Below are 263486 nucleotides of genomic sequence, written 5' to 3'. Positions count from 1 at the left end.
GAGGCCCGACCGTCGCGCGACTCACCCTCGCGCTGCGTGTTGCCTACCCGCTGGATGGCAGGCGGCGTGAGGTGGCCCCGGGAGTGCAGTTGCTCTCTCGCACTTCCACCGCGCCCCGTGAGTGCGACAGAGACGCAGCCGAGAGACGACTCTCGGCTGGGGGAGCCCGGCCAGTGCCTCGCTGTCGCGACGCGAAAAAAAAAACGTCAGCCAATAACGTGCGCGCGCGGGTCGGAAAGAAAAACTATGGCGAAACACGATAAAAACATTAGCCGTTCCGTTTTTCCTTTTTGGAGCGAAGCGTCAAGTCGCTGGCTGGGCCGCTGCGGCGCTGCGGCCGTCCCAGCTGGCCGGCTGGCCGCCTGGCCGGCCGGTCGCTGGTTCGGCCGTTTATTTGCCGGCCCCATCTGTTGGCCGAACTGCAGCATCTTGCCGCCGCGCCCGCCCCGCCCCGCCCCGCTGCATCTGCACCCGGGGAAAGCTAAGTGGCGGCGCCGACAGGCCTGCCAATATCAAACGCTATCCGTTTCTTATTATTCTATCACTTTTTTCGTCGTTTGTTTGGCTTTGTTTGTTTTTCTTTTTTTCATTTTTTTCGCGGGCTCGTTATTATTGGCGCTGCTGGATGATGCGGCAGAGCGCGGCAGGGCGTGGCAGGGCGTGGCGTTGTGCCATCGTGCGCGCATGGGGGGGTACTGCACCATCATCGCGTTGTCGAGGGGCATCTTGACCTAGGTGTCGGAGTTCGCTCAGCAATGGAGCGCTAATTTGCACGAGAGAGAGAGAGAGAGAGAGGGGGGGAAAAACAAAAGAAGGGAGAGAAAAGAGAGAGAGAGAGAGAGAGAGAGAGAGAGAGAGATTGTGATATGCTCCCTACGGTGATATTGGGCCGCATCTCTACTCCGTTTGGTACGGAACAAGTACATACCCCCCCCCCCTCCCACTTCCCCTCCTCTTGGTCCATTACCCCCTCCCCCACCGCGGCGCGTTTCCGCTTCCTTAAGGCCCCGGCTAGCTCCGCTCGCTAGCTCCCTCTCTCTCTCTCTCTCGCTCCCTCCGCGCGAGTCTGCAGGCATGGCGCAGGGCTGCTGGGATTCGCAGCGCTGGCTACTGTAGTGCTGTCGGCTTTATTGTGCGTGTGGCCGAGCTTGAGCTTCCTGCGGGAAAAAGGAAAATACTTCGCCCCGGAGAAATCTCAAAATATCTACCTTTTTGAGGAAAAAAGACCAATAGTCGTAAAATGATATTTCATGTTGCCACAGTTTATTATTATTTAGAGAATGTATGTTTATTTATGCACGCCGGTCCCGGCGGCCATCCCTCTCCCCCTTTTCCCCATATTTCCCCAGTCCTGGCAACTTTCCCATGAAATTATCTGCTAGCAACCCTTGGCCTACTTTCCCACACTCATTCTCGGCTCTTCCTTCTTCATCCTTGCAATTCCTATCTGGCCCCGAGCAGTGCCGAGCCGTGCCGAGTCGGGCGGGCCGGCCCCGGGAACTGGAGCACGCATGGCGTCAAAATCACACTTGTTTCTTTCTGCTCTCTCCCTCGCTTTGTCTCTTCCTCTCTCTCCCTCCTTGTCGGGACGCCTCGCGGTCGCGGCATAATTCCTCCAGGCGGCAGCTTTTCTTTTCGGAATCGGGCGGACGCGACGGACGAACTGACACACTGGCAGGCCGACAGTCGGGCAGTTGGCAACACGTTGCCGCCTCGGCGGCCTCGGCATTTTCACAGCCAGCCCGGCGGCCCCGAGTGCCCCGAGTGCGACGAGGACAGTGAAGAGAAACGCGCCACCACATCTTGGCATATCTCGCGGCCGCACAAGCGTGCCAACCGAGGCAACAAAAACAAAAACAGCGGGCAGGGTGGCCAACCTCGCATGCAGCAGTGCAAGAAATGGAAATGGCTGGCGTTGTTGTTGCTGGCTCCGCCGCCGGGCTCTGCCGGGCTCCGCCGCCTTACGGGATTCCCTCTGTACCAACAAGATGTCAGAAAGGCAGTGGTGCCAACCGAGGCGAGGGCACGCGCCGCGCGCAGCCATTAACATTCATTAGCATGCGTGTGAAGTTGGTCCGCCTGGCAGCGCCAGCTTGCCGTCAGCCCAGCCAGCGCGAGCTTCGTTTGAATTTTCGCGCGCAAACGCCGAATCGCGACGCGCCGACTTGGCAACGCTGTTAATTTGGGGAGGCAGTTTATCTTTTAAATCAGCCCCGCTCCGCTGCTCGATGGTGGCTGCAGTGGCCGCGCCAGGCCGGGCCAGAGTGGCGGATCGCTCCGATTCGCAAAGCAGCCAGGCAGGGCAGCCAGGCAGAGGGGCGGGCGTCTCCTGTGGTTCCTGATAGCGGCAAAAGTTACTGCGGAGATGATAAACCGGGGGAGGGGCAGAGAGACGGAGCGGCACGGGGCGGCGGAACAAGAACAAGCCCCCGGGATCATACCTTTGAGAAAAATCCAGATCCGAGATGAGAGCGACGTTGTCGTGAGGGGCTCGGCTCGGCTCGGCGGAGGCGGGGCTTGCTTGGCGAGGCCCGCTGACATATCGATTGTCTCGAAGCGTGCTGCCGCACGGTTCGAGAATCAGACACGACCTGATGGTTCGAGTTCCATTTTTGAGCGACCGCGACCAGCAGGTTGATTCCGAATGGTGCTTTCGTCGCTCAGTCTCTCTCTCACTCGCACTCATGGTGCGTCCCGCGGGGGTGCGAGAGAGAAGCCTGATTCGCGCTTGGCGCGCTGAGCGGGTAACTTGATATGCACGGCGGCATGAAGGCGGCACTCCGCGGCCTTCGCAGAACGGCGGCAACGGCGTGCAGCAGACTGATTCCGAGAGTCGTTTTCGTCGCTCCGTCTCTCTCGCACCGTACGGGACCTCATGAGTGCGAGAGAGACCATAGTGACGAAAACGACTCTCGGAATCAGTCTGCAGGCAGCGCTGTGGCCGCGGGGCGTCGCTCTGTCTCTCTCGCGCCCCTGAGTGCGACAGAGAAGCGACGCTCTTCGGCACCAAGCGCCTGGCGGGTAGGCAGTCCCGTCGGACCGCGCCGTGCCGCGGCACGGTTTTCCTCTGCTTGGCAGGCGCTCTCGTTTACACCGGGGACCGCCCCGCCCCGCTCCGCGCTGCGCTCCGCCGTCTCCGCCCGATCCTTGAGAGCGGTTTGGCCTCGCTTCGCCCTGGCGGCCCTGGCGGCCCTGGCGGCCCTGACGGCTCCGGCCCAGGGTCGGTTCGAACGTCTCGGGGTTGGCTCTAACGTGCTCCGTGCTTCCCTCTGGCCCGCAGGGACACGCCCCAGACACGCAGCAGCTCTCCGCGGCGGCCCCGCGGGCGGCGGGCGGCTCGCTGGCGGGCCCCGGCGCCGGCGGCGGCTTCTCGTCGCTGCCCGAGCTGCTGGCCAGGAAGGCCGTGGCCGCCAAGCTGGCCCGCTACGACCTCGTCATCGGCGTGGTCCGGGCCGAGGCCTTCCTGTCCTTCTCCTCGGCGGACGAGCAGTTCGGGCTGGAGTCGGACCGCCGCGCCAAGATCCTCAAGAACTTCGTGAGGAACACGCTCAGCTTTCACCGCTCAGAAATCCTCGCCACGGTACGTGTCTCAAAACGATGTGTTTTGTTTTTCGTTTGTGTTGTTTACGTTTTGTTGAGGAAAGATTCCGACGCCTCTGCTGCAGGTGCTGAACGAGTACACGGACTGGGAGCGGCCCGTGCAGCACCCCGTCAACCTCCGCGACGAGACCCTGGAGGCGCTGTCCGACGCGCGGGTCGTGGCCCCCGCCGTGCTCACCGCCGACCTGCACGCCGCCGTCACGCCCAACCGCACCTACATCTACGTCTTCGACTACCAGACCAAGTTCGGCGACTACCAGCAGGTGCGCGGGCCAAAGAAAAACGACTGAAATGCGGAACTGGCGTGGTTTCCTTTCACCTCCGATTAATTCCTTTCTTTTTTCCGCTGTTCAGCGGCAGGGCTGCATCCATGGCGAGGAGCTGCCCTACGTCCTGGGCGCGCCCCTGGCTGGCACCGAGGGGTTGTCCTTCTTCACCAACAACTACACCAAGCAGGAGGGCCTGCTCTCAGAGGCAGTCATGACCTACTGGACCAACTTTGCGCGTACCGGGTAAGGAAGGGGATGGGGTGGCCGGGCCGGGCCGGCGGGGCCGGCGGGGCCGGCAGGGCTGCAAAAACGGGTCGACAGCAGTGGCTCGCTAAAGTGCACCTCATCGGGGGCCCCGCCTCCACCCGCCTCTCCATGTAGTCCCTGTTCGCGCCCCAGCGGCCCAGCTCCTTCAACCCCTTGACGATCTTAGACAGCAGCGCCGGCAGCGCCCCTGGCGGGGCCCGGCGGCCCTAGGCGGGGCAAGGCGGGCGGGCAGGCAGGGCTGGCAGGCAGGGCTGGGGCGCGGAATGCTTCCTAAAGAGCCAGCAGCCCAGCGGCCCCGAGTGACTCGCCTCGCCCCCGCCCTGTCTTTTAGGGCCCTTTGCTGGCCGGTTTGCCCGGCTCTGCCTCCCTTCCTGTTTCCCTATAATCTTTCTTCCACTTCCGCTTCCCGCCACTGCGAATGTATATCAAGTGGCTGCCACTGCCACCTTGCGCCGCCACTGCGGCCACTGCAGCGCTGGCAGAGTCGAGCGGATCGCCGAGGATTCCAGAAGCATTTCGCCGGACAAAGGACCGCTTGTGCATCTTTTCTCGTGTTTTTGTTGTCGTTTTTGCTGTCGTTTTGTCTCTTGGCGCGGCGCGGCCTGGCGGCGTGGACGCGAGTAGTCACCCCCCATTGTTTTGCATGTCAACAGTTGGCACTAGTGGTTGTCTTTGGCTCGGTGCAGTGAGGCGCCGCGAGGAACGAGACTCTCTTTGCTTTCGCCATACAGTGTGAAAGATACAAAACGCCAACAAAAAAAAAACACAAAAGAGAAAAAAAACTGTTGGAGAGAAAAATAAAAACAGAGTAGAATAGAAGCTCCGGCGAAGCGAGAAAAATGGGACAAGTACACGCATTGAAGCGTGTGACGTTGTCACGACGGCCTTGTGTGATTCTTCATTAGGGTGCGAATCTGGGTCGGGAGTCGAGAGGGCCGGAGAGGGCCACACAGGCCCACCAGGCGGAATGAACGACTCGCTTCCTTTCCTTTTTTTGTAGTGTCCTTTTCATTCTAACGGCCGCCCTTCCGACTGTCTGCAGGACGCCCAGCGACCCAGTGGAGGAGAGCGGCCGCGGCCGCGCCGAGCGGAGCCGGTACCGGAACCTGGAATGGCCCGCCTACGAGCCCGTGCACAAGAAGTACCTCCATTTGGGTAAGTTAGCTTTTTTTTTCGAGCCAGAAAACAGTAAAGTAAAGCGCGCCGGTCTTCCTCGGCGGTCTTGGATAGCTCAGCTCGGCCGACTGGGGCGGCGAGGAGGAGGGGGAGGAGCCACGGTGCTGCAGGAGACACTGATGCTCCCTGGAACGGCCAAGTAATTTACCTGCAGCTGATCCTAGCCAAATTTCCATTCCACTTCTCATTGCCAGGTGGAGGGGTCGGCCAACGACTACCTCTCCTTGCCGAGGCCCCAGGCAGCCTGAGGCCACGAACAGAGGGTGCGGGGGAAGGGGGGGCACTTCCGTCCCTGATTGGACGGGCCTGCCAGCCAAAATACGTAGTTTGCCTAAAGAAAACGCCGGCGTTCGTCGGCGGGGCGGGGCGGGGCGGGGTGGGTCGGAGCAGACGGCCAATCAGACAGCCTTTCTTCGAGGGGCAGGCTATTTGCGAGTACCCCGCCTGGGTGGCCGGGCCAGGCGGGGCGTTGCGTCCTTGTCGAACAAAGAGACGAGGCTGTATTACCTTCTTAACGACGAGCAGCCGGGTGGCTGGCGCTGGCTGGCCTAGGCCCTGTCTCCGGCCGTGCTGCGCGGTGCTGCGCGTGGCTTTGGCAGGTCGGTAGATTGGATAAGGCGATTCGGACGGCCCGGCTGCCGGCTGGCCCGGTGCGGCGCGGGGCTGCTCACCTCTCTCCCTCTCCTTCCCCTCCTCTCACCCTCTCTCTCCGCCCAAAGCGAGGATAATGTATGTGAGCTCCACGTGCCTTGTTCTCTTTCTCTCTCCCCGGGGGAATCTTCCTTCTCTCTTTTCCCCGCCGCAGCCCCGTCCACCCCGTCCTTCGCCGATACCCCACTAAACAGCCGTCGGCCTCAAAGGACCTGTGGCCGGCCACCCCGGGCTACCCTGCCAGACGTCGCCCCGTCTCTCTCGCACTCGGGGGGAGTCCCTTGGAGGTGCGAGCGAGACAGGGCGCGGCCTGCAGCACGCGGCGTCGTGCACGTCGCCAATGATTCGATTAGAAGCCGAGCGGGCTTACCCCGCACGCCTTCTCGGCCGCCGGGCCGCCGTCTGTCGCCGCGCTGCTCCCCGCCGCCAACCAGGCCGTGGAGGCCGTGGAGGCCGTGGAGGCCGTGGAGGCATTGACCAGAACAAACGCGTCCCTCTCCCCTCGGCGAAGACTGGCGAAGACCCGCAAGGCAGTGATTGAAAACATTTTTCCCTCTCCAATACGCCGGCCGGCCTCCTGATTTCACTCTCGGCACAAAATCTTTTCTCTCCCTTAAAAATGGGGAGGAACAAAAAAAATGGCAAATAAACGATTGGAAGGCCTCGGCGGGCGGGCGGGCTGGCTCTGGCCGCCCTGAGGGCCTTGGGTAGCCTTGGGTGGCTGGCAGCTTGACTGCTCCTCGCCATGGTGCCGCGCCGCGCCGCCGGTCCGCCAGCCGGCCAAAGTTTCCCGCGTGATTTTCCGCTAGTTTATTAAAGCCCCAATCGGCTAAAGAGGGCTCGTCCTTTACGCCGCGCGGCGCCGCAGTGGCCGGGCGGGTCTAGACGGCAGCGCGGCAAGCGCCAGAGAGCAGACGATCGGGTTTTAATCCATAATAGCGCGCCGTCCCGCGCAGCCCCGCGCGGCCCGCCTCTGGGGACCGGAATGCAAAAGCCTCCTCCAGGCTCCAGGCTCTCCAGCGCCGCCGCCCCACTCCCCGGCAGTTTGAGACGTCAGTCGAGAAGGATTAAACATGGTAGGGGCACTGACAGTCCCCCCCGGACTGGACCGGGACCGGCCCGGCGCCGCAAAGGAGTGGCGTTACGTAACGCTGGGCGTGGCTGGCGGTTGGCGCGCCGACGCGTTGGCGGGGTGCTTGGCTTTGGCGGGGCCTGGGGCGTGCATGACGTGGCCTGCGTGCGACGTGCGTACCACAGGTGCTGGGGGCCGCCAGGGCAGCCAGGGCGGCCGCACCGACGCCGTGGCGGCGCTTTGACGCGGTGCGCTGCCTGCCGCGCCATTCGCTCTGTCTCTCTCGCTCTCCTACGGCACGCCACGCGAGTGCGACAGAGACAGAGCGACGACAGCCTGCTGCTCTCATGCCGACGCCAAGTCGAACAGAAGGAGGCGGCCGTCCATGTAACTCCGACACGGCCTTTTGTGCGTGCAGCGGGATGAAGGTGCCGCCCCCGGCCGCGGCCTACCCCCGGTGCCGCCCCCGGTGCCGCCCCTGGACGTGTCCATTGTCAACCCCACTGGGCTTACCATCGGCCTTCTCTTTTTATTTCCCTCTTCTTTCGGTTTCGCTGCAGTTCTTATTCGTGTTTCCCCTTTTTCTCCAGCTTGAGGGGAAGGGTTGGCTAGAGGCTCGCGCCTTTGCGGGTTGACGCTTTTGCAGAATCAAGTTTGTTGTTTCTTTTTCCTCCCTCGAGCAGCGGCCGTTTAGAAGGACGGGAGAATAAAACAGGAAATTATTATTCTTATTCTTGGTTCATGGTAACGCCAGCTCGCCTCGCCGGCAATCGGCTTTCTTTCTTCTTCTCCTTCTTTTCCTATTCGCTTTTTTTTTGTTTCTGTTTTTTTTTTCTAGCGAAAGCAGTCGTGCGCTATATTTTTGATTTACTTTTCTAGCGCAGTGTACGGTACGGGTTGGCCCACTTCGAAAGCAGTGCGAAGCTGTGTGAAGCTGTGCGAGCTGTGCGAACCTGGTCCGCTGTCCGGCGGGGCTGGCGGAGGGGGGGGAGGGGGAGGGGGGGGGCTGGCGGGGGGCTAGCGGGGCCGAGGCCGAGAGAGGGCGGGTTTGGGCGGGTTGCACGCGGTGCCGCGCTGGCGCGGGTGCTGGGCCGTGTCCGAGATGGCGCCCATCAAGGCGCCGAGACACGCCGAGGACTCGGCGACGACACGCCACCGAAACAAGGCCAAACTCGCAGGGCAGGCTGCAGGGCTGGCGAGGGTGGCCAACGCGACGTCCAGGACGTCCAGGCAGGCGGGGGGAGGGGGAGCGTCTCAAGTTGGCCGGAAAATTCAAGTTCTGGAAGAAGCGGCCTCGCTCCAGCGCCGTGCCCGGCCGTGCCCGGCCGTGCCCGGCCGTGCCTGGAGGTGGTGCAAATACCCCAGCCCGGTCCTCGCCGGGCTTGAGTCCCAGTCCCCGGGGTCCCTGGGGACATCCCGCCCGCCCCGCCCCGCCCCGTCACGGCCTCTCAGCCACGTGTCCAGATTAGCTGGGGCCCTAAAGTCCTAAAGAAGTGCACTGCCAGAAACGGGGGCGTGCTTACACTGGTTACGGCTTGGTTGCCAAGGCAACTGCCTTCCGGGTGGACCAAGACGGAGCACCTCGCTGCCCGACCGAAATTTCGTCTGCTCGAAACTGTGGCGGCAAGGAGGTTCTCCAGCGAGTTGACTCGGCGAAATAGGGTCAAAATTGCTGGTTTCCTTCTTTCGTTTGAGACAGCGCGTCGCCGGGGTTGCCGGAAACACGGAATCAGCCCGCGGAGGGTGGAGGGCGCGGAGCGGAGGGCACGCGGGCACGCGGCGGCTGAGGAAGGCCGGTTAAATGCGGAAGGAAGCGGGGTGCGCACATGCAGCGGACTCATTCCGAGAGTCGTTTTCGTCGCTCTGTCCCTCCCGCACTCGTGCGGCGTCCCCTGTAGGTGCGAGAGAGACAGAGCGACGAAACGGACTCTCGGATTCGGTCTGCGGGGCGGCCGGGGCGGCCGGGGCGGCCGGGGCGGCGCAGCGAGAGGCGCGGCAAGAGAGTGGGACGGAGGATGGAGGAATGAATAAGTGAGAGGAGGAGGAGAGACACTCAGTGTTCCTGTCCCCGGTGCGGTAATGCGCTCTCACTCCCGCGCTCCTCGCGCCTCGGCGTCGTAAACCGAGTGGCTGTGCCCCCTCCGCCCCCCTCCGGCCCCCTCCCCTCCGCTCCCCCTGCACTTAGCCACACGCACCGACCGAGCGGACTTGTGTAAAGTAGGGTGGTGACACGATTCGCGGGCTGCGACAGCGACAGCACCTCACCCTGGCTGTGCTTGGCTGTGCTTGGCCACGCCACGCTTGTGAATGGCGCCTCCCCCCTCCCCCCCTCCCTTTCCTCCCCTAGCGGTTGCCGCCCGGAGCGCCCGGAGCACAGCAGAGTAATGAGGACATCGTCCTTTTGTTGTTGTTTTTTTTTTCAAACCTTTTAATCCAAATTGTTGTCACTTCGTCGGGCGTCAGCACGAGCTGAATTGCTAAACCACCGTTTTTGTTGTTTGCTGCAGACTTGAAGCCGCGCGTCAAGACGCACTACCGGGCGCACCGCCTGTCGTTCTGGCTGCACCTGGTGCCCGAGCTGCACCGGCCCGGCGGCGAGGGCGTGCCCGCGCAGCACCACCAGCTGGCCGACGAGGACGCCGACCGGCACGTCGCCGCCAACGCCACCAGGACGTCCACCACCAACGCCAGGTAGGCGCCGACACGTGCACTGTGTGTGAGTAGAGGCCCATTTCTCTGAGGGCTGCTTACACTCAGGTCCCACAGGAAAGGGCATGACCGGCGTGGCGACCCCTCTGGGTACGCGCCTGCACGCCGACACGCGTTTTAGTTGTTTTTATTGTTAGTGTTGGGAGTGGCGGGCCTTGGGCGGGCCGCGCCGCGCGACGCCGGGAAAGAAACGGTTGCGGATAATTGGGGCCTGTGAGATGCAAATGCAGCCAGCAGCCGGACGAGTTAACAACACCGCACCGCGCGGCACCGCGCGGCCGACACTTAGCACAACAGTGCCTCGCCAGCACGGACTCGTTATACTCCCATGGCCAAAGCCCAAAGCGTGCTGATGAATGGGAGTACTCTCTTTGAACTAGGGACTAGGGCGCGGGGTGCAAGACGGCCGGGAGGGGGGGGGGACACGACGACGACCATGTCGCGATGCCCCTTGTCCCCCCTTTGGCACTGCTGGCACACAAGACTTGCGCTGCTTCCTTGTACCCCCCCCCCCCGCCCCTTTCCCCGCCACTGCTCCGAACAAAAACCTCCGACATTGTGTCTCGGAGCTGCTGGAGGAATCCTCTCTCCTTGCCTGCAGCATTGCAGCGAGGCTCAAGCCCCGGCTCCCTGGCGTGGCTGCGCGCTGCGCGTCGCTGGGGCCCATAATGAATTGAACTAACAAGGCCGGAAGCCGTTGTTGTTTAGTTTCTGCAAACGGCTCCGAATTGGAATTATTTCGCTGCGGGCACCGTTTCGTCATTTCGGCCAGCGACCGCGCGGTTCGCGCCCAGCCCAGTGCGTTGTCCGTCCACGTCTTTTCTTCTTCTTCCTCCTCCTTCGCCTCGGTGGGGAGTTCCGTGGACACTGTACCTACACTGACGGTCTGCTCGTGCCCAGGACGCCGTCGGCCAACCCCAGCAGCGGCGCCACGTCCGTCACCTCCGCCCCCGCCGTGACGGTGCACCCGGGGGCGGGCGGCGCGGCGACGCACGGTGCGACCGCGAGCGACCACGGCACCGTCGCGGCCGGGGCGCCGGGCCTCGCGGGCGCCGCGGGGGCGGACGGACTGCCCCCGGAGCCCGACGGCTTCGCGGCCTACTCCACGGCGCTGTCCGCCACCGTGGCCATCGGCTGCACCCTGCTGCTGCTCAACATGCTCGTCTTCGCCTGCGTCTTCCGGCAGCGCGACAAGGTAAGGGGCGTCGCCGTCGAGGCGACAACCAGGTGACGTCAGCGCGCTGAGTGCCCATTGGTCGGTTCAGCCCAGCGAGCGCTCCGATTGGTCGGTTCAACCAAAGCGTCCCGAGTTGTCGCCTCTGTGAGGCACCGCGGTCCTCACGCCTCACGGACGGGGTGCTTGTCCTGTTGCAGCACCGGGACCGGGGAGACCGCGGCTCCAGCAGCGACGCTGGGAGCTCCGGCACGCTCAAGAAGCGGGCGGAGAACGGGCAGATCCACGCCAGCGTCTGCGGCTCCGAGCACCTGCAGGTGAGTCCCATCCTGTCTTCTAGAACGAGCTCGGCCCGTACTGCATTGTTCCGCACTACATCACCACCACCCTGGCGACAGATCATCCCCGGCGGGCTGCAGACGGTGACGAGCGTGGCGCACCACAACCCCTACCACCACCACAACCACACGCTGCAGCTCGGCGCGCACCTGCCGCCGCCCGACGTCGCCGACCTGCCCAGGGCGTACGCCACGCTGCCGCACCCCGCGCCGCACTCACAGCAGCAGCAGCAGCAGCAACAGGGCCAGCAGGGCCAGCAGCAGCAAGGCCAGCAGCAGGGCCAGCAGCAGCACCAACAGCAGCAGCAACACGTGCAGGTGAGTGGAGGAATTCCCTGTGGCAATGCGCGTGCTGCCGCGCTGCCGCGTTGCGTGGCTGACTTGAACTCGTTCCTGTTGTGCTCGCAGCACGCCGAGGCGGCGGTGGCGGGCGTGGTGTCGGCGGGGGCGACCCTGCCGCGGTCCCAGAATGCCCCCAAAGCGCCCAAGGTGCCCGTCAAGTCGTCCACGCTGTCCGCCGAGTCGGAACGCTACCAGCAGCAGCAGCAACAGCAGCAGCATCACCACCACCTGCACCACCTGCAAACGCTGGACAGTGCTGGCCTCGGCCAGACCATGGGGCAGTCCATGGGCATGGGCACCATGGGCATGGGCACGCTCAAGAAGCGGAACCCCGAGTCCTCACACGCGTCGTCCTTGGCCAGGATGGACGAGTTCCGGGTCTGACGATCGGCGTCCTCGGCGGACTACGACCAGGGCGGCGCCGGGCACGGGCCATCGCCGGCGTCCTCGTCCGCCGGGTACCAGGACCACAGCCAGAACACGCACTTCTAGGACACGCGTGCCACGGCCGGCACGGCGCAAGAGCTTGACCAAACCCGGGTTCGAATCCCAGTGAGGGTTGGTCTCTCGAAACGCGAGATACATTGGGTATACCTGCCTGGTCACGGGGTCACCAAAAAACCTTTGTGCTCTACAATGACCAAAAAGTCTGTTAAAAAAGAAAACTATTAGGAGAAACAACAGTGGTGTGAATTCCGAAGCAATCAAGAGGCGGGGCCTCAGAAACTATGGAAGTAAGAAGACGCACTACGTCGGTGCCTCCTTGTTCAGCCACTTCTGTCTGTGATATTACTCTGCTTCTTATTAGGATGCAGAGAAAGAGACAATTCTAAGATAATTTATTGGTACACAAAATTAAGGTGCAATACTAACTAGGAACTCTTCTCTCGTTGGTGTGATAAACTTGAAAAGTCGTACATTTTACCTTAGTCAATTTTTATTTGGTTCCAGTTGGTGAGACTTATCCATTGTTTCTTCCAACCTCTACATTTCCTTTTCTTTTTGAAATGATGTGGTCCTTCTGGCAAACCATCAGAATACATAACTGTACGTGATTTTTGTACTGCCAAATATTTTGTAAAACCAAATAATCCCAATATCATTTACGGTTTTATGAGAGTTATTGTGCATGAACACCCTGAATTTCTGTTTCCTCAAGCTGCCAAGCAGTCATCAACAGACTTTTTTTCGTTTTTGTTTAATGTGTTACTCAACTACATTCAACTAAATGTTTCTCATCCAAGTTGTTTTATAATGAAATAAAAATTGTTTTTGGTGTATCAAATAGGGTGCGAGACGAAAAGTATGAACTGTATTTTTCTTTTGAACTGAAAATGTGAATATATGTGACAAAATTTTAATGACTTGCTGACAAGCCCTGGCTGCATCACTGTGTCCACCATCCACCTAGGCTTGAACACCTCATAAAAAAGTAATAGCTTTATCTCACAACATAAGTTTTGATGGAAATGTTTTTATTTTCATGTTGTGTGGTAGATAAATTTACATAGCCACGTGGTATCACTTACAGTACAATTAATTATGTCCAATCATGAGATTATTACTATACAGAATGACCAAGCAACATACTTTCTATTGAAATATACATACTGTAACAAAGAGAATTCACATTTTAAAGAAGTAAAAGTTTAAAATACTGGCAGCCCTAGTTGAAAAGAAATATTTGGTAAAACAGTGATATCACACAGGAAGTTCATTCTCCACTTCTGTCCTGCAAAAGTGCAGATAACAACACAAGTATGTGATCCATCAAAACCTGAATCATTCATAGCAACAAAGTCTTTTATTTTTTAATTACAGTACTAACTTAGTTGAGCTCATGAAACTCAGAGTGACATGAGTACGTTTATTTTTTTAAAGCATACAATGTCGAATACCATCATATACAAAAGCAAATTCGTGCTGTTTGGTTAAGAAATTGTTCTACTGTAAGAAAGGAAAGAAGCCACATGACATCTTCAGGCAGTGGGTATCCAAATCAAAAAGAGGAACAGAAAAAAATTTAAAAAATTCTAGAGTTGGATTTCCACTGAGGGAAGTAGGACTGTGTCACACAATTCTCCATTCTTTACATTTTCAAATAAAAACTGAGGTTTTTATGAACACGATAATAAATTACAGACCCGCAACTATGATACGTGGATCTTCTACAGCTGCCTTGATCTTGCGCAAGAAGAGAACAGCTTCACGACCATCAATCAGTCTGTGATCGTAGGTAAGAGCAATGTACATCATGGGGCGGATGACAACCTGTAATACCAATCATTGTAAACAGTTGCACCCAAACTCTAAAGAGATTGAAGGAATCAGAAACTTTGCATGACTATAGAATCTATGCTCACCTGGCCCTTGATTGCCACAGGTCGCTCGAATGTACCATGCATGCCAAGAATGGCTGACTGAGGAGGATTTATGATGGGAGTACCCATAAGGGAACCGAACACACCACCGTTGCTAATAGTGAAAGTACCACCATCCATGTCTTCAACAGCCAAAGCGCCCTTGCGTGCCTTTTCTGCTACTGCAGCCATAGCCAGCTCAATTTCAGCGTAATTCATGCTTTCAACATTACGAAGAACTGGGACCACCAAACCCTAAAAAGCAGACACCAAATTATTTTTTTCACATGAGCAGGAATCATTTACAATGAAGAAAGTTAAGTTTAACATGTAATCTCACATTACCTTAGGGGTGGCAACAGCCACAGAAATATCAACATAATCACGGTAGATAATTTCATTGCCATCAATCACAGCATTGATCACAGGCTGATCTTGAAGTGCATAGGCAGCAGCCTTCACAAAAGCTGACATGAAACCTAATTTAATGCCATGCTTCTTTTGGAAAGCTTCTTGGTTTTGTTTTCTAAATTCCATAATGCCACTGAAACAATTCAAATAAATAAAATTTAAATAACAAAACTTAGAGACAAAGTTTATGAATACAAGAAAACATGATGGAATCCCCAAAATAGTTGGCTCAAAGTACCTCATGTCAAGTTCATTGAAAGTTGTAAGCATGGCATTGACATTCTGGGCTTCCTTGAGTCGTTGAGCAATGCGCAGCCTCATTCGGTTCATCTTAACTCGTTGCTCAGTGCGAGTGCCGCTGATTTCTTTGGTGGGATCTGCAGGGGGAACCTTCACCGTAGCAGCCTCAATAGACTGACAAAAAGAAAAATTACAACAATCAGATATTAGAAATGGAAAAAAAATATTGAGAGAAGTTTAGTAATATAGTTAAAGGCAGCTCATCCGCAAACCTGAGCGTGTCGGATAGCAGCGACAGGGATGGAGCTCATTGGCGCCTGTGGAGGGGGAGGAACTGGTGGAGGGGCAGCAGCAGCAGGTGGTGGTGGTGGAGGAGGGGCAGCTGCAGCTGCGGCTGGCTGAGGTGGAGGAGGTGGCGGGGGAGCCGCAGCAGCTGGTGAAGGTGCGGCAGCGGCAGGCGCTGCAGCTTTCTTGACTCCTCCAGCTAAACGAAAAAGTAATACAGAGGGTAAGGAAATTGTGCAAACCCTGAAGGTGAAGGATGTTGTCACAGCTCATCACCTTACAGAATGAACACTTACCCACAAGCTTAAGCTTGAAAAGCTTGACACCTGCTTTGACAGTTGTGCCATCTTCAACAAAAAGCTCCTCAATAATGCCGGAAGCTGGTGAGGGCACAGGAACTGAAGTCTACAACAAGTATTTATAAAAATTTTAGTATGAGAGACTGTTTCAAGGTAAGTTGAAGGGGTAAAAATGAAAATAAAATGTCAGGTACCTTGTCAGTTTCAATTTCACAGACTATTTCATCCTCAGATACTTGGTCTCCAACAGCTAAAAAAAAACATTTAAAAAATTTAATTACAAGTTTAGAGTAAGTTACACAGATAGAGAGCAAATTTAAGATACTCAAATGTTTAACACTAACCCTTTTCCCACCTAATATCTCCTTCAGATACAGATTCGGGGAAGGCGGGACAGTTAACTATTTGTGATTCTTGATCTGAATGGAAAAACAATTACAAGATAACAAACATGCACATAAGTAAAAAGATACCAATATAATCACATTACTTTTTACAACTCTATGAAATTACACAATATACTTACAAAAGACACGAGATGTTTGGAAGGAACGAGATTGTGGTGCCCATTGAATCTTCTGACAGCGAATATGGCATGTTGAGAGACTGAGAAAGCAAAACCGATCAGAAACATTCAAACATGGGGTCTAAAATTATTTTAGTTAGACAAGTTTAGATAAGTTAAAATACCATTTCGAAGATGATAGAAGACATAATCGGCTACGGGCATCAGAATGAGTATTTCGACCTACAAAAAAAATCACAATATTATTCCATTGTAACCAATATAGACACAACGACCGGCTGCATGACTACCAAACACGACAAGACACTTACCTTGCCTTAAAAATTTCTGTGCAACCTGTAAAAGATAATGTGAGTAAATAAAACTGTACCATTCTGGGCAGATCACAGGTTTGAAGCAAGTTTGGAGAAGTCATGTGATGGAGCATATGTTTTCCAACCACAAACATAAACATGCAAGCGAATCTAGGAATTTTATAAGGACATTATAAATAAATATGAGAGCAATGACACAGTGATGAGTACTGTAATTAAAACATGACAATCTATTGCTGCATTTGGTGTTTTGACTTAACCTAGCATGAAGTTGATTTGACGTGCCAGGAACCAAAGCAACGTGTAAATAAGTAACACTATAAAATACATGGCAAAATAGAACAGGTGGAAGTTAAAGGGACACGTTTGAATGGAAAATAATCGTTGTTCCTTAAATAGATGGACCGGGTCCTTCTGTTGGTAAGGACACAGGTTACTGACTAAAAAACACATTGCATTGATATTCTTACTTTCGAATTGTTGCCATTAACTATTTTGGATGTGATCCCGCATATACTCCGATGGACGTTTCTTGAAACGGACAACATCGTAGCCGATTCTCTTCCAAATTGTGGAACTCGCTGAAAAAACTGGCCAGACCTTCAGCACGGCCACATGGAGTCCGAGGACGGAGGGGACAGAACACGTTCACTGCACGGTAGATTCTTCACCCTACCAGCAGACGATTCTTGAGAGGAACTATGAAAAATTGTAAGTCTTAATCAGTCACAACAGCGCCTTGTCGTTGAATGTCCGGCAAGAAACCAACAAAAAACCAGAAATAAAAAGCGAGGAAAATGCCCAAAGAGGTATCTGCTGGTATTCATATCTGATTTTAAATGGCGCTGGTTAAAGTGATTAAAATAATATGTAGGTCACGTAAGTGTGCCAGTGTAGCAAGTGCTTTCCGCCCGTGAGATTTGTCATAGTGATCTAGATTTCTGCCACCTTGCCAACTCGACCTTGCGGTGTTGCCGGATCTGCAGCAGTTGACAACATCTTGTTGGCATAAACAATGGTAAGCAAATCTGCCATTTAGTTCAAATTTTAAGTGTGCAGGAGTTTACTACTTTTCTTAGCGAAAATCTAGAAAAAAATTTGGTTCATATCAGTGCCTTAGCTTTGTAGTACAACTTACTTTGTTCACATTTAAAGTATTTTGTGCCCCTGTACAGCTGGCCAGCAGACGAGCTGCCGGCTACACATCTTATAATATTTGAATGCTCAAACGTCTCATTCTTTAAATTTATGTTGTATTCAAAATGTGAAAGACTTTCGCATGCATCTTCATTCTCACTGAAGTTAATTAGATATACTCTTAGAAATGCGTTAGCGATCATTCCAAATGAGGTTAAGGTACTCAACATCTAATGCCTTTCTCGAGACATTTATATTCTCGTCGCACTGAGCACTAAGTTACCCCCTTGATAAGTATTTCTAAAACATGTTATTCACTATAAATGAAATTCTCCGTTTCTGCTGTCGAGCTGTGGCGTGTGGGTGGCACGTTGGGTTGCTAATGCACTTGTCTCTTTCCTTTTCTTAGAATAAATTGATGAGATAAAGGGTGCCAATCACCCACCGTCGGCCAAATCATGATTCCTTTATCACACAACAAAGATGTATACCGCCCCCTTGGCTCTCGTCTCAAGGAGAAGGTGGCAGGCTGGATTCGCATCATCTTTGCTGACCGGAATTCAAGAAATCTTCTACTTTTCCTTATCCTCAACCTCTCTTTTGCCTTCGTTGAATTGTTTTATGGCATCTGGACGAACAGGTAAGCTTAAAAGCAAGCATTTTAAATCCACTTACCATTTGCCTAATATCCCACTCATTGGTATAATTTTATTTTTTAGCTTGGGTCTCATATCAGATTCATTCCACATGTTCTTTGACTGCACTGGCCTGCTGGCGGGCCTTGCAGCATCTGTCGTCACCAAGTGGAAAGCAAATGACAAATACTCATATGGTTATGTCCGTGCTGAGGTTTTAGCTGGCTTTGTAAATGGATTGTTCCTCCTCTTCATAGCATTTTTCATTATGTCTGAGGCGGTAAGTTTACCTAAAAATCATGACAATTGACAAATTTCTGTCTGATTTTTTAACAGAGATGTATGGAAGATTCTGGATGATATTGTGATATTGTTTTACAGGTGGAACGTGCTATCGAACCACCAGAGGTGAAGCATGAACGCTTATTTGTTGTATCTATCCTTGGGTTTTTGGTAAATCTGGTTGGTATTTATGCATTCCAACATGGACATGGTCACTCACATGGTGGTGGGGGCCATGGCCACTCACATGGTGGAGGTGGCCATGGTCACTCCCATGGTGGTCATGGACACTCTCATGGTGATGATCACAATCACTCACATGGAAGTGAAATAAACCTATCTAGTGGAAATTCTCAAATAATGCAGGTAAGACTTACTTTCTGTGAGTGAAACTGTTCAACTCCATCTTCTTCACTTACTTACATTTTGCTTCCATTTTCACAGGGAGTCTTCCTTCACATTTTAGCAGACACTTTAGGCAGTGTTGGTGTTATAGTTTCTGCAATTCTCATGCAGATGTTTGGATGGATGAGAGCGGACCCCATCTGCTCAATGTTTATTGCCATTCTTATTGCTTTAAGTGTGCTTGCTCTTATCAAAGATTCGGTCTTGATTCTCATGCAGCGGCAACCAACTGCTCTAGACCATGTCTTACCGCAATGTTATCAGAAGGTACACAATATGTATACTTAGCTCACTAATCTATCTTTAGATCAATTTTTAAACATTTTAAACAAAAATTTTCTTAATGTTCTGAACTGATATTTTTTTCTATTTATTTCTAGGTTTCTCAACTTGCTGGTGTGTACAGCATACAAGAGCCTCACTTTTGGACTCTTTGTAGTGATGTGTATGTTGGTGCTCTTAAACTTGAAGTTGCTAAAAGTGCTGACCCTAAGTATATTGTCAGCCACACCCATCTCATATTTGCTGGGGTAGGAGTGCGACAACTGTATGTGCAACTAGACTATGCCCACATGTGATAAGTTACGTTGTGAAATTAACTTTTCAAAAGAATTATGCCCACTGCAGCTTCAGGAAGAGAAGAATATTGCCTAATTGCTTGGCAATGAAGTGTTCTCAGCCTTTATTAACTTGGCTTTCAAGGCAGAGGAATGGGGTAGCCCTTTTGTTGAGTGCCTCTTCAAGAAACACCGAGTATTATATTTCTGGTTATTGTTTACCGAGGCTTTTAAAACATGTATACTTTGCTAAGGTAGTTGTTAATGTTTGTTCATAATTTGTTGAGTTTTTTACCTTTATTTTCATACATACAGAAAAAAGGGGGTGGGGTTCACTTATCATTTATTGGAAAATTTTCTATTGGTCATAAATCCTTGTTTGTTGGTATGCCTGATAAAATCAAAAAGTTGATAAAGTGCATGGAATGTGTAATATTAGTCTTTGTGTACTTATTGTTCATGACCACCTTCACAATAAAAAAAATAGTTGACTTTTTAATTTGCATGTAAGCATTGTGTTCATGTTAAAGAATTGCATTTCATTAATTGCTAGGAGGGCAGCTTCTGATGCAGCTATCTAGTATATTCATACTGTCAGTTCAATAATAGTGTTGATGATGACAGCACCGTATTACCTGTCACTTGTAATTTTGCTGTTATGTTGAAAATTTTCAGTGATCGCAACTTAAGTTATTCTCCACTTATAACATTCCATTCATTCCTAGCAGCATCCATACTTGATGACAACAGTACAAGGGGATACGCTTCTGGACTTGCTCTTTTGCTTTGTTTGTCATGAATGGGGTACCTGAGAATGTCTTCTCAAATCTTTTTCTCTAGATACATTGGTCATATTTGTATATTTTATCTAAGTTATAAGTTGTAATTGCCACTTAGGGCACTCTCTGGCAGTAGCTGAGGATATTAGTAATTATTTGTTTTTGTAGCCATTGTACTACTCAACTGTGATGAATTAACTGAATTTCATGATTTTATTGATGGGCTTCAAAGGCAAGTTATCTTTTGAAGAGTATTTTGTAACACATCGTAAGCCTGAATAAAGTAGGAGGCATTATGACTTATAAAGATCACTATTGTTTTTATTTGAGGTTTACTGAAGTATTTGAAACTCTCTACCATCTATTCTTTCGCAGTGCATAATTTTAAATAGATTTTAACAATGTCTTCCTCTCTTCTCAGTGCACATTTGGTGTGTTAGGTGACAATTCAGTTCTTCATCAGTATCTAACCTGTTAATGACAATATTTGCCAAAAAGTTTTTGATGTTTTGCTTTTTATATTGTTTATTGAGTTTTTTGGTCTATTGTAGCGCTTGTTGGTTTCTGGAAGGGACCTCATGGCTGTATAACTCTTTGTAACTATTTTAAGTTTCTGCTTTCAATGCCTGGAAGTACTTTCTTTAGACTTTAGAGTGACTGCCCTGCTATTTCGGGTTCAGTGGAGTATCATGTCCATTTCTTTCTTTTGTCCCTAGATAGGAGTGGAGGGGGTCTCTGACCTTTCTTGTTCTTGAGACTTATCCACCTCTTTCTTATGCATTTTTTGTCATTTCTCATTGTGATTTGTTTGAATTTACTCTAATGGTAATTGCACTGCTTGTTTCCATGGGCTTCTGGTACACAAGTTTCTTTTCCTTTACATGGCTCCATTTTGTTAGTAGATACTTGCATGTGTCGTTTTTTACTGTTTTGATGACAATTCATTAAGGTAATTTCATACAATAAAAATCAAATGTGTCCAAATGCGTTTCAAATGGTTGAAAAGCAAAAAAGGGTCTGTAACGGTTTGTGTTTGTAATAGGGAAGGGAAGAATAAGAACTAATTAAGGGTAAACCATATTCATTACCACAAAGAGATACAATAAAAAAATTGACAATGTACCAATATTGCACCATTACCAAACATGAGCTTAATGATAATCTAATTCATATTGTATAAAATTAAAGAGGAATCTAAACAGGAACGGAATCATATCAGTACAGGCATTACAGGTGATAAGTACAGCACAGTAATTATGCACACAAGTCTATCACTGCTTATCAGTATCAAAAAGGGGGTTTCTGGACATTTTTCACAAATACTTAGACTTCTAAAATCACAATTTATGACATGAAAATTTGAAAATCAAATGTATTTAAACTAGACTAAAAGTGCAATACCTTATAAGGTGAAGAGAAATGATTTGTTTTCGTTTTTTTTCTTTCAATGGTTCAATTCATTGGATGTCTTGATACCAAAGACAACTAGATGCAAAATGCATGAAAAAAATAATAATGAAGCGGCCACATTCATACATGTATTATTTGGCCCAGCCAATTCTACACTCTGGCAACCAAAAACTTGCCACTATACATTGAATAAAAATGGATTTGTTCTTGATGAAAGCTGTACGCCAAAGCAAGAGTACAATTGGCAGCTCTCATTGTTCATAGTTCATATGACGGTCCAGCTGGTTGTGCTTGGTAACAATTGAGCATAGTTAAGGTGGACTACTATCCACAAGTACATGAAAATGATAACTAAATATTGCAACCGGCTGAGAATAGAACAACCTTAAAGGGTTGCAACAAGCAGTGTAATTTAAAAACCTTTCAGTTGTATGATAAATTCATTAACAAAAATAATCTTGATCACTCAGACAAGTTTCTATCCTGCCATCCATCATTGTACTTGGAGCTGAATAAAAGATTCAAATAAGAAATAAAGTAGATATCAGCAAATCACTTAAAAACAGAAGACTAAGAGGAAAACGCTTACAATGCAAGATAAAATTGAAGCAGCTCGTAAAATGCACAAAATAAAGAGTTGTGAGAACTTGGCACAAGAGATTTCGAGGAACTTCATTCCTTGTAACTCTCAAAATAAACTAACTTTTCACCGGTGCTGCATCATTTTGACTAGTATTCACCAAATACAGGTCGTGCAGAAGAAAGCTGCTGGGCATTTTATCCTGCACCATAATAACATTTAGTAGTTGATTCATAATAATTTCTCATAAACAATAATGTCACAAAGCATAACAATGAAAAGCTTGCATGGAAATAATAATGAGCCAGCAAGGCTCAAATGTAAAACAAACATGACAAGCAATTCAAAACAAACTAATATAATATTCTTGTTGACACTGCTATAACAGCAACTATGTTTTATTGCTTCCAACATATTCACATCCCAACCAACACACATGAGCATTCACACAAATTCATACACACAGGTGCTACATCTAAGAGATACTATGCACTCACCTAAAGCAATGCATTAATAAAATGCACAAGACAATACCTCAAAATATTTCAAGCATCATTTAAATGAGCTCAATGGTTACTTCCCATTTCTGCATAGGTACATTATACTAAAAGGTGGTGGGCCACAAATAGATAAAGTCTTGAACGTAAATAACAGGAGATAAGTGGCAATTTCATACAAGTTCTAAATTTTTTGAAAAACCTATGAGAATCCGTTGTACAAGCATTTTCACCTCTTTGATTGACTATAAACATAGAAGCCTCAAACTCTATTAGGTAGATAGACAAGCCAATTGGATTCCTTCCACTTCATATTGAAAAGTCAAGGCAAATAAAATAGTCTGGCCAATAAGTGACTTTGAAAATAAAACATGAACAAGTTAAACACAGGAGTCAGGAGATGCTTCAAACTCGAAGTATGTCCATAAACTTGGCAAATGATTCCCCTTTCACCGGCCACAACTAAAACACTCGCCTTCTGCTACTGTATGAGGAAACCATATTTTAACACAAGAGGTAAGATGAACTGCATGATTTCCTTGAAGATAACAAAAAATGAATGTGTTTGTTACATTACTCTTTAGGTGATACAAAATTATAATAAAAAGAAAGATCAAGAACACAGTCACAGATATTCATATCTCAGTCATTGAGCTTTATAGCATCAGTTGAAGTATTGGTCTTGTATTCCATAATAACAAAGAGGCTTATGCTAAATATTTAAGTGTCAACCAAGTGACATGTCTTTGATATAAGTCAATACTAATCATAAGCTTATAAAGTTCTGGCAATTCATGGAATAAAAATGCATACGTAGATATATCTTTCTATAACAATCAAGATGAAGATGATAACAACAATGATGATGATGATAATTGGAGCAAATTTCAGGACCTCATGAGGATTCCAGTCTCTCATTGGCCAAAAAATCGTCTTCCCTCGCTGATAAATTCGGTGACTTGGAGCCTACGACTTTCTTTTTGAGCCAACCTGTGGATGAAAATGGTAGAATTATAGGCAAGGTAACCAGTTTCCCCCTGAAAGGCGTAACCAATGTGCAGTTGTAAGAAAAAGAAAGAGAAAAAATTCCACCTAATCCACTGCTTTTTCAGAAAGTGAGCACCATTACATATTTCATTTAGAAAAAAACATGCTAGAATAGAGTGGGACAACTGATAAGAAGAAAACAACAGAATACCCAACCCAGGTGACAATACTGTGGAAATGCCAAGTATTTCATTTTACATGCGTAACACTTCAGGTCATGTAATGTAGGATAGACATGGTTTGAGTTAACTGAGTGCACTCTTCTTTCATGAATACAGAGGTACAAAAGGACAAGAGCTCAGATACACTCATCCTCACCAGTAAATTTGATTTAGGCTCTAATATGGCTTTCAAGTTAAGAACGCAACTGGGTGTGAAAAGATGAAATAAATATCACTACAAGAGCAGATGATTTGGACTGATGAAACCAGAAAAATTGCCTTCAGGTACGCTAACCTTGAGATACTGTGCGACCTGGTAAAATAAAAATTATTACCTATTATAGGATTTAACAAAGAATGTAATTCTTGCTAGGAACATAAGCATGAGGAGGCTACAGGTGGGCACATGCCAAAAGCACATCAGCTTGATTTTAAAGTGCAACTAATTTCTGAGTTCACCTAGTCCAACAACTGCAGCATTTGTTTGATTATGTTAGGCCACACAAAAGCTGTTATTTTGGCATCTAAAAATGTTTACCTGATAATTTCTTCTTAGAAGAAACTGCTTTCTGTTAGGAACAAAACACACGGTTATTGAAAATGTGTTTCAATTTTACTTCCCATTTTGCAGGAAGGGAGTTTCAGATTTCATTAGAGATCAAGCTACATGGGTCAACATCCTTGTCTCTGTTAGACTGACTCCAGTCTCAGCTTACTTTAAAATTAAGCAGTAATGTAGGAACACAAAAACGTACTCTGATTAAGGGCTGTACAATTAGTCACAAAGTTATTAATGTGACATACTAGGGTGTGTGTGTTGATAAAATGCACTAAGTGAAGGGTTATTCAGCATACACACATAAAATTATTGGAAAACACAGAAGACAGGGATGTAATCAAGTTAAGTAAGTAGGAACACATTACAGATTTTCTACATTTAGATCTATGAAACTGAAACTTCAAGAGATTCCCAATGCTAACTACACATTCAATGACAAACTACAACTACTTCATAGCACTACTGAAAGCTTGGGTTTGCAGCACCAATCTAAATGGAAAGTACATTTACAAATGGAAAAATTGTTTGAGACATAAATGCAAGACAAAATGTTAAAGATAACTACATTCTGTGAGCGAAAAGATTATAGTGCAGTTTAAAAAGTGGCAATGAGATATTCAAGTGCAAAAGGATAAAACAAATTTAAAGTGCTGTGCTGCACCACTCGAACTTTGAAAATCTTAAGTCCAACCCCAAGAATAAACTCTTGATGCAACTACAATACCAGGGAATTGCATTGTTTGTGCAATATTACAATTATTAAATACAAGCAGAGAGTTGTAAATACAACGCATGAACAAAAATTTGAACTTTTCATTTAGGTAACTAAGAAAACTTATTCAAAATTTTTGCCAAATGGAAACTATACTTCAAAGCAGCAACACATCAATCGCGATTGAACTTTATAGAAACTGTTATGGGTTAATGTTACAAGACCTTAAGTGGGCGATGGACTTACCTCAACCGGCTCTGCTGAACTAGAGGGACCGTTCGTTGCTCCATTGTGGTTTTGAACAGGGCTTGGAGGAGCATTACAATAGGTCTCCTAAGAAAAGTAAATTCAAAACATTATATAACAAGTACATAGGAGCAAAATCACAAACCATAACTTCTGGAATTATCAATTGTGCAAATATAGCAAAAGCAGAACTTCACCTTAATTTTCTCGATTTCTTCTCTTAGCTGTTGTGAGCTTGCTTTCTCCTTGAGCACAGCACTCTCACTTTCTTCCAAAAGAGACTTCAATTTTGTTAGCTGGTTGGCTTGATCTAATGCTTTGGCTTGCTCAGAAGCCAAGTTAGATGAAAGACGGCTTTGCTCCTACAACCAATCAGAACCCAATTCAATTAAGTTAGGTATTGAGCTCTGAACTATGCACCAACATATCCAAGACCCCTTAATAAAACAAATTTTGCTAGCTGTGTGGTCCGCTGTTGTATACAAAGTTGCTTCCTAGTTAAAAACAAGAGCAAAACAACTCACTTCTTTCAGTTGATCAATTGTAGCAAGGGCATCTTTACTGGACGAAAGCTGAACTTTGAGATTGTTTTTCTCAGCCTCGACAGCCTGTAATTTATTCTGCAGTTCTCCTAACTGTTGCTGCATCTGTTGAGTAAGAGACAAATCAATCAGAATTAGACATAAGGCAAACACACATCATTTCACACATCCCACAAGCCCAAAACTGACTGTTTTCAAAATGAAAACAAGGACTGACACCTAAAGTATGACGTTTTCACAGAAGCAAATGCAGGTAATTTTGCAGAAATAAATGTGAATGGCAGGGGCATTAAGAATAGCACAGAACACACATAAAATTCAGTAAACTAATTTAAGTCAGTGGAATGCCACAGTTGTTTGTTTTGACACAAGTTTTAACATCACTTCCCAACGGATTTATACATCACAGTTAAATACAAGGTGTGTATACTGTCATGCAAATAACACTTCTCACAATACTTGTTAAAACAACAACTTCTGCAAGTACAACAGTGCAATCCCCTAGTCTTCAAGACGATAAAAAACAGCTCAAGCAATCCTGTTTAAGGAGGACATTTGACAAGCTCAAAGAAAGCCCCCAAGTATAACATAAAAAACCGTAATTGGAACTATATTGGCATAAACAAAACATCACACGGATCGGGTATGGTAAGTGACTTCATACCTCCCGCACAATTGTGGGTAGAGACTTTTCAATACAACTATATGCAAAGTGAATCCCAGAAATATCGGTACCAGCGAAGGCCTGCAAGACAGAATGCTAACAATATGCCATGCGCGTTTGGTTAAGTTTACGTTCACACTAATAAGGATAAGATGGGAAATAAAAGAGGAACAGATGTGACAGTGTTTATATGAAAAACTAAGACATTCCCATTGAATGAAGCAGTTAACAGGCATTATCCGTGGATTTTATCTGTAGATCAGAGTACCTGAGAGACACTGACTTCTCAAAGAGTACATTTACAATATTAATAAGAATAGTCTTACCACACTACTTTGGTCTCCAGAAGAACCATTTCTGAGTTCATCCCTTTCCCGAACCACCGAAGACAGTTCAGCTTCTTTGTCAGCTAGTTGTTGCTGCCACTTAGTTTCCTCAGCTTCTACATGTTGTTGGAGCTTGTTTAGCATTCCTTCCTGTTAACATTATGAAAAATGCCCTATTAGACAGGGATAGTTCCTATCAATAAATGAACATGCAAGACAAGCACAGTGCTTACAGTATCCTCAATAATTCTCTTGTAATTGGTGACCATTCCAGATAGCTGAGAGTTACGTTTTTCTAATTCAGCAATCATCACTGATTGGTCTTCCTCAGGTAACTGCTTAGTTGGTTGTTTATTTGCTAACTCTGATACGTGTTTGCTTACAGCAGAACTGAATTTTTTCACCCACTGCTCGTGCACCTAGGAGTCAAAGATAAACAACATGGGTTGAGAGAATTCTCCAGAAGTTGATGGTTGGATTTGAAAAACAGATTGAGGGAGGGGAAGCACATACTTTCTCCTCGACAGATATTGAAGGGAACAGACGCTGCAGTGCTTCTTGCATCTTTCTTTCCTCTTCAACCCGGGCAGATTTTTCAGCATCCTTATAAGAAACAAAACAGTGACATTAATATGACAGGCAAAGAAGGGGAAGTAAGAAGCTCTAGTTAATTCTTTATCTGAAAACAAGTTACAAAATGAAAGTTAAATTGCTACAGCTGGAACAAAAGTCTTTCATTCCCCAATCTGAACGAGCTAAGATACCAGTATCCAAATGGGAGGTAAGGGAAAACAGAAAATTAAGAAAACCACATGCAATCTCAAGTGATGGAAGCAAACTAACTAGAAATAAGGCTGCACTGCACTTACATGAACAAGTTTTTCTGTTTCTTGTACTTTAGATTGGAACATCTTTTCAAATGCAGCAAGAGCATCCATGGCCTTGTAGTTTTTATTTCTTAATTCCTAAATCAAACCACACACACATACACACACATTAAAACACCACTTTTTTAAAAAGCCAAGGGAGGGAAAATGGTGCAAAACTGGCTGATAATTTATGATTCAGAAAAATGGAGTTAACGTTTTGATTCAATTGAATAAACTAAGCAACTTTTAACATAAGATTTGATACTATTCAGTTGTGTGTAGTCTAGCAAGTCTCATTATAATGTGGGATGTGACAAGAAAAAACCAAGTCCACCTGCATGCATCTATACTTTAGAAGCCCATTCTCATCATATTCACCTCTTCTTGCCCTAACAGTCACATTACTCAGAACAATATGACAAAGTTAATCATGCAGAAAAGCAAGAGGTAAACCCATAAATTTAAAGGAAATATTCATTGCAGGCATGAGATTTCAGTAAAAATTGGAATGGATAGTTCATGTAGATTTAGCAAATAATATGAACTTACATCATTTTTCTTTCTTTGTTGGTCCAGCTCTGACTTCAGATGAGCAACCTCATTTTTGTGGGCATTAATTTCAGACTTCAAAGAGTCAATTGTAGAAGTGGCTGACTTTTCTGCCTGCTTCACTTGTTCAAGCAGTTCTTCAACCTGCAGGTCTCTTTCACGGAGGCTAGAAGAGAGAAAAATTGACTGTAATGAGCGAAACAGAGCTGATTGGCTCAGAAAGATATTGTTCACTGGTTCTGGAAATTACTCATTGATAAGCTGAGCAGAGGCAAGTTTGCCATCAGCATGTTTTTCTTCTCCAACATCACCATTTTCTCGACCTTCTGCAGCAGGACGTTCAGTGACAGCAGTAACCTGGGCAGCAAGAGATTCATTCTCCTCCCTCAGTTGGCGGGTTTCAAGTTGCAGTTTACCAACAAGAGAAACCTTGGACAGAATATGAATTCCATTAGTGAAAAATGTTCCTCAGCAATACTATAAACACATTTTTTTGTTGCTTGTAAGCCAACCTGTGAAGTAAGAACTTCATTTTCTTCTTGAAGCTTTGAAATTTCCAAAGTCAATTTTTCCATTTCAGACTGCTTTTGACCAACAACATCCTTCAACTTGGCGAGTTCCGAGTTCAATTGTCCTTCACGTTGACGAGTAACAGACAGTTGGCGCTCAATGTCTTCCTTGGCAACTTTCATATCCTAGAATTGAAGTTCAACTAATGAACAAAAGAGAAGCCAAGTATTTTAAGTGGAAATAGCGACAGTAGAGAGAACACTTACATTGAGCTGCTTTTGCTTGGAGTGAACTTCTCCTTGGTTTGAATTTTGGGCATTCTTTAACTGTTCCTGGAGCTGAGCCACCTGGGCAGAGAGCAATTCACACTGGTGCACTGCAGCCTGGTTCTCTCCAACCTGCTGTTGCAGGAGTGCCATCTGTTGATCTTGTCCCTGAAGCTGAACGGTCAAATTGGCAACGTGGTGTTCCAGCGTCTGCTGAGTCTGAATTGCATTCTGGGCCTGGCCAAGCTCCTCCTGGAATTTCCTAATCACTTGGTGCTCCTGCTCCAATTGATGTTTCAGCTGAAAACAAAAACAAATCATGTTACTCGAAAAAATAAAATAGATGGCCTTTGCAACAGAGGGGAGCAATTTCTGCCAATGTCATACCTGTTGAAGTTGAGTGGTAAGGGTCTGCTTCTCGTGATGGAACTTGGCCGTGGCAGCAGCAATCTCATTGGTGCGACTCAGGAGCTTCTCCTCAGTTTGCTTGTTGGAAGCAACCAGGCGAGAGCGTTCAGCATTGGCCTCAGCACGGACTTCCCTCAACTTATTCTGAAGTGCCTGAATTTATAAAAACCAGACAGGAGCATAGGAAGTGAGAAAGGATGATAGTGAGCAGATTTTGTGGTGCACAAAAACTACTTCACATACATACCACAGACGCTTCCTGTTCAATTTGCAGAGCCTTTTCTTTCTCAGCAAAAGCCTTCTTCAGCTTCATCATTGGGTCCTGCCTTCCCTGTGAAGCAAACATTTTGCATTAACAACAAGAATTCACCACAGTTCAAGAACGTCATTGACGAGCAGCTCTTGCAGTTCTCACCTCATTCCACTCAGCAACCACAGCAGCTGACCCTTGCTGCTTATTCAGCAAGAGATCAATCAAATTCTGGATTTCGGAGCGCGAGAGCTCGGCCTTGTGAATCAGGGGTTCCAGGACGTTGGCATTAATTCCATCAGTGCCAGTGGCTGAAAAATAAAGGAATGTTAAAATGCGACAGTGAAAACAGGAAGGCCCTTAACGAGCCAAGGCCAAGGCCCTCCAAGGGCGGCTTCGGGCCTTTCGGGCATCGTGGGACAAAAATGGGCAAACGTTTCGCGCGCCGCCACTTTGTTTGCTCGTGTGCGATAGGCAGGACAGTTGGGGCGCATGGCCCGCCATGGCCTCGCCCAGCCTCGCCTCGGGAGGCGGTGACTCAACGCGACCATCGGTTCCCATAACGTGTCTAGGGAGACACAAACAAACGATTCGAGCAAACAGAGCCACCAATAGGGCCCGCTCCCCTCTCGAGCTCTCGGGGTCTCGAGCAGCAACGCGCGACGCCTAAGGAATGTGCACGGTGACTCCAGTGCCCTCCCTTCTCCGTTTCTCCGGAAAGACATGACACGGGGGCGCCGCGTGGAATGCGGTGGCAGAACAATCAGGCGCCCCCGCACTCGCGTGTCTCGTCGCTCTGTCTCTCTCTCTCTCGCCCCTCACAGGTGCGAGGGAGACAGAGCGACGAAAACGACTCTCCGAATCAGTCAAAGGCGATACGGCGCCCCGATAAAATTCCGAGAGTCCTTCCTCCTCCCGACGCAGACGGCCTTCCCTGTCGGCCCGCACCTTGCCTAGGCCTTGCCCAGGCCTTGCCGCAGCGCACCACAAGGAAAAGGGGCGCGCTGCTTGGCCTATCACGGACGGGCCGTGGCTAGCCGGCCGCGAGTGCAACGAAACGTGACCCACATATCACGGCACATCATGCCCCCCCCCCCTTTCTTCCAATAATCCCGCGGCTCTCGCATTGTGCCGTTCCGGCGATCGGGCCGCGTCACTGTGCGTTGCGCGTCATGCGGCTTCAGCTATGAGAGGGGATTTGGACGGATAAGATAATATATCTGTCCGACTAATCAGGCGCGTTTGTAGCAATCAGTGGGGCACCAGCACGCGCCGGATTTGCTGCTTCAGATTGTCCGAAATGAAAAGTCACTGTTTTCATCCGGCGAGGGGCCAGATGGCGGTGCCGTACAGTAGTTCAGAGACTTGGCCTAGTCGAGCAAAGCACGTCAGAGCGCGAGCGCGCCTCACGCTGGTGGGGGGAAGTACCTGGGAGTACCGAGCGGTCAACTCTGAATAGTGGCAGACAAGGAGAGAGCGAGAGGGAAGGGGAAAGGATCGTCTCACGGCGTTTAGACGGTCCCGGGGGTCCGTCTGGAGCAGGGTCTGGAGCTGCAGCAGCTGGGAAGGGAACCGTTAGCGACGTTACCGCCCCCCCGGCTGCACTGGCTCGCCCGGCTGCCCCCTCCACGACAACCACAGCCACACCCACGCGCCACAGCCCTACACTGGAATCCGAGCGCTGGAGTCCAGCGGCAATTGGGGCAAGGCAAAAGCTTTCACTGTTAGTGCTGCCTCCGCTCCCCAGGGCAGGGACGCCCAAAGGGTTTTCGGGAGCAGAGCACGCAAGGTGCCAAATGGCGAGGGTTGCGGCGGGGTTGGCGCCCCCAATTATCTCGGGCTGCCAAGGCACCAGACGGCAAACTTTAAAGCGTTTGGGGGAAATTTGAAGTGGCCGGGGACGGGGGGCGCGGAGCGCTTGGTGCCCCAGGCCCCGGGGGACCGAGGCCGGCCCTGGCATCAAACTGCAAGGCAGTGTAGCAGCGGCTGACGCTCGCGCGGCCCCGCGGGGGAAAAAGCGGGCGGGACGCCCGGGGCGCGGAGAGCGAGCGACCCCGACCCCTGGCCCCGAAATCCGGGCCGCTGTGGCTCGGCCCCGGCTTCGGCGCCCGCATGGACCCGCGACCCCCCAAAGGGGCCCGACGCCGCAGACCATTCCCCAAGCCCTTTCAATGCCCCGGGGGAAGTGCCGGGGCAGCGGGCGGCGCGGCAGGGCGTCTTCGAGTGCCCCGTAGGCCGCGGGCTACCGCAGGCCAGGCCTCTACTGCACATCAAGCGATGCAGACGGCAGGCAGACAGACGGGCGCCAAACGCTGCGCGCGGCGCGTAGCGCCGCGGGGGCAAAAACCGCGATCGGCAAGCAGCGCTCCGAGCGCGGAGCGCGTCGACCGCGACCCCGTGGCACACGACATGCCGCCGCTGTGGCCGCGCCGCCGCGCCGCCGCGCCTCCATGCCGCGACCCGCAGCCTGTCGCTGCAGACTCATTCCCAGAGTCCGTCTCTCCTGCTCTCGTGGGGCGTCCCGCATGTGTGCGCGAGAGACAGAGCGACGAAAACGACTCTCGGAATCAGTCTTCTGTCACTGGTCGCGTCTCAGCGACGGCCAATGCCTTCATGCCTCTGTGGCGGCGGCACGGCACGGCACGGCCGCGAGCAGCCGCGAGACGGGGGGACGTCCCATCTTCCTCATCAACAGCAGCGCCTGCGCCCCGGCCAGACGCCGGTCTGAAAACGAACCGCCGGCCGAGCGATTCAAAAGAGCGGTTTGTCGCTCTGGCTCTCTCGCACCCTTGTGGACAGGTCCACGAGTGCGACGCAGACAGAGCGACGAAACGACCGACATCGGCCTCGTTACGCAACGCCAAAATTTCCTCATTCATTCTTCATTCCTCCGCTCGCTCGGCTGACACTCTCGGTTTCTGTTTCCTTTTCCTCTTTTTCTCGGGTGGCCGCGTCGCCGCGCCTCCGCGCCGCGGGGAGAGGCGGGCGGCATCAGCCCACCGCGACGGACCGCGACGACCCGCCACGTCAGCCGGCCGCCAAGGTCACGAGACCGCGCGACAGAAAGAGAAAGCAGCAGGGAGATGAGAAGGGAGCGAATAGGGGCGGGAATTACAGCTCACGCCCCCGTCCCTGGACTTCTCTAAGGGGACTGAGCACCGGCACCCTGGAGACTGATTGCGAGAATCCTCTTCGCCGCTGCCTCTACCGCGCGCCTTCGGGGGATGCCTCAGGAGTGCGAGGGATGCTGAGTGACGAGTCTGCTGGTCGGGGCGCGCCTCGGCCTCGGCACACTGTGCCAACAGAAAGACGAAAGGCATTCACTCACTCATTTGCTCCAGCGGGTCCGCCTTCCTCGCCGTCTTCTTCTTCTTGGCGGGGGCGGACGGGGCGGACGCGGCGACGGGCGCGTGGGCGGTCACTGCCACCACCACTTCCTGCACGGCGACCTTCTCCTCCACTGGAGCGGCCTTCTCCAACTTGTCCGCGGTCTCCTTGGCTGGGGGCTTGTTCTCCTTTTCCACCTTGGCAGCCTTTCCAGACACTTGCTTCTCCACCTTGGCCGGCTGGGTCTTCTCCGTTTTGGGCGCATCCTTCTTGGGTGCCTTGGATGCCTTTTCGGCCTCAATCAACTTCTGAGCTGCCTTTTTAGCAGATTGGTCCGAGGATTCATCTTTCTGTGGGGAAGCAATCAAGAAATGGCATGAGAGGAATGCTCCAGCAAGATGAGATGCTACATTGCCACAGCACAATGAGCAAATGCATTCTTTGGATTTAAATGACAAGACCAATGATGTGAAAATTACAGACATGCACTAAAATTATTTTACACCCACCCACCCTCCCTCCATTTACTATTTAGTTACAGAAGATGAAGCATGGACACTAGATATGGAATATGTTAGTTACTTCAAGAGAAAACAAATGGCAATCAAACATGCTAAAATGAATAAAATTACAGAACTCTAATACTCCAGGCAATCATATGCAGCATTAGTACATAATTCAAACAGCGGGAGATTACTTGTTATAAAAGGCCTGCACAGCAAGAAAAAAACTTGTGAAGGTGAAGATTAGGAAAAAATTCTAAAGGGACTAAAATAACAGTCTACAGGCTACATTGCATGGGGAAAACAATTAAACAAAAGTGTATGTACACTCTGCAGTGAATGAAACTACTCTACTCAAACACCAATGGTTATGGGGAACTTACGCTCTGGCGACGCATTTCCAAATCATCTTTGGGATGGATTGTCTCAAAATGATTGGCATCAACTGACGGGCTAACTTCCGAAACTAATTGAGCATCATCTTTGTTCAAAAGTATAGGCTTAGCTTTAGCTACCTTTTTCTTCTTTTTGTCCTGAAAAAAAATCTTTCCTTCATAATCTAACTGAAGCACAAGGAATCAAAATACACCCTTGCAAAAATATAGTTATTAATTATTTTTGTTAGGAGCCGGTGTTAAATAGTCTAGAATGAATGGGATGAGATAACAAAAGATAACTTGAGAGAGAAATATGGAATATGTTAGTGAAAATCATGAATCAAACAACCTGCACCAGCCAACCAAATTAAAATGAATCAAAAACCCCAGTCCCAGGCACCTCAAAGACAAATAAGTCTGTCAAAGTTACCCACTAAAATCTTTACAATTGTGGGTGTTAGTTTCTTTGATATTTTAAGAACTTTTTGAAAACTTAACTTAGTATCCGATACAAAAATGAATTCTACTGGATTGGCTTTTGATGTTGCTCACCTGATTTGTGTTTGGAGCAGGCTCATCAATGATTGCAGCCTCAGCAACGAAGGCAACATGCTGGTTTTTGTGGTGAGAGTGGGAAATCAGTTCAGCTTCATCACTAGCACTGTCAGAAGTTTCCTTCATTGCAGCTGTCTTTTCCTTTACTTTCTTTGCCTTCTCAGCCTTCTTGAGTTTCTTCTCCTTCTGCTTGTCTTTGGCAGATTTTCCAAGGAGCAAGGCATGTGCTTCTGATTGCTGACGTTGTTCGAGAATAGCTTCCTCATATGTTTTCTCTTTAGTACCCAGAGTCATAATGAAGTACACGGCAGTTCCAATGAACACAGTCACCAGACTGGCAACGCCAAACAGAAGAAGGAACTCCATTTTCCTCTGCAACAAATTAAAAGTAAAGGCAATCAAGATACAATTCAGTCTGAACTCTAATTTTCAGAGCACTGACCCTATTGTCAAGGAGCATCAATACAACAATGGTATAAACGTAATTGAGGCAGGGCGGATAACAAAAAGTACAGAAGTCACTGCATAAGCTACATGGTAGAATCCATGATAACATTTTAAGGGCATTGAGAAATTATTCCAACTGAGGATGAAACTGAATAATGAATGTTTCTGCCTGTAACACAAACATCAAAATAATCCAGTGCCCAATTCAGAGCAAGCAATAACTTCAGTGGCCCTCCGATGATCGAAAGGGATACACCGTCAGAGAAGAGGCGGAAACGAAAATTTACGTGGTTCGTGTTTATCAATGAAAAGGGCGTAATTTCATAGAATGAGACAGAAAAATGGGCGACAGATACGCTACAGACGTGGAGAACAGACAGCAAACGCACAAGATTGACTGGAAGAAAGCGAACGGTACGCGTGCTTCCAGAGACCTAGATCCAATTTTTGACACTTGAGCACAATGCCCGGCCGCTAAGAGCCCTGCGGTTATTTATAATACTCTTAGGCTTACGGTTTCCCAGGTGAGACACTGCCTATACGCGTAGGCTTAAGTTAGGTTAATTGCAGATGCCGAAATACGGCCACGAGAGAGAAGCTCTTTTCCCACAGGGCTTGACTCGTGCGTAACGAGTTCGGCACAAACCATCCGTACTAACCCAGAAATATTTTGCAGATGGGGAGGAAAACGGCTGGTTGCGACCTCGTCTGCTACAGATTTCGAAGTACACGAACCGTCAGCACAGCAGTAAACCTCAAAGGCCGCACAGGGCCTACTCGGTGAGAGAGGCGAACGCTGATTGGGCAGTTTCATGCCACGTCTGGAGTCGGGCTCGGCGAATGGCCAGCACACACACAAAAGGGCTCACACACACTCCTGCACACAGTCACACGGACTACTACCACCTCCACCGACCGCCACTGCGCCGCTTTTTCAATTAAAATTGCGACTTCCGTTCAGAATAACTGCAGGTTCGACGAAAACCTAAGTAGAACAGCAAGCTGTAGCGAACGGCGCTCAGCTCATCTAGCGGCGATTTATAGATCCCGCCCTCTTCACCTTTAAATGCGACCGTACGAACACGAAGTTGCCCGAAGCTCTGCCCCCTAGCCGACACCACCCGAAGCAGCCCGAAGCCGGCTCGGAAAAAGCCGAAGACAACCGAAGAGAAAAGGGGGAAATCGGTCGGTAAAGCGGGCAGCCTCCATTTTCTTCGCGCCTTTATTGTTGTGCTCCGGAAAATTCATTCTTTTTGGACTCCTCTCTTTGACAATTTCACTTGAGAAGATTGGAGAGATTGCATTTGTAGGCAAGTGACTCTTGCTGCCTGTCCAGGCTCTTGCGGTTCTTCGTTCGTTACCTCTTTCACCGTTAATGATTTTACCTGCGTTGAAGGCTTCCTTTTTAACCTCTTTACACAGAATTATTGACACTTCCTGCTCTGATAGTGGCCTTTTGTGAATGAAATTGATGAAAGAATTTAAATTTCCTGTTGATTATCGGAATTTTATTCCCTACCTTTGCGTTTTGTGTATACTTCCCCAACCATGCGCTATTACCGATATGGACATTGATGTTTGTTTGTAAACAGTACAGTTGTGTCTTATTTCCGTTCTATCACTTTAGGCCTCTTTAATTTGCGTTACATCCTTTGAAATATGTAATTTTTTTCTCGTTTTCTGTTGTTGCAGGCAGAAGAAGACCATGGCATAACTTTTCGTTCATCTGTTAGTCAACTGATCACCTGTCAAAATGATGCATCGAAGAGGAGGGAAGCGTATCCGGATGGATGACCCTCCACCAGAGTATGAAAATCCAATGACCCCTATGACACCGTACTCTCCCTACACACCTTATCACAACTCTGCAGCAGCTACTCCACTTCACCCTGGGTATTTATTTGGTGTCCTTACTTAACCTTTCTCTGTTGTCACTGTCTCGCTTTATCATATTATTCATCTTTCAGGGCGGATTTGTATGCTGATAACTATGGTGGACATGCTCATCAAGAGGAAGAATATGGTCACCACCATCAACAACCACAGCAGCAGATTCAACACCAGCAAATTTACCACACTCCAGAGCAGCAACAAGCGGAGTATCAGGCTGAACTTGAGCGGCAGCGATTACAACAGCAGCAGTTAGAGCAGCAACAACTAGAGCAGCAGCAGCTGGAGCAACAACGGCAACTCCAGCAGCAACAGCAGCTTCAACAGCAGCAGTTACAAGAGCAGATGCAACAGCAGCAGCATCAAGAGCAGCTGCAACAGCAACACCAAGAGCAGCTGCAGCAACAGCAACTCCAACTTCAACAACAGCTGCACCAGGATCCGGAGGAGCAACACTTGCACCAGCAGCCGACCTCTGAACTGGACCATCATCCTGAGGACAGTGAACCTGTTCGAGGACGTGTGACGAGAGCTCGACTTCGTGGAGCAATGAATGCCCCACCACCGCCGAGTGCAGTCCCCGCCCCTACCGCGGCTCAAATACGCAGAGCGTTAGCTGACGATACAAATAAACAACCTAAGAAGAGAGCTGTTGGGGGTCGCAAAAGTAACACTGAAATTCTGTCTGAAGATGAAGCATCATTGTACTTTATTCTTAAAAATGGTAGAGCATCAATTCAGGTATGATTCTCTTTCCTCTTGCAGGGTGCATTAATTTGTTCCCTTATATTCCAAGTATATTAATTATTTAATTTTCATTTCTTAGACAACTGTTGATGATTGGATTGAAACATACAAGTCATCCAAAGATGGAGCCCTGCTGTCTCTGATGCAGTTCTTTATCAACGCTTCAGGCTGCAAAGGAAAAATTACTCCAGCTATGCAGGGTAACATGGAGCATGCTGGAATAATCAGGAAAATGACTGAAGAATTCGATGAAGAAAGTGGTGAATATCCTCTCATTATGACTGGACAGCAATGGAAGAAGTTCAAGAACAATTTTTGTGACTTTGTGCAAACGTTAGTGAGGCAGTGTCAGTACTCCATCATCTATGATCAATATTTGATGGACAATGTCATCTCACTTCTCACTGGACTGTCTGATTCTCAAGTTAGAGCATTCAGACATACTGCTACCTTAGCTGGTATGTACCCTGGCTATCGAATGGTGCTTTTTGATTTAGTTTTTCACTTCATGTTACTAATTGTACTCTTATTTATTAAATTTAAGCTATGAAACTTATGACAGCCCTTGTTGATGTGGCACTGACTGTTTCCGTCACCTTGGCTAACACTCAACGTCAATATGAAGCTGAGCGTCAGAAAACAAGAGACAAGCGAGCTGCTGATCGTCTTGAATCTTTAATGGCGAAACGTCAGGAACTGGAAGAAAACATGGATGAAATAAAGAACATGCTTACATACATGTTTAAATCTGTGTTTGTCCACAGATACAGGTCAATACTTGTCATTTGTTCTATTTTTCTTTTGAAAACCTTGATGTTTAAATCAACATTTCATTTGTTGTGTGTTGTGTTTTTGCAGGGATACACTTCCAGATATTCGAGCAATCTGTATGGCAGAAATTGGAGTCTGGATGAAAAAGTTCCACTCCAACTTTCTTGACGATTCTTACCTCAAATATATTGGATGGACATTGCATGACAAAGTGGGAGAAGTCCGTCTTAAGTGTTTGCAGGTAAACAACTTGATCTCACTTTGTTACGGAAAGAGATTGCCTGCAATACTTTCACATTAAAAATATAAATGATCAACTTTTTCTCTTAGGCTCTTCAACCCTTATATGCTTCAGAAGAATTGAAGGGAAAACTTGAATTGTTCACCAGCAAGTTCAAAGACCGTATTGTAGCCATGACTTTGGACAAAGAATATGATGTGGCTGTGCAAGCTGTGCGACTTGTTATCAGCATTTTAAAGTAAGACTTAAGTGAATTAGCTTATACTTTTGTTGTCTGCTAAAATTTATAATTAATTTTCTTTGATTTTCTTTTTATAATGTTTTAACCTTGTTTTCCTATCTTCCTCCTTTTTTTGCGGTGCGTTTGTAGACATCATAGAGATATTTTGACAGATAAGGATTGTGAACATGTCTATGAATTGGTTTATTCCTCCCATCGTCAAGTAGCCCAAGCTGCCGGAGAATTCCTTAATGAGCGTTTGTTCGTTCTTGATGAGAATGCTGTTAATGGTATAAAGACCCGCAGAGGTAAAAAGCGCCTGCCTAATACTCCCTTGATTCGGGACTTAGTTCAATTTTTCATCGAATCTGAGGTGTGTGATAGTTACTAATGAATTGGTTAAATGGTCTTCATAGTGTTTGAATACTTGGAATCTAATTAGGGTTCAATTGTTGCCAGCTTCATGAGCATGGTGCCTATCTTGTTGACTCTTTAATTGAGTCTAATGACATGATGAAAGATTGGGAATGCATGACAGACTTACTCATAGAAGAACATGGCCCTCATGAAGAACCCTTGGATGATCGTCAAGAGACTTCTCTAATAGAAATCATGGTCTGTTGTATCAGACAATCTGCCACTGGAGAGCCACCGGTTGGAAGAGGTCCCACCAGGAAGGTATGATGTGAATCCTCTGATCAGTGTGATAAATTAAACATCCTTCTTACAATATTAAATTAAACCTTTTTAAACCTTTCAGCAAGTTCCTTCAGTAAAGGAGGTCAAACAGGTGAAAGAGGACAAAGAGCGTCTTACAGACCACTTCATGCAGGCTCTTCCGCCACTTTTAGAGAAGTATGGTGTAGACAGTGACAAACTTACCAACCTGCTTTGCATTCCACAATACTTTGACCTGGAAAGGTATACCAGTTCAAGACAAGAAGGGGTATGTATTTTCAATTTAACAGTAAGCCATTCTTTTAAGATTTTCATCTTAAAACTACTGTTGTTGATTTTTTTTTTCTTTTCAGAATCTTGACAAGCTCTTGAAAAAAATTCAGAATATTGTGGACCGTTCTACTGACAACGATGTCCTGGACGCTTGTGCAAAAACGTTGGAGTTTCTTTGCACTGAAGGCACTGCCATTTACACTCGTTGTGATGTAGCTCGTTCAACTCTTATAGATACCCTAGTTAACAAATATAAGGAGGCAATGGATGATTGGCGTTCACTCATTGAGGGGGTAATTATACTCTAATACACAAATAGTGAGGCAGTTGTACCAGAAATAATTTGGTTTTCTGCATCAACAACAGGAAGAAGAACCTAACGAAGAAGAAACGTATCAAGTCATCACAAGTCTGAAGAAGGTCTCAATTTTTTCAGCGTGCCACAATTTAGGCCACTGGAACATTTGGGATTCCATTTTCCAAGATATCCATGATGCAAAAGAAAAAGTTCGCAAAACATTACCTGAAGAGGTGATTAAAATTACTTTTTTCCGATTCATTTGCCACCTTGTTTGGACAGCCTGAATTATCTGGCTATGTTTTATAATTGCAGGCCATTAAATATTGTATTGGTGCTTGCTATTATGGCATTTTGTGGGATCTGAAGACCATAGAAGAACGGTTAGAAGCTGGAAGCCCAGTTGAGACCGAGCTTCCTAATCTGAAGAACAAGCTTCGTATGTTCATGGACCTCATGAAGCAACTATTACCACATGCAGACGTACAAATGTATCGAGATGAGGTGAGTGTGTCTGACTTCTCACTTGCTCTGCTCCTGGACATGCCTTTTAGAAGATAGGTCCTCTCATAATCATGTTCCATGTTTCAGGCCTACATCACTTTGTGTGATCTTCTTGTGCTGTTCAGTAATCAACTTGGTCAGGGAACTCACAATGCTTTAGAACAGTTGGTTTATGAAGCAGATAGAGAGCTTCAGCAAATGCTGAATGGTTTTATTCAAACTTATGTGTTCATTGATGAAGATGAGGGTAAACTTTTTTCCTTTTGCTGTTTTGGATGTGTTAAAAACTTACCTTAAAGGATTTTTTTTTTTTAACTAACTTTATTTTGCATTTTAGAGGAACTTGATGAGCACTCAAAAATTGAGGAGCTTCATAAAAGGAGGAACTTTTTAGCTTCTTTCTGCAAACTAATTGTTTACAATATGATGCCTGTCCAAGTTGCTGGTGATGTCTTCAAACATTATGTTAAGGTAACAGATTATAGTACAGTATTTATGGTAGTGGAGGGAGTAGGGGGTATAGCACCTGTTCCATAATTTAAAAAAAAAAAAAACTAAGTAGTTTTTATTACATGGTCATGTACGCTCTGATTTAAACAATGTAGGACAAAAGTATCTCAAAATTGTATTACATATCTGCAGATCAACTACCATTGTTTCATTGTTACAGTACTACAATGATTACGGTGATATAATCAAAGCAACATTAGGAAAGGCAAGAGAAATAAACAAGATCAAATGTGCTCGCACTATGGTTTCCAGCCTCATTTTCATTTTCCAAGAATTGCAGACTGATGGTCAGAAAGTCAATCGTAGTGCTGAAGAGTTCACCAGTGTTAAGGTAATTCATTATCTGATCAAATAATGTTCAACTTGGACAAACTTCATTTAAGATATTTTTTCTTTGTTCCAGGAACTTGCCAAGAGGTTTGCTCTGTCATTTGGGTTAGATGCAGTGAAAAACAGAGAGGCAATAACTATCTTACATCGAGAGGGAATCTTATTTGCTGTGCAACAAAATGGAGATGTCCCTGAAGATCCATCAAGTCCCCCACCAAATTTACCTTTCCTTGAAATTCTCAGTGAATTTACCAACAAGCTTTTGAAGCAAGACAAGCGACTTGTGTGAGTACATCTTATTCTGACCCTAGTCTGCTATATGCTTCTGTACCATAATTTTTGTTTTGATTGTGTTTACAAATGATTCTTAAATATGGCCTTTTTTTGTTTTCCAACTGTCTAGATTGGGTTTTTTGAATCGAAGAATTTCTGCTGGTATGCCATCCAGCCGTGGAGAAGACTGGCAACCTCTTTTACAATACCGTAACAGTTTAGTTCATGGGGAGTCAGATCAGCCAATAGTCACCTCCAAGAGGGCTTACGGCCGTAAAAAGAAGGATGCAGGTATGTTTTCTCTCTACATTAATAATAATAAATTTTGGCTCAATGCTTCTGTATATCTGATTGTGCTTGTTCAATGTATCTCAGCTGATGATGGTGATGATGGAGGTGATGACAATGCCAACTCTGAGGATGAGTATAATGCTGGGTGAGTACCTATTACTTATAGGAAGATGGTTTAAGTTTGTGACGCAGCATGTTGCAGCATGGTTTGCTGTGATGGGAAGGGTGTTAGTTCTTGCCCAAGAGTTCCCTATGCGAGATAATATGCAAGCAATCATAGTGTGGACTGCTTTTGTTTGTTTTACTGTGATAATTGTCTTCTGAGCAATGTCTTGGGTTAAGGTGGTGTATCGTTTTGCTTTACATAAAAATGATAAATCCAGTTTTGCGATTGATTGCGTTTTTGTGGAATTAAACAAAGTAAAGATCTACTCAGATCTGCCCATCACTCAGTTGAAAGAAAATGCGTAGTCTCTTGTTCCATAGATTCCATAGAACTTTTATCTGCTGTAAATTTACTCGCTGTTGTCTCCTGGGAACCAATATATAAAAAATTGGGAAATGTTCAGGATTTGACTACAACAGGGTCACGTTCATGCAGTCCCTTTCAGACACTTACCACACACGTTATAAGTAGCTGTTCACAGATTATATCAAGTGGGAGGTTTTTGTGCGGTAGTTCTGGTTTGTAGACAGAGCATTATTTAATCTTCCCTTCTCCGCTCCACTTATGTCAAATTTTTTAAGGATTCATGCTGCTCTCAGTACCCCACAGTTCTGCTTTTGTTTTATCTTGCTTCTGCCATGAAAAAAAAATATTTGCCTCAAGCATTTGGGCATTACACACCTTTTGATGCTTGTCTTACGGCGAAGGACCGTTACTGCTGTCCTTTGATGGTGAATCTCCTACATTCGCCAGGTACCGGTGTTTTGCCGTAACACTTTGTTTGTCAAGTTAGTCCACAGATTCATCACTTGTGGGGTAAATATTTTTCTAAAGGACTTGGTATTTGCTCTTATACATTGTATGCGGCGGATGGTTTAAAAAGTGTTGCACCTGTTTGTGATTGTGGGTTGAAGTGCTTTATCACAATGCCTGACACTTCTCATTACAAACTCACCCCTGTGTGGTCTTTTTTTTTTTTGTGCCTGCCTGAGGTCTGACTGAGGCATGGTAAGTGGGAACCACCATAAGCTAACTTTCTTACTCAATTATTGTCTAGTTGTATTTAAGTACAGTCTTTACATGACCAGTACTTCAGTGCGAATGCTTAGACAACTCTTACATCCCAATCCCTTTTCTTTTATAACTAAAATCTCATTCATAGTCTGCTTGTAGCTTATGCTATTCTCTCTCACATGTAATTTTTTCTTGTCTAATTCTTAAATTTCCAGGAATGGAAAAGTGTCTCATATCACTCCAGTTATTTAGCCTAGTCTTTCTTTTCACTCTGTGTCTTGTTCATATAATATTTGTAAATTATTGTAACTCCTTGAATAAGATAATGCTGCCTCCTCACTTTACTAAATTTTGGTATGTGGATATGATCTGGTTTTTGCGTTTTTACACTTGTTCCCCACTGTTCAAATCATACTCTATGGTGAGCGTGGTGTGAGAAAATATTAAATCAAATTGCATGACTTATGCTATGCTTTACATGGAAGTGAGAACTGCTTTGCAAGATAAAGTAACCTCAGCTTTTATTATCACATCCACGCAATTGGTAAGTATGTTATTTCACATATTTTTACAAACCTACTACATTTACTTTGTATTTTGTCATTCTTGGTTGAAAATAAATTTTAAAATTTCCCCTTTATATGCATGGTCTGTAGACTCGTCTGCCCACTGTCAAAGCATGTCTCAAAACATTTCACCTTCTACACATTGTTAATGGATCTTTTCCTTTTCACCATTTTAATCAAATTCCGTCAGGATGGAGCATATTTCATACAATATTCCAACCCATGTTTCTGTTCTGTGCAAGTCATCTCATAAAATGCAGCATTATGCTGTTAACAGAATTAATAATACCTCTGTAGAACTCGAGCTGAGAGCCTACAAAGATAGTCTTATGCATTTCATGTTGCTTAAAGTATGGCCCATCTGGTGTATGTCCTTTACCTATTTGTTTTACCTTCTTGCTTTTTAGATTGAACTTTTCCTTATCCGGTCACTGTCCAGCTGTATGTTAAAAAGAATTCAGACTTCAACTAACAACCTGTTTTCTCTTTACATTTTCAGATACTGACGTAGTTAGTTCAACAAAAGTACTCCAACGTAATATGTTTGACATCATCTTTATCTCACCATCGGACACACTTCACTTCTGCTCGTCATCTTCTGATCACCAAGTGTATAGTTTTGTTGAAAAATGTGTACTTGAATTTTTGAAGGGTCTTTAAACATCTATTAACCTCAATTGATTGTTTTTTAAGTTATGACATGAAATTCTAATTTGTATATATAGAAGTAAGTTTATATTGTTATTGTCCTTTGACAAAACAGACCTATATGAAATGTGTGCAGTAGTATTTAATTTAAATTAAGTCAAGATGTAACCTAGCAGAATGCACTTTTCGTGACAATCAAGCCATTCTCAATATATCTCTTCAGTGCTGGTTATCAGCACTTAAATCAATTCTTATGTTTGTTTTTTTGGTTTTATTTTGTAACTTTTAAAAATGTATATCAACTAGGCTGAGATCTCTTAAAGTCGACCAACTAGTATCAAAGAACAGTAGCAAGTCATCAGTTTGCAGGGTTTTGAACTTGAAGGTTGAATTCTAATGAAATTTTAACCTTAATGTAGTTGACTGATTCTAATGATCCAAAGAAACCTTGCCCATTTTTAAAATTCTTGTTAAAATTTTAATGTGTTGTGGTATATATAGTGATAAGTTATTGTGTAGTGTGCAAAATGAATTGCCTTTTTGTAAAATTGTGCATTACTTGTTGATTGTACCTATTTTATTTGTGTGCTTGTACCCCTGTCCTTATCAATCTATGAGGAAATTCTGAGCAATAACAGTTGGTGGCATTGATAAAGCTCACAGAGGAGTAGTACTCCTCACGGCCGTTTTAACTAAATTTCTTTGAATTACAATTGAGCTGTAATGTCTCTTAAAGAGCTTCAGCAGTGAAATAAAAGTTCTTTTACCCTGCCTCCAGAATTATTTACATTTACTGACATCTACCAAAATTTATCTTTAATCAAAATAAACAATCAGTAGCAAATAGATGTGCACAAGACTGCAGCATAGTATGTATTGAATTCAATCAAATAAGCCAATGTTTTAATGATCAATATCAAACGGTTTGTTGGGACCACTTTAGATCTATGGTTTTCACATTAGTCAGATTGGTGTGTGGGGAGAGGGTGTGTTATGAAGTCATTCCTTCTTACACAAGGTTGTAATATTGTCATGCTGCACTGAATGTGTAAACTGACTATTTGTATGTGATTTTCGGTCAGCAGTTGCCATCTAGGCTTCTGTGTTCTTTTCTATTCTGTTGGTACATTTGAGTTCTTATTTTGCAGGGTGCATGCAGCCAAAGTCACTAGGAAGAGAGCACAAACTACTGTGAAACCAAAGTATGACAAATTTGCACTTTTTTTTTTTTTTTAATCAGTGGTATTACCAGCTTGGTAACCAAAGAACATAACTTTTGAGAAATATTATTACTTGTTTGTGTTTTTATAGGCTTGATATTCGGATTGCCCCAGTGAAAAAGAGAGCTGTTGAACTCTTTTCATCATCATCCCCTTCAGCATCAGGTTCCAACACACCTCCCACTGCAAGCCATAATGGTCCTGAGAAAAGTAGGATGAAGCCAGCTTCTCGAACTCGCTCCTCATTCCATGAGCACTTAGGCGCAGGCGGAAGTCCCGAACCATTTTCTGGACGTCTGAGAAAGAGGTCATCAGCTGTTCACAGCTATGAAGAACTGAGTGACATTGATTCTGATGATGACAAAGGGTCTTCCAGGCGTCGTAAGGTAAGTTGTGTTGGCTAAAAAGGGACTTCCACATTTTTGTAGCCAAATTTTTTACCACCATTCCTGAGTTCTTTTGTTTATTTTTGTCTATTTTTTTTGTACTTTTAGGGAAGACTAAGGCTAAGTCGCAAAGATGGTGAAGTGAACAACAACTCTGATGCAGTCAATAGTGGAGATGAAGGGACCTCGACTTCGTTGCAGATCTCTTCAGATGAGAGGGGGGTTGAAGTTGCAGCCAGTGCATCTCTCTCAAAATCATCTGCATCTGATTTACAAGTTTCATCTGGACTCGATTATGAAGGAAATAATGAAGAAGAAAATAGTCATCATCTCCTTGGTGAAGGTGATGGCAGTGATGAGGATAGTGAATGACAGTAGTTCTTTAATATTTAACTCTGCATGTGATTTTATCAAAAACAAAAAGGGAAAAAAAATTGATATGTTTTGTTCAAATTATGTGCATTTGTTAATGGATTATCTGTTAAGTTTTACTTTTGTTTATGGTTTTGTTTTTCTCAATTTGATTAATAGCCATGTTTTTTTACAAAATTTTGATTTCTGTAAATAGACAGCTTTTTGCAAACTTTTTATTTTTCTGTTTAATAGTATTGTATAATGTATTACAATATTGCATATTTCATGACAACTAGTGTGGTGATTTTATGTGCCATTGAGCCAGAATCTTTTTTCATGTTTTGATATTTAGACTTTGAGTCAAATACAAGATTCACTGATGTGAGGTAACAGTTCATCTTTTTTTATCTATGATTGTAATTGGTTTAATAAAATGGTTGATACCATGGACAATGTACGGTTTGTTGAACGTGCCATTGATTCTCATAGTTTGACATGCTGAGGTCATAATCTCTTTATTAATAGACAAGATTTTATCACAATAATACACAAAGAACAGCTACAAAGCTAGGTGAAACTTGCCTGATTTAAATATGGGCAGCAATCATAGTAGTAGCAGCTAGCCTATCAAGTTGCGTTTTTAATTCTTTCTAGTTAACTATTGCCTCACCCTAAGGCAACAAAGAGTAAAAGCATCTAGAAGCAACCTTCTTAAATAATAACACTTAAGTTGCGCCTTTTTTAAACAATATTGGAAACATTACCATGAAATGAACTATGAAATTTGTTCCATTTCATCTTTAGGTCACTCACCATGGTAAAATGGCACTGACTTCTCTTACTGCCTAAAATAAAAAATTTAATAATAATCACAGAACCTTACACACAATCCTGCCATCGTTAAAAGCTGTATAACTCTGCATCACAAAGAACTTCAAGGTGCTGGGGCATGCATGGCATTGACAGCAAAGCAAGTTGTTTAATTGAACAACATCCAGTAAAATCCGTGTAAGTTAGTATAATTTACCGGGTAACAATGAAAGAATGACAATGTTATATTGAGAGTCAGTTCTTATGAAGTATCAACCATGCATCAATACTAGGATAACATTTACAAAAGGCTCAATAATGTGTCCGAGTCTTGAAATGAAACAATGAGCACAGTGGTTATCACAAAACCTGGTAAAACAGACAAAATTGTGAAACCAAATGGCCGACGATTAACTATAAGATCACTAATTGGTCAGAAAGTCACTTGTTTCTTAAGCACTGCCAGAAAATTTAGAAAACAAGACTTTGGGGGAGGGGGGGGGGAATGACATAAAAGCGCATAAAAGCACTATACATGAACACAGGTAGGAGAAAGTTACTTCTCTTGTGCCATGTTAATCCTGTAGAAAAGAGTTTACTCTCATATCTATGTAAAGAAGATAAAAACCTCTTGTCACCACAAAATTTACACAGTGAAATTATGATTCTGACTAAAGGCCTTAGCTCTCAATAGGACAACCATTCTAAATAATTAGTCAGTTTTAATACAAAGATGTTAATACACATGAAATTTGTAGCAAAAAGGGAAAATTACTAGGTGGTCTTTAAATTTCATCAGACAGAAACAATATAGTTACGAAAGGAAAAAAAGAGGAAAATATCATAATACAAAAATATCATTTAGCAGTAACAGCTCCTTAACTTAATATGTACAGTTGTTTTATTAGAATGAAAGGCACTCACAGATCAAAAAGGACTGGGAGCTTTTCAAGCAACTATGGTAGTTCACAGCACACACCACTCGCAGGTTAGTTGGAAGAATCCCTAGCATCTTATGCAGCTTCAGCCTAGCGAAGTGAAGTTTTTGTCTTTCTTTTGTGTGAGCCCAAATCATTCTAAAGTGACTGCATTAGATACATTTTAACAAACAACACACAAGAGGTACGGTATCAATTAACAAGTATTATCTGATTAATATTAACTGAAAAATGATAAAAATAAGAGACTTATATAAACATATCGATAACAGCACATTAAGTTTATCAAACATAACCAGTTAAAATCAACATTATTATACTCAGACAGCCCCATTTCAAAATTGAGATTATTTTACAAGAGGGACACCAGAGCGAAGGTGCCAGTATGATAGATAATGAGTTTTGAGTTAAAGTGAAATGATAAAACAGTGCTTTACTTTGCTAATTTTCCAAACAAAATTTCTTATAAACTGTCCAAGTTTTTGCCGAAGTTCATTTTTAGTAGTAATTATAAAAAGCACCAAAGCAGCTAGTCCAACAGGAACCTCTCATTATGTTTCCTTAAAGTAAAGCTACACTTCTTGTAGCTGGGAGAAAATAAAAGCTTTGGAATGCCTTCAGAGCGATAAGAAGGCAAGACTGAAAACTCCTACCATCCACCTTGTCAAAACAAAACATCAACGCCATACTTGACCTTGCTAAAACCTAAACAACATATCACAATTACAGGTGAAGGAAGATTCATACCCACCACAACAAATTCAAACATTATGAGAAGCTGATTCATTTACCACAAACAGTAAAATACTTTGTCTTAATGGGAGAAGACTGAAGTTAACCCTTTCTCATAGATTTTGTACCATTGAAATAATTGAAATTTAACTCATAAGATGTTTGTTAAGCTGTGTCTGGTACTAGTCATTCCTCCACATCACAAGAAACAGAGGATATCATGTCTGTTAATGCAGTATAGTATGACTGATCTGTGTCAATGGACGGATGGTGGGTTAGAACAAAAAGCCATTTCTTTGGAGGTCACCTGATAGTTCAGTTCACAGTTACAATATCACCTCCACAGAGCAACTCATCCTTTGGAACAGATCATTAATTAACTGAAGGCTTCAAGGGTGGAATTTCTACAAAAACACCTCCATATAGCTTTACACATGCACACTAATTTGAATGAACTAACAAAGGAATGAGCGACTGATTACATTATAGATTCAGAAAAGAAGATGCATTGAATAAAATTCCTTGAATAAAATTACAATTGTTGATCAATAACACATGCGACTAGAAAACTTACCTAAAATAAATATATCTGATCGAATATATAATCTGAAAAGGTATTGAAAAAACCTGGGAGTACACAGTGATAAGACTCCCACACTTCATACAATACAGTAATAATTGAACCATACTGAAAATATCTCATGCAATTTAATGAAAATTCGTGGGCAAGATATTAGGTTTTCAGAAGCAAACAAGCCATAATTGATAACTTATTTTTACTCTTTTGGTCCTTAGTTTGAAGTAATAATAGAAGCTCGTTACCAATCATACAACTGCAGGTTTGCGCTCACTGGAGTTTGACCTCTGAGAACTTGATGAAGACCTTACAGACACTGTTGGAAGACCTGCAGCAGACCAAGAGCCAGGAACTTCTTCTGCTTCTTCAGCACCCTCACACGTTTCATCTAAAACACACCCTTCTGCTTCACTTCTACTACCCAGCAAAGCCACACGGGAGCCCCACTGGCTTGGAAGCCCTCCACGCTCAAAATGATCATCTGAAAAGTCCAAATCGGTGGGTTGACTGTTGATAGAATGCTCTCCTGAAGACATGTTGTAGCATGTCACTGTTTCTTGACTGTCTCCTGCAAAAGTAGAACGTAGAGAATATACAACCTTTACGTTCAAACTCCAATACTGTATAGAGGTAACTTTAATTTATGGAAAATTCATAGGAAATAGGCCAAAATACCTTCTTGTCTTCCTGCTGAGCTTGAAGAAACATCTTCTTCGGTGGGTGCAACAGTAGAGGTGTCATGCTGACGTCTTTGTGATTGAGCATTAAGTCTGCGATGATTAACAATTCTCTCTATCCAATTGAGGTGCTGACTGGTGCCACCTGGTACAGTTTCATTTCCAGTCGACGAAGTGGCTGCACCTTCTTCAGCTTGAGGCCTGCCACTCCTTGATGACGTTGAAGAAGATGCGATAGAAGAGTATGAGCTCCCAAATAAACTGGGAGACGCAGTTGAACTCAAAATAGCATTTCCCTGAGCACAAACAAAATACAGTTGCCTGGATAGCTCAAAACAACACAGCATATTTGTCAGTAAACGAAATATCGGACAAATCTTACCGTAGGTCTATCAAATGTTCCTCCTTGAGTGCCTTGAGGCCCACCACGAACCAGAGGAGTGGTATCATCAGCATCAGTATCAGAGTCTGAATCAGACATTCTTTCATCCTGAGCGAACACCTTGCGTTTACATACTGGACACACACGTCTATTTCGCGTCAACCAGGGATCAATACATTTGCTATGGTAAGCTGAAAATTTAACAACTTATAAGTTTCTGAATACTACTATTAAAAAAATCCATTGGTCTTTTTGAAATGAGCATAATTTGCATACCATGAGAACAAGGAAGTATGCGCAATTTCTCTCCTTCCTGGTAATCATCTAAACAAATAGCGCATGTTTCATACGGATCTCCCTTCTGGAACTTTGATGTAGGTATTTGACGCAAAGATGCAGCAGGAAGTCTGTGTCTTCTTTGACGGCGTCTATCTTGTAAACATTTCAGAACCTGAAGGAGTCATCAATGAGAGCATGGAATAATAAAACCTTTGTAACCCGCAAACAATTATTCTATTTTATGAACTTACCATGAATGTAAGCATTATAAGGCAACATATACCAACAACAGTGGCGAATGGAAGTAGAAGATGAGTGTTGATATTAAATGGCATTTCATCATTTATCAAAACATAATGACGACATGGAAATCTACAACACAAAGGATCGTTTTTGTTTCTTTCAGCATGTGTTCCAGTGAAATAAGTTAAAACCAGTGTGGGAAACTTACGTTTCATTATACAGGTATTTAGCTTTCAAGAAAGCCCCAGTGTGTTCACCAACAAAAACGGAGGGAATGTTGATTCCAGAGCTATTTACAGCAGACATTGGTTCTGTTGAGCAAAGAGCACATCAACAATTCAAATAAATGGAGAAACATCAAGTCCACATTTTACTTTATGTGAAGAGAGTGTCACCCACCAAGGTCGCTGGAGTTGACATTGTGAACTATGACAGCTTTGTAATGACTTGATTGTGCATTTCTGACTTTGGTCTCATAAGTACATTCACCCCTCATGATGAGTAATATCCAGTTTTCTGTAGTTATGTTGTCTACTTTCGGTGGTGGTTTTACTGGACCACATGCTAAGGCTGGCTCTGCATACACCAGATAGCCCTGCCAGCAAGTAAAGTCGCCAATAAGTAACCGATTGTGGGGTTCAGTAACAGTTCACAGAGTGTATGAAATGACTGAAATTACCTCAAGACCTTGAAGTGGAAGAGAATCACCAAAGCGAGCTTGCAAGTCTCGAAACTCAACTTCAACTTGTTGGAATGGATCCTCACAGTAAACAAGTATGTCAGCCCCAACAATAGTGATGCTTTGACTGAATAACGCTATGCTGCTTAAAACAGCAACCATGTAAAGTGCTGTTATGTGACGTGGAAGGGGGCATGATGGATTCATCCTTAAATCTGTAAAAAATGTACATTTTTGAAAAGCTGCATGGAATTAGTTTTAAACCATTTATCAGAAATAAATTCTTCGAAGATATCTTACATAGAGGCATTTGCCTTACTCTGTGATGATGTTTTACACGTTTGGGTGGGGGGGCTTTAGTCAAATTTAAGGAACAGTATCATCACAAGCCACCACGAATTGGTGGTCTGACAGGAAGAAACTGCACAGCATGACCCTCCACCCCCTCACACTGCATTTAGAATCACTGCAAGAACAGAAAAAGAAAAACATAAATGTTACAATGCAAAATCAAACAGATTGTGGCAAGAGTTTTAAAAAAATTACAATTATTATAATTATTATTTTATCTTGCATGTTGATGTAATTGGCAATGAAGAACAACATTTGGAAGAAGGTTTACAAAAGGCTGTGACAAAGACGACATGAATAAGTCTTGAGGGCCATGCCAATAATCTTGAACGGTACAAAACAAAACTAAAAAGTAAAGGAGCATCATCACATTGATCCAGGTCAAGAGCGGTCAACACTAGGTCAAGTGATAAGATAGAGCTCTCAACCAATACGGATGAAACTTGTGTTATTACCAGCTTCCAGAGTTACTTTGTTATTAATGTTGCATGATAATTAACTAATTGCTGACTGGCAGCAAAAGCTGTCTAGTCTTTTCATAATTTTAACTTAAAGAAATGGAGCTTCAGTGTTTTTGCATTCGATTCAAAGTGGACATTTATGCTTTTTTTTTTACCGATGAAGGCAATCAGAGAACACATTTGAAACTATTGTTGAAGATAGATGTCAAGTAGGCCAAGATGATATTTGCTGAAGATTCTGATTGAACAGAAGTTCAAGTTCATTAATGGCCTTGTGGTTCATGTACCAATGACTCAATCGCACATGCCAACTCTGACGTTTCCGCTGGAATGATTGTTAGGTAATAACACAAATCTTTCAAGTAAACAGAATTTAAGGAATACTTTCTTACAATGTTTAGTAAGTCCTGATAGGTGTGGCAATGATTACAGGGAACATTACTTACTGATGCTCCGCTACACACATTTTACGACTTAACAAGCTAAACTTAACTTACAGAGGTAAATAAAACAGCAAAATAATGTTTAAGACGAAATAGGAATTGTTGCGATACATGGAATAGGATACTGTTGCACGCATTCAATTAATAATTACAAGGACAAAAACACAAAATAACCACTAAGGGCCTGAACTAGTTGCTTTGGGTAGAGGGAAAAAGCGACGTGAGTTAACGTTCGTTAGATTCAAGAAGATAACGCCACACGGGCACGAGCGAGGACAGACGAGTGGATAACACTAATTACACAAAACACGAGAAAACAAAACGAAAATGTGACAGCGGAGCTCTGGCAATAATATTAACGCCTGCGTAGAGAGAGACAGGCCTGGGCACGCAAACAAAAGACTTTAAGACAGCACTGGTAGCAGATGACATGAGAAGGGAGAGTAGACGGGCAGAATAAATAAAACTCACCAGTATTAGAGCAAATGCGGATAAAATAACAATTGCCAATTACACCACACTAAACAAAATCATGCACATACACACAACACACACAAGGAGGCGATGCAGAATGGGGTATGTTCCCAACGCAGAATGCGTACTGCGTCGGTGTCGTACTTGGTCAGTACTTGGTCAAAGCTGCTCTGACAGACCAGACGACATGTGTTTTGTTTGTGCTGTGCTGTTGCTCTCAGTTAGTAGGCGGGTTAGGTGGACTTGAGTGAAATTTCACCTGAGATCAGCCTGTAATGCGTGTTTGATTGCTTGTTGACAGTGTATGGCATGAACGCACAAGCTTTTGGGTACAAGTGCAACTCCAGACCTGGCCGAGAGATGCTGAACCTTCTTTGCTGATGCTAGTTTGCTTCGGAGGAATCATCAATATCAACCTGAGGTGCCCCGTCTGAAGATAATCTGAAGATAAAAATGCCTGAGATCAAAATAATTCCCTTGGGTGCCGGTCAAGACGTCGGCAGGAGTTGCATCCTTCTCAACATTGGAGGCAAGAAGATCATGCTGGACTGCGGCATGCACATGGGCTACCAGGATGAACGGAGGTTCCCTGACTTCTCATACATCACACCTGAAGGCCCTGTCACTGGTTACATTGATGCCATAATTATATCTCATTTCCACTTGGACCACTGTGGAGCTCTGCCATATCTGACTGAAATGGTAGGGTACAATGGGCCCATCTATATGACACATCCAACGAAAGCCATCGCTCCAATTCTCCTGGAAGACATGCGCAAGGTTTCTGTTGAGCGGAAGGGGGAAAGTAATTTTTTCACATCACAAATGATTAAGGACTGCATGAAGAAAGTGATTGCTGTGACTTTGCATCAATCTGTCATGGTTGATAACGAACTAGAGATCAAAGCTTATTATGCTGGCCATGTACTTGGTGCTGCTATGTTCTGGATAAGAGTCGGCAATCAATCTGTTGTATACACAGGAGATTACAACATGACCCCAGATCGCCACCTGGGAGCTGCTTGGATTGACAAGTGTCGTCCTGATGTATTGATAACAGAATCTACCTATGCAACTACTATAAGAGATTCCAAACGTTGCAGGGAAAGAGACTTTTTGAAAAAAGTTCACGAATGTGTTGAAAGAGGAGGCAAAGTATTGATACCTGTTTTTGCATTGGGTCGAGCTCAAGAATTGTGTATTTTGCTAGAGACATACTGGGAACGTATGAATCTAAAAGTCCCCATATACTTTGCTGTTGGTCTCACTGAAAAGGCAAACAACTACTACAAGATGTTTATCACATGGACAAATCAGAAGATTCGCAAGACATTTGTGCAACGCAATATGTTTGACTTCAAACACATCAAACCATTTGACAAAGGATACATAGACAACCCTGGTGCTATGGTAGTGTTTGCTACACCTGGCATGCTGCACGCTGGACTTTCTCTCCAGATATTTAAAAAATGGGCCCCAAATGAAAACAATATGGTGATAATGCCAGGCTTCTGTGTTCAAGGAACTGTTGGTCATAAAATATTAAATGGTTCAAAGAAAGTGGAAATGGAAAATCGTCAATTTGTTGAAGTCAAAATGTCTGTCCAATACATGTCCTTCTCAGCACATGCTGATGCCAAGGGCATAATGCAGCTGATCCAATACTGTGAGCCTCGCAATGTTTTACTTGTTCATGGTGAAGCAGCCAAAATGGAATTTTTGAAGGAAAAAATTAAACAAGAGTTTAAAATTGATTGCTTTATGCCAGCCAATGGAGAAACTTGTGTAATTCAAACACCCCATAAAATTCCTATTGATGTCTCTCTTCCTCTTCTGAAGGCAGAGTCTGTCAAGTACAATGCTCAGCCTCCAGACCCTAAACGACCAAGAATAATCCATGGTGTTCTTGTGATGAAGGACAAGTCCACATGTTTGATGGATGTGGATGAGGCATGTAAAGAAGCAGATATCAGCAGACACATGGTGCGATTTACATCAACAGTAAGGTTGGAAGATTTTGGACCAGCTGCTAGAACCACCGATAAGCTTCTCTTACTTGTCCAGGAAAAGCTCAAAGGCTGGAATGTCCTTTATCAGGAGGGAAATATATCCATCGAGTCTGTTCTAGTTAAAGTGGAGGGCGCAGATGATGAAACCAAAACTGTATATATTTCTTGGACAAATCAGGATGAAGAATTAGGAAGTTTCATACTTGAACTCATTCAAACAATGGGACACTGACAGTGAACCTTAGTGCTAGAGACTTGGAGTCTGTCTCTTTACTGAAGTATTTTTGTCAAGACTGTTATTGCAGAGTGCTTTATGAAGGTGTTTGGAATTGTTACAGTAATAATAATTTTTGTTGATGGCTCAAACCCTATGTCCAGTGAATTTTGAGATATTTCTTACTGTATAGAGATGATTTAGAGGTCCATTTTTCTGTATTTGTGCCAGTTTAGTACGTAATTTTCATGTAAATGTACATTTTTCTAGAAAATTAAATGAATATTAAAAACTAATTTTCATCTGTAAATACATTCAGTGTTGTTTTATTGAATATTCTACATTTACAATTCTGAAGTGAGGGTAGTTAAATAGCATAGAAACAAGATTAAAATCAACAAATGTTATGAAAGTAGAGAATCTACTTCAAGTGCTTGAGGTGCTCCTCATGATCTTTGTGAATCTTGCGTTCAAACTCCTTTCGCTTCTCTTGATTGCCAGGGCTGTTCACTGGAACAAAATACAAGATGCATTAAGGCAGATTCCGACATGTTACAGGATTGGTACATAATTGATTCGACTGAATAGAAATACTTACAGGCATTGTTAAGGAAGATGAAGAATGGAATGGAAAGGCCATAACCAATGACTGACCACTTGTACCGCCAGTTGGCATGGTTGAAATACATCTTGTAGGGGAAATGGGTGAACTTGGCAGCCATGGTGTATGGGTACTCCATGGGCCTTGCTGGGATTTTGTTGGCCGACATCTTGCCTAAAACAAATATATCATAAAAATAAGATCAATAGAGCAAGAACTTTAAGAGAAACGTAAGAATAGTGGGCAATTTTTAACATACGCAAAATTTAAGACTCAGAAACCTTACAGAAAACTAAAGATTGAGACGCAAAAGAAGAGATGACTCGAAGGTATCGAACAAACAAGTAGAGAAAATATCAAAGATATCAAAGGAATTAGGGCTGCAACCAAGGGATAGGCGGCTAGAGAGGTTAGGAACGAACGAATGACACTTGCACGTCTCTTCAGTCATTCATGAGAGATGAGACAGCGGTCGACAAAACTCAGCAGAATGTAAAGCAGTCCAGTACCTGACAAAGGATGCGACAATCGCCAATATTCAAGCTCAAAAGCGTACGTTCAAGTCGATACCAAAAGGAGGGTAATTCGTAACAGAGACGGCAGATACCTGGGTTCAGTTCTTAACGCACATTCAGCCCCACTTAAAAGAAACCCAGCAACTGTGAAATAGAGATCACCCTGACAGCAGATACCCATAAATAACAAGAAAAGTCACCTGAAATTGAATCGGTCGATTGGAGAGACCTTCACGAATGAACCTCAAGCACGAGCAGACAGCTGAGTTCTCCTCACAGCCGAGTGGAGCCAGAGGTCGAAACTTTTCAATTTTGAAGCAAGGCGCTGACATGATGAATTTCTCTTAGAGCAAAGATCAACTTCTCATACATTGTGTACGTCGTACGAAGTTTTTCTGTGGGAATTTTTCGACGCCGAAGTTTTGAACTGTTGATCATGGGTTGTAGCGTTCTGTGTTTATTTTTATAGCTGTGCCTTCTGTGTCAAGTGACAGTGCTGAAATACTTTTGGCCTCCAAATTAAACTAAAGGCTAAACTTCAATAAAATCTTTTGTTATTGGTTGGTTTGCTGGTAGAAGTTCCCACTTTTTAGTCTCTGGCTGCGCGCCAGACTAAGTTTTAATTTACTTTATTCCTTTTTCAGAGGGAGAAACAATGGCTTGGAGTGGCAGCATTAACTGGGATTCCGAGCATGAAAGCACATTTCGGAGCACTCAAGGAAACTTGGAGAGGGCATCGCAGAGTATTGCTAGATCTACTCAAATAGCTGTTGAGACGGAACAAATTGGGTCATTATTTTGTGAAGAATGTGTGGCTTTGGTGTCTACTTCGGTATGGATCTTCACGTAGCTCTCTTTTCTTTACAGAACTGAAGTTGTCAGTGAATTGGGACAGCAGCGTGAAACACTTCTACGAGCTCGTCAGCGAGTTGCAGATACTGATGAAGAACTTAACCGAGCAGATGCAATACTGCGGAAAATGAAATGTGGGGTGTTATCCAATAAGTTGACTTTACTTTTGATAATTTTAATGGAAGGTGGAATTCTTGCCTGTCTTGTGTACCTCAAATTTTTCAAGAAAAGTTAATATCTATTCTTAGTTGGCAAATATTATAAAAAAAATTTATCTAAGTCACTTGTACTTGCTTATTTTCCATCATAGACTATATTTCTATTATTATTTTTATTTATTGCCCATGTTTGCAATTGAACAATCAGTGTTAGAACATGTTCTATGTGCCTCATTTAAATTCATTCAAATTTATAGGATGGCACAATCCTTCCAAGACATTAAAGAGAGTTTTGTACTACTTCTGAAAAGAAATATTAGAAAGCCATTCCAGTTGTTGCTTCATTTGTCAAACAGTTCTGGCAACAGATTTCATTTCTTTGGGGCCCAAACTATTTAATTGTGATATTATCTTGTGATAAGTAGGGAAAGTCCCTCATAAACTGTAAATATATAAAATATAAAAACTTTTTATTCCAGCATGGCGTTTACTTCAAGTAGCATTTGATCTAGAGGTAATTTTTTTCTGAACTTTTTATCTCCTTATTTACAAGTCAACATTTATAGTTTTTTCAGAATCCTTGTAAATCATTCTATCTGAAAATTTGAGCTCTGAAGATGGCTTGAAATGCTCAAAAACACAGATCTGAAAAAAATAGAGAAGAAACACAGTCAAAAAGGTTCTAAAATAGTTTGCAATAATTAGTGATCAAAGTTTCATACCTCATTTGTGCCGCTTTGGAACAGAGGAGCAGGGGCAAACAAGGTTCGAAGTGGTCCAATAGTGGAGTAGCGGCCTATATTAAAGCCATTTACGAAGACAACTCCTTTCCCCCATCCTTGCATATCAAGGAATGTGTCAGTAGGTTGTTCCACATTCAACTTAAACTTCAACATTACTGGCCCATTCCCTGCTACTTGGTTTTGAGTCCAATTCTTCAGTCTGCACAAAAGGAGGAAAATGAATCATATTTATGAAACCATTAAATAGAAGTAACTGATAAAACTTGTAAGCTGTATGTGTATTATAAACTGTCTGCGTTGAGCCTTACCTTCGCACCCATTTTCCTTTGAACTGCAATGCATAAATTGTAAAATCTTGAACTTGGTTGCCATCTACATAGACCTGATTAGATGTAAGCCCTCTGACTTGGTTGAAATCAGTTGATAGCTTCCCATAGTTATTGCGACTCCAATTTTCTATTATAATATCTAGAACTGCAGTAGTGGCTGAACTTAATTTCAAGTCAAGGGTGTTTTTGTCTGAACTGCAACAGTCAACATGATATTCAATATATAAGTACTTTTATCACTTCAAAATAAAAACAAATGGCTTGAGCAAACACCGCTATTCTTACTCTGAGCACCAATATCCAAAACCTTTCAAATCATCAACAGTTTGAAGAGGCGGTGACTTCAGTTCATTGTTCACCATGACCATTGCAGCTCCATTTATCTTTCCATCAATTTTCAGCGTTGAAGTGGGTGTTAGACTTTGATCTTTCTTTCGGTAAACAATGTAACCAAAGTTCTGTCCACTCCCTCCATTAGCTTGATGATATTCCATGTAAATAGGTTGAGGTGAATCTTGTTTGTCTTCAGCATCCTACAATGAGCCGCACGATTATTTTGTTGTTTCATCTTTTTCTCAGAAGTTTGAGAGGGCTGAATAATTATTAACTTACAACTTGATCCAATAAGCTGTTCCAATTCAAGAAATCTGGTGAACTTAAGGGTGTATAAACTTTCTTCGGGGTTTCTACAGGCCGCTCAGGTTTCCTGAAAGTCACCTTTTGGTATTTGGCCAAGAGGGAGACTGTGGCTTCATATTTTTCAGTGTAATCACCAGCCTCTGATAATGGTGCATCATAGTCTACACAAAAAAAGAAAAATAATTAACCTCTTGCCTCGTCAAAACAAAATATATACGCTTCAGAATTTCAGATTCATGTTACCGTAAGAGGAAATATCAGGTAGGTAGAATGGGAACTCCTTATATACATTGCCCCCATTTAGAAATCCAAAGGATGTTCCACCATGGAACATATAGAAATTTACTCCAGATGGGTATTTAAGGATATCTTCAAGAACTTTCTTGAAATCTGCAACATGATGTACATTGCTTTTAATTCTGCCTCAACAATAAAAAATTACAAGTATGGCTGAACATGCACTTACTGTCTAGGGTCATTCCATGATGAGCTTCTCCCCAATGGTCAAACCAACCAGTCCAAAACTCCATCACCATTGCAGCTTTGTTTGGTTGCAATTCCTTCAGGAGGTTCAGTTCGCCAGTTGGATTCTCGTTAAAATTGGCAACTTCAAGCACTGCAAAAATAAAAATTGTAGTTATGCATTATGACTGCAAAAGAGATTTAAGAAAAAATAATGTAGAGAGTAATACCTCCTTCAATTGCACCATACTCTCTCCCTTTGGATGGAGTGTCAGAAGTGAAGAACAATTCCGCAAGTCCTGCTTTTTCAAACATTGCTTTAATATCTCGTAAGTGCTGTTTGTCAGTATCCTTGTTTGGTTCTTTAGTGTTTCCATATTCATTTTCTACCTGGAAAAAGAAAACATATTTTTAAATGCCAATGTTTCATCAACTTATTCTACAAAAAAAGAATACCAACCTGGAAGGCAATAATAGGTCCTTGTCCAGTAGAAAATTGCAAATTTTTAAGAATTGGAAGAAGCACATCAAAGAACCTCTGCACTCTCTCTGTATATTTTGGGTCGCTGGTTCTCACTTTAATTGATGGGATTTTCTGAAGCCAGCTGGATGAAACACAAACAGGTGAGCACCAGCCATAGACGAATTCTTGCCGACTAAAATATTCAATCAAATATGTCTTTCTTACCTCGGCAATCCCCCAAACTCCCATTCAGCACAAATGTAAGGTCCAGGACGCAAAATTGCGAGAAGATCTTCTTCTTGAGCAATCTTCAAGAACGTTCTGATGTCTAAGAAAGGAGACATGTCTTCACCGCCGTTTCCAAAATCAAAGACCCCATCATAAGGCTCATGAAGATTCCATGGCACATATCTGCATGCAATTAGAACGATGTATCAATGAATGCATCCAGTGTATTCTAAAAGGCATTTTTTGAAAGTGCAGTGGTGCTTCCCCCGCACCCACCCTTAGCTTACGTCTCGACTGCGACGAATCCCGCGGCCCTCAGCTTGCGGAGGCGGTCCCTCCAGTACTGGGGGTGGACTCGGAAGTAATGAATGGACCCGCTGTGGAGTGAGATGACCTTCTTGTTGAGAGTGAAGTCCACCGTGCCGGCCTTCAGTCCCTCCGTGATACCCCCGGCAGTGTAGTACTCGTACACACTGGGATCTGTGACAAACAGAAAAGAGCATTTGAGTTCGAGTAGCGGCAACCATTTTCCAGACGAACCAGATAATTCAAAATGCACAAAAGTAAACAACACAAAGCCCGATTGGTCCATTTATTGGAATGTCGTTAATACCCAGAGTGCCGGATGACATCGTGACCAGTGACTTGACTGACAGCTGCGAAGTAACTATGATTGCTGACTGACTCGGATGATGGCTCCCGAGTTCCGAGCTCACCGCCCGGTACTTTTTTCAGGTGTTGTTCTGTACTAGTTGCTGTGGCGCGTGACTTGATGGCGATCTCGTCTAACCTAACCTGTGCCGGCCCGAATGCCCGAATGGAAAGGAAGTTCGGGTAGGTTCGGGCCTTTCGTCCCGAACCCGAACGAAGTCATCATGGCGCACGATTCACCCGGCGCTACGCCCTGCACGAGAGACTCTCGCCGCAGGGGCGAGGTAGGCCACCATTCTCGCAACGCTGTGTAACGGGGCGGGTTGGCAGGCGCTAAGCGCGTAGAGCGATTGCGATTAACGGCTGGACCACAAGTGATCGTCTTCCTTTCGGGCCCGCCCCGCCATGTCGGTGATTCACCAGCACATGACGGGTCGTCCCTACCGAGAGTAGTGGTTTTCTCGGTAGACCTGGTTCATACGCCCACAGAATCTCCTACATCCCAAACGGGTAATGTAGGGCTCTATAAGTGCGAAGTCACCGCTTCCACGTCACAGCCGCTAATTTACGACGATCTAGGCTGGCCTCAAGGGAAAGTTTGTTAACCCACGGAGTACTGAGCTAATTTCTACGAACGGCATCGCTTATAGGATGTGGCGTGGTGACATGCGGGATATAACCATATGAGACTCACATCACAACGTGATCGAAGCAGTTTGCTTTATTGTTTTCGGCAGTGAATTACATTTTAGCGTACTGCTAGTTACCTTGGGTATGAGGTTTGTCTTTTATGACGAGAGGTCCGAGGACATAGCCCCCCACGACGAACGCGACCACAATGAGTCCGAACGCAGCAATGCAGAAGGCCCATCGGATCAAGCTGGAAAGAAAAAGAATATCATTGCAGGTGCCTTCCGCCACAGTGCCTTGTCTCTGAGCTGCGAATCGAAATAGAAAGATCACAGGGAGACCCATCCTTGCCCTCAGGCAACCGCACTATACTCCGCCATAAAGCTCTAAGGGCTGATTTGGAAACCCAAAAGAAGGAAATATAGGCTTCGCCGCTTACCTCTGCCTTTCCTGGGGCATCGTGCATGGACACGAACTAACTGAAGGCCAGCGCGAGGGTTCCCTCCCGTTCCCTCACGCCTCCTCGTTGGCGATTCTCTCCCCCAAACATGTCCACCACCACATTCCCACAACGGAAAACAAAGCTCTTTGGCAGGGGTCAAAGGCCGACACTCATAAAACGATAAACTTTTCGAGGGGACGCAAGCACATGTGCTGTCTCACACACACAAACCCTCTCTTTTCCCTAACGTGGGCTGCGTAGGTCACGTTTGGTCCGAGGCAATTTTCACTGTGGCACTTCCACCTCCACTGAACTCAATCCTTCCTGACTTTTGGGGGGAGAGGGTGTCTGTTGACGTGATAACCGTACCTGCAGGCGCAGCTGCAAAGGCTGCACATGTTGACTCAGTCTTGGAACAACTCCACTGTTGACGGACGCACTTCCGAGCTCCGCTCTGTGCTGGAATGCTGGGACGTGCTGGCTGCGCAGCACCAACTTGTTCTCGCCGAACCTCCGGACTTGGACGCGGCCCGGGTACTCTCTGGGCACTCGCTGCTCGGTCGAAAGCTCGCTCCTTATCTGGCTCAAGTCCAAAACAGCGTTATTCGAAAAGGATCATCCCTGCCATAAGTTAGGGAGCGACAAAGCGTGCGCACTCACCCGTTATCACGCTTTAATCGCCCGCAATCGAACAGAACTGCCTAGCTTCGCGGTTCGCGTGGAGGCGGGGCCAGGCAAAACAGGATGCGATAGGCGCACCTGAGATTAGATGAGGTGCAGGTTTTGGTGTTGCCTAGGACGCGCGTGCGAGAGCGCGGCGCGGATTCGAACCTCGCAACTCTCATGCCGAAGCCGCCGGGGGCCGCGTCGAGCGACGCAACGAGTCAGCGGCATGCTTGACGTGGACTGAGTTTGTCTGCCCGTGATGGGTTTCCAGAGATGCCGCTCACTGCGGCCGTCGGTCTCTCTCGCTCTCGCACTGTACGGGAAGTCCCATGGGCGCGCGAGGGAGTACCAGCACTCGGGGAAGGTGCCACCGACACCGAGGTGTCACGGTGTCACTGGCGACGGTTGAGGTGCCAAGGCCGGAATGGCCGGATAGGTCGGATGCCCGACGGCTTGCCCGACGGCGTGGGCTGAAAGTGGAGCAAGGGCAAGGCAGTCGTTATCAACAGGCGGGTACGAGGTATCCCGCAGGTTGCCTACCTGCAGGAAAAATTATGGAGCGAGCAAGGACGAGCATCGGATTACTTACCGGAGTCTTCGTGTCGGAACACATGGTAGGCGAGCGGTCCGACGATTCCGGCAACTGAGGGGCGTACTCAAGCGCCCCCGGTTGACATGGTTGAGAGAGCACGCCATCGACATCATGGACGATCACTAGGGCAGGTGCGACAGGTTTCCAGGGTTCGACTAGCGGGGCGGGGGCGATTTGCGCGGGAGGAACACACAGAAATTCAGGTGCTGGCAACAATTTGTACCCGCCCAAGGTGGTGGGCATGGGTCTGAGCACTCTAACTGCGGGGCCAGGGCCTGGATGTTCTTGAGGGGGTCTCACGTTGGGCTGGACTTGTGGGGCGGGGGCGATTCGCACGGGACGAGCGTGGAGAAACTCCGGTGCAGGCATCAATTTGTACTTGGGGGTGGGCGGGGGTCTGGGCACACTAGCAGGGTTTGGTTGTGATTCAGGGTGTCTTGCATAAGGATGGTCGATCAAGATGTCCCTCAACTTAGGTCGCTTCGCAGCAGGTACAAAGTCTTGAAACTTCTTCGATGGGTTGAAAATGGATGGTACGGCATCTTTTTGAAGGCCATAACCACGAAAATCAGATTTCTTAAAGTGCGCCTGCCAAATGCACCATATATCAGTCAAATGCAACACACAACTGGCATACGTCATTGACTTGGTCATCATATTCACCTCACAAATCCGATAATTTTCCGGAGCCCCTTTGGGTCCAAGGCCCCATTCTTGGCCTCGGCCCCTTAATTCCCTACTTTGGGGCCATAGCGCTGCGGCAGGGACATTCGACTACTGTTGGGGGAAATTTTGAACTTGGAACTTTCAAACAGGTTTGGGAATGATTTGATCGTGTGACCAAAATTTCGAAATGTTTCCCATTTTAATTTTGGGCCTAAATTGACCCACACATGATTCACGGGTTTTCCCAAGCCGGGTTTGGGGGTGGCCCGCAAAGTTTTCTCGACGACCTTTTTTCTTGATTATTATTGCGTTTTTGTGTCACGATCATGTAACCAAAGGCTTAGAATTTCAATGTTACTTCTTCTAAAAGGTAAAACTTTTTTTGCGCCCCTTTTCACTTTTGTACGCAAGAAGTAAAAATTAATGCCCCCTTTTGAAAAATTTAATTAATTTAAAAAACCCGTCTTCACTTTCCCCCTTACAGTTCATAAAAAATGACCTCGCAAATCTTTTTAAACTGTGATAAAAAGGGCATGCGGAACGATTTGTTAGATTAAAGAAAAAAATTTTTTAAACTTTTTTTTTCACTTTTTTGCTAAAAAAACAAAAAAAAGGAGCTAAAAAAATTTTTTCACTAATTGTTAAAGAAGAAGTACAAAGTTCTAATAAAACATTAGGAAAATGTCGGAAAAAAACACGTCAATCAAAAATTTCAAAAAACGTTTGATGTCAAAAGCTTTAGTTGGACCACCCCCCCCCTTTTGGGCAAAAAGTAGTAAACATGTCCTGTCAATTTTGGGCCCCAATTTTTAAACAGGGAAGCATCTCTTTGAAATTTGGGCAACGGATAAAAATTCACTTCCCAAATTGGATATTTTCCAAAGTTAAAAATTGCCATATCAGAGTTCGCAAGTGATCCCATCGCCGTTTTCCAGGGAATGAATAGCCTGTTTCCCAAAGGTCCAGCATTTTTGCTTTTTTCGGAAACCTGAAGGCCCTATAACCTCGATTATATGAGTTTCGGCAGTTGGAGACGGCGCAAATCGTCATTCTGAAAGGAACAAACTTGAAAACGTAAAGCTGCCCATTTCGAAAACGTAAGGGTTAGAAATACTGTCCAAAACTTACCTGCTAAATACTGAAACTAACGCGTAACAAATAAGAAATTATCACAAACTGCACCGAACTGCAGAAACCACTACTGCACGACCACAACCCCGGGCCCAGGCCAATGGTAAGCTGAGATTGGTCCACGTGATGTGATGCACCCCACGAGCCAATGAGAGGGGGAGAGGAAGAGGGAGTTGTAGTTGTTGTGCGGCGAAGCGACTCTTGCCTCATGAGTTAAGGTTAAGTCTCAGTACTCAATATTTTGATTTGCAGGAAATTTGACTTGTTCGTGGAGACACTGTCCAAAAATGACACGAACTGATCTCTAACTTTTCCTTTATGGAACTAGCCAATTTTTAAGATTCTTCAATCCTTCTCTCGAGTGAACGCAACCATGGCAAAAAGACGAAATCTGAAAAAGTCAGGCATAAAAGTGAGTCCAACTCTTTTTCCTTTTACACTGAAGGGAATGCAATGATGCTTGAAACCCTATGTCCCATTGTAAATTTATGTCGTCAAAATAGTCATCCCAGAAGTTATTGATTTTAACTTCACTTAATATCTTTTTAAGTGCTGTATTATTTTTCTTCTTTTGTGTATGAAATTCCCCACAAAAATCACCAGTTTATGTTTTTTTTCTGAACGTTTCTTTTCTTGCTTCCTTTCTACCTTTAATTCATGTTTTAATTAAGTCATGTTCATTTATTTAGTGTATGCCAGGATCCTGTTTTCCATTCTAACATTTTTCTTCGCTCTTAATTCCTTGCATAGATTGATGAATCATTGGCTAATCCTGATTGCCGCTGTTTCATTTGTGACAAACATGTCGACAACAACGGAATCCAAATAATTTTAGGACGAACACCCTACTCAAATGTTAGTCTCCCAGCTAAAATTGGCCAGCTTATTGGAGACAGTTTAATGGTCGTTGTTGGGGTATCAGACACTATGTGCGCCAGTTGTGCTTCCCTGATTAGTCACCTGGACAAGCTTGAAACAGATGCCCGTTCGGTGAAAAAGACACTAATGGGTTACATCGCAGCAAAATATCAACTTAACCATCAAGGTATTTAATATTTGTTGTACCTCAATCCTGAGTAAGTGATTCTTTCATATCTTTTATGTATGTTTTCAGAAATATGTGATCGAATAGATATTACTGAAGCAGATCCTGTAGCTCACAAGGTGATGTTTGTTTTATTTTTTAGTGGTAGTGCTTTTGCTCAATGCATCTCCTTTGTTCCTCTCAATAAGTTTTCTGCACTTTCCAGGAAGCCTCAAATCTCAAATCTGCAAGTAGTCAATCTACTGGGCAAATGCAGAGAGAAGGTAGTAGAAAGAAATCTCGCCAAGTCAGCTTACTTGTCTCAAATAGCAAGAACCGCAAAGTGACCTCACTTCACTGTCTCAACTGTAACTTCACAACAACGGACAAAGATGCATTTCAGATTCATTCTGCTTTATGTGTGAAACAAGTAAATCAATGTTTACATTGTGGCCATTCGTGCAGTCCTTGTGACCAGGTTTATTCCTTCACTGGAACTTGCAAAGTTTGTTCCCTAATTTATGGTTCAGAGGATGAATACTCTAATCATATGTCTATACATATTATCAGTGATGATAGATGTGCTGCATGTGGTGTCACCTGTTCAGATAAAAATAACTTGGTTAGTCACATTCTGAATCATGGTGAACAGTCATTTATGTGCTCTGCGTGTCCTACTACATTCAACCTTAAAAGCAATTTGAATGATCACATGGAAAGTCATATGATGCCCGATAAGTGCCTTAAATGCTCAATTGACTTTGTCTCTCAAGCCAAGCAGTTCACAGCGAGTGAATTTACCTTAGCCTGCCCGGATGAAGCTCATCAATCAGTTCAAGATAAGAGAAAGAATGTTAATGAGTACATGGAATCACTAATGAGGGTTGATAATTTTGATTCGGACAGTGGCATAGAGTTTCATTCTTGTCCAAGTTGTGGATTGACATTCCTCAACAAAATGTTGTTTTCTGAGCACATGAAAATGCACAATGAAAGTCAAGACCAGGTTATCATCAGCGAGGCACATGAAGAAGCCCTTCAAAGTGCAACTGTATCGGTGGCTGGGGATTGTTCTATTGATGATGAATTGGAGGACTTATTTGAAAAGCTACATGCAGAAACAACAAAGTCCTCCGTTGATAATAGTTGTAGCTTAAGTGATCAATTGATGAATGCACAGCATCATACAGAATTATCTATGCCTTTGAAAGAAGAGATGATGACACTGTGCCCAACAGTGGCTGCTGTTGAAGTTTCCCAGCCTCCCTGCAAATTAGTTCTCAAAAATCAGAATGTTGATAGCACTGACCACATTGAGACAGACAAAAATAAGCTTGAGCCTTCCTTTGATATGTCTCTCCTGGAGAAAGAAAACTCGAGCAACAGTGTTTTGCCTGAAGCAATGTTTGATGCGACTCAACACCAAACCTTTATTTATATTAGCAGCAACGAGGATGGTCTTACAGATTGTGATTCGCTGGTAATTTTTGATATTTTTTTAAAATTTTAATTTAAGTTTTAATCTTAAAAAAAGATAGTTGTAAGTAGTTATAGCCATCTCAGTACTGTAAATACTTGTTTCTCTGTTTCTAGGGAAACCTGGTGCTGCACAAAGCCACAATTGATCCAGAGAGTGGGAATATTCATCTGTTGCCGTTTATTGCCAGTGATGAAGATTCTGCATCCCAGCTAATCTCTCCTCTTTTGTCCAACCCTGAAACATTTCGAAGTTTAATTCAAGATCCCTGTGAAGGAGAACTAGCTCAGGTTAAGGACAAACAGAATTTAAACAGTTCTAAAAGCAATGATGAATTCTCATGCAACCATTGTAGTTTCCAAACTTCAATTGAACTTGTATTGAAGCGACATCTCAAAATACATCAAAGTAATTTGGTGCAAAAGTGTTCTATTTGCAATAGGGCGTTTTCATCCACTCAAAGGCTTCTCAGTCATTTAGACTTGCGTCATAAAAGTAGTGGTCCCATCACTTGTCCCTTCTGCCTGGAAGAATTCTCCAGCTCTGCTTTTCTAAGAAATCATATGAATGATAAGCATCCGGTTGGGAAGCAGAACTTTTCATGTCGATTCTGCTCTAAGAAACTTCCAACCAGGAAGGAATGCACCATCCATGAAGAAAGTCACTCTGAAATTTTTAAATACCAATGTAAAACTTGTGCAAAAAAATTTACAACTCAAGATGATCTTGATGACCATGTAAAATGGGATCATGAAAAAGTGGGCCAGTGTAGATATTGTGGCAAACAAATTGATAAACCTAAGGCTCTGAAAAATCATGAGCTTCGTCACATGCAAGAATCTAACCATCACGAATGTGTTGAATGTAAGAGAGTTTTCAAAACCAAAACTGGATTAAGACACCATGCTGCATCACATACTGGACAATTTAAATATTGCTGTGATTTTTGTGGAAGAGGGTAAGTTACCATATACTATTACACTGAAATATTTAAATTGTATTTAATTTAAATATTTGATTTATCTTAATTAATCCAGATTTATGTCTCGAATGATGTTGGAGGAGCACCGTAGTTGTCACACGAAAGAAGAAAGATATATTTGCGATGTTTGTGGCCAAAAGTTTACTTTCCAGAGCACATATTGGATTCACAGGAAGTGGCATGAAAATCCGTATCCTTATAAGTGTAACTATTGTGGCCGTTTCTTCAAGTGAGATATATTTTGCACCTATGATAACAATGATTAGTTTTACAATATTATCCTCATCTTAATTATATGTTGGTTTTAGGCATTCATCTTTACTTGCTGTTCACAAGCGGAAGCATACTGGTGAGCGGCCTTACAAATGTCCACATTGCCCATTAACTTTCCCTGTTAGTGGAACTCTGAAGAGACATATTATCTTACACACTGGTGTCTACCCTTTTAATTGTGATGTTTGTAAACGAGGGTTTACTGCTAGGCATAAGTACTCTTCTCATTTAGAAAAGGTAGGTCAATGTCTTTTGCAGGAACAAGCGTAATTCTTTCAATAGATATGTTCAGTGCTTATTATTCTGAATGCAGGTTCATGGCATTGAAGACCTTGTCAATGAGAAACTCTCTCCAAATATGTCTAAAGTAGAAGCTTTGGATGTTACTGAAGATGGTAGCATCCCTGAAAGTATTAAAGACTGGAACCTTGGTGGTATTGTATCATCTGAAGAAAGCAATGTTCCAGCTGTGACTGAATCATCAGTGGTCGACAGCAGAGGTCCCTTAATAAATGATGAAAGTCTACCCTCAAGAGTTGTCGAGATTGTACTCAATGATTCTCATCAAGCTGTGGCAACAGTCACGCTTGGTGGAACTGAATCGGTCTTACCTGAAAATTGGTACGAGTGAAAATTGTCAGTATTGGTAACCAATATTATAGTGTAATCTGTCTCCTCTCCCCCAAGTAGTGCACATCAATGCTTTAGTGGTATTTTTTGTTGGGTGCTAAGAAACCAAGATGTTTGAATTCCTAGTCAATTGTGATCTGTTAGTCTGATGAAACATAATCTGAAACACGAGTAGTTTGCATGAGTTAAAATTGTGAGAGATGCTCGATTGTCAATGCTAGTCAAAACTCAGTTTTGCATATTGAATTGCAAAGTTTATGTCCTTACATCATATCATTAGGAATTGTAGAACACACTTAAAATAAAAATGTATTTGGACTGTTTATTTCTATTTCTTTTTCTTTTGCCTTTGGTTTCTAGAGCTCAAATTCAAATTAATGTATAAGAAACAAACACAGTATGTAAGTAACTACAGTACCTTCTGCCAAGGTAAGACAAAGTTAAAATCTACATATTACACTTTTTAAAAAGATAACAGACTGATATCATTTCCAGTTATTACACAAACAAATATCCTGTACCCTACAATCACAGCATTTAGTACAAAAACTGACAAATCAATAAACAACTCACATATTAAAATTTGCAGCAAATCCAAAAGTAGGACACAATAGAATGGTTCTTCAAATGCCCTACTTTTGGTTTTGCTTAAAAATCACCCTTAATAAAATAAAAAAGGTACTATAAAAATTTCCAAATTATAATTAATCTAACATTTTACTGTTATTGTGTTGGCAAAGGGAGCTCATCAGTGGTATCTAAGATAGAGGAGCCAGGTTTTGATCTACAAAAAGGACAATGGCCATTCTGGAGCATTTGCAGCTCAAAGTCATCCACATGAAACATCTAAAACAAAAAAGAACATGTAAAAAATTTTGCTTCAGGAAGAAACAAACAGTGGTGAATTTTGCTTGCCCATAACTTTATTCATATTTACCTTAAAGCAAGAAGGACACTGGGATATTTGTAATTCTGGCAACAGATTCCTATAAAATTTGTAGCGCAATGGAGGTGGCCAACAAGCAATTATCACAGTGCTCGAGTCCATAGCTTCTAACGTTGATTTATTAACAACAACTGGGCTGACATCATCACTGCCACTCTGCAAAGGAAGATAATCAATGAAATGCACTTCATATGACATTCTGAGAATAGAAAAAGCAAAATTACCTCAAAATTAACTAGCCTTGCAGTGAAAGGATCAGGCTTTAACTCATCATGCTGTATTTGCAATGTCTGGTATCCATTGTTGGAACTACTTGTCCACTGCTTTTCTCCTGATTCGACTGGAGCTTCAATTAATCTTACAGCTTCATCATCAGATATTCCTTGTTCCAATTCAAACTCTACCAAAGGCAAAACCTCAAAGGACACAAACGAATGAACGAAAGGTTGTCCACAGTTAGAGCAACGGTTGCCACTGCGACCAACTAGGAGTGGGTTGTAAGAAGAGCAACGGTAGCACATGGGCTGCAATTCCTCTGCATCGTGGAAAGGCTTTGAACGGACCATTAGAGCAGATACATTCACATATTCCTGAAATCTCGGAGGAATGCGCAAAGACTGCATTTTATCTAGAACTTGTCTTGCCAACTTGTAAGCACCAAGAGCCCGTGCTTGCTTGGATAGTGTGTACAGCACAGCAAATTGGGAGACACCCTTTGGTTGTACTTGTTTCATTTCTAACATTAAGAATAGAGCAATGTTAAACAGAGCTTCAGGCATGTATGAAGTAAATGGTTCATCCAAATAGCGCTGTATGGTATGGTATGCATAGTACACGGAGGCATAACTGCTATGTTCTTGGAATTTTTTTAACATTTCTTCACGAATATCTTCCCTTTGCCTCGCAATATCGAGACATTGTCTGGACAGAACCCAATAATAGAATCCTGCATCTTGAAATCGTGATTCATTAACAGCGTTTTCGGTGAGCTGGTGTAGGACTTTGAATGCTTCTTCTGGACGGCCTGCTTTGTGAAAGGCTTTTTGAGCATCAGCAAATCTATCATTTTCAGCAAGCCATTGAGCGTATGGCACAAACACCAGGTGTCTGAATTCTGGGTGTCTCTCTGCTAGCAAGAATGCTTCTTTCCAATTATTTGCTTCAACATGTAGCTGGACTATTGCACGTTCTTCACCTAACTTGCGGAACATGTCAGTAGCATGAGAGAGGTGTCCAAGTCGCCTGAGCTGCTCAGCAACTAATGCCAAACCAGTGCGGTCAGCCTTGTCCAAACGCCGGCCCACATCTACCAGCCTGTAAAACAAAGTTAAAATAACTTTTGATAATAAAACTAAAACATATAGGAGAAAATAATTTTGCTAATAATTTAAGGACGCCAAGCCCTGAAGAAAAATAATTTTACTAACATATCAACCCATCCATTGTCACCGATGATTTCAATGGCTTTATGTGTATCACCAGCAGAAAGGTACATTTCAGCAGCAGCTCTTGGCTCATTGATATTTCGAGCCCAATCAGCCTTCTTCCTTATCAAAGCTTTCCTATCAATACTGTCCCCAGAACCCAGGAACTCCTATAAATCAAGAAAAAATAAGATGAAACAGAAGGATAGAAATGAATTCAAGCCCAAACTGCAAGAAGCACATTGCTCACCTGAGCCAGATCAAACATTCTTAAATCAGTGTACATGTTCAGAGCCCGGTGCTCTTGTCCCCCTCTTTGATACAATCTTGCAGCCTCTTTAAATCTGCCTCGATACGCCAGTATATCAGCTACAAGTAGATCTCTATCCTTTTCTCCTTTCCGTTGTCTATCCAAAAACTCATTTATCAGTTGAAGATATTTTAAGTCTTTAATTCGGATGAATGCTTGTCTAGCAACTTCAAAGTCCAGTGCCTCAAGAGCTGAATGAGCTAATGCTCGCCAATCTCCATCAGTGACACCCAAACAAGCCACATGATAGGCATCACTGAACATCTTATTTTCCAAGTATTGATACATGGGTGCAGACAAAGGCACCTCAATTGTCGACATTGTGGACACATTGAGACAAAATATTTTTGATCCACACAGTCCAACAACAAAGCCCTGAAAAAACAGCAAGCATTAATAATAGCAGTAAATTACAAGCACAAAACCATCATTTTATTTTTACCATAAGTTTTTGCTGGTGTACAGGAAAATTGCTAGCTTTGATACTCAGCATGTTATTTCCAGAAAAACAGAGCATGTCCTCACAGTGTGAGTTCCATGCCACACTGCTAGCATTTGGTTCCTGATACAGCAACTGATTAGCCTTCAGGTCATACACTGAACAAGCCCCATTCTCATCAACGACAGCCAACTTTCCGCGAGAAGCACTGAGGTCTAGGCACCTCACTCCCGCAGTTACTTTTAAAACACTAACAGGAAAAGCATTATCCAAATAAATTTTCCAAATCTGCAAGAAAAACCAGAAAAAAAATTTAACAGTCGCAGAAAATTATTTTTAAATCAACTCTAATAAGGAAAATGACAGCCAAGTACTTGCCTGGCCACTTTTTAAACCCAATAGCAGTCCTTCTCTACCAGCAGGACCTCCTACAAGCTTAATGTAGCGAATGGGTGAATCCATTAACCATTCTCTCTCTTTCTGGCCAGCAAATGTGAGACTCTGCAACTTCTTCTCCTGCAAACAAAAAAGGAAAGTAACTCTTGTCTTATGTTGGGGTGTTATCAAAGTTAGAAACAGAATTGAAATACATTCACCTGACACAAAACAAGGTGATTTGTGCACACAACGAGAAGGTTACAGTCAAGCTTGCTGTTTATTTTATCTTTTACTCTGTAGTGCATGCTAGTAGCATCTCCAGAATAGAGCTCATAAATCACAACCCGCTCAGGAAGTTGAACCTAAAGGAGAAATTTTACAGTAGTTTGCCTACAGGTAGCAAAAAAATATCTAGTTTACAAAATGTATCAATTACCGCAAGTCTATGTTTGTAGATAGCTATCTTCTTTATTAGGTCTCTGCATTTTATGCGTACTTTTTGCTCAGTTAATAGGTGCTGTATTATCACATCAGTCATGTTCTCCCTAATTTAATTTTTTTCAAATTAAAACAAAAATTATGGCATTACTAAAATGGTTGAGTCTGCAGCAACAAATAAAGTGGAGGCTAAAATCAAACTTGCATACCTGTAGGCATATCTTTCCTTGTACAAACTGTGCACTGTGCTGAAGACAAGTTGCAAACATGCTATAGTTCCATCCTGACAACCCATAGCCTGTGAAAAAGTAAGGACATATTTTGTAAAAGGGGAGAAAAGAGGTTTGATTATAAATGAAATCAAATGAACCACTCACAACGTAGGAAAAATCTGGTCGTGCAGCACAGCACCAAACCCATGATTGTTGTTGGTCACCCACAGTCCCGAGACGTATTCCTTCACGAGTAAGGAGGACACAGCTCTTGTTTGAGCCAGACACAAGAATATACTCTCCTTTACTCATATAACTTACACAAAGTGGATCAAAACCCAAATTGCGCTCTTTATACACCTGTAAGAAATTGCCAGGTAAAAATTTTCAAGGGGAAAATAAATGCATAGCAGATTAAATTATTACTTACTGGTTTTCCCCCTAAAGTGTAGAATGAAAGTGTCTGAGACCAATCAGCCACACAAAGAATGTCAAAATTTTCATCCCTAGAAACAAAACACCAATGACCATAATTTGTAATAAATTAAGAACACAAGACACAGTGAACATTAAAAATACCTTGATGGACTCCAAGCTAGAGCCCACACAGGAGATGTTGATCCACCAGGTCTCTCAATGCGAACTTTCTCTTCACCCAACTAAAGAAACAAAAAACAAATTGCTTAATTACTGCTATAGGAAGAGAGGTGTAAATCAAAATGCACTGCCACACAAGATTACCTTGTTGCGAATGGAGACACAGCCATTGGCAAGACCAAGTGCAAGGTACTGCCCATCATTAGTCCAACCACAACAGTTAATACGAGCTCCAGGTTTATATTTTTGACAAGCTTTTTGATCCTCAATTAAAAATCCAAAGTCAGTAATAGCACAGCTAGCCAGATGATTGGTTAAAGGATTGAAAGCCAGGCATTGGATTGCATCCCCATGACTAAACAAAAGTTTTATAAAAATATTAATTCCAATTTTTGCAAAGGAGCAAGAGTGAACATCATAGTTACCAAATGATGAGAACTTACGTATATTTTAAAACACCTTCTAACTTATTGTTCCAAATTATTACAGTCTTATCCGATCCACCAGAAGCAAAACGCTTTCCATCACGGGCGTAACACACACAATAAACTGTGTCCTTGTGACCTGCAAAGATACCAAGACTCCTGTAGCACACATTTCACACTCAAGACACAAAACCAGTAGGTAAGGACCAACTAATTGTTGAAATATACCTTTTAGAGGCTGAATTAATGAACCATCTGTTGTGTCATACACTAGTACTCGCTGTCCAGCAGCAACTACAAGCTGTGAACCATCAGGATTGAAGCAAAGGTCATAGATGCTGCAAAAAGAAAACAGAAAGAGAGGAGTGACGACGTTTAAAATATAACTATTAGTTACATTGATCGCAATTTCAGAAAAACTCCTGACTTTCTCGCTGTACTTTGATGAAAATTTCAACAAATATTTCAGCTCAAGAAAAAATTCTGTACGGAGGTGAGAACTAGTGATTTTATTTCAAATACATAGACCACAGATACTTTCTTAGCTAAACTTCAGATTAAACAGCACTACGCCGGCGCTATGACAGGTGCAAGACAGGTGCAATGGTGGGAAAAGGTAACCCAACTAATCATCCGCAGAAGTACCGACGTCTTTTCTCACCATTGTTCGACTTTGTCCCTGTCATGTACTTTATCAACCCAGGCGGGTATCGTCCGCATCTCGAAGCGGGTCCAGGCCTGCAGATAAACAACGCAATGATGTGTTTTGGAATGCTGGTTTGTTGTTGTCGACTGTTGTCAGGGAAACCGTTTGGCGGAAGCGGCGCGTCGGAGGCGTCTGCGCAATGGAGCCACGTGACACCTCCTGGGCGCCAGTTTCAAACGCGCCGCGCTCCGTGCACACTCCGTCGTGTCGAGCATTCTCAATCTGCAACAGGATTATGCCGCAACTCCAGTGGCCTCGTCTACCTTTCGTTAGGCCGAGCACACATTGTTTCGATTGGTAGCCATCGGCTGTGGAGACACCGAGAGCATGTCGTCTACGCCCACCACACCCCACCCTGCGTTGGGGTCTCTGCCACGCACCCCAGGAGCGAACTCTTTTCCCCCGTGTAGCCATCATCGCGGACGTGCTAATGCTATTCCTTCCACGTGCTGGAGGCCGCGCGTGTCCTTCACGGCGGTCGGCGCGGCGTGGCGCGGCGTGGCACCATATTGCAGGATGTTGGCAGGGCGCGGAGCACGGCCTGGGCCCCACCGGGCCGGGAGGCCGGGCTAGCAGGCGGGCCAGGATAATTACCCCGCGCCTCTCATTCCGAACAGCGCTTTCGTCCCTCTGTCTCTCTCGCACTCGTGGGGGCGCCCCAACAGGATCCGAGAGAGACAGAGAGAGACATGCACTGTTCGGAGTGAGCCCGCTGTCGGAGCGCCGCACCGCGTCGTTGGCACCGCGTCGTCAGCGGCCCCGCCAATGTTCGCCGCGGGGGTCCGCGGGTCAGCTCGTCAGTTCGCAACATGAGGCCGGCGACGACGACGCTCCTGCTGGCCTGCGGCCTGGCCGGCGCGGTGCTCCTCGGGGGCCTGGGGCCGGCGGCGGAGGCCCGCTCCATGACTTCGGACGCCATGGCCTCGGACACCGTGGTCGGCCTGCACGAGGACTTCAAGGGCCAGGCGCTGGCCGCGGCACCCCCTCCCGCCGCGGCGGCCGCGGTGGCGGCCGAGGTGGAAGCCTCAGGTCAGTGGGGGGGGGGGTTTACTTTTGAATTTTATTTAAGAGGTTTGTGGTGCGGAGGTCCGCGGTCGGTTCCAATTCGGCGGTGAAAAGAGCAGGTCGCAGGCAGTCGCAGGTGTTCCATCGTTTCGTCGCTCTCTCTGTCGAACTCATACCGTTAGGGCGCGAGAGGGACAGAGCGATGAATCGATCCTGCGGCATCATTCGGCCAGGCATTTGCTGTGCGGTCCCACAATTTCGGGTTCTCCCGCTGCGGCCGCGGCCCCTTGCTGCCTCTTCCAAGCGTCGGCGCCTGCGAAGCCCTGCCAGGCAACAAGTCCGCGTCGGTGCACAGCGGGCTGCCGGCCGGCGCCTGACAACCCCGCGCGTGCCTTTCGCCCGCCACAACTTTTCGTGTTATCTGCGAGCCACCATAACTCCAAAGAACTTTGCCGTTGCGGTCACGACGCTGCTGACCTAACGGAGTTTGCGGTTCGCAGGAAAACTGTTCCGTCATGTAGGGACGCACGAATTTTATCGCGTCCACGGTCACGCTTCCACGCCTCACGACACCCTGTCGAATGGAGTCATATAGTTATATAGTTCCCCAGTGCGATAAACAGACGTCATCCACATTTTTTTCAGAACACCCGTTTAAGGCAGTCACGAGTTGACGCTGGGAATACAGAAATGTGACGTCACGTTCGTTTGGACATCATGTCCCTTACGCCTGAACGTGAATACAAACGCTGGTGACGTCACGTTGCTAGACGTCCAGTGAAGAGTGGTTCCCTGGCCACAACAACAACATCAATAACAACAACAACGGCCTGCTCGGATCGGCCACGTCCAGCGTTCTTTGTCCTGCAGTAATGCGCTTGTAATGACTAACGACTGCAGGGACATGCAAAGTCCTGGCTCTGGCTCGGTCCGGGTGGACTGGACGGCCACACGACGCTCGCCCTTGAAGCCCCGTGTGACGCGAGGCTGTGACAGGACAACGCAGGACGCAGGACACAGCCAGGGCAACCTATTGCACAAAACACGGCTCGGACTCCCGAGCCGCAAACGCGGGCAAGATGCCCAGTGGGTTACACTGCCCACCCATCAGGCGCCCCAGGGCAGGGCAGGGCCCCTTGCCGTCGGGTGGGTCATCGCTCTGTCTCTCTCGAACTCATGGGGCGTCCCGCACCGGGTGCGAGAGAGACAGATCCAGTGGTGCCACGCGGTGCCGGCCGCCGCGACGCTGCGCACCACACGGTCCGTCAAATTTGGTGCAAACGGAAGTAGTGAGGACGCAGACAATCAAGGTGTCAAGCTGGCGTGAGAACGCGGCGCGCGGTGCGCGGCGCGTCACGGGAACTGTACGGCGCGGTGCGACGCGGCACGCGACACGCCGCACTGTACGCGCGGGCTTGGCCTCCTCCATGTCTCCGACGCGCCGCGCCCCGCCGTGCCACGATGGGCCACTGGGCGGGCGGCCATGGCACACGACAATGTAGAATAGCGTGTCGAGTCCCGTCAACGACCTCACACCGATGGACCATCGCGGCGAAACCGCGCTTTGACGGACCCAAACGCCCCGGGACGTGCGATCCTGTTTCCAGGATCAGCCGGCAGTTCGGACGGCCGGCACGCAATGGCGTTCTTGTGTGGCCGGGGCCGCGGCATGTGGGAAAAATGCAAAAATGCGATATGTCCACCTGCCTCCTTTACGCGCCTGGCGCTGGCCAACTTACTTGTTTTTGACGGTCTTGGTACGTCTTGGCCTGCTCGGCCTGCTCGCAGTGTGCCCGTCGGAGCCCTTCCGTCCGCACGTGCACTTCACCCCGCGCGCGCTGTGGATGAACGACCCCAACGGGCTGGTGTACGCGGCGGGCGAGTGGCACCTCTTCTACCAGTTCAACCCCGTGTCCGACGTGCCCGGCAACATCTCCTGGGGCCACGCCGTCAGCCCCGACCTGGTGCGCTGGACCGAGCTGACGGGGGAGGGCAACCCCGCCATCCCCTACGACGGCGACACCGAGCTCATCTTCTCGGGCAGCGCCGTCGTGGACCAGGACAACACCTCCGGGTTGGGCACGCCGGAGAACCCGCCCATGGTGGCCATCTACACGAGCGCCAACGCCACCAAGCAGGTAAGCCCAAAGTCAACGGGTGGCTGTCTCTCTCGCACACCTGAGCAAAAGGCCACGAGTGCGAGAGAGACAGCGAAAGGGCCCTGCTCGATTGACGCGGGTGTGTTCCAGGCGCAGTCGCTGGCGTTCAGCCTCGACAACGGGCGCTCCTGGACCAAGTACGAGGGCAACCCCGTGCTGGACGAGGAGCAGAAGGAGTTCCGTGACCCCAAGGTGCAGTGGCACACCCCCACCCGGCGCTGGCTCATGGCCGTGGCCCTCGCCGACGACCGCAAGGTCCGCTTCTACTCGTCGCCGGACCTCAAGGTACGCCTCGCATGCCTCTCGAACAGAGCTTTCGTCACTCTGTCTCTTTCGCACGGGGTGCGAGAGAGACTGAGTGACGTGGCACTGTTCGGAACTAACCCACAGTTTCGACGTTGAAACTCTTTGTCATCACGGCTTGCTTTGCCCGCTAGGAGTGGACGCAACTCAGCGAGTTCGGGCCGATGGGCGCGGTCGAGGGGCAGTACGAGTGCCCGGACCTGTTCCCGCTGCCCGTCGACGGCGACCTGGAGCGGCTCAAGTGGGTGCTCGTGGTGAACGTGAACCCCGGCGGGCTGCAGGGCGGCTCCTCGGCGCAGTACTTCGTCGGCGACTTCGACGGCGAGCGCTTCGTCGCGGACGACCAGGACCCCAAGGCGGTGCGCTGGCTGGACTACGGCAAGGACTACTACGCCGCCGTGTCGTGGGTCGGCGCGCCCGACGGCAAGCGGTACATGATCGGCTGGATGAGCAACTGGCAGTACGCCGCCAAGTGAGTCGACGCAGAGCCGAATCTTTAAGTTTGGTCTCCCGGCAGCTTGAACGTCTGTGTCTCTGGTGTCTGCAGGACGCCGACGTCGCCGTGGCGCAACGCCATGAGCGTGCCGCGCGTCATGTCGCTGCGAAGCCGCCCCGACGGCGGAGTGGACCTGCTGCAGGAGCCCGTGCCCGCGCTCGCGTCCACGCTGCACCGCACCGCCGAGCCCATCATGACGGCGGCCACGCTCAACGTGTCGGCCGGCGGCGCGGCCGTGGTCGCCAACGGCTGCGACGGCGCCTTCCTGCTCGAGGTGACCGTGTCCCTGGTGGACGGCGCCACGGGCGCCACCGTGCTGGTCCGCGCCGCGGAGGACGGCTCCAGCGGCACCGGCATCGTCTGGGACTCGGAGAAGGGTGAGCTGGCGGTGGACCGCCGGAAGTCGGGGCTCGTCGACTTCAGCGCGGACTTCCCCGGCGTGCACGGCGCGCCCTTGCCGTACGCCTCGCTGGCCGACGGCAAGCTCCGCCTCACGGTGCTCGTGGACGAGGGCTCCGTCGAGGTGTTCGCGGACGGCGGCCGCGTCGCCATCACGGACATCGTGTTCCCCGACAAGGAGCGCAAGGCCGTGGTGCTGAGGGCCGGGGGCGCCGGGGGCGCCGAGGGCGAGCGCGGCAGCGTGGTGTTCGCCGACGTCCGCGTCGTGCCGCTGCGACAGTACCGCGAGGGCTGCGCGCCGCGCGAGAAGACCTGCCGACTGGCCTTATGAGCAGGGCCCACGCTGTTAGCAAATTTTTAATCGATCGAAAATGGCCCAGCCGCTGATACGGTATCAACGTGCAACGAGCGACAGTTATTGTATTAAATGTTTTGAACGCCACACGAGCTTGGGGACTTCCCCCAATTTTCATTTTAAAAACAAAATTGGAGTCCTTATGTTGACCCCTAAAATGAAATCAACCTGGCCACATCGAAGCTGCACTTGAAGTTACGCCTTGGAGTTTGAAGAAAACTTGAAAGCCCCTCGTGATTTGTGTATGTGACTTTATCGGATTTTATGAATAAAAATGAATTTAATGAGGAATGTTGAATTTTTCATGCTACCGTCCCCTCAACAAATGCTCCTGTTTACATCGAATGATACGGCATTCTGGGGTGATCAAACAACAAAAATGATGACGGTGTGTTTTTGTTGTTGCAGTACGACATCGCCGAGAAGGCCGTCGCCGCAGTCAAGGCCGTCGCTGGCAAGGACTTCGATTTCGGAAATATCGCAGAAGCCATTTGTAAGTGGATGCGCAGGACGCAGGACTTTACAAAAAGTAGAATTGTAGTTAAAATTGTTTTAATTCTTTTCTTAGACATTGCCTCGGGCAGCACCATCGACTACGTGTACAGCAAGTGCGTGCCGTTCCCCTTCGTGTTCGAGCTGCGCGACAACGGCATCTACGGCTTCCTGCTGCCCGAGGACCAGATCGTGGACGGCGCCAGGGAGGCCTGGGCCGGCGTCAGGGTCATCGCGGAGGAGGCTTTCAAGGACGGCGTGCCCGCCAGCAACCCCGCCACCTGCCCGTCGCTCTGAGTCCGCGACATCGGAACGGATTTTTGGGAACTGGGGGAGCATGTGCATCGAATCGTCTGAAATATAAAGTTCTGTCTGGATCCTACCGTGTCTTTTTTCCTCGCAAATTTACCAGAGGGGAAAGACCACCCGGGAGGCCGTCGACCCCGCCGGCCGAGGTTTGTTGACAGTCGATAGCAGATCGGGGCGCACCGGTACCGCCGTCTCTTTCTCTCTTCCGGGTGCCGAGCATTTCACGCAGCGTTCCCACTCACTCCTCTCTTCTTGCCGCCGCGGCCGCTCCCCCGGGGTCGCGTCGTTTCCGGGACCGTCGGGACCGTCCTGCCGATAACGGCGCGCGCTGCCCGCCATAAAGGAGACCGGCCTGCCGAGGGGAGGACACTCGCCATTTCGGACTCGCGCCCCACCGCGCCGCCTCCCGCAGACTCACGTCGCCGTCCAGGTCACCGTCGCCGTCCTCGCCCGTCGCCAAGTGGCGCCGCCGGTCGCCGTCGCCGATAAGGGAGTTTGATTGAGCGTGCGCGCCATGGCCGCCGTGCACCGGGGCTGGGGCGGCCGGGTGCCGCTGCTCCTGGTCGTGGCGGTGGTGGCCGTGCGGCAGGCCGGCACCGCGCCGCTCTCTACGGCGCACCCGCACCCCGCCGCCAACGCCACGGGGCTCGGCAGGCAGGCCGCGGTGGTGGCCTTCAAGGACCACAAGGTGCTGCGCATCGTCCCCGCCACGGACAAGCAGCTGCAGAGCCTCCGGCAGTACCTCGGCGCCAACCCCACGGTGAGGCAGCCTCAGTGTGAGCAGAAGTGAGTTTGGGTGGGTCCTTTTCGAGTCCGGTGACGAAATGAAACTGTGGGCAGCTGGACGTGTGGCTGGACCCCACCGTCCCGGGCTCGCCCGTCGACGTGCACGTGTCGCCCGCCGACGCCGTGGCCTTCAGGGAGTACCTCGGCCGCCAGGAGCTCACGCACAAGGACATGATCCCCGACCTCGGCAGGCAAGTGTCAAACGGAAAGGGCCCGTCGACGGTTTGCCTTCAAAATACAACGAAACGTGAACGTGGCGTGTTTATCCCGTTCTCTAGAGTCGTCGACGAGGAACAGCGGCAGATGCTGGACGCCAAACGGTCCAACCCGGAGTTCGGCTGGGACAACTACCACACCCTGGAGGAGGTAACTGCACGCCGGAGTCGGAAAACGGGTAGTTCTGGGAACGACGAAGGGATGGACCTAACGCGACCTCCGTTTGGTGGCAGATCTACAAGTGGATGCAGAGCCTGGTGCGCAAGTACCCCGACGAGGTGACGCTGGTCGACGGAGGCCGCAGCTACGAGGGCAGGACGATCCTCGGCGTCAAGATCAAAGCCGTGGAGGAGGACGCCCCCGTCGCCTTCATCGAAGCGGGTTCGTCCTCCAGAGCCCAATAATTTTTGCACCGTCTTTGGCTTCTAATGCCGTTTTTGTGTCCAGGTATCCACGCGCGTGAGTGGATCACCCCCGCCACGGCCACCTTCATGATCAACGAGATCCTGACGCGGAGCGACGAGGAGTTCAGGTCGGCCGTGCGCGCCTACGAGTGGCACATCTTCCCGTCCACCAACCCCGACGGCTACTACTACACCCACAACGGGGTAAGGGAGCGGCCCCACACTTGGAACTTTAACATTAGGCCGCTAGCGCCCCCCGCAAGGCTCCGGTGTAAGGCGGAGCATACCTCGCCCCTGCAGCAGAGCGCCATATTCCTCGTTCTCTCTTTGTTCTACAGAACAGATTATGGAGGAAGTCGAGGAGCAAGTTCAACTACATCTGCTACGGCGCTGACCTGAACAGGAACTGGCCGTTCCACTGGGGAGGTGAGGGCTACTCCTTGCGCGACTGTGCAAAGCGCGAAGGCGCACACGTTCATGTTGACGCGCCTGTTACAGAGACCGGCTCCAGCTCGTCGCCGTGCTCGGATGTCTACGCCGGGGTGCGCGCCGGGTCCGAGGCCGAGACCAAGGCCCTGCGGCACTATGTGGATGCCCTCATGGAGAAGCCGAACCCGGTGGGCTTCAGCTACCCCCCCCCCCCCCCGCAATGAATTGCCTACCCCCTATAAACATGGCAGCCTTCCTCCCGGTCTCCTCTCCTAATCTCTCTCCATCCCTAAAGTTCTGATTTTCCACGTGACAGCTTCGAGTGTACATCAGCCTGCACTCGTACAGCCAGCTGCTCATGTTCCCCTGGGGGTACACTCTGAACCTGGCCGCGGACCACGCCGACCTCGACGCCGTCGCCCAGGCCGCCGCGCAGGCCGCCAGCAAGCGCTACGGCACCAAGTTCAGGCACGGCCCCATCGCCAGGACCATTTGTAAGTATGGGTACCTCGGACTCGGACTCACATGTCCTTTCAATGTCCTCTAGTGAGTTTATTATATTTCATCGCTGATGTTCCACTGATCTCACAGACGCGGCCTCGGGGAGCACGATCGACTACACCTACGAGAAGGGCGTCAAATTCCCATTCGTGTATGAACTGCGGGACACGGGGGAGCACGGTTTCTTGCTGCCGAAGGACCAAATCAGACCGGCTGCTGAAGAGGCTGTGGATTCCATGGCCGTCATCGCTGCCGAAGTCTTGAAAAGGAAGTGAACGTGACTGGTTCAACTATGGGTGACAGAGGCCACTTTTGACAGCGCGATCTATTACACTATAATGACCAATTTGAATAAATTATTTTTCTCTTTTATTGGGCCATGTACTCTGGCTGTGACATCCCCGACGAGTTCAATTTTTTGATGGGTGGAAAGTAGAGTAGATGGAAACAGAAATGAAGAAAGTGGCAACTTGGTTTCATAGTTCAAGAAAGAGAGTTGAAACAAATTCAGCATTGATTAATTTATTGCGAGAGCAACTGTATAATTCACTTCAGAATTAAGTACTAGTTCAGAGATGACAGTATCATTTAGAGGGAAGACAAATACAAGAGAAGTAACTGCAATTAATAAACATTTTTTTCAAATCCTATTAAGATTAGCACTTGAAGATAGAAACATTACATATTCAGCATTATTTAATACATACCTATAATTTTAAATGAAAGAGACAAGAAGCTTTTACAGAGATTATTTGCCAATCTGATTAACAGTTTTTTACAGATAAAATTCTAGGAACAATTTTTTTTTTTCTGAAACAGAAATGCTTAAAACGTACAGGTAAGGTAGTACAAATAAAAGGTATTAATTGATGTTATAAACTTTAAAAACTATACCATGATACCTATTGCATGATTTTTATTCATCAGTGTGTGTTCGTGAATGCACTTTCAAATCACTTAGGGTACTACACTGTTTGCTGCAGACAGTGCACTGGTAAGGTTGCTCACCAGAATGCCTCCGCATATGAACTTTCAAATCGCTTGCAGTCAAGCAGCCCTTTCCACACACAAGGCATTTGTACGGTCTCTCTCCTGTATGTGTCCTTGTATGAACTTTCAGATCAGAGCTGGTGGTAAATGACTTCACACAAAAATTGCATTTGTATGGTTTCTCGCCTGTATGGGTGCGAAAGTGCACTTTCAAATCACTTGAAGTCATGCATTGCTTACCACAAACCGTACACTTGTATGGTTTCTCGCCAGTATGCGTCCTAATGTGAACCTTCAAGTCGCCGCTGGTGTTACAAGCTTTGCCACAATGAGAACATATGTGAATTTTTTCCCCAGTGTGTATTCTATAATGGACTCGAAGATCAGAACTAGTATTACACAGTTTGCCACATTCCACACACTGAAAAGGGCGCTCCCCTGTGTGTGTGCGCACATGGACTTTAAGATCAGAGCTTGTTAAACACATTTTGCCACATTCAGTGCATTTATAAGGCCTCTCACCCGTGTGAGTTCTCATATGGACTTTGAGATCATATGAAGTGATACATTTTTTTCCACATTCAGAACAGACAATTTTCCCCCCTTCAGCAGCATGAATAGCAATATGTTCCTTAAGTTCTACATTTGTAGTAAACATTTTGCCACAATCTACACAAGCAAAAGGTTTCTCAGCAGCATGGGTGCGATTATGCCTTGCTAGGGCACTACTTGATGTAAACTGCTCTGAGCACTCAGTGCACTGGAAAGGTTTCTCCCCAGTATGAATTCTGCAATGTGTTACATAATTTCCCTTCCTCGTATAACATTGCCCGCAGTCATCACATTGGTAAACCTTATCAGATGTGGCAATGGGTTTCAGGGTAGTTTTGAATGTCGGTGTGTGTACAGTGGTTGGGGAAGAGGATGTTGTTTCGGTGGAAGTTGATGAAGAACTCGGATTGGACTGCTGTGAAACCACAGAGGTGACATTTGCAGGTGGAGTAGAAGAATCTGATGGTACGTTGGAGTACTCAACAGAGCGGGCCTGTTCATCCTTATTTAACTGCTGTTGTTGCTGCAAATGTTGCTGAGATATAGAAGATGGAACGCTTATAGGAGGTGTCGGTGGAACAGTGGGATATTCAACATTGAGCGTCCGTGGTTCATTCTTGTTCATCTGCTGCTGTTGTTGCATAAGTTGCTGGGAATTCACTGAAAGTGGCTGTTGATCATCCTTGTTCATTTGCTGCTGTTGCATGTGTTGTTGTGCGAGAGTAGACGATACACTTACAGACGCTGTTGGTGGGACGGATGGTACAGTAGAATAATCCACATTGAGTGCCCGCGGGTCGTTCTTGGTCATCTGTTGCTGCATGAGTTGTTGCGGGCTCATAAACATTTGGTGCTGGCTTGATGCTGCGGCTGCTGCTGTTTGGTGATGCTCAGGCAAACAGGGCAGGCTGCCTGAGGGGTGCAGGCCAGAGCCAGAGTGCTTCAAGGATCTCATGTTGTTGGTTCCCATGAGATTCAGATTCATGGAGGGGTCACACCATCCCACTAAAACAGAACAAAGACGGCATCACTGAAACGACCCTACAGAAGCCTCAACCATACGCAGAAATATCAGAAAGTATTTCTGCAGACCAGGTTGTATCCCCCCCCCCATTTATTGTTTGATCACTATAATCATAGGTGCAGAAGGTAGTAACATTATAAAAGGACTTTACCTGCAGTCTCATTCTTCTCACTTTCATCATCGCTAGTTCGCTCCTCTTTTATATCTGAGTCAGGATTAGGTGCTCTCAGGGTATTGCCATCAATAGTGGACCTGATAATTACAGTAAACAAATCGTTAAAATTGGTAGCAAGACTAAAGTAGAACCAGAAATTCGAAACCGAGACAAAAGTTAAAAGCTTACCAGTTAAAATTAGCAAAAGCGGGGTGGAACAACGACGAAAAGTTCATTAGGAAAGATGGAAGTTAAGAAAGCCACAGTAACTGTAAACAAAAATAAAAGTGCCTATGAATCCCCACACAAATTCTTACCACATACGAAATTTGACTTCAATGAAGCTCACCAAACTTTATAGAAGGGGAACAATGCCTGTGGCTCTGTGCCACTTTACGGGGCAGTTGTTTTCTGTGATGATATTTTTGCAAAATAAAGGTGCATTGTACGGATCAGCCGGGGAAGGGGTTATGAGAGTGCTCAGTATAATGTAGCTCTTTAATTTTCCTCCGTCTAAGATCGATAAAAACCTCAAATTATTTTGAAAAGCGCAGGCAAGGAAGTCAAGACTAACAAAGAGACCCACAGGCAGTTTTACAACACCTCGTGGAGCACTAACACTTTTCAGCTTGACAGAAGTTTCTGCAAGATGCAAATTAGGCAGCTGCAGAAGACAACAAAACCAAAACAAAACGCACCGCCTTGCACAGTTTTTCTTCTGCTCTGCACAGCAGCGCCGAGAACGACATCCTTACATCCGGTGTCGGCGCGGGAACCTGCCGCTCGTTTGAAACCGGAGCTTTTCCGTGTCGGAAGGGATGCCTACGCCTCAGGCGTTCGTCGCGCGGGGCACTCGCAGGGGAGGCAGGCAACCCATTCTACATCCTGCAGTTGGGGTCGCAGGAAGTAAGGGAGGCATCGCACAGAGACGCGGCAAATTCAACGGACTTTACCTCAAATTTGAGAGTTTCAAATGAAATTTCTTGTTTTTAGGGAGTAAAGGTGGATCCAGACACGCGCAACGCGGGGTAAAAGGCTTGGGGCGGATGGCTCGAGGCTGGCACATGACTGCACGCGACACCGAAAATGATTAAAACCTGGCTCACACCTGCCCCTGCCCGTGTCTGAGGCACCTGTGAGCAGATTGCCGCATGCTACGGCACGGCTCTCATTCTGCACGTCGACAGTTTGAGTCTCTCTCGCTCTCGTGAGGCGTCCCTTTTCGGAGCGAGAGAGGCACAGCGACGGAAAGACTCTCCGGAATCGTCCTGCAGGTGCAAGGGCTGCAAGGGCAAGGGTGGCGCACGGCACTGCCAGGCACTGCATTCGGCCATCGCGTCTCCCTTCTTCCGGCCAGCGAGCTTCTCGGTTCTCCGGAACCCAAATTAGCCGGGTTGTCGTTTGGTTGACGATCTGGCCACGCCAGAACACAGCGAACAGCGAATGACTCAAGGTACGATGGGATGGGGTCGCGGCTCTATACGGTGAACCGAATAAAGGACGAGGCGTGGAATGGGTTCTTCAAAGGCTGACTGGCTGACCTATACTATACAAGATACAAGTGGCGGTGTTCGGTATCCCGGCTGTGATGAATACGATTTTAGTTCACCTTTCCGAGGGGCCTGCTCTAGTCCTGACGGGACGGGTCGGGTCGGCGACTCCGCGGTCCGAGTGGTCCGAGGGCGGAGATACGAGCTCGCCTCGCATCGGCCGGCTTGGCTGGGCTTGGCCGAGAAGGCTTTTCGTGAAAGGTCACGCGGTAATCACGGACTACTTCCTAAGAGGAAAAAGAAGGCTGGCGTTTAAACTTGAGTTACTGCCGCCAAAGCCGTGAGAAGCTCGGTCAAGTCCGCGCAGAGCGCAGCTACGTGATCGTAGCGCCTACGCCCCAACGGAAAAAGTCTGCGGAGCGCTAAAACTGCGCGGGAAAAGGAAACGGATTTTCGGATAGCACGTTCTGTAACAGTGTACGCGCGGCACGGCGGAGCCTGGCCAGGGGCCGGGCAGCCGGGCAAGGGACAGGTAGAGGGGAAATAATAATAAAGAAAACATTTCGTGACTCGCCTCGCCGGCCCCGTGGTGCCCCACCGCACAAAATCCTTGTCGAAATAGAAATAAAATTGCCCTTTATGGCAGGGACGGTGACCGCCTCGCCTCCTCCCGTCCCGGTGGAGTGCGGCTCGAGTGTTGTCATGTTGGCACCACGAGGTTCACGAGGTGAGGCAGGTGTCGTTTGGCGGGAAGGACGAGGCGGCCGGCGTGGCAACCCTGGGCAGTGTGACACCCTGGCAGCCCTGGCAGCCTGGCTGGACGCAGCTGAATTATGACGATCATTTTCGCAAAAGCTAGGCTTTACGGACTGCTTTGCCGCCACCAATCTCGATTCCCGCGCGAGAGACGCCTACAAAACGCGACTCTCAGAAAGTACCGGGTTACAGAAAGTACTCCCAGAAAACGACGTTTTTCATAGGCACGTATTCTACACCCCTCTAAAAATAAAATGGGATCCAAAATTCGTCTCCTCCGTCGTCTCTCCACGGAGACGCGGCCGGAATTTCTGAGATAAAAGTGACCCGGAAGGCCGATCTGATCCTTCGCTCCCCTCGTTGCGGGTTGGTGCCAGCCATGCTGCCAGTTGCGGCTGGAAGCCTCAAACAAAACCTGTTGGCGAGCGCGATGGTGCGATGGCGTACAGTGTGCCGTACACGTTTCGGGCGGTATGGGTTTCGGTAACGAGCTGCCCCGGGGAAGGGAAGGGGAGGGGAGGGGGAGGGTAGGAACGCCCGAAGAAAAGAAGGAAGGTGAGGTGAATATTTAAACTACTTTGTATGGCAGGGTGCCTCGGTGCACCCAGGCCGTGCTTGTCGGATGCTCTGGTCCAGTACGGGTACAGGAGAAGGGGGAGTCCTCGGCTCGGCAGAGTCTGAGGTGAGGAAGGTGAGGTCCCCGGTCTTCCACCTTCTCTACCTGGCAACCTGCGCGACGTGGCGGGGCGCGGTGGGGCGCGGCGGGGCGCGGCGAGGGGGGGGGGCACAGCGGGCACAGCCGTGGCACAGCACCGCCCGGCCGTGGCGTGGCCCGGCGTGGCCTTGGAGAGGCGCGGGTTGTCTGACCGATCGTCCGTCCGTCTACCTGCCCGCCCTCATAGCGAGACCACGGGCGCAGGCTCAAATGAGACATGAAATGGAAACTTGAAAATTTGTTGGTTTTCGACTGGAACCCCGGACTTTCATTTCGCGAACAAAAGGACAGGCTGACGCGCGGGCTGCCTACCTCCCAGGCGGCCTCCGCGCTCCGCCCGCCTGCCGCGCCGCCTTCACCGCGGTCGCCCGTTCGCCGAGCGATGCGCCGTTGAAAAATGGCGGCCGAATTTTGGCAACGCCGTGGGAGGGTTAGAGAGAGAGGGGCCGGCCGAGCGGGCCGCGCCGCCGGAGCAGAGCAGCGGGGCCAGGCTGTGCCAGGCGGCCAGGCAGAGTGGCCTGTGGAACAGAGGAACCGGCGGCAAAATAAAAGGTTTGGCAATAAGAAATACCCGGCTCTGGCCCCGGACGCGCCGGACGCTCTGTACGGGGGTACGGCGTGGCTGGCGGTGGCTGGCCGGGGCCCAGGGGATCGTGCATAAATGGTGTGGACAGGGAACTCCTCCCGTCGTCCAGGTACGCCTTCTCGAAACGCTCCAGTACTTATTGTCTGGAGTGTACCCTGTACCGACCCATTGGTTATTCCATTGCTCGCGCTCGGATTATTCGCACGTGAAATAAACAAGGCCAGGCCCGCCTCCCCTGCGGGCTGATTCCGAACAGATCTGTCGTCGCTCTGCCTCGGCTCTGCCTCTCTCTCGCACTCGTAGAAAGGCCCGTACAGGGGTGCGAGAGAGGCAGAGCACCGTTCGGAACGGCTCCGAGGGGTGGCTCGCCGAAGGGGTTGGTCTCTACTTTTTCACCGCGTCTTCGTTTTCCGCACCTTTGTCGAGCTGCTCGTTCGTTTGGTAGTCGCGAGGCCGCCGACGGCTGGGGGCTGGCCTACATCCTGCCGGCCTGCCGGGAGAGCGGGCGACGGGCCAGTCCCGGTGACACCACCGCCGCCGTGCGTGCGTGCGTGCGTCGCTCCAGACGACGTCGTAAGCACACACGTGTCCTGGCTGACAAAAGAACGCGGTGGCCGTGTTTTTAATTTTATTTTCATTTCCCCGCGCCGCCGATTCGGCCGGGGATGACACGATGTCCTGCATGGTCCCGTGGGGCGGTGGCGCTCCCCGCTGCTCTCTTATGGTCGAGATTGTAGGTGAATAGTCGTTTTATTTTCGGGGGGGGGGGCACAGAGAGAGAGCGTTGCGGGATTTCCAGGAAGGACGCCATGAGTGGAGTCGGCGTGGAGAATCGGGCCTCGCCGTAATAGGAAAGGGATCAATAAATAATGATTTTGCAGACATTTCAGACGCCTGCCAACAATTTCATCCAACCGCTGCGGGACCTGTGCAAGGGCGTGCGGTAAACTTGTCTTTTCGGGTCTGTCGGCGAATACTTCAAGTGGCACCCTCTCTCGGACGCGCCCTCTACGGCCAAACCAAGATTGATGGAGTTCGGAGCGCGCACTGCCAGGCAACCGCCAGCAAGCTGATTCCGCACTACGTTCCTCGGTCTCTGTCTCTCTCGCACCCACGCGGGACTACGCGGGACTACGCGGGACGCCCCAGGAGTGCGAGAGAGACAGAGCGTCCACGATACGCCAGTTCGTGACTCCCTCTATTCGGCCGGCGCGGGCTGTGGCGAGGCCTGGCGAGGCCTGGCGAGGCGGTGGCTGGGACGCCGGCACGGCACGAGGTTCGTTCACCCGGCGCCTCGGTACTATGGACTCCGCGTCTCACCTCGCGACCTCTCCGCCTCTCGGGCCCGAAATACACAGAATACACTATACAGCGCGTGATGAGCCTTCCCCCTTGAAAGGCTTACGCCTCAGCTTACGCCTCAGCTTACGCCTCAGCTTACGCCTCAGCTTACGCCTCAGCTTACGCCTCAGCTTACGCCTCAGCTTACGCCTCAGCTTACGCCTCAGCTTACGCCTCAGCTTACGCCTCAGCTTACGCCTCGGCTTACGCCTCAGCTTACGCCTCAGCTTACGCCTCAGCTTACGCCTCAGCTTACGCCTCAGCTTACGCCTCAGCTTACGCCTCAGCTTACGCCTCAGCTTACGCCTCAGCTTACGCCTCAGCTTACGCCTCAGCTTACGCCTCGGCTTACGCGGCCGCGAAAAAGCGCCGCCAACTCGCCGCAAGATAACACTCGAATTTCCTTTCATCTCTAGAGAAGATTGGTACCTTGGCCCGCGGGCCGCGGCGCACAATGCCTAGAAGAATGCTCGGCGTTGAATGTACACTCTAGGGCCAGATTGAAAGAGAGCAACGAGGTGGGTACCCAGGGAGAACAAAAAAGTCCAAAGTATGTCAATATGACCTCTAAATGAGCCATCTTTGGTCAAAATTTGGTCCATTTTGATGTCCAAATGTCATCATTTGATGTCAGTTTGATTTGATTTTGACTACCTGTTCTCCTTGGGTAGGGGATTGGCCTCAAGACATCCTCCTGAAGGTTGTATTTCTACGGAGTGCGTTTTCCCGCCTAATTTTGGGAGCAGTTTTGCCGCAAAAGTTGGACAAAACGGCGACAACTGTGTCTGTGTGGACGCGGTGGTTTCAACCTTGACGGCCTGCGCGGCTTGTCCGCGAGATTCAGGAGAGCTGCAAGGGGTTGATCCAGCGCACTGTGCATTCCGCGCTCCGAGCCGAGCCGAGCCGGACGGCGGCGCCGTGCCCGCCGTGCCGCTCCGTGTCGTGCCGAGGAGGCACGGCCGTGCTTCGCTCTTTTGTAGCTTTTGCAGATCAGGCGTGCACCGCCACGACACGAGGTGCACGAGGCGAGGGTACACGGGTACACTGTACCGCGCCGAGGAGGTCATCCGGAGCGTCGACCCGAGCGTTGCCCCCCTGAGGTTGCCCCCTCCCCTCTCTGGAGCGCCTCGCGGGCCTCGCGGGCCCCTCGTGGGCCCCTTGTGCTGCTTCTCCATTCTCCAGGGGGAAGGCCCGCGTGGAAAAAAGCGGCCGGCCACCAGGACGTGTATAGTTGGAGAGCAGTTAGATCGAGATTCTCGTGGCTGATGTTGGTTTCGTTGTTGTTGTTGTTGCCGTTGTTGTGGCGGCACTGCGGTGGCGGCGGTCGGGGCGCCATGACCCTCTCCTCAAATGCGCGCGCTTTACAATTTCCCGGTTTGCTCCGCGCGGGAATTTGTTTGTTGTCCGTGCGTTGTGTTGTTTGGTGCGGCTATTCGTCCAACTCCTGCCGCTTGCTGCTCTGCGACGTTGGAAGGCCGGAAGTCAGCCGCTAGTGGGGAATACCTGTCGACTTGCACCCGCACCGAGCCCTGGGAACCTCTCCTTCACGGGCCGCCGCGCCACGCCAAGCCCCGCCACACCCCCGCCCCCTCCAAGGACCCCCCGAGGGATAGGAAAGGGGAACGGGAGACGCTTTTACGTAGAAGGTCCGTCACGGAATAGGCGAAATTACGAAGCCGAGGTAAATGCATTTAATTGCGTGCTTCAGGGAGTGTGTTCACTTTGGGATGCCGTGGTGGCGGCGTGGTGGGGTTCCGCTGGGACGCGGCAGGCGCTGCTCTAGCCAGCGTTAGTGTTCAATAATTGTTGAAGGGGGAGGGGCGTAGCGCCTTGTACAAAATACTTTGCTGGAACGGGCACGCATGACACGCAGAGGGCCGGACAAACGATAACGAGTCACTATTGTAGTATTCTGTCGATAGCTGATCACTACGCGTGCGTGCGCACACACTTACATCCCCCCCCCCACACACACACACCACGTGTCCTGCGTCGGTGCGACGACGGGACGCGGACTGCCCTCGCCCTGCGGCTGTGCGTTTAGGTCTCCGTGCCGTGCAGTGGCGTGCAGGCTTGCCAGGCTCGCCAGTCTGCCACCGTGGCGTCGTTACGATTTCCCTGGCTCGAGGGTGAAGGGTGGCCGTGGTGCCATCGCTCGTAAACCGCGATAATTGCAGCATGCCTGTGCGCCTGTGCACAGGCCAGCAAAAACCAGAAATCGAAAATACTCTTCGTATGTGCTCGGACTCGTAAAAGTGCGCAGCACGTTTCTTCGAGACCCCCTTCCTCCGCGTGCCCTACGCCCTGCGGCCCTGGGTCCCGGGTCCCGGGTCCTGGGTCTGGGAGGCTTTGGCCGATCTGGATCCCAAACTGGGTGGACTGGTTTGGGTACGTCCGGATCGGATCGGAAAACGCGTGCCCGCTTCGTTGCTGCACCGTCCACAGAATGTAGGGCACACAGTCTATTTCACGAAGAGCAGCTGCCCGTCGTGGTTTTTCGCACTGTCGTGGGGCTTCGATTCTAGTGTACCGGGTGGCTGGGCGGCTGGGCGGGCCGCGGGTACCGGCCGGCGGACGCGGACGCCCAGCCCGACAGTGCCGGGGACGGGTTGGGCATGGTTAGGCTCGGGCGGGTCGTCTCGTCCAAGCGCGCCGGATGTACCACGGGCTTTTATGGATCCAGAATGACCAACCACACCGCTCTTGCTGCTCTTGCTGCTCTTGCCCTTCCAGTCATTACAGCCGCGGCCTGCCAAGGCACCAAGGCCCTGCCGCTCTGCCAGGCAGGGGCTGCGCCCTGGCGGCGCTGCCGGGCGCTGCCCATCGAAGGGGGCACCACCAAAAGGGGCAGCAGAGGGGGGAGGCGGCTGCACGAAAATGAGGGGAAATAATTTGAATCGCGCGGTAAGGCACCGCGGTGAGCGCGGCGACCACGCCCAGCCCGAGAAAATAATTAAATATGCGGAGAGGAAAATCAGCCCCGCCCAATAGCCAAGGCAGGCCGCGGACAAGCCACGGCGGCGAGGGCCCGTCGCGGAGCGGCGGCGTGGCGGGAGAAGAAAAATCCGATGGCCGACCTGTAATTATTACAACGATGATGACTGCCCCTTTTAGGGACGCCCCCTCCCCCCGCCTTGCCCCGCCTTGCCCCCGCGGACCGCGAGGGAGTCCTCCGCGGCGCTGCCGTGGCGCTGCCAGAGGCCCGGCGCTCATCAAAGATGGCGGTCATCATTTGTCACTCCACATTCTCTCACCGTAATTCCCCCGGCCGGCACAGCCTGTGGCGCAGCCCGGCAGTCCCGGGCGTCTTTTCCAGAAGGCGTATTCTCTACCCGGTAAAAACTTCGGTCGCGGTTCGAACCAACGTTCCGGTTCGGACGTAAAGGGCCGGCGCGTCGGTGAAACAGTCCTTCGCGGTTTGGCCAATTGGTGGTGCGGAGTGCTCAAGTGTTTTCCTGGGTACCCTTCACCCGTTCATTCCTTGACGCCGTCCCCCTGGCTGTCCCTGGGCCCAGCGCTGGTCCCCGCAGGACCACGCCACTGTCGGGGTACCACGCCACAACAAACAAACTCATTAGTCGGCAAGATAGTTGCGCGTTCAATCTCGCGGCCACACTGTCAGAGAAGACAAGCAACGGGACTCGGGATGGTTTATTTCACCAGCGTAGGCTCTTGTGGTTCACCCGGTGGCCGCCTTTGTTTTACAGTGCCGTTGGTGTCGGTCCGCCTAGGTCGGCTAGGTCGGCCCAGTGGCCGGGGACCGTCGCACGGCCAAGGAGACCACTGCCTGGAGCGTGGAGCACACAAGACTCCGGCGGACGTCGTTGAGGTACGCCCCCTCTGACGGTGCTGGCGGCCTCCTCTGGAGCCTGGGTGCTCGGCTCGACCAGGCTTGGCCGGTTATTGGGGGTTGCTTCGCATTTACACATTCCTCGAAAACAACAGAGTTGCCGTATTGTTTTTCGCGAGAGAACAGGGCGTGGCCGGGCGTGGCGGGGCGTGGCGGGGAAGGCGACAGGGTGCCTCGCACAGGGTGCCTCACGGCGAGCACGGCGAGCACGGCGAGCACGGCGACGAGGAGTCGCCCTGTTCGTGCACCGCGCCGCTCCGGCGGATTATAAGACCGCCTCGCACCCCGGGAGAAGAACAAGGAGTAGCTCGGCCAGGAGGAGGAGAACACCAAGCTCGGCGGGGACGACGACGACGGCTCGCGGAAACGGGGAAAAACAACGCGGAGGGGAATTTTCAGCGAAACGCGGCCAGGTTACCTGGATAAAGTGCCGAGGTGGCCGTCCTGGCTGCCCTGGCCGTCACAGTGGGCCAGAAGACCGGTGGAGGCGGCCAAAACTCTAGACGTGTTTTGAGCTCCAGAGTCGCTAGATGGAACACGAACCGAGCGTGTGACCCTACCAATGGATTGCTCTCCGAAAGAGGAATCCATTGGTGGGGTCACACGTTCGGTTCGAGTCCCGTTTAGCGACTCTGGAGCTCAAAATGCGTCTGGAGTTTTGGCCGCCTCCACCGGTCTTCTGGCCCACTGTGCGCGGGGCGCGGAGTGGCCGTGTAGCATGGGACGCCGGCTCTGCCGCTCTCCTTTTCTCAGAAGCCGACGACGGCCCGGTGTACGTCAGAGGGGGCGGCGGTAAGCGGCCAGCGCGGCCAGCGATCGAGTAAAATTTACGTCCAGTACTCGGAGTGTGCGCCCAGAGTGTAAGACAGTTGGTCGAGAGAGAAGTGTGCGATGCTCTAGGAACGAGAGTGATTAGCTGTCCTAATGAAGTCTCGGAGCACAGGCAAGTGCCCTCCAGGGAGTCTTAGCCGCCCCCGCGCACAGAGGATCCCTAATGAAGGACTGCGCACTGCCAAAGAGGCATCACCGTCGACACGCCTCCAAAGCACGCGCACACTGTACGCACACCGTTACTTGGACACAAGCACCTGGGTCGCGTCCGCGGGGCGCACGGCGGGGCTGCGCTGCTCGTCGGGCCCCTTTGTCGGAGCCCCACGCCGCGGCGCGCCGCGGTAACGCTTTGACGGGCTCTGCCGCGGTGCGTGGACCCTGCTGCGATCACTATGTACTGTAAGTACGTACACTTGAAAGAAAGGGGGTGGGGGCAGGCGGAAACGCTCTGGGGCACCACTCTATACTCCGCGCCACTAGAGACGCTAGAGACTTTTGAATGCTAAACACACGGCCCGTCCGTCCGTCCAGCGCGCGGGGTAGCGACGCGTAGCCGCGTAGCGTCCGCCCATTCTTCGGCTGCTTCTGCCCCGCCGCGCCGGCCACGCCACTGTGTGTAGATTTTTACCTGTGTCAGCGCGGCGGCGCCGCGTTGAGTTGCCCGGCGACTGCAAACCAGTCTATTCCTATTCGGTCTTGGTTCCCTGAAAGGGGTGCCGCGAAGAAAGGAGGACGCGGGAAGCGAGAGGGAGAGAGGGACTCCTTTGACGGGCCGGTTACCGTCGGTCACCCGCGGCTGACTCGCGTCGGAGCGTGGCGGAGCGTGGCGAGTCAGACTACTGATTCCGAAAAAGGCTTTCGTCGACCCTCCCCCCTTTCCTCTCTCTCTCTCTCTCTCGCACTCATGGCCCGTTCCGAGGGCGCGAGAGAGGCAGAGCGATGGAGCGCGCTGTTCGGAATCAGTGTGATGAGCGCGGCAGGAGACACGGCGCTAAAGGGAGACAGTCGACTTGATGTGCGATTAGCCTCGTCTCTCTCGCACCCTCTCATTCAATGGCTTGATGGAGTGATTCCGCACCCCGTGCACCCCGTCCGGCAGGGCAGGCACGGCGATCGTGTTCCGAAAGCCGAAACCAATCTGCGGGCGGCGCAACTAGGGCGCAACGCGCGCAACGCTCGCTACGCAACCAGCATCCGTGCGTCGCGCCTGTCTCTCTCGCACCCCAGCGGGGCGTTCTACAAGTGCGACAGAGACAGACACTCCTCGGACCGCGCTCGTGCGCGCGGGCAGAAGGCAGAGGGCGAAGGATAGGGGTGCGCGTCGTGCCGCCACCCCGCAGGGCACCGCAGGGCCACAGGGAGGTGCCCGCCGACAAAAAAGCGAACCGAAGGCCGAATGGTGGGAACGTGTGTCGCGCTTGGTGCCGAGCTTGGCGTCGACGGGCGGTGCCGGCGGTGCCTGCTGCCGCGTGCTGCAGCCAGACTAGCCGAGGGGCTGAACCTTCTGAACCGAGTGCCTGATTTCAGGGGAGAGTGCATGTTCCTCATATAGCTTGAACAAAGCACAAGAAGCCTTCCAGCCCTCGCTCCTCGACGCGTCGAACGAACACTTCGCGCAAAGTGACGCATGCCCTTCTTCTGCCACCCGACTCCGAAGGATCGTTCCGTCGCTCTGTCTCTCTCGCACCCGTCCGGGACGCCCCACGAGTGCGAGAGAGGCAGAGCGACGAAATGATGCCGCTGCTGCTGCCGCCCCCATGCCATGTCGCGTGCCCTGCGCCCTGCGTGGCGGCGTGGCCGCGTGGCCAGCGCCTCTCCCATGCGGTCCATGTCCATGCGGGTGCCTGGCCGGCCCGGCAGGCCCGGCAGGCCGTCGTTGCCTTTTATATTAGTCTCCCCCGCATCATTGCCTCTTGCCTCCCGGTGGGAACCGAACCGCCGCCCGTCACCCAGCACGCGGCTCAGACAAAATCTCGAGCACGAGTCTGCTCTGACTGTGTACTTCCTGACTTTTGGCAGCCCGCGTTCTTTTCGCAGAAGCGTCGTCGTCCTCAAATCTGGACCAGAATTGCGGTGTAGTACCATGAGTCCGCCTGGAGGTAGGCAGCCGGCAGGTTCGCCGGTCGGCCGCCACGCCACGCCTCCGCGACTCCAACGAAAACGAAAATATTCCTGACCCTGCTTCTCTTCTCGCTGCCTGCGTCTTCGCCCTGAGTCTCCGTCTTTCCTTCTTCCCCTCCGTCCCTTCTCCGTCTTGCCGATCTTCGCGCCTGTTTTCGGTCCCCCCACCCCCCACCCCGGTGCCGGTGAGGCCGGTGCCGGTGAGGCCGGTGCCGGTACAGTGTGGCTCGAAAACTCAAAACCTTGGCAAAGCTCGGCGTGGTCGGCTCGGCTGGCGCTGGCGCGCTTGCCGGCCGGCTTGGTGCTTCGCCGCTTCACCTTCGCTTCGCCCGTCGCCCTGCGGGTCCTGCCCAGGTCCTGCCCCTGCCGGCCGAACCCCAGACTTCCTCCTGAGGATCCCCAGGACCGCGGCGCCGGCCGTCTGCCCGGACAGTGCATGCGACTTTGGGGCCCAAAGTGCTGATGAAGAGAGTGTCGTGTGTTGGTTAGGTACCACTTGTAGTGCTCAAGACCATCGCGCCAGTCAAATGTGAGGCGCGGCGGCCGGCGTCGACGCTGATATGTTGACCGGGTTTTGTTGGCGGGGAGGTGCACGATCACGTGAGTATTCGTTCCCCTTGTGTTGTCGTGGGCCCCTTCACTTGCTTAGAGACGGTCCGAGTATAGCGTGGTGACTGACCACTAGCGCGAAAACAAGGACAGTCAACGTGATATTGTGTCGTTTGTGCTCTGCTAGTTTCTTTGCGTTGCGTGAGTGTATGCTGTGTGCGAGAGTTTGAGCGGTTGGGCGAGTGGCAGCAAAAGACTCTCATTTCTTTTCCTTGCGCTGCTGGGATGCCCATTGGGTGGCCTATGCGGCGTTTCGCAGGGGCGCTTGGCCGCTTGGCTGGCTAGAGGTTGCCAAAGCTGTTTTTGGGCGATGCAGGGAGAACCTAACCTAACCCCAAACTTTGGTTATCGCGATGAATCTACCTTATCATCGCGGCCGAACACAGCCGTTGAACAGGAAGATGAGGCCACCGATTCACTGTAAATAGTAATTACGGAAACGGCCGGCCGGACAGGACTTGGTCAGGACATGCCGGCCGCCGCGCGCCCCGCGCCGCGCTCTGTGATTGGTGGAGACGCGGGTCCCTCTTCGCCCCCCACTCCTCGCTGCTCGCGGCGGCGTCGCCACCCCTCCCCTCCCCTCCGCCCCCGCACGCCCGCCCCTCCCCTCCGACGCGGCGCGGGAGGGGAGGGGCGGTGGTACGGGAGCCGGCGGCGGCGGCGGCAGCGTTCGCGGCGCGGGTCCTGTGTCCTGCCAGCGTTGATGCGGAGAGGATGCGTGGCGTGCTCGCTCGGCGCGGCGCAGCGTGGCGCGGCTCTCGGCTTGTCTTCTTGTGCAGTGCTTCACTCCAAGACCTGTGTGATTTAGTGCTTCGACATGAGACTCAAGACAGTGCCGTGCCGCCGCGCCGCCGTGCTGCCCTGCCCGCCGTCCTCCTGCCTCCAGGTCAGTGCCAGCTTCTCAGTGACTTGTACTCTGCTTTCGGCGCCGACCGGCCGACCGCCACCGTGTCCTTGAGCGCGCTGCGACGCGACGAGTTTCATTCATGAGTATTTGAATCTTTGGCTCTCATGTTTGGAACATTCCGACTCGACTCCGCTGCGCCCGCGTCGCCTGCGCGTTTCCGTGGAAAGTCCCCGGGGAAATTGGTTGGCGTGGTGCTGGCGCGGTGATGGTGGACCGTGCCGTCCGTGTCCTTGGCGGTCGGCCGGAGCGGCCTCGGTCTCGCCCGCTCGCTGGGATTGCTGTTTCCGATTTTCAATTCGTTGGTTGGGCGGTGGCTGAGGCCTCAGGCGCCGCGGACGGACAGGCCCTGGGTTCTAGGTTCGCCGCCGCCGTGGCTGCGCTAGCTGCGCTGTGGACCCGTTTCGCGCGCTTCCTCTCTGCTTTCGCAACGCCGACCGACCACGTGTTCGGCGCAGCCTGGCTGATGCCGAGGCGAGCTGTCTCTCTCGCACGCTTGGGGCGTTCCACACGGGTGCGAGGGAGACTTGACGATGCTCGGAAGCCTCCTCTGCTGAGGCAGCGTGGCGCAGCACGTGCGGCGCGGCGGTTGGGGTGCGAAGGGGTCGAAAATTTGGCGGGAATTGGTCTTGGCTTCATTTCGTAAGCCGGTGAGGCAACGCCCGCATTTTGTGGGGAGTTGGGCGCCGCCGTTTCCGGCTTCGACTTGAACGTTGATTGGTACACGGATGTTCGCGCTTTCGCCCTTGTGCAAATTTAAAATCTTATCATTTTCGGTTTATCATTGGGCGCGTCATTTTTAACTCACTGCAGTGCCAAAATTTTCTAAATTTTCTTCCCTATTTTTTTGCACTCCTCGGATTAGCCCCCTCACGGCGGCGCGGCTGTCAGATTGGACAGCGTTGCCCTTTTTTACCTGCAGCAGAATCTGGCGGTAATTCTCCCTCCCCCTTCCCCCGCTGCACGCTGCGGCCTGTGGAATGCGCGTTCCCGCCCCCGGCATCCAGGCGGCCCGCTCCATCACCTGCCCCAAGGGACCACACCCCGCCCCGGCCGCCCCGGGGCAGTAGCCGCGCAGGTATAGGCTCGGCTTGGAGTAATACTGTTAGGGAGTCCTAACTAGAGCTGCACCTTTCTGTTTGCCAACGCCCTGAAGGCTTGATTTTCAACTTAGAGGCTTTTCCAATAGCTCATCTTGTCACAAAAAGAGTGAGGATTTACGGGATGCAAACAGATTGGAGCTAACCCATACCGTTCCGGAGTTCGGGGCGTTTCTGTGCGTGGCACTAGGTGTCCGGCGAATCGTAGAGAGAGAAAGAGATAGTTTCTGAACTTTGCCACCATTTAGCTCCTGACTGGGGCAACTTAGAAGGTTCTGGTTTTGAAAAATGGATTTAGAAGGCGAAGAAGATGGACGGGATGTAATCAACATTGATGAATTCGGTCGGTTTCATGGGGTGCATTACCGTCCGGGTGGTTTTCTCTCTCTAGAATTCGCCAGACAGCTCGGCCCACCGGCGCGCCAGTTAGGACTCCCCACTGTATTACTCCAAGGGCTCGGGACGGGGGAGTAAATCGTGTGGGAAAATGAGGCCGAGGGGGAAATTCGGTGGGGTCGTTTCGGTTGGCGGCAGTGCGGCGGTGGGGGAGGAGTAGAGACCCTCCCGTCAGAGATGCGCAAGGGGGGGCCCTCTCAGCCAATCACAGACGATTGGTAGTCCCATGCGGAGCGGGAAGCCCGAATTCGCCCCGCGCGAGGCTACGCAGGTCAGCATCTGGTGCGGCACAGCAGGTATACGGCGGTCGCCCGCTAGCCTGACTCAGGGTGCCTTTGACTCCACGGGACTACCAAGCGCTGGCTTGCGCATCTCTGACGGGAGGGTCTCTAGGGAGGAGGCCGACGCTGCTTCGCTGCTTTCGCAGGTTGGCCGCCCTGCCGGACCAGGTGCGGCACCCTGGCAGTGTGGCGGGGCCAGGTAGGGGTGGCGGCCCATTGTGAGGGCCACGCCAAGGCGCGCACCTGGGCGTCCTGGGCTCGGAGCAGATTTGGCGCGGCCCTAGTGGCGCGGCCCTTGGCGTGGCCGCCTTCGAGGAACACGCGGTTCGCCGCCGCGCCAGGTGGCAGCACTGCGTCCCTCGGTGGCGTTTGTCGCGTTGGTACACCTGAGTCGGTGAGCCATGCGAGGCGCGCCGTGATGGAAGTGCGTGTAGAATGAGAGGGGGGGGGGGAATTTGCTGATGCGAGACGCGACGAGCAGAGAAGGAACTCCGTGGGAAGTTGGCGCCTCCATTACCTCAGCCGTCTGCCCGGCAGTGCCTCTCTCTCTCTCGCTCTGCCTCGCTCCTCGTGGCGGCGTGGCTGCCTGAGCGTAGCGTGGCGTAGCGGCCGCTCTGCCGGCTCGACCCTCCTCGACGGAAGACAGCAAGACACCAGCGGCGACTCCAGGAGGACTCCGGCTGGACTCCAGTGTGCAACCATTGACTTGCTTCGGATGGATGTGGTTCCAGTGCATGTGCCTTTCACAATCATGACTAGATCCACACTCATCCATAGCGAATGGTTTGCAGGCCATCGACCCGCCTCTCCCAGCAAGACAGCCAGCTCCATCCAGCTCCAGCCAGCTCGCCTCAGCACTTCATCCTCGCCGCCTGCAAGGCCTGCAAGGCGAGCCTCCGCCCGGCCCCTCGCCGGGCTCGGATTTGTATCTGTCTCCGATCTGAAGGAAACACGAGACTTCCGGGACGCCATCGGGAGCGAGAGAGAGGGAGGGAAGGGGCGCTGAACAGCCCGCTAGAGGGCCTCGCGCGGCGTCGCGCGGCGTCGCGTGGACACAGAGGGCCTTTGTGCCTTTGGCTGCATCAACGGGCGGGTCAGTGTCAAGGGCGGCCGGGGGCGTGGCCGACGTGGCCCGCCCGGTCGTAGTGGTAGCTGGGGAAATGTGGCGCGCCCGGGAGTCCGATGCTTCTCTTGTCCTGTTGCAGGCCGTTCTCTTGCAGGTTGCCGGCCGGCCAGGGGCCTTTTCGGAGAGATCTAGATCGTTGCCCGTTGAATGTGGCTCTCGCGGCCGTCGACGCTCCGAGCCAGGAATAACTCAAAAATCTCCGGCCAGTTCCGCCCGTCGTTGAGGCGTCCGCCGCGTCCGCCGCGCGCCGCGTCCGGGAGGTGACCTTGAAGGTCGCCGGACTGGAGGCCGTTGCTCTCGGGGCGCGGTGGCGAGGCGGCGGCGTGGCGGTGGCCTGGCGGTTGGACCGGAGGGTCCTGCACAGCCTGCACACAGGGAGCGGGCGCAAAAATCAGCAGCCAGAGTGACATGCAAAGTTGAGCTGACAATCAAGTCGACGGCTGTCCGGACAAGTCGCCGGGTCGACCCTGCTGGCCTTGGCGACGACAACCTCTCTCCCTCTCTCGCACAGCACCGCGCGGTCAGACGAGTAAAATTCTCTGCTCGTTCCTCTCTTCTTGTGAGATCCAGTTTCGTCCTTGTTGCAATGTATAAACGGCCTCTGGACTAAAAAAAGGTGTGTTCATAAATAAACATTTTTTTCAAAACGCTATGCACGCAGTAATTAGCTTGCAGCACACGTATTTTTGTGAGTGTATGCGGTTTACCACCGCGCAAGACACTGTATCCTTTTTCCCACCCATCCCATCTCATCGACACGGCAGCGCCTTCCAAAGCACGCTGGTTCCGTGCCAGGACTTCCAAGGGGCGGTGGAATCATGGCGGACGGACTGGTGGAGCGCTCCCACGACGTTTTAATGAGCTTGCTAATTAGGTTCCTCCCCCTGAAGCCTCGATACGGAGTGAGACGCAATCATGATGATGGCCGCATGGCCGCCCTAACCTCACTCTTCACTCGCAAGGGATCAATAAGAAAGTCGCGCGGTGAACTTGGCATGCAAACTGATTCCCAGGCTGGATATAAGATTCCTCTGAGTCGGGGGGAGAGAGCGAGCGACGCTGCGAGGCGAGGCAGGCGGCCGTGTTCGTGACGAGACGCACGCCGTTTTATTTTTCAATCTGTAGGTGCATTCCAGCGGCGAGGCCCGGCGAGGCACTGCTGCGGTCGAAGTAAAGTCACGCAATTCCAGCCAACCGGCGGTGACCCGGCGGCGGCGGCGCGGGTTTTCGTTTTGTTCCTCGGCGGCGGCGCCTCAGTGCGCGCCGCACAGCGTATCGTCGCTGTCCGTCTCTCTCGCACCAATGCGGCACGCCCCGCGAGTGCGAGAGAGAGCGCTGTTCGCAAGCAGTGTGCCGGCTTGTCGGTTAGTCGAGGTAAGAGTGCGTTCAAGTCTCAGCTGTTCGCACGCCGCGGCATGCATATATTCATGACCGCGTTCGACCACCGCGGCCAAAGTGCCGAAGGGCCTGAAGGGGTGCGTTCCACTCCGTGAGCCTGGCAGTGTAGTGGCAGAGTGAAGCGGAGCGCGACCGAATCCCGCCGACGGGTCCTCCAGGGAGACTCTCCGGTGAGAACGAAAGCAACAGGTGTCTGTTAGAGAGACCCTCTCCGACCAACACCGGGACGGCATGCCGTGGCTGCCGTGCTTGAGGCAGCCGAGCGCGTCGCGTAGCCGAGCGTGGCCGGACGGCCGGCCGGGCCGACATGTCACAAGGCGGTGGGTGCTCTGGAGTGTGTTCCCCGCCTCCCTCTCTCTCCCTCTCGCCACCGCCTTCGAAAACAAAGAATTTCAGTCACTGCGGCGAAGGAGCGGACACGTCCACGAGTTTGACAGCTCCCAAACGGAGGAGTGAAAAAAACTGTAGAGCAGTGACGAAAGAGCGCGCGACACATTTCAGGAAGCAGAAAAAATGGTGGCTTTTCTTCTGCGCTCGTTTTATTCAGTTATGCAAAGCACCCAACGTCTTTTCAAAAATCTCGTCTGCACAAATCGCACAAATTTTTCTCTGGTTTGGTCTTCTTGTTTTCCTCGCCGGCTCACGCACAGCGAGTAGCGGGTGCAGCTGCGTCGCGCATTCACGCCGGAGTAGCGATCTCGCCTTACAGACGCAGATAGAGCCTGCGGCTTCCTAGAAACGCGTCAGCGCGTCAGCAGGCCGAGTCCGAAAGCAGCTCCGTCTCTCTCGCACTCGTCCCGTTCGGGCGCGAGAGAGACGGAGCGACGGGACGACTGTTCGGAGAGAGGAGCGGGTGGGCGCGCGGGCGGGCGGCCGTCGGACGTGAGGAACAGGAGACAGCGACGGATTGTCATGAACCCTGATGACGCGCGCGATGTGTACGCCGCGGGCTGCAACACTCCGTCTCTCTCGCACTCATGGGGCGTTCCGTTCGGGCGCGAGAGAGACGACACTGTATGGAATCGGCCCGCGGCGCTGCGAGCTGGGAGTCCGCGGCCACGCTCCGTCTCTTCAGCGAATCGCCTCAGCCACTTCGTACACCAGCTCACACGCTTCTCCTCCTGACGCCAGGCTGGCCGACCGGCCGGTGGTCTCACGGTCGGCCACACCGCGCACCGCGCCCGGTGGTTGGTGGTTACGGAGACCGGTGTCGTAAAGTCAGTAGTTACGCCCGCGGCGTTTAAAATTCCATTTCTGGCGAGTGTCGTTTCATTCCTTCGGTTTCCACCTCCGACGCGATGCGCCGTGTCGCTATGCAACCCGGTCGGCAGCCGTGCCCCTTCGGAGCCTACCTGCTCGGCGCTTGGAGGGGTGTAGAGGGGTGGCGCGGGGGTTTCAACGCACGCGGCAGCGGGAGCTGCAATCCGCGATACATCGAAGAACCATTTCGTACCTCTGTCTCTCTCGCACCGTTCCGGGGCGCCCTGCGAGTGCGAGGGAGACAGCGCTGGGCTTCACGACTGTTTCGGGTAGTGCCTCGGCGCGAGGTTGTCACTCGTTGGTGGCGTGGATGGGGTGACTAGTCATGAGTCACAGGCCACGCGCCGGGAGGGGGCTGGACAGTCGCTCTGTCTCTCTCGCACGCCCACGAAACGCGCCACGAGTGCGAGAGAGACAGAGCGACGACGAAGGCGCTCTGCGCGGATGGCGGAGCGGGCAGAGCGTCGCCCCGACGCCGTTCAATGGGCCTCTGTACAAGTCCCCACCACCCAGCAGAGGCCGGCAGGCCGGCAGCACCAGCGGCCAAGCCGCCACACACCGCCACACACCCATGACATACTATGCCATGCCAGCTGCCATCGGGACGGGGACGGGGATGACGTTCGAGGAATACAAGCCGAGGACTGGGACAGGCGCGCGGCTGCACACGTACACACACACACACACACACACACACACACACACACACACACACACACACACACGCTCATACACGTGCCGGGCAGGGCGCGCACGTATGCCCGTGCCGTATCTGTCCCAAGGGAACGCCCGGCCGGCCGCCGCGGCAGGAATCCGGCCGCGCACCGTGAACCCGAACAGTCGCTCTGTCTCTCTCGCACCGCCGCGGAACTCACGGAACGTGCCACGGGTGCGAGAAAGAGAGAGAGAGACAGACAGAGCGACGAAAGCACTGTTCAAGAAGCAGGCAGTCGGTGGCAACCTGGTGGCAAGCCGCGGGATGGCGTCAGCCTTTTGTTGGGAAAGCCCGTCGCTCTGCCGCTCCGCCGCGCTGCCGCGTTGTGGAAGGCGGTCGCGTCGTCGCGTCTTCGACAGAGTCGGACCGAGTCGGACGCAGTGCGACAGTGACTCGCACAGTCGACGTCATCGCCAGGCCGGGCCGGGCCGCTGCGTGCTGCAATGGGCAGATGAGTGGAATAGTCAACAGTAGGAGCAAACAGCCATTCAAGACGGAAAAAAAACCTCGGAAGGAGTGGGGGTAATGAAATGAGTCTCGGCAGCCACCGGTATTTGAACCAGCGACAAAAAATACCGTGGAGACGTCGCGTGTAATAAAGCAAGGGCCTTACACCTACCCGCCTAAAATACGTCAAGTGAGTTGGGGTTTCGAACCACTGTGATTTCACTGAAACTTTTCTTCCCGACGCCGCCATTCAAAGAGGTTTTTGAAGCCATCATTCAATTTTTGAAGGTAGAGGCGTTTTCGATGAGTTCTTGGTGAAACGCAACGCTCCCGGTGGAGAGCACGTACCACTCAGCCTTGACAGCGTAGTTGGACTAGTCACGGCCCCTTGGCAACGTAATTGGTGATTGCCGTACGAAGGACACGGTGCCGTGGCCTTCGCCGCGGCCATTCGGGTGCCTTCCTCGGTGCCTTCGGAACCTTCGGGTACCATCGGCTACCTTCTGGAGTGGCCAGCCGGCCAGCCACTCCACTGGGCAGTGCCAGTGCCGCAGCGCGTCGTGAGGCCCTGGAGTGTCCGGAGACTCCAGAGATTGCGGGCTCGTTAAAATGATGGCGGCCAGAGTACCGGGGCACTCGGTACCGCGGTATGCCGAGGGGCGTAGCGTGGCGTGGCACGGCGCGGCCGCCATGACTGCCTGGAGGCCTGGAGGGCCTGGAGCTCCCTGCGCTGGAGAGACTAGTCTGGAGGGCGGCCTGCAGAGCCAGCAGGAGGAGCACAGCACGCTCCCGGAGAACGGCTGGAGAGCAAAAGGCGCCGTGAGACTTTGAAACGGCGTCGTAAAAGGCACGTTCAACGTTTTAGTGCTTCGGCTGGCTGCTCGGCCACGCTCGGGCCGGCCGGGCCACCGCCTTCTTGTGCTTTGTGCGGACTGGACTGCGGACTCGCCGAGACTCGCGGACTGATGACTCAACCGCCAGAGGGCGCCACCGAGCGAACACGGAGCGAGACGGAGCGAGATAAGGGGGCCGAGGAACTATTTATTATTCCGGCCGAATGGAACGTGGAACGTGCGAGAGCGTGCTGACCGGAACTCCGAGCAAAGAGAGGTATGAGTCTCTGCTGGAGTTCTCCAGCCCCCTAGCGCTGGAATTCCCTTCTGGACGCTCCTAAGGGGACATTGTCCACAGCAGGCAGCCAACGAGATTACGAATTTCAACAGTGATAAGAAAACAAAAACGTGGAATGTAGCCACCCGTCTGAACCAAGTAGTAGACCGCTCACGCCCGGCCCCCAGCGAGCCGCGACTGCCCCGCACAAAATTCTGCACGCCTCTCCGCACCGTCGGCCGTCGGCCGCTCCAGGATCCGGGACCAGGGCCCGCGCGGCTGGACGCGGCTTAGCGGCGGGCCCCGCCCCGCCCAGCCCCGCGCGAGCACCAGTCTGAAATAAACACTATCTTAGCAGCAAGTTCAAGGGCGGTTATATCTGCGAGGCGAGCTCGCCGTGGCTCCGCCGCTCCTCACTCCTTTCTTCCACAGACGGCCTGCCAGCCAGCCAGCCACGGCCCCAGCGAGACGGCCAACCACCATCATTCTTTTTCAGGTTCTCCGTTTCCGCTTTGTCCCTCCATTCCCCCTCCTCCTCCTTCTTCTTCTTCTCCTCCTCTATCTGTCCGCGTCTCCTCTTCCGCCCGACGGCCCGACGGCCCCACGGCGCGTCCTTCCCCCTCCCCTCCGCCGCCTCTAAGCCTTTCCCATCGCGATGCGGCCGGCGTTCCGGGAGAGGGGAGGGGGGGGGGACGCGGCCGCTCGAGCTCGAGGCCCCGTCGCCGAACGGCCGAACGGGCAGCGTCGCGATGCGAAGCAGAGAGCCAGTTGCGAAAATTCAGTTCAAAACAGAACTCGCCTCGTGCGTGGTTTGCGCGTTCTCCCATCCTCCCATCCTCACCCGGCGGTCCTCACGTCACAATGCCCCGGCCGCCGGTCCCCGCATTTCGGGGGACTACACCATCTAACAGACGGGACATGAACCAAATTTCAAGGGTTTCCACGAATTATTTTCCCTATCTCAACCCAAAAACTCCCACCAAAATCACCAGGAGAAAATGTTCTGCTGGAAAAAATGAGGAAGAAATGAATTTCCGAAGTACATTTACAAAAGATTTTGAGCCCGCCCATCCTGAGAATCGTCTCGCCTGCAAAGCCTGCAAAGTGAGCCGACGGACGACTCGCGTGTTTACACACCCACTTTTCGCGTCTTGCGGCAAGTTTATTGTCATCGCCCGCCTTCGCATGAGTCTAATTGTTGCTGCATTCCGGAGTTGCGCACTTCCACGGAGTCCCGGAGGGGCGAGAAAGGCAACAACAGACGCAGGACGCCGCGACCATCGCGGTGGGAAAGTGATCCAGAAGGGGAAAAAACAAGCCGGAAGGCGCTGTTGTCTCTCTCGCTCTCATGGGGCGTTTCGTATGGGTGGGTGAGAGAGAGAGAGAGAGAGAGAGAGAGACGCGACGGCCCGCGGAATCAGTCTGCAGAGCGAGCTAAAAGCGCGGCAGAGACAGACGGGCGGCATTCCGGGCAAGGCCGCAAGGCTGCAACGTACTGCAGTGTGGCAGCGCCTGCAGCGTCACGGGCCGTGTTCGACAAACAGCGCCACTTTTGTCGCCCACTCGCCAGTCATGTCCCGCGCGGTAAATTTCGAAATCTTCTCAAAAACATTTTGGAAAATCTAACTCTCTCTCTCTGTCCATCTCCCCCGCGGCGACGCCCCACACTATAAATAAACGGCCCTGCACTGATAATACCCCCTCGTTTGCAGGGGAAAGGCAGCACAGCGAACAGTGTTTCGCGTCGCTCCGTCTCTCTCGCACCCCTTTCGGTGCCTTGCGGCGCGCCCAATGAGTGCGAGAGGGACAGACGGAGCGACAGTTCGCGGGAAAAGCGGAGGGGTTTCCGGGGGAAGGGGGAGGGAATAACTCACGCATTTGAATACACGCGGCCGTTCCAGCGCAAACGGCCGCGCATACAATAGTTGAAGGGCCGTGATTGGCCGAAGGGCCGAAGGCAGCGGCCAATTAGCGTCAGGGTGCAGCATAAGATGCGATACCCAAGGCCCCTCGCAAAGGCCCTTCGCCAAAGGCTGGCCCTTTGTCTGCATCTCGATGTTGCTGATGTCCGAATGGCCGATTCGAGCGCTCTGGAAGTAAAGCTGGAAGGCCCTGCCCAGCCCTGCCACAGCGGTGAGTGGGCCCGGCCTTCGGATCGTGTCCTTGATCTGCAATGACGCTCTGTTCGGATTCAGCGCCTTGCTGAGGCAGGGTGGGGAGTCCCGCTGTGCAGCGCTGTCGGCGGGACGGCCTGTCGTCGAAGCCACGGCGCGGTGCTATGGGCGTTGGCGTTGCTCTGAGGGCCGCTCTGCGACGTGCGCGACGTCGGCGAGGTTGACCTCCTGCCGCGGGGGCTTATGCTGCGACCTGATGCACAAAGTACGGAGGTACCAGTGTAGGTGCCGCGGACGCCCAGGCTCCATGGGCTCCTGCAGGATCGGACTTCCTTTGTCTCGAGGCGTCGCGGCGTCGGCCGTGATCGTGCAGCCAGCCGATTCCGAGAGGGGCTTTTCGTCGCTCTGTCTCTGTCGCACCCCTGGGGCGTACCGCAAAGCCAGCAAAGCGAGAGGAGAGAGAGACGCAGCGACGAAACGCGGCTTCGTAATCGCTCGGCTGGGCTTCTTTGTTTCTCGGCTCCGGCAAAGCGTCTACGGCGGCCAGCCATTCACCCCGGCGCGGCACGGCACGGCGCGGCACGGCGGTACGCGGCGTCGGTACTGCGGCGGGCCTTGCCCTGCCCGGCGTACCGGGTACCGGGTGCTGTGTTGTTGTGCTGGGTAAACTCCCACCGGGAAGCGTCGTGGAAGCATCGCGGCGCATTTTACAATCTCGAGCGCACTAGGGAATTCCCAAGACAGGCATTTTATATTAAAAAAAGTATTTTAAAAAACAGGATTGAAGAATGCGAAATTCTTCAAATATATATCCTCAGGGAGAAGATTGTCGGGGTGGCCCTTTGAAACATGTTCCCCAAAAATTCTCCAGCAAGAATTTAGGAAAGAAACATTTTATTTTGAAGACGAAAATTCTTGGTTTCAGAAAAACGAAAAGTCCTACCGACGACCACCAATGCCATATACCACCGGGTTCGAGGAGCACTCTCTAATTTGTCCATAAAACCCGCTTCGAAAATCTGTGGTACCGAGTGTGTCTGGTTTTGGCGGCGGCTGTACGCGGCCGGTACCTCTAGGTACACCTCGCCTCTCCTCGCCCTGCCTCGCCGCGTACCTCTGCTACCCGGCGGGCCGGCCACGGCGGCCACGGCGGCCACCCCACCAATCAGATGCTGCCTCGCCTTCTATCTGCGGTCTTATTGTACTCATCTCTCCTCTCACGGGGCCCGGTGGGGCGTGGCGGGGCGTGGCGGGGCGGTTGTGCACTGACGGGGGCCATCCGTGAGCAAGGTGCCCCTCCGTACCGGTCAGCGCAGCCCGGCCGCGGACTGCTACCCGTCGGTCCAGCGAGAGGGCTCCGGGCCGCCCCCTCCAGACCACAACACACCGAGACAGAGATGATCCATCTCTGCCTCAACCCGTCGTCCGCTCCGCGCGGCAACGCTCTTTTTCAAGTCCGACTGGCCGCGCTGGCCGCGCTATTCGATCGTAAAGTGTGCTCGCAGGGAGTTGGAAGAGCAATTTCTTTGGCCGAAATCACTCCCGGTAGTTGGTGTTGGGTTCGAATTGCTGCATTTTCTCCTTCGGAGGAGTCTGTAGGAAATCAAAAATACTCTGTGATGTACCCAAAATAATCTGTGGGATATCAAATATACTTTGTGACAAATGGTGCAAAAACGAAATAGATCTGAAATGGCGTGGGAAGTCCCCCCCCCTCCCCCGCCCCCCTAGCGGGGACCCGGCTCGCCCGGAGACCCCACGGGGACGACGTCGATGAGGACGATGACGAGAGGCTCTCCGAACCTCCCTGACTGAATGTGGCCAGGTCCCGAAAAATCGATCTGTACTCTTGTCAGAGGTGTTTGATGCTTGATGCGATGCTCCGTGATTTATCGTGGCGCCGCGCTGCTCGAGTTTGCTTCGTCTCTCTCGCTCCCCCACAAGATGCCACGCGGGTGCGAGGGAGACAGCGACGCGAAAGCGCGAAAGCAGTGCCGGACCGCGACCGCATGGACCGCAACCACCGCCGCCGTCAAATGGCGCTCGCGGTGTGGCGGCGCAGCAAGCAGCAAGGCGGTGGCGGCGCAGGGCGCAGACCGCCGGTGGAGTCCTACAGTGGCGCCGCGGCCGCGCATTTATCAAATGCATTCGCCAGGGTGGGTAAACCTCGAGACGAACGCAAAGCCACAACAACAACACACAAGAAAGTCAATCAAAAAGTTTATTAAAACATACTGTGTTTTTTTCCGCGAGGTCCTCGCGCAGCGAACGCACAGCGCACGGTCGTAATGGATCTCGTACCGTATTGGATTGGCATTGCCGTCGGATTTGCCGTGGCTTGTTTGGGGACTAATGAACCGGCTGAGCCCATCTCTGCCTGGCTGCGCCGCGCCACGCCGCGCTGTTACAGTGTACGGCACGCTGCATGCACTCGCGTCCAAACACAATCACATTCCAGCGAGCCGCCCCCCACCCTCCAGGAGGTACTACTCGAGGTGAGCGACCCAACTATCAGTCCATGGAGCCCAGAGAGGAGGGGAAGTCGGACTGCCGCGCAACGTGACGCAAGGCGCATCCCTTTCTTCCACGCTCCATGGACGAGCGTACGCTTTGGAAAAGGTACACTGTAAACCAAAGTTGCTACGTACTACGGAGGGAAGGAGCACGTTGGGTGTGTTCACTGTTCCGCCGCGCAAGGCTGCAGAGTGAAGATGAGCGACTGGGACTCAAAAAATTCGGGCTTGAAAATATCGGTCATCCACTGCGGCACCTTTCTTCAAGAGGCGCTCCTCCGTCAGGGAGGGCCGTCCCTCCTCGTCCCTCGCCGCGGCAGCCGCGGCCCAGCCGAAGCCATTCGGACGCCTCTCTAGCCATGGGACAATGAACTGCTCATGGCACTCCACTGGCAGCACTGGCACTCCATTCCCCTTGATTCGGACCCAATTGACGACAGGAGGGGGGAGGGGCGGGGGGATGAGGACCGCCTCGGAGGTTGTGATCTGCGGGCGTGGCGCGCTGGCACGTGTCACCGCCACGACGGCGGCCTCGGTCGCCTCGACGACGGCGCAGCGCGCACAGCACCACGACGGCCATGCGGGTTGCATGTCACGCGCCCCGCCGCCGGGGTGCTCCAAGGGGTGCTCCAAGGGGTGCTCCAAGGGGTGCCGCACCGATGGAGCACCAGCATGCATTTCGCAGTGGGGAAACTTCGGACGCCAGCGACGCCAGTGTCTCTAGCAGTGCACTGCAACATTGAACCATTGAAGAGGACGGCTCGAGGTGGCGGCGCGCTCCGCCGTTCTCTGCCCGTCGTGCGACGGCCGTGCGACGGCCGTGCGACCGCGGGTACAACGTACAACGCGTCCACACAACCGGTGCCGCCCGGCAGCGTGGCCTGTGCGTGTGTGAGTGTGTTATTGTAACCGAACGGGTTTCGCGAATGCGCCCGCTGACTGCCTGCCGCTGACGCCGCGCGAAGCGGGCGCAGACGGGGGGGGGGGGGGGGGGGCAAGCCGCCGGGCGTGACACGCCTGCCAATGCACCGAGTGACACGTTGGCGCACATATGCACTCCACAGGGTGTGGTCAGAAAACTGGTCGGAGTCCCTCATTCCGTTTGCAGTGATTGCAATGATTGCAATGTAACGCAATCGTGCGTCATTGTCTGCGTCTGATTGAGAGTTGCGCGCGTCGGCATGCACGTTGCATTTTGCAACGCGGCGACGCGGCAACGCCCGCTCGGAACTCGGCGAGCGAAATCTTCGGTGGTTACAGTGTGTCGCAAAAAAAAGAAGTTTCGACGTTTCCTGCTTACGAGCACGTAGTACACGACGCGAGGTTTACAGTGTCGAACGCTGTCGGGAAACCAGACACTTGCAACCTGCTTCACGTAATCTTGAATCTTGCGGCTGCACCGTCACTGCATTGCGCCTCTCTCTCTCTCTCTCTCTCTCTCTCTCTCTCTCTCTCTCTCTCTCTCTCTCTCTCTCTCTCTCTCTCTTGGATCCGACAGAGTGCATCTCGGATTGGTCTCGATTTAAAAAGCCCTTCGACAAATTGCCCCCGCACTGCACCAGCGTGCACCAGCACTCCGCGGGCATAGCGCGCTCGAAATAACGAGTTCAATTATTATCCGTGCCTGGATCACGACTGTCCCCCTTCCCCCCTCGCCTTCGCCCTAACCCTTACCGTCGGGCCCGTCGAGAGAGAGAGAGAGAGAGAGAGAGAGAGAGAGAGAGAGAGAGAGAGAGAGAGAGAGAGAGAGAGAGAGAGGGAGACAAAAGCATTGCAGGTGGCAAGACGAGCTAAGGAGCAAGGAGTCAGAGGCCGCGTCCGGGAGAGCAGCCGTAAGTCTCTCCCCGTCCCTCCACTGTGAGCAGGACGGCGAGGAAGCGACGCTGCCGACTCGGGGTGGGTGCCGCGCTGGCCGCGGGGCCCCCGTGGCTGGGCCGGGTACCAGACAGAGCCCCTCAGCAGTCCTTGCGTCCGCCGTCCGGGCCGACCGCCTCGCAGCCTCCTTGGACCCCGGCGAGAGGGGGAGGGGGGGGAGGGGGAGTCACGAACGGGTGTAGGGGTTCGGGTAGCGTCTAAGCCGCGGGGCCGGTCCGGGAACGCTGACGGCGAGCAACCAGAAGCTGGGGGCCCGGCCCTTGGCCCGGCCGGTGGTGCTGGAGCACGGTGGAGGAAGCTTGGTCCCCTCCACCGCCAGCGCGCGGGGTGTTTCGGTGTTTCCCACTTCGCGGGAAAACTCCAGCGTTGAGGGATTCCGGAAAACTGGATTCCGGAATCTTTGGACTGCAACTCTAGGTATAAGGCAACGGAGGCCGTTCGCCGGAACGCGTGCAAAATTTCGCACGGATGTGTATATTTGTCGCAGTGCATCGCGTTTCGGGATGGCGAACGCTTTGGACGCCGCGATCCGATCCGAGTCGGATTCGGGCACGATTTGATTTGGGGCCGTCCGTCGGTAACCCTTTGGTACCTGGAGCGCGCGGACAGCGGCGCGGGGCAGGGGCAGGGGCGGCCAGCGCCCATTCCTCGCTCTGTCTCTCTCGCACCCGTGGGGCGTTCTGTAGGGGTGCGAGAGAGACAGAGCGACGAAGGACGACGGACGGTTCGGAGTCAGCCTACAGGGGCGTCCCGGCGGGAGGGGAGAGGTCACCGAAACACGATTCCCTTGAGCCACTTGCGCGCGGACCCCTCCCTCCCCCTCCGGACCAAGTCACGAAATGGACAACTTTGCGAGTCACTTTTCAGTCGCTTCCGCTCAACAGGGACCACCCACATTTTCACCATGCCCTTTTGTACCCCGAAATCTTCAAAAGAGTCTTTTTTGTGAATTTTGTTTGGGGCTTGTGAAGTTGCGGCGGCGAAGCCGGGCGGGCGCTGCACTGCGCTGCACTGTGCTGCCGCACTCCGCGCCTCTCCGCCCTTCCCTTCTCCAGGTTTGCATCCTGGAATGGACTGGAATGGCATTATCCTTCCCCTCTCACCGCCAGCTCGGCCAGCTCGGCCGCCAGCAGGCCGTTTCCGAAAGTGCTCTCGTCGCTTCGTCTCTCTCGCGCCCTCGGGGCGTCCCGAAGCCGTGCGACGGAGACAGAGACAGCGCGTCCTAAGCGCGTCCGCGGCGTCCGCCTGCCCGTCTGCCCCGTCGTGAGAATCGCCCAAACAAAGGATCGCGTTGGACTTGCGCCGGCCGGAGCGGAGCACCGCGGAGCACCGCGGGGCGAGCGGCCATCGTCCAGGCCTTGTTACGAAAACGAGGAAGGGGGAAAACTAAAATGCACGCGGGGTCAGCGCGCCCCAGCCGCAGGTTGACCGTCTCTCTCGCTCTCGTGGCGGGGCGGCGGGGCGCGAGAGAGACAGAGCGAGGCGCTCCGAGGCGCTCGGCGCGACGAATCCACGCGCATGCGCGGAAAGGCGACTGGCACGTTTTTGGATTCCCGCCCACAGAAGGGAAGCGATGGCCGCTTTAGGTGCAGCTTTCGACAGAGAAATCATAAAAGGACTAATGGGCCGATTTTCCTTTTTCCGGCCTTCCTTTCCGAGAACGTCCGATTCTTCCGGCGAAGTTTTCGGGGTGGCAATGGCATTCATATCCTGCCCTCTCGGCGTCCTCGGAGTCCTCGGAGTCCTCCGAGGCTGCTCCTTGGCCTGCTGCCTTTGTTCTCGGCCCAGGCAGGGCTGGCAGGGCTGGCAGGGCCACAGGCAGGCCGGCCATGGCGCCGCTGTGAGGCTGACCAGCCACGCTACCCTAAAAAAAGAAAATATCAAAGATTTTAGTAAAAACCGAGTCAAACTTCAATTTTTTTTTTGCGAGAAAGTAGCGTAACTGCTCTGTTCAAATATTAAAATTATTTGCGAGCTTAAACTGGCATAAATTCAAGGCAACAAGTTGAGCAAAGTACTTTCTTCAACGCAAGAGCAGAGCATTTTTATTTGTACGTAGGTTTTTGCTCTTTTACCGCTTTTGCCGTATTTTTTCCTCTTGCTCGCGTTTCCGGCCAAACACCTCTTTGCGATGCTCTTCCTGCAAACAATTGGAGCCAGACTGAAACCGCGATGCATGCACGCCTTCCCGCCCCTTCGCCGCTCTTGCCGCCTCGGCGTGGCGTGGCGTGGCGTGGCGGGTATTGGTGTACAATCCATGGTTCTGCGTGCCTGGCCATGCCTGGCCGACCAGCACGGAGCGCGGAGCGCTGGGGGAGCGGGGAGGGGGAAAATAAGAATGTAACAGTCGAGACACTTACCTTGCTCAGCCAGAGACTATGTTATTATCCCTCGAAAAAGAGGGAAAAACATGAGCGAGGGAGGGACGGGCGGCCGAGGGAGGGACGGGCGGCCGGGACCGCCGCAGCCCGCAGCCTCAGCCGAGGAATTTATCCTTGAAATCTCTTCCTAACACAATAAGGCTGGACGGAGTCGGCGCGGCGAGCCGGCGAGTAGCGAGGGTGAGCCGAGTACCCCTGGAGTCTGAAGCCTGGAGCTGGGCCAGGCCAGACGTTCGTGGAAAGTTGCTTTGTGAAATTTCGCGTGTTGGGCAAAAGAGCAAAACCGGTAGACCTGTTCAAGGAGGTAATCTTTCGCCTCTTTTGAGGGCTTGATAAAAATTTTGAAAACTGAGGAATCCAAGATGCGGTAGTGCCCCATGCGGTGCTTTCGGGTTTACAGCCAACGCTTCGTAAAGCTCTGTTTATCGCGGGCAGAAATCAAGCAGAGTTACTCCGGACGAAGTCGAAATTACAGAGCTGTGCGCGAGTGGCTTTTCCATGGGAACGCCGCGGAAGGAAGGCGCGGAAGGCAGTAATGGCTGCGGGCTGGTTCGCTCTGTCTCTCTCGCACTCGAGGCGTCTTCCGTGCGGGTGCGAGACAGACAGAGCGACGGAGAACTGCGCGTCCATGCGCGCCGCGCCGTGCCATGGCCGTGCCATGGCCGTGCCGCGGAAGGCCGAGGAGAGTGCTTTCTTCCTTCTTCGGACTTGCACTAATTAATTTGTTAATTAGTGTCAGCCCCGAGCGCCCAACGCTCAAGTGTGCCCTCGGGGCGACAGGAACGCAACATGTAACATTTATCGTTTCCGTTTTTCCGAGCGATTTTCTTTGATTGATAAGTCTCGGCCAAGAGGGCGGCCGTCGGTGGTGAAACGAAACGAAGGCTCTCTCTCCTCCGTGGAATACCTCACCGAGGTGGAGGTAGGTGCTGTGCTGCTTGCGGCGCAGCGTTGCTGCTCAAGCTCAAGCAGAGCGTCCTCGTGAGGTCCTCTCCTCGGTCCTCCTCCATCCCGCGCCACGCCGCGCCACGCCGCGCCACACCGGGCCACGCCGCGCAGGTACATTGCTCGGCCACTGCCCGCCTCCACGCTCCCTCCCCTCCGCCTCCGCCTTCCCCTCCCCCTCTGCGTTCCCCCTTCCTTGTCTTGTCCGGCGGACGCGTTCGAATCGACCCGCGCCGAAACGGGTTGCGGCCGTCCTCACAAAGAATGCCCCTCGCTCGAGTCTTCGGTCTCCGGGTACTACGTCCGCCCGTGGTCCGCCGTGGCCCGCCGTGGTTCGCCGCCCCGGACGCGGCCCAGGTACCCTCCCGGGCCTCCCTGGCGTCCCTGCCCTGCCTTGTGGGTCCTGCCCCCCTCCACGCCGTGGGGCAGGGCCCGCCGCTAAGCCACATCAGTCTGGAACCGGGGCTCTTCTCTCTGGAGACCATTTTCAAAACTAACCGATTTCAAACTGAATTTATGATTAAATTTTTTTGACTTTTCAAATTTTTATTTTGTACTTTATATTTTAAAGTTGAGTTGTATAAATGTCAAAAACACTTTTTAAAATGAAATCAGACACCTGAAGAATCGTTATATTTTTCTGGTGGCAAGTTCTACTTTTAGGACACAATTTTTGGGGGGGTTTCCAGCCACGCTAACTTACGGAAGGTGGCCGAGAAACGAGCACGGATGGCCCGGCGACTGTCTGCAGCTCGATTCCGAACAGTGTCCTCGCGGCTTTGTCTCTCTCGCTCTCGTGGGGCGCTGCGTAGGGGTGCGAGAGAGACAGGGCGACGAGGGCACTGTTCGGAGTGGAGCTGCCGGCATGGTCTGGCGACATTGCCGCGCGGCCCCCACCCTCCCTGTCGGCCTCCTCGGCCTGCTCGGCGTCGCTTCACCTGTGCTGGACAGGACAGGGCGCGTCGAGGATGGCCACGCCAGGCCAGGCCAAGCACGACGAGCCGCGCAGCGTCCCTCAGCGCAGCGTCCCTCTGCGCGCTCTGCGTCTCCCGCGCAGCGGGCCAACAACAAAAACGCCAACAACAAGGCCTAGCGTTATTATGTAGGCATGCCCGCGGCCCTGAGGCGGAGGGTGGTGGACGATGATGGCCTGAGTGGTGCTTTGAATCCGAGATCAGAGCCAGAAAGGACCGAAAGGACTGACTGTACAGGTGCGCCGTGCAATGGGCTGAGTCAGAACCCCGCCGTCAGTGTCTGAAGAAAGTAGCGGGAGGAGGGAGGAGCTTTCAGAAAGCAGCCTTTATTGTAAGGCAACGGCAGTGCGTATAGGTGTCTCAGGTTGACGAACAGGGCGGAAATTGCCGTACAACCGAAGAATCCATATGAATTTTGATTCCCGTTTTCTTGGTGTGGAAATCATGTTTTCACGCCGATTCGAAAAAATAGGCTCGGTCTCCCGCCAACTGCATTCCGTCGGGATGGTCCGCCCGGAGCGTAGGCAGCCCATCGTACGCCAGCACGTTGGGCTGCCTACCCATCGGGCGCTTCCACCGACACACCACTGGTATGAAAAATTCACAAATCAGAACATTTACAGTAGAGTCCTATGGACTATGGGGCTCTAATTTACAGAGAGAAAAGGGGTAGAAAGAGGACACTATTGCAAAAAACAAAGTCCACATTCAAAACACCTATTGTTTAGAAAAACGGTGCAACAAAATTTCTGTGAGGAAAGTAGTGAACAAATAAATTGAAGGCTCTAAGGACAAAGATGTTTGATTCTTTATTTCAGAAAAAAAAAGCAATTTTTCACTTCTCAACTTGTGAGATTATCAGTCATGTGAGGCAAATATTAAATCATACCAACCACAAGTCATTGAGAAAATAATCTTGAGTAAATGTCATGATAAAGGCAGAGTATATGAGGTGACATCAGATGTAAAAATAAATGAGGGAGATATGGAATGTTTGAGAAGACACAAACATATTGATTTAACAAATCTGTACTTTGAACAGACAAAATCAGGTTAAATAAATAATAACTAATAATATAACAACAAGGGTAACAAATATTCCGCCAAGTAATACAAATTTATCTTCACGGGCCCGCTTCTCTATCAGACGCATTGTGGTGTTAGACAATCCTAAAGTATTGGCTATGTCTATTATGCGCCTTTGAGCGTTCTTCAATGTGGTTCTTTGGTCACGGAGGCTCTCCAAGATCCCAGCACCAGACCGCAGCATATCATCCATCCCCCGATTTGCATTCTGCAGTAGGAAAAGATAAGCAGGTACTGTTAAAAACATTTTAGGTGCAATAGCACTAACAAAAGCACGAAAAGTACTTACGTTTAAGGCAGTTTGGTGCTGAATAGAATGGTCTATGAAGATGACTGTGTCTGCATCTGCTGAATTATGAGTGAACCTTCGGCTTAAAAGTTCCTCTCTTTCAGACTCTTCTCTTCTAAGCTGAGATTGACGATGTTGGTACATACGAAGAGCAGCCTAGAAAACAAAAAAAGAAAACATTAAGAAATAACAAGGTTTAATCTATCAGCAACTGTTACAGCCAACAAATGTGTCCAGTTACCATATTATAAACAGACATTACATCACTAGCAGTTTACATACCTGTAAGTGGTGGTTATCATACTTAAGTTGGTCAACTCTTGTCTTGGCACTCTGCCTTCTCGACACTGGCTCTTTGAATGCAAGAGCATCGAGTCGTTCACAATTACTGCAACAAAGTTCAGATTGACTTAAAGGTAAAAGCATGGACGGAGGCTATTACGGAAAGAACTTATCCATGTGGAAACAATAATATAACGTGGAAAAGTTTTAAAATAACAAAGTCTCCTGTTTTATATGATAAACTTCAATGTAAACATATGTGTAGAAGTCCATAATAAGGAAGGTGTTCAAAACAAAGTTTTTGGTTGAACAAATCAAAGACAGGCATAAATGATAAAACGAAGCCAAGGAGAGCAAATTGAAACCTCACCTCGTTACAGTGCCAATCCTCTGTTGGATTTCTTTCTCCAGAGCTTCGGCATTTGCACCACCAGCCTTATTTAACCTCTCGAAACAAGATTGGGTTTCTTGAATGAGAATGTTGGTCTGATGGTAAAGTGACTCCATTTTCCCGTTTAAAGCGAATCCAAGCGTCAATTACGCATGCCAGTCCAGACTAGTGCGAATGCATCAAAGAAACTCCAACACCCAATTGTCAAACAAGACGACAACCGACACGTCAGGCGTCACTCGCGTCGTCAGCTAGCGCTGCGCCTTGACGAACTTGTTGCACAACGACCTCCACTTCGACTGCCGCATCGCGAGCGCGGCAAATTCAAACAAGCCGGTGTTCTGATGCGGCCATTGGGTCAAGTTTGGGCGAAGGGAAGTCCACCACAGACCAGCGAGGTGTACAGTCGCTCTCGAAAGAGATGAGACCGGCTATACTCCGTGCTCGGCATTGAAAGTCCACTGCGGTGCGGAGTATCGCCTGGCTCATTTCGTCTGAGAGATATTATTCATTTCGACAGAAGGACTTTTGGGTGGGATGGAAACGAGTAGAAACTCAGCCGTCGTCAGTTGTCCTAGTTTACAGTCTTCGGGCTTGGCACGATTGTGAACCAAACTTCTACACCCCACACACCGTAATGCACGGTCCCTGGCCCACCTCAGCGAGCCGCCAGAGGCTAGGCATAAACAGCCTAAGATGCCATCTCCGTGTCATCTAGTCGCTTTTAAATTCGTTTCATTTTCACCCCTCTTGCGGTGTTCCCTTGGCCACCCGTTGCAGTGTAGGGCTCCAGCAAACGGCTCCGGCATGAACAGCGGGGGGTCAGCGCGGCCCGGCGCTCCGGCCAAATCACTTTCCATTATTTTCACTCTTGATCCTGGAACGAAAACACGACAGCGGGCGGGAGGGAGAGGGGAGGGGAGGGGGAGGGTGACCGTTCCCTTTCCTTCCCCACCTTCAAACACTCTCACTTGCCGCGCCGGGAAACTCCCGACCCGCCCGACCCGTCTCGACCCCGGGGTGCGGTGGGGCGGGGCGGGGCGCGGCGGGTGCCGGTCTACCTCTTTCCCTGCCCCGCCCGCCCCGCCCCGCCCGCATCGGAGTCGCGCCGTCTCCACTCTCTTGCCTGGTTCAGTTGGACGGTACTGATCCGGGCGACGCATAGTGCGCCTCCGCGATTGTCACCGCGTCTCGCCCACGCACTACATCGGCTGCTTCGCGACCCTCGTCTGCGCGCCCTGCTCCAGGAGACTGACCGCCACCTCGCCAAGCCCGCTCTGCTGCACGGCGGGTACGTACGTACGTACACAGGAAATGCGCTGAGCTTTCCCCCGCGGTGCGCTGCGACCATTTCGCGAGTGAGAGTGTCATCGATGCCACGCGATGCGGGTCCCGTCGCCTCACTTCTCTCGCGAGTGGTTGCACCTCCCTGAACCGCGCGCGCGGATTGGGTGTACGTAGTTGCGACGCGGGGAAGTCCCAGCCGCGCCATAGGGAACTCCTTGCTGGGGTTCTAGCGTCGAACTTGGCCTTGCTAGGCGCACCAGTACTCCGTGACCCCGGTGCAAGCATTGCAGCAACGCGTCCACTGTGAGAATCGTCGGAGTCCTCGAGTCCCCGTGGCGCTGCTTGCTCTGGGCGCGGCTCCACGCTCGTTTACTCTTGCCTAATCGCGCGCGGCGTGCGCGTCACAGGTGTGTCGGTGTGTCACACGGACGGCGCACGCACACGCGTCCGGTTCCGGCTCGGCTCGGCTCGGCCGGGCCCTTGTTTCGGTTTCGGGCCGGCCGGCTGTTATGCCATCCGAGCCGAGTACCGAGAACAGAGTTCCGTTGCCCTGCTTTCAAAACGTCGTCTTCCCGAAGCGCCACCGCCCCGAATGACGCACTAACAGTGTAGGGTAAATTTTGAACCTGAAAGTGGGCGAAAATCACTCGAGAAGTTGCCTTGTACGTTAGCACGGCACCATTTCGACACTGTGAGGGAACGTTCTGGTCATTGTACTCCATTGCTGCAGTGAGCGCCATGCCGCGCCTCCACCCCCTGCTGTCGCTGGCCGTCGTCCTGCTGGCCGTCAGCCTGGCGACGGCTTCGCGCGAGCCGCACGTGATCAACGGCTTCAAGCCCGCGGCCGTGGACCCCGCCAAGCAGTCGACGCACCGCGTGGACGCCGAGCCCAGCGACCCCGTCGACGTGGACGAGGACGGCGTGCCGGGCTACGGCCTCAACGGGGCGCACGGCGACCTCACGCCCTGGCTGCCCTCGCAGCCGTCCTGGCAGCTGCCGCAGCGACAGCCGCTGCAGCAGGTCCAGCAGGTCCAGCAGGTCCAGCAGCCACCGCAGCAGCCACCGCACGCACAGGAGGCGCAGTCACCGCAGGAGTTGACAGAGCTACCGCAGATGCAGCAGGTCCTGGTCCAGCACGCGCCCCAGGCGCAGCACGCGCAGCACGTGCAGCAGGAACAGGACGGCAACATGATGCGCGTCATCCACAGGCCGGGCGCCGGGCCCACCCCTTCAGCGCACTACATCGTGAACCGGTAGGTGTGTCGGCGAGGAGAGCGAGAAAAGCGTTTCCGGGCCGGAGCCCCTGTGAACGGCAGGGTAGGCCCGCCCGTTACACGCGGGTGTCATGGTGTGTTGCCTACCACGCACTTCGCAGGCGCCGTGAGTGATTCGAAAATTCCAATTTTAGCGTTTGTGGAACGTTAAAACGCTTGCTTTATCTTAGTGCTTTGAACTTTGGTTGCAGCCCGGCTGCCGGTGACCGCATCGACACCCTGGTGGAGACCAGCAAGCCACCGCCACCTCCGAAGAAGCCTCAGCGGCCCGCCGCCGCCGCCGCGCCGGGCACCGTGTCGGAGACGGACATGTACCTGTTGGGCGCCATCGAGAAGCTCGTCTACCGCGTCGACTTCCTGGAGAAGCGGCTCCGGCGCACGGAGGAGCTGGTGTACTACTTGATGGAGGGCGCCGGCAACAAGCAGGAGCAAGGTGGGCAAGGCTGATTCCGAGCAGCGCCTTCGTCGCTCTGTCTCTCTCGCACTCGCGCGGACACCTTCAAGTGTTCTTCGTCTAAGTGACGAATAACGATCTGTGCCTTCCAGAAGCCGAGCCGTGCCCGAAGGACTTCACCCGCGCCGGCAGGCACTGCTACCACTTCTCCGGCCGCGACCTCAACTGGAAGTCGTCCTCCTCGGCCTGCAAGGCCATGGACTCGATCCTCGTCGAGGTCATCGCCCCCGAGGACAAGCGCGACCTCGTCAACTGGATCACCGCCCACCAGGAGTTCAGAGGTAAGGGGAGAATTGGGTAGGGTAGGGTTAGCGCCCGGCCGGTAGGCAACCCATCGTGCTGTCTCCCTCGCGCGCCTAGGGGATGCCCCATGTCGGCGAGAGAGACAGAGTCCCTGGCGTTACCGCTGTCGTCCGCCCCCAGGCCGCGACTTCTGGACCGGAGGGCTGAACCCCGGGCTGCTGTGGATCTGGGCGAACAGCGCGCGGCCCGTGTCCTCGTCGTCCAGCGCGGGCAACGGCACCAGCAGCAACGCCATCAAGAACCCCGGCGGCGAGGACATCCCCGGCAACGGGCGCTGCCTCAAGCTCGCCTACAACCCTGCCACGCGCCAGTACAACTACCAGGGCGGCGACTGCTCGGCGCGGTTCCGCTTCATCTGCCAGCTGGAGGAACCGACCGCCTCGCGCGCCCTGTCCCGCATCCACAAGTCACTCAACATCCGCGTCGACGGGGACTCGAACCCGCCCCCCGCCGTGTGAACGCAGCGGAACGCAGCGGGGCTGGCGCTGGCGGGCAACCATGGCTTTGCCACTCCCAACATTTTCTGGTGTAAATCCCTTCAGAGATTCCGGATGCTTTCCCAAAGATTTCCGACGTGCCCCTTGAGATTCCAACGGTTTGCCTAAAGACTCCCGGAGTGGCGCCCGCTTCGCCGAAGGGGGATTCGATTGTCTAGTCACAGGCGCGTCGCACGCAGCTGCGGCAAGCGGTTGTTGAAGGAGAAGGAGGTGTTTTTGCGGTTCGCTTTAGTGTCTCATTCCGACAGTATGTAAATAAGTGTCAATTTATTTAAATAAATTATTTTTCGACCAAGCCGGCCCGATTCTTGCCCCGCATTGTTGGCTGTTGCGTGGAGGGTGCCGGTGTGCCCGCCCCAGCCGCCCGCACTTCCACCACACCAGGCGCCGCCACCCTCCACCACCTCCAGAAGGACCACCGAGTAGCAAACGTTGCCGGAGTCGCAGCGGGACGACATTGAACTGCTGCGGTCGGCGCAGAACGGGACAGACATGACGCGCGGAAGGTCCGGGTACCCCGTCACCAAGCTCATGACCCCCGAGGTAGGCGAGGCGACAACGATCAGATCGGCCTCACGGAATAGGGTTGCCTGCCTCACCGTGCTTTGTGCGCATGCGGTGCAGGTGGGCAAGTGGGTGACGGTGAACGTGAACGGCAACTCGCACCACGTGGCGCGCATCCTCATCAGCCCCTACACGGTGCGCCAGTTCGAGAACCTGCTGTCGCACCTCACGGAGAAGCTCAAGCCGCCCTTCGGCGCCGTGTGGCGCCTCTTCACGGAGGCCGGCGTCGAGGTCAAGGACCTGGACGAGATCGAGAGCGGCGAGAACTACATCGCGTCCGGCCGTTCCAGGCCCATGTTCCCCATCAGGTCAGTCGGGCGCCCCCGACGTCCAGCAGAGGGGCTGACAGGCAACCCTCTCGTCGGGCGCCCTGTGGAGATCTCGCGGTGGTGTCGGAGTGACTTGGGAGTGACCGCCACTGCAAACGCCCTGCGACAGGATGGGAGTGAAAGCCGGCCGGAGACGGGACGGCCGGGACGGGCGAGAGCGGGAGCTTCGAAGCCACAGTGCCGTGGGGTCGCTGGGCGGCGGGGGCGGCGGCACCAGAGGCGGGGGCGGCGCGGGGGCGGGCGGGGCCAGGGCCAAGGGGGCCATGCTGGACGCGGCCAGCGATACCAACGTCAAGCAGCACGCCAAGTACGGCCCCGCCAGCGCCGCCGCCAGCCAGCCCCCCAGGCGGGCCCCCGCGCCGCGCAGGAGCAAGGCCAGGACCAAGGTTCGAACCCCAACCCCAAGGAGCAGCAGCAGCTTCCCTCGTCATTGCTGTTTTGCTCTCGCTGATTGGAACACGTTCACTTCGAACCCCCAGGTCGGGGAGCACAGCGAGCCTGCGAGCCAGGTGTGGGACCACTCCCTTCACAACCAGCAGCGGAGTCACTACCAGGTGTGTTCCCTGAAGGTACACTCAAGTTGGATTGCTGAACACAAATGGTGCCCTCTACTGTAATTTGAAATATTTTTGCAGCAGCCCATCTCATCCGCGAAGCGCAGACACTGCCCTAATAAGGCTCGCCATGACAAGGAATTTGCAAGCGATGAAGAGACAGGGGCTGTGGACAGAATTTCATGCAGGTCTCCTGAGAGATTCACCAATCAAATCACATACAAGGTCTGAGTTTGGTCTTAATACAAAACAAAATGCAAATTGCTTTCTTTGTCTTTATTTTTGAAACAGTCAGAAATTGTTATTTTGGCCACCTTTGTTTCAGACAACTTCAGAGGGAAGAACCCTGCCACAGACAAGACTCAAATTGTGAATTACAAATTGCAAGAAAGAACACGGTAACGTTTGCTACAAATATTGTACAAAACCAAAATTTCACTAGAACACATAACACATAAGAAAGCTGTTGTTTGTTTTCCCTTTTTATTGTATTGGATACAATTAATGTAGACCTAAATTTACTTGGGCAGAGATACATCACAAGATCTAAAGTGAAGAAGTGGAAATCAGAAAATCTTACAGTACAGCCTGATAAAAGCAGCAACCAATAAGTCACAGTTGACAATTACTATCCTACAACACAAATCAATTATTTCTCCACGTCATTTAACAGTGGCAAATTTAAGTAATACAAATAAATTATGCATATGCCCTGACTTACAGTGACAATCAAATTGGAATGCAATCTTGATGTCATCAGTCTCAAGAATCATTAACAATTTTGTAAGTAAAACATCACAATGAACAGATTCACACCACTAGTACATTCCATATGTCAATAAGTTTTCAAAAACAAGAAACAAAAACAATTGAAATAAATGAGCCACTGGCAATAATAAAAAGGACCATGATATACTGGTTCAACCAGAAATTCACATACAAACAAAAAATCAGTTTTTAAATAAACCTATTACAGAAAACTTACAATATTTCCAAGATAAAATAAATAAATGAAAGTTACTCGTTCTGTCAGCAGAATTCTGTCGTGAGCCCACTCTCAAAAGTTAATGGCGAAGAAATTTAGTCTGTTCAAATACTCCGCTACAGTAGGTTTAATGGAATACCATAAAGACAGAATCACAGGCAGAAAATGTGTCGAAGATGGAACACTTTGACTAGAGTTCAGAGGGATCATGAGAAACTGTTCTTGAATCAAATTCATTTTTATGTATAAAGAGACCTTCCATAGCAAGCCACTGCGATGATGATGATATAGAAAAGTCCCCAATAACTTCTGCTTGTCCACTGATCGGACGCCCAAATTGACGCCCAGATACCCCGAGGTAACTGAAACAAGAAATAAAGTTAATTTATTGATATTAAAATGCACAGAAATTAAAACTGGCTTAAAGAAATGAAACTTACACATCGGTATCTATGTGCTGAAAAGAAACTTCTCCTTTGCGATCCCAGAATGATCCATCACAAATCAGCTTCCAGTTATCCCCAGTATCACCCACACCTAAATAAAAATACAGTTAGAAGTTGCATCTTTCGACATTTTTGGAAATGCTGGCTAGAGAATCATACCATTTGAACCATAAGCAGAAATCTCTTGCTTGTTGGAAATAGGAGACGGGAATAAATGTGAATGAAGGTTTTTGTTTGTTGAAAGATGTTCCAACCTAATAATGGAGCCACATTGAATTGGTTCACTGCAGTAGGAAAAAACAAAAAATAAGTTAGATGAAATTGATAAAAGAGACGGGTAAAACATAGTTAAAGACAATTATTCTTACCCTCTAGTACACTGTTTTCCATTTTCAGCTTTCACAACCCAGTGAGAATTGCCATCATCTTTTTCTTCTACCCCTGTAACCGATTGCTGACCACTACCTGTTCCATACTTTACATCGTGAGAGTGTAAGCGAACTTTAGTGGCAGAGTTCATAAGCTTAAGGACTGATCCACAAGATACATAACGAGCACTCTTTCCTGCAAACAAACAATACACCTTGAGCATGAGTGAATGCACGAATCAGCAAATGTAATATCCTGGGAACCCTTGGAGTTTCCAACGAATTATTACTGAATCAATGGTATTGGGTGGAACAAAATTATTTTCTGTAATGAAGAAATTGCAAAGGTGTTTCTAACCTTTACTACTTAAGGTACTTTCGAGAAGAGACTAGTAAGGGCCAATATGAAAATAAAAAAGTGGAAGAAAGAGAAAAATAAAAATATTATTGAAGGTGAAAAATTAATTTGGATGAACAGAATAAAAATGACTGGAAGCTGAACTGCCAAGGGGTAAGGAGCCACCAAAAGAGCCCCACAGCAATTCAAAAGCGGTGACACAGCAAACAAACATTACACTTGAGTCATTTTAAGATGTACTAACCTAAGGCGTGATTAAAAAATAAAATAACACACAGTAAAACCAAAATATTCAGATTTTTCGACATTGTGTTTCTATCAAATAGTGACATTTTTAAACAGACTACGCCGACTACACGTCAAGGTTTCTGATTGGTCTGCCTTTACGCCCCCTGGAAACGTGAAACGTCCCTTGCAATGATAAGCAGAGATGAGCTATCCACAGTTAAAAACTTGCTTGTGACGTTCGTCACTACCGAAGCATTGAATTAGAAATTGGAAAAATTAAAACACTCAAACAGACCATGAAAAGACTCTCTCTCCGTGAAATATGTAAAAATTCCTTACTCCAAACATCGGAAGAAGAAGATGGGAAAACCAACCATAACATCCTTTTCGGCGTTGGCGTTGTCCTTCCTCTTCCGATTCGGTCTCATTCCAGTGTCTACTCCGGTCTTAGTAAGTACCTGTCCCATCTCAAATTTTATCCGCGTTAATCTTTGCAAGTTTTTGGAGTTGAGCGTCATTTCTCTCATTTTTTAGTCCACTAATTACCCTTCTTTTCTTCCGAATCATGAGACGTTTGCACGCAGTCCCGATTTTATGGGATTTTCGAACTTATATATCAACCGCTTGCCGCGTCGCTAGGTTAAAGAACATGTTCGGGTCACGTTTTCCAAAAATGCAACTTCCAGTTGATTTTAACTTAATTTGTAAGTCCTCTGCTAGGCACTCTTTGAACCCGATGAATTTGTTGCATCGATCTTGTTGGCTCGCGTATTTATTGTCCTTCTTATTCTTAACCTCAGTCACCTCCTGCACAGTAGCGACTCCAGTGTCACCGCATGTCCTGTTTCATTTTTAACTTTTCATTTTATTTGTTGCAGTCCTTAAACACTTAAGGTATCCCTATTCCACTTCAAGATGGGTAGGGAGGATAAGGCAACATGGAAGGCGAGCTACTTCAGCAAGATTGTCGTAAGTATCTAGAAAATGTCTCCCTCCCCATTTAACTGATGGGTTCCTTTACGCATCAAGACTAACCTGTGTTTGTATGTCATCAGCAACTTTTGGATGAATATCCGAAGTGCTTCATCGTGGGAGCAGACAATGTCGGCTCCAAGCAGATGCAGCAGATCCGTATGAGCTTGAGGGGTACTGCCGTTGTGCTCATGGGTAAGAACACCATGATGCGCAAGGCCATCCGTGGACATCTGGAGCGTAACCCTGCTCTGGAAAGGTGAGTGTCGTTTGGTTCACTCTCTTGTTGGTGCTCTTGTCCTCTTGTTGTTGAATTCGCCAGTTTTGGTTTGGGTAGTTCAAAGGTTAGCGATATCTCCATTGAATGATGATTCAAAATATAGGAATTGCCGTCAGAACGATAACTGAAGATTAACTTGATTCTGACTCTTGGAGAACTCAGTTTGACATCGCTGGACATTGCACACCTGCTGTTCTTTACTTGTTTCTGGCTTGCTGTAGTATTATTGTCATCACGTCTCCTGGTGACAGTTAAGCCAAGAACTACTATCAGGGGTTAAAATTTCACTTACCACTTGGATATTTTGTTTTTCCCGATGAGACTATCTCCGTTAAGTGATGATCCAAATTATAGGAATTGCCGTCGGATCGATATCTGAAGAAATACTTGTTCTGAATATCGGAGAACTTCATTAATGTTGCTACCCACTGTTAGTATCCATTGAATGATGATCCAAATTATAGGAATTGCCGTCAGATCGAAATCTGAAGATTAACTTCATTCTGATCAATGGAAAAAACTCGTATCTTGAAGTTACCATGCCCTCTGATCCATTGTAAATTGGTTTTCAGAACATACAATAATTATGTATTCATAGTTACTGTCTGTCTCCTTTGAGTGATGATCCATATTATAGGAATTGCCGTCGGATCGATATCTGAAGAGAAACTTAATTCTGATCATTGGAGAATCAGTACAACCGAAGCCTGTGCTCTTTATTTGTTTCACTGCAATCTTGAAATCGACTTCAGGTTTCCCTCCAACCATTCTCTTGTTTTCCTGTTTATCATTATTGATCTGACTTTCCTCTTGGTTTCCAGGATTCTTCCTCACATCCGTGGAAACGTGGGCTTTGTCTTCACCCGCTCAGACCTTGTTGAAGTCCGTGACAAGCTGGTGGAGAACAAGGTCAAGGCTCCTGCCCGTGCTGGTGCCATCGCGCCATGCCCTGTCATCATTCCCGCCCAGAACACTGGTCTTGGTCCTGAGAAGACCTCTTTCTTCCAGGCTCTGTCCATCCCCACCAAGATTGCTAAGGGTACCATTGAAATTATCGTAAGTGTATCCCTATTATGTAAAGTCCTGTGAGATTTGCTTTGTGTGTGTCCTGTCTTACTGAATTATTTGCGTTCCAGAATGATGTCCACATTCTGAAGGAGGGTGACAAGGTGGGCCCCAGCGAAGCCACACTGCTTAACATGCTTAACATCTCACCCTTCAACTATGGTTTGATTGTTGAGATGGTCTATGACTCTGGCACCATGTTTGAGCCTAAGATCCTTGACATCAAGCCTGAAGACTTGCGTGTGAAGTTCATGGAGGTATGTCTTCATTTACATCTACATTTCAAACTTGAAAATCCACCCAAGATGCTAATAAATTTCTTTTCATTGTGTGTAGGGTGTTGCCCGCCTTGCTTCAGTTTGCTTGGCTATTGGTTATCCTACTGTCGCATCTGTACCTCACTCTGTCATCAACGGTTTCAAGAACCTGTTGGCTGTGGCTGCTGTGACGGATGTGGAGTTCAAGGAGGCTAAGACTGTCAAGGAGTACTTGAAGGTTTGTATTTTTTTGAATGTCTTCTACACAACTCAGTACCGCGTCCCTGATATAATGTCTAGTATGATGTAAGCATTTCACGTCTAAATGTTCTGGTTCCCTTGCTGGCGCTAGAAATAGCAGAACCCTCCAGCAAGTCAGAACACTGGTTGAAATTCGCCTTATGGCTGTCTGACTAGACTCTAGTTTGTTAAGAGTAGTCCATATCCAGAATCTGCTGCTGCTGAGATGCAGTTGATTACAGGCTTCTCATTTTCAAAGCCGACTCTAGACCATAAGGTGAGGCCAGACCAGAGGTTTCTGCATTAATTCATTTCACAGAATTGGTGCTGTTCACATCTTACTAAGTGCTAGTCTGTAATTACCCTGCTTAATTGATAGATTCTGGATTTGGGTTGATCAGTCTTTATTGCCTCTAGCATGATGTAAACAATTTGTGTCTGAATTTTCTGGTTCCCTTGCTGGCGCTAGAAATAGCAGAACCCTCCAGCAAGTCAGAATGTCAGTTGAAATTGGCCTTACGGCTGTCTGACGAGGATTTCTACATGTAAATGCATTGACGTTGTGTGTCTCGATATATTTTAATTGTGCTTATAACTTTGCAGGATCCTTCCAAATTCGCCGCAGCCGCCGCTGCCGCAGCTCCTGCTGCTGCTGCCAAGGTTGAAAAGAAGGAGGAAAAGAAGAAGGAAGAGAGTGAAGAGGAGGAGGATGACGATATGGGCTTCGGTCTGTTCGACTAAGGTTCTAAGCTGCATCTGCCTATGGCCTGACGGAAATAAAATAATAAAACCCTCATCCTGTGTTGTTGCTTAAAGAAGACCCTTTGATTTTCATGATGCTGATTTATTTACATTTGCTTTCCATGACAAATAGATATTCCATAGGAGTGATACAAACTGCACTGTTGTCATTCTGAGATGTGGAGGAACTAGATAGAAGTTGCATAATTGAACACAAGGCCATACCTGCAGAAGCAGAATCTTGTTAATGGTAGTAGGATTCTGATGAAGATTGAGGAGGATTGATGCTTACCTTCAAATTGTTGAGCATGATTTCAGTGTATGAATTCTGAAGCTTTTGCATTACTTGTTGTGGATGCATACCATTAGCAAAGCACACAGAAGTCAAAATGACAAGGACGAATGGTGGTGCAAAGCAAACTTGATCTAAGGCTAGTTTCTTACACACAGTAGCTGGAGTTGAGCCAGGGAGTTTCTTCTCCAGGACTTTATACCATGCAGCCCTACCTGGTGCCTGAGACATGGAAACACAGTGAGGTGGTACAAATCATGAAATGGAAAAGCAGGGTAGGGGAAAAGGTGACACCAACCACAATGCAAAGACCTATCACACCAAATCTCAGTGATCGTCCCACATCAACAGAGTTCAACAACTTTTTCTCAACCACAAGTTGTGATATAAAATCCGCTGAAGTCATTATGATCCCTGGGGAACAGAAACTGTTAGTGCATGGGAAATCATTCCAGTTGTGTAACACATGTAATCAGTTATAGTTGAGTAAACAGCCTGTGGTATGACTCAGGCCAGCATGCAACTGCATAAAGATTTGAAATGCAACAATGTCCTTCAGACTTACCTGTTTCTATGGCGTGCGTTATTAGAGGTTTGTTTTTGTACGCATTTTGATACAACCGTAATGCGTTCATATTGACGAATTTTATGTGGGTCTTCTACTTCGTGTGGATTCCCGCGTCGTCTCACCCTAACCTTGACCATGAGAATTTCCTAAAATGCGACTCGTCACCGACACTCGAACATATCGGGTGGTATTAGACTAACAAATTGGGAGCTTTTCCCAAGTTTTGAAACTGTCTCCTTAAAGAATCTTTCAAGATACATTTAAAAATACAGCCTTTTGTTGTGCTGCATGCACTGTCACGAGCTGACGTCTGACGTTAGCAGACGCCAGAAGCAGAAAGACAGCTGCTATGCAAATCTACCAGATAGAGATCGAGATTGCAGTTCGGGCAATGTGTTTTGTTCTTCTTCCGAAGAGACGAGACAGCTAACATTTTTTTGGACCCGGAATTTGCCCCTCGCCATTCAGCAGATGTGGTTTTGAACAATGCCTTACATTTGTTGCTGGAATCCTTAGAGAAAACGACGCAGTCTTCTTTCTGGTTGGTTTTCGTTTGTTACTGTGTACATGTGTGAGTGTCTCTGGCCGTGTCTGTGTGTGTGTGTAGGGGGTGGGGGCATGGTGGGGGTGAGGTTCGTTCGCGTCAGTGTGTGTGAGTGGTGGTGAGCTAGCGATCGTTCACCCCTTTTGTAGCTTTTTAATTTGTGTACATTATTAATGGATGATGGGGCGCTTCTATCGGAAACTGCTGTAAACTTCATCCCCGCACCGCAATCACACATTTGTACCGACATCGGTGCGAGCGAGACCACCATCATCTACCTTCGTGCATCCATCGAAGCCCTTGAGTTTTGTTTCCCGGCGGTTTTTACCGTCGTTCTTTCAAGCGCTATGTAAAACAAGGCTTGTTTGGAGCACGGTCTTCGCCTTCTGCCCCACGAGCAGGCCCATCAGGCCTCACAGGCTTCCTTTGAAAGGGGAAAAAGAAGCACAGGTAAATTATCCCGGCCGCCCATCAGTAAACATTTTCAATAAGATAGGTTAGCGGTCAGGCCTCGGACCCTCCTAATGTTTTGGTTGTCTCTCTCCGGCTTTAAATTGTTGTCTTTTTTCGAATGGCTACAATTTCTTGGCAGACTTTAAACCTTGGATCTAAGGAATAATATCGCAATTTTCTTTTTGACTTCTCAAGTCACTTGCTTAATTTTAGTGGACAACGATAAGAGCTTTATTTTGAGTCTAATCACTGTGAAAGGCCTCATTTGTTTGACCATGCAACAACGCTTTACTTCTTTTATTGTACCACTGTGGCCAGTTTCCATTTTCTGAAAGAATCAGCTCTTTACGTTTCTAGTGATGTGTGTTTGGAACAAAGCTCTGTGTATACAACTGCTTTTTTTTTGTGGCTACGTGAGTGTTGGTAAGGGTCCTCTAACTGAAAGGTAAATCACCCTGAAACTAGAAATTGTCTGGAAGACGACTGACTCACCGAATAGGTTAACTGTAAATGTCTGATAGATGACTTGCTCGAATGGACATTTGACTGGGCGATTAAAGGTGAAGGGGAAGGCACTGCTGATTCTTACCAGGAAAGACTTTGGGACTTGGAAATATTTGAGAGGCTACTGAATGACAGTGGAGTGACTCATATCTGACAACAACTGAAGGTAAGGTGTTGACCAGAATAAAGCAATAACTTGGATGTGACTGGATCATCAGAAAACAAATGGGTAACTGAATCATAACACCATGAGAAGGGTTTTCCAGATTGTGTTCCATGTTTTAGGTTTTCTTCTTATGCATATCAATGTCATGCTGATGTGATCTCATTTCTTTCAGACATACGCACTTCATCACAAGCTTGAAATGCATTTTCCTACTAATGGATAGTACAATTAAAATAGTGTTGGTGCCAATGCACCCCAGTTGATTGGTGCAGTCTGCAATGACTGACACACACAGCATTGTTTTCTTGAAGGTGAGCAGAGGCAATTTTAATTCATCCTTTTTGAAATTTTAACAGAGAGAGGGCTTACAACTTTAACCAATCATAAAGGCACACTGTTTTATTTGTCATGTATCAATAGTCAGTTTTAGTCCCTTAGTTTGAGTCAATGTTCTTGTCCTTTGATTATGTTTAGACCCTAGGTACAAAGTGTTGAAGAATGCCTCTGTTGTGTTTTTAATAAAGCACAATCCAATCTAAAAAATTCTTATTTTTAGTTCAATGCTAGAATTTTTTTTTCGTTCTGTTAGTGCAAGTGTATTATTTCTTTTTCCAAAGGCTCTGTTTAGAGCAAAGGAATTTTAATTATTTACTAGATTTTATGTGTCAAAGTAGAATTTATGGGTTTTGCATGTTAGCCGGCTATTGTTTTGTCTGGAAGCATTCAAACTGTTACTTGTATGTGTGCATGTGCGGGTTTCGTTCTTTGTGTTTGTGGCATGCAAGGATCGAGAGTGGATGTAAAGAAACACCACTTTTTGAATGATTGTCTTACATTCAGATCATTCTCGGGGCAATGCTTCCATTGATCGTTCATATTTTTTAATTTTTTCCACCTTTTTTTGTCACTTTAAGACTTGCTTTGAAAGGGTCAATCATGCTTCTTTGTTTTTGCTTTTACTGTGTTGACCTTTATGTTTGTGGCAAGGTGGTTTGTCACTGTTGCTTTTTTGTTTTAAAGCACTGTCTTTTATTTATTTTTTCTAATTTCAAGGCATATTTACTCGATGTAATGTGGCTTTGTGATTTTCTAAGCTTTTGTGCCGTTTCATTGTGCCCCATTCTTATTTTTTCATAGCTTGCATTTGATAATTTTTCCAAGATATTTTAACTTTTTATAAATATTTATATTTTAAAATTTAAATGTCCATTTCACAGATACTTAATTATACTGAGGCTTGACATTTCCTTAAGTAATTTTGTAAACTCTTCGTATTGCCACATCTGCAAAGATGTTATTGATTCATTTACAGGTGCAGAAATACAATGTAACAATTTGAATGCTGTAGGATATACCCTAGGACAGCAATATCCGCAAACTTCAGAATGCAAACATGACAAATGTTAAACAGGGTTGCTATGTACTTCTAGAACGAATACCACAGAAAGTTCTTGATGTACTTTTATGTAGACAACCGAATTTTAAGAAGGTAATAACCTGTAGAAGTTGATAGTAGGGCCATCATTTGAAGGCATCTTTTTTTTTTCAGGATGTAATCTGATGTGTAATTATGATGCTAAACTAGGGCCCCTATTAATTGAATTTATGTCTCTTTGTGAGTTGCTGAAAATAGTGAAAATAAAATTTAATCCCTAGGATTCTTGGTAGTTGTGTTATTATAGCTGGGTCTCTGTTTAACAGTCAAGAATTGAGGACGCCCCTGCGGCTCCTGACAGCACCACATCCATGTTTGTCGAAGGTGAAGATGTCCTTGTTGACCGAAATCACACTGGTCAATTTTTTATGGGTACAATTGTGCAGGTACTTGTGCTGGTCTCTTTTCACATCTTCTCTCTTTTCATCTCTGTTAATTGTTTAGTTTTTATGAAAACACTTATTTCAGATTGACAGAGCCACAGAAAAATGCATGTTGCGTTTTCTGGATAACAAGGAATGCTGGGCCCACTTAAATGAGTTGCAAAGAGTTAAAGATGACCCTGAGGAAATTCTCTGTGTTATTTGTAAGAAAATTGACCAAAATGTTGTTAGATGCCCCAAATGTGGACGAGGTTATCACAGATCATGTTTAGAGGTAAAGTCATCAACCAACATTAATCCTATTTGAGAACTATCACCCATTGCTTACATTGTGTTTATTCTGTTATGCTCTTATTTTTGCAGCCAAGCGTCCCAGTAGACCCTGCAGCCAAGTGGCTCTGTATAAGATGTAACAAAACGCTGAAGAAGAAGCGTGGCAGGCCTAGCTTAGCCTCAGCTCATGCTAATGCTGAGCTCAGAATATCCTTACCAGCATCCCTGCCAAGCACACTGTCTTCTAAAACCGCCGCCAGTATATCAGTGTCGGCTGCAATATCTGAGCACCATCCTCGTGTGCCATGTACATCGAATGCCCCTCCTAGCCCAATAAAGAAGAAGCCCATCATTCGTGAACTGCCTTATTCTGTGAGTTATAAATAGACAAAAATTTGAATGCTGATCTATTTTGAGATGACAGTAACAACAATCATTTTTTGCAGTTGCAATCCTTGGTGTGGGATGAGTCACACAGGGTAAATGATTGTCAGCAGTATTGCTACTGTGGAAAACCTGGTGACTGGTATATACAAATGCTACAGTGTGCATATTGCCGCCAATGGTTTCACCAAGACTGCCTATCCTGCCTTCATTTTCCTCTATATTGTGGTGATCAGTAAGTGATAAAGTTCTCAAGATTTATTTCAATAATTTATACTTATTTCCACTGGTTTGGGTTGAAGTTGGTTCTTTTTTTTAATAATGTATTGGTTTTGTTTTAGGTTGTATCTTTTTTTGTGTTCTGTGTGCAATGATGATGAGTTCTTACGAAGGTTTGATTTTGGCTGGGTAGACATTGTGCATCTTGTAATTTTCAACTTGATATTGTTCAAAAAGAAAAAGTACTTTGATGTTGACAGTGAGATCATTCCATATGTTAAAAATAATTGGTTTTATCTGCAAATTCCTGCTCAGGTATTAACTGCTATACAAGCTTACAGTTACTTCCTGTACTACACTAGTAAACAAAAATATGATGGAGTTACTTTTATTTTCAGCTTGTAAAGTGCAGTGATTCAGAACTGCGAAAATTTATACTGAAGATGCTAGAAGATAACTCAACAAAGTACTTTCCTTTCTTCTTCATGACTCTTAATAATCCATCCAAGTTTCTTTGTGCATATACTGATCATTTCTTTTTATTGTAATTTACAGAAACTGCCGTTTTAAATCTGGAAAGGAGTTAAATACTAAAAAGCGGATTTGGGGCCTTCGAAATAGAGTTCCTCCCAAAAGAATTGCATTTTCCTTGCCCCCAGTTCGACCTCTTACAGATGATGCTGTGAAGTCTTGGTGGAAAAAGTGCCATATTACATTTCGGCCACCTTTAGAGTAAGTTGATCAAGAGCCATTATTTTCCTAGTTCAGTTGATTCTTTTTTTTTTGTTGTTGGCTCTGTTTATTAACCTTTGTTTGTTGTTCACAGTGCAAAGTATTTAATGAGGAAGGATACTGTACTGCAACCAGATGGTGAAATGTCTCAGTTTAACTATTGCTTGATGCTTGGCCAGTCTCCATGTGCTCCTATTAATATTTCAAGAAATCTGCGAGAAGCTGCCATAGGCATTCATCTTCTTGACCCTAGTATTCTGCTCCACAAGTTTTCATCAACTATTTCAGTGAATGGGCAAAAGGTGAGTTAATGGCAAAGTAACTTTCGTATGTATATGTCTTGAGTTATTTTTTAAACTCTTGATCACTGAATTTATGACGCAGGTGCCCATGGATAGTTACATTGGTTATGCCAAAAAGTCCTCTGCTTTCTGTGCTTCTAATCGGCTAGCCCTTCAAGAATCATTGCGACACAACCGACGAGCAAATCGAAATAAGGTCTCTCCCAGAAGTAAAGCACTTGGGAAAAAAGAATTGTTGAGTGCAGGAAACTGTGATGACGTTTTGGAAAACAGCAGCCAAGATGGATATGACTCTCTTGACAGTCAAACAAGTTTTTCGGAAGATGACACTTGTGTCTCCTTGAATGCTGTAAGTTTGAAGCCGCTTTTTTCATACATTGTATCTGTTTTATTTTCACTCATTACAATCCTTGATTATTCAGTTATTTTAAAAACAATCTAATGTGTTTCTGTTCACAGGAAAGCTTTGATGAAAATGATGCAAGCCAAGATGGCTACGATTCAAGTGGGGAAGAAAGTGATTTAAGTGTTGGAGAGGAAAGTACGTCCCTCTCAGTGCCCATATCCCTAGAGGACAGCCAAGACGGTCGAGAGAAATTCACAATTACACTAAATGAAGAGCCTAAAGTAGAAGAGAAACCATTTGTTGAAGAACTTGCATTAAACAAAGATGAAATTGTAGCAGAGACGGATGTAGTTTTAAAAGTTGAGAAAGTAAGTGCATTTTTCTTTCAGTGCTAATTTTACTTTTCTATTATCAATTTTATTAATTTTATTATTGTTATCATTATGAAAACTGATATTGTTTGCACCAGAAATAATTTTCTTTTCCTTTTTTTAAAATTTCAGTTTGAATCTGAGTATACAGGACACCAAGAGCTGGTAGAAACCCCTCTTGCATGCACAAGATTGGATGTCACACCATCAGTAGCTTCGCCAGTTACTGAATCCATTATGCCCTCAGTTTCTTCAACACCAGCCGACACTGAATTTGAAGAAGATTCCATCAGTCCCCCAGAAACTCGACCCTCAAGTCTACCTACAATAGCTGACCTGATAGGGGCCCCCATAGTCCTGCAAAAGGATCCACAGGACCTTCTGCTCCCCTCTCTGCCTCGACTTACCCCTGTTATCAATGAACCACCACAAGCGCGTGCTGTGAAGAGGAAACTAAGTGAGAAAGATATCAAAATTGTGAATGGGCAAGTTAAACAAAGAAGACGCTTAAGGCGTCTCCAGTCAAATCAAACCATTGGAACCAAAACGGTGCACTTGGACTCTGGTGAGAAGTTGGAGAAGCGTATTGTTGGTGGCAAACTACTCCGCAGTCCTCACAAGCCTATTGTTCCGGAAACTACTACTGATGTACACCTCCCTCAAGGGGAGACTTCATCATCTTCAAGTTCCACCTTTGCACGCCCTGAGGAAATGTCAGTATCTGATGTCAAGAGAAACATTAAGTCCATATTCAATGCTCGCAATCGAATTGCTTCAGGGGAGAAGTTTTTAGTAAAAGGTAGGAGAGTTACTGCAGATGGAGTTGAGTACCTTATTCAATGGGACTATTCATTATAGTATGTATGATGATAGGGTTTTACTTCATTCAACCATCCAAAGTTTAGACTAGCGCATAGTTGTTTAATGTGATAAGAGTTTTAAACTCCAGGCTCCTGGTGGTACAATATGTTTCACCTTCTACTTGGGACATTTGTTCAGGTTTTCATATTTCAGATTTGTAATTGCATCATTCCCAAAGGTTTCTTTTCCATGTGCTTTAAAAAGGGTATTGTAGTATATTTTGGAAGTATGGAAATTGTCCTATTTTAGTTGTTTTTATCTGACTCGTTGTGCATTTTTAATTTCTGATGCTTTTTTTTATTGTGTGTTTAGATAATTGTCCAGTCTTAAGTTTTCCCATCTTCTACCATACACTTTCAATTTTTCTTCATTCAATACATTAACCAGTGCATTGTTTCACTTTTTTTTTGGACTGTGATTTTTGTGACAGTATGGCACAAAACATGTAACGCCTAAGTTAACTAATTATTCATACCACCTTGCTATGCCTAGATTCAATCTTTATCTTCTTGAACTAGGTATTCACTGATCATTTTTTTTTAAATCACTGAAGAGAAGGATCACATGTTGTTAACTCTTGACCTTTTAATTTTAATTTTCTGTTGTACAGAAATAATTTTGTCTCTGTATGGGAATATCCAGCCAAAATCATGTTTGCGAATCGCGTGTTACTGCTATTATCTTTTTATTATGTATTTGCAATGTGGCTTTCAGTCCAAAATATTTTTTTTTCTGACCAAAACCATTTTGTAAACAAAATTTCTTTTTTTAAAAATCTCATAAGGTTCAGGTATTAGCTCATTTTAATGACAAGCTGTGATATGATGTCAAAGAGCCTAGGAAAATTGTGGAGTTGTACAGAATCATTTGGTATCAATCAATCATCGCATTATGAAATGTAGCAAATAGGTTATCAGGTTTTGTTTGCCCCTCAAAGGTTTTGTTTTCCCCTCAATGTAATTAAATTACCGCATCTGGAAGTTAAGAACTGCTGTTTTTCAGAGGTCATAGAGGTTCTAGATAAAGTCTTCCCACTTAAAAAATTGGCTTAGATGAAGGCCATTAAAGCTTCCACTCCTCAGTGATCTGATTTGTTGAATTCTGTGCATGTAAACCTTCAAAGTATGGTAACTCCTTCTCCCTTAATCCCCTAAGGCTTTCCTTGTGTCCTTACAATCCCCTCCCTCCACCCCACTCCCTATCCCCTCTCTTTTACCTAAACTTAATTCTTTTAACTGAGTGGTGCAAGTTTTCTGTATATAGGCATTGTACTATGAATTATGACTAACCACTGCCATAGATTTATTTTAATTATATGGATGACTGTAATAGTTTGTGGTTTAAATATGTATGGTACTTGCTGTATTGTTGTAGACTGAATTAAGGCAACCACTCCACAAATTCTTACTTGAAGTGTTAACCTATCCTACAAAGTAGTGCATTCAAAGACACAATAAGTCTTTGTTGATTTACCAGTGCTGCTCTTTTACTTTACTTTTAAAATTGTCTGTGTCATTTTACCACAATGTGTTCATCTGATGGACTGTAGAGACTGCTTGGTTTAAATCTGAGGGCCTTGCCTCATAGTATTATATTTAATAGTATTTCAGTTTCAAACTAAAATTACCCAATGTGAGGAGTGACAAATTTTCGGTCTTACTCTATAATTTACTCAAATTTAATTTGGGGTAATATGGCAAATAAGAAATTTGCTTCTCTGTGTACTTTTGCCGCAATCTCTTTGTGCCAAAAGTTGAATCGTACCATCAAGGAAGGTACCTAGCTGTGAGGAGCCTTTAAAACTTATTTATCCACTGGTGTTTATTATCTACTGTACAAAAAAGGGACCATAAGGAAGGGTAAAGTAATTGGTGTTAATATTATCTTGTGTTGTATGAAACATATTATTTTTGTACTTAGGTAAATTTGTGCTCTGGAAGTGAGGCTTTCATATTGTTGCCTTGCTACTAATATGGTTCTCTTCTAAGAGAGTTAATTTGAGGGTTATAGTGTGAGTTGGTTCAATTGTAGCAGCATTTATCAGATGATGGTTGGGGTTTTCTTGGGCATTGGTCCATACTGTTCCTTTTAGAGAATATTTCAAGTTAAAATTGTATTGAAATACTTTCATACTTTTATGTTTTGGTATTACAATTAACTCTCTTGCTGTGCATCGGAAACATTACTTTTCATTTGAATATCTTTTATTTCTGTGATATTTTAGTTATAGGAACAACCACAGGTTTCTATGTTTTAAGTGTAAGGAAATTGTGCATTTCTTAGCACTCAGCAGCAATTGGTGATGTTTGTGTCTTTGAGAATGAACTTGCAGCTTTGTTATGTTATTTGAGGGGTGGAATTCAGAAATTCCTAATGATTTGTGTTTCACAGGGTGCACTGAGAACTTGGATTAGAAGTTAATGTCTGTATTTCTAAAATTTTGTTGTAGATAGGTTTGATGGAATAGCTAGTTGGACTTAATTGTTGTTTGTTTTGTTTGTTTCTCCTTCTGTTGGGTTCATGAAGGTCGACATCCCTAAATGTCTTGAATTTCATCAAGATTGATTAATACTGAAGATAACATAACTTTTATGTATATGTGTCATGACAGGTTGGAAATCATTTAAGAATTTGTTCTCACATCAGTGCAGATTTGAAATTATTGTGAAGTATACTTTCTTGAACTCATGTACTGTGTTCATGCCATCGTCAGATTCAGGTTAACTAGCAATCAAACTTAATCTGTCGATCTAATACAATGTCCTTTAATAAGGAAGAAGAAAACACTATTCCTGTGATGAATAAAATCATTTTATAAGCACAACGTTTAAGATCTTCTACTTTCTGCTTTTTATTAGGGCCACTCCTCTGAAGGCCTTCCTGCGGGATTTGGCATCAACTATTAGTTGTGCTTGCCTCTTTAAAAAGCTGCGAGTTGGACATTCCTCCTCCTCATCAGTCTCTGGTATTGCTGGTGTGCCTGCTGCTGCTGAAACATCCTTCCGAGTGGATGCAGTAGCACCTCCCATTGCACCGGCTGCAGCTCCTGGTTTTGACGAGAATTGCCATAACTCTTCGGGGCATGGACCTTCCTGCAGGGGAAAAATTTACAATAAATCATTTGAAATATTGCTCAACTTCAATGTTGCATTAAATATTTACCTGAGCTGTAGGTTCTACTGCAGATATCAAAGCAGCTGTGCGGTGAGTGTGCATCTGAGAGGAAACTACACTTAGTGTGTTGTCTTGGATGTCAGTCAAGTCTTGAAGGGAATTTTCATTTGTTTGATCAAGTAGCTGCGCCACCAAGTTAATTCGAGATAGGGCGTTTTGAATTTTTGACTCCAGAATCTTGAGGAATATTTCCACTTCTTGGAGGTCTTCAGTTGCTTCAGGAACTTTGACATCATCAATAGCCTGTCCATCATTTGTAAGGTGGAATTATTTAGACATCAACTTCTTTGAGCCATCTCATTTACCAAACTTGCTTCATTGGCAAAAGTTTTCTTACCTCTATTTTCTTGGAAATTCGGTGCAAAATATCTTTTATGTTACAAAGTTGCTCTGACACTGATTTTATGTTTTCCTCAAGTTTAAGTATTTCAGTCTTCTTATTCTTTATGCTGAGTTTCACATGCTCCATTTCTTCCACATTCCTGGGAAAAATAAATTCATGAAAATGCAAGAAGCAAGAATGATATGACTTGAATTGGAATACATACACTTCTTTATCCTTAACTTCAGCAAATTTGAAGGCTTCTAGCTGAGCCATCATTACTTCTTTGCGCTTTTCTAATTTTCTTTTCTCATCCTCAGTAACTTTTCTCAAGTAAGTGAGTCGAGACTTTGTTTCCTTTTGCCCAAGAAATCGCTGAAGCACCTCTTCTGTTTCTGTCACCCCTGTGGACATTGAAAATAAGCAACAGAAACATACCAAGCTCAGTGTACAAATCTATGAATCTAGTACATGACTATGGGAAATTTTCAAGTGTACCTGTGGCTTCCTTCAGTTTTAAGAAAGCATTCTCATAGAATGTTGTTTTACGTGCACAATCATCATCTGCAACTTGACCAGAATCAGGGGTTCCCTGAGAATCTTCACGCTGCATAACTGGTCGCCCAGTTGGAAATATGCGTCTTTCCAGTTGCTCCAACGCTGATTTACGTTCCTCTACTCTCATCCTACAAACAATTCACCTACGTTAAGAATTCATTCTTCTCATGTAACGACAGTACTAAGCACAAAGTACTCACTTGAACTCCTGGAGCTGCCTTTCTCTTGCCTTACTTATACTCATTGCAGACGCTTCTTGTCTCAAAAGCATAGATTTTGTTGAATCTCGCAGCGCAAGTGCTTCATTATTTATATCCTTGAAAAGTATTATTGTATAATAATGTCATTTAATCAGAAAAAAAAAAAATCTTCACAGAGTTACTGCGGGTCTGAAAAAGCCTGTTGCAAACATGGCAAGGTGAAATGACAAACCTCCAGATGTTTGATTTCTTGATCCTGTTTCACAATCACATCCTCCATATTTCTTAAACTGCTTTCAAATTCTACACTGTCATCCAGCAGACTTGCCCTGATGCTCAAATATTTCCGTTTTACATGATCAGCTTCCATCATATTCATTTCAATTCTGTGAATGTGATTTTCCAGTGTATTCTGTAAATTGGAAGAATAATGAATTATGCTTTCTTTAAAATTTATCTCAAGACCCTAAAAACAACCAAATGAAAAAAAAGTATAGGCACATACCCTTTCCTTTTGAGCCTCAGATTTATTTTTGATTAGGCGGGATTGTTGTTTCTTTGTCAAAAGCTTCTTGTATTCATCAGCAAGTGATTTCATCTTTTCTTGATGCTACAACAAAATTTTGCAAGGTTTACCAATCAAGTGTGATCAAATGATCTCACATGACCTTATGTTATTACCTGTTTTGATCTAAAGCGTAGGAGATCTAACTTTTTCTTCAAATCTATTACTTTTAAATCCATAATTTCCACTGCATCTTCATTTTTTTTCTCCCGTAAGGCACAGGTTTCCTTGGGATTCTGACAATACTTTTTAAGGACATTGCCATCACACTACAAAAAGGTAGGAGAAAAATTACAGCAGTAGTTCAAAACTTATGGAGCACTTAGGGAATTCCTACTTACTGTGGGTGGTTGACTTAGTTTTATGCGCAGCTCCTTCACTTCTTTCTTCAACTGTCGAATTTTTTCTGCATTCCGCTTTTTTTCAGATTCACATTCTTCATAATGTGCTTTCCTCTGACCCTCTGAAAATTTACCATAAAAAAAATCAGCTTTTATTTTATTTTTTAAAGAGAAAAGGTAACTATGGACCTATAACTACACCCTACCTGATAACTGAATTTTCTTCTTCAGTTCAATAATGTTTTTATTTGTGGCATTCAAGTCGTTTTCATCGACGGGTGGTTCGTAAGGCATGGTGATATTCAGCTGGTCACTTGATCAATTATTCAAAAAACGCGTGTCACTTGCTTCTGGAGTAATTGGAGCCACCTTGAAACTAATCTATGCTTACCTAGCACTCAGTTCAGTTTGCACACAACAAACAAGTGAAAATCTTATTCCCGGGCAACAGATCGACCGGGGAAAGCCCGCGTGATACGCGAAGGGCGCATCTCATTTGAATAAGCTTCCTGGAAAACCAAGCGGCGTCATTCATTCATTCGTGGGGCCTTCAAGTTCGCCACCAGAGGCGATAGGTGCGGTACCGAGACACCCTGCACCTGCACTGTGGAGCCTATCGGTCAAGCAGCGGTGCGTTAAATCATTGAAACCTTTGTGAACGAATTTCTAGAGCGCGAACGCACTATACCCAACGGCATCCGAAGACAGCCGAAGTCGACCCGAAGCGTCCCTCGCTCCAGTCGGGAGGCGCCGAAAGCACCCCTGCAACCCCTCCCCACCCCTCTGCCTCCAGCGTGCTTTACAGCGTGCCACCGCGCGGCCGGCCTTCTTCGCGTCTTGCGCGCGGGAACACAGTCCGCGTCTCGGGCGCTTCGAACGTGTCGCAGATTGGCTTTCCGTCAAATCGAGCCGCCCAAAGCCGCCCAGCGCCGTGGAAGCAGTCTATTTGAGCGTGCTGGGCCGGCTTTCCCGGGACGGGCGTTCGCCCGGACTTGTGGCGAACTTTCCCACAGTGGGCGCGCGGAACGATACCGGCGCAGCCGTCGGCGGCGGGACTACTTGCCGGGCGCTGGAACAATGGTGGAGCGGAGGGCCCGACGGTGGCGCGCTCCGCTCGGCTCCGCTCGGCTTCGGCTCGTCAGCTTGCGTCTGACCGCGTACCCTCGCGCCTCGCGTCTCGGCCGCCCCGAGGCCTGCGTTCTTGGCTGTCGCCGCGATGGCTGCGTGAAAAAAAGTGTCAAGTTTAGAAACTCAAATGTGGTACCCATGGAGGTGCGTAAGTGAACGCGTTTGCACGAAGGAGGTGCGGAGTGAAATTGTGATTAAGTGAGTGAGAGTGTTGTGGTGTTAGTTTCAAAATTGAATGAGTGGTGTGTGTTTTGTGGAACAAGATAATGTAAAGTGCTCACCCGAAGGATACGTTACCCCCGACATGAAGCCTGTGGATTACCTTCTGGTTACAACGGCCTTGCTGCTGTGCTTATGGAATACCGTCCCCGCTGTCCAAGGTAAGTTCGCGTTCCCAGGACGCGTCCCTGTAATGTTAGCAGCCGGTGTTTGGGCCTTGAAACCGAAACGCTGCTTTGAGGTTACAACAAGTGGTCGCTGCCCGAGTCCTGCGGGACCTGCGGGTTGTCAGTCGAGCCAAACGGTTGCCAACGCGGAGGAGGTGTGTTGTTCAGCAGACGTTTCTGCAGCACAAGGGTGTCGAACGGGTTGCCGAGCCGCTCGGGCGAAACGCTAAACACCCTCTCTGGGTTGTGTCCCCGGCCCGGGCGGGGACGCCGTTTTCGCCGATTTTCAGCGCTCCGCATGTCAAAGCACGGGGTAATTTCCATTTTCGAACCGGCGCCGATCTAACGCATTGTCAGACGAGTTTTCCTGCCAGTTTTGATAAGGGGAAGGGGAGGGGGGCGGATTAAGACCGCCTTGGCGGGTGGGCCGAGCGGAGCGGACGGATCAAGGATGCACCGTAGCATGGGGTGTCAGGGGGTGCGAGAGAGACAGAGTCAACGAATGAATCGCCAATTGCCTTATCGAAGTGCTGCCGTGATAGCGGCCGATCAGGGCAAAGCAGGGCAAAGCTCTGCTGCAAGCAGTGCGGCTGAGACAGAGCACATCCGGTGTAGGCACAGCCAGCAGCCCTTCTGCTTTTTGCCCCGGCCCAGCCCACCCACGCCCCCCGGGCCGACAGGGTCTCTCTGCGCCCCACCTGTTGCGCTAGGGTTGCCACCCCCGCGGCCGGCGCGGCGCTCGGGTTGCCACCTGGGTCACGCCTGCGCGCGCGGGGCGGCTCTCGTTACGTCGGTGGGAACTTGGTGCGCGCTGCGCCGCGCTGCGCGCCGGGTGGCAACCTTACCATCACGCCGCAATTTAATTAGCCGTGGTCGGTGCGCGTCGCGACGGCGCCGCCGCTTGGCGCTGCCGACTGGCTGCCGCGTGTGAAACCGACTATTTTCTGCCTTGTTGGGCAGCGGGCTTCGCTGCGCCCCGCAACGCAGTGCAACGCACACCCGGCCCATTCCGTCGCTCTGTCTGTCTCATTTGCTCGCAGGGCGACGGAGGGCGTTTCGCAGGGGTGCGAGAGAGACAGGCCCTGCACGTCAAGGGCGGCAGCGTCTCGCGGGCGGGCCGGGCGGCGCCACAGGTGGTCTTGCATTCAAGTCGCCGGGCACACCTAGGCACTCGGCCGGAGACCTCAACGCGCGACACGCTTCCGGTCGGCGATCGAAAAGGCGGGGCGGCGCGACCGGGACTCGAACCCGCGCCTCAGCGGCCTCAGCCACACGGGTCACGTAGTCTCGGCTTTGCCTTATCGGATGGAGACTCCACTGGACACACTTGCCGTCAGCAGGACATGTCCCTCGAGGCGGCCTTGTTTATGGGCATTTCTCTGGCAGTCGAGCCGTGCATGTCGCTGGACCGAGGCGCCCCGGCAGTCGCTCTGTCTCCCTCGCACCCCTCCGGAAAGAGGCTCGGCCCGTGAGTGTGAGAGAGACAGCCCCTGCAGACGGCTGGAGTCGCTCCAGGGCGGCCTTTCGAAACAGCGGCGCAGACTGGGGTTGTCGAAAAGTCGTCAGTTGTCACCGGGCGGCGAACCCGCGCCCTGCCGCGCCGGTGGCAGTGCCGCTGGACGCTCGGCTACCGGTGGCCACGTTGCGTCATGCGGATGGCGGTCGCCGCACCTCGGCTGGCCGGTATGAAAGTGATTTAACATCTGGTTACCGATAGAGCGGCACCGCGTTGCTGCGCGCTGCTGCCCGTTGCGCCTCGCCTCGGACGTGACGGACACGTCAGGGAGCTGGCATGCGGGCTGGAGCGGCTGGAGGCTGGAGAGGGGCTGGACTGGAGCGCCGCCTGATTACACTCCAGCGTTCCAGGCTCCAGGATTCGCGGGCCTTCCAAGGACTCTGGCTGCGCAGGCTGCCGCACCTGGCGTTCGCTCCGGGATGTTTTTCTCGGGCGAGGCGATGGGTCCTGCAGGATGGTGTCCAGGATGTGTCCAGCGTGGCTGGGGCTCCATGCAAGGCTCGGCCGAGTCCGGCGCACGTCTTGTCGCTGTCTCGACGTGTCTGTTGTGCCGCTCCGAGCGGGCTGGCTGGCTCAGTGCACTGGGCAGCGCCTCGCCGCGCCTCGCGTGATACGGAATGGGTATCGTGTGAGCGAGGTACCTCGGTACCGAGGCACTGAGGCGCAGTATCGCGCCTGGAGAAACGGCCGAACGGCCGAGCCGGCAAGGGGGCGTGGGCGTGCGGGGCGGCGGGGCTAAAGGCGGGGCGCGCGGCACTCTCGGCAAGAAGACCGACTTGCGTTGCCAGATCGGCGGGGACGCTCTCGCGGCTCTCGCGTGTCGTGCTCGTGCCAAATGGCGCTCGGTGGAAGCGAGGCGAACACAACGCAGATGGCCCGTAGAAACTCAGGATGTCAGGTACAGTGTGGTGGACAAGTGACCCGTGCGCGGCCTGTGGCGTTGACGACCCCTGGCTCGAGTGACGGACCGGCTGGCTGATTCCGAGGTCCGGTCGGCTTGCCTGTCTCTCTCGCACCCATACGGGAGGGGCCTCCCTCTCGGACTCGGTCCGGTGAGGGCACTTGAGTCTCTTTGGCGGACGTCTGTCGCGGCGCGTCGCGCTGTTGACGGCCTCTGATCCCCTTTTCTTCTCTATGAGGTCCCCTTGGGCCCCCGCTCCGCCCCGCCCGTCGCGGCAATCAGCGTTGTCACAAACAGCCGGGAGAGGGGCGCGGGGCGCGACGGGCCGATCGGTGTGTTTGCATTCTCGGTTATCGCGGCCCGGCCTCTGCCTTGTTGTGCTGCAGCCTCGGCTCCAGCTTCCCCCGCCGACGCCACCACGTCAGCGTTCGCCAGCGAGAGAGGCAGACAGGCTGCGCGTAACGACTGTGCAAATTAAAAACTGTCGGTGGAAACATGCCGGTGCGGTGGCGGGGCCAGGCGGGGCTCGAACCCACGACTGCGGTCGCCGCGGTGCCGCGGTGCCCGTCCCGTCGCTGCAACGCTGCACGGCCCAACACGTGCAGCGTGCGCGGCGCGGCCAGGCGCGGCGGGAGGAGGCTGCATTGTTGTAATTTAAATGCCATCTCGTTGTCGGGCTGCACACCGCCTGCTTTATTCCGTGTGTCATTGCCTCCCCCCTCCCCACGCTCGCGCCTCTCTTTTTCCGCGCCATTGTCTGGCCGCGGATTTTAATGCAATGTTTATTAGAGTCATGTGAGAACGGCGTGTCGCCCAGTCGCTGGAGTCCGGCGATGGAGTCCGACTGGAGTCACTGCTCCAGGCCTGCAGGCCGTGCGAAAACAAGGCGGTGCTGGAGGCGCCCTGCCTGGCCTGGAGTCGCCTGGAGCACTTCCCGGTTAGGTAGGGCATTATGCCACCCCCTGTCCGTGTCTGTGTGCGTGTGTGAGTTGGTGTGTGTGCTGCTGCTCCCCCTTAGTTTGCCGCAGCGCCATGCGGCTCGACACCCTCACCATGGGCTCAAATACCAAGCTAAATTCATTTTTTTTCGCGCTTTTTTTTTTTTTTGGGCCCCGCCGCCATGCCTTACCCTGGTGGGGATTTGCCAAGTATGTATTCATCGTTCGACACACGGCGATCAACATCGCTTCGCCCCGTCTCTCTCCCTCCCTCTCCCGTTCGTTCATTCATTCATCTTTGTCCTTATGTAGTGTGTGTGTGTGTTTTTTTTGTCGGCTGGCTCCTTTTTTTCTTCTGCTGCGTGGGATGTGTGCCATTTTGCCGACGAACAAAATGTGGATCTGTTTTTTTCATAATCATGGTGGAATAATGACTGCGTGTGCTGGGCCAGGGCGGGGCGGCAGGGCTGCTGCCTGGGGCAGCGGGGAAGGGCCGCCGTGGACGAGTGAAGGGAGGGGCAGGGGAAAGGAGAGGAGGGTCCTACCGCCCCGGCCGGCCTGCGGCCCCTGCGGCCCCTGCGGCCCGCGTCCCGCGCGCGCCGCGCTTACTCACTCACACTCAAACATACATGGTGCTCATAACAGGTCGAGGAGACGGGAGCGCGACCCGCCGCCGGCCGGCCGAGCGGCCGGACGGGCTGCCTGGCTGCCTGCCCGTCTGTCTGGCTGCCTGGGCGCGGCGGACGGCCGGACCGCACTGCACGGCGAGGAGGGGGAGGCAGGCATGCCCGGCCGGTTCGTTGGGGTTCCTGTGCAGCTGTTCTCCTATGCGTTATCTCCCTCTCCTTCTCTCTCTCTCTTCCTCGGATCAGTTCCCCCGGGGCAATGGATGGATGGGTGGAGGGAGAGGGGCGAGGCGGGGCGACAAAAAAGCGAACGCGTCTGCTGTTGGAAATGAAGCAAGTTGATGCGGCGGACGGCGTGCTCCTGGAGCTCCTGGGGCTCCTGGGGGACGCGGTGCTCGCCGTCGTCACGTCGACGTGGGCGCGGGGCACTCGCCAGTCTTCGCCGGGCCGGTTATCTTGAGCACCGGCAGGAAAGGTTTATACGAAAAGCGCTGGCGGAATTCTGGTGAGAAACCCTGGTCTGGTGGAGTTTCGACTGGAAGGTGGCCCGCTCTGGCGGCGGAGCGCAGAGGGTTGCGGTGGCCATCGCCGTGCTCGTGGTGCGCGGGGAAAGGGGTCGTCGGCTTCCTGGAAGCGCGAGCGGCGCGCGGGCGGCGGCAAGGTGGCCGTCGCGTCGTCGTTGTCGTTCCCCCGCCGCGCCGCTCCGCCGTGCTCCGCCGTTCCGCGCGACGGCGTGAGTCATGAGGGTGTTTTTGGCGGCCAGGCGCGGCCTGCGCGCTGCCGGCGACCGTGTCAGTGTTTTGACTCGATGTGGATCCCCGGCTGGAAAAGGACGTGGAAAATAAAATGCAGCTTGGCGGCGCGACGGCCCTGCCTCCTGGAAACTGGAAAGGGGACTTGGGAATGCTGCTGGAGCCAAGTGTGGTGCCTGGAGCATGCTGCCAGGCGCAGGGCGGCAGGGCGCTGCCTCGCCCGCCTGGAGGCCTGCAGGCGGCTGGAGCCGTGGCTGGAGCTGGAGGCTGAGGCTGGCCGCCTGGCAGGCCGGGCGGGCTGGCTGGCTGGCTGGCTGGCTGGCCCGCTGCGCCGCCGGGTCGGGTTGGGCGAGGATGCGGCGCGGTGTTGCCGGTTCGGCCCACTGCCATGCGATCGCCTGCCGCCCCGCCCGCCGTGCGCTGCAAAGCTGCAAAGGCTGCAAACGATGCAAACGGCAGGGCGTGTTCGCGAAGCCCTGCCGAGGCCCTGCCCTGGCTCTCGCTCTGAAAAGTGCACAGCGTTCGTCTCTGTCACACTCGTGGGGCGTTGCGCGTGGGTGCGAGAGAGACAGAGCGGCCTGGCCTACCGCAATGGATTAGCGTGGGACGCCGTTTCCCGAAATGAGTGAGAGTGGCGAACCTGGAACGCCACACCGGTAGGAGTAGCGGGAACAACACTGTTGCTTTGTTGTTGCTGCGACTGCTGCCACTTGCGTTGTCGTCGTCTTCGAGCGACACGACCGTGGATTTCCGTCCAGTGCCGGTGGGTTTTCGGAACCTGGGTTTTGGCGGGCGTGTGTGTGCGCCGCGGGGCGGCGAGGGAATTGGGGCTCTTATGTGCGGGGCCGGCTGGAGTGCACTTAGGGTGGTGCCCGATGGGTTTACCTGGCGCCCCTGTGGGCGGGGCGGGGTGGGGCTTTGATCCAATCTGTAAAAAAGCGAGCCAAGCAGGGCAAGCAGAGCGATTGCAGGCAGCGTGGGAAGCTGTTCGGGCACCTGGGCCCTTGGTCCAGGGGCCGAGTGGCCACCCTAGGGCGCGTCATGTGTGGACGTTTGGGGCGCGGGGCGGCCACCCTAGTTTTGCACAGGTCGCCCGGGTGTCCGGGCCCGTCCGGGCCCATCGGGCCCATTGTGACAGTGTAGGGGGACGTTGGCAAGGCTGTGGGGCGGCGGGGGCCCGATGGAGCAATGCAGACGAGCCGAGCCAGCCGTTGGAGTGCATGCGCTCCCCCTGCAGGCCCATTCCGAACGGAGCCTCTCTTTCTCTCTCGCTCCCCGACGGGCCGCCCCGCGCGTGCGAGAGAGACGGAGCGACGAAAGCACCGTTCGGAATGCCTGGCCGTGCGGCCCTGCACCGGCTGGACGCGGACGCGTGATGCCCCCGGGCTGTCCAGGCCTGGAGACTCCAGTGTTCTCCATTTACGCCCCCGCCCCGCCCCGCCCCGCCCCGCCCCGCCCCGCGAGTGCAGCGCGTTCTGTTTCGCGCGGATCGCGACCTCACACTGTCAGAATAAAGGGGCTGTGGCGCCTTCGCGCGCCCTCGCGCCTCGATTCCGTTGTGAAACCGCCTCCAGGCCGCCTCCAGGCCGAGCCCAGCACGTGCGCGCTGGATTGCCTGTCGTTCTCCAGCGGCTTGTCCAGCTTGTCCAGCGTCGGGGCGGCAGAGTCGGTTTTGTTTCTCCTCGTGTAGTCCTCGAATGGGTGGATGACGCTGAGGCCGAGGCGGGCGGATCGGTGGTGGGAAAGGATCTAGGACAACTCGTCCCCGCTAACTCGTCCCCGGCCTAGGTTGCCCCACGCACATCTGACCCCGCCCATCTGGTTCCCGGGTTAACTCGCCACCAATCAAATAAGTTCTTTTACATAATTTTATTTACCTGTTTTGAGGGATCAACTCATGGAAACGTTTCTTGAATTTAAACCGCCCGGTTGTGGCCGATGCGATGGACTGGCAACTCCTAAAATTGCATTTTCTGGGCAACAATGTAACCAAAGTTTTAACTTTTCTTGGGGGTTACCAGTCGTTAATGAAGGATTTTTGTTCAGAAACTCATTTTAGTAAAAGTTATTTGTTTAGCAGTCGCTTGGGCTGCATCTCGATTTTTTCGTCAAATCTGTGGCCATATTCTTGATCCTTGCCCTACGGGATGACTTCAAATTTTCAGTCCCCACAATCCCCGGCGAAGTTAAATAAATCACAGATAAGGGCAAAAAAGCAGTAAAATCAGAAGGTTTTTTTTTCAGCCAATTATTTTAGCGGCTCTTTCTTTTAGGACGTTTTTGCAGCTTATGACAAGTGGCCATGTTAAAAATAAATCAGTCGAAATTGGGAGGGGACGTTGCACGTTAACTAGTAAACTAGAATTGGGCAAGTCGAGGTGCGCGCAAAGATATTTTTTAACTTTTAAAAATTAAAACATTGGGACGAGTTGGCATGACATTTGAGGCGAATCGGGCCTTCGGCCCGGGGCGAGTTAGACTGGGGTCGAGATATACCCGGGACGAGTTAGTGGGGACGAGTTGTCCGTCACCCGGTGGGAAACGGTTTTCGTGGGCTGCTTGCACATCTCTCGAGCTGAAAGTCAATCTTGATGACTGTGTGTGTGTGTGTGTGTGTGTGTCTTTTGTTTGGGAACGTGCATGTGTGTGTGGGCCGTGTCGCGGTGTAGTGGAGTGCGCGGGCGTTTTCTACTCGCGCGTCTCCGAAAGATCAAGTATCATGCAAGCAGTGCGGCACCAGTCCGAACAGTCCGATTCCGAGGCGTCGGTTCTCTCCGTCTCCCTCGCACTCGAGGGGCTTCCCGGAGGGGTGCGAGAGAGACGGGGCGATCGAAGAAACGGCGCTTGGGTCTGGGCGGCCCGCCGCCGTCCCCGAGTGCCCCGCGCGCTGTTAGCACAGGGACAATGCACGTCTCTGTGCGGTGCGGGCCGCAGCGTGTGTTTGAACGGGGAAAAGGGGGGGGGGGCCTCCCGCCCGCCGCCCGGCGGAGCGAGAGAGTGAGTGAGCGGGAGGGGACACTAAATGCAAGTCCTCTTTCTTCGTGCGAATCTTCACACCGCGCGCGTTGCCGCGGCGATGCCGGTCGGCACTTGATGATGCATTTCGCTCGGTTTCGACTTCCCAGCGCGCGGACGGGCAAACGGCGCCAACCAGAAGATAGAGGGGTTGCAGAGCCCTGCAGCCCGCACTGCAACTCAGCCGATCGTGGGAGGGCTCGCATTGTGGCTGTGTGAGTGAGTGAGCATGCCTCGCGCACAGGTGGAAAGTGGGAAAGCGAAAATAGGCGTCTCTCTCTCTGTGTGTGTCTGTCTGTGTGTGTGTCTGTGCCTGTGTGTGTCTGTGTGTGTACTCGCCCTCATTAATCTTTGAAAAGCAATTGCATCACCTCTACAACGGTGTCTCCTGCGCCCCAGTACGGCGCCTTTACTCTCCGTCCCTGTGTGTGTGTGTGTGTGCGTGTGAGTACGAGTGCGAGAGTGTGAGTGTGCGTGAGACAATGCATTTGCGGCGGCGTCCCGCGTCGCTGCTGGAGCACGCTGGAGCTGCGCGCCTGCAATGCAATGGGGGCTGCATTCCATTTCCATCGAGCCAAATAAGTTCTTGAACGTGAACTGGAAACTGCGAGGAGAGAGAGAGGGGGGGGGGGGCGGTCTCGCTCGGCCGCGTCACGACCGGCCGAGGGCGCTCGCGTCGCCCCGAACGGCGAGAGTTGTGCACGGGGCGGCATTTCATATTGGTCAGGGATCGGGTTTTGAAATGGAGCTGCATTCAAGTCTCTTCGAAGGCTGCGATTTCTTCCTCAATATGCAACGACTTTGGGAAGGGATTGCTCTTCACCTTCCAGGCTTTGCTGTGCTGTCAGACTCTAGCAGCTCCTAAATTATCGAGCTCGTCGCCACTCTAAAACTGTGGAATTTTCGTCATCGTGGGCCTCTGGCTCCGCTCCGCCACCCCCTCTCTCTCTCCCTCCGCATGTGAAGTGCCAGTGCGGCCACTTCTTGCTGCTTACGAGTCTATTACAACCGTGGCGCACATGTCGGCTGGCTCGCCGGCGCCCCACAGTCCGCATCCCCACATGGGCCGCATGTGGCGGGGAGGGGCGGCGTGTGAACGTGAAACCCTTGCTCGCGCGCAGTGCACACGCGGGGTGGGCCGTTTGGCGGCCGTTGGCAGTTGGCGGGCCTCGTGATTCCGAAACAGTCCGTCGCTCTCTGTCTCTCTCGCAGTCCTCTACGGGACGCGTCGTGAGTGCGAGAGGGACGCGGCTACGAGAGCCGGGGCGCGGGATGAGTAGTATCACACGTTGGCCGGGGGTTGCGGGGTTGCTGTGTGAGGCTGCCTAATCCAGCTCGCCGCGGGGTCAAACCGGGTCGAGGGATGCTTTGCACTTGGTCCTCAGTCGCTAGGTTTCACTGCACTGATCACTCGCGTAACCGTCTAGCCGCAGCGTTTCTACGGGTTTGTGAAGGGGTGAAGTACGACACCGGGTTGTGAGTACTCGGGCACACGCGGACACTTTCGCGGACGGGGTATTCGGCGGAGAGGGCTCAGTTGTTTCCGCTACGGTGGTTGTAGATACTAACTGGAGCTTCTCCCGAGTCGGGGCTCCGTAGGGGGGCACGTGCTCAATCCCTAACATCTAAGGTGAACGCATCGGCCACAGGCCGGTGACAATCAGATTATTCCAGCACTGCTGGCTAACGCCTGATTACTAGGCAACCTATCTGCCAGTCTGTTAGTTAGCTGGCATTTACACGGGCGACGCGGCCTATGTTTTCTGCATAGGCACGCGCGTCAGATAGCACGGCAGCCGCGCGCTGAGCGCTGCAGAGGCGCGTGCGCATCGCAGAGGCATGACCAGTGGACCTGGGCAGTGCGTCTGTGATAGTAGGCCGAGTAGTCCGAGGCCCACGAATCCAAACAGTCACTTGTTGTTGCGCCGCCCACCACGCCCCGCCACCCCTCGGCACGGCGGTCCCGGACCTGCAGCATGCCGCACATGCGCGTCGCGCTCACACATTACACTCAGACGCTCGCTCCGTCGTTCCCAAGCCCAAGCCGAGAGGGCAAGTGCACGACGCCGAGCGTGGAGCGGAGCCGGATCCACTCGAGTCTCCGTCTTGCTGTCTCACTCGCCCGCTGGAGTGAGTGCACCACAGTGCACCAGCGCGGCGTCTGTGTTTGCTCGCGCGGGGTGGCTCGGCCCAAAGGGCTCGGCCCAAAGCCGCAGCTTGTTTTCGGGGCGGGCCGCAGAGTGGCCGCTCCGTCTCTCTCGCACTCTCGGGCCGGCCCGCTGGGGTGCGAGAGAGAGAGAGAGAGAGAGACAGCGACGAAAAGCGGTGTGACTCGTGGTGTGGGTGGCGACGCCCGGGAGGTCGCTGGCTTCGGCGCCGGCCGGGCGTTCACGTTCGTCTCTGTCGGCGTCTCCGCCTTTTGTGATCCACGAGAAGCGCTCTGCTGCTGCTACACTGCCGCAGTATGTACGCCGCAGCCCACGGCGCGCGCTGGTGCGAAACTCCCACCCGGTTTGGTGGGTAGTTGTCCGCACTCTGGTGACAGCCGCACGCACACACTCGCGGGCCCGCTGCAACACACACACACACGCCGACACGAAGTCTTGTACACAAACAGCATGACACTGGCCCATGGACCAAGTACAGCACACACACACACACACACACTCACAGCATGTCGGCGGCTATCTGGGCGCGCTATCGCATCTGGGGAGTGCTTCACGAGGCCAGCAGGGCCGGCAGTGCGGTTGGGTTTCTTTTCGTCTGGTTGCCGGCCTGCCGGGCCTGCCGGCGGTGAGGCCCCACCGACCCCGGCCCCGGGCCCCACGGTGCAGCGCTGCTGCAACTCGATTCCGATTCTGTCTCTCTCGCACTTTGAAGGGCTGTACGTATCGGGCTGGCGGTGCACAGTGCACCTGCCGCGAGCCGCGACCCCGGCAGTGTGTCAGCAGAGCGATGCCGCGCCGCGTCGCGCTGTCTCTCTCGCACCCCTGCGGAACGCCCCACGAGTGCGAGAGAGACATGGCCGGAATCGGCCGAGGCTCGCGTGGTCACTGCCGGCGTCGCGTCCGCGGCCGCCGCCTGCTGGAATGTGGCTCTTTAGTCTTTGGGTTCGGAGACGTGTTTTGCGGTACGCGCGCGATAGCCGAGCGGGCAGCGACGCGGCGATCGGGGCACCGAGTAGCGGGTTCGACTCGCGGTGGCGGCGGCGGCTTGTCCTCGTCGCGTTCCCACGCAGCGTCGCCGTGGAGGCCGTGGAGGCCGTGGCGCCAGTGAGGAATCTGGCCGCTGTTGGGTTGCGCCTCGTTTTCGAGGGGGAGGGGGTGGGGGTGGGCCGCCACAGACCCGCAGACCATCTCCACGCCGCACGCAGCGGTAATGGATTCACGGCGTGCGTCTCTGGAGAGGAAGCTGGAGACGGTGTGGAGGAGGCGGTTCTCAACCTCGTGGCGCCCCAACCCCATTCCGGACCCCGGAAAAATATTTTACGGTCGCTGTGCTTCGGTTAGTGCCAAGTCGGCGCTATTTGCCAGCCCAAGAGCATTTCTCCAGTTTTCCAGCGTACCTGCCCACCGACCTGCCGCCGGCGGCTCGGCAGTGCCAGGGCAGCGCTTGGCACGATGCGACTTCGCCTCCGTCTTCCAGGCCCTTTGCTCGGCGTGCGGACCTGATGGCATCACGCGGGGCGGGGCGGGGCGGGGCCGTTGGGGCTCAAGTCCGCTCCGGACGTGGCTGGCTGTGCGTCGCTCTGCGTCGCTCTGCGTCGCTCGGCGTGCCTGGGCATGTCGCGCCGCCCAGCTCCATTCACACACCGAGGCGGGGCGGGGCGGGGCGCATGGAGCTTCTCGGCTGTGCAAACGGGTGACGCAACGCGTGCGTGCGTGTCACGCCGTGTCACGCCGTGTCACAGTCGTGGGTCAGCATCTCTGCCGCCTCAAGACTCGCGGTGTTGGCAGCGCTTGTCCACTGTTATCTCGTCTCTGGAAACGCGTCCGAATGCACTGTTTTGAGCCGCGGGGCCGTTGAAAACGTCTAGCCGGCCCGGCCGCCGTGTTGTGGCCTGGCCCGGCCCGGCTGCCGAGATGGTCGAACTGGGCGACCGCAAGGTTTGATACTTGGGCTGATGTAGCGCTGCCGGTGGTGCTTCGACGTCTTGGACGCGGGGATAGTTTCAGTTTAACGGTGTGCTGCGGGCCTTGCGGGGAGGACCGGGGCGCTGCTGTTGGGCCCTCGTGGCATCGGGAAGGGGGAGGGGGAGGGGGAGGGAAGGGGGCTGCGAACGCCGAAGCACCTTAGCGAGGAACGAGGGGGGAATAACTCCCCTTTCTGGTGAACACATGATTGCAAGGAGGCGGGATTTCGCGGGATTTCGCGTGATTTCATGGATTTCGCAGGATTGCGTCGGATTGCAAGGATTGCGTAGATTGCGCCGGATCTCTTTAGATTGCAGGCGATTTCAATGATTGCGGTCGGATTTCATAAGATTGCGATGGATTTCACAAGATTGCAATAAGATTGCGATGGATTTCACAAGATTGCAATAAGATTGCGATGGATTTCACAAAATTGCACTATGATTGCGCTGAATGCAAGATAACTGTGTTGGAACACCCGAGAAATACCGTTTATTTACGTGGGTTGTCATTGTGTCTATTTTTTTTTACAGACAGTGGGTCTTTCAAAGTACAGGTGGCAGTGCTTTGGTTTTTGGTGATTTTGTTGCTTACTATGAAAAACTTTTATAGCCACAGACTGGACTCCCAACTCCAATTAGTTCCAAAGTTATGAGGGTTTTAGTGTCAATTTAGTCGTTTATTAAAAATTCTCCTTGCGAAGAACCAAAAAGTTTACGGAAGTGTGATTTTTTATTTTAGAGCCCAATAAACGTGCAAACAGACTAGCAAAGCCAGATTTGACTGTATATGCAAAGGGCAGCCGGAATCTTATTTTGAAAAGTGTATTTTTCTTATTTTTCTAAAATTAATTAAGGTTTGGTAAAAATAAATTTTTTGAGAAAAATTTCTGTTTAATGGTGGAAATTTGGAAATCCGGCTTTGCCACGAGATAGGCAAATCAATAAAGAACTTGTAAAACAAAAATGAAGTCTCCACAACTTTTGGTTCTTCGCAAGGAGAATTTGGGAGAAACGACCAAATTTGTTACGTAAACTTCAATAACTCAGAAACTAATGGGAGTTGGGTGCCTCAACTTTGGGTTTAAGTTCATCTTATAGTAAGCAACTAGAAACCAAAATACAAACATGATGCCACAATTATTTTGAAAAATGATATTTCACATTTTTTCACTTTACAGTATCCTTAAAATTATTGCGAGACCGCTCTGTTTCTTACGTATTTATTGTTCGATATTTTTGTGACCTAATATCCTGTCCGATCTTCCCGCGCCTGCAAGCGGAAACCGTTTTAGTGGGGCAGGGGTGGCTATTCAGTGAGGTCAGCACGGGCCAACTAATAACGAAGGAAAGGAGCGAGTGTGGAGGAATTATTGGACGATAGACCCTTTCAGTCGTCACCCAGTGAAGAACATAAGTAATCAAAAATTAGGAACCAGTTGCGCGCCACCTAGCGGCCACTGCTATGGACTTCGTCCAGACTTACGCTTGTGACCATTGAGGGTTCAGCTTTTGACAGTGCACAGTAACGGCCGCTAGGTGGCGCGCTACTGGTTCCTGTCTTTTTGATTACTTTTGTCCTTCTCCAGGCGATGACTGAAAGGGTCTATTGCAAGATTACAATGTTTTCGCTAAGATTGCGCAGGATTGCGGAAGATTTTGGAAGGATTGCGCGAGATTGCAGAGGATTTCGCGGGATTGCGGCAGATTGCGGAGGATTTCAAAGATTTCTGATGATTGCATGGATTTCGGAAGATTGCAAGGATTGCGGCCTGATTGCGACCCGGTGAACACATGATTGCGGGAGTCGCGGCCCCCTCGGCGAGGAAGAGGCGCACTCCGCGCTGGAGCCTCCAGCGTCGCCCTCTCTCTCTCGCACCCCAACGGGACGCCCCGTCGGTGCGAGAGAGACAGAGCGATGAAAGCGCTGTGCGGAACCAACCGGCAGGCCGCCGCGTGATCGGACGATCTCCATCATTAGCAAGCGTGTAGTCGTGGGGACACTGGCGTAAACGTGTGTGTGCACTGTCTGTGTGTGTGTTTGCGAGTGTCCGCTAATTCTCAGGGAAAAGGGCAAGGAGCGCGCACAGCTCTGCCAGCATCTTTGGCATAATCGACGCACGCACACACACACATCTGTTGCACGCACGTAGACGCACGCTCGCTCCCCGTACCGCGCCAAACCCATTTTTCAGACTTCCGGTTTGGCTCAGGGATGCTGCCGCGGCGGTCCGCCGACGCGGAGCGGTGCTTGGCTCGGCTGAACGCACAGTGGGCCAGAAGACCGGTGGAGGCGGACAAAATTCCCAACGCGTTTTGAGCTCCAGAGTCGCTAAATGGGACTCGAACCGAGCGTGTGACCCCACCAATGGATTCCTCGTTCGGAGAGCAATCCATTGATGGGGTCACACGTTCGGTTCGAGTCCCATTTAGCGACTCTGGAGCTCGAAACGCGTTTCGAGTTTTGTCCGCCTCCGCCGGTCTTCTGGCCCACTGTGGAACATGAACCTCGACGTTGGCCGCCATGTTTCCCCCTGGCCGGCCCAGTTCCTTCCTTGTTCCTTGTCCGATCGGCGCGGCGGCGGCCCCGGGCACCGCGATGCGCGATGCGCGATGCACTCGCCGGTCACGACTCGCCGCCCCGTCGTCGCCGTCCTTATGACCTGCATCGCCTCCATCACGAGCGTCGTCGTAGCGTGGCCGACGTGACCGCGCCGAACGGAACGGACAATGCCGCGGAGGCCATTTAAACGCTTCGCGCCGTCATATCAAAGCGTGTGTGTGTGTGGTACACGTGCCTGTGCCCCGGCTGGACTCGGTCCGCGCGCTCGGCTCGGCTCGGCTCGGCCCGGCTCGGCTGCCGCTGGGAAGCGAGGCAGGTGTGCAGGGTGCGATCCAAACCGGCTCTGGAGGAGGTCCTCCCTGGGGGAGGCAGGCAGCAGCAGGCTGGCTCTCCGGAACGTCGCTCTGTCTCTCTCGCACCCGTGAGGACGGCCCGTGAGTGCGAGAGAGAGGGAGAGAGAGAGGCGCCGTTTCGGAATCGGCGGACAGATTAGGGGTGGATAAGCGCGCCGTGTCTTTGCAGTGTAACGGCCCGGCCGGCGTCGCCGAGGAGAACGCCGAACAAAAACAAGACCCCAGAAGCGAGTTGCGAGTTGTTGTTGTTCCGCGACGTCACGTGTCGGAACGGTTTGGCCGCCGCTCAGGGTTCCAGGGCTCCAGCGTTCCAGGCAGTGGAGTGGATTGGGTTTCCGAGGATGCGGCGGCACGACGCCGGAAACGCAATACTCCTCGTGGAGCGAAGGGGCAGGACGGCGGCCTCTTCCAGTGGCGCGGCGGGGCCGCCCCGCTTGTCCAGGGCCTCCAGGGACTCCAGGGCAGCGGAGCAATGTGTCGCGAGGCCCCCGCCGCGCCGCGGCTCTTGTCAGATCCCCGCTGCTGCTTGATCACGAACAGAAGCGCTCCCTGTGGGACAATGCTCGGCCTGGTAATCGGGTTACATGTCGAACACCGCCGTGCCGTTCCACGAGTGTTCCGCGAGTGTTCCAGGCGGCCGCGGGGTGGCTGCCGTGGCTGCAGCGCTGCAGCGATGATTTTTATGAAATGCCGGCGGGGCGGGTCGTTCCCTGGGGACCCGGCCCCCCGGCCGATTCCCAAGTCCAGGTCGGCCAAGTGCGGGGCGTGGCGGCTGGCGGCGTGGCGGCCGGCGCGAGCAGAAGGCAAGCATAGGCAAATGCCGCCGGCGGTTTCATGAGCGATTTCTCATCGCCGGTCTGCGCGCCCGGCCAGAGAGGTGGCTGGCCGATTTGGCTGGCCGCGGGCGCTGCCGCTGTCTCTCTCGCACTCACGGCGCGGCCCGCGCAGGTGCGAGAGAGACAGTCGCGGATTAGCGGCGACCGCGGGGGGAAAGTGTCTCGCGGGTCATTCATATTCGAGTTGGTATTCGGGGCCATCTGATTGGGCAGCCCACTGACCTCACCCTTCCCCCCTCCCCCTCCCCTCGGCCCGCAGGTGTGCACGGTGCACCACACCGGGGCCCTCCGCTGCACACCTGCCGGTGACGTCACCGACCAGCACGGCCAGGACCACGGGGCGTAACGGGCCCGCCCAGCGGAAAGGGAAACTGTGCCAAATGTGTGTGTGTGTGTGTATCGATGCATCCATGCGTGTGTGTGTGTGACGTCGGTGTGCGTTCCCGAATGACACTTAGCTCATTTTATAGTGAGGGCCCACTCGTCGATTTCGGCTCGCCCCGCCGGGCTGGCCGTCCGTCTCAATGGCACTGCAGAAATGACTTTTATTTGGCAGTGCACCGAGGCGCTGGCGTGGCAGTGGCGTGGCCGAGGCCGCTCGCCTGCTCGTAAATTCCTCCGGTTTAGGTCCGTGTCACTTTGTCAGCCCCGGTGCGCTGTGCTGCGCTGCGCCGCGCCGCCACACTGCCGGTGCTGGACCGACCGGACGATGCAGGATGCCAGCGGACCCAGCGGACCCCGTCTTTATCTTTACGACCTGGAAGGCAGTGGCGGGGCAGGGGGAGAGAGGGGGGGGGCGACGCCAAGTGCGAATTTTGCCACTCGCGCATTGTCATTGTGTCGGGGTGTATCGGCGACTTTGCTGGTCGTGGCACCGACAGTGTGGCACCACCTCGTCTCCTCAACTCGTGATCCGCGGCATTGTTGTCGGCGAGTGCCGAGTCTGTCTCTCTCGCACTCGCGGGGCGTCGCGTAGGGGTGCGAGAGAGACAGAGCGACGGTCAGGACACTGACTGACACCTGCAGCGAGGCCTGTGTGGCCTGACTGGACCGGCCGGCCAGCCGGCGGGGTTATTGCTCGGACTTCTCTCTCTCTCGCACTCGTTGAAGTCATTAGTAGCAGGCGCGAAAAGCGGCGCGCGGAGCCTTTCCGAAAACTTGTTCGGCCGGCGACTTGACTCGTGTTTGTGTGAGTGTCACCCCTCTCAAAGGGGAAGCGACATTAAATACCGGTACTGTGTCCGAGAGGAGAATGGCTGTCTCGTACAGTACATCCCGTCTGCAAAAATAATAGCTTTGAGCCCTGTTGATTTCTTTACGAAGAAAAGAAATGCCTGTACTAGTTTTCGCTAGCTTTGTAATAATTTTTGCTCGAATATCTTTATGTTTGAATCTCTTTCGGGCTGTTTTCACGACCCTTTATAGTGTGCACTACGTGAAAGTGACGTCCAGCGATCGTTCTCCTCGCTGTCGTTTTGCAGTGCCGGCGTCGCTTTTGTCGTTTTTGAAAAGCGCGCGCCGTTTTACGACGATTTGGCTAATTGGCCGCTCGGCTTCCGTGCGCGCCACAATCAATTTCGATACCTCGATGCTCGATACCTCGACCCTCGATAGTTGGAGGCGATTGCAGAAGAAGGGCCGCCGATAAATTATCGTCGCGACGAATCGCCGCGCTGCCGCGCGCGTCGCGAATTATCCCGGGGCCGTCCCTAAAGCAGACCCGCCCCGTCTCTCCCTCCCTCTCTCTCGCACTCGCACCTGGACAGTACCCCCTCTCGTGAGAGCGAGAGAGACAGCGCGCTGCCAGGGGCGCCGCCACCGGCCGCGGCAGTAAATTATTATTTGTTGGAGTAAATTATTATTTGTTGGGGGGCGCCGCGCGTCAAAACGTTAGAGCGCTATACGGCCCGCGTGTCCCGTTGTTGTTGTTTTACCGCCGGTCGCCGGTTCGTTTTGTTTTTGTTGTTTCCTCCGGAGGGAGAATGGAGAATGTGTCGCTGCTGCCGAACGTCGAACGCTAACGACGACGCGCGGCCCGGGGGCGTGGTTTTTAACGCGACGCGCCCTCGGCACCACCGGGCACGCCCGGCCGCGGGGCCCGCGGGTCAAGGCCCCGTGCCCAGCTGGCCCCGCGACCGTAACTCCGCGGCCCGGCACTGGAGGGCCCCGCCTGGCCCGGTCGGCCCGGCCGCGCGCGTTAGAGTCGCACCTCTTTATGGCCGGGATGCCATTAGCGGCGGCGCTGCGGCGGCGCGTTGAACCGGAGGAAGAGAAGAAGAAATAAATTAAAAGGCGGAGAAAGAAGGAAATTGGGTGGCTCTCGGCGCGTCGGGACTCGAACCCGCGCCCGGGCTGCGTGCGTCGCGCCGGTGCCGTCGCTATAGGCATTCTGCATTCTTCCAGTGCGAGTGCTGGCGGACGGCACCCGACACCGCCCCGTCCGCTGGGCGTGGCGCGGCGCGCGGCCTAGCAGTGGCGCGGCAGCGCGGCATTGTGCCTGCGCTAGGCCCTGCAAGCACTGCAAGCACTGCAAGCAGTCCGCAAGGTGATCCGGTCGTGGTGTCCGCGGGGGAGGCGGCGCGACATGGCGGGGCGGGGCGGGGCGGGGCGCAGTGTGGATTGCGCGGGAACATTTCGCGAGAGGTTGCGGGGGGAGGGGGAGGGGGCAGGGAGGGTCGACCGCGGCTGGTGCCATGGCGGTGCCACCGCCGCCGGCCGCTGCCAGCCGACCTGGGTGGTAGCGATTTCTAGAAACGTAAAGAAACGAGAAAAGCTTAATGAGTGTACATGAAGCCCCCATGCCGTGTGCTGCCGCGCCGTGTGTGCTACTGTGGGGCTGGCTGGCTGGCTGGCTGGCTGGCCGGCTGGCGACTTGTCGGCGAGCGCGGTGGGGCCGCCGGGGTAGAAAAGGATAGAAAAGGAATGTCGCAGTCCGACTTACTTCGGCCGGGGAATTACTGTGAGCAGTGCAGTGCCACGCAGCGCCGCGCAGTGCGTCGAGTGTGGGAAAAATTATGGTTGAAATGGAAAAGCTTGGGTCGATACGTAGTGCGCGCCTCCTGCAGGCTGATTCCGCCTCTCTCGCACTCCTAGGGCGTTTCGAAAGGGTGCGAGAGAGACAGAGCGACTAGACTCTACTGTAGACTTGTGTCTTTCCACCCAGCCGTACACGGAGGGACACTTTGTTGAATTCGAAGAGTGTGGCGGTTTTGCTCATCTTTCCCGTTTTGTTGCAGGATTCGTGTCATGCTCGCCCAACCCATGTAGAAATGGAGGCGCTTGCGTCACGACGGCGCGCGAGGAGCTGCAGTGCAAGTGAGTACCACATTTCGATTATTCCCCCAGATGGCGTATCGAGAGTCGTTGCTCGAACCGCGCGGCGCGAGGCTTTTCACAGCGGGGGACACCTCTGTGAAACCACACTCCGCAACGGCCGCGTCGGTTCGAAAACGGTCCTCTTTCTTCCGTCTGTTTTGTTTTTGGGTTGGTTTGTTGAGAGTGCGAAGAAGGGCGCGCTTGAACGGCGTGCTTGCGTGGACGGCGCGCTTGAAGGCGTCGGCGGCGCGTCGATTTCGATAAATCGAGTTGCTGCGCGGCTGCGCGGTCGCGGACGGCAGCATGGTGGCGCCAAGCGCGCCAAGCGCGGCCAGGCGCAGGTATGGGCATGCGGGGCTGGCAGGCCGGCCGGTCCACCACCGCGACGACCACGCCGTCCTCATTAACATTCAGGCGGTGCGTCGCGGTGCGCGGTGCGCGCTTGGGGCCGCTCCAAAAACCTTCCGCAATGCTCGGCGCTGCACTGCGAACTGCGAGTATACGTAGTAATAATGTCTGGACTGCGCCGCGCCCACTGAGAAACGGGTGCGGATTGTGGAATCGACGACGTGGAGGTCGATTTGATTTAAGTATAGTGATCTGGCGGCTGGAACCTCGGCGGGTATCACTTTCTGGGTGTCTTTGCTGCGCGCTGCGCGTGGCCATGCCCGCCCTGCGCCTCCACGGCGTGCGAACGGCGCGCGCGCCGCCCCGGCAGTGCCCCGGCCGGCCGCTCCACCGCTCGATGTGAGAACGGGCGAAGAAAGTGCGAGCGCGAAGCGGGAACCGACAGCCTTTTGACTGAATAATCGCTAATTGTCGACGGGGAAGGCCGGAAGGGAGGGGGAGGCTTTCGTTCTCCCACATGGCGGCGCGGCGGGGCGTACCTGTTGAACCTCGGCGAGGTAAGGCTGCGAGGCGGCGGCGCCCAGAGCCTTGTAATTGGCGAGCTAGTTAGCGCGGGGCGGGGCCCTGGCGGGGCCCTGGCGGGGCCGTGGAGCCTGCAGGCCGGCAGGGCGATGCTGCGCAGTGCCGCGTCGCGGTGTCTCTCTCTCTCTCGCACTCGTGGGGCGGCCCGCAGGGGTGGGAGAGAGACAGCTTTGTTTGGCCCCGAGGACGGCGGCCTAGCCTGTCAGCCGCCGGTGTCGTAGACATTCGAAATGGGACGGTTCCGCGTCGGGCTTTGTTGTTTTTTTGTGATTTTCCCGCGTTTCGGGTTAAAATTGACGCGACGGGGTCGCCGGGTCATCGCCGCCGAAAGCGGCCGGCTCGGCGGCGCAGCGACCGCGGCGTGGCGGGGGCGGCGGTCTGGCGTGGCTGGAGGGAGGGAGGGTTGCCGCCGCCCCACCCCTCGCCCTGCCTTCCCACGGGAGGGTGGTGCGCTGCTCGGCCTGCTCGACGTCGCCGCCACCCCCTCCACCACTTGTTGGTGCGCGGCCCGCACGGCCTCACACGTGTGCAGCGCGCAGTGTGCACCCTCCCAGTGGAGGAGTCCCAGACCTACGACGCTCCCCCCACCCCCACTCCAGGTTGCGCAGGGATGCAGGGACGACGGCGTCGGCAGCAGCCCTCGGTGTGGCGACGGCGCGTCGTCGGGGGCACGTCGGAGCGAAACAAAAAGTAAAAACCCAAGGGGTTCGGCGAGGGCGGGGGCGGAGAGGGGGGAGGGGGTGCAGGCGCTCCGTGGGAACGTGGGCAAGAAGTGTGGCCAGCCGCCGTGACCGAAGCGAGGCATTGCAGCGGGAGGGGGGGGGGGCTCGCCACGGGCCCAGACACACGCGCAACGCGCGACCCCTCCCCCTTCTCTCTCTCTCTCTCTGTTCATGTTTTCCACTTTTTATTCCGGCTTCCCCATTAGGCCGTCCTCCAGTCCGTTCCAGGCCACTTCCAGGCCTCTTCCAGGCCTTCCAGGCTTTCCAGTGGAGGAAGCGACCGCCGCCTCGCCGCGCCTCGCGGCCAATCCGGACCCAGTTCCGGCCGGGCTTCTGGATTTTGTTGTCCTTGTTGTTGTTGCTGCCCGTCCTGGAACTACAAATTAATTCCTCTTTCGCGTTCGACTGACAGGGCGGGGTTTTTTTCGTCGTCACACATTTTATAGGGGAACCTCGAACCTCTCCATCATACCAGTGTGAGGCAGTAGCCCGGCCGCGTTCGCGCGGACGCGGACGTCACTCAGCTGGCCACCGGCGCTCGCCTGTCTGTCTGTCTGTCCGTCTGTCTGTCGGTCCGTCCGTCTGTCCGGCCGCCCTCCCGAAGAATTTGACGGACCATCTCTAATTACCCCCCTCTAAGAAAATGGGTCTACGGGGGCTGTATAGTGGACAGGCTCTATGGTGGCCTGCCCCGGACGGCCCCGCCTTTCCCACCGGCCGGCCCGCCGCATCCATTGGGCGAACGGACGGACGGACAGACAGACAGGAGGCATGAATGTATGAGAGGATGACGTGAAAGGGACGGACGCGGTGACAGGGGAAGGGGAGGGGGACACTTGAGAGTGGTCGTGCATGCGGCTTCTGCTGTGCTTCTGCCGGGCCGGTGGACGGGGACGACGCCACACACTCCGTCCAGCCGCTCGGCCCGGCTCGGCCGCTTCCGTCGGCCCGATTCATTATTTGTTGTCGTAGCGTAATTAAAACTCGGGCAACTTGTCGACGCGAGGGGCCGAGAGGCCTGAGAAACGGGACGGGGCCGGCCGGCCGGCCAGGTTGGGGTTGCTGCTGTGCGGCTGTGCCTGGCTTTGCCTCGTTCGGACGCTGCTCGCTGCTTTTGAGCGCAGCCCGGACGACACGCGTTTGTGGGTGGATCTGTTTTGGAGTCGATGTGTTTGGCCCTGCTGTCCTTGTTGCTCTTGGCGGTGTCCCGCGGACTGTGAAAAATCGTGTTTTGGGCCGACTTTAAGCATCTACTGCGTCTGATCCGAGGCGGTATGTCGTCCTCCCTCAACGGGCAATTGGTCTTTGAACCTTCCTTTAGCAGGCCTTTGTTACGGAGTGCGATTATCTGCCTTAGTTTGGGAGCAGTATTGCCGCAAAGTTGATCAAAACACGATTTTTCAGACATTTGTGACCGTTTTGATCAACTTTGCGGCAATACTGCTTTCAAACTAAGGCAGATAATCGCTTTCCGTAACAAAGGCATGCAAAAGAAAGGTCCAAAGACCAATTGCCCGTTGAGGGAGGACGAGATACCGCATCGGATCAGACGCAGTAGATGCTTAAAGTCAGCCCAAAACACGATTTTTCAAAGACATTTGTGACCGTTTAGATCAACTTTGCGGCAGTACTGCTCCCAAACTACGGCAGATAATCGCTTTCCGTAACAAAGGCATGCAAAAGGAAGGTCCAAAGACCAATTGCCCGTTGAGGGAGGACGAGATACCGCCTCGGATCAGACGCAGTGGATTCTCAAAGTCGGCCCAAAACACGATTTTTCACAGACATTTGTGACTGTTTTGATCAACTTTGCGGCATTTAAGCAGTCACTGCGTCTGATTCAAGGCGGTATTTCGTCCTCACTATTGCAGCCCACTGTGCGTTGCGTGCCGCTCGCGCTGATTCCCCGCTTTTATTCCCGCTTTCAAGTCCTTCCTCCTCGTCCCGCTCCTCCCAGACCCCTGCGGGCTACTGCCGAGCCGTCGTCGCTCCGTCTCTCTCGCACTCGCGGCGCGTCCCGTAGGGCCCGTAGGGGTGCGAGAGAGACGGAGCGATGAGCGGGTCGGGCCGTGATTCGTGTAGCCCGGCCGGCCCGAGGCTCGGCGGGCTCGGCAGGCTCAGACAGCGCGCGGCGGACGGACGGGACGCGACGCGACGCGTGGGTGTGTGGGTGTGCGAGCGAGACGGAGCGAGAGCAGGTGCTGGCGGGGCCGTGTCGTTCCGGCCCGATAAGCACACGGGTGACCCCGCCCCGCCCCGCCCGCCCCGCCCCGCCCCGCCCCGCCCCGCCTTACCTCGGTGCACCTGGAGCGCGCTCGTCGCACGCTGGTCACACGCTCGGCGGGGCGGGCCACTTCGGCGGGCCACTGCGGCGGGCGCGCCGCGCGATGCGTCAGACGGACTCGCCGGCGAAGCCGCTCGGGACGTCATACGGACCCCCTTGTGCCTACAGTGTGGGCACGCGGCACGCGCGGTGGGTAATTCGCAGAATTTAGCGGGTGACATCGAGCTATCCGCGGTACTCGTGCCCCACACTGTCTCCCTCGCCGTCGCGTCGTCCGGGAAGGACTGCAGGGCAGTCGTTGCTACATTCACGGTGTAAGGATGCTCCACGGAGCAGGCTAGGCGGCCACAACGGGAATTCTGAACGCCTCGCGCCGCGCTATGCCATGTATACATACTGTACACCGTCTTGGATGCGCCCCGCCCCGCCCCGCCCCGTGTCGTGGCCAGGCCAGGCCTTTGTGATCACATGAATTATTGGCTCGTCTCGCCTGGTCGGGCTTGCTGGGCTTGCTGGCTGCTCCCCGGCCCTCTCGTTCTGCGTGGCGTGGCGTGGCGTGGCGCGCTCCGAGAGGCTATCACGAGCCGGCGGCTATCACCCCGTCCACGCCGTGGCCGCGCCTCGTCCTGGTCCACTGGGCCGCCTGTATAAGCGGGGCCGGCCAGGACGAGGGCCTAGACGACGGCGCGCCTCGAGGGGGCCTTGTGCTCTCATTTGTTTACCTGTCGGCCGTCTAGTCGGTCCGCCTGCCTGTCTGCCTGGCCTGAGCGTCTGTCCGCTCGGCCGCGGCCCCGGGGCGAGGCTGAGTGATAGTCGGCCAATGCGAAATCCCGAAGGTTGATTCTCCGATCCGCTTCCTCCGCCGTTGCCAGTGCCGTTGCCAGTGGCGTAGATGCGGGCCTCCCTCCGCGCCTGGCTACGCCACTGGCCGGCCGGGGAAGGCCCTGCTGGCTGACGGGATGACGGGGAGACAATGGCGGTGTGTCCGCGCCGCTCCTCCAGGAGACGGTGCCCAGTGCCCAGTCGGCGGTGGCGTGCCTGGAGGAGGCCGGCGGATGTGCCGCCCCGCCCCGCCCCGCCCCGCCCCGCCCCGCCCCGCCCCGCGGAGGTCCGTCCGCGCCGCGTCCATAAAAGTCCGGCCGGGCGCGGCGGTGTTTGAACCCCAGCCCTCCGGTTTGATGCACTCCTCGCACTCCTTGGCGTCGTGACGCTGGTCGTGACACGGCCACGCTGTGCGGTGCGGCTTGGTGGCGCCGGCGTCGCCGAGTCCGCGTTGCGTCGGCCGCCGCCGTCAGCCCGTCAGCGCATCGATTCCGAGGGTCTGTCTGTCTCTCTCGCACTCACGGGGCCTCCCCTGCGGGCGCGAGGGAGACAGAGCAGAGCGACGCTCGGTCTGCAGCTGGAGTCCTAGAGACATGCCGGAGAGTCGTCGCCGTGGTCGCCGCATCGCCGCCGCGGATCGCGCGGCTGTCAGCGCCCCCTGCAGAGTCCTGGAGTCCTGGAGTCTTTTCCTGGAGGACGGCGGCCAGGACGGCGGCGTGCTTTATCGATTCAGGCCGCCTCGACCGCCTCGGCCACGCTGCACGCGCTTTCCGGGATTTTAGCGCGATGCAGAGGAATGCCGCGCGCCTCCCTGTAAGGCGTGTGCCTGCCGGGGTGCTCTCGTCTGTCCGTCTGTCTGTCTGTCTGTCTGTCTGTCTGTCTGGAGTGGCCGGTCGATGGGCGATCGAGATATCGATGGTGCCGGCCCTGGAGGAGGCCCGGCCGTGGGGGAGGGACGGACGGACGAACGCGGGGCGGTAGAGTGTTGCCTCCGGCGAAATGTCTGTGTGTGTGTTGGTGCGGCGTGCCGGCGTGGGACTGTAGCTAGCCGTGCCTATAAAAACGCTGGGGGCGGCTAGGAAAAAAGCGGCAGAGGCAGAGAGAGATATGATGAAGGAATTAATGTTCAGGACTCTGCGAGATGGGCGGTCGGATTGGCGGGGCACGGCGTGGTCCAGTAGGGAACGCCCCGCCCCGCCCCGCCCCGCCCCGCGCACAGGAAATGCCGCGCCAAGAAAGCAGGAGCAGGGTGCCTGCGGCTGTGCGGCTCCGGATCGCGAAGCCTACGCAAAGCGTGTATAGAGTCGCACAGCGGACTCGCGCCGAGAAAAACGACCCACGAAAAAAAGAACACAAAAGTAACCGGCGCAGCCCCAGTAGGGTCAGGAGCGAGAGTCACTGACCTGTACACTGTGAATCCGAATTCGCATCACGGGGGATTTGTTTGGATGCGGGCTGGGCTGGGCTGGGGCCTTTGATGGCCGTTTGAATCGTATAATGGCAACTCCGAGGCGGTGCAGGCGGTGCAGGCTTCGCCTCTGACACTGGCCAGTGCAACAGTGCAACCTTGCGCCGGTTGGATGGTTGGATGGCATTACACTGGTAATACGACTGCCTCGGTGTGTGTCTAGTGCGTGCCGTGTGAGTGTGTGTGTGCGTGTCTGTGTGCGCGCGTCTAGTGCATGGGAACGCAGATGACGCACGGCAGCGGCTCGGCGTGGTACCGCTGGCGGGTGGTGTGGCGGTCGCGTCCAAAAAATCCCCCCGCGACGTCGCCAGAAAACGGGTCTTTTCGGACGCGGCGGCGCGGCTTGGCTCTGGCATTTGCATGACGCTGCGCTCGGCGCTCCAGTTTTGCAGTGCCGTGCCGTATAATTACACCAAAAGGACAAGCAGCCGTTTATAAGGGGGGCAGTGCGGTCGGGCTCCGGCGGGTGATTGCGTCCTCCGCCCCCGACAGGGTCATGATGGAGTGCGTGTCCCGGTGTGGCCGACGCGGACGCTCGCGCACGCACGCTGCTGCAGGAGTGGCCGGGGGCGGTTCTATGCAGCCGCAGCCAGTCCACGCACGCCTCGCCCTGATTTTTTTTCGGGTTTCGAAAACTCGAACGAGGCGTCCTCTGCTTGGTAACTTTCTTCGGCTCGCCACCGGGCGGGTGACTCATGTCTGTCGGGCCGGCAGCCTCCAGCGAGGCGGCCGAAAGATAAGTCTGGGGCCGTGATAAGCGGCAAACACGCCGCGCCCCGCGACCTTCGACCCGCGCGGTGCGCGCCGCCGCGCCGCCCTGCCGCCCTGCCACGCGCCGAGTGTGTGTGTGTGAGAGAGAGAGAGAGAGAGAGAGAGAGAGCGCTAAATGTGGCGGGTTCGATTGTGCCGCGCGGCTGGCCCGTGGTGCGATAAGCTGGCTGCCGTGGTCCCTGGCAGATCTTTTGGGTATGGAATTCGCGGGTCGCCGTCGCCTGCACTGCAGCAGCTCCAGTTGTGGGAGAAGAGAAGGGGGGGGGGGTCTTGGCCTTACGTTGTGTGCAGCAGCAGGCGCCCCTTCCCCTCCCCGGAGCCGCGCGGCCGGTGACGGATAGGCGCGTTGCTTGACGGCGTGCTTGACGGCGTGCTCGGCGTCGCGGAGGTGGAGCAGGGACACTATAAATGGCGCGGCGCGCTCGGCGGCTCCTCTTTGACTTTGATTCCGATTCGCGAAAGACGGACGGGCGCGCGGCCGCCTGCGCGTTTGGTAGTGTAGTAGCCACTTTGATGCGTCCCGTGCCGTGCGCTCCGGCATCGTTCCAGCAGCAACCCGCTCTTGGTTGAGGAGCGCGCCGCGCCGTGCCAGCGCGCCGGCGGCCCGATGCCGAACGCTCTGTCTGTCTCTCTCGCACTCGCGGCGCGGCCCTAAGGGTGCGAGAGAGACGGAGCGGCCGAATCGGCCTGCACGCCCTGCACGCCGTGCACGCCGTGGCGGAACCCGTTTCCAGCCCAAGTCCGTCGTCCAGTGGGAGATGGATGCATGCGGTAGCTGATGTAGTGGTGCGCTGTGTGTGTGTGTGAGTGTGTGTGTGTGCCGACTGCCCCGCGGCCGCGCCACACCGCGCCATCATCGTGCAATGAGTGATGGAAATGGACCCTGCGCTGCTCCGCGCTCTGCGCCGCGCCGGACCCAAGGGGCTGGGCTGGCTGCCTGGCTGCCTGGCGGGCGGGCTGGCTGCTCGGGCGGGGCGGCGGGGGCAATCCGCGCTGATCGTAATTGCGCATATTGAATTGCAAGCAGCGAGCAAGACAAGCGCGGTGCAGTGGGGCCCTAGTCGCTGTGATTTATCGGGGCGGCAGCCTGCCTGTCTGTCTGTCTGCCTGCCTGTCCGTCTGTCCGCCCGCCCGTCCACACCCTGTCCAGTTCGCATGCCTCACTTCGCTTTGTCCTGCCGCGTGCGTTCATTTTTGCGACCATATCGGGCTCGAAATTTTTGAAGGAACTAAAGATCATAATCGAAGTGGTCGTCGTCGCGGTGTTGGAACCCGCGAGCCCCTCCCCCACGCGGGAAAGGCAAAGCAGTGGCGACGCCTGTCCCAACAAGAACACCAACGCCAACAACAAGAACAACAACTCGGCGGCAACAGCGTGGCCGGCGGCCTGAGCGGCCTGTGGCACTTGTTGTGCAGCAGAGGCAGCAGTCGCGCACCCCTACAAGCAAGCCTGCAGGCTGCCCGCTCCCGCCAACCCTCCCCCTGCCTACTCCTCGCCCCGCCCCGCCTCGCCCCGCACCTCCGTATCCGGTGCAAGTCTGTGTGTGTGTCCCGGGAGGACGCGCCACGCGGGGGGTGGCACTGCACTGTGCACTCGCCGCGCAGAGTTGTCGTTGACGCTGCCGTGCTTGCCGAAGGGGTGGGGTGGGGTTGAAAACGCGGCCCTCCGCGTTTCGTTCACCGTTTTCCCCTGGAATGGTCAGCAGAGTAGGGGGGGTGTGGCACTGTAAAATTTCGAAGCCACTATATCGCGCATGTTACAAACAATAGTTGGATTTGAAGTTTGAACGCCCTTTTCCGAGAAGTCTTTTGGGGTGGAATGGAATGGAGGCGACTCCCACGGCGTGGCCTGCCGGCGGAAGACGGCTCTCGCTGTCTCTCTCGCACCCGCGGGCCTTCGGGCCGTCCCCCAGAGGTGCGAGCGAGTCGGCGGCCGGGGCGGCGCATCGCGTGTCGGCATGTCCGTCCGTCCGCCGTGCGCCGCACGCGCCTCGGCCGTCCTCGTCCTCGGCTCGGCGGGTTGAACGCCAAGGGTCCGCCGCCGCGCCGCCGCCGCCGCCTGGGATCGAACCCGAGCGTATGCGCGATGCGATGGCCCCTCGTTTGATTGGTGCGTGCCTGGCAGTGCCCGGCCGCGCGCTGCGCTCACGCTAGGCCTGCCGATCAGCCTGGAGGCTCCATGGCGGCTCCAGGCTGGAGTCTGGCTGGAGTCTGAGGCCCGTGCGCCGGAATGCCGCACTGCCGCACGCCCCACAAGGCCGTAATGACGGGGCGCACGGTAGCCGAGTAGTCGCTCTGTCTCGCTCGCACCCGCACGCCGCCCGGCCGGAGCGAGTGCGAGAGAGACAGAGAGGGCGCTCTTCGGAGTCGCCGTCCAGACTCCAGCCTGGAGGCACTCCCATGGCGGCCGCGGACACGCGGACAGGGGCGCGCGAGCTTCCAGGACTCCAGGACCGGAGTGTGTGTGTTTGTGTGGGACGATGATGTGAGATCGCGGGGCGGAGTCCTTTCACATGGAATTCCATGTTGCCGCCAGTGTGAACACGAGCGCAAGCCCCGGAAGCAGGGCTGGAACTGGAAGAGGGCCGAGTTCAATCAAAAGTTCGACTTCATGTACGACCTTAAAGCAGGGCGTCCTTTGGATATCACCTGAACTCTCAGCCCCGTAGAAAACAGCTAGTCAGGTCGGAATTCGACCCAGCGCCGCCCCGCCCCCTCGCTCGCGCGGCGTAACCCGCGCGTGGGAAAGCACGCTGTAACCAAATGTGCCCCAGTTGGGGTAGGAAGGCGGCTGGGCACGGCGCGGCACGGCGCGGCGTGGCGCGCAGGCTGGTTCCAGGCTCCAGCTTGCAGCCGCTTCCAGTGGCGTGGCCCAGCGAGCCCCGCTCAACATCTCTGTGCTAATTGCGGCTGGAATGTCAGCCTGCCGGAGTCTGGAGCCTCCAGTGGCTTCGGGCGCGCGCTCCCTGTGCTCGTGTCGCCGTGTGCGTGTGTGTTTGTCTGTGTGTGTTTTCTAGCTCTAGTTTGTTTGCCTGCCGTTTTACCGAGGCGTATCGTGGGGAATCGAACACCGGCCCGCCGACCGCCGGAGCAGGTCCCAGGTTCCGCATTTTTCGCGTTTCTGAGGAAAGGGCACAGAGACGCTCTTTGAGTGGGAGTGGAGTAGGTCTCTGGAAAAGCCAAGCAAGCTCTGTTCTCCGGAAAAGCGTTTCTCGTTGTTTTCGTCCGCTCGCGAGAGTTTCCCGCACGCTTCCTTCCCTTGTCGAGTTGAAGGACCTGAGCGGCGAGGGCAGCGTCGCGCCGTCTCTCTCGCACCCGTGCGTCGTCCCGTAGGGGTCCCGTAGGGGTGCCGTAGGGGTGCGAGAGAGAGGGAGAGGGAGCAGCGGGGTGACATGGCGCTGTGTGGCCGGCGGCGGCGGACTCGGAGACTCGGCCGACGACGAGGACGGCGTGGTGGTCAGGCCCGTGAGCCCCCCCTCCTCCAGGATCACTCCTTTCCTTCCTCGCAGTCCTCGCAGGTGCTCGGCTGAGCGGCCGGCCGGGCTGCAGCGTTGCCGCGTTGCCACGCCGCCTCGCCTGCACCGCTACCACCATGGCCTCTCTTCCTCCTCTTCCTGCCTCTTCGGCCCGCCCGGCCGGCCTGGCTGCCCGCCTCCTAAAATACCGATATGCCCGTCAAGGATGCCCGGCCCGCCCGGTGAAGGGACGCAGCGCCGCCTCGCTCACACACACACACACACACACACACGCGCGCGCGCGCGGCTGCACCCTCCTCCTGCGCGTGCCCCAGTTGCGCGAGGAATCTCACACTCGCCCCGGATGGGGTTGGCTGTGTGTCGCTCCGTCCCTGTCGCACTCACGGGGCGACCCCGTGTGGGTGCGAGAGAGACAGAGCGAGGAGGGCCCGCCTGCCGGCTGGCTTGTTTGCACTGCCGGTGGTGGAATGAATGGGGCCTGTCCGCACGCGCGTGTGTGAGAGGAGATGCAGCTCGAGGCCTAGGCTCGCTTCAGAGTCTTCGCGGGTTTTACGGTGTGGGGACTCTAGTTTAGGCCGGAAGCGGACTGTGAATCGACAGTCGGCGCTTGAGGGATTGTAGGTCAGCCTTTACCTGTCGTCTTGCCCGTCGTCCGTGAGGCCTTCAGGTGCCTTAAGGTCGCAAGGGGCGGGTAGGCAGTCCCGCCACACCGCCGTGCGCCGCTGGGCCGACAGGTTGCCTGCCTCCACGGCGCTGTCCCTTCAGCGGGCCACCGGAGCGCGTCCTCGTCGACGGGGTCTTCGACAGGGTCGACTCGCCACCTGACCGACAGCGGGGGGACGTCCAGAGTCCAGAGAAAGTGAAAATGGGCGACCAAGGATGGCGTCGTTCGTTAGGGAAGGGCTTTTCCGCGCTGCCTTTTATCGTGCAGGGCCAGAGCGACCTTTACTTTAGTTGGCGCAGTGTTACGCCGCTCGCTTTTGCTTTATTTGGCTAATTTTAATGACTGAACGGCGCTGCGCCGGGCTCGGCTGGCGTGCCGGTCGGAGGGCTTCCTGCTGCCTCGCTCCGTCTCTCTCGCACCCCTCTAGCGCCGCACGGCCCGCGGGTGCGAGAGAGACGGAGCGACGGTGCCGTTGTTCGGAGTCAGCCTGCAGTGGCGGGCTGGCCGGGTTGGCCCCTCTAATGAGGCAAGATGTATGTCCCCCGTGCAGCGCGGTGCTGCGCGGTGCAGCGAGAGGGCTTGTGCGGTGCGGCACGGCACGGCACGGCCGGGGCGTAGCAACGGCATGGGAAGGGCGCCAGAAGAAACCAGGAACAACTCTATTTAGGTTCGCCATGCGCCTCGCCCTGCCTCGCCTTGCCCTGAGAACGTCTCTGTAGAGGATCGCGACTATGGCCTGGACGCCACCCGCGCCTTCTGAAGGGAAGAGAGAGGCGCCTATGTTCTTGTTGTTGTCGTTGTCGGACGGTGGATGCGCCCCTGGATGTCATTGCCTGGCCGACGCGGGCCGCGCGCTCCTTCGGCTTCGCGTGTTTACGGCCGTCACTTACGTGTCTTAAAATGTCATGCAATCAGCGGTTTTTCTTTTACGACGCGGTGGCGGGGCGGGGCGCTGATCGAGGCGTGCATGGGAATGCATGCCACAGTGCCGCACCTGACAATGCGTGCTCGGCCGGATTTAGCGCGCCGCCGCTAACTCGATGATTGGCCTGCCACGCTGCACAGTGTGCCGCCTCGCCCGGCACTGCCTGGATCATTGCGTACACTGGAAAAACAACAACAATGACCGCTTCGACTCGGGTTGATTTCGAGAGTCTTGGAAGACCACACCTTGCATTTATCTGGTTCAAACAGTCGACCGTTTTTGGTTGGTCGCGACAGCCATTATACATATTTCTTTGCTTACGTCTAGATCTGAGAGCGGATCAAGATCAAGATTTTTAGTCGACTCCACTGGGATGTTTTGATGCCCTGGGTGCGTGTGCGTCGTCGCGATGTCGTGTGATGAAACACAGAGCGGACCCCAGAGAGGCGCGGGTCGCTCCTAGGCGTGACATACATGCGTCGTAACAATTTTTAACGGCGGGGTCGAAGTGTAACGCGTTGTAACGCAGTGTCTCCCCGTATCGCGAGCCGAAACAGAAGAATAAGGCGAAGACGAGGAGCGAGATAAACGTGAAACTGATCTCTGTTATTTCGTTTTCGGGTGCCGTGGCGGTGATACGGCCCCGCGTTTTGTCTTTGTGGCGTTCTCGTGTTTTTTCTGTGTTTTATTGGGAGGATGAGGATAGCGGCCGTCTCTCTCGCACTCGCGGGGCGTTCCCAGTGAGTGCGAGAGAGACAGAGCGACGAAACGCCGAGGCGGTGGCCGCGCGGCGTGGACACTGTGGACTGGAGGTCCGTATCGGCCGCGGTATCGGTGCGGACGCACGGGCGCGCGCTCACACACACACACACACACACACACACACACACACACAGAGAGAGAGAGAGAGACACTCACAGACACACACGCACACACACACACACACACACACAGTGCGGAGCGTGCATGTTCGATTGACTCGTTTCGCTCTGGCGGCGCGTAGGATTCTGACAAGTGCGTCGTGTGTTTTATGTGGTGTCGCGCGCGGACCAGTGGGAGTGTGTGAGTGCGTGCGTGCGTGTGTCTCATCTCTCTCTCTCTCTCACGGCGTCGTCTGTCTAATCGTCGTCTCTCTCGGCACTGTGCAGGTGTTGTTTATGCACTCCGCGCGACAGGCCTAGTTGAGCCGGAAAGCATTCATATGGGGATTGACCGCCCGGCCGGACATTCGTATGTGATCTGCGCCCCGCGAGTGTCTCTGCGCCTGTGTGTGTGTGAGTGTCATTGTGTGAGTGCGGCCCCGCATCGTAAAGCCGTCAAGCGAACCCGAGCGACGCGACACTCCCATCCATGTAGATCGGCCGTAATATCCGACACGTGAATCAAAAGCTTGATGGGATGGGATTATAACGAGAGGGTCGGAGACGAGACGGACGCGCGCGCGAGTGTGTGTGGCTCTTCTGTGAGTGTGTGTGTGCGTGTTTGCGAGGGATTTTTCTCGGAAGCGGTGTGGCGGTTTGATAGTGCGGGCTGCTGCAGCCTCGGCTCGGCAACACGGCGACGCGAACTGGGCGGGCTGGGGAGGTGTGGCCGGTGTGGCCGTCGTCGTCGTGTGGCCGTGTGCCCCGCGTGCCCCTCCGTGGGAGCGAGCGAGATGGGGCATTTCCGATCGGCCGCTCGCGATGACTGTCTGGCGCGCGCTGCGCCGCTCGCGTCTGTCTCCCCACGTGTATGCCTGTATATACTGTACATATATATTGGACGAAAGTAGCCGTTTTCGCTAATTTTGGGCGGCCACTTCGTCCGATCTAATTGCGGCCAACGGCCTCCCTCGAAGCCCGAGTATTCTTAAGACCCTACTCTTTCATGCCCTGTATCGGGAAGACGTTGACCACAACGATTTTGGCTTTGACCGCAACGATTTTCCGACCAAGTCAGTCAAAAAGTGGTCGAATCTCGGACATTTGCTGATTTTGCTGACTTTGGGTGGCCACTGTGTCCAATCTAGTCGCCGTAAAAGGCCTCCCTCGACGTCCTAGTATTCTTAAGACCCTACTCTTTCATGCCCTGTATCGGGAAGACGTTGACCACAACGATTTTGGCTTTGACCGCAACGATTTTCCGACCAAGTTGGTCAAAAAGTGGTCGAATCTCGGAAATTTGCTGATTATTTTCCGTGCAGGTTTTTCACGGCCCGCGGTCGTCGCTGCGCCTGCCTGTGGTTGTCCTCTCGAAAACGTTTTCAGTCTCGTTCATTCATTGGCTCATTGATTCATTCCTTGTTGTGATGGTACCATGCCTACTCCGAAGCACGTAACACCTCACTTTTCATTTCAGTATTCCTCTCTTTTCCATTCGTTTGCGTCATGATGCATTCACTCATGCACATTCATTCACGCATGCATTCACCCTCTGGTTAGCGCATACGTATCCGCGTCTCGCGCCGGCGATGGGAACCCGACGAAAACGGTCGTCCAGTTGTGTTAACAGCCTCCGGGTACCACTCTCTTCTCATCTGTGTGCGCGCTGCCAGGCTGGCGGGCCGGGGCACGAGTACGTACCCGTGGGTCCCGTGGGTAGCGGCGTCTGTCTCTCTCGCACTCGCGGGGCGCCGCATAGCCGCGTAGGGGTGGGAGAGAGACAAAGCCCACTGTTCGGAATGGGGCTGCTGGCTGTGTGAACACGCACACATCTCTGACGCACACATCGCAGCGCGGCGCGGCCGCCGTGAGATCGTCAAACATCAAGTCGGCCCCGCGGACCGCAGCACCGCAACAGCGCCCGGTTTCGTTTTGACACCGAGGTGCCGAAAGAAAGCACCAGCGTATCGTATCGTGCGCCGCCGACGTCGGTTGTAAAACCGCTTCTATCCCAGCGGCGCGGGTTCGAATCCTCCCGGCTTTGCTCGGGGGGGGGATTTTTTCGTCGTTTTTGTTTGGTCCTGGCCGCGGACTGCAGCGCTGTGGGCATGCTGGTGGGGTCCACGACCACGAGGCGACGCACTTGCTGCTGCCGGCCGGCTGGCTTCGTGGCTCCCGTGCCTCGGCGTGCCGCGCTCTGCTCCAGTGTGCGTGTCGCGGCACGGAAAGGGCAGCGCTGCTCCCGGTAGCACCCTGCGCCCCGCCACACACACACACACACACACACACACACACACAGCGGGTAAAAGCAGGTGACTCACGCCCCAAGGTGAACTCCCTCCCTCCCTCCCCACTCTGGCGGCCAGACTGAGTGTGTGTGCGTTTCGGTGGTCCCGTCCAGCCGCAGCCCGCCGCCGTGAGTCGCAAGTGCTGCGAAGACGACTCGCGCCACTGTGTGTGTGTGTGTGTGTGTGTGTGTGGACACGTTACCGCCTCAATGTGACTTGTGCCATCTGGCGCGGCACTCCGTTTGCGCGGATAGAAGTTGTCGTCCGTCAGCGCGCTCTATGGCGGCACCGCGCGCCGGGCCGGGGGATCGCGGGCATGCGGCTCGCCATGGCGCCTCTGGGGAAGGAAGGGGTTGGCGACTCACACACACACACACTAACACACGCACACACGAACACACGCATTCGCGGAAAAGGAGAACACGTTTCCGTTGTTTTGCCGCGCGGCTCGGCTGCTGCGAGTCCCTGCGGCTCGATCTCGTTGCCCTCGCCTTTCCGAGACGGCCGGGCCGCGTGCTTCGGCTTTGCCTTTGGCCTGGCCGCGGCCTGGCCGTGCCGCGCGCTGATTGGCCGAGGCGGCGCCGTGTGTTTGTGTTTGCGGCGCGGGCCCGACGTCATGTACACTGTATTTCAGCTGGACGAGGCGAAACGGCGTTTGAACGGCGTTGAATCATTTCGCAGTGCGGTGCTGTGGCACACGGGTCTTGTCCTCCTCCGCGGTGACGCCGCTCTTGTAGGCCACAGCCCGCGTGTTTCCTGGACGTGCCGTCTATGTCGCCCGTGGACGCTGGACGCGGCCGTTGCGCGGGTGACCTATTGTCGCCGCCTTGGCCTGCAGTCGCTCTGTCTCTGTCGCACCCCTACGGGACGCGCCATGCGTGCGAGAGAGACGGAGCGACGACAGCGCACGAACAGGCGCCCTGGCGGCGCCCTGCGCCCTGCCCTGTTGGCCTATTGCCGCTTATCTCCGCGTCGCGGCCTCGCGGGGGCGTGGCCTGGGGCTGGCGGGCTGGCCGGCTGGCGGGCGCGTTGCCGAAACGCGGGGGGCGTGTCTGGCCTGGCGTCCGTCGATGGCCGGGGCGCATTGAACTTCGGACGACGGGACGGCCTATCGGCGACGGCCATCTCCGCGCGTTCGGGCCGCTCGGGCCATTGCTTCGGCTCGCCCCCCGAACGGCCCGAACGGCCGGCCGAATGGAGCAGCCGATGGGGCCGAACGACAAAAAGGCCGACTCCGTCGTCGGCCCGTCTCTCTCGCACACCCTGCGGAACGCGCCGTGAGTGCGAGAGAGGCAGGTGAGGGGGCGTGTCGCCGTGATGAATGGAGGGCGACAAGGAGGCGGCGATGACCTTTGGCCGCGCCGTCCTCTCTCGCTCTCTCTCTCTCTCTCTCTCGCACCCCGTGGGCTGGACTGCTGTCAACGCCGGCGCCGTCGTTGGCGTCGAGGTGACGCGGCAGTGTTTGCGGAGGGAAAGGGAAGCACTCGCCTATTGGATCCCCGGAGCCGGAGCCACCCCCTCCCCTCCCCTTCTCCCTCGCCAAGGGATGGCAGATGCTCACCCCTGCCGGGGAGTGGAGTGATGGGGTGGAGTAGGAAGAAACGGTTAGTTGTTGCTTTGCACCCCCTTTGGTGGTGCGGTCGTCGAGTGTGCGTGTGTGCACAGTCGAAAATGAAAGTCGGTTGAAAATTGAAAGTGTGGTGTTTCTTTTTGGAAACGATGGAACATGGAGGAGCAAACAAAATTGAGCATGCGCAAGTTTTGTGTTACTCTCAGAATAATAAAGTTAGCGTCTAAAATTCGTAGTTTGTGTTGTTGACCTTTTGAACAAATTTGAGTCATGTTACAAGATGTTTTCTCAGTCTGACAAACTTCGACTTATTTTGTTTGAATTAATTATTTTAGTGTGGTCACAAAAGATAAGATCACCGTAGGCCACCGCCCGCAGTACACGTGTTCTGTTTGTCCTAAACGCTCACTAAGCTCTCTAATTCTTGTTTCCCCCTAACCAATGGCGGATGATTGGATTTTGGCGACTCATGCCTGACCGCGCACCCCTGCCGTGTGGTCATCGAGATGATCTCGAACATTGTCTATCCACTTGCTCCAACTTTGGCGCTGAGGGGAAGGCTCGCTGCACCGAGCACCACAGTGTGGTTGCCTCGTGAATTAAAGCGATCCACTTTAATTGTCACATTGTTCGGTGCGTGTAGTGGGTGACATGTGGTCGGCCTGCCCTGCAACCCTTAAACCCTTTCGTCCCTGCGGGGATGGATATCCCTTTTGTGGCTTTGTTATTTTTGGAAAGCCGCACCACGCCGGGCCGTGCCGGGGCGGGGCGAGCCGGGCCGCCATATGGGCAGACTGTACGCGCCGTTTAATAATGAATTCAACTTGTTCGATTTTGGAAAATCATGGCCACGGCGGCGGCTCTCGTTAGGAACAGAGTTTGCTTTTGTTTGCGTCCCCCTTTCCCCCCTCTCTCTTCCCTTTCCTGGATCCGTACTCCCCCGAGGGTCGGAGAACGAGTTTGCTGACCGGAAGACTCGATTTTGATTTGCCTTTGATCAGGTTCGGAGTTTGGAGTCATGTCGCTTTCTTGGTTTGGTTGGGGCGACTGCCGGTAGGCGTTCCTCGTGATGGCTGTGCCGGGCTGTGCGATACACCGTTCGGCTCCCTTGTAGGGCGGCGCCGCCCGTCTCCTCCGCGTCTCCCCCGATGGCATCCAGTCATCCACTCCGTCTTCATGTCATTTTTTATCGCCGCCTGCCCCCCTCCTCGTTCGCCTTTTGTCTCGTTGTTGTTGTTTTGTTGTGATTCGCGTTTTTGATGTGTTGCCTCGCCGAGGATGGCCGCGGCCACCTTGTAAGGCACCGCGCCAATCAGATTTCATTTGGCTTTTTCAATTGTTTTCTCCGCCGTCGCGCGAGTGCGAGTGAGAGGGCGCGATGGAGATGGATTCGGGGTGGCGGCAGAGAATTGAACTTTGTTGCGGGTGAGGGTGCAGTGCCCCGAAGAGTGCGACGGAGATGGAGCGATCGGTCTGCAAGGTGCTGAGAGAGATGAAGAGAGAGAGAGGGGGGGGATCTCACCTGTGAATCCGTATGTGCGCGGTGCGGTGAGGTCCTTCCAGGTCCTTCCGGGGGCTCTTGGCCCCCTGCCCCTCGAGGGGCTCTTTTCGGTGCGGAGCTCATGTTATCCGCGCCATCGGAGGAAACACGACCCCGTCGTGTGTGTGAGTGTGTGCGTGCGCCCAGAACCAGGCACCTTCCAGGCGGTACAGCCTTCTGTGTTTCAGGGGAGGAGGAGGAGGAGAAGAAGGAAGGGAAAAGTAAAAAGAATGAAATAAAAGCAAGTCGGGGGGGAAAGAGAAAAAAGGGGAGACCAGGATCTCTGCTGCTGGGAAGCGCACACATGAGCATGCGGTGACCCGTGTGTAGCGTCGTGTCGCCCCTGCCATGTCGCATAGCGCTCACGTAACGCTGGCTTTTTCTAGAAACCAGCGTTTTTCCTCTCCAGGTTTTCTGGCAGTGTATCGGTGACGATGAATGGGAGGCAGAGGGCCCAGTGGGCGCTCTCCGGCCGCTCCCGCCTTCAAGTCTCCGGACGCGGCGGCGCGGCCACGCGGAGGGAGGCCTAGGGCGCCGTCGGTTTGGCCATGTCGCTCTCGAGTTTGAAGAATTCGTCCGTCATTTTGTTCGATTTAAGAAAGTGGCTCTATTTGCTTGCGCTCATACGCCGCAGAGAACTTGCCTCCGCGTCGTGGTGGTGGTGCTTCCCGCTTTGGACGTGGATCAGTGTTTGTCACCGCGACGGCGTTGAAAGGGATCCGCATCGCGCCAATTCATTCCGAGTGTGGCGTCCGGGACGGAGCGGACTGACGGACGGACAGTCAGACAGATGGACAGACGTCATCCACCGTGCATCCATTATTCATGGCGATATTAAAGGATTGGAGGCGGGGTGGGGGCGGCCAGCCCTGCCAGCCCTGCTAGCCCTGAGCTCAGGCCCGGGTAATTGTGACAAAGTGCTCTGGGCGGGGCGCGGCGCAAAGACACTGGAGTCGGGCCAGGCAGGCCACGGGCAGGCCGGCCAGGCCGCCCAGGTGCATGGGAGTCGCTCGGGAGGCAGGGAGTCGAGTCGTGCCGCGTCATTATTGCTGCTTTGTTTCTGCTTTTGTTTTTATTTCCGTGCTTTACTTTTACTCCATTCGTTGCTTGTGAGTTGTGACATCTCCGGAGCCTCCCGGCCCTAACGACGATTCTGTGGTTCGTTTTGTGTCGCCGTCGGGTCCAGTGACGGGGTCAGTGACGGAGTCAGTGACGAAGTCAGTGTCGAAGTAAGTGACGAAGTCAGTGTCGAAGTAAGTGACGAAGTCAGTGTTGAAGTAAGTGACGAAGTCAGTGACGAAGTCAGTGTCGAAGTAAGTGACGAAGTCAGTGTCGAAGTAAGTGACGAAGTCAGTGTCGAAGTAAGTGACGAAGTCAGTGTCGAAGTAAGTGACGAAGTCAGTGACGAAGTCAGTGACAGTGTCCCTGCACTGGAATGCATGTGTCGCGGGCCGCGGGCGTGCGTGCTCGCTCCCACTGCGGGCTGGCTCCTGGCCGGCTCCGAACAGTCGCTCCTTCTCTCTCGCACCCCCGACGGCCTGCCGAGACGCCCCGGAGGAGCGACAGAGACGGAGCGACTCCTCCCCCTCTAATCGGCTGCCGGTCGCCTCCCCGGGCCGAAGAAGGAGGACGGTTTACACATGCCAACAAAGAGAAGGAAAATAATAAAATTGGAGCGGGGGGAGGGGAGCGTGTGGGTGGGGCGGAGGACCGTGCCCGCCGGCAACGGAGCCGAATGGGATTTGGGAGAGGGGGGGGGACGTTGCCATGGCAACCATCTCGTGCGGGGGAAGGGATGGAGCAGGATAAGGTCTTGATGCATCCCTCGGGAACACCTGTGGAAAATGTGCAAGGGAGCCTGCTGCTGAGCTCGCCCCAGTGGCCTGAGCGCGCGCTGCGGGCTGCGCGGCTCTCTCAAGGAACATTTTCTCTCTCTTCTCTTTGCTTGTTTTAGCCCGCGAGTCTGGATTTCAGTTTCCAGTCTGGAGTCCATTATTCAACCGCAGACTGCTCGCTGGACGAGCCTCAGGATGTGGTGACACCTTGGTGGTGGCGGCGGCGCAAGCACACACACACACAGACACTGACGCGGGGCCTAAGGCAGGGCCTGTCACGTGATCCGCGTGAGACGCGTGGTGAAGTGGACCCGCACATGTTGCCACCGAGCCCCTCTCCCTCTGGTCGCGACCACTGTGAGTGCCTTACCGCCCGGCGGTGGCGGCGGTCGCACTCCTTGGCTGGCGAAACCGCGCCACAGAGAAAATCTGGACCGCGGGTTCGAATACCGTCGCTCTGCCGCCTTTTACAATCATTTATTTCTCTGAAGGGAGGAGTTGTTAGTCGCTTGGCCGTGCGACGTCCCCCTCGCTTTGAACTCGAACCGGTACGGGTCCTGACTACCGAGGACCGGGAAGTGCATCGCGTTGATGGCCAGGGCGGCAGGGCTTGGAGGCGAGGGAGGTCCTCGAAGGCCTCGGGCGGAAGCAGGGAGGGGGGCAGGTGGTCGCAGGGCGGCTCGCTCCTGGCTGCGGGCAGGTGAGGGGTGGGGGACGCTTCGGTCGCCTCGGCCGTCGGGGCTGCTGGGAACAGAATCTGAACCTCCCCGACGCGGCCGATGCGGGCGGGGCGGGCCGTGTTCTGGACGGTCCTGGATTATGTCCTGGAACGGGGTGGGCCGTGTTCTGGACGGTCCTGGATTATGTCCTGGAACGGGGCGGGCCGTGTCCTGGACGGTCCTGGATTATGTCCTGGAACGGGGCGCTCTGGAAACGCCAGCCTTCTGCATGTCTGTAAGCAACCATGCTGCCTCGTTACGCACACGGCTGTGCCGCTGTGGTCGCCACGCGTGACCAATGAGCACCACGCGACATGATGACCAGGACGACCACGCCCGGATTACGGCCCTGCACCGTGATGGACTTGATGTGGTGCGGCACCATGTGATCCACGTCGTCTTCCATCAGGGAGTCGCGGTTTTTCTCGTCGCCGTGCCGGTGCACCGCTCGGGTTTTTGCCCCCAGCTTCAGGGCCCTGCAGGCGACCGACACATTAGGCGTGTGTTGACACTTTGTAGCGAGCGGGGCGCGGGGCCGCGAGGCGTTGTGCCCCACAGAGTGGTCACGGCATGCAGCGCGGTGCCGCGCGGTGGACTCTGGAAATGTCAAGGATAATCGGCAGCCCTAGTTTCCTCATTGGCCGTACGCGCCCTTTCGTCTAGTGCTGTGGACGGCGGAGAGGAGCGTCCCGCCGTAATATTGTATAAGTCGCCAGCCAGATTAGCATCCGTTCCTGTCCCTCTCGCACCCCCTCGCTTGGGGCGTTCCTTGTACTGAGACAGAGCGACGAATGAGAGTGTCTTCCGTTGTGGCGCCGAGTGTCTCCGCGGTTTCGGTTTATTGCCCCTTTTTAACGCTTCCGTTCTCCTTCGTGTGTTCCAGGTGAGTTGCCGTCGAGATGTCCGCCGCGGAGTAGCAGTGTAGAGGTTACGCCGCGTGTCCCCGTTACCGCGTCCCACACTAAATGTTTTTGTACAAATCTCGTACGAGACATCACAGTCTTTAGCGCGCACGAACTTTTCGTACATATTTCTGCAAAATTTTGTACCATTTTGTACAAACATGGCGTAAAATGTGCAATTTTTCGTACGAAAATTGTACCAAAATTTCGTGTGCACTAAAAACTGTGATGTCTCGTACAAAATTGTACATACATAACATTTAGTGTGGGCCCTTTTGCGGTTTTCGTTCCACGTTCGGGTTTGAGGCTTTTCGTCTTCTGCCCGTCGCTGGGCTCATTTTTTGGCGTCTTTCCGGTCGGTCGGCGCGTTTACGAGTGGGGCCGCGCTGTGCGCACTCACTGCGTGTGTGTGTGTTTGTATCTGTATGTGTCACGAACCGTTGCACGCGCAGAGAAAAACAAAAAGGGAAAATGCCGAGGAAAATAAAAAATTTAACAAACAGTAAGCAATTAAAAACGATTTTAATGGTGTTAGCTGAAGGGGCTCTACACACTGCTTATAACGCCTTTGCTTTTCTCGCGCTCTCTCGTGTACACACACACACTCACACTCATACAGAGGCGTATGCAGCCAGAACATAAAAAGCGGGCGCGTTTGTAGAGACACATCGCAGCCCGGGGCCATACCATACCAGTCGATCGGGGCATGTTCCCCGTGCCTCCGCTGCGGTGCGCGCTTCAACGCGGCGTGGAATTTGTGGGCGAAGGCGGGCAAAGTCAGCCGAAGACAAAGGCAGACCAAATAAGGCAACCAAGCGCAGTCAAATTGTGTAGGCACGGGCGGCCCGTGGTAGCCAATGTGGCGGGCAAAAGGAATCCATAGGCAACCGAGAGCAGCCCGAAGTTATATTAGGCAGTCGCTGGGGCCGAGTTACAGGGGAATGCGTGATTACGGTAATGGGTGACGGAGAGGTTTGACGCGGGGTGTCGGGGCGGGGCGGGGCCGCGGGGAACTCCATTTCCGAGAAACGAGATGTTGTTATTTGGGCGAGGCGGCGACGGCAGTGGAAGTGGAAGGTACTCTGTTGGTCGGTACGCAGTGGTGGTGTCTGACGCGGCCGGGCGGCGGGTAGTAGTTTGTGCTGGTGGCCGCGCGGCCCTGAGGAAAAGAAGCATTCCGGGGGTGGCTTCGAGGGCGGCGAGGCTGCGTTTGTCCGAGAGGGCCGAGCGCACGTTCGACGCCGGAGGCATAGGCATCCTAGTTTCCTTCGGGCGCCCCGCGTTCCGATGCTCTGTTTTCTCTGTTTTCTGTTACGCAATTGGAGGACGCCACCACACGCTCCCCGGGTTGTTTGTCGCCGCGGCGCCGCGCGATGACGGCTCACTGTAATGTGCGCTGCACTGCGATGCACTGCGCTGCACTGGGGTGTCGCGTGGGGCCCGCGTCGTGTTCGATTTCCCAGCGCCGCCGCTACTAACTGGATGGGCTGCCGAGCTTCACACACACACACACACAGCCGCGGTGCTGGCGCCTGCTGTCGCCAGCATGTCTGTGCTGTGTGTGAGAACGGTTTGGCTGAGACGCGCGGGCCTTGAGCAGTCAGTAGTCGCGAGCAACAGGACACGTGTAAAGCAAAGCCTAGAGAGGGAGAGGAGGGGCCGCCACACCATTCACACCACGGGTGTGGAGTCGCTGTGGATTCCGAAAACGAAGCGAGGCGCGAGGGCTCCGCCTGTCGCCCTGCTACGCCACTGGCAGCGCCTCTTTGCTTGCCGCCGGCCAGGCTTACAGTGAAGTGTTCCTCTCGCAGGACGTGGACATACCACTGCAAGGGGAATGGCATGGAGCGGCCCGGGAATGCGCGGCCAGGAGCAGGCCCTTCTCGGAGCGGGGACGAAAATGAATGTAAAAACGTTATCCTGCGCGGCAGCATGGCGGCAGCGAGCTAGCCGCCTGTGCAGGCTGCCGCCGAGACCGGCGCCGTGTCTCTGTCGCACCGCCGCGGCGCCGCGGCGCGCCTCGCGAGAGCGAGAGAGACAGCCTGCGTGTGTTTGTGCGTGTCTCATGGCGGAGTGCCATTTATTCCACGCGCCAAGGTATCCCTCTTCTCCTTGCGCGTCGTCGCCAATTTTTTACTCTTTCTTGTTCATTTTTCCCCCCGCGCGTCGTCGTCTGCGGTCATATTTTTCATAAGGCGGGGAGTGCGGAGTCTCGGTAATACTTTTGCGGACGCCGAGTTGGGCAAGGGCTTGGCCGGCGACGTGGTCGGCGTCGTCTTCGTCGTGGTCCGTAAGCACTCCCCGGCCGACTAACTACTACATAACCGACCCGACCCGCCTAGAGACCCGCCCTGCTTACGCCTAAGCTCCCTTGGCTTGGCCGGAGGAAAGGTTAACGGCGGCGTTGTGTGTGTGTGTGTGTGTGTGTGTGTGTGTGTGTGAGTGCGTGGTTCGCAAGGCTTTACAGCGTGTATTTACAAAGTGCAGCGGCATTCTCGACAAATTTTTTGTTTGATTGAAATGATTCAATCATTTTTTTGCCAGCGGCGGCTGTTTTGCAAGGCGCTGGGCGGGTCGGGCGTGGCGGCGTGGCGGCGGCCTGCCTCCCAGGGGGGTAGGGGGTGGGGGTGTGCGAGTATGCGCCGGAGGCGCCGGGGTTACAAATGATGCGGGCGGGGTGATGGTGATGGCGTGGTGTGTGATTTTTGCGGCACGCATCGCAGATCCCCCCCTCACCTTTTTGCCCCGGGGCCGAGTTTTCTGGTCCTCGCCTCTCCTACCTGCAGCCGCTGCAGTCGCTGCGGCCGAGGCGGGATGATTTCGAACGGTGCTAGCTCTGTCTCTCTCGCACGCACGCGGCCGAGGCGGCGGCCTCTCGGCGCCTCGTCGTGTTCACCGCGGCCCCCTGCGCCCCGCAGCCCCGCATGCACGGTGAAATATTGGCTTTGACCAAACTCATTAGCAGCCTCGTTCGTCTCGTCAGTGTGTGTGTGTGGGTGTGTGTGTGTGTGTGTGTGTGTGTGTGCTGCCAAGTCGTGGCGCCTGTTTGGGGCGTGATCTCGGCGGGGGGTCCTAGCCCGCCCGCTGGAGGCGTGGAGGGACTAAATTAGCACCGTGTCTGTCTGTCTGTCTGTCCGTCCGTCGGTGCGTGTCGGATAGATACGGGATAAACACCCTGGAGATACCTAAATAGATATCGGGCGACAGATGGGTGGCGGAGATGGCGTGCGACGCTGACGGTGTGGTGGCACTGGCAGGCACTGGCAGGCACTGGTGGCGGCGCGCTCTGCATGTCCATGGCGCAACGCTGCGAGTCGGATCGGCGATCGGGCGCCTCCAGCCTCCAGACTGCGGGCTGCGGGCTCCAGAGGCAAAGACTTGCGCGCCGCCGCTCGGATTCGAACCCGGCCCTTTTGCCGCGACGCTATCCTTTCTGGATCTTGGCGGCCGGCCGGTGCCCCGCCGCCTCGTTTGCTTCCCGATTCGAAATGTAGCAGTCCTGAGTAGTGGTGGTACCGGTGTGATGGTGTGCTACAGCGTCGGCGTGGCAGGGCAGTTTGCCGGAGAGAGTGCGCCGCTTATCGGCAAGAAGTGAGCCGTTCGCCGACAACAAGCCGCCCCCGAGAGGGACTCCAAACGGGCCGATTCGCGACCAGGTGACCCCGAAGTGACGTCCATCTCAATTTGGCGAGCTGACTCACTCAAACTCAAATCGACGCACAGCTGGGATCTTCGCAGACGACTTTGTCGTCCCCTCTTTTTGTTTTCGATCATGCTTCGCATCCCAATCGAATTCTCTGCTCCTCCGTTTCTCCATCGGATGCATGGGTGCGTGACGAAGACTCGCGGGGCGTCCTCCTCCCCGCGCACACGTCTTTTCTCGGAATAGTGGCGCTAACACACACACACACACACAGTCGCTTTGTCCGAGGCGGTGACGACGACTCCCACGATGTGCGCGAGGCGACGACGGGGCGGCGGCCGTCCCAAGAATGCGCGCCGCGCTGCTCGTCTTTATTGTTTTATGTATCATTTCTCGGTATTTTGCGTTTCGTCCTGGTTTATATATTAGTTATCGTTTTGGCGGCGACGTTTCCAAAAAGCTTCCACCGCACTGTACAAACCCGCGTGGATGCCTCGCATTTCGGTCGGGCCAAAGGCTGGTCCGTCGCTCTGTCTCTCTCGCACCCGTACTGCCCGTCCGGTGCGTGCCAGGGAGACGGCACTGATCGATCGGTCTATGCAGGATCAGGGCACCTCGGCAGCGAAAGTGTGAGGCGGGGTCAGCCGCGTGTCACGGGTTCGAATCCGGGCCAAAGCGGGTCGCCTGGGAGATTTTTTTTTCTCTTTCTTGTTTTTTTTTGTCGGAGCCGCGACGCCAAATGAGCGATCGTGCTGGCTGGTGGCGGTGCTGCGCGGTGCTGCGCGGTGCGGCCGTGTCGCAATGGCGCCGCTTTTCACACCTGTGCTTGCCCCCCCCCTCCCGCCCCTGTCTGATTGGATTGATGGCTTCATTCCATCTCGCTGCTTGCAGTGCAGGGCCCCTTCGAGCCGCTCCCGCTATCACCGCTAGTTCCACATTTGTCCGAGGTCTTACAGTGTCCCCCTCTCCTTTTCCACCCCCCCCCCTTTCTTTCTCCCTCCCTTTGCCCCCTTTCTCCGCCACGCATAACTTGTCGCCTCTCGCTGCAATTATGAACACGCGGCGACGCTCTGCGATTGCCCAGCCAGGCCCAGCCGATCGATCATCGCCTATCTGTGTGTGTGTGTGTGTGTGTGTGTGCGTGTGTGTGCGCGCGCGCGCGCGCGTGCGTGTAGGTGGCATGACAAGGTACACTACATCGTAGCGGGAACCTAAACGCAGCCAGCGCACAAGAGCGGCGGGCCGTGGCGCCGTGGCAGCGACGCGTGGTCCTTGTTGGAAGTCGTGTAATTCGAATGCGCTCCTCTGGGCGGGCTGAGTTTTGTGACCCAGAGGCGACCCGACCTGTCAACACGTCAGTCATTTCAATGCTTTTAGTCAGGGACGAATTTGGACTCGAACCGCCGACGCCATCGTCTCGTCATTGTTCCTCGTTCATAATTGTTATTATTGGTCGCCTTGGCCGCGTCGGCGCAGCGCGTTCGCTCCCAATGATTACGGATTTGTTTTTGCTTTTTCTCCCCCTCCCTCCCTCTCTCTCCCTCTCGCCTGGCCGGTGCGCGCTGCGCTGGCGGCGCTGGGTGCAGCCTGCAGGTGTCAATGCGGACCCCGTCGGCGGACGGACAGACAGACAGGCGGACGGACAGACAGACATTCCACCGCGGCACCGCGGCGTCACTGGAGCCCTCCGCGCCTTCCTATTCCATTTCTCCATTCTCTTCTCCTCCTTCTTCTCCTTCTTCTTCTCCTCCTCCTTGGCTGGCCTTTGTTTTGTCCGGCCTGTCGTCAGCTCGGCGGGCCGGCTGGCTCGCTGTAGAGCTCGCTGGACGTGCTCCACACTGCAGTGGCGTGGCGCTGCCTCGCTGCCTCGCGGGGTAGGGCGCATCACGCGTCGCCCAGTCGAGCGTGGCGGCGCGGCCCGAGGCCCGGCCAGCACACTGCCAAAAAGGACGGCGGCAAACCACACTGGAAAAAAGACACACCGGGCCAATTAAAAGTGACCGACCTGACGGCGCCACGAGTCGACTCAAAGTCAAGTGCAGGGGCCTCCGCGCCTTATCACAGTCACGTCCGGGCCTGCCTGTCTGTCTGTCTGTCTGTCCGTCTGTCTGTCTGCCGGGCCGTGCCCCCGGAGGATCAGATGCCGTGTGCACGCGGAGTCGCGTCCGTTTTCGTTTCGGGGGGTGGAAAAGTCGTTACATACCCGCTGCTAGTTACTGTACAACGCGCCAGTGGTATGTCGCTTTGTGTGTGTGTGAGTGCGTGTGTGTGACACCTGCGCGGTGGCCGGTGTGGCCGTGGCGGTGTGGGAGCGGCCCGGCCTGACATTGACATTCACGTCATTTCTACCTGCCTCGCGGCCGCGCCGTGCCGCGCCGTGCCGTGCCGCGCCGCGCCTTGTCCGCATGCCGTGGCTTGCAATTACATATCGGCGAGTGATCGGAATGAATCCGATGGGATCGGAGTGCCGTGCCGCGCCGATCCTGTATCACGCGATACCGCTCGGGGTCGCGCGGACTCGCGGGCCGAGTGTGCTAATTATACACCCGCCCCTGCCTCGGTGTGTGTGCGCGTGTGTGTGCGTGTGTGTGTGTGTGCGTGTGTGTGTGTGTGTGTGTGTTTGTGTGTGTGTTTGTGTGCGTGTGTGTGTGTGTGTGCGTGTGTGTGCGTGTGTGTGTGTGCGTGTGTGCGTGTGTGTGTGTGTGTGTGCGTGTGTGTGTGTGCGTGTGTGTGTGTGTGTGTGTGTGTGTGTGTGTGTGTGTGTGCGTGTGTGTGTGTGTGTGTGTGTGTGTGTGTGTGTGTGCGTGTGTGCGTGTGTGTGTGTGGCAGACGGACACGCAGAAGGGCTGGCCCGGACACGCGGCTTGACCTCGCCTGGCCGGGCAGGGCGGTGTGCGGCTGTGTGGCGAACGCTGTTGCATGCAATTGGACCAAACGTCTCGCGCACACTCACACACACACACACACACTCACACACTCACACACACACACTCACACACACACGTGCGGATTAAGGTTCTCGGAACGGCCTTGCGCGTCGCCGCCCAGCGTGCTTGCTGCCGTTGTGTGTGTGTGTGTGTGTGTGCTTTTGCCTTCCTGCTTCTGGGGTTGCTTCGCCACAATTAGAGCGGGCTGCCGCTCCCTGCTGTCCGGCAGCAAGGAGCAAGCAGCTGCAGCACCGTCCGTCTGGAATCGGAATAGTGTACGCCGCACTTTTTCGCGTTTGGCGAGGGGAAGAGAGAGAGAGAGAGGAGAGAGAGAGAGAGAGAGAGAGAGAGAGAGAGAGAGAGAGAGAGAGAGAGAGACCCAGCCCCGCCCACGCACTCGAGGGCGCTGCACGCCGCGAACACGCGACTCGCTCAATTGGAGCGCTCTGCCGCTTTGCGTTGCGCCGCGCTGCAGTGGACCGGACCGGCCGTCCGACGCCAGACACTTGGCGGTCATTTACGCGTCGCGACGCTCCCCCCCCCCCCCTTTTTCATATCCACTCGCGTGCAATCATCAGCATTCTCTCCAGACGCGCCGTGTCACGCCCGGCCCTATGGAATGTATAATGTGTAATTTTGTCCAGCGTGTGTGTGAGTCTGTGTGTGTCGGATCGCTGCGTGCGTGCGCCCTTCCATTCTCTCTCTCTCTCTCTCTCTCTCTCGTTCTCATTGTTGAGTCGGTGGCTGTGTTCTTCGCAGAGGCGCTAGGCCGACACTACTGTGCGTTCAGTACACTGTGTGCACGGACGGGTGGACGGACGGGACGCGACGAGGATCGCATTATCGAGCCGTGTATCGTCTGCCGATGGCGTGGCGCGATGGGCAAACCGTCAAGGGGCACACACACACAATCTCACACACACACACCTGCTAAGAGAGTATAGAGTGCACCAGCGCGGGGTCCACGGCCCTAGCGGGCTGGGTTGAGCACAGCGCACTTTCGTCGCTCTGTCTCTCTCGCACTCTGGACAGGTTCTCCTTCCTATGGGTGCGAGAGAGAGGGAGGGAGACGGCCTGCATGGGGGTTGGTTCTCGATAATGCTGCCACGACAATGATCCCGCATTCGCCGCGTTCTGCCTCATTTTCCATCCGAGACGAGAAAGCTCTGAAAGCGGCGCGGCTCGAGTCGAGGAGGACGACGGCATGCGAGAAGAGCTCCGGGAAGACCTCGTGGTGCCTCCCTTCCTCCGGCCGAAATGAACGCAGGCAAAGGAGGGTTCGTTCATGGAGTCCACTGCGGCTGCAGCTAGGCCCTCTTTGTTGACCTTTGCTTTGGCTTCTCCCTCTGTGTGTGTGTGTGTGTCCGCGAGGTGACAGGGCGCCCTGCTGGTCATTGAGCTCACGCCCGCTATCCTTACGCCACGCCGTGCCGTGGTGGCGCGAGTGTCGCAATGAACGCACACGCCCTTATGCATTGACGGTGCTTGTGGAGCACTTCTAGTGCGTGCGTGAGTGTGTGTGTGACCCGAAAGGTCACTCCGCGGAGGGGCGTGGCCAGGCGGCTCGTCCGCCCCCACCCCCTCACCCCCCACGGGGCACGCAGGGGAGGAGGAACAGGAACTTGGCAGCGGCTTGGCGGCAGGGAATGTCGGATTCTGTACTACCCACTGCTCCTCTGTGTGTGTGTGAGTGTGTCGCTCTTTGCCTAGGCGCGGCGTGGCACGGCGCCAAACACGCTGCCGTGGCGTGCCTTGCCGTGCGTTCCGGCCGAGAGGGACCCCGTGCCGTGAGAACACCGGGGGGATGTACACTGTACGGGGCTGCGCGGAGTGGTTGATGGTGATTCGACTGCGTTTACGGCCCGTCCATCCGCTGTCTCGGCGGGCGAGGCTAGGCGAGGCTAGGCGAGGCTGGGCGAGGCTAGGCGAGGCTAGGCCAGTCCCCAGTCAGCCTGCTGGCACGGCAAGGGCTTGGGACTGATGTGGCGGCCCGGCGGGCCACTGTGTGAGAGCGAGAGAGAGAGAGACAGGCGCGCTGGGGCTGTAACGGGGACGCGCCGGGCACTGCGGCATCGAAGCCGCGGCACGTCGCTGGAGGCGGCAGACTCGGCGCGCGGGTTTTAGGTAAACAAACGGAGAATGAAATCCGGCGTCGGCGAGCAATTAGCGGCGCGAACGCCGAACGCGCGGCAGCTTCCCACTTTGGGGCCGTGACCCCTGGTGGGGCTCCCTGGCGGGGCTCCCTGGCGGGGCTCCCTGGCGGGGCTCCCTGGCGGGGCTCCCTGGCGGGCTCCGGGGCTCCCTGGCGGGGCTCCCTGGCGGGGCTCCCTGGCGGGGCTCCCTGGCGGGGCTCCCTGGCGGGGCTCCCTGGCGGGGCTCCCTGGCGGGGCTCCCTGGCGGGGCTCCCTGGCGGGGCTCCCGCGGGGCCCCTGGCGGGGCTCCCTGGCGGGGCTCCCTGGCGGGGCTCCCTGGCGGGGCTCCCTGGCGGGGCTCCCTGGCGGGGCTCCCTGGCGGGGCTCCCTGGCGGGGCTCCCTGGCGGGGCTCCCTGGCGGGGCTCCCTGGCGGGGCTCCCTGGCGGGGCTCCCTGGCGGGGCTCCCTGGCGGGGCTCCCTGGCGGGGCTCCCTGGCGGGCTCCCTGGCGGGGCTCCCTGGCGGGGCTCCCTGGCGGGGCTCCCTGGCGGGGCTCCCTGGCGGGGCTCCCTGGCGGGGCTCCCTGGCGGGGCTCCCTGGTGGGGCTCCTGGCGGGCTCCCTGGCGGGGCTCCCTGGCGGGCTCCCTGGCGGGGCTCCCTGGCGGGGCTCCCTGGCGGGGCTCCCTGGCGGGGCTGGGGCACGCCGCCGCCGTGGGGTCAGGTGCTGCGGCGCCCCCGTGCACTCAGCGCCGAGCGGCAGCGGCCCGCCCGCCCCGCCCCGCCCCGCCCCGCCCCCGGGCCACGACGCACGCCCCGACGGGGCCACGACGCCGACCGAGACCCGAGACTGACAGCGGCACGGCGCGCTGATGCCGTCTCCGTCGCTCTGTCTCTCTCGCGGCCACAGCGGAAGGCCCCTCCAGTGCGAGGGAGACGGAGCGACGGAGTCCCTCAGGCCGGCGATGACAGCGCTACTTTTCGCGCTGCCGCCGTAAGGCTGGTTCCGGATCGCCCTCTCTCTGTCGCACTCGCGGGGCGTGCCGCGGGCGTGCGACAGAGACAGACGGCGCCGCGGAGGCAGCCGGGCGGATTAATGGATTCGGGAGGACTGACTCTCCGACTTGCCGCCACTAAGAGCCTCTCGATCCGCGTCCCCTCCGCGCCCGTCTGCGCCCCACCGGCGGTGCCTCGGCGGGTACTTACCCGGGGAAGGAATGTCCGGAAGGGGTGGGGGGGGGGGTAATACGCGTGATGATTGGCCGGGCTGTGCTCTCGCGGCTCACGCTGTGCGCGGGCAGGCCGGGAGCGCGTGGCGTGTATGCAAGCCTGCAGCCCGCAGCGCGCAATGATACGTTTTGCGTCTTCGGCCGCATCGCGCGTGCGCGCTTGCCTCTTCCATCCCCGAGACGGTTTTCCCGCGGATCCGTTAGTCGGGCCTGGGTTCGGCTCGGCCGTCCGTCTGTCCGTCCGCCGGTTGGCACAATCGAGCGAGGCGATCACGAGAAATTGGACTGACTGGGCCACTGAGCTGCTTGTAGGCCTCGGGCGTTGAAGTCGCCGGGCGGCGGTGCGGTTCGTCATCGAAGTGCGCTCCGGGCAGTTCGGCACCGTTTTCTGTTTTCGACCGGATGCTGCGCGCTCGCTTCTCCAGTTTTGTTGTTTGCTTTTAGTGGCCGTTCGCTGCCGCTCGGATACTGCTTTCGGTCGATCATGAAAGCCGAAACGTGATTCGAAACCGCGCGCGTCGAAGATGAGACGACGAGAAAAGGGTCCCCGTGGCTCATGCTTGCTTGGCGGAGCCGTTGTTGAAAGTCCTGCTTGAACCTTGAATCTGTCACTAACCCTGTCTCTCCCTGTGTTGCAGCTGCACCTCCCTGTACGTGGGCGAGTTCTGCCAGCACCCCAACCCCTGCCACACGGGCCCCGGACCCCGCTGCCAGAACGGCGGGTCGTGCCACGTGCGCGACTCGCCCTACGCGTCCTTCTGGTGCGAGTGCCCCGTGGGCTTCACGGCCTCGCTGTGCGAGATCAAGCTAGAGAACGCCTGCGACTCGTCGCCCTGCCAGCACGGCGGCACCTGCCAGCTCAGCTCGCTGCACGAGTACACCTGCAACTGCCCGCTCGGCTACACCGGTGAGTAACCACGAGCCCCTCGAGTCTAGTCAAAGAGCCCCTTACGGGGAGCGGGTAGGCCGGCCCGCACGACGCGCGTGTTCGACGGGACTGCAATTGAGCCCCTTACGTGGAGTGGGTAGGCAGGCCCGCACGACGCACGTGTTCGACGGGACTGCCCGCCCGGCAAGGCGCTACCTGGTGTCATTGCCAACTTGTCCTCACTCCTCATTAGTTCTGTTCTGATCTTATGGCTCGCCCAATAAATTTCGAAACTCCGTCAAAAATTTCCCAAAAAAGAATTTTTTTGTACTGTACCCGAAGAAAACCCATTCAAAATTAAAGCAATTGAGGGTCTGGAATTTTTATATAGATTTTTCCTTATTTAGTCTTTCCGAAAAATTTCAAGATTTTTTTTTTGAACAGATCATCAAATGCTCATTCCTCTTCTTCTTCTGCCCGCAGGTCGGCACTGCGAGCGCCAGGACTACTGCGCCAGCTCGCCGTGCAAGAACGGCGCGGACTGCGCGTCGCTCGAGTCGACGTACAAGTGCGCGTGCGCGCCGGGCTTCCGCGGCAGCACCTGCAGCGAGGACATCGTGGAGTGCCTGGCCGAGCCGTGCGTGCACGGCAAGTGCATCAACACCCACGGATCGTACAAGTGAGTAGCGCGAGGGGAGGCGTCTCTCTCAGACTGCGTGAATGTGCGCGACGGAGGACGACTCTTTAGAATCGGGCGGCTGTCATGAGAGCTGCGCGCGGCTTAAAGCTGACCGTTTCTGTGTGGCTCGGCGGAGTCAAAGACCAGTTTGGCGCGTGTTTGTGTGTGTGTGCGCGCGCCGAGTCTATCCGGCTTGCACCCAATCCGATCCGGCTAGCCAATTACGCTGGCGGGTCCCCGGCGGGTCGTCGTCGCGCGCTGCGGGGGCGCTGCGCCGCGCGGCCGGACGACACTAGAAGACGGTGGGGGGAAGGGGGAGGGGGAGGACCTTGAACTTGTCCGCGCGGCGCACTGCGGCGCACTGGGCGGCGACGCCGTTGTGCGCGGCCGCGCGGCGTTGTTGGGCCGGGCCCTGGCAGCGCCCTGGCAGTGCCCTGGCACCCGGCCATCCCGGCCCGGACACTACCGCTGCCGCCGTCGTGGCGGGGCGTGGCGCGGCGGTACTGCCCCGGCAGCCCGGCGCGATGTAGCCCCCCGTCGACATGCGCAAGTACCACTCGTACCCGTGCTCGGCGCTCGGCAGCGCTCGGCGCCCGGCGCGGCCGTGCACTGCGGGCGAGGCCCCTTTCAACTGTCATCGGATGGGGTGTCGGGTGTCGCGACACTGTCGCCCAGGTGCAGGGCCGCTCCGCGCGCGGCGGCCGTGGTGCCGGTGGCGAGTACCCTGCGCGTCGACGGCCGGCCTGGCGCGAGGCTATTGGCGCCTTGACGCCGCGGTCTGTCCGTCTGCCTGCCTGTCTGTCTGCGTGTTGGCGAGACACACGGCCGTGACACGCCGCTGGAGTCTGTCTGTCCGTCTGTCCGTTCGTCCGCGTGCCGACGAGACACGGCCGTGACGCGCGGCGTGCGCTGTCCGCACTTCCCCGCGACTTCCCGGACTGCACTGTAAGCGTGCCGGGCCGGAAACGGCTCGGCGTGCCGAAGACTGCCGAAGACGGCCGAAGGCACGCAAATAGCGGGCAACCCGATCGCTGCCGCCTCCGGAAAGTGCGCCCGTCCGCGTCGCGCTTCGCGGAGGGTCTCCAGTCGGTGCTTTTTCCCTCGTTTCGGACGCGGCCGCGGGAAAGGGCGGCTCAGCGACTGGCCGTCCGAACGGCCGGCTAGGACGGCTAGAATGCGTCCAGCTGGCACTGGTTGGCACTCGCGCGCCATCATCACTAGAAATTCAAATTATCATTTTCGTATTCCGTTCCGCGGCGCCGAGTGGTTCCCGGCGAAGGAAGACATCATCCGAACGTTGTCGCCGGCCCGGCCCGGTCCGCCGGAGACATTAATGGCACTTTTCTGTCTTTGCCTTTTTTTCGTTTCGGCCCTAAATGGACGCGTTCTGGAAAATCAGGTTCTGCCGGGGCCGTCCCGACATCGTGCTTGTCTGGGAGGTGTGAAATTTTGTAGCCACTTGTGCAGACCGGCGCCCCGGCCCGGTTCCTCCTTTTTGTTTTCGTCGTTTTGGAATAAAATCGTTACTGTCGCCGCAGCGCCAACGGGACAGTTTCCGAAGAAAATTTCACAAAGTCGTTTTTTTACGGTGCCCGCATGATCGCGTGCTTTACGGGGGTCGAACCCGCGCTGATTCGAAATCCAAATCCCCCTGGGATCGTAAATATGACTGGCACCCGCGCGGGAACCACAATGCGAGCGCACTGCACTGGCAGGCACTGGTGGCCGACGTCCCTGGAGGATGCGTGCTCTCACACCGCCTCACACCGACACACAGCCCGAGACAAAGTCCGATGTATACGGCGAGCGGGGCGTGCGTGTCTGCCCTCCCTTCCGCTGACCTATGTGCTTTGTGATTTGTCCGTTAGCCGGCGCCCTGTCTGTGTGTCTGTCTGTCTGCCCGTCCGTCTCTAACTCGTGAATCTGGTTGTTTGGCAGGTGCATGTGCGAGCCGGGCTACACGGGCAAGGACTGCGAGAGCGACTACATCCCCTGCAACCCGTCGCCGTGCCAAAACGGCGGCACCTGCAGGCAGTTGGACGCGCTGAGGTTCGAGTGCGCCTGTCCCAAAGGTAAGTCTCGTTTTATTGTTGTTTTATAGTGATTTTTTTGGGGGGGGGGGTCATGATCCACCAAAGACGACCCAATGGACTAGAATAGATTTATTCGGATTCGTGCTAAAAATCTTCTCTCGCCCTCAAATTTACACGTGTCTACAGAGTGATAAACAAAGAAAATACACTGGTAGAGCCAATGTCAAGTAAATGAGCAGTGTGTGCACACTGTACAGTAGTTTGAAGGGAACGCCCTGCGGTGCGGGAAGGGCCTCGGACGGGCAACTCGGCTCCAGTTGGCATGTGAGCGGGAGTGAGTAAGAGTTACCGCCGCCGCCGGACTCTCTGCCAAGCACTGCCAAGTCGTTTCCGCCGCCACCGCCCTCTGGCGGCAGGCCTGGGCGGTGCTCGCGCACACGGTGCTCTAGGACGCGTCGGGCCGTCGGGGCATGGGCAGGGCATGGGCAGGGCATGGGCCGCGGCGGATGGACGATGGACCGGGCGTCGGCACGGCGGCGGTACGGCGCACGGACTCGGCTCCAGGACTCCAGGGAAGTTCATTCCGAAACCTGTTCCTGCGTAGCTATAACAGGCCGGCTTGGCTCGGCAGCGCTCCGCAGCGCGCCGCAGCGCCACGGAGGCAGGCGGAGAGGAGAGCCCGGCGGTAAGCCGAGCCCCCGAACTCAAGTTTCAGCCGCCTCCGGTCGCCCCGCCCCGCCCCGCCCCGCCGACTGGCCGGCACTTGTGGCACCACCGCGTCATTGCGCCGAGGATGGACGCCGCGAAAAAACAATAAACAACGAAAAAAGCTGGAAATGAGGAAAGGGCGTGGATGTGGCGGCGGTGCGGACGCTGCGACAAAAAGCCAAATAATTAGCGTGCTGTGCGTGCATAACCTTTGCGGGACGCCCGGTAATGACGGCAGGCCGAAACGCTCTGTCTCTCTCGCACCCGTGCGGCCCTTGCGGCGCGCCCTGCGAGTGCGAGAGAGACGGAGCGACGCCGTTGCGGCATCGGCCGGCTGGCCCGGCCTGACGGACGGACGTCGCCGTCGTCGCTTCGTCTCCTTATTTGTGGAGCTGTCCGTTCCCGCCCTGTGCGTCTGTCTGTCTGTCCGTCTGTCTGTCCGTCTGTCTGTCCGTCTGTCTGTCCGTCCGTCCGTCCGGCTGGCCATCCCTGCGCGCGGAATGCGACGGGGGGCTCCTGATTTGGCGGGGGCCGTCTGCCCGCTAAGGGCTCCCTCACGATCTGGGCGTTGTTGTTGCTGTTGCCGCCACGCAAAGTCTACAGTGTGGTGTCGGGGTCCTGCTGGAGAAAAAGATGTGGGGATGTGAGTCGCAGAGGAGCCTGTGGACCACAGGAGCAGTCCTTTGGTGGGGTCACACGTCCGGTTCGAGTCCCATTTAGCGACTGCGGAGCTCAAAACGCGTCTAGAGTTTTGGCCGCCTCCGCCGGTCGTCTGGCCCACTGTGCGGGCGGAGGACCTCCCGGCGGGAAGGGCGTGCAGTTTGCAGGACCGCATGTGCTGCACAGGCCGCCGCGCCGCTGCACTGCCGTTTGCCGTCGCCCTCCTCCTGTCCTCGGCGGATTTCAATTCCACTGCGCCCGGCTTGGCGCGGTGTGGCGTGGCGTGGCGCGGTGTGGTTGTACGAGGCGACGTCGAGCAAATGTGTGCGAGGGAAATGGAAAAGCAACCCGACGGGCGGAGAGGGGGAAGCGGTCCAATCGTCAGGGCAGCCGGGGTCCCTTTGCCTGGCTGTGCATCGCGTGCTGCATTATAACGAGGTACTTCCCTCGCCCCCTCCCCCTCCCCCTTTTGCGCCGGTGCAGCATCAACTGTGTCGCCGTCCTTCCCAGGCTGCGCCGGCTGCGCTGGGCATGGCGGCCCGACCGCACCATCCTCTCGGCCCTCGGCCTGGCTTGCCTGGCTTGCAGTGTCGTGGAACATGGAACGCAGTGGAAGCCAGAGGAGCGTCTTTCTTTTCGCATTTTTCCGCACCAGGCTCCGTTGCCGCCGCCTTGTTTCATCTTTTTTCCGGCCGTTCGTCTTTCGTCCGCATCTTCTCGTCTATTTCTTCGTGTTCCTCGCCCAAGGCGCCGGCCGGCCTGCCCCGCTTTGCGAACGCATTTTCTTCTTCTTTCGGCCACCAGGTTTTTCCCTTGTCTTATCAGCCGTTCGATTAACTGTTTTTCCTTGAAATGGACTCCGGGCGAGGCCTAGGCCGCCATCCGCGGAGCGACGCGCGAAGCCGCGAAGCGCCCACCCGGAGGACCGGACGGAAGATGCAAGTCAAGTGCGGGGGCGTGGGAGGGCGATGGTATCGGAGGGCGGGGGCTGGAGGCCGCCCCGCCACCGCGTGGACACTGCGTGGCGCTCGGCCGCTCGGCGCACACACCTACAGTACGATGTCAACATGCCGTGGCTTTCACGGTCGCCCTGACGGACGGACGGACGGACGGGGAAGTGGATGAGGCGCTGCGGCGCGTGGGACGTGTGTAATGTGTTGTGCCCTGCTGTGTCACGGTCGTGTCGGCCGGCGTGGCGGGGCGTTGCGTGGCAGGGCGTCGCCGTGCCGAAGATGACTGCTCCGATCGAAGTGCTGCAGGCCCCCTCCCAGGAACACCAGACGCCCGGCCCGCCAGACGGGGTGCGTCTCGGCGTGGACGCGGTGCGGCACTCTAGGGCACTCGCCGGCGCCTTGCTTTGCCTGTACCGTTCGCGATTGTCTGTCCCGACGGGCTGTTTTGACGGGGCCGCTGCTGATACACCGCGAAGCACCGCCTTTGGGACATTTTTCAGTGTTCCGTGGTTTCTGCTCACTGTGCTGCCTGCCGCCGTGTTGCATCGGGCCGCGCAGTGCAGCACCCCTACGCCGTGTAAAGTGGTGCAAGTCGCTGGACCGTGGCGCGGCCTGGCGGCCCGGCTGGCGGGCTGGCCGCGTCGTGGCGAGAGCGGCTCGGAGAGTGGCCCGGTCTGGCCGTCGTGACGGGGATATGCAGATCGGGACGTGGCGACGTGGCCGAGGACGGCGTCGACGTCGACGCGGTGCCCGGCGGTGCCGCCGCCCGCAGCACACCGACGGCACGGCGGGCTGCTTGCTTATGACCCGCGCAGCGAGGCCCGGGCCGGCCAACCGAAAAGCCGACGTCGTTTCGACTTTGGCGGCGTGAACCTGAACACGGGTGGTTCGGGGAGGGGGGGGGACGAGGTCGCCGTCGGGGGCGTGTTCCTAGAAGAAGGGCGTGCGGCGCGGCCGCGGTCGAGTCATCGCCGTGAAATTATTACCGAGCGCGATGGAGAGATATCGAGATATCGAACTTATCGAGACCTTATAGCGCGGCGGGCGGCGCGGCCTGGCGCTCTTGGAAAGCGGATGGGATGACGCGCTGGAAGTTTGAAACGCCGCGCGCTTAGGAAAAATGTTCCGAGCGTAGTTTAATTAAACTTTATTTTTCTAAATTTCTTTCTCGCATTGCATTCACGCTTACTGTTGACAGTTTCGTAATTGTGCAACTGTTGTTTCTAAACGAATTGGGTGTCCAGGGGACAGTGCGGGACTCGCGGCCATTACAAAGTTGCGCCCAGGCCTTGAGTGCTGGTCGCGGTCGGACATTTTTCGTCCCAGCATGATGCCGTAGGGCTTCCATGTGCCTCCTTTATTTTTAGTCTCTCTCTTTCTCCCTCCGTCTCTCTCTCTTTCTCTCCATTCGATTGTTTTTCTTCGTTTTTCTCTCCCGGAGGGTCATCACATCTCATCAGTCCGTGGTTTACCGAGACGAGTGCGCTAGTGCGCTCCATCGCATGGGTCTGGGAGGGGGGGGGGAGGGGAGGAGTGGGGGCTGCAGCCATGGCGTGGCTATGGCATGGCGAGGAGCCATTGCCCGCGCGTTGCCTATGGTTAGACCAGACCAGGCCGACCACGCCGGGCCCCGCTAGGGCCGCTACAGTGTAGTGTAGGGCCGCTAGACCACCGAGCGCTCGCCGCCTAAACAACGCAATCCATGAAATGGAGATTTTCCAGGCGCGCGGCGAAGAGCGGCTGGCTTGCACTTTGGTCGGAGACGTTTAAGTCTGCACAGCGAAAACCATTACCAAGCATTTTGAGAGTCAGGTGCAGAAGATTCAGTCTGAAAGTTACGGTGTAGTTTCATTGCACATAAGCTCATGTTATAGTGTGCTCGAAGTACTGGGTGAAAAGGCCCAAAATAGTTAAGTTTGTGGGGCAACAATGGCCGCCCGTTTCGCTGCATGAATTGTGCCGGACGATTGCGCTGCTGTGGTGCATTTGGCGTGGAAAACCCCGCCGCGACCGAAGCGAGTACAAGTCGGTCTCCGCTGGAGCTCCAGGTTCCGTGGCCGGCGGGCCGGCCGGCCGTTCTGTCCGCGGAAGGCCCCACAGTGGTGGTGCCCACAGTGGTGGTGCCCACAGTGGTGTTGCTGCCCCGCCGATCTAGCGGCCAGATTGTCGGCCCGAGTTTTTCGACGCGTTGTTTTCATTCTTTTATTGTTTCATCTCTTACCGCAAAGACAACACGGAGCAAGGCCGGCCGTCGCTGCCGCGTTCCCGGGGCCCGGGTGCCAGAGGTCGGCGACGCGGCGACGCGGTGGTGAGAAGCTAGGCGACTGGCCCGGAATCGGTCACCAGAAGGCGGATCCTTGCCGAGGGCTCGCCCCTCTTTTTTCCAGATCCCTTGGAGCGTGTGCCGGCCGCAGGTACACCCATTCGGACCTCCATCCCGCGTCTGCCCGACTTCAATTTGTCGCGTCGATCCACCCATCCATCTATCCGTCCATCTGTCTATCCGTCTTTGGCCATTCGTCTGGCGTGGCGGTGCGTGGCGGTGTCATCGCGTGCACATACGTCCACCACGTGGTCGTGGTTCGGATCGTGTCCATTTTTCCCCCTTTCTTTCGTTTCTCCTTTCCTTCCTTGGCTGCCCCCTCCCCCTTCTCAAACTTTTTTCCCCCGCCCTCTTCCTCTGGGCCGGGTACCCTGCTGCGGCTGGCTTGCTGCCGGCTCTTTGGTCGGGACGAGTACAATTCCTTGGCAAGTTTCCTTCGGGACAAACTGGCTCTGTGTGTGTGCGCGCGCTGTGTTGGTGTGTTTGGCCGCGACGCGGGGCAAGGGAGGAGGGTGCCGGTTTTGGCATTGCACTCACACACACACACGCCGAGTCGACGTGGCGCGGCGAATCGTGCTCTCCGTGTTGCGCCTCCTCAAAATGTTGCCCATAATTCCGGCCCGTCCGTGAACCGCAGCTTCCTCCTCCCCCTCCCCCCTCCCCCTCCCCCCTCCGACTGCACTCTCTCGAGTCCCGCCCAAACAGCGCACGGAGCGCACGCACACACGCCCAGTCAAAGTGTCGCACCGGGGCGAATGACTAATCGTTATGAGAAATTTACGACGCAAAACGAGAAAAGTAAACGCGGAGCGGCCGACGGCACATGTGTGGGGACGGTTTGGCGCGCGATATGCGTGCGGCCGGCTGGGTGCCTCTGGTGTCAGTGGCAGACGACGTCGGCGGCGGGACCGGGGTTCGATTCCCGCCAGACCCAGTTTCGTTTTGCGTGTTTGCGTTTTCGTTTCCCTGGCGGCCATCATTGAGCCGTTTGCGTGGGGCGGGACCTCGAGGTTGTTGTTGTTGTTGTTGTCGTCGTTGGCGTGGAGGGCGGAGAGCACGGTGGCATTAGACCGGCGGGAGCGAGTCCGGTATACGCCGCATGTGGCGTGGCGTGGCGCATGCGTTAGTCGGATTGCGTGGACTTGAACAAGATGGACTGCCTGCCGTGCCCGGGCCCGCCCGCCTTGCTCTGCTGCCATGTCGTTGCACTGCGCGAGTGTGTGTGCGCGCGCGCGTGTGTGTGCGGTCAACATGGGGAGGAGGTACACGTACGGTGCACTTTTGAAAGCAGCTCTAGAAAAATGCCCGTGTACCAGTGTGGTGCGTGCGCCCGTTCATTAGCGCAGCAGAGTGTTTCCGCGCGGTGCGGCCGTCGCCCTGTCTCTCTCGCACCCTTACGGGCAGCGGAATCAGCCTGCAGTGTAGGGTCCCTTTTGGCTCTCGCTCCTTGTAGACCTGCTGCACCACGGCAGCGCACAGTCTCAAGGAAGGGGTGGGGGAGGCGCGACTACGCTGTAAGGCAAAGAAATCGTCGCGAGCGGGGAAATTGCGTCCCCAACTCACTCCCACACACACACACACAGGGGCAAGGGGACAGGCGACGCGGCCGCCCCGCGTGTCCCACGTGAGGTAATGCGGATGCGCGGCAGTGCGGCGTCTTCCGGCCAGTGGCAACCCTACAGTGGAGTCCTCCGGACGGGCGGCAACCCTGTCAATACGGTGCGCCAAGCGCCGCCAAGCGCCGAGTCGTGACTGCGGCGACAGGCTTTGACCCGAGTTGCATCTTCCCAGCGCGCCGCGTGCGTGTGTGAGTGAGAGGGAGGGGAGACGAGGTTTTTGCGTAACCGGCGGCGGCCAAGTAGCAAGTAGTTGCTGCGGCGGCGGCATGGAGGCTCATAAAGTGGTTCGAACAACGAAACTGAGCGGAGAAGATTGGCAAAAGGGTGCCTTTCAGTGAGTGAGTGGAGGTGCTGCGGGACGCGGCAGTTAGTCTCAGCGGCCGGCCGTTCTGGCCTCGCAGAGATGGGCGCCTTTGTTGTAGCGGTAAAGTCGAGCTGCGAAATTAGTAGACTGGGAAATTGTTGCTACTTGTTGTACTGTCAAATGTCACTGCCACTGTGTTTCTCTAACGCCCCGCTCCTCTTGTGCCCTCAGGTTACCGCGGCCCCAACTGCGAGGAGAACATCGACAACTGCCCGGGCCACCTGTGCCAGCACGGCGCCGAGTGCGTGGACGGCGTCAACGGGTACACGTGCCGCTGCCCGCCGGCCTACACCGGCGAGCTGTGCGAGCAGGACGTGGACGAGTGCTCGCTGCGGCCCTCGGTGTGCCACAACGGCGCCACGTGCACCAACACGGCGGGCTCCTTCTCCTGCATCTGCGTCAACGGCTGGACCGGCCCGGACTGCTCCGTCAACATCGACGACTGCGCGGGCGCGGCCTGCTTCAACGGCGCCACCTGCATCGACCGCGTCGGCAGCTTCTACTGCCGGTGCACGCCGGGCAAGACAGGTAAGGGTCGGAGGGTCCGGGTTCGAGGCCCCGCCGCGGCGGCTGCCTTTTTCGGCCGGCGCGGAGGCCGCCAAGCAAGCCGCCTGCGGGGTAGGCAGTCCCGTCGAACCGACGCGTGGCGCGGGCCTGCCTACCCTCACACTGTAAGGGGCTCCCGCAACGCGAGAAAAGGGGGAGGGGGGCGTCACGGGCGGACGCGCGCAATCAAAACACACAATAGTAATGTGCACGCCGGCGTCGGGCTGGCGTCGGGCCGACACGGACACGCTGGCGCGGCGGGGTGGGGTGGCAAAGGTCGCTCATAACGTGTGGCTGACGGCCTGACGGCGAGCTGGGAGGCTGGAAGGGCGCCGGGGACGCCGTCCACCGAAACAAGGACGACGGCGACCACCAACGGGAAACAGGCAAATCGGGGCCGGTCGTTGGTTTCTAATTTTGTGGCGCCTCCGCCGGCCTGGGCCGGGATGCTTTGATCCGCCGGCCTGGACAGCGAGGCTGGCGGCGCTGGCGGCGTCCCGCTCGTCCTCGTGGAGGGCGGCGGCCTGGACGTTCGACTCGTTCGACGCTCCGCCGTACGGCCACGTCCAGCCAAATGCCGCGCGGCGCAAAGTGGCGCGGCAGTTTTAAGACCGCGGCGCCCGCTGCCGTCCATGAGTCTCCGTCTCTCTCGCACTCACGGGGCGCCCCCGTAGCGGTGCGAGAGAGACGGGGCGACGCCGCGGTAGCGCGGCGCCGGAATCAATTTTCTCGGTCGGCGCGTCGTTTTCTGCGCGATTGGCAGTGGCGGACGGAGGGGAGGGGAGGGGGGAGGGGAGGGGATTTTACTATCGGGGTGAGTAAAAGGCAAAAGGCCGGGCGGGCATTGTGTGCTAAGTAGCGGCCCCGCATGTGCAGTGCAGCCACCGCCACGGCGCGCCGCGCACCGTGCGCAATCCAGGTCTCTTCCTCCTCATCGTCGTGGAGGGGCAGGGGGGCGGGAAAGTAACGGAGCCGCCACCGCGGCGCGCTCGAAATGTCGAACTTGAATTGGCCGGTCGCTAATCCTGTTTACTGTTTTTCCAGGTCTGCTGTGCCACCTCGATGATGCGTGCACGTCCAACCCGTGCCACGCCGACGCCATCTGCGACACGTCCCCGATCAACGGCTCCTACACCTGCAGCTGCGCGTCCGGGTACCGCGGCGTGGACTGCTCCGAGGACATCAACGAGTGCGAGCAGGGTGAGTATCTGTGTCCTATTGTGTCTCTCCGTGCGCTGCGCGCTGCCGCGGTGGCGACGACCGCGCTTCCCACCCGGGGGTTTATGTAACCGAGCCTCGGCTACTCGGGTCTCATCGCGCGGCGCGGCCTCGGTGCTCGCGGCTTCGTGGAGCTTCGCGGCCCGCGGCCCGCCGTGCTCGGCGTCCGCTCGGAAGGGCAGCACGGAGCGGGCACTGCACTGCGAGCACTGCGGCCGCGGGCCGGGCCGGGGCGCCGGCTGACATTTACCCGCGTTTTTAATTTAACTCGTCCAACTCGCGCGTCCAGCGTCCTACGTCGTGCACCGGCCGGCCGACGGCAAGCGGGGCAACTAGCCGATGCAACCAGCCAGCCAGCCTCCCCGCAGGCTGCAGGCGGACTGACTCCGTCGCTCTGTTTCTCTCACTCTCGCGCGGCGTCCCGTGCGGTGCGAAAGAGACGCAGCGACGGAGCACCGTTCGAAGTCGGCTTGCCGGCCGCACCGCGTCCAGCAGACAGACGGAGGGAAAGACCGGACCGCACTGCACTTATTGGTCTCGTCTGAGAGCGAGCCAGCGCGCCAGCAGGGTGGGCCGTCCATGTGTGTTGCATTGCATGCTGGGCAGGCCCCAGCGAGGCGGGGCGGGACCCGGCCGCCCAGGCCCTTATTGGGGCATTTTTGTGGTCAGCCAGCAGCCTGGCGGCCCGGCACGGCTACGCCCCTGGAAAGCGGTGGACCGCCAGTGTCCGCCGCCCCGCCACGCGGGCTGGGCCTCGCCCCGCGTCTCTCTCACGCCCTGCCTGCCGATTTGGCGGATGGCGGACCGAGTGACATGCGGGTAACGGTGTGGTTTGGCGACGTCCTTGTGGTGACGTCCGCGGCCTGGCCCCCGAGCAGTGAGTTTGGTTCTCACAGGACGGCAGTGTGCGTGTGTGTGCAGGTGTGCGTTTGGATGGGTGGCTCTTACGGGATGTATAGGGGAGTCCAGTATAGTGTTCGAAAATTCCCGGGAACAATCATTCAGGGGAATGTTCCCGAGACTTCCCGGGAATTCCCGGGAATATTCCCACTTGACCGGGAACATTGCTTCATATGAAACCCATCACATTTGATAAAAGTTATACTTTTTGATATGATTTTTTTTATAAAACACGAATGTTTTAATACGAAACGTTTTGTTTTGTTCTCTTCTGACAGAAAAATGGAAATACACTCAAGTGATTCATATTTATTTCTTGGTACCTTGCACTTTCTACATTTTTCGCGCAAAAACTAGCTGTTTTTAGCCATTTTTTCAAAATTCCCGGGAATTTCCCATTTTTTGGGTCTGATTGAGCCCGGGAACGTTCCCGGGAATTCCCTAAATTCCCGGGAATATTCCTACCCTTTAGAACACTAGTCCAGTATCCCCGCCGGAGCTGGAATGTGGCAGAGACCAGTGGCTGGCCGTCCCATAATGCCCAAATTGTCTTCCCAACTCACAGGCTCACACACACATGCGTGCGTGCGTCTCATGCCATCTTGGCACCTGGCTGGGTGTGAACACCTTGAGTCACTCGTGGACACTGCCCCTCTCCCCTGCCCCGCCCGCCGAGCCCTGTACAAACATACACACTGCGTCGAGAGAGCGTGCCTCTGAACGAGGGTGGAATGGGGGCTCGCTGCCAGTGCTTTAGCCCTGGCAAGGCGAAGCGGCGAAGCGGCAAGACACGCGGGCTCTGTCGCTCATACGCCAGTCATACGCCCGCTCGTGTACCGTCCCGTCCCCACAGTGCAGCGGCGCTCACGACCGCCCCGGCCGTGGACAATAAATTTTTAGAGGCCGCGCGATATCGCAATCTGCAGCGCACGGCGCGCGCCCAGACCTTCCATTTGGCATCGTTTTCCTTTTTCGAGTGACGTTTTGCATCGGGTTATTTTCGTTTCGTTTCGAACCGGCGGCGGCAATATGACTTGGGAATGTCAAAGGGGACTGCGTGAGCAGTTAGGTTCGGCCGCCTACGCTAACCTAACCACGTCGTTTTTGAATTTTATTTTGTCGCGACCCACACTCGGAAAAGTGTGCATCCTGTCATCCCCGGAGATGCTTTTGCCGAGATTCCCATTGACGTCGCGAAAACACGGTGCGTTTGCCGTGTGGGAACCTGTCGCCCAGCCGGTCGGCCGCGTCGCGACGCCCCTCGGCCTCGGCCGCCCTCGGCGCATGTCGCGGCGGAGTCGGTCACGTCCCGGGCCCCGCCCCGCCCCGCCCCGCCCCGCCCTTCGGTGCCTGCAGCGCGCTGAGCCCTGCCTTGTCCGCCATTGTCCATCGGCGCGACGTCCTCGTTGTCCTGCTTTGGGCGTGTCTCCCTCCGGCACCGCCCCGGGACTCGGACTCGGAGGCGGGTGAAATGTCGAACCTTGAGACGTGAGGGCCCCGCCGACATCGAGGAGGCCCGCATCGTCCAGGCTTGGTCTCGCGCCGCACCGCGCCGACCGCGCTTTTACCACACCACCAGATGACGCTTCTTGTTTTTCTCGACTTTTTCGCCGCGCCGCCGCTGCAGCTCGGTTTCCAGCGGTGCTCTCCGTCTCTCTCCCTCCCTCGCAACCCTGCCGGCCCCCCTGTGAGTGCGAGAGAGACGGAGACGGTCAGGGCGGAGCAGGGAGCAGGGTCCTTCCCGGACTGCATTCCGAGGCACCGCGGCACCGCGGCAGCGCCACTGTCGCTTTTCGGTCCCTTGTGTGGACAGAGCAGGAGGTGTGCCTGCCCGTCTGTCTTCCCGAGTGTGTGAGAGAGAGAGAGAGACGGCCGCCGTCGCCCACATTGTTGCATTTCTACAGATTCCGAGCCGATAAGTGATAGTATTCCAAGGCCCTCTTTTAGTTTACGTTCACGGCGATCGGCTGCCGTCAGTTTCGGCTTCCGATATTCGTCTTGAGTCCCCGTCGCGTTTCTCGCTGCGCGGCTGGCTGCCGCCTCCGTGCGAGCCTCCAAGCCGGTCCCTCATTCGGCCCGCCATCCGGACGCGTTTGCCTGTCCTCCTCGCGCCTCATGAGGGGATCGCCGCGTCGCGCTCACTTACGTGCCGCTGCTCCTCGCTTTTCCTGGCTTTAAAGAGGGGATTCCGAGTCAGGTCGGTCGGGGGTGGGGGTCGCGACGGGGCATGCGAACCGGGCTAGTTTAAATTCCCGCTCACCGTTACGGCCCTTCGGCTTGGGCCCCCTCGGCCTTACGGGGGCACGCCGGGGAAGGCCCTCGGCCGGCACAGAGTCTTTTTCGTCGCTCCGTCTCTCTCGCACTCGCGCGGCGTCCAGCAGGGAGAGAGACGGAGCGACGAACGCGACTCTCGGAACGAGTGTGCAGGCCGGCCTGGGGACTGGGGCCGGGGACCACGGCCTGTGCTCGGTCGGCATAATAAGACACTGCTGGAAGGCCCTTAGCCGTCACGATTGGGAGGGGGGAGGGGGCGATCGAGTACAATGTGCTTCAATACGCTCTCTGTGGGTCGCGGCGTCGCGGCGCGGAGAGACGCCCCGAGGTGAGTCAACGTTGTCGTCGTCGTCGGCGGCGGCAGGGATAAGAGTCTGGGAGCCGCCGCGGCGAAAGGAGGCTTGCAGTGTGGCGGTTCGAAATCGGGGCAGGTAAAAATGGGGCGGGATTTGAACCCGCGTCCGTGCCGTCGCGTGATCAGACATGCAAGGCAGGCCTCTCGCCAGGATTGGTCGCGGCCTCGCGAACACCGGCGCGGCGCGGCAGTCCAGGCAGGCTGGGCCGCCGGCTCGGGACCGGTTTGGGTCTCGGGTTCGGAGCGAGCGACTCTGGCTGGAGCCGAAGCCGAACTCTTCGGCTCCCATTAAATGTTTGAAAAAGCGAAGGAAAAGGCGGCGGGCGCGCGGTGCTGCGCGGCACGCCGACGGCGCGGCGCAGCGCAGCGCCAAGCAGCGCGTGCTCCGGGAAAGGAAAGAACACCGACGACAAACTCGCTAATTCGTTTCTCACGCTGGTTGGTCGCGACGGATCGGCCGCGCCTTACCTGTCCGCGGCGGGGCGGGGCGGGGGTGCGCCCCGGGGCACGGGCACTGCGCTGCAGCGCGAACCGAGAACAAGGAGAAGGAGGAGGAAACTGAAGTGAAATAAAAAAACGGATGGTGCCGGGGCGACACGCAGTCACGCACACGACAAAGCGGAGGACGCGCGGCGGCCGCTGCAGCGCGCTGTCTTGATGGATGACGACGACTCGGCGGCGAATTTAATTTGTGGCGTATCGCGCGGGATGTATATGTGTATGTGTGTGTGTGTGTGCCCGCGCCACTGTTAGCGCCCACCTGGGGCCTGCAGGCAGCCCGCAGCGATGCGGCGCGCTGCGATGCTGCGCACACACACGGCTCCGTACCCCCGCACTCCGCTCCTAGGACTTGCTCTGCTCGCCTATTAAAAGGGCCATTAACTTATCTCGGTCTGGCCGCATCGCGCACCGCGACGCTGGGTGCGACGGAGACGGCGCGATGTCGCCGTGTCATGCGAGTGGGCTGGGGCCCGCTGGGCTGGCAGGCCTGGCTGGCCTAGAGGCGGGCCTAGACGGGCTTGACGGGCCGCTCTGTCCCTCTCGCGCCCGTCCGGGACGCCCCTGGAGTGAGAGAGGCAGAGCACCACGCCGCGCCGCGACCACGCCCCGCTGCAGCGCTGCAGCAATGCTCTCTCATCGTCCGATAAGGGCGGGGCCGTCCCTAAAGCCCCCCGCGGGGCCCCGCCCGTCGCACTCGTGGGGCGTCTCGCAGGGGCGCGAGAGAGGCAGAGCGACGAAACGTCTCCTCGGAGACAGTGCTCTTTGTGCCGGCCGCCACGGGGCGTCGACTGTCCACTCTCCGACGGGGAACGTCCCGAAACGGCGTGACGAGTGTAGTCCACTCTTGGCCTACATTTATCGGCGGCCCCTTACCTTCTAATTAAAATAGGACCAAGCAGCAACCCTCGCGCTAGACTGGTCACCCTGTTTTCGAGCGGCCCCCTCGCTGTACTGACCGTTCTGCAACTTGTTCCTTTCCGTTCCAGGTTCGCCCTGCGAGCACGACGGCATCTGCGTCAACACGCCCGGCTCCTTCGCCTGCAACTGCACCCAGGGCTTCACCGGGCCGCGCTGCGAGACCAACGTCAACGAGTGCGAGTCCCACCCCTGCCAGAACGACGGCTCCTGCCTCGACGACCCCGGCACCTTCCGCTGCGTCTGCATGCCAGGTCGGTAGTCTCTCCGCCAAGTGCGAGTTTGGACAAGTTCCGCTTCGTCAAGGTGTGTCCTGAAACGCCTGCGAGTTAGGCCACCGTCCGGGCCCGCAACACACCGGTGAGGAGACGGTGGCCTACCTTGCCCCGTGAGACGACAGGCGCAAGGTAGGCCACCGTCTCCTCACCGGCGTGCTGCAGGCTGGGCCGGTGGCCTAACTCGCAGGCGTTAAAGGCCACTCTCGGGGACTGCACCTCACTGCAGCGGTGCTGCAACTTAATTTTCACCGTGAAATTTGACTTGCTACTCTTCGTATTATGTGGTGGCTCTGACTTTTGACGTTTGTGGTTGGCAGGCTTCACCGGGACGCAGTGCGAGGTGGACATCGACGAGTGCCAGCCCGACCCCTGCATGAACGGGGGCATCTGCAGCGACATGATCAACGGGTTCCGCTGCGTGTGCCCCAACGGCTTCACGGGCGCGCGCTGCCAGACCAACATCGACGACTGCAAGTCCTCGCCGTGCCGCAACGGCGGCATCTGCTACGACGCGGTGGCCGGCTACACGTGCGACTGCCCGCCGGGCTTCACGGGCGCCAACTGCGAGGTCAACATCAACGACTGCCAGAGCTCGCCGTGCCACCGCGGCGAGTGCATCGACGGCGAGAACTCGTTCACCTGCCAGTGCCACCCGGGCTTCACCGGCTACCTGTGCCAGACGCAGATGAACGAGTGCGAGTCCAACCCGTGCCAGTTCGGCGGCCACTGCGAGGACCTCATCAACGGGTACCAGTGTCGCTGCCGGCCGGGCACGTCGGGGCCCAACTGCGAGATCAACGTCAACGAGTGCTACAGCAACCCCTGCCGCAACGGCGCCACCTGCATGGACGGCATCAACCGCTACTCGTGCGACTGCGTGGCCGGCTTCACGGGCCACCACTGCGAGACCAACATCAACGAGTGCGCCAGCAACCCGTGCGCCAACGGCGGCGTGTGCGTGGACATGGTGGGCACGTTCCGCTGCGAGTGCCCGCGCGGCTACTACGACGCGCGCTGCCTCAGCGACGTGGACGAGTGCGCCAGCAACCCCTGCCTCAACGGCGGCACCTGCGAGGACGGCGTCAACCAGTTCATCTGCCACTGCCCGCGCGGCTACGGCGGCCGGCGCTGCGAGCAGGACCTCGACGAGTGCGCCAGCAACCCGTGCCAGCACGGCGGCACCTGCGCCGACCACCTCAACGCCTACAGCTGCGCCTGCGTGCCCGGCTACACCGGCACCAACTGCGAGCTCAACATCGACGACTGCGCCAACAGCCCCTGCAAGCACGGCGGCTCCTGCATCGACCTGGTGAACGGCTACAAGTGCGTGTGCGAGCTGCCCTTCACGGGCCACGACTGCCTGTCGCGCCTCGACCCCTGCTCGCCGAACCACTGCCGGCACGGCGCGCGCTGCACGCCCTCGGCCAACTACTTGGACTTCGCGTGCATGTGCGACGTGGGCTACACGGGCCGCCTGTGCGACGAGGACGTGGACGAGTGCGCCGTCTCGGCGCCGTGCCGCAATGGCGCCACCTGCCAGAACACCAACGGCTCGTACGTGTGCGCCTGCACCAAGGGCTTCGAGGGCCACGACTGCCTCACCAACACGGACGACTGCGCCACCTTCCCCTGCCAGAACGGCGGCACCTGCCTGGACGGCATCGGCGACTACAGCTGCCTCTGCGTGGACGGCTTCATGGGCAAGCACTGCGAGGTGGACGTGGACGAGTGCGCCAGCAACCCGTGCCGCAATGGCGCCACCTGCAACCAGTACGTCAACTCGTACACGTGCGCCTGCCCGCTCGGCTTCTCGGGCACCAACTGCCAGACCAACGACGAGGACTGCACCGAGTCGTCGTGCATGAACGGCGGCCGCTGCATCGACGGCATCAACTCGTACACGTGCCAGTGCCAGGCCGGCTACACGGGCTCCAACTGCCAGTACCGCATCAACGAGTGCGACTCCAACCCCTGTCTCAACGGCGGCACCTGCAACGACCACGTCAAGTACTACTCCTGCCACTGCCCCTACGGCTACACGGGCAAGCACTGCGAGAACTACGTGGACTGGTGCTCGGGGCAGGGCCAGGGCCAGCCCTGCGAGAACAACGCCACTTGCAGGCAGGACAGGAACCACTATCAGTGTCTGTGCAGCCCCGGCTGGACCGGCAAGGTGTGCGACGTGGAAATGGTTGCTTGCAGCGACGCGGCCATCCGGAAAGGTAAGTCAGGGCCCGGCCAGCGGCCAGCCCCGGGTTCAAATCCTGGCTCAACTGTTAATGTTTAATCATTTTTTTCCCTACATTTTTTGATTGAAAAGCAATGTGATTAATTTTGTTTCTTTTTTCCTTTCCCTCCAGGTGTGCACAGGGACCGTCTTTGCAACAACGGAACATGTGAAGACATTGGCAACAGCCACCGCTGTCGCTGCTTGGACGGTTACACGGGCAGCTACTGCCAGAAGGAGATCAACGAGTGTGAATCTGCTCCCTGCCAGAATGGGGCCACCTGCGAGGACCTGGTGGGCTCATACAACTGTCAGTGTGCCAAGGGATTCCAAGGGCAGAACTGTGAGCTCAATGTCGATGACTGTCGCCCCAACCCTTGTCAAAATGGAGGAACTTGCCATGATTTCATCAATAAATTCCGCTGCAGTTGCCCTCCAGGTTTGTTTTCAAACCCCTCATTTCTACAGAAACTGAAAAAAAAATTACTATTATTTATTTTATTTTATTCGTTTTTCAGGAACGCTGGGTATAATTTGTGAGATCAACGTAGATGACTGCCATCCTGGAGCATGCCACAACAATGGCACATGTGTCGATAAAGTGGGTGGATTCGAATGCAAGTGTCCACCAGGATTTGTTGGCCCACGGTGTGAAGGAGACATCAACGAATGTTTGTCTAACCCGTGTCGCAGCCCTGGAACACAAGATTGTGTGCAGCTCGTAAATAATTATCTCTGCAACTGCAAGCCGGGTTACATGGGTCGCCATTGTGAAGCTGAGGTAAGAGTTACCCTCTGAACTTGTCTCAGGCACGTCTTCACCTTATTGCCAATAATAAATCTAATAATCAAATTTGATTGCAGGTCAACTTCTGTGAAAGCTCACCTTGCCAAAATGGTGGAGTTTGCCAACAGCACCAATCAGGTCATACTTGCCAGTGTCCAGAAGGATATTCGGGTGCCAATTGTGAATTCTTTGGCTACGACTGTGACTCCAACCCTTGCCAGAACGGTGGTACCTGTAGACAGCCTACCAGTGGACGTGGCTACCTCTGTCAATGTTTACCTGGTAAGACACTTTTTCTGCCAATCTCTATGTATTTACTGATGATATGAATGGAGTTCAAATCAGCCAGATTCCCCAGATCTTCTCTTTGTAATTTTTGCTGAGCACACGAAATTCTTCTTACAGGATCCTACGGTCATCACTGTGAGCTGGACAGCCGCAATGAGTGTGAGAGCAATCCCTGTCAGAACGGTGGGGCTTGCCAGGATTTCATCGGAGACTACCTGTGCAACTGTCCTCGCACTTGGGCTGGTAAAAATTGTGAAAGATATGACCCCAAGTTCCAAGGAGGTGTTTACCGCCCTGTTGGCAAGTTCAAAGGTGGCCTGGAATTAGACATTGACGATAAGTGCCAGGGATGTGTAGAGAAAGCAGGCAATGGCAAATGCGATCAAGAATGTAACAGCTACGCTTGTCAGTTTGACGGCAATGACTGCTCTTATGGCATTGATCCTTGGCTCAACTGCTCAAGTCCAACAAGATGCTCTCAAGTATTTGCCAACGGTCGTTGTGACCCAATCTGCAACAATGCAGGCTGCCTGTTTGATGGGTATGATTGTGGTCGCTTATTCCAGCCTTGCAGCCCTATTTACGACAAGTTCTGTCAGAAGCGCTATGCCAACGGTATTTGTGATGAGCACTGCAACACTGCAGAATGCAATTGGGATGGTATGGACTGTGAAAAGGAACCTCCTAAACTTGCACAAGGCTCCTTCTCCATCATTCTGCGGATGGACATGCACTCTTTCCGGACCAATCTCATTGCATTCCTGCGTCTTTTGGGACATGAGCTTCAGACGACAGTAAGAGTCAAACAGGACGATATGGGAAATGACATGATTTACTCCTGGGATATGAACCCATTATCTGGAGACATCAACTTGAGGTCAGGAGTGATTGCATACTTCGAATTGGACAACAGGCGTTGTTTGTCATCGACAGACACGGAATGCTTCAACTCAGCTACTGAAGCTGCTGAGTTCCTTGCTGCCAAAGCATCTAAAATGGCTCTGTCACAAGATTTCCCCATCTACAAAATCAAAAGGGTTCCTTCAGGCGATGACCCGGAAATAGGAGAACCTGCGAATGCCAAATATGTTCTTGTGGGGGTAATGCTGGTATGTCTGTGTGGCATGTTTGTTGGTGTGTTGGTAACTGCCCAACGCAAGAAGGCTGCTGGCATCACCTGGTTCCCCGAAGGCTTTTTACGCAACAACAGTGGGCAGCGCAGACGCTCTAGGAGGCGTGGACCTGATGGACAAGAGATGCGCAATCTGAGTAGTAAACAAGCCTCAATGGGCCATATTGACATGGAGCTTCCTCCTCACGGAATGGTCCCAGGCATGGGCAGCATGGGCAACATGATGGCTCAAAGCCACTGGTCAGATGACGAGAGTGATTTGCCACCTCCGAAACGGATGCGTGGTGACATGGGTGGTGGTTATGCATCAGATCACACAGTTGTCACTGATTATGAAGAAGCTGAACCTCGTATGTGGACCCAACTGCATTTGGATGCGGCAGATATTCGACGCCCCGATGCTGGTATTATGACGCCTCCAATGGTTAGTATCAGTACTTCAATGTTCACATTTTCTTACATCTATTTTTAAGTTTTGCGAATAATGGGAATAATTCATCTTTTATCTTTCATAGGACAACAACTGTGATGTGGATGCACGAGGGCCATGTGGCATGACTCCCCTGATGGTCGCAGCCTCTGCATCAGCTGTGCGTGGAGGTGGCCTGGATACTGGTGATGAAGAAGATGAAGAAAACAATTGCCAGGCCATTGCAGATTTAGTTGCACAAGGTGCTGACCTTAATGCCACAATGGACAAGACTGGAGAATCCTCCTTGCACTTAGCAGCCCGTTATGCCAGGGCTGATGCTGCTAAGCGACTGCTTGATGCTGGAGCCGATGCAAACTCTCAGGACAACACTGGACGGACCCCTCTTCATGCAGCTGTAGCTGCTGATGCCATGGGAGTGTTCCAGGCAAGACCCCCTTCCCCTTCTAAATGACTGTTTTCTTCATTCTTGTCGTTTCAGGATACTTATGGTATTTTTACTTTTGTTCACTTTTAGATTCTCTTGCGCAACCGAGCTACAAACCTGAATGCCCGTATGCATGATGGGACAACTCCATTGATTTTGGCTGCCCGTCTAGCAATTGAAGGAATGGTGGAAGATCTCATCAACGCTGATGCTGATATCAATGCTGCGGATAATTCAGGCAAGACCGCCCTTCACTGGGCGGCTTCCGTCAACAATGTGGATGCTGTCAACATCTTGTTGACCCATGGCGCCAACAGAGATGCTCAGGATGAAAAGGTTAGTGCCAATAAGTTCATATCATGTGTCCTACAAAATTTTTACCACCAATTATATCTTATTAATTTTTTTGTTTCTTTATTCCAATTTTTTTCAATAGGAGGAGACACCTCTTTTCTTAGCCGCTCGTGAAGGCAGTTATGAAGCATGCAAAGCACTGCTGGACAGCTTTGCCAATAGAGAAATCACTGATCACATGGATAGGTTGCCCAAGGATGTGGCAAGTGAGAGATTACACCATGATATTGTAAGACTTCTCAATGACCATGTGCCGCGGAGCCCACATCCTGTTTCAGTCATTCCTAGTGGCCCATTGCTGGGACCAGGCAATGCTGAAGGTGTGTTATATGAGATTTTCTATTTAATTTGCATTACATTTGACATTTTATTTTTACACTTGAAGCATATCACCATCTAATTCTCAACCTTTCTTTTGTGTAGCTTCCCCTGGTAGTCAGCATCACCTCATCAGCCAGCCAACAGTAATTGGGGCCAAAACAACCAAGTCAAAGAAGAGACCAAAGTCTTCCATGCATGGCAATGGTCCCAACAACAATCCTACAAGTCCAGACATGGACAATAACAATGGTGCTGCTGCCGTGAGAAGGAAACCTAGTGTCAAGAAAAAGAAAGCGAGTCCATCTCACAATATGGTCAGTTCTCTTACAAAAACACAACGGTAGAGCGTCAATTTTTCAATTTGTCTCATTTTTGTCATCTTATTTTTCTACAGGACCAAGGAGTGCGCAGTGTAGAAAGCGTGCTCGCCCTATCTCCAGGGCAGTCACCTGGCATGCCTGACTACGAGAGTGGACAGATGTATGGCAGCCTAATGAGTGGCCAGGTGAAACAGCCGCCAAGTTATGAAGACACCTACAAAAGCATCCACTTAGAGCAGCTAGACAACATGGATCGGGTTGATCCATTGGATCACTACAACAGTACGTAGCATTTTCAATTCATTTTGAATCTTATTTGGTACCGAAACTGAAAGCTGCGACATTCTCTTGTCTCCTTTTCTCACCCGCTGTGCCTCTGACTCTGATTGCAGGTCCTTATGGTGTAGCCAGCTTTCACGACCAGCAAACGTCGCTCGGGCTGCCGCCGCACGGCCGCCAAGCCGGCGGGGGCGGAGGCGGAGGCCTGCCCCTCACGCTGGGCGTAACGCTGGGCCAGCCTCAGCCTCTACAGCTGCAGCACCCCAGCACGCTGTCGCCGCCCTACTCCAACAACCAGAGCCCACCCCACAGTATCAACATGAGCCTGTCGCCCGCCAGCTACCTCAGCTCGCCCTCGCCCACCAAGTCAAGACCGTCCCTCCCCACCTCGCCCACCCACTACGCCGCGCTACGCGCCGCGACCCACCAGAAGCACGGTCCCACCACTGGGCAGCAGCCTGTGAGCTTCGACTTCGAGCTGGCAGCGTACAGCCTGCAGAACCAGCAGCAACAGCAGCAGAGTTTGCAGCAGCTCCAGCAGCAGCAACAGCAGAGCTCAAATTTTTACCCCCAATACCTAACGCCGCCGTCTCAGCACTCGGCGCACCTAGGCCCAGACGGCACGCCTCAGCACCAGCCTCAAATCCAGGCTCCTGAGAATTTCCCAACTCCTTCCCCGGAATCACCGTGGAACTGGTCGTCGTCCTCACCTCTGTCAAACTCGGACTGGTCAGAGGGAATTTCCAGCCCCAATGCCTGTCCACAGTCCAGTCAGCATCCAAAGTCTGAAGCTATTTATATTTAGATTCCTTTTTGCCCCTTATTCCCATTTTTATCAGGGAAAGGACAATGTATTTATTTATACACATGAGTAGGAATTGCCATTTTAGTGCCTTTCTTGATGTTGCCGAATTTGTGTGTTTTGCTCGTTCAGCACTGCACCAACAAATATATTACAACAGAACCTGTCATTGAAATTTATTTATTGTTTCATTCAAAATAAGTGCTCAATATAATCCAACATTGATTGGAAATGATTCAGTGCTCATTGGTGCTGTTTGTCTGTAATTTTGCCTGACATTGCTAGTTTGATCATGTGTGCTGCTGAACTGCATTTCTTTAGTTAATAAATCACGACTCGTGTGCTATCATTCTTTGGTGTAATGAAGATCTCACTATTGTATTGGTCACAAGGTAACTGCTGCCAAGTAGTAATCATTGCTTAGTTGAAAATAATGTTGAACTTAAAAGTTTTTCAAGACTTGATGTTCAACAAAAGTTAATCAGAGTAATAATAATCAAGTGTTTGCATTGAGTTGATTGTTAAAAAGATCTTTATAAAATGCCATTTTGTACATACATTTATATATATCTTTTTACTTAAATGTACAAAGTAATAGGATAGATTTAGATGAAAATAGCCTGTACTATGCGTCAGAGGTGTCATCATTGTTCTTCTCTGTCAAATTTGACGAGTTAATACAGACAGCATCTGTGTACATAAAGATACAAAACTAGGCAACTCTTGCACTTGTGATTTTTAGAACTGGAAGGTATGTTTTTGTTATATCTGTTTTGTGTCAAGTGTAGTTTTCTATCATGTTTGATTCAGTATCATCCTTGCTGCATCCATACTTCTCACTCACAAACCTAGTTTTCTGCCGCAGATGTAAGTCAATTGCATTTTCGTACAAATATGTATTGATAAGGGTGCTTGGCTAAAAACCACTTTTTCTTTTGGTTTTGTTTTTTTGTTTGTTTATTTGTTTTTCAATGCTGTTCTGTCTAAGAAACAAATGTACCAAAAGACCACTTGAAGTATTTTCCATTTATTGAAACATAGCTGGCCATTGAAACAGTACTGTTTTGTCATGTTGTTTATTCTGATGAGAGATACTTCAAAGAAACCATTTTTACCTGCATGATTTTCAAGGTTGACTTGAAGTTTAAAGTACAAATATTATCAAAAGAAGACCAGATGATTGGGTAGTTATGTGAGTGATTGTATGTTATAGTGAATCACTCTGAATCAATGTTTTTTATTCTTAAAACAAAATATTTTTGCCATATTGCATCTTTTAATCAGAATCTATTAAGTCAGTTGCAATTTTGGCTTATTGTAATAACAATTACCTAAAATGAGATTGTGGGGGAATTGTTTATGTAATTTGTTCCTGTCATCTTGCAAATTTTCATCTGCCTCTTTTCAGTAAGAGAGCCGACTGATGTGCTACCGTTATGTCATTCTATTTTATTTTATTTTGCATTTAGTTTCAAAATGGATTGTCGTCCTCCTTTTCTGAGGAAGCAGTTTGCAAATATGCATTGTTTTGTTTGTTTTCTTTTAAAATTAATTTTCTCATTTGTTTGATAAAAGAGTTCTGAAGTAGATTCAAGCCTTCCTTTTCTTAGTAAGTTCTTTGCAATCTCTTTTTGTTAAGAATCTCTGCTGCTGTTCTGGTTTGTCAGCCTCAGCCATTGTGTCAAAGAACTGAATAATTTTGTATATTCATACTATTTCATGTCGTGAACATGTCTGTAAATTATTTACTTTGTGATAAATATTGTTAGAAAGTTATTTAAACTTTTATTTTAATTTAAAATATGTCATCACTGCTTTAAATTGTGATTATTGGGAGGCATTTCTCATTATGGGTGATCTTCCAGTGCTTCCATTTAGCTCTGCTTAAGAAGTTTTTTTCTTCTTCCCTGTAAATCTCCTTTGATTAATTAATTCTTGACCATACCTGCTGTTCATATCACATCAAAGGTTAACTTGCATATTACTGATGATTTACAGTATCTGAAAGAACTGTTTTTTGACAATACTGGAATGTCACTTATTCATAATAAGCTGCCTACAATGAAGGTGAGCTAATTAATTTTTGAGTTGATGATGTATGTAGTTCTTTGTGTTGACATTCGACAAAGTGTAAAAAGTACTGAATTTATTTTATTATGCTAGATAGTGATTCGGTTAGGTAGGCCTGAAATTTCGGGTGGAGCTGTTACATGTAGTTGATAGACAATCAATAAAACATTGTATTTGTACTTACACATTGTTTCATTTCTCCTTTCCAACGATTCAAACTATAGTCATGCCTTGGCTGACATCCAACCTACATTACCTGGTCAAGTCTAACACCCCAAGCACTTAGCACAATTTGAAAAAGATGGAAAAATTGTTCAAGAGTGAAAAATTCTGAAAATTTTCATTTAAATTAGGGGAAGGTTGTGGGCACCTTGTACCTGCGCGACCCACCAAATGAAATTCGTTTTGATTACACACCAGGGCACCTGTAAGCTGTAGACCCTCACACATCATTCAGTATGGATTGCTATTTCCTATGCAACGCTCACAGCTGAGCCGTACGACGTAAATAGACACGAGAAGTGATATACCCGTCCAAACTTCCCTCTCAGATAAGAGAATTTTGTGTGTAATTATTCCGGGACAGCGCGAACGCAGTCCCGACTATCAAAAATTATACTCCCGAGGTATCCACATTTGGGATACTCGCAGCGGTCAGCCCCACCGAAGTGCAATGGAGAGGCCTCGCACTGGGAGAACCGCCTTGGTGATCACGGTTAACTCCTGAGCCAGGTAAGTATGAAGAGAAAAGTTGCGACCCAGACAAGTCAAGTCGGCGGCCGTGGTCGCTCGCGTGCGGCAGCGCGCGGACGCCACACTGCCAGAGCTCGCACCGCGGCGCCATGGCACGCACGTCCTGAACTCCGCCACCGCGTCAAACCAGTAGTTCCTATCTTTGAAATAAATCCTCGGCAGCGGCACAGCAACACGCGCAAACTGGCAATCCGCAATTTTACAATCCGCGAACCGCCTTCGCAGCACGACGCCATCTGGCGGCGGAGACCCGGACCTGCGAGAGGGAAAGCCCATGCGCGCGGGGGGAGGGGGGGGCTATGTAGCACGGAGTATACACGGACGGCACGGAGTATACCGCAAAACATAATTCAAGGAACAAAAGCGTAAGACTGAAACGTGTACGCCCTGAAAAGTGTCGCTACACTGCTAAGTCGCACATGCCGGTACACTACCTTCCTCGTCTTTTGCCCGCAACGACTCAAAAAGGAAGAGGGAGGGGGAAAGGGCGCTCCGACACTTCCAAACCTAACGACCTTGGGAGCATAGAAGACCATCTACTAAGCTTTCACCCACGGCTGTTACGTAACGACCAGGCCAAGCAGGCTTGCAGGCTTCGTGCTCATTCACTGCATTTGGACTGAGCTAGGCAAAGGGGCACACTGCAGACAAAACGCACTACTTTGCCCTCAGGCCATCATCAGCGCTGCTGGGCCTATGATGCAGACCTTAGCGGCTCGAGTCAGCCGGCTCCAGCCAAAATCCGCCGCTGCTGAGCAAGTCCTTACAAAGCAGGTCCACTCGTATCGCCTCGCCGAGCCGTGCCGGGCTCTCTGCGGCAACACTGCAGCCCAGCCAGCCAGCCACATCCGGCCGCAGTCCTGACGAGGCGTGGCGGGCGTGGCGCGCGGAATAGGGTCTCGCGTCTGTCGTACTGCATGCCGCAAATGCTTGGCTTCGTCGAAGTGCGTCTGCCTCGCCTCGCCCCGCCCTGCCACGCCCCGCCACGCCCCGCCACGCCCCTCGGGCCGCCGGAGCGCTGGAACCCCTTCTGTCCGTGACCCCAGCCACGCCGCGCCACGCCGCGCCACGCCGCGCCACGCTCAGGCTCATCAACCTCTGAGGCGCTCGCCTTCTTCCCCCCCCCCACCTCACTTCGGCTTCAGCATGGCACTTACAGCATAATTAAACGTTACTGAGATTGAAATTTTGTGCCGCTCGCGCGCGTACTTTTCTTGATTAGATTTTACAGTACCGGGAAATACACCTTCCTCTCTTGGGGGAAAAACCCTCGCAAGTGAGCTGTTGCGCCAAAACCCCATGACGAGCCGTCGCACTCCCTGCAGGCGGATCCCCATGAGTGCCAGAGAGACAGCGGCGAGCACTAAAGCCGGACTAAGGCACCGGTCGGAATCCGACCGCTCCCTGCGCGTTGGCGCCAGAGGCTTGGCGCCAGAGTCGCCTCCATGGCGACGACGCCGCCGTCTCCATTCCGGTTGGTGCGCCCTTTCGGCTTTTGGCGAGACGCAGGGACGCAGGCAGGGCAGCAGGGCGTGGAGCTTGGCGTGAAGGGGCCGAGGAAGGCCAGGGAGGGCCGTCCTTTTGCTGCTTGTGTGAAACCTTTTGCCTCCAGCGCCGAGCGGCGTGGCATCTGCAGGACAGGACGACCCGTCGACGTCGTCTCGTCGTCGTGCGTCGCTTCGGCGGCTTTGGCAGTTGCGTCGCCGCGCTCCCCCTCCCCCTTCCCCTGCGGGGCTTAGCGTCCGGGCACACAGAGCAGACCAAGCAGACCGACCCCCGGGCCCCCGGGCGTCGCCCCGCTGCCGCTCCCAGCTACCAACCCAGAACCAGCCCACCACCAGTCTTCGCCCAGCGCTCGGAGACGGAACGTCAAGCGACTTCGGCCCCTGCCTCTGGAGTCACTGGAGAGACCGCTCGACCGCCACTGAGTCTGCTGCGACTACTTCCATCACTTTCCGCGTTGCACTCGGCCTCCGAGGAACATCGCGTCACTGGTGCCGCCGCGTGAAGTCATCAGACACCAACTCGCGAGGTCATCTGCATCTCCGGCAAGGTAGCACTACCATAAGCAGAGTCAAGGTGTGGGTGACTCCAGCAGAACTCAGTTTGAGTCGGTCGAAATCGCGAACCAAACTTTCAACGTTCAAACTGAAGAGCAGGGATAGCAGGCGGCCGATAAGGAAACTAGCAGCACCGCGTTGAAGTACGTAAGTACAGCAGTGCTGGGATGCGCCTCCTAACTGGCGTAAACTCAGAACGCGAATGAGCGATACCTACTGAGGAGATTAGGTAGCCAATTTTTGATCCCCCCCCCTTTTCTTCTTTCTTTCCTCGCCTTCGGCGCAATCTGGCCACGCCAGTGATAAGGAGTGACGTCCAGAGACATGAGCATAATGACGATCATGAAGAGTATTAGTGAGTGGCGGTTTGACGTAGGACGACCACTAAACTTGTCACCTGCACTTGTTATCGGTGGACATTCGAGGCTCAGCGTCGCAGCGCGGGCTGCGCTAGCCATCGCTGACTTCCCTTGTGTGTTCATGCCGGTGTGGCTTTGCTCATCGATTGCCGATGCGCCTCGCCACGCAAGTAGTCTGCTCTGGCGTAGGCCAGCGCAGACTGCCTGTGTTTCCACGGTGTTTCCACAGGTGCGCAAGCAGCTCGGCGTGCGTGGCGACATGCGACATTCAGCATTCTGCAAACACGACTGTTTGTCTTCTGCGCGATACAGACGTCCTTACGCTATCGTCGCTGTCTCTCTTGCACTCATGTGACGCCCCCAAGGGCTGCGAGAGAGACAGAGCGACGGAGGCTTGCTGGTGAATGCGTGGTCGCTGGCGGGAAGGGTCTAGCAGGGCTTAACAGGGCCTAGCAGCAGACGCTGAGCAGCCAGCCCGCCTGCCAGGGACCCTTGGCCTTGAAGACGCGAGAGCCCCTTCCCTCTTCCCCTCGGACTCTAACCGGCGTAGGAATGCTCCAGCATCAGGGAAGGCCAGCGTGGAGTTTGGAGAGCATCTTGCGAAAGCTAGAGTTGGTCCTCGGCAAATAACCGCGGATACCTCCCCCTCGTCCTCCTCTGCCCTATGTGTCTGAGCCCCCCCCCCTTCCCCCTCCCCCTCAGGAAGTTTGGCGGGCAGAAAGTTGCACTTTGCCCTGCAGGCAGTTTTCACATTGCTAGTTACACCGCATGCTGCACGATGGGAAAATAAGAAAATGGAATGTCCTCTGGGTTGCCTATCGGGCTGACGGGCACAGTGCTGTGCTCTTCCGCTTCCTGCCCGTTGTGGTCCAAGTCGTAAACCGAATCGGTCCGTAAAACTGTTTCATTCCCACAGAGCAGTGAGGACCTGCACGCGTGGAAATGAAATGGGTTTCGAGTTTCGAGCGGGAATCTTGCGTGCGTGTGCGGGTGTGCCGCGCTTGTGGACTCCCCTCCCCCTCCCTTCCGCCTCTCTCCGCCACGCGAACCAACGCGAACATCGCCCCCTCCCCCTTCCCCTGATGCCGACTGCCGACTGAGCTGGCAGCGCAGGTGCAGACGACACGATAAGGGAAAGGGATTGAGGAAACCGTCTTCGATGATTTCATGAGGAAATAAGAGGCATTCGATCAGGACAGTCCCGCGACAGAGTTAGAGAAGGTAACTGCGAGCAAACACGAGTGATTTGTCTCAGTCGCTACGCGTGAGCGCAGAATTAATCTTGCACAGAAATTGGCCACAACAGTGGTTTAGGTTATGCTGTCAAAGTGTGAAGTTTGGCCTTGTTTGTTCTGTGATGCTGACTGAATAGCTGAGGATAACTGCATGTATTAGTTTGTTTACGCTTTTCTTAGCACATTGAGCCCTGGAATCGATTCGTATTATCACTGGACTGTTTTTGCTGAGACTTTCTCTGGCTAGTGCTCTGGTTTCTGGTTGAGGTCTTGAATGGCCACTTTGCATTTTTATCATTATCTTCCAAAGCTCCCGTTTAAATGAGAGACACTTTTAACATTTTCAAATTGCTGTTGCTATGTACGAGTTCTTGTCCTGTCTTCAAATACTGTGGCTGCTCAAGAGCTCAGCTACTGGAAGAGTACTGCGTACACTACTCCTTATCAATTTATAGAACAGTGAGAAAAGGAAATGTCTCCGTCAGACTCATTATCATGAATGTCGGCAGTCCTCAAATAGATAAGACAAGAAGGTCCTAAGTCTAGTCAGTATAAGATTTAAGTTATGTTTATTCTAGATATAACGTTGTGTTTTTTCGCATTCACTTTTACCTCTTGCTGTCTGAGAAAAGGGCACCTATAGCTTCCCTTTTTCGGTCTTTTTGTTTCAGGTAACCATGCCAATTCAGAAGATCTGTTGCATTGGTGCTGGATATGTCGGAGGTCCTACATGCAGCGTCATTGCTCTCAAATGTCCTGATATTAAAGTGACAGTTGTGGACAAAAGTCAAGAACGAATTGATCAATGGAACTCAGAAAAGCTCCCTATATATGAGGTGTGTAAGACTTCAAATGATACAAATAGACAGAACTTTCTACTCTTTTATTTTTCTCATGCCAAAAGTTATTCGGTAAAAAAATCAATTTAAAAATCGTATAAATATTTGTTTGTTTAATTAATTTAGTTTTTGTTTGTTGTCCTAATGTTTCTAATTTATCTATTCCAGCCGGGTCTCTATGATGTTGTAAAGCAACGCCGAGGTGAAAATCTTTTCTTTTCCACTGATATTGATAATGCTATCAAAGAAGCAGATCTCATCTTCATTTCTGTCAATACCCCAACAAAGACATTTGGAAATGGAAAGGTTGGTAACATTATTATCCAAGCTATACAGATGAAATTGGTGGTAACCTACTGCATGGAGAGATGTACAAGCCTACAGTAAGGGAAGGTGGGGACCCATGTATCACGGGGTCCCATGTATCACGGCGTATTTAATTTCAGTTTCGCCCGCGAGGCGAGTCACGTGGTGCGGAATCGAAACACGATCTAGAGAGCTTCATTTTATGAAAGGATGTGACCTTGCATCTCCAACAAGCATGGCGGCGTGACTAAGTGAAAATTTTGGTCCCCAAAACTGAGGGAAAGTAAAAAAGAAATTTCTTCAAACATCTTTCATCAGCTTCCTGCTGTGGAACATGGTCGCAATTTTTTGATGTGGGAGTGTGCGGAAGGGCTTTGACAACAATTAGCAGTGCCGAACAGCAACATCCGAGCATAGGTTCTGGCAGCACACCGCAATGTCCAGTGCTCCGACAAGTGGGGACCGATGTATCACATTTTTTGGGGTCCCATGTATCACTCAAATTTCATGTTGGAGGGCAATTAATCACTGAAATTTTCCTGTTTTAATGCCTGTGCTGTAATCATTGCAATTTTATAATAGAGTGACAGGCGACAGGTGTTACAGTTAAGTTACATTTTGCCATTAAACAAATACCAAAAATTGAGTGATACATGGGTCCCCACCTGTGATACATGGGTCCCCACTTGAGATACATGAATCTTCACCTTCTCTCTTTGACCTCAACTTACCTTAGGAATGGTCAAACTCGGTCAAACTTATAAACATATTGTAGAAATTAATGCTGCAAGGAAATGTTGCATAATTTGTCCTCTTTTAAAAGTTATTTTTGAAGAAAATAGCTGTGATACATGGGTCCCCATGGGTGATACATGGGACCCCAGGTATGGGGTCCCATGTATCAAATACACGAATTTAGTAGATTGCGCTTCTTTGCAAAACCAGATGAGATACATGAACAAATTCAGTTGGCACTTGTAGAAGGAAGATTAACTCACGCTTCTGACCCAAAACATTTAGTTTATGCCCAAAACCAAAATTTTGACACTCAAAACAAAAAAAAGTGATACATGGGTCCCCACCTTCCCTTAACTCTTTTTTTTTTTTTAGGGCCGTGCTGCTGACTTGAAGTATGTCGAATCTGCTGCTAGGATGATTGCTGAGGTAGCTAATTCAAGTAAAATCGTTGTTGAGAAAAGCACAGTGCCTGTGCGAGCAGCTGAAAGTATCAGCAACATTTTGACTGCAAACACATTTAACAAACCTAATGTAAAATTCCAGGTAAGTTTAAGTTTTTTTTTTTTTTTTTTAAATCCTGTCTTGTGGTAAAAAAAGTATATCAATAATTGTTTTAATTTGGTACTGTTGATCTCATGTTGTTCATAATTCCAGATATTATCAAACCCTGAGTTCTTAGCAGAAGGGACAGCAATTAATGACCTTCTCTATGCTGACCGGGTACTTATTGGTGGAGAGGACAGTGCTGAGGGTCATGCTGCTATTGAAGAACTTTGTAAGGTGTATGAAAGATGGTTACCACGCAAAAATATTCTAACCACCAACACTTGGTCCTCGGAGCTATCAAAACTGGTTTGTTTCTGCTATGCCCCTTTTAACTTTAGGAATTCCCTCATATTTCTGATTAATTTTTCTTCTTCTTTTTTTTAAACAATAAAATAACAGGCTGCTAATGCATTCTTGGCACAAAGAATTTCTAGTATTAATTCACTCTCAGCTGTCTGTGAAACAACTGGAGCTGATGTATCGGAGGTTGCCCGTGCTGTTGGTTGGGATTCCCGCATTGGGCCCAAGTTTTTACAAGCATCAATTGGTGAGGGTTATGGTGACTACTATGAAATGTTTTGATACATTCATTGTGTATTCATTTATTCCCCTCTTTTGGTTATCTAGGATTTGGTGGAAGCTGCTTCAAGAAAGACATCCTCAACTTGGTTTACATCTGTGAAGGCCTTAATCTGCCTGAAGTTGCTGCTTACTGGCAACAAGTAAGAGTCATCTAAATATTTCTTCTACTTGTTTGTGTTGTAGCCGTGTCTCTATACTTGTACCAAACTATTATTCATATTCGATTCTCCTATTTCAGGTTATTGATATGAATGACTATCAGAAGTCACGTTTCTCAGCTAAAGTAATTGAATCCCTATTTAACACAGTGACTGACAAGAGGATAACACTTCTGGGTTTTGCTTTCAAGAAAGATACTGGTGATACTCGTGAGTCCCCTGCCATAGATGTAGCAAAGACTCTTCTTGATGAAGGAGCTAAGCTCCATGTCTATGACCCAAAGGTACTGCTTAACTGGTCAACCACCTATATGATGTGATCATACATGAAGTCAAACTTCCATTTGTGATAAAATTATCCCGGTTTATCTTTTTTCTTGTCAGGTGGAGCACAGTCAAATTCTGGAAGACCTGACACATCCTCAGGTGACTGAGGAACCGGAACATGTGAGAAAGTCTTTGACCATTCACTCTGACCCTTATGAAGCAACTGCTGGAACACATGCTATTGTGCTGTGTACAGAGTGGGATGAATTTGTTGTGAGTTTCATTCTGAATCTACTTTGACACAATTGGGTGGAAACTGTCAATCTGATAACAAGATGCTTCTCTTATTTCAGAGCTTGGACTATCAGCGCATTTATGAGGGTATGATGAAGCCAGCTTACGTGTTTGATGGACGAAAAATCTTGGATCACCAGAAACTGCAGAGCATAGGCTTCATTGTACAAACTATAGGAAAACGACTATCCCGCAATAGCCCAAACCGGGTATGGGGTAGCAAAGCCCAAATATAAGTGTTTGTGTAACAAAATTTAAATTGAACTGAACCATTATTGACCACATTTACATCATAGTACTTTAGTTTTTGGAATATCTTATTTTGGTCCAGTAAATATCATTGTTCTGTTAACTGTTGCTTGACAGCTACGTGCAATTAAATGTTATGTTTAGTGTGGGGTTGTTTAGCACTAAGGTAAGTAATGCTGTCAATTAATATGTTTTATTACATCACAAATTGTTCCCCAGCACCTAGCCCTTTCCAGAAAATCATGCATTTGTTATGTTAGTTAATCATTTTAATATTTAAGTCATTTTCTTTTTAAGTTATTTATTGATTGTAAATAATTTTTGAAGAAAACTCAAGCTGTTACAACAAAACCAGTCCTAGATCAGTCCTGGCCATTAGTGTTTGTTCTGTAAGCTCATCACATTGTTACATCAATCCAGTATTTTATCAGATTGTATTTATGTAGTTTGTCTCATATTGAGAAAACATAATTTCCTTTGAAATGTCGTATGGCTTCTTGTCCTCATATCACAGCTCTGTCTTTGATTGACAGCTACTTTGTCTTATATATCTTAGTTCAGTGTGCACAGTTTAATGTGTTGAAAATCATCTTTTGTGTGGTTTCAAGAAGGGGATAGTATTTTCTGACCTCATGAGATTCTCCTTTCCATTTTAAATGGCTGTAAAGAGTGCAGAATTGTTTTCAATGTCTTATTCTGTTTTGAAGCAGTGTTCATGAATGAAAGTTGTGATTGAATGTGTATCTGATATCTCCTCATCGTTGTTGACCTTCGACACTTGACCTTTCTAGTGATCCAACTTAATTTCATTTCGCGGCACTCTGTGTGTGGAAGTAAACTTTGACCCCACGTCATTATCTGTCTTGAATCTTAATTCATCTTGACTTGTTGACATTGTGTCTTCATGTGAATGGGTTTTCATGCTGATTGTAGTATATTTGTGTTTTTGATTGACTTTTATTATTGTTGACTGAACGTTTTGTTTTGTTAATTTCAACCAAAAATAATTTCAGTCCGTCCATGAAGAATGGCAATAGTTGATGTTTTGTATTTTATACTTGAAGAGTGTGTTAATAAGTTTTAGAAATAATTATTACGTCATGTTTTATGTATCATGTGTGACTTGGCACTATTAATTTGCATGTGTGAAAAAGATGTATTGATATTTTAAGAAAGATTCAGTATGTCTTTCCATTAAAACAAGTGCATTGGTCTGCATGTGAACAACCCACAGCCTTTTGAGATTGTTGCTGTTGAAAGTGGATGTGTTATGGCCTCACAGTATTAAGCATTGAGTTGCATTGAAGCATTTTGGTAGAAGATTTTTCTGTAGTCGGACTTTTAACATAAAGGCATGACGGTTTTTTAGAACCATATAATTTTTTTAAGGTTTTGTGTCAAATTTTATTTGAAAATTGATTGTTTTCTCATGTTTCTTAAGTTAATGAGTACTTCTGTTGAGTGATTTAAAGTCTAAAATCCTTGATTGTGTGAACGCACTGTCTTTTTATCCTGGTATTTATGTTGTGTACTTCTTTCTGTAGATTCTTACTGTGATCCCTAGAAATAAATTACAAATATTCTCTTCGTATTTTCGTCAGAATTTCTTGGTAAACCTACGCCCTTTACTTTGAAAGACCTTTACCATCGCTCGAGCACGAGCATCCTCGAAGTGTCGCAAGCGCCAAGCGCCCAAGCGCCGTGGTGGTAGGCAACCCATCGAACGGATTGGTATTACCAACAAGAAGAAACAAAAAAAAAGTCGGTTTCTTTTTAACTCGTCTTTGCGAAATTAATAATTTAAGTCAAAGCTAAATATTCACACAATTAAAAACGTGCAAGCGGCGCTAAGTTTTCAAAGATTACACTCTAATGGGCACGTAAATATATTGTCGATCACAACATCGTCTGCTCTGGTCTGCTCAAAGGCAGAACAAAACACTGTATCTGTAATTTTGGGTTGAACGTTGTTTGTGTTTGGCGTGTGCTGAGCCGAGACGATTTCGATTTTAACCAGTCCAACGGATAAATCTTGCAAATTACATATTGTCTGTGGCATATTTTTGGTTTCTTAGACTTTATACACTGGTTTGATGAAATGATAATGTTTAACTCTCCGAGTTCAAAGTGAATTGCAGTGGACTAACCTCGCTTTCTATCGAGACAGTATAACTTTTAAAGTTGTAAAGCGTACATGATCTGATCCCATGATTGACATACTAAAGTACCTAGCATGTCTATGTTAAAAATACCTGCATTAAGGAGTGAGGAAGTGATTGTTATATCTTCTGATGATGAAGACTGTGATGACACAGACATAATACTGGGGTCTGATGATGAAGTTACATCCAGTGAAGAAGCAGGGAAAAGTTTCAAGCTACACGCTTGTAGCTACCGTCCTCCTATAGGATATCCTACATCTACAATACTCATTGAAGATTCAGATGAGGAAGATTTTCAGGATGTCAGTCATGAAAGAGGAGTGAAGGCTGAAGATTCTGATGAAGACCTCCCCGATATATTCATTAATCATGTACAAACACTTCCTGACTTGTGTGTAGAAGTTAATCTTCTGAAGAGAAGCCCGAAGAAAGAAGCCAGTGTTAGCGAACCTCATCCAAAGGTTCTGAAGTTAGTAAATGAAAATTCAGAATCAGGAATTACATTTGGCTTACAACTGTCAACAATTAAGAAGAGGATTTCTAATTCTATTCTAAGAGGAGGGTTTAAAGGACAGAGTTTAAACCCTTGCAATAGGAGTTTTACTTCATGTTATGAAACCCACAGGAATCAGGTTGTTGTTTTAAGTTCTTTGAACGTGGTTTTAATGACTACTATTGTTAAGCTATCTAATATAGATGTCTCTGTTTAGCCCAAATCAGTTGCTACACCAATGCAGTCGAAAGCTCTATTTGAAACAATGATGGAAGATGAAAATCTTTATCTGTTTGCTCTCAGAGCTATGGCACATCGAACAGTTAGCCATAAACAATATTTAGAGCCATCTCTATTAAATCTGTTGCTACAATATTTGTTTGGCTCAGAACTGAAATTTGTATGTTGTCTTCTCTTGGTTGCATATGTTTGTTTCATATTGTATTTACTATTACTGACTGTCTTACTTTCTAGGAATTACCGGAACCTAAAGGTTTATATTTGGGTGTCTCCATTTTGTACAAATTACTTAAATTTCACCCTCCGTGTAAAGAAGGAATGCACCACATCTATCTCAAAGTAAATGTTGAAATTTTCTTGAAATATTGATTATTTTGTTATCCTTTTACTCTGTCTCAAACTCAGTGTTGAAATAATGGACACTTTATTCCTTTATAGATGTGCCAAGATTGGTTTGGCATTCTCCTGAAGAAGGTCAACGCTTTATTGAAGGAAGAGCCGAGTGTTTCCGGAGGTGTCCAGGAGGTATGGAATCAGTTCAAATTTTTGTTTAGCTCTGGAGACCGCGATTCATGTGATCCCTTGTATGATTAATTTATTTTGTCTTTCAGGAAATACAACCAGTTACAAATGAATCTGTATATTCAGAATCGCATGATGATTACACTTCTGTCATTAAGAGAAAAGCCATAGAAAAGAAGAAAAAGTATTTGAGTTTAAAGAGGGATGATAAATTGCAACATTTTTGTGTTTTGTTTAAGTATTTTTCTAAAGTTATGGAACACAGCTTCCTTCAGTGGTCTATCCGTCATTGGCAAAAAAAATCAAGTGCCTTATTTAGGTAAACCCCTACTCAATCATAGCTGTCTTTGCTTTTCAATTGAGGAATGATAATAATAATAATTCTGTATGTCCTCCTGCTTCAGGAAAGATGTTTGTCCCATCATTAGTGAATTATTCTGGGGTTCATCCACCTGGACTGGGGACTGGGGCTCAGTCAATGCATCAGTCCTTGAGTTATTTTCCTTATACTCTCAAAGTTCCAAGATTCCAAATCTACAAGAAAGTTGTGGAGTAAGTGTTTGATTAATGGTCCTTGTCTTAGTTTGTGTCTGGTCTAAAGAATTTATACCAAAATTTTCTCAACAGAATGTTATTGCTATTTGTGCAGCCATTTTGCATAGGAAAGAGATGGCTGTTTACCCTGAAATGGGACAAATGACTCGAACATATGCATATAAGTTATATTTTGAAATCAAATGTTGGTATTTTTTACTTCTTTTGTTTTTCTTCAGTGCCTTTTTTTTCTGCCTTTTAAAAAAGATAAAACTAATCCAAAACAAATTTCGTTTTAGCATCCTCTGATGTAGAAATCAATGTCAGAAATCTTCATCCTGACTGGCTCAAGTTTCATGTTGCTTCCTTATTTCTTGGGGTTGAAGAGCCAGCAAATTTTTACAAGACCGTAAGTTTATTTCCTGCTGGTAGCCACACCTGCGAGTTAATCATTGAATAAAATGATGTCTCTTTGATGTTGCAGAAAGAGAGGATTTCCAAAGTTCTTCATGATAAAGACAGAGATCTAAATTATTCATCATTCATGGTAAGTATTCGTTGTTATATTGTCACAGCATTGTGTGCATTGAAATGAAATATTTATCCCAATGTTGTTACAACTCTGCAGGAACCCTTGTGCTTTGAAGCCATCAGGGCCATGATGGGCATGGTTCAGCTGAAATCCTCAGAACCGGAGCATTGTGACCTTACAGAGAGGGTATTGGAGGAAAATAATTCTTGGTTCAATGAAATTATTGAAGATGAAAAGATTTCTAGCCTTGTTAACATGATTAAAAATACTTTATCTTTACCATCTGTTAAAAAAAGAAACTGGCATTTTGATGGTTTTGAGAACTTTCAAACTTAATGAATGATGCATACCCCTGTTATTATGCCCGGAGGTTCAGGAATGGGCTGACTTATTGTAATTGCCCACACATTTTTTAAAAAAATCAATTATCAATTCGGTCTCCTAAAAAAGTATCGAGACACTAAAGATTTTATTGTTAAGACTATTGTGATATTATTGCTTATTTTATATGTTTGACAACTGTGATGAGGAGATTTGTTCTTAGCATAATGGAGAAAGTTCTGTATCCTACTCCTGTTTTTGCACCAATAAAACATTGTTTTAAAATCATTATGCATAACTTATGTGTGTTCTTTGAGTTCTTCCCAGTTCTTCCTTGCCAACACTCAAGTTTTCACGACGGTTCTCCACGTTTCGCAATGTTCCAACCGCAAGCCTTCTCCAGAACAAAGGATAAATTTTGCATAAAGATCAAGTGTCAGTGAGGTAAACCTATTCTCTTCATCTGACTTACCACCTCTCTGTTCTTGCTTGCTGCTCTAGCTTGCTCCATAGTTGGCAGAAGTGGTAAATTTTGCGAGTCTCAGCTTGTCCAGTCTTGACCTTCGATCTTGATTGTTGCATCACCAACCCGTCCGGTCACGTCAGTGTGGTGCGTTCTGTCGTTGCACCGGCTCCCTTTCTGCCCTGTTGAAGGTGCGTTTCCGTGGTCGAGTACGGGCTATTTCGTGATGTTCCAGGAAGCTTGATCCTCGAACATTCTTCACTGATCATCCAAAGATCATCCTCGAGGCCCACTAGGAATAGCCCGCTAGTACTCACATTCACAATGCCAAACGAAGGAACAGAAGAAGCGAACTCATTGAAACGACCGTTGGAGGCGTTGGATGAAAACGGGAATGAGAACAAACAGGATGACGGAAATTCGTCGTTGCCAAAAAGACCTAGTGAGTGACATTTCTTATTTGTTTGACACTACCGCTGTAGCGGCCGCTGTTTTGGTGTTGATGCTCTCTTGTCAAACGGATCATCATTTTACTGCCTTTCCACTAATTTCCTCCGTGTTCATTGGGATGATAATAGGGAGGCGTTTTATTGGGTTTCAGTGGCTTTAAGTGTGAGACAAAAGGACAGACACTTTTCCTTCTACTTTTCTCGGGTCGGGGATTCACCGAAAGGTGGTGGGTAGTGGAGTGGGGAGGAAGGGAGGGAGGCTTAGTTTTCTTTTACTTTTTCTTCTTCTTGCTGTATACGTTTGCCGAATAATGATCTCTTACCTTTTCACACTTCACACGATATTGTAAACTGTTCGCTGTCAAAGGTGATGTGATATCTCGGAAGCTCGTCTTTTTTAAGAATCGACGACAGTCTTCATCAGTATCAAATAGGTTAGTTTTGTCTCTTTCAATGATGAATGAGACAGCCAAACACCTGCCAATATCTTTGTTGACATAAGATTTTCCTGTCGTGCAGGGTTACAATTGTGCGCAAAGTGTCATACAATTGTAATGTAGGATGTCAGTTTGCGTTTTGAGTCGTAGGGAAGTAGCTTTAACATTCGCCTCTCGCATGGACTACTCTTAGACCTAAATTCTACAACGTTCATTTGTGCTTTTGGCGATAGGCAAGTGGTACGATTGACTGTTTTGACATTTGCCAATGCCTCCTTACAACTTAGAGCCTTTCCTCAATATCTCATCAGCATTGTGATAAAATTCTTATTTCATTGTTATTATTCAAGATGTGTAATTCTAATAGTTGCGTTTCTCTCTTCTAGAAATGACTTGCAATCAAACTGCTGTTGCTATTTTGCAAGAGCTATGCATGAAGCGAAAATGGAATCCGCCACTCTACGAAAACACAGACATCAGTGGGCCCTCTAATGACCCAATGTTTGAAGTTTCTGTTACCCTCTGCAATGGAATCAAAGGTTTGGTGCTCATTTGATTGAACATTTGGTGCAAGTTCCAGTGACCCTTTTTACCTCTGGTATGTGCTGTTGTTTCAGGAGTTGGTAGAGGACGACAAAAGAAAGCAGCTAAACATGATGCAGCAAAGAAAGCGTTGGAACAACTGAAGGAAAAGGCTTTGACAGATGGTAGCGATAGACCTGTTACTACTGTTCAGAGCAAGGGGCCGTGAGTATTGTGCCCTGTCTCATATGCCCTCTAAAGTAAATTATGTTCTTTATTAATTTTTACTTTTTGCAGGATAAACCCTCATGAAGATGCTAGTGGACTGAATGCTGTCGGAGAGCTTCAAAATTTGTGCATGGCTAAACGCTTTCCAGCACCTGAATACACAGTTATTGGAGATGAAGGAGAGCCACATGAGAAGCGGTTTACCTACAAATGTACTGTCTCTCAAAGGAGTGCGACAGGTTTGTGAGGATTCCAAACTGAGCTTGTGTATGTCTTTGGGTTAATATTTTATGCTGTCTTTTTAAAATTGGTGTCTGATACTTTTCTAGGTGTCGCACGCAAAAAGCAACTTGCAAAGCACTATTCTGCACTAGAAATGCTGAAGATTCTCAATTCAAGCATGAAAACGATTCTAGATGAAATTCCTAATGATCCTGCTGTTTCTTCAATGGTACATATGTTAATTCATTTTGCAACCTTGTAATATTTTTTTGTGTCCATTTCAATTTAATTGTTTTTTAAAACCTTTTTGCTGCAGTATTCCCAAAAAAACAAAGAAGTGCCTGTTTCAGTTTTAGAAAAGCACAAGAAAACAGATACTGAAGTTGTGGAACGATATAAAATTCTCAGAGATAATATTGCTGAAATTCCCTCAGCACCGTTGATCAGTCCAGGAACTAAATTTGCGGACTACCATCTTAAGTTTGCCTCACAGCTGGAGGGCTACAAAGATATCGTGGTAAATTTTTCTTTTTGATTTAGAATTCTCTGACAACTTTTGTTGATTGCTTATCTAATTTTGTGCTTCTGTTCTACTTTCAGGCAAAGCCTGTAATCAAGACCGAGCCAAATCCCTTCAAGAAATTACAAATGATAGCAGAGGAACTTCAGTTTAAGATCTGTGTAACCTCAGAACAAGGCAAGGATGGAAGTAAGTTTCATTTCTGTTTCAAGAAGTCGTATAAATAACAGTGAATTAAATGAAGTTGAAGGAAGGATAGTCACTGAAATCTTAAAGTGTATGGGTCCCCTGTTAATTGGGAGCTTTAGCGAATCACCATTTCTTTCTATACCTTGGGTAGTTCCATAATCCAGAAATTTCTCTGTTGCAGGATCCATTGTCTTTGTTCAGCTTGAAACAGAACCACCAACTATACAGGCTGGGCTTCATAAAGATGAGTCTGCTGCCACGCAGCAAGCAGCTCTCAATGTTCTACAATTTCTTGATATAATGTGCTAGCTATTGTTTCAATCTCATAATTTAGTCCAATTTGCTAGATCATCTCAAATGCATGTATGTGATATTGGCCATTAAGGCAGATTTTGGTGCTTTTCTGGCAAAAGTAGGGAATGGCACTTACTGTGCTCATCCAAATATCTCTTTTGTAAATTGTTGTAATTTCAGATAGGTCATAAAAGTGAATTATGATTCTTCCTATGACCTCATGGTGTTCTGTGTTAATTTCTTTCAACTTGAAATTCTGACCTCTTCAAGTGTTTTATAAATGTTTATTTGTTATTTTAATTTGGGAGGGGAAAAGTTTAATTAAAAAAAACTCTTTTTTTACGCAACCACAGTGCTGTTCAACTTTTTTCTTTCCCTTGAATAACCAGTCACAAAATATATTACATCCTTTGAATAACTTTCACATACATATACACATACACTTTGCATATCTCAAGGCTCAGCTCCAGGTACTTACAATGCTATAGCATGTTGAGAAATTAGACTAAGTTCAGTCTAAGAGAAGATTCTTTATAGTTAAGGTCATATTAAAAGATAAAACTTGGTAATCACATCAATTTTTTGCCTACATAATTGATCCAGATGATGGTCTCAAACACAGAAACTTAAAAGGAAACCTATTGATCAAAAATGTTGTCCATGGGATAATAAATACAATCCAATTCAGCAGATGGGAAATTTGAACAAAAATTGTGACATTTCTGGAATGTTCTTTGGAATAACAGGCACTCCTTCAGCACACAATCACTATCTTTGAAAAACATAAATATGATATGTGAGATGAAAAGATAAATCAAGTTTAAGCTACAATACCCAAACACTTCTTTAGGAGGAACAAATGGGACTTGTTCGCTTATTGCCCGACTGAAGTGCATTAATACTGAGAAAATGTGAATGGGTGTCACTAAATTCCATGAAATCGGGCTGAAGGCTGGTGAACTGCGACAGGCCGCCGTGGACAAGCAGAAGAACCACAAACGAACTCTACAAATTCACGCCTCTAATGGACGAGTCTGAGGGTGTCCCACGTGAGCCGACCCGGCCGATAGGACCCATCTTCACTTTGCCTTCGCGCTTTGCAGGCATAGGACAGCATGGGAGGTGGGCCACCCACCGTCCTCACTAACTCAGCGGTGTGTTGCGGGGCGGGTATGGGAGGCCTCCAAGAGCAGCACGCTGAATGAGCGGCCAAAATTCATCGAAATTCAAACTCGAAGTTATCTCTACTTTATACGCATCATTATTTCTTAAAACTCACAACATTGTAACAACTATAGACATACACACACGCACACTCACACAAACGCACACACATCACAGTCGACACATATCAGCGCAAAACTGGGGGGACACGCCTCCCAGAAGGGATCGAAATAGTGGCTAGGTCAGTTCGGAAACGAGATATCCTACTTAAGTCTAAAGTAAGGGGGAAATTCGTATCGCAGCTCGTTGGCTGTCACTGATGACACTCGCGCGAGTCGACGGCGACACGGAAGGGTCCCTAAATGAAGGCGAAGAACGGTGATGCATTGGGGAGGAGACGGTCAGTGACAAGTCAGTGACTAGGTCGGGGCGCTCCGAGTCGCCTCGTCCGAAGAGTCGGGCGCAGAGCCACCGTGGGACAGGGAAGCAATCGCCGAGGGCGAATCCGAATCCAGGGAGAGTGTCGACTGCAGCGGCCCCTGTAAAGGGAAGCACAGGGTAAACCAATTTCGTCGAGAGCGGTGAAGGTAAAATTAATTGCACAGCGTTTCGGTGATGGGATGGAAGCACGCATGGGGTGCTCATCAACGCACTGCTGTGGTGAGGGGCGCGGTCGGAGGTGCCCCGTTGGGAGTCTTGTGAGGGGTCCCGTTGGGGGGACCGTTGGGAGGCCCGTTCGCCCCGTGGGGTGGCTCGCCGGAGTCTTGGCTGCCCCGCGCGCCCCGCCGGGAGTTGTCCAGCTCCCTCCAGCGCTCCAGGTTGGTGCGGCACTCGTCCAGCAGCGGCCTGGTGTCCGGGATCAAGGCGCTGAGCAGCGAGTAGCAGGGCAAGCAGATGCCCGTCAGGAAGCCCACCTGCGGGCAAGAGGATCCGGGTTCAAGCCACTTGAATTGGTATTTTTTGGCGTGTTCCTGTAAAAGGCCGAGGCGGGTGCCGTACCTGCGACGCCGCTTGCTGGTCGGGCTGGTTGCGGTCCATCATGGGGATGGGCACCATGCCCACGGCCCGCTCCTCGTCGCCCTGCTGGTAGAACTCCTCGAAGATGACCTTGACCGTCTTGACCTGCAGCTCCCAGGGCTTGGCGCTGGCCGACAGGTCGCTGGCGGTCATGGCGATGGCGCCCAGGAACAGCCTGGAAGAACACCAGCCGGTCAGGGTCGCGCCGGCGCGGCGTGCGAGTGCGAGAGAGACGGAGAGGTGTTCTTACCGGTGCTCGTCGTTGTCCCACGAGAAGGCCCCGCTGCTGACGAGCCGCGTGAGTCGCTCGCGGTTGGGGAAGAAGGCGGCCAGGTCGGTGGCCAGGATGCAGTGCTTGAGCAGCCCCAGCACCTGCTTGTACTCGCTGTTGGTCAGCTTCTGGAAGATGTTGTGTCCCTGCTGCTGCAGGATGGCCACGGTCTGGTTGAAGTGGTGGTGCTCCATCGTGGACGTGCTGTAGACGCTGGCCAGCGGCGACTCGGTCTCCAGCATGAACTGGTTGTTCTTGCCGCGGTGGTCCAGGTCGTGGCACAGCGAGCCGATGTACAGCGCCAGCGCCTGCGGCAGACCTCCACGTCAGCACACCAGCACGTCACTCACCACAGTACTTGATGAGAACGAACGAAATGGCCGCACCTCCTCCTCGCGGAACACCCCTCCGGAGTGCTTGATGATGGCGTACATGGTGTTGGCCACCGAGAAGCCGTGCGTCCAGTTGTGGTACGGCACCCGCCGGTAGTTCTTGCGCACGGTCAGCGTGAAGCGGATCAGGCTGTCCTCGTCGAAGCGACTCAGGCCGAACAGGTCCTTGAACATGAACACGGCGTGGCGGGCCTTCTCCAGGTCGTCGATGTCGAACACGTTGAAGTGGAACCTGCGGGAACGGACGTTAGTCATGCGGACGGAATGCGCCACGCTCCTCGGTATACGTCCACGCTCACTCACTGGTCGACCTGCGGCAGCGCGTCCGGCACGCCGCGCCCCAGCATGTCCTGCACCTCCTCGTCCAGGCACGTGTTGTGGTAGCTCAGCACGTCCAGCGCGACGCGGTACTTCTGCTCCGAACGCCGGATCTTGTCGTACAGCTTGGCGTGGTGCAGGGCCAGCCCGCAGTACACGGCGAACGTCTCGAAGGCCTCCTCGTCCTCCTTGTTGAAGGTCCCGGACCGCTTGTTGACCATCTGCACGACGCCGATGAGGGCGCCGCGGATGAAGATGGGCATGCAGAGGATGGAGCGGGTGCGGTAGCCCGTGAGCTGGTCCACGGACCGGTTGAAGCGCGGGTCCGAGTACGCGTCGGGGATGTTGAGCACCTCCCCCGTGCGTGCCACCTGGCCCGCGATGCCCGTGCCCATCGGGAACCTGGCGGAGCCGAGCCCGAACGTGACGTCATCGTCGGGGACCCGAATACTTGACGTACCTCACGACGTACCTGATCTCCTCGGTGTGCAGCTTGTAGGCGGAGGCGAGCGAGTCCTCCGAGCCGGCGCCGGCCTCGAAGCCCTGCTGCTGCTGCTCGCCGCCCACGTCGAAGATGCGCGCGTACAGCTCGCCCGAGCGCGCGTCCAGCAGGAACAGCGACGCCCTGTCCGCGTCCACCAGCCGCTGGGCGAAGTTCATCACCTTGGTCACCAGCAGGTCCATGCTCACCATGTCCTGGAAGATGGACCTGCGCGGGCAGAGCCGGGGCAGAGCCGGCAGGGCAGTGTTACCGAAAACTTCCAGGGTCGAAAAAGTTGCGTACCTCAGCCTGCCTACAAGGCAACTTATCGAGTGACTAGAAATTACTTGGAAGAATTCTTTTGACACTGGTGTGCTTTTTTTGCTGTGTTTTATTTTGTGCCTTTTATGTGGCAACACTGGGCACTGGAGCGGTGCGCGCGGGGCGGCGCGGCCGTCAGCCTGCGAGCGGCGGCGTAGGCCGGCCCGCAACACAGCCGTGTCTCGCGGGCTGGCCCAGCCCTGTTCTCGCAGGCGCCCTACGGCACCGACCGGTGCCGTCGTTCTGTCTCTGTCGCACTCACGGGGCGTCCCGTGGGTGTGTGTCAGAGAGAGAGAGAGGGGGGGAGGCGTGCACACGTACTTGACGACGGTGAGCAGGAAGTCATTGAGCCTGCGCTGGCGGTCCTGCGACAGGTAGAGGTGCGCGTAGTGCAGCGCGATGCCGCCCCACACCAGGTACGACTGGCTGATCTCCTCGTCCTCCTCGTGGAACGGCGCGTTGTGGGGGCCGCGGCGCAGCTCCAGGACGCCGGCCAGCGAGCCGTCGGGCTGCAGCACGGCCTGGCACATGACGTGGCCCTGGGGGAGCAGGGCGCACAGGGTTCGCGTCAGTTCGGCTGTCCGTCACCGCTTATACAGTGTGCGGGAATGAGAGGCTGCTCACGTTGTAGGCCAGTCCGTTGGGGAACCGGGGGTCCGGTTCGGTGTAGGACAGTCTGACGGGCTCCCTGGTCCTCGCCACGAAGCCGGGGACGGTGACGCCGGAGGAGCGGCGCGCCGAGGACCTGCGGCACAAGGACGCCGTAAAACACGGGTAACTTTCATTTATTAAAAAAATAAAATCGACAAAAAAAAAGCTCTGCGCGCAAGCGTACCCGGTGAGCGGGGTGGGCTCCTCCTCGCCGACGTACTCCGTCAGGTTGTCGGGCTCGCCCTGCTCGGCGAGGAACAGGCGGAAGCCGTCCGCGCTCACGGCCGAGCTGATGCACCCCGCCAGCTCGAACAGCACGTGCGCGCGCGACGGGCCGCGCTGCAGGGACTGCGTCAGCTCCTGCAGCATCTGGCGCTTGTCGGCGTGGACGCAGAACTGCGGGGACAGCAACAACAACAACGGGACCAATAACAACAACAAGTGCACGGCCGTGACAACGGGCTGGCGCAAGGAAGGCGCTCTGTTTGAACCTGGCGATTCGATCATCGGAGCCCCACTGGCCTCTTCTCTTTGGCGAGCAGGGGAAAGAACCAAGGAAAAGGAGCCGGCACGGCAGGACGGGCTGGCCGGGGCTGCCCCTGGGCGCTGTATCGAGTTTCAGCGCGGAAAACGAGTGAAAGACGTAGTCGCTGAGGGGACTGGACGCGTGCTGCCCTCCCCCTCCGCCTGCAATGCCACTCACCTTCCACCGAGACAGCGAAGTCTTCCTTCCGTTCTTCCCTGCAACAGAACGCATAACAAAGCCTCTGTGACACAGCGCCATGTTGACAACGCCCACATTCGTAAACAAACTCGTTCGCCATGTCCGTGCCCGTGGCTCGGCCCGTTGGCAACGCTCGCCCAGGGCCGCAGACCAGTAGCTTTTTTTTTGTTTTTGTTTAGACAGTTTGTCAGTGAATTGACAGTCGGGAGTCTGTGCGTTTTTACGCGGCCATATCTTTTCATAAAAGGGGATGGGTTAGCCATAGAAATGAATGCGGCGAAAAAAAAAGGCAGGAAACAATTGGTTACGTATATCGTGCAACGCCAGAAGCACGGACTTCTCTAAAATGGGGCCACTGTTAGTGAGTGCGACGCTCTCTCTATCTCACCCGCGCCCTGCTGGGCCTGCTTCTTGGCGCGCTGCGTCTTCCGGATGATCCACCGCTCCAGCGTCTCCAGCTCCAGCTCGTCCATGACGTGCTTCTCCAGCACGTCGGGGTGCGCGCGCAGCCACGCCAGCACCGCCGCCGCGTCCACTGGAACGGAACGACCGAATGAAAAGCGTGCGGTGGATCGGGACTCGAACCCGCGTCCGGCTGGTCCGGCTTGCTTACGCGCGGAGGGCTGGTCGCGCTCCTCGGAGTCCTCGCGCCTCGGCCCGGCCGGCGTCCGCGCGGGACCCTCGCCGACGACGCCGACCCCCGGCACGAAGCGGCCCTCCGCGCCGTCGGTCCCCGCCGCGTTGGACTCCATGGCGGCGCCCTCGCCGCCCGAGCCAGCGCCCGACTGGCAGCAGGTCCCTGGAACACAGAACGCACACGGCTGAGTCGCGGCGAAGCGTGACGAAGCGTGACGAAGCGTGACGAAGCGTGACGAAGTGTGACGAACCCGTAGTGATTTCCTCCCCGCCGTTTTTATGTCGTTAGTAAAAGAGCGACGCTCAATTAGGTGGTTTACGGCGTCGTACAAGACCAGCAAGACTCCCTTTCTCGCTCTATCTCTCTCGCACTCCCGTGAGGGCGGCAGAGGGAGAGAGACAGAGCGACGAAAGCGGTGTTCGGCCCCGAGGCAGCCCCAAGGCCAGGGTCGCCAGGTCACGTCGTGTTTCGGCCGTCTTACTCGGTCCAGTGATTCCGGCGCTCTGTCTCTCTCGCGGGCATGGGGCGTCGTGCGTGGGCGCGAGAGAGACAGGGAGCACTGTTCACTCGGCAGCGCCAAGTGGCCAGGCGACCGGAAATTGTCCTGTTTCGAGGCGGATGGCCCAGGATGGCACGGCGATGGCCCGAACGACGGCCGGGATTCTTATTTTAAATCGGCCATCGCGGACCTGGAGCGGGGAAATCGATTCGAAAACAATCAGCGACCGGAGAGGGAGAACGAGCTCGGCTCCTGCAAGGCTCCAGCAAGGTTTGAGGACTGTCCGAGCCAGGCTCCAGGAAAGCTCCCGCAATCAGTTTTCCAGTTCGCTTTACGTCCCAGTCGTACCTACCACCATGTTCGTGGTCCAGCAACTTGACTCTGGACAGTATGCGCTCCGTCGCTCTGTCTCTCTCGCACCGATACGGCACGTCCCGTGAGTGCGAGGGAGACAGAGCGCGGGCCCGACTGCAGAGATGCGCTGCAGTTTACAGTGGCGGAAACTTGGAGCGCTTCAGTTTCCAGTGCGGTGGTAAAATAATTAAGCGGTGCCTGGCGATCCTGGAAGCTTGGAAGCTGGAGGCACGCTGGAAGCACGCTGGAAGCCTGGATCGGATTAATGGGCAAACTCCTCGCGCGGATTAGCGCAGCCCCGCAGCCCGGCCCAGGCCGGTGCGTGAGGTTTTACAATTTCCGCCGCAGAAGGCTCGACGCCCGGTCGCTCTGTCTCTCTCGCACGCCGGCGGCACGGCCCACGAGTGCGACAGAGACAGAGAGAGAGAGAGAGAGACAGAGGCGAGGGCATCGGGCCGCATAGGGCTCCGAGGCGCCGAAGTGAGGATCAATAATTGGGATGGAGAAGGCATTTTGTTTTTGTTTTGAGTCGCCTGGGAGCGAGAGACAGAGCGCCGCGTCTTGGACAGCGAGCCGCAGCGCCCAGCCCCTTCTTCCGTCTCGTTCGGTATAATGAGGAGGCTTCTCGCTTCTCTCTTCTCGCCGAGCCAGCGTGCCGCGCGGCCCGGGTTCGCGCCCTGCTGGAGCCAAAAAACAACAAGAACAAAAACAGAAACGACAAGAAAGGCGGCGCGCGACCTTTCTGCGCCCGGATTGACATCCGCCCCGCGAAGCGCGAAGCAGCGAGAGCCCGTTCATTAGAACAGGAAACGGAGGGGGGGGGGGGCTGTGCCCCGAGGCGCGCCGCGCGGAACAGCAAACCGCTGCTTTCTGCTTGACCGCCGAGACGAGGACACGTCGCCCGTCCGAGCCTCGGCCACGTTCGGCCAGCAGCAGAACAGGATGGCCCCGAACGGCGTGTCCTCTCTCGCACCCCGTCGGCACGCCCCGTGAGTGCGAGAGAGACAGAGCGACGCCAGCGTTACGCCAGCGGAGTCAGCCTGGTGGCGTCACGCGCGTCGCGACACCCGCCAGCCTCGCCAGCAGGCAGCAGCAGGGTGGGCCGGAGACAAATTTTAGTGCCACCAAAATGCTTGTCCTGCCCCTCTCGTGGCAGCCATAAAACAGAACGTCACCCCGCTCCCTGCCCCCCTCCCGCTAGGCCTCGCCGGCAGCAGCACACACGGTCGGCGTGGCGTGGCGTGGCGTGGCGTGGCGGGTCCGAAACCGGCAACGTGAGGCAAAATGTCCAGAGACAGCCCCCTCCCCTCGGAGGTCCCCGTCGCCTCGTTCACAGTGTGGAAGGCCCCTCCGCCACGGCCGCCACCGCCGCCACGGGGTGGTGGAGGCCCTGTACCTGTCCCAAGAGAAACGGACGGACACACACACACGCACGGCGTCGCACGCACACACACGCCGCGGCGACAGTGTTGCTCCCTGCAGCAGTCCTTTTCAACCAGCAAGCTCGTAAAAATAGAGCCTCTGCCGTTCTCTTCCGTTCTCGTCCACACCGCAAGCACCCCAAGCAGGCGACGCAGGCAGGACGCAGGCTGAGGCGCCAGGTTCGGTGCGGTATACTCGTCTGAGCCGTTCCTAAACCAAACTTTAGTGAAAAGTTTCTGAAAACCCGGTCTCTTTTATCGTCAAAATGAAAGGGCGTTTTGGCAGCGAGCTAGACTCTCTAGACGTCGCTCCGTTTGCCGTCGCCGCACACTCCATCACCCGCTTGTTCTCCCCGGGATAGAGTCCCGTGTCTAAGCCCCGCACGGCCCTCACGGCACGACCTTCGAGTTAGGTCGGATCCTGCCAAGGGACGGCTAGCCAGTGTCCCCCCGGCTCCCTGGCTCCAGGCCGCAGGAGCTTATTTGAGGTTTTCTTTCTCTCTCTAAAATAATCGCGCCGCTGTTCCTATCGGACAGGCGACAAGGGGGGACAAAATGATTTTTATCCAAGAGAGGGGACCGCCGGACGGACGCGTCCCTAAGCCCCAACCACCTCGGCTCAGACCGCCCCGCCCCGCCCCGCCCCGCCCCGCCCTGCCCTGTCAATCTGGCGGTCTTTCTGGCACACCTGTGTCCCCGCAGGTTCCCGCTGCATGGTCCTTGGGGCCCGCGCCTACCAAGTCCCTGCCGAGTCCTGCCGAGTCCTGGCGAGCGACTCCGGAGCGTCGTTTCGTCGCTCCGTCTCTCTCGCGCTCAGGCTGGTCGCCCCACGAGTGCAAGAGAGACGGGGCGACTCTGCGGCACCGGCCTGCCGCGGTCCCTTCCTTACCGCTGGCCTTTTGCGCCGGCATTATATTGCCTCGGGACAAAATTGGGCCTCCTGAATATTTCACGAAAAAAAGGGGTTCGCGACCTTGTCTTGGCCGCCTGAAGGGCCTGCACGGCCCGAAGGGTGCGCCGAAGGGGCACTCTTTTTTTTATTGATCATCACGCACGTACCTAGTTTGCCCCCGCGGGGACTCCCGGGGGGCATTTATTTGCAAAAGCGAGGCCCTGCGTTGGCTGCGTGTTGACCGAAACCGATACAAAAACATTGGCGTGGCTTTTACCTTGTCTTTCTTCCTCCGGGTGTTGGCGACGCGGCGAGCAACCCTTTGATGCTAATCGCCTCGAGACCTAACGTCGTTTGCCAAATAATGTTGTCCTCAGTCCGCGGAGGCGGGGCGGGGCGGGGGGGGGGGGGGGGGGGGGGACGGAAGCACCGCCCGCGGGGACCAACAGTACTCGTCGGCTACAACCCCCACCCCTCGCGGCCGCCCCCCTGCCCCCAGCTCGCTCCCGGCGCGAACTTGACAAGGTTCACTTCGCCTTCGCCTTCGCCTCCGCCGAAGCAAAGCACTATCAGTCTGTCTATCTGCAGTTCCTCCGTCCGCTTGTCCGCGCCCATTCGTTCCTATTCGGTTAGTCGGCGAGCCTCTCTCGCAGGCGGACCAGCCAGACATTGAGTTTAGGTCAGTCAGGCGGACGGCGGCCGACCGCTCTGCAGCATGGGGCCCTTCGGGCCCTTCCTGGCCGTCACACTGCTACAGGTGGCTTGGCTGGCGTGGCCCTCCGCGCCCTTAGGCCTGGCAGGCGCGAAGGGTGGTCAAGGCTGGCAATAAGGGAGACCTCCCTCTCGGTCTCGCTCGACTCGCTGCCTCCTTGGCCCGCCCTTAGCCCAGCCCCAAGGCCCCAGGCCCGAAGGGCATTGTTCCCTGCAAGGGCTTGAGGGGGGACGGGGGTCGTTTTGCAGTGCTGTGCCATGACTGTGCGCCTTCGCGCCCTCCCCCTTCCAGACCCCAGCCGTTTCAAAACGACAGAATTCGACTCAACAAATGCGTGGCTTCCAATACACTGACTGGGGGCAGTCGCCCTGGCGTGGCGTGGAGGGGTGGAGGGGAGAAAGAGAAAGGGAGAGAGGGGGAGGGGAGACGCAGCCGCCACTCTGATATGGCCCGGCCTGGTCGGCGGCGATACAGGCGAGGCCGGCCTGGCCGACGCAGGCTGAAGCTCAAAGCAAGCCAAAGCAAGCCAAAGCAAGCCAAAGCAAGCCAAAGCAAGCCGAAGCAAGCCGAAGCAAGCTCCGTGAAGCGCGCCACGCCTCGCCTCGCCTCGCCTCGCCACGCCGTGGCAGCGCCCAGCGCTCGGCCATGGCTCGGTAGGCCGCATCAAAAATCACCGATTTTTGCGAATTGACATTTTTCTGAAAGATCATGTTCAGAAACGACCCTCCACCAAATTTGAGCGCGTTCCGACAACGGGAACCCGAGGCGCACAGGGCCTAAAGATTTGCGGTCCGCGGGTTGCCTACCTCTAGCTGCTACTTCTCGGCGCCGCGGCTCTCTGCTGGTGCACTCAAGGAACGCAACACAGCGTTGGGGCTGTCCTTTGGGGTCAGTACTACACATTCAATACGTTTTGAGCACCGCCGAGTGCGACCCCGCGAGTACACCGCGAGAAAACCGCGAAATCGGTTTACTCTACTTTCTACGCATTTGAAGCGTTCGCGGCGGGCGAAATCGCTGGTGGAGCAGCACAACTATATCGGCCAAGGACACACAAAGTTTGAGCAGAATGCGCCACCTGCATCACCGTCAAAATGAGGGGAATAGTGTTGCGCCGGGAAGCTAGGCCACTGGTTAGCCATAACAAAAGTCACCGATATTTGCAAATCGACCTATTTCCGCCTATTTCTAGCAGACCATGCTTAGAAACGACCCTTCACCGAATTTGAGCGCATTCCGATAACAGGAAAACGAGTTCCACTGGGCGAAAATATGATTGTGCCGCAGGTGGCCTACCTCCGGACCGAGCGCAACACTATTCCCCTCATTTTGACGGTGATGCAGGTGGCGCATTCTGCTCAAACTTTGTGTGTCCTTGGCCGATATGGTTGTGCTGCTCCACCAGCGATTTCGCCCGCCGCGAACGCTTCAAATGCGTAGAAAGTAGAGCAAACCGATTTCGCGGTTTTCTCGCGGTGTACTCGCGGGGTCGCACCCGACGGTGCTCAAAACGTATTGAATGTGTAGTACTGACCCCAAAGGACAGCCCCAACGCTGTGTTGCGTTCCTTGAGTGCACCAGCAGAGAGCCGCGGAGCCGAGAAGAAGCAGCTAGAGGTAGGCAACCCGCGGGCCGCAAATCAATAGGCCCTCTGCGCCTCGGGTTCCCGTTGTCGGAACGCGCTCAAATTTGGTGGAGGGTCGTTTCTGAACATGATCTTTCAAAAAATGTCAATTCGCAAAAAAAAATTTCGATTTGATGCGGCCTATGGCTCGGCCCAGCGCCACCCCGGCTAGCCAGGGCCTGCAGGCTCATTCCGAGCGGGCCAGCCCGGTCGGCCTGTCTCTCTCGCACCCACACGGCACGCCCGGCACGCCCCACTAGCGAGAGAGAGACAGGACGTCCACTCGGAATCATCAGTCTGCTGGCACGGGTTGTCCGCTTGGCTTGGCAGTGCCGGGCAGTGCGCCCCGCGCTCCGCGTAAACCCCCGTACCGACCCCGAGCCGGGCCGAGCCGGGCTCAGTGCGCTGTCGGGTCGGGGAACACGGAACACAGCACGAAACACGGCGCGGCTCGGCTCATGTTGTTTCCTTTTTCCGAGTGTCTTTTTCTGCAACAGACGCGCACGCGGTGCACCGCGCACGGACGGACTCGTTCAGTTAACAGTGGTGCAGCAGCGCAGCCCGGCGCGATCTGCGCGCCGCGCGCAGGCACGGCATCTGTTTGGTCAAGTTTTATGGCTTTAGGCGGGGACCAAGTTTATAAGACCACATCCACTGCGTCCGTGTGTGTGTGAGCCGAGGCGCGCCTGCGAGAGTGCGTGCGAGAGAGAGCGCGCGTGTGTGTGTGTGTGTGTGTGTGTGTGTGTGTGTGTGTGAGCGCACACTCGACACCAGCCCAGGGCGGGGCGGGCGGGGCGTGTGGCGTCCAGCAGCTGCGTTATTAAATTCCATCATGCACATGTCGCTAAGGCTGGCGAGGCAGTGCTGGCAAGGCGGTGCGGAGCGGTGCGCGGCCTGCGGCTTTTGCGCCACGCGTCGTTGAAATAACGCGCCGCCGAGGGGAGGGGGAGGGGGAGGGGGAGGGCGGGTCTTTGCTCTGATAAATGTGTCCAGCAGGGCCTTGGACCGCCGTGCCTGCCGTGCCGGCCGTGCCTTGGGGTGCCTCGGGCGGGCTAGGGCGGGGCACGCCCTGTGTATCGGGCTCCCCCGCACACAACGTCGCCGCCACACCGCCAACTTCAAGAAGAAGGCCCTCCTCCCCCTCCTCCTCGTCCTCGCCGCGCCACTGTTTGCGAAGAGCGGCGCCCCGTAATCCCCGCCTGTTTGCAGGGGACGCGGCACGCGCTGCTCCGGCCGCTCCGCCACCTGCAGCACGCGGGCACGCGGGGCACGCGGCACGCGGCACGCGCGGCACGCGGGGACAGATAATGGGGCGGTGACGTCACCACGCGCGGTCACGCGGCCGGCACGGCACGGCGCGGCACGGCGCGGCACGGCACCTCAAGTTACCTATTGGAACGGCATTATGTGTGTGCCTTGCTTTTGTCTATCTCTCTTTCCCTTACTAAGAAACAGGGGACACCGTCGTAGTGACGCAACGGCACCGGGGGTGGACGCGCGTCGGCAGTGGTCTGTTTGTCTGTGTGTCAGTCCGTTCGTCTGTCTGTCTGTCTGTCTGTCTGGTCTGAATGCCCGTCCGTCCGTCCGCCCACCCGCCAGAATGTCTGTCTGTCTGTCTGTCTGTCTGTCTGTCTGTCTGTCTGTCTGTCTGTCTGTCTGTCTGTCTGTCTGTCTGTCTGTCTGTCTGTCTGGCTGTCTGTCTGTCTGTCTGTCTGTCTGTCTGTCTGTCTGTCTGTCTGTTGGTTCTCCTCGCCGGCTGGGTCGTGCAATATGGGAGTTATTTAATATTCGCGGCACAAAGAGGACGTCTTTAAGCGACGCGACTACCAGCGGCAGAGTCCTGGGAAGCCGCGACGGAGGAGGCAGCGAAGAGCGGCGGGGAGGAGGCTTTCCGAGAGAGGGAGAGGGAGTGAGAGAAAGGGAGGGAGAGAGAGGGGAGGGTTGTCGTCGCGGTGACGCGTTGCGGTGTGCTTTCGGAGCGCCCCGCCGCCGCCGTCGTCGTCGCGCACCGTGGAAACCGTAGACAGCGTTAAATTCTGCGGCAGCGCGCGGCATTCCCCACCGAACAGAAATTCACGTCGCGGACAGGAAAGAAAACGGCGGGGAAACGATAAATTGTCCGCGACCGCGACGATACGCCACACGCACAAGCAGTGTGGGGGCCACTCCGAAATCCCGGCGTGGCGTGTGATTCCTCCGCCGCGGTCGCACAGCGCTGTCCCGTAATAAACCAAGCGGCTCATGGGGCGGAAAGGCCACGCCCCGCCCCTCCCCGCCCCGCCCCACCCCGCCTCTGTTCCGGCCTGCAGCCATGCAAAACTAGTATATCACGTCCGCGCCAGCATATGTCCACCCTTTGTGAGCTCAAGTCCGTGCGAGGACTCGGCGGCCTCGGCCTCGTGACTCAGCGACGACATCGCCTAGTCTCCGGAGTCCGGATTGCCCCCGGACTCATAACTACCGCTGCAGTCACGGCAGCCCCGCCCCGCCCCCGGAGCCGCAGGCCTGCGTGGGACGTATAACTACTCTAGACAAGGTTAGAGCTCGGGCTCCACAAATAGGACGCGATGCGACGACGCAGTTAAAAACACGGACGTGGTGCCAGTGGTGGATGCCTCTCACTCGAAACGAGTCTAAGGACAGCGGATGAGCCAAAACGGGATCGAGTTCGTTTGGACTCGTCTGTTCTCCTCGGGGTCCGCCATGCCAGTGTAAACCGGGCCGCCGATCGCCGCCCCCGCGCCCTCATCCGCGTCCTCGTCCACGTCCGTGTCCGGGGCGCCGGGCAAATTGGCCTAATCGCGACTCCCTGTCTGCCAGTTTAGCCCACGTACGCGCGGCGCGCCGCTTCCGGAGGGACCTCTCGTCGCGACCGTCTCTCTCGCACCCTCACGGGGCGGCCCCGTGAGGGTGCGAGAGAGAGGCACGGCGCGATCAAAGCCGCCGTCGGAAGCAGCCTGCTGCCCGTCATGATTACAGGCTCGGCTGCCACGGCGCGGCCCTCGTGATAAGCCTTGGACAAGCCTCCGACAAGCCTCCTGACATGGCGTGGCGGGGCGGGGCGGTGGCAGACATGTTGCCGGCGTAGTTAGCCGTGCGAAGTAATGATGCGTGCGTCAACCACGGGGAGGGGGGGGGGGGACTTAAGGGCTGTTTCGAGAGGGGGAAGGGAGGAGGTCTCGTCACTCCGTCTCTCTCGCACCTCCACGGTGCGGGCACCTCGAGCGCGAGAGAGACGGAGCGACGGAATGAACCTGCAGGCAGACAGGAGCATCCTCCAGAGCCAGCACGTGGCAACGTCCCTACTCGTCCACGTCCAGGGCGCTGCACTGCACCGACGCCCCGGCGTTGCTGCAGCGGCCGAAGCGTTGCCATGGAGACACAATGAGATACACGATGAGCAGCACGGTGCGGCCGGCACGAAGAGAAAAAGGAAAAGAAGGAAAGACGTCGTTTAAAAAGAGCGAGGCGACGCGCGGCTGATCCTCTGACTGGAAGCGGACTGGAGCCCAGCCTCCAGCCGAGCCAGAGAGAGACGGAGATAGCGCCTGCCACCGCCAGGGTAGGCAACCCCACGCCCGGCCAGTCGCCGCGTTGCCTATCTCCCCGGCGCTCCCTGTGCAGGCACAGTGCAGCCGCACTCTCGCCGACGTCCAGCGCCTGCTGCCGGGCGCCACGGCGCCCACCACACTGTGTGCCAGGTACACTGGAGTATATTTATTCCGGCGCCACGCCTGCCGTGCCGCGTTTGTTGATGAACCGCCCCGACCGCCCCGCGGCTACACTGGCAGGACTTTGCAAAGTTTGGCCGCAGGCGGGGCGCAGCGGGGCCACACACACACACACACACACACAACCTGCGCTAACTTTCCCTACAAAAATTTAAATGCCCCGCCCGAAGTTTGCACCTTCGCCGCGACCTCCCTCGGCGGGAGGACTTGGCCCCGCCGACGCGCCGCGACGCGCTGACGGGAAGGGTCCAGGCGGCCGGGCAGCGCGGAGATAACGCCTAAATAAATAAACTACAAATGAGAAAAGAAAACAACGTGACCTTGGGGCCGCCTTGGGGGGCGAACGCTTTCCGGGGCTAAAACCCCACCTTCGCATGTGCTTATCCGCATGTTCACCACCACCACACTGGTAAAGTTATGCCCGAGTCAAGCTTGCAGTTAGAGTTGAAGATGTTACGCTTAAATGAAGAGAAAATTTTTGCCATGGGCGCGGTACTCACTGGCCATCCTGCGCCGCCGCCACAGCTTGGTGATGCTGCCCAGGGTGTCCGTCACGGAGCTCCACATGGTGTCCGCGGCGTCCGCAGCGTCCGCGGCGCTGGGCGTCGCTCTACAGCCCGGCCGGACCCAGCCTGGCCCGCGTGGTCCGCGTGGTCCGCGTGGCGGTCTGCAAACAGCGACAACAACATTATTCCCAGCCGCAACGTCGATGCCAGACACTAACATTCTCTCTCTCGTTCATTTCAGTTGCTGTGGTTTTCCATTTCATTTGCGGGCCGCGGGGCCGTGCCGGGCCGTGGGGCTGCCTTCGTCCCGGCGCGCCGCGGCGGGGCGAGGGAGACAGACAGAGATGGGAGATACGGGGAGACAGGGGGAGGGAGGTGAAAAAGGCGGAGGCCGCCTGAATATTGGAATTCCGGTTTGACTTGTTGGTTTTGTGACGCGCCGGCGATGCACGTGGGGGGCTGGGCTATGGGTCTGCTGGCTCTGCTGGGTCTCGAGGGGAGGGGGGGGGGAGGGGAGGGGCGGGAGGGGGAGGGGAAGGGGGAGGGCGGCAAACGGCGTCACGGCGCCCTGGCCTGCCGTTCGCATTAGTTGTTCTGCAAGTGGGGCGTGCCATCCACGATCGTCACTCTGTCCCTCTCGCACTCGCGGAGTGTCCCGTACGGGTGCGAGAGAGACAGAGCGGCGAACGCCATAACTTTTCGGTGTCCGCCTCTACGCAGCAAGGGGCAGCACGGGGCGGACTGGACCGGCTGGGATTTAATTATTCCTGCTACACGTTCGATGCGGGGGAAGGGGGGAGGGGAGGGGGCAGGTGCAAACTCCTGTGTGGCCCACGGACTTTGGGGGCCTGTTGGCAGGGTGTTGACAGGGGTGCGGGTCGGCAAGGGTCGGCAAGGGGGGGCAGGGATCCACGTTACATTGATGCCGAACGAGTTTCACGGCAAACGTATACTCCCCCAACGTTCCTCCACTGCAAACCCAGAAACGGCAATCTCAGCACGGAACGGCACACGGGGCTGCAAGTGCTCCTGAAAACAACAACAACAACAGAATTCCGAATGGGCATTAACCCAAAGCAATTACTGTTATTATTGTTGTTGTTGTTGTTTGCTGCAGTGTGCCATATGAAGTTTGATGGATGGACGGATGGCCGCGCCAGGCAGGCCGGCGAGTCATTCCGCTTCGTAGATGAGCTAACGGCGAAAGCGGCGAACGTGGGGATTGGCAAACGCCTCGCCCCGGCCCGCCCCGGCCCGCCCCGCCACGGTCTATTTGCGGGGCAACGCGGCAATATTTGATGGCGGGCCGTGTCCATATAGGCGCACCTCCGCAGTGCCAAAGCGCGCTGGTCACATCGGCCGATCGTAGTGCACACACACACACACACACACACACACACACACACACACACACACACACACACTTACACACGCTAACGCACTAACACAACGTCACACATTAATCAGAAACCAGCAAAGCCAAACAGCGGCCGCCAGTTTCAACAGGCACTTGGGTATCTCGATGTGGTGCGTGACAAAGTCAGCGCACACGCCTTCCGACACGTCTACAGGTTCGTCACTCGGTCACTCGACACGCGCCCGTCCGTCACATCGTTCGTCACTCTTTCCACTCGTCCGTCACATGCTCGTCACATGCTCGTCACAAAGGCGGCCCGCTGCCGATCGCCTCCGTTCCATTATTTACGCGTCGTTACGATTCCAAGAGGCGGCAGGCTGACTCCGAGAGTCGTCGCTCCGTCTCTCTCGCACCTATACGGGACGCCCCACGGGTGCGAGAGAGACGGAGCGATTCTCGACGTCAGTGCGCTGTCTGCGTGGACCGAGGGGTGGAGCGGGTCGCCGGCCAAGAAGAGGAGGCAGACAAGGAGACAAGGGGAGGTCTAAGAGAATAAACAATGGCCCCTCTGCTGCACGCGGCCCGGGCCGGCCCAGCCCGCTCGCACAGGTGGACAAGGGAGGCGAGGGGTCGTCCCTCAGTGCCCTGGCTGGCGCTGGCTGGCGCTGGCTGGCGCTGGCTTGGAGCACACAAGGCCGGCGGAATGTATACGCTCCACTTGACAGACAGGCCCCCATCGGCCCGAACCGGCGCAGCTTGGCGCAGTGGCGCAGCTACCGGGCCACGCATGGTGTGCAGGGCGAGCGGCGAGCACAGAGGGATAGGACGAGCTATCGCCTGCCAGTCCGCCTGTCTGTCTGCCTGTCTGTCTGCCTGTCCGTCTGTGTTGGGGAAGCAGAGCTTTGTAGCCGGTGACGGTCGTCAAGGTGGCCGCCTTCAAGGTGGCCGTCGTCAAGGTGGCCGCCTTTAAGGTGGGCGTCGTCAAGGTGTCCCCGGGGGCGGGGCGACGGCGTCGCTAACCCGGCCTCGGCCCGCCTCTGCGATGCCGACGCGACAATCCCATCGCTGCAAACTCCGTGGCGGTGGAGGCGCCGGCGAAAAGAGTTGCCGAAAAGTTATGTAAAGGAGTCGGCCCGGGAAGGTTGCGCCGCCGCGCCTTTTATGAACTGTAAATAGAGTGAGGGGGAGGGGGGAGAGAGAGAGATAGAAAGAGAGAGAGAGAAAACCCGCGCCGTGGAGAGCGAAAAGAGCACCGCACAGAATTGCAGCACACCGATAAAGAAGGCAAAGAGAAAATATTTTTCTGAAAAATGCTGTCCGGCCTCGCGTGGCCTTGCGTGGTTTTGCTTGGCCTTGCCGCCATAATGGATTGGTCCATTCGGCGACCACTTTCTGACCGCTGGGCGCTGCCGGCGCTGCGCGCTGGGCGGGCCGGGCGCGTGCCGCTCTTACTGGAACGCGTCCTTGGCGCGGCCCTGCCGGCCCTGCCGCCCCTACACCCTACATTAGCCACCAGGGCCACGCGAGGCGAGGCTGCCTGCGCCTGGCGTCACGGACGTTTTCCACCACTTCTTCCAATTGGGTTAAAAAAACAACAACGGAAAACGCCAAACAAAGGATTTGAGCGCCGTGCGCCGCGTGCTGGCGCCGCTGGCCCCGGGTTCGAATAGCGGCCACCTTGACGGCGCCCACCTTGACGACGGCCACCTCGACGACGGCCAGGTCCTCAGTGGAAAAGAGGAACCCGATCGGCGCTACCCCGCGCCCCGTCGTCTTCGACTGACGGCCAAGTGTGGACACGTGTTCGCGGCGCGCGGCGTATCGACGGCGCCGTTCCCGCCTCTGTGCCCACACTAGCAAACCCCGCGGGCTGTGGTTTGAATGGCGGCAGATTCGGTGCCCTTGGCGCCTCCGGCCTTTGGGACGACTCGCCGACTGGGAGAGCTGGGCGACCAAGTTCGGCCTCCCTAGGGCCAGGCCCCCTTCCGTCGACGGCGGGGCAGCACAGCGGAGAGCGCCTGCAGCGAGGCGGCTAGGCAACCCAACGCGCTCCCGCACGCCGGGCTGCCTACCGCCAAGGCGGCGCGTTGCCACAAGCAGGCAAATATTTCAACAAGAATGTCTACTAGGCCCCTTCTCGAGAGCAGAGCCTGTTCCCCCGCCAGGCAGCACCCCTTTCGACGCGGGTACGTCGTGGGGCTCTTCGCCTGCTTGCGCAACACTGCCCGCAACAGACTAGACTCGAGCCGGACGCGTCCGCGCTGCCATCGTCTCCCATCTCCGTCCATCCCCAGCAATCCCCGCCAGGGCGAGAGGGAGAAGGAAGCCGCGGGGACCGCGCCGTTCCGGCCGCGCCCCCCGCCGACCGGAAGCAATCCGGATGCAATCCCGCGGCGGCAGATTTCGGATTGAATGTGTCGCTTGGATGGCCGGGCGATCGGCTCGCCGTCGCGCAGCTTCATTACTGCGAGTCCGTCTGCTTCCCCTCCCCTCCCCCTCCCCCGCGCACGTCACTTAATTGATGCCCCGCTAGATGGCGCCTCGCGGCGCCCCTCACTCATGCCCGTCGTGGGCGTGGTCGCCGTGGTGGTCGCACAGTGACAGACTACGCACGCGTGTGTGACGTCACTGTCGCGTGCAGCCGCGCCGTGGGGGACGCCGTCGTCGTCGTCGTCGTGAGGGTCGTCATGGCGCCGCCCTCCTCCGCGGACGGAACGAAGGCGCCCCGGCAGTAAGTGCCCGGCCCGGCGACGGGCGGAGAAAATCTCGGAGGCGGCTGGCTGTGGTATTCGAACCCGCGACCTTCGCCTCCGCGTGGATCCGGGCGCCGCGCAGTTCCGGGCGCAGTTCCGCGAGGCTCCTTGATGACTGATTAGGAAGACAACGTCATTACCCGGGACGGCAGCGCCACTACGGCGGCACTGCGGCGGCCCCTCGCGCCGTCTCTCTCGCACTCGTGGGGCGTGCGGCGTGGGTGCGAGGGGGACAGAGCGACGAGGACGACTCTCGGAATCAGTCTGCTGGCGGCGCTGGCAGTCCCGAGGGGCTCCGCGCCATCAAGGCGCCCCCTCCCCCTCCTTGGTCCCCGTCTTCTTTCTGCCGCTGCCACGGCGTCGCCCCCAAACGCCGCATCCATCAAGCGAGCGATTCGCGCCCCGCGGAGGGGAAGGGGGGGGGAGGTACTTTCTTTGGCTGCAAGGCGCGAGTCTGCTACACTGCGAAACCGTTGCATAGTAGCACGGGCGGGCGTCCGTTGTGTGACTTAAGTCTGCGAGTGTGTGTGTGTGTGTGTGTGTGTGTGTGTGTGTGTGTGTGTCAGGCCCTTGCCTTCGACTGGCGGGGGCAAGAGGGGGGCAGTAGGGTGTCGGGTGGGAAAGTGTTTGTTGGCAGGCAGCGGAGCGGGGTTGTAGCAGGGACGTAGCCAAAGGGGGGGGGGGGGGGAGCCGCCGCTAGCCATTCTGCAGCATCCCAGACCACATGAGACGCTCGGTCGCCGCGCTCGGCCGCGCCCCTTCTCACAGCACGCTAGACACACACACACACACACACGCGCGCGCGCGCGTGTTGGGCACTTAACGCGTCTCGGCCAGTGAACGTCACAGCAGCACCTCACCCAAAACCTCTGTGACCCTGCAGTGTCTGTCCTTCCCTCCCCTCCCGCCGGCCGGAGCGCGTGGAGCGCCTGGAGCGCCTGCAGAGTGCAGGGTGGGCCGTGCCGCCGGACGGGCCGGTGCAGCGGGCGGCCGACCCTGGCCCTGCAGGCTGACTCCGTCGCTCCGTCTCCCTCGCACCGACACGGGACGCCGCATGAGTGCGAGAGGGACAGAAACAAGCCAATTCGCACTAGGGGTATTTTTCAATACGCACGCTCTGTATTTTTCAAGTCGCTTTTGGTACTTTCAGAGCAGTCTGGCACGCAGTCAGACAGACAGACAGACAGGCAGGCAGCCAGACAGACAGCCAGCCAGACAACCAGGCAGACAGGCATGGAGTGAAGAGGAAGTGAGCCGGAAGAAATTGAATTTCGAAATTAACTGGCGCGCCCTGGCAGCCATGGCATGGCCGTGGCCTATCCCCTCGCCTCGCCCTCGCGAGAGAAAAGTCGACGGAAATCGATTGGGGGGCATTCGGGCCATTAGTAGATTGATGGTTGGACGGGGAACTCAGTGAATTTTGGTGAATTAGTTGTTGTTTTTATTTTTTCGTTGTCTGCTGTTGTGATTTGGACATTTGATGTTTATCACCGAGCACCCCTTTTTTTAAAAACTAAACTAATCCAGAAGTAAACTTCAAGTGGTTCCAGCGATGACATCAACACATTCAAATTACAGTAACGATGGCGTCCGTCGGCACCCTCAAAACAAAACGCACGGTTTCTTCCTTTTTTTTACAGTGTACATTTTTTTCCTGTGCACACGGCTCTCTACGGCTGTCACGCGAAACGCCGGCCTAATAAGGAGGGGCAAAGTGGATTCGGAGCGTAACGCGAGCCGCCGGAGTGAGGCTGATATCCAGGAGGGCGGGGCGGGGCGGGGTGGGGGGGGCGGGGCGGGGCGGGGCGGGCGTGGGCGCGGCGGCGGTGCGTCTCGGCGCTCCACAGGTGTGACACGGACACGACCTTCACGACTTAAAGGGCCTCATTAAGGGCTGCAAAATTGAGAGGCGGCTCTGCGAGACACGCAGAGAGAGAGAATGAGAGAGACAGAGAGAGACTGCGACGACAGCACGGCTCAGCCGGTCGGCGCGAATTAGAGAGCCCCCCGAATTAGAGAGCCTCGAACGAACGCGCGTGCTCTCCTTGTTGTGCGTGGCGTCGCCGTGGCGTCGCGACGACGGAGAGGCGCAGCCGCGGAGGCGTCGTCATTTCGCTGCGTCCGGCAGCACAGTCGACTGGCCTCGGGGTCGCTCTGTCTCTCTCGCACCCCAGCGGGACGGCCCGCGAGTGCGAGAGAGACGGAGCGCGCTGTCGCTCGGCCGGCCGGTGACGCCGCCGCGTTTAATGAAAGCAGCCGGGGATATTTATGGTCATGATTCTCATAATCGTCGCCGAATCCACGTTCGCCGAACATCCCCGGCAACAGGCGGGACGGGGCGGGGCGGGGCGTATACCGGGCCGTGCCAATAAAAGGGCGGATTAGATAAAAGCCTGGCTTATCTCCTCGCGTGCGCGGCGTGCGCGAAAACCCTTTCCCGGCACGACAGTGTCACGCGTGACGAGGCCGGCGTGTGACACGAGCGATGCTGTGCCTGGCCGTGCCTGTGCCCCGCCCTCGACGCGCGGATCCCTTTTCGGGGGTCCGAGTCATAATCTCTGCCCGCTCTGCCTCAATTTCCCCCGCGGGCCGCGCCTGGCGAGCAGCGCGCCCCGTCGCTCCGGCACACTGGTCGCGGGGACGCGAGAGAGACAGAGAGCGGCGTTCCCTCCGTCCGGTATCATAAACGCCGCGCCCGTCACAAAGGCCCGGCTCCATGGCTCCATGATCCGGATTGTAACGAATTCGGCGTCGAGATGATTGTCGGCGACAGGGGGTTATTTTGGCCGACAGTGGCGCGGCGAGGGTTTGTCTCGTCAAAGAGCGGCGCGGCGGCGGCGTGTTCGGAGGCGCTTTTTTGCCTAGGCTTCCGCGGACCCTTTGTTTGTTTTCGTTTCCGGGCAGAGAGGGTTGTCACGATCAAACAGCGACGCGCCGAACGCGGCGAGGGACGGGGCTTGGGGAGGGCTGAGGGTCCCGAGGGCTCGGGGATCAAAACCACCCGAAACTCATTCAGGTGTTCGTTCGGCTTTCCGCACCTACCCTGCCAAACAGACCCTTCTACGACTGTCTCCACAGCCCCAGCCGATGGCACCGCCGCCGAGCGTCGTCCCGTGTCTGCCTCTCACTCCGCCTTTCACGGCGGGGCGGTGGGCGGCGTGGGCGGTTCGAGTTTTAATTGGCGGCTCAATCGGCCGAATCCCAAGGCACGGTCCGCAGGCGGCAGCAGGCGGCCAACCGTGAACGCCGCGCCGCTGCTCGCATGCCAACAAAATGTCCTTTCCATACGCCAGAGGATTTCCCGGGGCTGTTCATTAGACCTACCTCACAGTTGACATACCAATATATTTATTAATAAAAATATAAATATAAATATTTGAATAAAAATATGGGACTATAAATAATAGTGTTATAAATATTAACAAAAAAGGTTGACCTACCCCACAGTTGACCTACCCTATATTTTTATTATAAATTTTTTTGAAGTATCGTCTACTGTCACTGGGACACTGTCACGCTTCACCTGCCGCGACGTCCTCGCGCTTCCCCTGCCGCGACACTGTCGCTCTTCCCCTGCCGCGACACTGTCGCGCTTCCCCTGCCGCGACACTGTCGCGCTTCCCCTGCCGCGACACTGTCGCGCTTCCCCTGCCGCGACACTGCCGCGCTTCCTTTGCCGCGACACTGTCGCGCTTCCCCTGCCGCGACACTGTCGCGCTTCCCCTGCCGCGACACTGTCGCGCTTCCCCTGCCGCGACACTGTCGCGCTTCCCCTGCCGCGACACTGTCGCGCTTCCCCTGCCGCGAGGCCGTCGCGCTTCCCCTGCCGCGAGCAAGGGCGCCAGAAGTGAGGTGGGGGGGGGGGGGGGGGGGCTTGCCCCCCCCCCAAAATCTGGTGGGGGGGCATCGCCCCCCCCCCTTTCAGACACTAAAGTGCCATTTTGAGCTCGAAATAGAGAGAAAAATATAGCAAAGTCGCAAATTCTTTGATTTTTGGCTTCTTGCTCGCTTCGCTCGCAGGTTTTCTTAATTTTCCTCCATTATTTTGCCGTTTGGCTCGCTTCGCCCACCAATAAAGCGTGTGATTAAGCTCTAAAAATGGCAAAAATTGTGTTAAAGTCTAGAATTGTGTGAATTTTCGCTTTAAGCTCGCTTCGCTCGCTGGATTTGGAACACTATTAGAGAAGTCTAAACCGTATTGGGTGTTGCCCCTTAACGGTAGGCAACCCAACAATTTTTAATAAAAATTTTGCCCCCCCCCACCAGAAAGTACTTTCGGCGGCCCTGGACGCTGGCACAGCCTCGCTGTTTGACGCTGGCACAGCCTCGCTGTTTGACGCTGGCACAGCCTCGCTGTTTGACGCTGGCACAGCCTCGCTGTGTTTA

The 263486-nt window shown here is 53.1% G+C and overlaps 28 protein-coding genes, 1 long non-coding RNA gene and 5 other non-coding genes across 69 annotated transcripts in view; 21 read left to right on the top strand and 13 right to left on the bottom strand.

Annotated features, from left to right (window-relative positions):
- The window catches only part of LOC117640508 (neuroligin-1-like), an 18583-nt gene extending 5621 nt beyond the window's left edge, over nucleotides 1-12962 (top strand). Inside the window, exons 2-12 of the mRNA XM_034377028.1 lie at nucleotides 3397-3580; nucleotides 3666-3863; nucleotides 3955-4112; nucleotides 5179-5291; nucleotides 9543-9726; nucleotides 10645-10739; nucleotides 10803-10939; nucleotides 11119-11235; nucleotides 11317-11439; nucleotides 11557-11574; nucleotides 11665-12962. Of these exons, the coding sequence (XP_034232919.1) occupies nucleotides 3397-3580; nucleotides 3666-3863; nucleotides 3955-4112; nucleotides 5179-5291; nucleotides 9543-9726; nucleotides 10645-10739; nucleotides 10803-10939; nucleotides 11119-11235; nucleotides 11317-11439; nucleotides 11557-11574; nucleotides 11665-11982 (1645 nt within the window). The 3' untranslated portion in view covers nucleotides 11983-12962. The remainder of the gene's footprint in view (nucleotides 1-3396; nucleotides 3581-3665; nucleotides 3864-3954; nucleotides 4113-5178; nucleotides 5292-9542; nucleotides 9727-10644; nucleotides 10740-10802; nucleotides 10940-11118; nucleotides 11236-11316; nucleotides 11440-11556; nucleotides 11575-11664) is intronic.
- Nucleotides 12963-13052: 90 nt separating this feature from the next.
- On the bottom strand, nucleotides 13053-16693 carry LOC117640733 (dihydrolipoyllysine-residue succinyltransferase component of 2-oxoglutarate dehydrogenase complex, mitochondrial-like). Its single transcript, XM_034377580.1, has 12 exons — nucleotides 16504-16693; nucleotides 16031-16055; nucleotides 15884-15941; nucleotides 15720-15799; nucleotides 15538-15612; nucleotides 15388-15443; nucleotides 15191-15299; nucleotides 14882-15093; nucleotides 14608-14783; nucleotides 14304-14502; nucleotides 13962-14213; nucleotides 13053-13869 (listed from the first exon to the last, which is right to left on the bottom strand). Exons 1-12 carry the CDS (start codon nucleotides 16579-16581, stop codon nucleotides 13735-13737), a joined length of 1455 nt encoding a protein of 484 aa, XP_034233471.1. The 5' UTR covers nucleotides 16582-16693; the 3' UTR covers nucleotides 13053-13734.
- Nucleotides 16694-16841: 148 nt separating this feature from the next.
- Nucleotides 16842-20851, top strand: LOC117640734 (zinc transporter 7). Its single transcript, XM_034377581.1, has 6 exons — nucleotides 16842-17051; nucleotides 17580-17810; nucleotides 17890-18085; nucleotides 18187-18453; nucleotides 18532-18759; nucleotides 18873-20851. The coding sequence occupies exons 2-6, from the start codon at nucleotides 17629-17631 to the stop codon at nucleotides 19068-19070; spliced, it is 1071 nt and encodes a 356-aa protein (XP_034233472.1). The 5' UTR covers nucleotides 16842-17051; nucleotides 17580-17628; the 3' UTR covers nucleotides 19071-20851.
- A 41-nt stretch (nucleotides 20852-20892) lies between these two features.
- On the bottom strand, nucleotides 20893-35745 carry LOC117640728 (ribosome-binding protein 1). Of its 6 annotated transcripts, none has more exons than XM_034377565.1 (21): nucleotides 35694-35745; nucleotides 34184-34558; nucleotides 33638-33787; nucleotides 32753-33101; nucleotides 29590-29735; nucleotides 29422-29505; nucleotides 29154-29327; nucleotides 28767-29066; nucleotides 28503-28685; nucleotides 28241-28419; nucleotides 27991-28156; nucleotides 27442-27537; nucleotides 27086-27175; nucleotides 26806-26991; nucleotides 26573-26722; nucleotides 26247-26327; nucleotides 25565-25687; nucleotides 25238-25402; nucleotides 25041-25127; nucleotides 24062-24092; nucleotides 20893-23305 (listed from the first exon to the last, which is right to left on the bottom strand). In XM_034377565.1, exons 2-21 carry the CDS (start codon nucleotides 34550-34552, stop codon nucleotides 23211-23213), a joined length of 3204 nt encoding a protein of 1067 aa, XP_034233456.1. In that variant the 5' UTR covers nucleotides 34553-34558; nucleotides 35694-35745; the 3' UTR covers nucleotides 20893-23210. The 6 variants fall into 6 exon arrangements, with proteins under 6 accessions (XP_034233456.1, XP_034233455.1, XP_034233459.1 ...); XM_034377564.1 differs by lacking the exon at nucleotides 35694-35745 and adding an exon at nucleotides 35293-35512; XM_034377568.1 differs by lacking the exons at nucleotides 24062-24092; nucleotides 35694-35745 and adding an exon at nucleotides 35293-35512.
- LOC117640727 (cohesin subunit SA-2) lies at nucleotides 35687-46468 on the top strand. 3 transcript variants are annotated; one of them, XM_034377561.1, is made up of 22 exons: nucleotides 35687-35818; nucleotides 36326-36526; nucleotides 36601-37264; nucleotides 37350-37728; nucleotides 37815-38040; nucleotides 38129-38282; nucleotides 38372-38520; nucleotides 38653-38875; nucleotides 38962-39180; nucleotides 39263-39448; nucleotides 39534-39746; nucleotides 39820-39984; nucleotides 40067-40255; nucleotides 40343-40502; nucleotides 40593-40726; nucleotides 40926-41096; nucleotides 41169-41380; nucleotides 41499-41659; nucleotides 41744-41804; nucleotides 45202-45255; nucleotides 45365-45659; nucleotides 45768-46468. In XM_034377561.1, the coding sequence occupies exons 2-22, from the start codon at nucleotides 36387-36389 to the stop codon at nucleotides 46029-46031; spliced, it is 4419 nt and encodes a 1472-aa protein (XP_034233452.1). In that variant the 5' UTR covers nucleotides 35687-35818; nucleotides 36326-36386; the 3' UTR covers nucleotides 46032-46468. The 3 variants fall into 3 exon arrangements, with proteins under 3 accessions (XP_034233452.1, XP_034233451.1, XP_034233453.1); XM_034377560.1 differs by having other exon boundaries at nucleotides 35808-35943; XM_034377562.1 differs by lacking the exons at nucleotides 45202-45255; nucleotides 45365-45659; nucleotides 45768-46468 and adding an exon at nucleotides 43905-44833 and having other exon boundaries at nucleotides 35808-35943.
- A 44-nt stretch (nucleotides 46469-46512) lies between these two features.
- On the bottom strand, nucleotides 46513-53244 carry LOC117640732 (E3 ubiquitin-protein ligase RNF13). 4 transcript variants are annotated; one of them, XM_034377577.1, is made up of 10 exons: nucleotides 53128-53244; nucleotides 51631-51796; nucleotides 51331-51545; nucleotides 51051-51246; nucleotides 50860-50962; nucleotides 50660-50780; nucleotides 50406-50580; nucleotides 50130-50320; nucleotides 49746-50043; nucleotides 46513-49638 (listed from the first exon to the last, which is right to left on the bottom strand). In XM_034377577.1, exons 2-10 carry the CDS (start codon nucleotides 51638-51640, stop codon nucleotides 49319-49321), a joined length of 1629 nt encoding a protein of 542 aa, XP_034233468.1. In that variant the 5' UTR covers nucleotides 51641-51796; nucleotides 53128-53244; the 3' UTR covers nucleotides 46513-49318. The 4 variants fall into 4 exon arrangements, with proteins under 4 accessions (XP_034233468.1, XP_034233466.1, XP_034233470.1 ...); XM_034377575.1 differs by having other exon boundaries at nucleotides 53057-53191; XM_034377579.1 differs by having other exon boundaries at nucleotides 51650-51796; nucleotides 53057-53191.
- Nucleotides 53166-55596, top strand: LOC117640731 (integrator complex subunit 11). The gene is made up of 2 exons (XM_034377574.1): nucleotides 53166-53279; nucleotides 53361-55596. The coding sequence occupies exon 2, from the start codon at nucleotides 53513-53515 to the stop codon at nucleotides 55298-55300; it is 1788 nt and encodes a 595-aa protein (XP_034233465.1). The 5' UTR covers nucleotides 53166-53279; nucleotides 53361-53512; the 3' UTR covers nucleotides 55301-55596.
- Nucleotides 55579-56746, bottom strand: LOC117640736. 2 transcript variants are annotated; one of them, XM_034377584.1, is made up of 3 exons: nucleotides 56599-56746; nucleotides 55881-56057; nucleotides 55579-55792 (listed from the first exon to the last, which is right to left on the bottom strand). In XM_034377584.1, the coding sequence occupies exons 2-3, from the start codon at nucleotides 56050-56052 to the stop codon at nucleotides 55704-55706; spliced, it is 261 nt and encodes an 86-aa protein (XP_034233475.1). In that variant the 5' UTR covers nucleotides 56053-56057; nucleotides 56599-56746; the 3' UTR covers nucleotides 55579-55703. The 2 variants fall into 2 exon arrangements, with proteins under 2 accessions (XP_034233475.1, XP_034233476.1); XM_034377585.1 differs by lacking the exon at nucleotides 56599-56746 and adding an exon at nucleotides 56393-56536.
- A 24-nt stretch (nucleotides 56747-56770) lies between these two features.
- LOC117640735 (vesicle transport through interaction with t-SNAREs homolog 1B) lies at nucleotides 56771-57887 on the top strand. 2 transcript variants are annotated; one of them, XM_034377583.1, is made up of 3 exons: nucleotides 56771-56952; nucleotides 57043-57187; nucleotides 57266-57887. In XM_034377583.1, exons 2-3 carry the CDS (start codon nucleotides 57054-57056, stop codon nucleotides 57483-57485), a joined length of 354 nt encoding a protein of 117 aa, XP_034233474.1. In that variant the 5' UTR covers nucleotides 56771-56952; nucleotides 57043-57053; the 3' UTR covers nucleotides 57486-57887. The 2 variants fall into 2 exon arrangements, with proteins under 2 accessions (XP_034233474.1, XP_034233473.1); XM_034377582.1 differs by having other exon boundaries at nucleotides 56776-56958.
- On the bottom strand, nucleotides 57862-63841 carry LOC117640729 (beta-galactosidase-1-like protein 2). 3 transcript variants are annotated; one of them, XM_034377570.1, is made up of 15 exons: nucleotides 63251-63841; nucleotides 62656-63131; nucleotides 62365-62574; nucleotides 61691-61803; nucleotides 60560-60752; nucleotides 60270-60455; nucleotides 60042-60186; nucleotides 59812-59971; nucleotides 59586-59735; nucleotides 59363-59509; nucleotides 59093-59280; nucleotides 58766-59013; nucleotides 58460-58675; nucleotides 58131-58350; nucleotides 57862-58053 (listed from the first exon to the last, which is right to left on the bottom strand). In XM_034377570.1, exons 3-15 carry the CDS (start codon nucleotides 62391-62393, stop codon nucleotides 57955-57957), a joined length of 2094 nt encoding a protein of 697 aa, XP_034233461.1. In that variant the 5' UTR covers nucleotides 62394-62574; nucleotides 62656-63131; nucleotides 63251-63841; the 3' UTR covers nucleotides 57862-57954. The 3 variants fall into 3 exon arrangements, with proteins under 3 accessions (XP_034233461.1, XP_034233462.1, XP_034233463.1); XM_034377571.1 differs by lacking the exons at nucleotides 62365-62574; nucleotides 62656-63131; nucleotides 63251-63841 and adding an exon at nucleotides 61993-62143; XM_034377572.1 differs by lacking the exons at nucleotides 61691-61803; nucleotides 62365-62574; nucleotides 62656-63131; nucleotides 63251-63841 and adding an exon at nucleotides 60886-61045.
- A 1040-nt stretch (nucleotides 63842-64881) lies between these two features.
- On the top strand, nucleotides 64882-69761 carry LOC117640709 (gastrula zinc finger protein xFG20-1-like). The gene is made up of 9 exons (XM_034377527.1): nucleotides 64882-65153; nucleotides 65303-65462; nucleotides 65801-66095; nucleotides 66165-66214; nucleotides 66301-67554; nucleotides 67668-68509; nucleotides 68589-68762; nucleotides 68842-69043; nucleotides 69120-69761. The coding sequence occupies exons 2-9, from the start codon at nucleotides 65424-65426 to the stop codon at nucleotides 69435-69437; spliced, it is 3174 nt and encodes a 1057-aa protein (XP_034233418.1). The 5' UTR covers nucleotides 64882-65153; nucleotides 65303-65423; the 3' UTR covers nucleotides 69438-69761.
- Nucleotides 69739-75583, bottom strand: LOC117640708 (intraflagellar transport protein 122 homolog). The gene is made up of 17 exons (XM_034377526.1): nucleotides 75267-75583; nucleotides 74834-74943; nucleotides 74624-74744; nucleotides 74325-74535; nucleotides 74163-74242; nucleotides 74014-74089; nucleotides 73749-73943; nucleotides 73581-73669; nucleotides 73370-73478; nucleotides 73152-73295; nucleotides 72934-73071; nucleotides 72559-72843; nucleotides 72057-72491; nucleotides 71810-71976; nucleotides 70607-71696; nucleotides 70374-70538; nucleotides 69739-70282 (listed from the first exon to the last, which is right to left on the bottom strand). Exons 1-17 carry the CDS (start codon nucleotides 75323-75325, stop codon nucleotides 70160-70162), a joined length of 3597 nt encoding a protein of 1198 aa, XP_034233417.1. The 5' UTR covers nucleotides 75326-75583; the 3' UTR covers nucleotides 69739-70159.
- LOC117640710 (levanase-like) lies at nucleotides 75194-80319 on the top strand. 3 transcript variants are annotated; one of them, XM_034377530.1, is made up of 5 exons: nucleotides 75194-75221; nucleotides 78105-78454; nucleotides 78566-78760; nucleotides 78913-79250; nucleotides 79326-80319. In XM_034377530.1, the coding sequence occupies exons 1-5, from the start codon at nucleotides 75209-75211 to the stop codon at nucleotides 80002-80004; spliced, it is 1575 nt and encodes a 524-aa protein (XP_034233421.1). In that variant the 5' UTR covers nucleotides 75194-75208; the 3' UTR covers nucleotides 80005-80319. The 3 variants fall into 3 exon arrangements, with proteins under 3 accessions (XP_034233421.1, XP_034233420.1, XP_034233419.1); XM_034377529.1 differs by lacking the exon at nucleotides 75194-75221 and adding an exon at nucleotides 76171-76340; XM_034377528.1 differs by lacking the exon at nucleotides 75194-75221 and adding an exon at nucleotides 77586-77605.
- A 99-nt stretch (nucleotides 80320-80418) lies between these two features.
- On the top strand, nucleotides 80419-80899 carry LOC117640713. The gene is made up of 2 exons (XR_004587447.1): nucleotides 80419-80521; nucleotides 80597-80899. It is a non-coding gene; the product is annotated as an uncharacterized LOC117640713 (long non-coding RNA).
- A 444-nt stretch (nucleotides 80900-81343) lies between these two features.
- On the top strand, nucleotides 81344-83537 carry LOC117640507 (zinc carboxypeptidase-like). Its single transcript, XM_034377027.1, has 10 exons — nucleotides 81344-81422; nucleotides 81477-81589; nucleotides 81670-81806; nucleotides 81894-81981; nucleotides 82065-82212; nucleotides 82279-82439; nucleotides 82574-82661; nucleotides 82734-82852; nucleotides 82981-83158; nucleotides 83256-83537. The coding sequence occupies exons 1-10, from the start codon at nucleotides 81344-81346 to the stop codon at nucleotides 83438-83440; spliced, it is 1296 nt and encodes a 431-aa protein (XP_034232918.1). The 3' UTR covers nucleotides 83441-83537.
- Nucleotides 83538-83667: 130 nt separating this feature from the next.
- On the bottom strand, nucleotides 83668-86591 carry LOC117640712 (zinc finger protein 660-like). 3 transcript variants are annotated; one of them, XM_034377532.1, is made up of 5 exons: nucleotides 86472-86591; nucleotides 86235-86398; nucleotides 86075-86154; nucleotides 85883-85983; nucleotides 83668-85712 (listed from the first exon to the last, which is right to left on the bottom strand). In XM_034377532.1, the coding sequence occupies exons 3-5, from the start codon at nucleotides 86119-86121 to the stop codon at nucleotides 84082-84084; spliced, it is 1779 nt and encodes a 592-aa protein (XP_034233423.1). In that variant the 5' UTR covers nucleotides 86122-86154; nucleotides 86235-86398; nucleotides 86472-86591; the 3' UTR covers nucleotides 83668-84081. The 3 variants fall into 3 exon arrangements, with proteins under 3 accessions (XP_034233423.1, XP_034233424.1, XP_034233422.1); XM_034377533.1 differs by having other exon boundaries at nucleotides 86505-86591; XM_034377531.1 differs by having other exon boundaries at nucleotides 86235-86574.
- A 32145-nt stretch (nucleotides 86592-118736) lies between these two features.
- LOC117640375 (Golgi SNAP receptor complex member 2) lies at nucleotides 118737-120035 on the bottom strand. The gene is made up of 4 exons (XM_034376848.1): nucleotides 119751-120035; nucleotides 119381-119486; nucleotides 119099-119254; nucleotides 118737-119017 (listed from the first exon to the last, which is right to left on the bottom strand). The coding sequence occupies exons 1-4, from the start codon at nucleotides 119885-119887 to the stop codon at nucleotides 118772-118774; spliced, it is 645 nt and encodes a 214-aa protein (XP_034232739.1). The 5' UTR covers nucleotides 119888-120035; the 3' UTR covers nucleotides 118737-118771.
- LOC117640374 (CD209 antigen-like) lies at nucleotides 118902-123881 on the top strand. Its single transcript, XM_034376847.1, has 6 exons — nucleotides 118902-119040; nucleotides 120907-121062; nucleotides 121789-122311; nucleotides 122524-122765; nucleotides 122879-123067; nucleotides 123210-123881. Exons 3-6 carry the CDS (start codon nucleotides 121797-121799, stop codon nucleotides 123545-123547), a joined length of 1284 nt encoding a protein of 427 aa, XP_034232738.1. The 5' UTR covers nucleotides 118902-119040; nucleotides 120907-121062; nucleotides 121789-121796; the 3' UTR covers nucleotides 123548-123881.
- Nucleotides 123882-123947: 66 nt separating this feature from the next.
- LOC117640696 lies at nucleotides 123948-125297 on the top strand. The gene is made up of 5 exons (XM_034377509.1): nucleotides 123948-124129; nucleotides 124211-124458; nucleotides 124589-124865; nucleotides 124959-125033; nucleotides 125115-125297. Exons 1-5 carry the CDS (start codon nucleotides 124079-124081, stop codon nucleotides 125262-125264), a joined length of 801 nt encoding a protein of 266 aa, XP_034233400.1. The 5' UTR covers nucleotides 123948-124078; the 3' UTR covers nucleotides 125265-125297.
- LOC117640697 (stromal cell-derived factor 2) lies at nucleotides 125295-127591 on the bottom strand. The gene is made up of 5 exons (XM_034377510.1): nucleotides 127435-127591; nucleotides 126833-127028; nucleotides 126624-126748; nucleotides 126459-126555; nucleotides 125295-126380 (listed from the first exon to the last, which is right to left on the bottom strand). The coding sequence occupies exons 1-5, from the start codon at nucleotides 127520-127522 to the stop codon at nucleotides 126209-126211; spliced, it is 678 nt and encodes a 225-aa protein (XP_034233401.1). The 5' UTR covers nucleotides 127523-127591; the 3' UTR covers nucleotides 125295-126208.
- A 143-nt stretch (nucleotides 127592-127734) lies between these two features.
- LOC117640695 (60S acidic ribosomal protein P0) lies at nucleotides 127735-131028 on the top strand. Its single transcript, XM_034377508.1, has 7 exons — nucleotides 127735-127868; nucleotides 128297-128387; nucleotides 128474-128649; nucleotides 129492-129726; nucleotides 129807-129992; nucleotides 130072-130230; nucleotides 130836-131028. Exons 2-7 carry the CDS (start codon nucleotides 128334-128336, stop codon nucleotides 130971-130973), a joined length of 948 nt encoding a protein of 315 aa, XP_034233399.1. The 5' UTR covers nucleotides 127735-127868; nucleotides 128297-128333; the 3' UTR covers nucleotides 130974-131028.
- LOC117640756 lies at nucleotides 128751-128818 on the top strand. Its single transcript, XR_004587457.1, has one exon. It is a non-coding gene; the product is annotated as a small nucleolar RNA SNORD49 (small nucleolar RNA).
- On the top strand, nucleotides 129002-129068 carry LOC117640760. Its single transcript, XR_004587460.1, has one exon. It is a non-coding gene; the product is annotated as a small nucleolar RNA SNORD49 (small nucleolar RNA).
- On the top strand, nucleotides 129112-129179 carry LOC117640757. The gene has a single exon (XR_004587458.1). It is a non-coding gene; the product is annotated as a small nucleolar RNA SNORD49 (small nucleolar RNA).
- Nucleotides 129285-129352, top strand: LOC117640758. The gene has a single exon (XR_004587459.1). It is a non-coding gene; the product is annotated as a small nucleolar RNA SNORD49 (small nucleolar RNA).
- A 27-nt stretch (nucleotides 131029-131055) lies between the features above and the next one.
- LOC117640698 (protein Mpv17-like) lies at nucleotides 131056-132170 on the bottom strand. The gene is made up of 4 exons (XM_034377511.1): nucleotides 131831-132170; nucleotides 131564-131679; nucleotides 131266-131487; nucleotides 131056-131198 (listed from the first exon to the last, which is right to left on the bottom strand). The coding sequence occupies exons 1-4, from the start codon at nucleotides 131898-131900 to the stop codon at nucleotides 131064-131066; spliced, it is 543 nt and encodes a 180-aa protein (XP_034233402.1). The 5' UTR covers nucleotides 131901-132170; the 3' UTR covers nucleotides 131056-131063.
- A 66-nt stretch (nucleotides 132171-132236) lies between these two features.
- Nucleotides 132237-141630, top strand: LOC117640692. 11 transcript variants are annotated; one of them, XM_034377501.1, is made up of 13 exons: nucleotides 132237-132374; nucleotides 135050-135115; nucleotides 135202-135321; nucleotides 135404-135592; nucleotides 135682-135963; nucleotides 136038-136210; nucleotides 136317-136509; nucleotides 136593-136660; nucleotides 136750-136926; nucleotides 137021-137228; nucleotides 137311-137577; nucleotides 137688-137942; nucleotides 138078-141630. In XM_034377501.1, the coding sequence occupies exons 3-13, from the start codon at nucleotides 135247-135249 to the stop codon at nucleotides 138801-138803; spliced, it is 2613 nt and encodes an 870-aa protein (XP_034233392.1). In that variant the 5' UTR covers nucleotides 132237-132374; nucleotides 135050-135115; nucleotides 135202-135246; the 3' UTR covers nucleotides 138804-141630. The 11 variants fall into 11 exon arrangements, with proteins under 11 accessions (XP_034233392.1, XP_034233394.1, XP_034233390.1 ...); XM_034377499.1 differs by lacking the exon at nucleotides 135050-135115 and adding an exon at nucleotides 133673-133811 and having other exon boundaries at nucleotides 132242-132374; XM_034377495.1 differs by lacking the exon at nucleotides 135050-135115 and adding an exon at nucleotides 134813-134989 and having other exon boundaries at nucleotides 132247-132374.
- LOC117640694 (coiled-coil domain-containing protein 151) lies at nucleotides 141557-144705 on the bottom strand. 2 transcript variants are annotated; one of them, XM_034377505.1, is made up of 12 exons: nucleotides 144358-144705; nucleotides 144173-144279; nucleotides 143967-144088; nucleotides 143742-143894; nucleotides 143566-143670; nucleotides 143293-143472; nucleotides 143061-143176; nucleotides 142801-142988; nucleotides 142529-142706; nucleotides 142318-142462; nucleotides 141969-142223; nucleotides 141644-141898 (listed from the first exon to the last, which is right to left on the bottom strand). In XM_034377505.1, exons 2-12 carry the CDS (start codon nucleotides 144258-144260, stop codon nucleotides 141644-141646), a joined length of 1785 nt encoding a protein of 594 aa, XP_034233396.1. In that variant the 5' UTR covers nucleotides 144261-144279; nucleotides 144358-144705. The 2 variants fall into 2 exon arrangements, with proteins under 2 accessions (XP_034233398.1, XP_034233396.1); XM_034377507.1 differs by lacking the exon at nucleotides 144358-144705 and having other exon boundaries at nucleotides 141557-141898; nucleotides 144173-144260.
- Nucleotides 144706-145093: 388 nt separating this feature from the next.
- On the top strand, nucleotides 145094-222944 carry LOC117639964 (neurogenic locus Notch protein). The gene is made up of 19 exons (XM_034376076.1): nucleotides 145094-145474; nucleotides 164349-164427; nucleotides 196769-197037; nucleotides 197482-197677; nucleotides 199616-199749; nucleotides 206509-206865; nucleotides 207928-208083; nucleotides 213118-213300; nucleotides 213642-215546; nucleotides 215685-215990; nucleotides 216070-216332; nucleotides 216416-216620; nucleotides 216744-218182; nucleotides 218274-218615; nucleotides 218706-218951; nucleotides 219052-219289; nucleotides 219393-219604; nucleotides 219685-219892; nucleotides 220003-222944. The coding sequence occupies exons 1-19, from the start codon at nucleotides 145330-145332 to the stop codon at nucleotides 220692-220694; spliced, it is 7575 nt and encodes a 2524-aa protein (XP_034231967.1). The 5' UTR covers nucleotides 145094-145329; the 3' UTR covers nucleotides 220695-222944.
- A 394-nt stretch (nucleotides 222945-223338) lies between these two features.
- On the bottom strand, nucleotides 223339-223501 carry LOC117640753. Its single transcript, XR_004587454.1, has one exon. It is a non-coding gene; the product is annotated as a U1 spliceosomal RNA (small nuclear RNA).
- A 1826-nt stretch (nucleotides 223502-225327) lies between these two features.
- On the top strand, nucleotides 225328-232738 carry LOC117640724 (UDP-glucose 6-dehydrogenase). 3 transcript variants are annotated; one of them, XM_034377554.1, is made up of 10 exons: nucleotides 225328-225567; nucleotides 227840-228004; nucleotides 228176-228313; nucleotides 229424-229594; nucleotides 229706-229903; nucleotides 229997-230144; nucleotides 230225-230319; nucleotides 230418-230621; nucleotides 230722-230877; nucleotides 230958-232738. In XM_034377554.1, exons 2-10 carry the CDS (start codon nucleotides 227846-227848, stop codon nucleotides 231132-231134), a joined length of 1446 nt encoding a protein of 481 aa, XP_034233445.1. In that variant the 5' UTR covers nucleotides 225328-225567; nucleotides 227840-227845; the 3' UTR covers nucleotides 231135-232738. The 3 variants fall into 3 exon arrangements, with proteins under 3 accessions (XP_034233445.1, XP_034233444.1, XP_034233446.1); XM_034377553.1 differs by lacking the exon at nucleotides 225328-225567 and adding an exon at nucleotides 226826-227154; XM_034377555.1 differs by lacking the exon at nucleotides 225328-225567 and adding an exon at nucleotides 227354-227713.
- Nucleotides 232739-232921: 183 nt separating this feature from the next.
- Nucleotides 232922-236249, top strand: LOC117640723. The gene is made up of 10 exons (XM_034377552.1): nucleotides 232922-233941; nucleotides 234020-234202; nucleotides 234277-234381; nucleotides 234481-234567; nucleotides 234654-234883; nucleotides 234969-235116; nucleotides 235192-235303; nucleotides 235398-235507; nucleotides 235583-235645; nucleotides 235727-236249. The coding sequence occupies exons 1-10, from the start codon at nucleotides 233381-233383 to the stop codon at nucleotides 235964-235966; spliced, it is 1839 nt and encodes a 612-aa protein (XP_034233443.1). The 5' UTR covers nucleotides 232922-233380; the 3' UTR covers nucleotides 235967-236249.
- A 159-nt stretch (nucleotides 236250-236408) lies between these two features.
- On the top strand, nucleotides 236409-239622 carry LOC117640725 (RISC-loading complex subunit tarbp2-like). Of its 4 annotated transcripts, none has more exons than XM_034377556.1 (9): nucleotides 236409-236561; nucleotides 236650-236856; nucleotides 237687-237839; nucleotides 237918-238047; nucleotides 238120-238289; nucleotides 238380-238501; nucleotides 238589-238789; nucleotides 238873-238981; nucleotides 239163-239622. In XM_034377556.1, exons 2-9 carry the CDS (start codon nucleotides 236739-236741, stop codon nucleotides 239288-239290), a joined length of 1131 nt encoding a protein of 376 aa, XP_034233447.1. In that variant the 5' UTR covers nucleotides 236409-236561; nucleotides 236650-236738; the 3' UTR covers nucleotides 239291-239622. The 4 variants fall into 4 exon arrangements, with proteins under 4 accessions (XP_034233447.1, XP_034233450.1, XP_034233448.1 ...); XM_034377557.1 differs by having other exon boundaries at nucleotides 236536-236552; XM_034377559.1 differs by lacking the exon at nucleotides 236650-236856 and having other exon boundaries at nucleotides 236467-236605.
- Nucleotides 239623-239629: 7 nt separating this feature from the next.
- On the bottom strand, nucleotides 239630-255066 carry LOC117640722 (probable 3',5'-cyclic phosphodiesterase pde-5). 2 transcript variants are annotated; one of them, XM_034377549.1, is made up of 13 exons: nucleotides 254985-255066; nucleotides 245003-245149; nucleotides 244594-244631; nucleotides 244075-244286; nucleotides 243864-243984; nucleotides 243561-243778; nucleotides 242910-243146; nucleotides 242423-242839; nucleotides 242114-242351; nucleotides 241707-242035; nucleotides 241439-241631; nucleotides 241093-241353; nucleotides 239630-240978 (listed from the first exon to the last, which is right to left on the bottom strand). In XM_034377549.1, the coding sequence occupies exons 1-13, from the start codon at nucleotides 255049-255051 to the stop codon at nucleotides 240859-240861; spliced, it is 2598 nt and encodes an 865-aa protein (XP_034233440.1). In that variant the 5' UTR covers nucleotides 255052-255066; the 3' UTR covers nucleotides 239630-240858. The 2 variants fall into 2 exon arrangements, with proteins under 2 accessions (XP_034233440.1, XP_034233442.1); XM_034377551.1 differs by lacking the exon at nucleotides 254985-255066 and adding an exon at nucleotides 245228-245260.
- Nucleotides 255067-263486: the final 8420 nt, after the last annotated feature.

This window comes from Thrips palmi, unplaced genomic scaffold (assembly GCF_012932325.1).
Source record: "Thrips palmi isolate BJ-2018 unplaced genomic scaffold, TpBJ-2018v1 HiC_scaffold_12, whole genome shotgun sequence".
Classification (NCBI taxonomy): Eukaryota; Metazoa; Arthropoda; class Insecta; order Thysanoptera; family Thripidae; genus Thrips; species Thrips palmi.
This window is presented reverse-complemented; position numbering and strand designations above follow the sequence as displayed.

Excerpts from the sequence above, each read along its gene's own strand:
- LOC117640733 (XM_034377580.1), bottom strand. The coding sequence starts at position 16,581 with ATGTTGTCCGTTTCAAGAAACGTCCATCGGAGTATATGCGGGATCACA. Across the intron at positions 15,942-16,030 it reads ACAGAAATTTTTAAGGCAAG|GTCGAAATACTCATTCTGAT; the intron begins GTAAGTGTCTTG and ends TTTTTTTTGTAG. Across the intron at positions 13,870-13,961 it reads CTGTGGCAATCAAGGGCCAG|GTTGTCATCCGCCCCATGAT; the intron begins GTGAGCATAGAT and ends TTGGTATTACAG.
- LOC117640734 (XM_034377581.1), top strand. The coding sequence starts at position 17,629 with ATGATTCCTTTATCACACAACAAAGATGTATACCGCCCCCTTGGCTCT. Across the intron at positions 17,811-17,889 it reads TATGGCATCTGGACGAACAG|CTTGGGTCTCATATCAGATT; the intron begins GTAAGCTTAAAA and ends TTTATTTTTTAG. Across the intron at positions 18,760-18,872 it reads TACCGCAATGTTATCAGAAG|GTTTCTCAACTTGCTGGTGT; the intron begins GTACACAATATG and ends ATTTATTTCTAG.
- LOC117640728 (XM_034377565.1), bottom strand. The coding sequence starts at position 34,552 with ATGGAGTTCCTTCTTCTGTTTGGCGTTGCCAGTCTGGTGACTGTGTTC. Across the intron at positions 26,992-27,085 it reads CAATATCTGTCGAGGAGAAA|GTGCACGAGCAGTGGGTGAA; the intron begins GTATGTGCTTCC and ends TTTGACTCCTAG. Across the intron at positions 25,688-26,246 it reads TACCCACAATTGTGCGGGAG|ATGCAGCAACAGTTAGGAGA; the intron begins GTATGAAGTCAC and ends CTTACTCAACAG.
- LOC117640727 (XM_034377561.1), top strand. The coding sequence starts at position 36,387 with ATGATGCATCGAAGAGGAGGGAAGCGTATCCGGATGGATGACCCTCCA. Across the intron at positions 40,503-40,592 it reads GTTCATTGATGAAGATGAGG|AGGAACTTGATGAGCACTCA; the intron begins GTAAACTTTTTT and ends TTTGCATTTTAG. Across the intron at positions 40,727-40,925 it reads TCTTCAAACATTATGTTAAG|TACTACAATGATTACGGTGA; the intron begins GTAACAGATTAT and ends TCATTGTTACAG.
- LOC117640732 (XM_034377577.1), bottom strand. Across the intron at positions 50,963-51,050 it reads TGTCAACTCCAGCGACCTTG|AACCAATGTCTGCTGTAAAT; the intron begins GTGGGTGACACT and ends TTTGCTCAACAG. Across the intron at positions 50,321-50,405 it reads CATACTTCCTTGTTCTCATG|CTTACCATAGCAAATGTATT; the intron begins GTATGCAAATTA and ends TTAAATTTTCAG.
- LOC117640731 (XM_034377574.1), top strand. The coding sequence starts at position 53,513 with ATGCCTGAGATCAAAATAATTCCCTTGGGTGCCGGTCAAGACGTCGGC.
- LOC117640736 (XM_034377584.1), bottom strand. The coding sequence starts at position 56,052 with ATGTCGGCCAACAAAATCCCAGCAAGGCCCATGGAGTACCCATACACC. Across the intron at positions 55,793-55,880 it reads CATCTTCCTTAACAATGCCT|TGAACAGCCCTGGCAATCAA; the intron begins GTAAGTATTTCT and ends ATTTTGTTCCAG.
- LOC117640735 (XM_034377583.1), top strand. The coding sequence starts at position 57,054 with ATGGCTTGGAGTGGCAGCATTAACTGGGATTCCGAGCATGAAAGCACA. Across the intron at positions 57,188-57,265 it reads GTTGAGACGGAACAAATTGG|AACTGAAGTTGTCAGTGAAT; the intron begins GTCATTATTTTG and ends TTTTCTTTACAG.
- LOC117640729 (XM_034377570.1), bottom strand. The coding sequence starts at position 62,393 with ATGTGCAGCCTTTGCAGCTGCGCCTGCAG. Across the intron at positions 60,187-60,269 it reads GAGTTTGGGGGATTGCCGAG|CTGGCTTCAGAAAATCCCAT; the intron begins GTAAGAAAGACA and ends TGTTTCATCCAG. Across the intron at positions 59,736-59,811 it reads GTATGGTGCAATTGAAGGAG|TGCTTGAAGTTGCCAATTTT; the intron begins GTATTACTCTCT and ends TTATTTTTGCAG.
- LOC117640709 (XM_034377527.1), top strand. The coding sequence starts at position 65,424 with ATGGCAAAAAGACGAAATCTGAAAAAGTCAGGCATAAAA. Across the intron at positions 68,510-68,588 it reads TGTGATTTTTGTGGAAGAGG|ATTTATGTCTCGAATGATGT; the intron begins GTAAGTTACCAT and ends TAATTAATCCAG. Across the intron at positions 69,044-69,119 it reads ACTCTTCTCATTTAGAAAAG|GTTCATGGCATTGAAGACCT; the intron begins GTAGGTCAATGT and ends TTCTGAATGCAG.
- LOC117640708 (XM_034377526.1), bottom strand. The coding sequence starts at position 75,325 with ATGCGGACGATACCCGCCTGGGTTGATAAAGTACATGACAGGGACAAA. Across the intron at positions 73,944-74,013 it reads ACACTTTAGGGGGAAAACCA|GTGTATAAAGAGCGCAATTT; the intron begins GTAAGTAATAAT and ends AATTTCTTACAG. Across the intron at positions 70,283-70,373 it reads AGTGTCCTTCTTGCTTTAAG|ATGTTTCATGTGGATGACTT; the intron begins GTAAATATGAAT and ends TTTTTGTTTTAG.
- LOC117640710 (XM_034377529.1), top strand. The coding sequence starts at position 76,214 with ATGACTTCGGACGCCATGGCCTCGGACACCGTGGTCGGCCTGCACGAG. Across the intron at positions 78,455-78,565 it reads GCGCCAACGCCACCAAGCAG|GCGCAGTCGCTGGCGTTCAG; the intron begins GTAAGCCCAAAG and ends GGTGTGTTCCAG. Across the intron at positions 78,761-78,912 it reads ACTCGTCGCCGGACCTCAAG|GAGTGGACGCAACTCAGCGA; the intron begins GTACGCCTCGCA and ends TTTGCCCGCTAG.
- LOC117640507 (XM_034377027.1), top strand. The coding sequence starts at position 81,344 with ATGGCCGCCGTGCACCGGGGCTGGGGCGGCCGGGTGCCGCTGCTCCTG. Across the intron at positions 81,590-81,669 it reads ACCTCGGCGCCAACCCCACG|CTGGACGTGTGGCTGGACCC; the intron begins GTGAGGCAGCCT and ends AACTGTGGGCAG. Across the intron at positions 83,159-83,255 it reads CCCCATCGCCAGGACCATTT|ACGCGGCCTCGGGGAGCACG; the intron begins GTAAGTATGGGT and ends CTGATCTCACAG.
- LOC117640712 (XM_034377532.1), bottom strand. The coding sequence starts at position 86,121 with ATGAACTTTTCGTCGTTGTTCCACCCCGCTTTTGCTAATTTTAACTG. Across the intron at positions 85,984-86,074 it reads GCTTTTGCTAATTTTAACTG|GTCCACTATTGATGGCAATA; the intron begins GTAAGCTTTTAA and ends TGTAATTATCAG. Across the intron at positions 85,713-85,882 it reads TGAGAAGAATGAGACTGCAG|TGGGATGGTGTGACCCCTCC; the intron begins GTAAAGTCCTTT and ends GTTCTGTTTTAG.
- LOC117640375 (XM_034376848.1), bottom strand. The coding sequence starts at position 119,887 with ATGGAGTCACTTTACCATCAGACCAACATTCTCATTCAAGAAACCCAA. Across the intron at positions 119,487-119,750 it reads AGGATTGGCACTGTAACGAG|TAATTGTGAACGACTCGATG; the intron begins GTGAGGTTTCAA and ends ACTTTGTTGCAG. Across the intron at positions 119,018-119,098 it reads AGCACCAAACTGCCTTAAAC|AATGCAAATCGGGGGATGGA; the intron begins GTAAGTACTTTT and ends TTCCTACTGCAG.
- LOC117640374 (XM_034376847.1), top strand. The coding sequence starts at position 121,797 with ATGCCGCGCCTCCACCCCCTGCTGTCGCTGGCCGTCGTCCTGCTGGCC. Across the intron at positions 122,312-122,523 it reads GCGCACTACATCGTGAACCG|CCCGGCTGCCGGTGACCGCA; the intron begins GTAGGTGTGTCG and ends CTTTGGTTGCAG. Across the intron at positions 122,766-122,878 it reads CGGCAACAAGCAGGAGCAAG|AAGCCGAGCCGTGCCCGAAG; the intron begins GTGGGCAAGGCT and ends TGTGCCTTCCAG.
- LOC117640696 (XM_034377509.1), top strand. The coding sequence starts at position 124,079 with ATGACGCGCGGAAGGTCCGGGTACCCCGTCACCAAGCTCATGACCCCC. Across the intron at positions 124,866-124,958 it reads GGAGCAAGGCCAGGACCAAG|GTCGGGGAGCACAGCGAGCC; the intron begins GTTCGAACCCCA and ends TCGAACCCCCAG. Across the intron at positions 125,034-125,114 it reads AGCAGCGGAGTCACTACCAG|CAGCCCATCTCATCCGCGAA; the intron begins GTGTGTTCCCTG and ends ATATTTTTGCAG.
- LOC117640697 (XM_034377510.1), bottom strand. The coding sequence starts at position 127,522 with ATGTCACTATTTGATAGAAACACAATGTCGAAAAATCTGAATATTTTG. Across the intron at positions 127,029-127,434 it reads ATTTTTTAATCACGCCTTAG|GAAAGAGTGCTCGTTATGTA; the intron begins GTTAGTACATCT and ends GTTTGTTTGCAG. Across the intron at positions 126,556-126,623 it reads TTCTGCTTATGGTTCAAATG|GTGTGGGTGATACTGGGGAT; the intron begins GTATGATTCTCT and ends ATTTTTATTTAG.
- LOC117640695 (XM_034377508.1), top strand. The coding sequence starts at position 128,334 with ATGGGTAGGGAGGATAAGGCAACATGGAAGGCGAGCTACTTCAGCAAG. Across the intron at positions 128,388-128,473 it reads GCTACTTCAGCAAGATTGTC|CAACTTTTGGATGAATATCC; the intron begins GTAAGTATCTAG and ends GTATGTCATCAG. Across the intron at positions 129,727-129,806 it reads AGGGTACCATTGAAATTATC|AATGATGTCCACATTCTGAA; the intron begins GTAAGTGTATCC and ends TTTGCGTTCCAG.
- LOC117640698 (XM_034377511.1), bottom strand. The coding sequence starts at position 131,900 with ATGAACGCATTACGGTTGTATCAAAATGCGTACAAAAACAAACCTCTA. Across the intron at positions 131,680-131,830 it reads AACGCACGCCATAGAAACAG|GGATCATAATGACTTCAGCG; the intron begins GTAAGTCTGAAG and ends TCTGTTCCCCAG. Across the intron at positions 131,488-131,563 it reads TGATAGGTCTTTGCATTGTG|GCACCAGGTAGGGCTGCATG; the intron begins GTTGGTGTCACC and ends TCCATGTCTCAG.
- LOC117640692 (XM_034377495.1), top strand. The coding sequence starts at position 134,894 with ATGACAAATGTTAAACAGGGTTGCTATGTACTTCTAGAACGAATACCA. Across the intron at positions 135,593-135,681 it reads ATCACAGATCATGTTTAGAG|CCAAGCGTCCCAGTAGACCC; the intron begins GTAAAGTCATCA and ends TTATTTTTGCAG. Across the intron at positions 137,943-138,077 it reads TAGTTTTAAAAGTTGAGAAA|TTTGAATCTGAGTATACAGG; the intron begins GTAAGTGCATTT and ends TTAAAATTTCAG.
- LOC117640694 (XM_034377505.1), bottom strand. The coding sequence starts at position 144,260 with ATGCCTTACGAACCACCCGTCGATGAAAACGACTTGAATGCCACAAAT. Across the intron at positions 143,671-143,741 it reads TACGCTTTAGATCAAAACAG|CATCAAGAAAAGATGAAATC; the intron begins GTAATAACATAA and ends ATTTTGTTGTAG. Across the intron at positions 143,473-143,565 it reads CTGAGGCTCAAAAGGAAAGG|AATACACTGGAAAATCACAT; the intron begins GTATGTGCCTAT and ends TCCAATTTACAG.
- LOC117639964 (XM_034376076.1), top strand. The coding sequence starts at position 145,330 with ATGAGTGGTGTGTGTTTTGTGGAACAAGATAATGTAAAGTGCTCACCC. Across the intron at positions 218,616-218,705 it reads ATGCCATGGGAGTGTTCCAG|ATTCTCTTGCGCAACCGAGC; the intron begins GCAAGACCCCCT and ends GTTCACTTTTAG. Across the intron at positions 219,605-219,684 it reads CGAGTCCATCTCACAATATG|GACCAAGGAGTGCGCAGTGT; the intron begins GTCAGTTCTCTT and ends ATTTTTCTACAG.
- LOC117640724 (XM_034377554.1), top strand. The coding sequence starts at position 227,846 with ATGCCAATTCAGAAGATCTGTTGCATTGGTGCTGGATATGTCGGAGGT. Across the intron at positions 228,005-228,175 it reads AAAAGCTCCCTATATATGAG|CCGGGTCTCTATGATGTTGT; the intron begins GTGTGTAAGACT and ends TATCTATTCCAG. Across the intron at positions 230,622-230,721 it reads TCCATGTCTATGACCCAAAG|GTGGAGCACAGTCAAATTCT; the intron begins GTACTGCTTAAC and ends TTTTCTTGTCAG.
- LOC117640723 (XM_034377552.1), top strand. The coding sequence starts at position 233,381 with ATGTCTATGTTAAAAATACCTGCATTAAGGAGTGAGGAAGTGATTGTT. Across the intron at positions 234,382-234,480 it reads TGCACCACATCTATCTCAAA|ATGTGCCAAGATTGGTTTGG; the intron begins GTAAATGTTGAA and ends ATTCCTTTATAG. Across the intron at positions 234,884-234,968 it reads AAATCAAGTGCCTTATTTAG|GAAAGATGTTTGTCCCATCA; the intron begins GTAAACCCCTAC and ends CTCCTGCTTCAG.
- LOC117640725 (XM_034377556.1), top strand. The coding sequence starts at position 236,739 with ATGCCAAACGAAGGAACAGAAGAAGCGAACTCATTGAAACGACCGTTG. Across the intron at positions 237,840-237,917 it reads CCTCTGCAATGGAATCAAAG|GAGTTGGTAGAGGACGACAA; the intron begins GTTTGGTGCTCA and ends CTGTTGTTTCAG. Across the intron at positions 238,048-238,119 it reads ACTGTTCAGAGCAAGGGGCC|GATAAACCCTCATGAAGATG; the intron begins GTGAGTATTGTG and ends TACTTTTTGCAG.
- LOC117640722 (XM_034377549.1), bottom strand. The coding sequence starts at position 255,051 with ATGTGGAGCTCCGTGACGGACACCCTGGGCAGCATCACCAAGCTGTGG. Across the intron at positions 242,036-242,113 it reads GGGTGTTCCGCGAGGAGGAG|GCGCTGGCGCTGTACATCGG; the intron begins GTGCGGCCATTT and ends GGTCTGCCGCAG. Across the intron at positions 240,979-241,092 it reads CCGCGCCCCTCACCACAGCA|GGGCCGCTGCAGTCGACACT; the intron begins GTGCGTTGATGA and ends TTCCCTTTACAG.